Genomic DNA, 288358 nt, shown 5'->3' with positions numbered 1-288358 from the left:
AGTTCAGTACATTGCCGGTAATTCCCATCCACCTGAACATTCCTGGAGAACTCTGTAGCACGCGTCCAAGCATGTCTTCTGGCAACTGTGCTGATGCCCATGGCATGGTCAACAATCTGCAGTGTCCAGAATGGCCCTCTGAATATTCTTGGCCACACCTTGGTCATTAAGTATGGCTTGGGCAAAGGAAGACCAAAAATCTGGTTGTAGAACAGGCAATTTATTACTTTCTCTCTTGCCGTTTTCCAGAGTGCCAAGAGGCATACATCATTCAATGACCGTACTGCCCGACATTCACGCTGGCACAGAATGTTAAAAAACCTTACAAAAGAATCAGGGAGCTTTATAGAAGGTTTAAGGTAAGTAGAAAGGGACAGGAATGTGGATTAATATGAGAATTAAGTGAGAGAAACCCAATATTTTGTAAAACAATCAAAACATTGAAGGACTTTCAAACCAGAGATGAGAGGGAGTGTGTGTGCTTTTGTTAGTGTGTGCATGCAAAAATCCTAGGTGAAGTCCAACAGATGCCTCACCATACTCGACTGAAAGCACCTGTCTCTAACTATTCATCAGAAAAGACATTTATTAGGGGGGTGTTACACCCCAAACAACCCCCCTGATGCTACACCCCTGCACCAGAGACTGGAGCACACCCTCTGAGCACTCACTAAAGCATGAGCATTCAAATGCTTGTAAATCAGAACTCCTAAACACAAAGCTTGCTTACTACTGTGGATGCAGCTCAGCATGGAGCAAAGTCCTAGCAGGCTGTGCACACAAGATGCAACTCGGTGCACAGCATAAGGTCCATCTCCTCAGGATGGGAGCAACGCAGCCTGAGAACTTCCACTTTGGAGGTGACTGCTTCCAATCTGGAAGTGAAATCAGCAGTAACAACTTCCACTCTTTCATTGGTACAGGCTCTGGCTACCACCTTTCCAAGAGTCAATACTGCCCATTTGTTGGTGTTTTAAGAGTCTTCGAAGGCCGGACATGTTACTAAATAGGACTCTAAAGATAATTGCATGTATTCATGTGTAGCAAGAAGTTTGTGTCTTTCTTTACATTAATTATGAGTCAGGGACCGTTAACGCAGGTACTTTTAACACATTAAAAAGTACTTTCTATTAATATGTGCTGTTTGACGTATGTACAGATAAAGGCTAGAATTACCAACTTTAGGTGATTTTGTTTATTTTTGTACTGGACGGGACATTAAAACACCAGTGGGGCCGGTAGAAAACCGGTCAGGTGGCAACCCTAGTAAAGGCAGTGTTACCAAAGGGCGCAGCCCCATGTCTCACTGAAAAGTGCCTACGGCAGTGAGCTGCTCGACTCCATGGTATAGCTGGCATCTCGTAATTTACAAGCTGTCCGATCTTTCTGGTGCCTTGATGCCCCTGGGCTAAGTTGCGCATTATAAGACTCCATTCATTCATTCATTCATTCATGTATTCATGTATATGGCAGCTGAGTGCGGTCAAAGGTTTAAAAAAAAGTACATGCGACAATACATGGCCTAGTCGAGATGAGAAATACGAAATTCCCATGTCGTGCCTGCTGCACCCTGGGACATGCCTTCATTGCTAGGCATAAGCCCCAACATTTGTAAAGGGGATCCAGGGACTGAACAGGAGTAACGAAGTGCATAACACACTCTCCTACTGCTTCCTGCTGGGTTGCTGGAGAGCTCTATGACTTGCACCTTTTAAACATAAGGGTCCACCTGACCTGCAGGTTCCATCAGTGTAGCATTACCTGGCAGTGAATGAGTGCATCCATTCTGGTCTAAGAAAACTCTCTCTAACTGAACTGTGAGGACAAGGTGCAAAGCAGGCAAATTAGTAGTGAAGTTATACATCACCACTGAAAGTGGCGGAACCCTGCTGGGCTGCCACATGGCAGAAGGCCTCAGATTGTTTATCTTTGCTCAAAAAGTCCATGACTGCCACATCAATAGCATCCTCAAGACTTTACACATCTGTTTTTTAAGGGCTGGGGTGTCTTAAAGGTGACACAGTGAAGACAGATATTGACACCATGATCAAACCAATTGCACTGTATAACCAGCAAAGGCCATTTCATCTGCACCCTCAAGTGGTATTGGAGTGACTAGAAGCTATGGACATGATTGAGAAGATATCCTAACCAGCCCCTTCTGCCCTCGATGGTTATCATACCCAAGCAAACCTCCTAAGTAAGGTTGTGTTTAGACACAAGGCTCCCTAATAGGTCTATAAAGCACAAGACACACATCACTCAGAGTATGGGTGTCATCATTGGAGGCGTCACAGAAGAACAATGATTTTCCAAAGTCAATCTTGAGACAAGATACTATCAACCGCTTCTTGACCCAGCAAGACAATATAGGAGTACCTTCTCGGCCCACGTATGGGTCAGAAGATATAAGGCTGATTTGCACTGGGGTGATGTGGTGAGCAAAAAAACCGATGGATTTAGGCCCAGATCTCTGTACTGGGGTGAATGTATGACATTGTTCTGCATTCTGTCTATCAACTGTTGTTTTTCATTTGTCATCCTGAGTGGGACGGGTATGCTCAGACGTGAGTCCCGTGCTCTCCACGCCACTGGAGTCAAGCTACCCTGGTTGGAGACGGCTGATAGTCAGAAACCGGACCTAGGATACTTGATTTCGGTCAAGGGAAGACATGGCTTGGCAGTTCGGGCTGGACTGTTCCCATGAGGCACAGGGTCAAGGCTGATTTGCATATAGCCATGTCAGAAGTGGGGTGGTGTGGTGAGCAAAAAAAGGATGGATTTAGGACCTGATCTCTGTACTGGGGTGATTGTATGACATTGTTCTGCATTCTGTCCATCAACTGTTGTTTTTGCATTTGTCACCCCGAGTGGGGCGGGTATGCTCAGACGTGAGTCCCGTGCTCTCCACACCACTGGAGGCAAGCTATCTTGGCTGAAGACGGCTGATAGCCAGAAACCAGTCCTAGGATGCTTGATTCCAGTCCAGGGAAGACATGGCTTGGCAGTTCGGGCTGGACTGTTCCCATGAGGCACAGAGTCAAGGCTGATTTGCATATGGCCATGTCTGAACTGGGGTGGTGTGGTGAGGAAAAAAACGATGGATTTAGGCTCAGATCTCTGTACTGGGGTGAATGTATGACATTGTTCTGCATTCTGTCCATCAACTTTTATTTCTGCATTTGTCACCTCGAGTGGGATGGGTATGCTCAGACGTGAGTCGGCTGATAGCCAGAAACCGGTCCTAGGATGCTTGATTCCGGTCCAGGGAAAATATGGCTTGGCAGTACAGGCTGGACTGTTCCCATGAGGCACAGGGTCAAGGCTGATTTGCATATGGCCATGTCTGAACTGGGGTGGTGTGGTGAGCAAAAAAACAATTGATTTAGGCCCAGATCTCTGGATTGGGGTGAATGTATGACATTGTTCTGCATTCTGTCCATCAACTGTTTTTTTGCATTAGAAAACTAAGAGGCGCATTACTTGTCAAATACTCCCTGAACACGGCATACATTCTTAGAACAGAATTATATTCCATATTCGTTTTTTGAACAGCGCACATCCTGACCTCACAGTGATTCAGCAGTGGTCCTGGATCAATGCTCAGACTGGAGGGTCAGTCAGAGTCTGTTACCACCAGTATCAGTCAGCAAACCAATTGAGATAGGGCCAATGCATAGGATGACTTTGCAACAATCACAAAAGTCATTGCGATTGTGAAAAATCCAAGCATTACGTAAAGAACAATTGAGGCATACGAGTCACGCCGTTCAGCAGGAGAGTGGTGAATGAGTGCTATGTAGCCAGGAGTGAATTTTGAAGCATACTCACAAATATATTACTAAAGCATCGTGCGGTAGCACACTGTCATTTACAGACAGCACATTTGTTATTGAAATGACCACTAAATTTGCACAGACCTGAAGTTTTACTGATGACACTAGACAGAGCACAAACGATAAGGTGTGCAAATCAGGCTCCAGTGACAAACATTTAACACCCTGCAGCCTTTCCTTTCACATCCAGCAAGATGGACACATAACTCACATTACTACAACATCTCACTTTGCAGTCAGGGAAAGAAAAATAAACCTCTTTTTCCATGTTGAAAGAATAAGCAGCAATTTCTCTGAAGGCAAAGTCTGACATTTGACCTGTAAGATAAGATAAATTGTAAAGGCATATTTTAGCTCATTCATCTTCTGAACTTCAACATGGTTATTTTTGGGGTGCTGCAGCACCCCTGTACCTACTTCCAGCGCATGTGATTGAAGGTGCTCCATATGGGATAGAGAAGAAAAAAACAACAAGACATTTTGAAATAAAAAATGTGGCTAGGATCACACAATGTGCACGTTGGACAGCTGTGATTAATTACAGGTTTTCTTCCTCCACATTGTGTAGTTCAGTCACTAGATGGCAATTGTTTTTCCGTCTCCTGTAATATTTCAAAGTTTAATGTGCAGTCTGCCATGTTGGTCTATACGTTTAGAAATCCGGTGGCGTACAGAAGTGACATGCAAGCTTGCCTCATTTTGGGCTTCAACCTCCACGAAATCCTCGAACTGAGCCAGACATCTGGCACGAGCTTTCAGTGACTCTGTCTTCGCCCTCTACCGATGCGGTGTTCATCAGACGGCTTGTTTCTAGGGGAAACGTGGCTCAATATATCTTTGCAACAGAGCTGCGTGCAGATGTTCATTAAAGTTACTGGAATATGCAGTCCTGTAGCCTCAAAGTCTCAATAAAAATAGAGATGCACAGCAAAACACTCCACGCACTGGATAGAGTGGTTCTATATTCGTCCGAACTCACCTTTAGATTCCTGTAGGTTCCAGCTGCAGCACCATTTTGATTATGTGCTTTCTCACCTCCCAGCAACGCATTACCAGCCGCACCACAAAACCGCACCCACAGATGCTTTTTTCTGATGTTTCTGAACTATTGTATGGTATTGTAATTGCATTTATATAGCTCTTCCTACCCCTGATGAGGCGTCAAAGTGCTTTTTCGGCGAGTAGCACACTACTCCAGAACCCAGAAAAGATTAGTGTTGAATTAGTATAGTGAAATACGAAATTAGTTTTAGTGGTGGATAGGTTAGTCAGTTATTCGGATTCAGAAATCCACCCTTATTCTACCCCAGGCTATCTTACAGCACTATTAAAGGACCCAGCCATCCTGACAAGAGCGTAATGCTCAAGGATTGGTGTTAAAAATAGGCCTTATTCAATCCTAAAAAATGTCTTAGGCACAACACAACTGAATTCATGGGCTAAAACCCCTAACCTTGAAAAAGCTCAAGATCGGGGTTGGCTTCCGGCTGCCCGCAAAGCCAACAGCCGGCCTTCCCGAAAAAAATTAGACTGACCACTTGGAAAACACTCTGCAGGCCCATATTGCAATGATCCGGTGCAATCAAGACCTCAATTATTACCTCCTATAAACCTTTTAAACCCCCAGTTGCAGGCATCCTTTTACTGTGCTCATGGAACATCAGTGGTCTCCATCAGAAAATGACCAACTTGGAGACGTACAATTTCATATTTGGGCACGATTTAATAGCCTTTCAGGAAACATGGGCCACCCAAAATTGTCCAGTGATAGGCTTCATTGAATACTTGAAACCTGCAATCAGAGATCATATTTACAGCCACCCCAAAGGTGGTCTGTCGATCTATGTTTCAAACAACCTAAAAGGCCCGACCGAGCTATTGAACTTTGATGAGGACTGGTTACTCGGAGTTAAAATCAGTTCATGGAGCAAACAGCGATCGCCTTTACTTCTTAATGTTTACATTAACCCGAGCATGCGTTCGAAAAAGGAGCATTTAACAAGCTTAATTAAAATCGTATGTGACCTGGCTGTGGATTATCCTCATTCAGACTGTATGATCACCGGAGACTTTAATACCAACCCCTTTCAGGGAAACTCTGCTGACTTTGAAGGGCTTTTACCATCCATATCGACAGAAGTAGAGGCACAGTCCAAACCACCAAACCAAGCATATTGTGGTCGAGGAGAGCTTTGTGTGTTGCAATTTTACAGTGCCGGCTTTTTGGTAATGAACGGTAGATCTACGAAAGACATTCCACCAAAGTGGTCTTGGACAAATTGTCGCAAACATTCCTATCTTGATTACACGATCTGTAATTCAGCCCTGTTCCAACATTTGGTAAACTATAGCATTCACCCCCGATCGGAAAGCGACCATCGCCCACAAGTCGCTACCTTCAATGTAAAGCCAGTGTATCATAAACCCGCCTCAACAACTTGCAAAGGAACTTACACCGAAAACCTTAAACAACTAAGATGGAGTGAAGACATCTGCACTAACGTTATGAAGGAATGTTTGGCCTTTACAACAGGAGGCATTGACTTGGCGGCCTCCCCCACTGTTTCCTGGTCCATCTTCTGTTACCATTTGATAAGCCTTTTTCCATCTAAATAGCATTCCCATAAGGCTTCTTCCAGTCCCCAGTTTTCGATCTCAAGCCAAACTATGGCACTGAAGAAATCTAGAAACAATGCCTTGCGCACTTTTAAGAAATCTCCTGGGAACAGCGAGCTCCTTAATGTGTACAAAACCGCCCCAAAAATATTTAGGCAGGCTCAACAAAAAGACAAACGACTTTGCCTAGGCCAATTCTGGTGTAAACTACTATGGGGGAGCAAAAATCGCAACCCAAGAAAATTTTGGGCCTTAATTCATCGTCAAAATTCTAGACTACCCACCTCTGGGTGTGCAAACATTGCAGAAGCCGACTGGTCTGCCTTTTCGATTGACCACTTTAGGGCCACAGAGGGAACAGCCTCTACAGACATATGTGCTCTCAATCCGACGAAAGTAAGCCCGAGCAAGGGCTGGAGCAGTTCCACTGAATTTTCAGAATCTCCAAGTGAGGATCTGCAGATCTCTCAAGAAATGGTCACCAAAGTACTAATAAAAGCAAGATCAGATGGAGCACCTGGCCCGAATGGTCTACCAAAGATTTTGTTCAGAACAAATATAAACCTTTGGTCAGGCTATTTAACTAATCTTTTCAACTTTGCATTAAGTAGCTCAACCATACCTGATTCTTGGCGAGGCGCAATAATCCACCCAATCTACAAGTCAGGCTCTCACGCGTCTCCAAACAACTACAGACTAATCGCCCTTCTAGACATTGAGGCAAAGTATTACGCAAGTATTCTACTGGATGAACTGAGAACATGGGCAGAGCAGAATAACCTGATCCCAAGGAACCAAACTGGCTTCACTGCAAATTCTGGCACCATGACTAACCTACTGACACTGTCTATAACTGTTGATAATGCACTTATTACATCTAGGGTTGTTTTCTGCTGCTTTGTAGATTTTAAAGCTGCCTTTGACCGGGTCCCCAGGGACACTCTTTGGGTAAAGCTAAAAAAATAGGGGATCCCAGCTAAACTTCTGGAGGCGATTATCCAACTGCACTCCGGCACATGGATACAAGTCAAGCTGGGGACTGGGACACATCTCTCTCGGAAAATCATGACAACTAGAGGTGTCAAACAGGGATGTGTGCTAGCCCCATTACTCTTGAATTTGTTTATAGCAGATTTACCAGCCACCCTAGAAGAAATAAACAGCCACCCTCCCAAGATTGGTGGTGTGTCAATAAGTAACCTTTTATATGCTGATGATTTGGTCCTTTGTAGTCTCACCCGGGTAGGGCTGCAAAGGCTACTAAACAAACTACACAGCTACACCACCATGAATATTTTAGAGGTTAATCTAAAGAAAACCCAAGTGGTTATCTTTGGCAGAAAACAAAACCACAGTGGTGGATGGCTATACAACAATAGGAGTGTTACAATAGGAAAAACAAATAAATATTTAGGGGTCAACTTTGACTCTAGGGGTACCTTCGCCAAACAACGTAGCGAAATATCAATAAAAGCCAGGAACCTTCAGGTGAACCCTTCCAAGCTCTCAAAAAAACTGTCTGGTCCGAGTTTATCACCACTGTTGGAAGTCATGAGAGCAAAAATCGGGCATCCCTGTTGTATGGCATTGAAATGTTTAGGGGAAAACTAAACGCCAACTTAAACCAACATGTGACCGAAATTTATAAAAAAATCCTTCACATGCCTAAAGCCGCCTTTGCCGCACAGATTAGATTAGAACTGGGCTTACTAAACTATGAAATTTTAAACTCTGGCACGTATTTGAATCTGTGCCACAAACTTAGGCAAGCAGACCCAGGTTCCTTGGAGTCATTACTTTGGCTAGACATTTCTCAGAAAAACCCAGGTGGCTCTTATGGCCGATTTTTTAAGGACTACGTCCGACAAATGTCTGCGGGAGATCTGTGGGATCTCAACCCAAGCAAGGCAGTTTTTAAAATCAGCATTAAGAAACGCATTCGAATGAGGTCCCTAATCATTGATAAAGCTCACCTTGCTAAACGTAGACACGCATGGGCAATAATGAATTCTTATGGGTTGGCCTCTCCTTCTTCTTATCTGTCCTGCACTTATCCCCTGCACTTAAAACTTAGCTTTATGGCTCTTAGATTGGGTGATTGGCAATTTTTAAAGGATTTACCCTTCTGGCGCCGAACGTCAGAGGATCTATTATGCAGAGGGTGTGGCAAGACGGCTGAAACTCTGGAGAATGTAGTACGTCTTTGCCCCGCTCTACTGTCACAGCGCAGACTAAAATTGAAAACTGAGTGGAACAGGCTGGGAATCCGGACCCGTAGACAGGCAATTATCGCAGCTCTGACTCCTGAAAACACAGCTTTAAACATAGGCCTTACAACTTTCATTTGTTATGCATACCGTAATTTCACTCAGCAATCGGAAGGGCCTGTCAATGCTTTTTTAAAGAAACCCACATGGGACAAAGCTAGATTTTAGTACCAATATTGATAAATTTTTCTTTTTCATTTTCTTTTTAAAAAAAAGCAGTTCCATCACATTTGAGTTATTTTAACTGTTTATTTATGTATATGCTTGCATTTACTCCACTTTTATGATTATAATTTTTTTAATCAAATAAAGTATCATCAACAGGATTCAGCGGATGGATAGAAGACGAGAAAAAAGGTTGGCAAGAATAAGAGCGTCTTCACAATGGAGTCAAAAGAGAAGAAAAGATAAGAAACATTTATGGCTGGATGTTTACCAACTACATGAAGCCCATCGCTGTAACAGATTCGGGCAAATGGCGCATGAAACATCACCCATCTCCAATTTGGCCTTAGGAAGTTAGATCTCTGACTCCATACTCAGCCCAAGTTAGGAATTATGGGGTGATTGTCAAAGACGCCAATCTATCTCTTATAGCACAAGTAAATCAAGTTGCTGCACAGTAATTCCACAATATGAGATATCGTCATTGAGTTTTCCCATTTCTCAGGTTTCCACAGACGGTCCAAGTTACCATTGCCCTATGACCCTCTTGTTTCAGATACACCGCCAGAGTATGCATTAGATTACCACTATCAGTAATTCACTAACTGCATGGAATCCAGTATGCAGCAGTCAGGAAGGCTCCCAACCTTCTAATGAGGACCCATGTCACACCTCCACTGGATCCCGGTGGCCAGACTCATCACATTTAAAGTCATATGTATAACTTCACAAGCAAGCCAACAAAAACTCCACCCTTAGCATCTGCCAGACCCTCACACTCTTGGCTCACTCCGTTGCTGGCCCTATTTTGCATTCAAAGAGTCATGGACTGGTGGAACGTCCCACTCCATCCAGTCAGCCAAACATTGGAACTTAAGGCCTGCTCCATTGAGGAGAATTGAGAACCATCTCCAATACTAGAAAGCATCAGAAACCTGGATCTTTCTATCATGATAATGAAAAGATCCAAAGTTTGAGATCTAAAAAAAGAAAAAAAAATGGCAGGGAGGTAGGTGCACTGCATCTTTCCTCATAATCTCCGGAAAATACCATATTTCCCACGTAGGACATAATATGCTTAATGTGCCCAGGCCCTGTTGCAAACAGGAGCACTTTGTGGCCTTATCAGTGGTATAAGTGCAATAAAAATGGGACAATACACTGTAACTAAATGGGTCAATGTACATAGAAGCACCATGCTGCAGTTCAGGGCTTTCATTTCCCAATTTATTGAATCATGAGAGATGTAGTCTTTGATAACTTTAATTGAACAAACTGGACCACCATATCAAATTTCCATGGTTTGTCAAAGAAATGACCTGGATCTGAATATGGAGCCCCCACTCCCTTTGGGCATGCATTGAATTTTCTGTGGCAGTCAATGCACAGTTGAGCCTGCCACCAACAATGCCCAGGGGGCGTTCCAATGTTGAATGACAGCGGCTAGCGCAGCCAATTCCAATGCAGACAGTGAGCAGTACAGGAAGCGTAAGTACTGGACGTTGTCCCTCATTCCGCCTCCTCACAAAATAAATACAGTTGGATCTAGAAGTTTCTGGCTGTGGGAAAGATGATTGTCTGGCCAGACACAAATGCAGGCTGCGGTGCCAGTTTAGCTTTGCTTATGGGCAGGGGTGTCACGAACCCCCGCTTTTGTAGCTTACACAGTTATTCATGAGCCTGTTGTGTCTGCAGCTTTGAAGACAGAAGCTCCTAAAAAACAAAGAAGGGAGAACCATAACAGAGGTCAGTGATGCAAAGCAAATCATAGTAAAAGAGTCCCAGAAGCTAAAATGATGAGAAAAAGAGAGGGAAAGTGCGAGAGACCTGGAAAGGAAAGTGAAAGGAAAGTCATATAAAAAGAAGGACGCAGCAGTGACAAGAAGGAAGGGCCAAAAGGATGGAGGATGGAGGCAAGGGTGAAAGGACTGATGGATGGAGGGGTAAAATAACATTTGCATGGGTGAGTGAACGAGAATGGCTGGAATGATGAAAGGCTGGATGAATGAGTGAATGGAAATCTAGATGGAAGGGTAAAAGGATGAATGGGTAAATCGAACTTGAAAGATGTCTACATATGTACAACACGAATTGGAAGGCCGAACACCCAAAAATGAATTTTTCGATTAGACTTGATGTTTACTTGGGATGGATTTTCTCCCTCTTCTTCGCTCCACTGTCTTTGTCCTGAGCTTCTAGACTTCAAACAGCATTGCATTCTTGCTAATGAATTGTACAAAGCTCTCCTTTTATGTGGTACAAAGTGCAGGGTTAGTACCAAACCGTTCCCCAGTGCACCAACACACCAGAAGAAGCTATTTAGTAAGGTCGTACAATTCCATTCTGTCTTAAGAGATGCTTATCTACCATCTTAGAAATGCTGAAAATCTTTTAGCACATCTTCTGACACCTCATCTTCATAGCTAAGTTTATTATGAAAGACAAACTTCCAGTGGTCTAAATCAGCCTTTCTCACCCAAACTCTTTTCATATTAGCAAACAGGACCTTCTGACATACTGAAAAGTTTATAAAGTCTGTCTCCAAATTAGTGACAGATGTAGGATGTGTGATACTAGTGAACCCTCAAGTCAATCCATGGGTACCTCATGACTTTCCTTTTCTGTTTTTGGAAGAGAATCATGAATGTCATCACTAAAATGTTGTTCCCTAAAATCTCCATTCCATTGATGTTCTTACACAGCTCTCTGTCCCACCAGTGAAAGCTCCATGGCCTAGCCAAACAATCCATTGGACTTTGCAATCTAGATGACAACAAGCAAAGACAAAGAAACTGCCCGCCATCCTATGAACACAAGGGGACCGCCCTTGGCCTTACCAGCCGTCTTGAAGTGGTAACTGCAAGTAACCTGGGGTAATAGTACTATCCACACCTGGCACCTCCTTAAAACCTTTCTTGACTGATCACCTCTAAGAAGGATGGACTCTGGACACTCCGGTAGTAGACGTCCATAGGCATTTGCGATTGCACACACATTAATTTATCCGGGTGTCACTCCTTTCAACATTCATTCCACAACTGATCTTCATCTTATTTTGTCTTAAGACTCTAGTGTGAACCGACTGTGCATTCACAGATCTACACTTCTAAATCTGCCAAAAACAGCTAAACCTGCAGTAATTGCCTACAGCTTCACTCATATAGCTTTTAATGTCATACATTCTCTCCAAAGGTGTCCAGCTAAGGAAGCTAGTGTTGGTGCCCAACCTTCTTTCCTCTTGCCAGGAATTTTATCCCATTAAGGACGCTTCCACGTCACCACACCCTCTCTTCCCTTATATCCCCCCATTCTCTTACAACCAAATTCCTGCTAAAAATTAAAACAAACTTTTCCCATTATACCTTTGGTCTGGTTCTATTCGATCAACTCTTAAATATCGATTAGTACTGTGTGCTACAGTGTGTTTTTCAAAGGTTTCTTTTACCTCTTGCATCAGTTATGATTGTATCTTATATCTCTAAAATGTATTTGCGCTCCATATTTTTGAAAATACCAAAAAGCTTTGATCTCGGGCTGTTCTGTGTTAAGAAAACCCAGGGGGATAGATCCCTATTGAATTCTGAGGATTTTTAATAAAAATGGGGGACTGCCGGTGTCTATACGAAGGGGGAGAAAGCAACATCTGACTGAGACCTCCCGGTGGTAACATGTAGAGTTTCATTCCTGTAGTAAATTCACACAGCCCTCACAGTGACAAGGCATTATCTGGTCACCCTAGTACTGGGCATGACAACAGCACCTGCACTCTTCCTCCAGGCTGCAATGACACCTTAATTGAGTCAATCACATCAGCGCTATTAATCATCTGGGGCCTAATTTGCTCTATTCATGTCTGAATCTAAAAAGAAGCAATCTGTATGGCTCCTGAGACCGATGCACTGGAACACTCAGCATCAAATCGGAGCTGCTCTAATAGACTTAACAGACACAACTTGGATGCGCCTTGCCTCATGGTTCGTGGACATGGCCTGGGAAAAGATTAGTCCTTGTCAGAGTCAGTCAGAGGTTATCAGTTTATTATTGTTACTTTATTGGGTTTTATTTTCTGACGGTAGCATTCATCTCTGGCAGTCAGCTGAAAAACCTAACTTATTGTGTGTCAATGAGAGCACAGCCCAGTGCACTACAGTCCCAAGAAATAGTTTTTTTGAGCTTCCGGAGAAATATTAACTTCTTATATCAAAGTTTCTGCCACTTGTGATCCACAGGGAGTGGGATCAGGCATTGTTCTTTGTTCTTCTTCCTTCTCCTGAGGATATAAACTGTGCTGCAGTATTGTGCAAGAGTGCTTTTGCATCATATCTTCTTCCCTTCTATTGGGTGGTGTAGTGGTGCAGGCAGAATCCATTTGAGAGTATCTTGCAAGAAATTGACTACTCTACACGAAGTAGCTGGAGCATTCATCATAGTTTGCTTACATCACCTTCCATTGCCGAAGAGTGCTTTCTTTGGAATACATGGATATTGAAGCATCCAACAAGTGCATTGGAAGGCGTAATAATTCACATTATGCAAATGGCTTCAACTAGCAGTGGTCGCAAGTCCAGCAAATATTAGCACAAATGTGGAATTTTCTTGGACAGGAAGCGACAGTGCCAGTGTTGCACACAGGCGTCAGACACTCGCACACTGCAGCTGTGGATGGTACCTCACTGGTGCTTTGCTCCCTTTTCCTGGTCTGCATCCCATTCTGTTACATTCATGCTCACTCACAATGTCTCCTTCACCTGCTGGAGTCTAGTTTAGCCCTATCCTGTTATCTTCACACCACTTCTGACTACTGCTTGAGCCCCGCTTGACTTCATTTGTACTTCTAATTTCAAATACAAATTTTTACTCAAAGTGCTCGAGGAGACCGGGACGAAGTATGATCCGCACCTGATGAGCAATACGGCAAGTTCAGGCAGACGTTGCTAATTCACATGATTGACGAGGACCTAGGCACCCTTTTGAGCCAACCAGGAAGAAAGTGCAGTCAGACCAATACTGGCAGCTTATCCCAGGCAATTGTTTTACCTCAGAAGTTAGAAACTTTTTCAGAGTTCTAAAAACTTCAGGTAGGGCAAACCGGGAAGTTACAAATATAGCTGCCAATATATTTTTGGGATTCTGTGGTAACCTTTAAATTGTGTCAAATGCTCCAATGGGGAAAAAGTAGGTGCTGAGGGAGTAAGCACAAGGAAAGCTTGGCTCCTTGTCCCAGTCCCCTAGAAGTGAAATTCTTTTAAAATTCTGTCCACAAAATGTTAAATATCTCTCTTCCTGGTAGTCAACAAGCTCCCAAATGTTCTGGGAATGATCCCTGAACACTAGCCCATGGGATCAAGAAGGAAATAGCAAGTTCAGCTACACAAGGCTAGCTGGGTTTCTTCTATGCAGAGGTGCCTCCATCCATCTCTTGGATCTTCCACAATTCCCAGCCACAGAGGGGTAAGTGCAGCAACAGGTAAACGTGGACCAGCTTAGCCAAGTGGGTCAATAATAATTCTCTAGCTCTCTGGCTCCTCAAAGCTACTTCTAAAAAAAATCTAAAGAGTCAACAAGCAGGAGTCCTACTCTTCATTTCTTCTCCAGGCAGGAAACAGGTAGTGGACTGGTGTTTTTTGGTTCCAGGAAGCACTCTATAGAGCATGGCAAACCCCAAAGATTTACACTTTACCTCAACAGAATGCCCACTGGCTGATGAATCGCAAATGACATTAAATCTCAATTTCATGAGGCAATGTGCCACCGAGATAAGGCAGCTCTCAAATCATCATAATTACAGTGAAGTAAATGGCCCACTCAACAACTGAGTTCTAGATCAGCAGAATAGATTTACAGATTTTGTACAAATTTAAAAAAAAGCAGCATAGAATCAGAATATAGTCATTGCCATTAAGGCCTTTTAGGATATAGAATATACAAAATATGTGTAAAATCAAAATACTTTTACGTCCCAAATGAGCAGTAAAATTAACAGAGAATTTGACAGCATCCCTAATAGAATTGGAAAGTCTCATGGCTCACCCCCCAAATCAAGGGTTGTATAGGAAATCTTCTCATAGAACAGAACGGAAAGTGTTAATTTCATCATGGAGTAAGTAAAAGTATTACAAGCTCAGCAAATCAGAATACAGTTTTAGTGAAAATCATATTGCCCTTGCACCTATTCAATATCCCACTACATGAATATTGATTCTGCCAAATTTATGATAATGTTATCCAGAGGGCAGTTGAACAACATTGATACATGAACAACAGTGTACTATTATGACTTAATAGGGCACAGAAAGCTATCAGAAGGAGCTTGATATAAGATACAATTTTGTGACCAATCTAGAAAGATTGCTTTGGGAACAACACGAGCAACAACAATGGAAATAAATGCTGCAGTAATAATGCACATTGAATTGTGCAGGGGGAAGACAAGAAGGCATCCATTTTAAACAAGATGGCTACCAGGCCAAATTGAGGCCTAGTTAACAAGGATCAGGAAAAGACACTTCTATTTGTCATAGGAAAATCCTTACAAAAATAATAGCACAATATTAATAAAACTACATCCTTCACATTGTTAATGGTGCACAAAAATATAAAAGCCCAATCATCTTTAACCCTCCGCTTTGAGAGTAGTGGGCGGCCAACAGTGATTGGCAAATCTCCTTAAAAGAATCTCATTAGTATTCCCATATATATCTTCTCCCTTACGACCACTATGATCCAATTCCTGATTTACAGGACTGACTGAGTGCAAAACTTATATTTTCTCCCCAGTTTTGCAGACGTGAGCTCTGCCTAAGCTTTTCTCCTCTCTTACTTGGCCAGTTCCTTCGCCCTGGCGAGGACTGGACGTGAAGTCGGTCTGTCAAGTGCCCTTCCAAATAGCCAGATGAAAAGGCAAATCCTCTGCACAGAATATTATACATGAGAGGGGACCGGTGTCACAGTTGGGAGGCAAAACCCACAAAGGGAAAAAAATCTCCTTTGGCAGTGATTAAAAATGTACACTGCACTGGTGAAATCAGCAAGTCCCCCTTTTATCCAGGAGAAAAGAGCTGAGCAAGATACAGATCCACAGTCAAATGGAAGTTGGTCCAACTGCTTGAGTCAAAATGACAACAATAGCAAAAGATGGCAAGCAAGACGAAAGATGATAATTCCAGAGGAATCCAATCTGCAGAAAAACTAATTAGGGACAAAAATATATAACAAGATGGCAAGGAGTGTGAAAAATCAGAGGACAAAGGCTTTGTAACTAATTGTGCCTTTTCAGACTACCCTTTTACATGCCTAAATAGGAAGTGACCTTGTAAGAAAAGCCTTCTTATATTGTGAAGTTCCAATAGCACTCAATAGAGAGACCACTATCTTCAATAAGGCATCATAAATTGTCAAACGCCACCCTAGTGGAGCCTGTGATTTGACGTCGAAGCTAAAGTTGGACATTGCACATATTATGCCATTATCTGGAGGCCCACTGTTGAACCCTGCAATCCACACCATCTGCTCACTTGTAAGAGAAACCTACGAGTCCCCTAGGTCCCCATGGGTGCAGATGCAGAAGAGAAACTCCAATAATCAGAAGGCTCTGCTCAGAACATGGCCCTTAGGAGGCAACTTCACCTACCAAAACTGCATGAACTTGGGTAAACTCTGATCTTTTACTTAGATCCACGAGTAAAACTGATACTCCCAGAGCCAGCCTCCTCCAGTCCCTTTAGGATCAAAGCAAAACACACCCCCACATCCCTAATCGCCATCCTGGTCATCCTCTCTTAAATAAGAGACACCTGACCTCTGATGGGAGCTGGCTTTGGGAGAAATCCGATGACAGGTGAGGTTTCTGGTGCTCAGAAACAGCGGTGCCTGCCAGGGAACTGTTCTTGTGGGGGCAGCGGGAGGATATATTTTTTTAAAAGATCACTTACCTGAATATAGCCGCAGCTTCTCCTCCATCCTCTTCTCTTCCTGGCTCCCAGCAGCACACAGGCTTGCCTAAGTCAATTACGATACTGCTGTCGCCAGCATGACAGCAGTGTCGTGATTGGTCTGAGCAGTCTGTTTGGCCACTCAGACAGTACCTGGGAGCTTTGGGACTGTTCTCCTCCCGGATGTGCAACACTGCCGGGTGGAGAAAGGCTAAGTGCACAAGACTGTTTAGCCGGACCAAGACGTCCGGCCAAACTGTCATGCGCACTCATAGTGCATACATATTTCTGCTTCCCTGTGACCCCCAGCCTGCCCCGCCCTAACCTGGCCCCGTAGCCCCTACTAAAAATAAAAAGATATTAACTTTGTTTTATTATCATTTTATTTTTCCTTTTTCCACTGCTCTGAGAAGAGTGGGGCGATGCTCCTCCTGCTGCTGCTGCTCAGATATTACAGCTGTTTCTCAGAACAGATTCCTTCATTTCAAGGTTATGCAGACGACCTGTTACGCAGCAGTTTCTAGAACGAATGTAGTTGGTGGATGTAAGACAAATTATATAGAATATTACGCTATTTCTTTAATTCCAGGTGGTGGGTGTAAGATGCATGGGCTGGTTCTTCTTCTGGCAAAAACTCAGTTCTGAAGATTTCAGATTAGGTAAAGGATATATTATATTGTTGTGATCCTGCAGCTATAACTCCCATCCACCACCACTGCCGCCTGCCCCAGGGATACAGATGTACCTATCATTTAAAGATGCATCACATGTTTGAAATGATGCAGTTTAGATCATGCTGGCCAATGTCCCTCCTAGTGATCGTTTTTAACTTTTGGTGCACTGGGACACTGATTTGCAACCCTGGGTAGATATTGCACCACTGTGGCTAATTGTGCCAGTTACCAATCTAGGTCAACTGTCAATGACTATTTCATTTGCAGTCTTTGATATGGATACGTAGCAAAAAATAAAATCTTTTTTGCTGAAAAATTGCTGTAAGTATGCCAGATAACAGTAATTTCAAATGTGCCAATTATATACTCGAAATCAGACACCACCCACCACCCAGGACATCAAGATTAGCAAAAGAATCTTGAAATTGCCTTTTTTTTTCTTCTACAAAAATGCCCTAAATATTTGGCACTCTAAATAAATTAGGCTGATCCTCCTTTTGTTGGATCGGTGCTGAGCTGAGTCAGTAAAGGGAGGGTGTGCAACAGGTTAGTAGGCAGTAGAAGTGTTTAGTTACTTGTCACCCACCTTTAAAATGCACAGGACCCGCCTCTTGTGATGACAGGAAGTCACCCTCCCCCTAACCTTTGTTTCCTGGGACCTGCTGCCCCCCCTTGACTCTTTATTTCTTTTTTGTGGCTTTTAGAGTGCAAACTTGACACATATTAAATCGCTTTACATAAGCTCCTGTTATGTTACACAAGGTTGCTTTTTTTAGGTACTGGTGAGATTGAGTAATTTGCCCAGAATTGGGCTGACACAGAGATTCAAGCCTGGTTTCCCACTTCAAAAGCCAGCAGCTCTGACCGTAATGCCACATATCCTCACTTCTACACAGTCAACCCCTCTTGTGCCATCTGCCTCCCGTGGTAAGAATTGTATTGTAATTGCATTTATATAGCGCTTACTACCTCTGAAGAGGTGGCAAAGCGCTTTTTTGGCGAGTAGCATGCTATTCCGGAATCCATAAAGGATTAGTGATGAAATAATATAGTGAAATATGAAATTAATTTGACCGGTGGACATGTGAGTCTGTTATTTGGATTGAGAAGGATATTGGAGGGATAGAATAGGGAAAAGGTTTGCATTTATATAGCGCTTGCTACTTCTGATGAGCTGTTGAAGCGCTCCTAGGCAAGTACCACCCTACTCCGGAACCAGAAAATGATTAGTGGGGAATTATCCTTCCCTTAATAACCCCAGGACACATTGCACCCCTCTCCTCACCCCAACTTCTTTCCCACTCCAGAGTAGCGGGTACTCTCCAGTGTAGCCGTCTCTTCTTTTGGCCCCTGCTGCCCTCAGCACCTTTGGAAGAGTAGCTGTCTGATGCCAGCGAGAGCAGAGTTTTTAAATTCAGGTGTGCATTCTCTGGGATGAGACGTCCAGATGTTCTGAGGTGCACTGCTGCTGGACACTCCCCCAGGTCACAGAAAGGTACTTGAGTCTCCAGTAGTGACCAAGCTGCGTTTTTGTCACAAGCATATGGTCAGCCTGTCATAGAAATGAAGAAAATGTTGGGGTTTTTGGGTCACAAATTCTGCCGCAAAATTCTGAGGGGTCTTCAAAATGCAGCTCAGCAGGGCTTTTTACAGCAAAAAATGAAATTAGAATGCCGGGTTTTTGTAATCTGCACATTCTCTGTAATCTGTACACACTGAAACTGAAAGCTCCTCCGTGGCTTAGATACTGACTTTGGAACTTGTACACAGGGGTTCCAACTGTCGTGTCTAGCAGGTAAGGAAGACAGACACGAGGATACTTATTCACAAGCTTTATTACTTAGGTCTCATCAGGTCCCTGTCCCTACTCTATCTGCCCTCATCCTGTCCCCGCTCCTCCTCTTCCCTTCCATCCCACTAGCTCCACCCACCCAACTACTAGACTGCCGACCATGTAACATCTCCCCCCCTTTTTAACAAAACACAAAACAATGTGTTAACTCATATCTCTTCAATGAGTCTCTTTGGTCGCTGGATGTCTCGGCGAGGGCTCGTGTCCATTGCTCCAGTATTCACATCAGTCAGGGGTACACTCAGTTGACCCTGATTCTCCAGATCACCGTGGTCCGATGCTTCAGGACGGAGTGTCTCAGTCGGGTCTAATGAAAGTCCTGTCATATCTCTAGGACATTTCTTGAAGTGGGACACATTTCTCGTAATTCGCCGTTGGTCAGACTCTGCAGTCAGCATGGTACCCTTCTGTTGGGTAACTAGCAAAGGTTCATCACGGAATCGACAATCAGTTTTCCTTTGTTGGTCTTGCTTGACAAGTACGTAGTCCCCTTCATGCAAGGATGGTGATCTCGCCCTTCTCTTGGCATCGGCGTACGATTTCATCTTGTCTTTATTGTGCTTATCCGCCTCCACCATTTCTAGATGGCTGTGAGTGGGTGACACAGCTCGCAGGGCCCCATCCCAGGTCGGGATGCGATTTCTCATGGGGCGTCCCAACATCAGTGTGGCAGGGCACTTTCCGGTGGTGGAATGAGGAGTTGTCCTATAGGCTCTGAGAACCTCGTTGAGAGCCACCTGTAGGTCCTTCTTTTCGGCAGTGGCTTGCTGGAATGTCTTTTTGATCGTGGCCATGAATCGTTCGATGGTGCCATTTGCCTGTGGCCAGAGGGGTGTAACTTTTCTGTGATGAAAGTCCAGGTGCTTTGCAAACGCACCAAACTCGTGCCCATTGAATGGAGGTCCATTGTCTGTTTTCACCTCTCTGGGGACACCCCATGTTGCAAATATTTCATCCAGCACTTTGAGAGTACTGGAGGCACCCGTGGATGGCACAAACTGTGCGAAGGGAAATCGTGAATATTCATCGATTATGGCTAGCACATATTTGCCAGAAGGTAGTGGTCCGTAGAAGTCCATGGCAATTTCTTGCCATACTCCGTCTGGTAGGGTAGTCATTTGTGATGGGGCCGGTGGGTCACCTTTGCTTGTCAGCTGACACAGATGGCAGTCTTTCAGGGTGGACTCTACCATTTGGTCGAGGAGGGGAAACCACACGCGTTCCCTGAGGGCTCGCTTTGTCAATACTACTCCCCTGTGGCCTTCATGAGCAAGGTCGATGATGCCTTGCCGTAATCGACCAGGGACCACAATCCGTTGTCCACGTAGTATGATTCCATTTGTGGTCACGGATAGTTCGTCATAGACATGCCGGAACGCTTGCAACTCCTGCTTGGTGTCCAGATCATTGTCTTCGTCCTGAGGATCATGTCTCCACCGGTTGGTTTGAATCTTACGGAGTACTTTCTGCAAGATGGCGTCTTGTGCAGTGGCGTCTCGGATAACATCCATGGGAATGGCAGGTGGCAGCGCCTGATCGGCCACAAAGTGGATGTAGTCCTCAGCAATTGAAGGGATGGAGCCTGTTGATGCATGAGGATGCCGAGACATATAGTCTGCCGGGTTTTCTGCCTTCCTCGGCTTGTGGACGATTGTAAAAGTATACTCCTGAAGCCTCAGGCCCCACTTCTCAATCCTGGGGGGCATTTTGGATCTGGTGTTGCCGTAGATGGTGACTAGTGCCTGATGATCGGTGATCAGGGTAAAGTGCTTGCCGTAGAGAAAAACATGAAAGTGTTCACATGCCCAGACCACCGCAAGACTCTCCTTCTCAGGCTGCGAGTATGCCCTTTCAGGATCGGACAAACTGCGGCTATCATAAGCAACTATGCGTCTTTGGTCAGAGTCATTGTCGTATTGTGCCAAAATAGCCCCCAACCCCACGGGGCTGGCATCCACGGTGACTTCAGTCTTTCGTCTGGGATTGAAGTAGGAGAGGTTGTCGGAAGATTCCACTGCCCGCTTGATCTCCGTGAATGCTTGTTCACACTGGGGTGTCCAATCAAAGGGGTGGCCTTGTTTGGTTAAGGCGCGGAGCGGATGGCTGATGGTCGCATAGTCCCGAATATAACGGGCACAATAACTGGCCATCCCCAGGAACGATCGCAGTTCACTAACATCCTGAGGGCTCTTGGTGTTGTTCAAGGTTGCCACCTTGTCCGGATCGGGTTTCATTCCCGCACCCGAGAAAATGTGGCCAAAGAATTTTAAAGTGGACTGGTGAAACTCACACTTGTCTTTGTTTAATGTTAGGTGCACATCTAGCAGGGCGTGGCAGACACGATTGAGTGCAATGTCATGTTCACGGGTGTCGGAGCCATACACAAGGATGTCGTTGCTGTAGTTCAGAGTGTTGGGGATGTGTTGAATGATTTGCCGAATAGCCTCTTGGAAGATCTCCGCGGCTGATGAGACACCAAAGCTTAATCTCTTATACCGGAAAAGTCCTAGGTGGGTTGCGAAGGTTGTGATGTAGCGGGACTTGACGTCCAGCTCCAGCTGGTGATAGCCTTTGTTCAAGTCCAGCTTCGAAAACACCCTTGCTCCGTTCAAGGCAGAGATCATGTCGCATAGAAGTGGCCCTGGATGGTGCTCTCGTTCTATTGCAGTGTTGGGTACTCGCATGTCAACACACAGTCTCACTTTGCTAGTGGTGCCTTTCTTTGGTACGATGACCACTGGCGACACCCACGGAGTTGGACCATCCGTCCGTTCAATGATGTCGGCTGACAGAAGGTCGTGGATTTCATCCTCGACGGCTTTTTGGAGGTGGAATGGTACACGTCGAGGGTGCTGTGCTACAGGTCTGATCTGTTCGTTGATGTGCAGATGTATCTGGCGTCCCTTCATCTTCCCTAGACCCAGAAAAAGGCGGGGAAAACGGTTGACAATGTCCTGGTCATCACAGACTTTGAAAAGGATTTCAATGAGTCGGAGACGTTCTGCAGTTGGCAGGCTGAGCAGGCAGTCAGCTTCGGGGCCCTTGATGACATGTATGACGGCCTGTATGGTGACGTTGTCGTGTTCGAGTGTTGTCGGGAATTTACCCAGGCATTGAAGCGGCTTCTTGGACATCCAAGTGAAAACTCGGACGGGTGCATACGTAAGCGGGGGCTTGGGACGCATCCTCTCATATTCTGTGACAGGGATGTAGTTCAGAGAAGCTCCGCTGTCCATCACGAATCTGGTGTCATGATTCCCTACTTTTATATCCAAGCGAGGATACTTCTTGAGTTGGTCAGGGTCTGCGATCATGTTCACATATTGAACTGTATGTCCAGAATCTCTAGATGATGATCTGGAGTCCTGGGACGGGGACCTGCGCTCCCATCGAGATCTGCGCGATTCTCTGCTGGAGTGTGACGAGCCAGAGGATCCTGTGGTCTTTCCATGAACAGCTCTTATGTGATGTTTTCTGGTGTCGGAACGAGACGACCTTGTGGTTTCACTTCGCCTCTCCTTGTGATAGTCCCCGCACATTGCTTCAAAATGGTTTGTCCGACCACATTTCCTACATCTCTGGCCCATGGCCGGGCAAGCGTCTACATGAGGATAATCATATCCACACCTGTAGCATCTTTTCGTCCTCTCTGGTCTTCTTTCCCTCCGTCCAGGCTCTCGCCTCCTGTGCTCTGAATATCTTTGACGAGACGACGGTCGCGTTCTCCATTGTTTGTCTCTCGAGCTTCTTCGACTGCTGCCGTGATCTTGGACGCGATGCGCTTGCTCATGACTCACATTGCGCCCAGATTCAATGGTGGTAGCGTGCTCCTCGGCCTGATCATAGACACGAGTCATTTCTTCAATGTCATCTAGTTCATGAGGTTTTCTTAGTAACCACCTCCTGAGGGATTCTGAGTGACACCCATCTATGATTTGGGACTTTATGGCGGCGTCTGTTGAAAAGGTGACGAACTCACAGTGTCTCGACAGTCGCCGCAGGCGGGTGATAAATGCGCTCATTGCCTCATCTTTTCCTTGACGCGCTTGATGAAACGCATGACGCTCATAGTCTACGTTTCTTTTATGGAGGAATTTCTTGTTCAGCGCTTCACGTACTTTGTCATATGTTCCAGCATCTGCAGGTGGGAGATCTTTTATTATTTTGCTTATTTCTCGACCTGCCAAGTTGCGGAGCGCAATTAATTTCTCCTTATCGACAGTCACTTTGGATCCCTCAATGTAATCTTCAAAATCTTCGAGCCACTCTTGCCACTTGGGGCCCATGCTTCCTCCTGTCGTTAGTGTTACTGGTTCTGGGGCCCTCAAATGCGACCCTCCTGCGATGACAGGTTTAACTTCGTTTCGCTGCGGCGATGTCGCTGGGGTCACCATCTTGGTGACTCGGGTTTCCCGCCTATTCGGCCTCTTGTTGGCTTGTCGCCGCTCGTTCTCGGGCGCCTGCGCAGTTTAGTTCTGGTCGTCCCCTTTTCTACTGTTTATTTGGCTTGACTTGTGCTTGTTTGATTTCGTCTCACGCTTCTTATGCTTTTCTGCTGCTCATGCGTGTCATTTCTCACTCCGCCTGACTTTAAGATGGCCGCCCCACAACGACCATGGAGTCTGTCCTCACAACTGCCTGACTCCAAGATGGCCACCGTTACTGGCTGCACACGAGGCTTTTCTTCTGCCCATTCAACTTCAGTCGTCTCATTTGGGACTCACCGGCCGTCGACTTCAGGAGGGAATCAGCACTCCTCCCGGCTTCCACACTCAATGCCTCGGCTGCTGGGCTCAGGTGAGGTCGGGGTGGGCTCCCGTCTCGCTTCTTGTAGTTTCGCGCGCTCACTCGGCGCTACCGGGCCAATCCTCACGCATCCGGCGTGAGGGGCGGTTTTGGCGCAAATGGATTTCTTTCTCTCAAGCGTGTCGGTGCTCGATGCTTTGGTCCCTCTTGGCTCCCACACAGTCGCCAGACTAGGGGCAGGGTCACCTGCTGCTGGCCTCTCGCTTCAGGCGGCAGCTCCGTTTTCTGCACCAACGTTCCTCTTCATAGGCGCTGTTTGGGACAGGGCACTTCTGCAGGGTTCTCTTACCAAAGGGGAATGCTTGATCCCACCCTCGTCGCCAGTTGTCGTGTCTAGCAGGTAAGGAAGACAGACACGAGGATACTTATTCACAAGCTTTATTACTTAGGTCTCATCAGGTCCCTGTCCCTACTCTATCTGCCCTCATCCTGTCCCCGCTCCTCCTCTTCCCTTCCACCCCACTAGCTCCACCCACCCAACTACTAGACTGCCGACCATGTAAAACCAACCACGGATTCAGAATTTGATCAGAGAATCTTGGAATTCTGTGCTGGGTCGGACTGGGGAAAAAAATGGGCCCGGGCACCAAATAAAAGAAGGCCCATCAGCGAGCCAGATAGCCCAAAAACATAGCCTCCATTGGCAAATCAGGGCAGTTTTGAACTGGTATAGACATTCTGTATCGGTGTTTTGCAAGGGATGGGAGATTGTGGCTTTTGTCTTTGCTGCAGGCAATGTGTGTGGTAATATCATGGAAATATACAGTAAAAACCATAAAACAGGCCCACAAACTGCTAAAAACCAGCCCTCAGCTGATCAGTTATGTTATGTTATGTTAATCAATTTTTTGAGCGCATAGCTGCCCCAGCAAAGGGGCGTCCCGGCGCAGTGAGACCTGCCTATGAGGCACTGCCTGACCGCCCTAAAGGCCAGTGCGACCAAGATTCTGTTTAAATCACCTTATCTTCTTGTTACTCAAATGGTGGCTCCCATCCTTATTATGCGTTAGGGTATACATGTGCACAACACCATTTCAGAAAACACTTGTACAGTGTGGTGTCCCATGTGTATGCTTCCAGCACATCACATTGTGGCCCCTCTTTTCTGGGCCACAAATGATCTAGCTGCACACACACAATCTGATATGTAACCACATCTCGTGGTCATGCTCCTGCTGCAAGCGAGGCTGGTGTAGCACAACGCTGTCTCTGGATTTCTGTGCACCAAGTTCTTCCTATGCATGATAAAATAAATGATGCCCCCTGAGGGGGCAGATGCCACCAGTTCAGCTGTTTGTGAGAGAGCCAACCCTTCTTTAATGCTACTCAAAGAACATCAGACTCGGTCAATAAACTCAAAGGAAAGTGCTCACAAGCCTTGAGTAGTTCATTTCATTTCAGAGTAATTAGGAGCCTTTAGTCCTCGCAAATGAAAGAAAAGGTCAAAGTAACAAGCAGCTGTTATAGATTTGGCATTTTCATGGGCACGATTCTGCTTTGTTGACATGCACGTTTATTAGGGACTTACAACCTTTTCCCTTTCTTACCGGATTTAAATAGCTACTTCAGTGTTAATTAACCACAGGCATCTGGTGGGGTTCCTTTCCATACTTCTTATCCCCCCACCTGGCAGAAGAGGCTTGCACTTAAGGGCTGCCTGTGCCCAACTCTCTCCCGCTACCTTTCACCCACGCACATTAACAATTCAGACACACTCTCAGTGGTGGCTGGCATCTACGGGGGATTTCACACAAAATTAAAATAAAAATTAATAAAATCTTACCTGAACGTGACGTCCTCTGCTCCAGTCCTCTTCTCACAACCAGAACTGGATGCAGTTACTACCTTGACCAATCATAGCGCTGCTCTCATGAAGCATGAGAGCAGTGCCCTGATTGGCGGGAGCGGCCTCACTCAGTGCTCCACAACACTTTGAAGGCCTGCACTTGCTCTAACCCATGTCTTAAAAAAGCTGGGTTAGAGCTGTTTAAAGTGTGCATGTGTAGCTGGCTGTCACAAGACAGCTTTGCCAAAAAAGATACGTGCACTTTAAACAAGTGCAAAAACAGCCCACCCTCCTCCCTGCTGCTGTCACTCAGCAACGGCCATGCCCCTGTCCTGACACTCCGTTCAGCGACGGGGGGGGGGGGAATGACAATGTATTGGCATTTTATTTTCAGGGTTTTGGGGGATTTTAGCACCTTCCGTGCTCATGACGAGCTCAGCTTGTCATGAGGCACGGTGGCGCTGAGCTCGTCATGACCCGCGCGGGGCTCACACGCGGGATAATTCCCCTGCTGTGCTGAACATTCCACGGAAACTGGTGTGATCATGATTAGCTCAGCTCGTCATGAGCACAGCGCCACCGTGCAGCGTGACGAGCCGAGCTCGTCACAAACACCGTGGCGCTGCGCGCGCCCCCTCTCCCCCCAGCACCGCGGGGGAATTAGCCCCGCAGCGAAGGGGTTAAGTGGGCCACACTCCTCCGGTCCAACGGAGAGCCCCCTAGCACGCTCTCCGTCCTTCTAACAACCTACTTTCCAAGCGCCTACAGACAGTTCATTGAGGTTTCCGGATGACTCCATATCACCAAGGATGTGTAACTACTTAATGTAGTGGTTTTTAACATGCTGTCTGTGAGCCTACAGACATGTACTCAAAGGGTCTGCGAATGTTTAGAAAATGTAAAATCAATATATATAAAGAAGCAAAATGTAACACTGAACGTTTCAAAATGTTCTGTCAATGTGAAGGAATTTGAAACTGGAGGTTAAAAGTCAGGTTGGTGTCCTTAACTAGATATGTGGGAGCAGCGTGAGTATAGCTGGGAGTACGCTCGTTTTTTAAAAATATTGGAAACTTAAACTGACTGCTTTAATTTGTGTGCACTTCGCCCTGAGCACTTACCCACCTTCTTTGGCATCAGGAATCCCTGCGCAGCCGATCTAAACGCTGCCGCTGGGCTGACATCTCTTGCCGCCATTATTCTCGAAACCCACAGCTCACGCCCACGGCTGTGAGGCCACGCCCCCCCCTCACTAGAAAACAATGTGCCTCCCGGAACGCGCAGAGGACGCGTGCAACGGGCACGCCGCCTGCGCGCCGAAGGCGCGCCAAGGGCAAGCCCGTCTGCGCCAGGCCGGGCCCAGGGGCCAGTCATTCCGGCTATCTCATCTCATACTCGGCCGATTCCCTCAGAGAACTGCAACTCCCTTACCTTTCACCCTCTCCAGCCACCATCAGACGCATCACCACAGCTGGCCTTGTGCGCTCAGACCTACGCCTCCCCCAGCCGGAGCACTCCCGCCGCTAAACCGGTCAGGAGTGACACCTCCATCCGGGTGTTGTATCTGAACACCCGTTCCCTGGTAAAACACCAAGCCGACATCTATATCCTCCTGTCTAATGAGAAGCCAGACGTACTTCTGCTCACAGATACCTGGCTGACCACAGATTCCCTCCCTGACATTCTGGCGGCCCTCCCCCCAGACTACTACATCCTCCATGCAGATCGCTCTGGAAATCGCCACGGGGGTGGGGTGGCAGCCATAATATCAAAACACCTCAACTTTATCTCCACATTTTCCCTTACCCTCCCGGAAGTAGACAACCTAATCATCAGCCTAAAAACCGATGCAGGAGCCCTCACACTCCTCCTCCTATATTGGCCCCCACACTCTATGCCATCCTTCGCTGCCACCTTGATCGAACAGCTGTCCGACCTACTTACATCGCACTCCAGACTAGCTCTCTTTGGCGACCTTAATTACTGGTTCAACGACGCCAACGCCGGGCCCCATGCCACAGACCTCTTTGAAGCCCTCAATAGCCTTAACATGATCCAACAAATCTCCTTGCCCACCCACATCAAGGGCCACATCCTGGACCAGATCTGGACCCAAAACTTAACACTCTCCCAGCCATCTGTCTCCCCCTGCGTCTGGTCAGACCACCACCTAGTCGAAACCACCCTCACTGTCATTGGCAGGACCTCCGCCCCTCTGATGGCTGGCGGCCTCTCACGCAAATGGAGTTCCCACGACTCCCACGGTTTCCTCGCAACCTTAGCCGACACCCGGCCAGCCATCAATCCGTTAACCAATATCGACATGATGGAAAGCCACATTGGCACCTGGCTAAAATCGGCCAGCGACCAATTTGCCCCCCTTACCAAATTCCCCCCCACCAGACACCCCAACTCCCACAGATGGTTCTCTGACGACCTCAAGAAACACAAACTGAAGGTGCGCCAGATGGAACGGACATTGAGACGCAATTACTCCGAGCCAGACAGACTAAAATACACTATAGCTCCCAGAGAATACAAAATCGCAATTTCCTCAGACAAATCGGAACATTTTTCCAACAGAATCTCGTCCGCGGGCAATAAATCAAAAGAGGTCTTCAAAATCATGAACGAACTCACCTCAGACGACAGAACTCTCCCAGGTCAGACCCCCACCCAAGAGACCTGTGATGCTCTCAATCTTTTTTTTACTGAGAAAATCAATAAAATCAAGGACTCCATCCCCCCTCCCTCAGACACCCCCCCTAGACACTCCTTTGAACAACTCATCGATCTTCACTCACTTCCCCACCCTCAACCCCAACTCACTAGCTGAACTCGCGTCCCGGGTAAAATCAGGCTCTCCGAATGACTGCTGCCCCCCCTCGGTCCTACGGAATGTCTGTTTCAACTTACCCGACTGCATTTTACCTCTGCTGAATGGCTCCCTCAGCACCGGTATTGTCCCCAGCACCTTCAAAGAGGCCATCTTAGTGCCTCTCCTGAAGAAACCTGGTGCGGACCCGGCGGAACTCTCTAACTACCGTCCCATATCGCTCTTGCCATACTTTTCCAAACTAATGGAGGCCCACGTCACCCGGTGTCTCTCCAACTTCATCGAGACCTCCTGCCACCTGGAGCCTAACCAGGCCGGCTTTAGGCCAGCCCACTTCACCGAGGCCGTCATTCTAGCTGTCCTTGATACGTTGAGGAGGAACGCTGATACAGGGATCCCCCAGGCCCTCGTACTCCTGGATCTGTCGGCCGCGTTCGACGCGGTTGACCACAACATTCTTCTTCACCGTGTCGAACAGGCTGGCATCCAGGGTCCTGCCCTCAAATGGATTCAGTCCTTTCTGACCGGCAGAACACAAGCCGTCCGCTTGGGCCCCTACACAGCGCCCAAAACTCCCACGACCTGTGGAGTCCCTCAGGGTTCCTCCCTGTCACCCCTACTATTCAACCTCTATCTTCGGCCCCTGATCCATTCGCTTCAAAACTGGGACATCACAGTGTACAACTACGCTGACGATCTGCAGATCATCTTTCCACTCAACTCCTCGATCGCTGTGGACAATTTCCATTCCACCATGATACACATCCAGGAGTGGATGAACTGCAATCAACTAAAATTAAATCCTGGGAAAACTGAGCTCCTTCTTCCCGGCTCCAGCTACTCCCACTGGGGCTCGCAGTTCTGGCCTAACAAACTAGGCCCCCCCCCCGTTCCCTGCAAAATAAGTAAAAAGTCTTGGTGTGACCATCGATGCCGAACTCTCCCTCAGACCTCAAGTTGGCACCGTGATCTCATCATGTACATTCCAGCTTCGTAAAATCCGCAAAGTCAGTCATTTACTACAACCAGCCGCTCTGGCCCAGGTCATCATCTCCCTGGTACTATCCCGCCTGGACTTCTCCAGTTCCCTGTACCACGGACTCCCAAAATCACTACTACATCACCTCCAGGTCGTGCAGAACCAAGCAGCCCGTCTCATCTACAAAATTCCCAAATGGCAGTCGGCCAAACCCCTGCTATACAAACTGCACTGGCTACCTATAGAACAAAGGGCGGCTTTCAAGCTGGGCTGCCTCACATTCAAATCCCTCCACTGCACCAGCCCTGACTTCACTCGTCAACCCACACCGTCCAACTCGCAACCTCCGCTCAGCTCACCTCAACCTGCTTGCTGTCCCCAATACTAAAACCAACAAATTTGGCGGCCGTTGGGTGGCTCTCCTGGCCCCCAAATTTTGGAATCCTCTCCCCCTGACCATCAAATCCAGTAGCTCCCTCCTTCTTTTCAGGAAACAGCTCAAAACCTTCCTCTTTCCCCCACCCAGCTAAACTCCGCTTCCTCCGACCTCAGCCCCACCTCTGTCTTACAGCGCCAGGAAACCCACGGTGTCAGTGCGCTTTACAAATCTCACTTAACATAACATAACATAACATAGCAAACAGAATATTGTATGGACAATGGGTGGCGGCAGACAAAAAGAAAGCATGCATTATTAGGAGACAAAAAAAAGACAGTGATATGCTAGAGTCCAACATACTGCTTTGTCTTTTAGAATTAAAATCCAAATGTAGAAAACCTCCAACCTTCCCAATTAAATTTATTTTTCAAATTTTCTGTATTTGTGAATTAAAAAAAATATTTCATTTGCGAATTTGTTTGATGTACACTTGCATATGTAATTTTGTGTATTGTTAAGAGGTTCAAATCGTAGAAATTGCTTAGCCCTTGGATGCTGACAAAAAAGAAGAAAGTGTGCTTTCTTCCATAGTCGTCTATACCTCATCGCAGCCACTGACGACATCCGAACCCTGCTCGACAACGGGGAAACGGCGGCCCTCATCCTCCTGGACCTCTCCGCAGCGTTCGACACTGTCTGCCACCGCACCCTAGTACAACGCCTCAGCAACAGCGGAATCCAAGAGAAGGCTCTGGAGTGGATCATCTCGTTCCTCGCCGGAAGAACCCAGATAGTCCACCTCCCCCCGTTCAGATCCGAGGCCACCAAAGTAATCTGCGGCATACCACAAGGATCATCACTCAGCCCCACCCTCTTCAACATCTACATGAGCCCCCTCGCGGCCATCGCACGCCAACACAACCTCAACATCATCTCCTACGCCGACGACACTCAGCTGATCCTCTCCCTCACCAACGACCCAGCCACCGCCAGAACCAACCTACACGAAGGGATGAAAGAAGTAGCCGAGTGGATGAAGAACAGCCGCCTGAAACTCAACTCAGACAAGACGGAAGTCCTCATCCTGGGACCATCTTCCTCCGCCTGGGACGACTCCTGGTGGCCCCCTGCCCTGGGCAGCGCACCCAAACCAACGGACCACGCACGCAACCTGGGCTTCATCCTGGACTCCTCCCTCTCGATGACCAGACAAGTCAACGCCGTCTCGTCCTCATGCTTCAACATCCTGCGCATGCTCGGAAAGATCTTCCGATGGATCCCCACCGAAACCAGTGGAGTTCTGGACTTTTTGGTTCCGTCCAGAGGTGTCAGGGATAACACCCGAAGACCCCGGAGTTCTACCTGCCTCGGTGCACAAACAAACAGAAACACGGGCTTCTCGATGGTGGCGTCAAAGACCAAAGGTTTCTTACTGCAGGGACACAGAAGTCACAGAAACTACACATGGGCAGTATCTAGGAGCCTGTTCAATTTGTACAAAGAGGGTTGCTCCTTATATACTGAATATTGGGCTTCAGGCAAATTCTTTACATGTTAGCACATTCCAAAACCTTTGTATCTTAAACAATAAATATTTGGCGTTGCACAGGAATCGTCAACAATATCTGATGTCAAAACATTACGAACGAGGGGTTCCCACTATTCCATCATAATCCCATGTCAACTTTTCATTCAAGACCCGGACCGCCTCATCGTAAATTTCGTTACCTCCCCCTAATAAAGGCCCAGAAGGAAAGGAGCAGAGCCAGGTGCAGAAGATAGAACAGTAGGATAAGAGATGTTTGTGGGTCGTAAATGGGCAAGGCTACCAGCTTCGGCCGCCTAATCATGATCAGGCCAACGGACACGAGAACCAGTATAGCAGGACTGGCCTCAGGCTGGGGAGGCAGCTCTTGCTGAGTCATGCTGCCACAGCGTTGCTTGCCTAAGGTGCACGTGTCACTAGCAAGGTGAATTGCCTGCTAAAGCCTATGTGTCCTTAATTGAAAGAGGTCATTGCGTGTCCATTGACTATGTGAGGGCAAGGAATACAAAATGTCTGCCGTAATCTAAGATGGATGCCATGGGTAGAACAGAAATGTGTTTGTAAAAGGAGTGCTCTTGCTCGTAGTATAGCGAAAACACCAGGATATACTAAATGGATCATTTGCGGTTCACTGATACCAAAATTATGTATTTGCGACAATGTTAAAAAACACGAGTTCAAATCGTCACGGAACCTCAGCCCTCCTTTTGCCCTTACATAGGCAATTACTCTATGTCAGAGTCTAACTCTATGCTCATTAGGTCAGTGACATGTTGTTGAATCATCATCTTGTCTCGTACCTTCTCCCCAAATGTAGGTGGTTTTCTGCAACAGGTTGCAGCACAGAGACTACACAAAGCGGGACCACATTGGATAATAAGGCAGCACGAGAACAGAAATACTAGGATGACACCAATGACCATCAGAACCTTCCATCCCCACGCTGATACCAGAGTCCAAAACCACTCCATGAAGGACCAGTTTCCCTTGTCTACGTGTATAGAGTCGGAAATCTTGTGTAGCTTAGAGATCGCTTCATAGACGGTTGGAGCATTATTGGGAATAAAAACACAGCAGCTCGATTGGATCATTCTGCATACCCCACCTCGATCTGCAAGTATTACGTCTAGAACCATACGGTTCTGCAACGTCATGAGACGATCCGCCTGAAGCTCAGCTGTTAAGTTACTAAGGGCACCAGCAGTTTCTGTAATAGTAGATTCAACTACCCGTGTAAGTTGACGTAGATTTCTACTATTGGCCATAGGCCCCCAAAACGGAAGGAAACCTTTGAAGAAGTCTCCAGCTTCCTGACCAGCGGTATCTTCCTTGCTGAAGACACCTCTTGCTACTCTGGTCCTGTGATAATCTGAAGAAGCAGTGTATGTCGGAGGTAACAATCGAGCAATATAACATGAACCTGAGAAGTCAGCAGGCAGCCATGTATATGCTCTGTCTTGACAGATGAAGTAAGTACCCCTAGCAGTAAGGAAGGCAGGGGAGGAGTTAGACGGAAATACGTAAGTCTCAACGCACTCACTCCTCCCTAGCTGAGCTCTCATATTTCTTCCATTTCCTTGTAAACAGACCTGACCTCGGTGAGGCACGACCCAGACTGAAGTGGAGCTTTTACGCTTGCTTTCTCCCAAACTAAGGCGATACTCTGTAGAGTTCCAACTCAAATACACCCGTAATTCATCTCTAGGGTATGATGGAGTATTATTGACGTCTTTAATCATGTCAATAATTCCCTGGACTAAAGCTTTGTTGGCTGAGTTGTATTTAGTGGACCGTGGTGGACGCGGAGGATAGGTCTCAAGGGCATAGGAAAAAATGGTCTGAAAGGCCTGAAATGATCCATTATAGCTAAAAGGCAAGACTAGATAGGGAATGCCTTTATCCATAGTGTGAGGTATCAAGCCACACACCCAGAAGTCTGTAGTATTAACTACCAGTTGGTGTTGATGCAAGAGCTGTACAAATGTATTGTTAATAAATTCTGAGCGTTGAGCTTGTTCGTGTTCAGGAAACAAGTGAAAAGAATGCATAGAAGAAACCGTAGAAGTAGTAGGATCAAGGGGAGGTACTGTAGTTACCGGCATAAAAATTAAATGCACACCAAAGATGATTCCACCCACCAACGTTATTAAAACAATTAAAAACGTAACTGCACATTGCGTTAGAAAGCATTTGCTGTGAAGTATTCTGTACAGTCTATTTCTGCGAACATAAATTACATTCTTTCGTTGCAGCTCAGGAAGCTCCATCTTCTACAATCCGTTCGTGACCACTGATGATGTGTACGTAGATGAAAATGCCTCTATCAGCCCTGGGAGTTCCCAGAACTAACAGAAAGATCGACCTTGTGTCTGACCCCCGCAGATTCAACTAAGCACACAGCCACGACCCTACGGCTACCCAGACGGCAAGGCAAAAAAATTTAAAACAACAAAATAATAGCAAACTTCCTGGCGGGAGGCAATGTATCAAAAATTCAAATGTGAAAATAGGCAGTTTCCTGCTTTATTTGTCCATATTGCGAGGTCGCAAATTGTATCTCAGTTTTGCAGGAGCTGTCTGATCTGGAAACAATGTATTTTCAGCCGACGTTGCAATGTTCACGTTTGCAGATGGCAAATGTTCAGGGTTCAAAAGAGCAGTTTCAGGAGGAGAGCCAGAGTTTGATGTATCAGTGATCAGTTCTGCATCACTGAAAGGGATGAAACTGGGTATTTGTTCTGCTTCAGAGGCACTGATTCCTTTCTTTACCCAGTTGTCGTAAGGAAGTGGCAGAGGCACACGTTTGACGTGTGTCGTATGGATCCAATTCTTTCGTCCGGCCACACGAATAGCAGTTCTCGTCGCCAATAAGACTTGGAAGGGGCCAACGAATCTGGGCTGAAGATTTTTTGTTCTTGCAAAATTTCTAATGACTACTTGATCCCCAGGCTTCAGCTGATGACCTGGACTCTCCGGTGGCTTTGGCAATGCATCGAAAACCTGTTGGTGAATAAGGCTCAATTTAGCAGTCAAGTCGAAAAGGTAATCAATTAACATTGGGTATTCCAGCTGCTTAAATTCTTTCGGTCTAGGTACCCCCCAAACATTTGCAGGACGACCAAAAATTATTTCAAGGTTAGAGATTCCAACAAGTCATTAACTAGCTGACCATGTTGGATCTTAGTCCCATGGGACGTAATGAAACCTCTCTCTTTCCACAAACGGCCAAAACTATGGGCCACGCCGAACGCGTACTGACTATCTGTGAACACATTCACTCTCTTTCCCTTAGCTAAAACGCACGCTCTTGTTAGCGCGATCAATTCTGCAGCCTGGGCAGAATTCTGACTCACTCTCGCAGTCTCCACAATCGTACTCAAAGTCGTTACTGCATAGGCAGCAGTCACGTCACCATTCTCCAATTTGAAGCAAGACCCATCAACATACAACGTGCCATCTGGATCTGATAACGGAGTGTCTTTTAAATCAATTCGTCCTTTTGTCTCCTCCTCAGTTCTGAAACAACAGTCGTGTGGTTCGGAATCACTCGACTCTTGACTAGTCGGCAACAATGTTGCTGGATTCAATACATTGCATCTTTTGATCTGAATATGACTCGCTAGCAGTGTCAGTTCGTAACCTGATAATCTAGCACTGGTAAGGTGCTGCGTCTTGGTTCGGTTCATGAGTGTATCCACAGCATGAGGAACCATAACCACTAGCATGTTGTTCATTACTAAACCAGCAGATTGTCGAATGGAGGCTGCAGCTGCGGCCGTAGCTCTCAAGCAACTAGGCAACGCTCTAGCTACCGGATCTAATGTTGATGAAAAATACGCACAAGGGCGTTGTTTATCACCAAATTTCTGTGTCAAAACACTCAACGCACAACCTTCTCTCTCATGGACATAGAGCGTGAATGGCTTACTGTAATCGGGTGTACCCAATACAGGAGCTGAACACAGTGCATTTCGTAATTCAGAAAAACTCTCCTGACATTCGGCAGACCATGGCACTGGACTCGAAACATTTTTCCCAGTCAAAGCTACCAATGGTTTTGCCAAAAGAGAAAAATTCGGGATCCATTGCCTACAATATGAGGTAATACCTAAAAAGGCACGTACTTCTCTCTGCGTGCTAGGAACATTCATCTGTGTAATTGCTTTTATTCTCTCTGGGGTCAACTTCCTTCCCTCCTTTGACAAGAGATGACCTAGGTAGGTCACTTCTTGGCAACAGTATTGCATTTTTGAAGGTGACACCTTGTGATTCAAATTTGACAAATGATGCAATAAAGAAATTGTAGCTGTTTTGCAAGTTTCCTTGTCATCGGCAGCCACTAGAAGATCATCGACATATTGTACTAAAGCAGAACCAGGAGGAAGTACAAATGAGTCTAACTGGCTTTTTAATGCTTGACTATAAAAGGACGGGCTTTCACAATAACCTTGTGGAGCACGTTTAAACCTGAAGCTTCGTCCTCCTAAAGAGAAACCGAAGATATCTCTGCTTTCCTCGGCTATCGGAATGCTGAAAAAGGCATTTTTCAAGTCGATAACCGAAAACCATGCTGCTGTAGCAGGAATCAACGTTAACAATGCAGTAATGTCTGGAACCACAGGAAACTGTGGAATCACAATTTTATTAACCTCTCTAAGATCAATTACAAACCTATATACTGGAGGTTTTGTTGGGTCAGTTCGTTTCAGAATAGGCAGTACAGGACTATTACAGACATTACCTCTAGTTTCTTCTACAACGTCTTTCTCGATCAAATCTTGCACAATTAATAAAAGTGCGCGTTCACCTTCACTAGAGATTCTGTATTGTGGAATTCGTGGAAATTTTACATTCGCTTTCAAAGTTACTACATATGGTGGGATTTCTAAAAGACCTACATCATTAGGACCAGTCGCCCAAAGAGTATCAGGGAGAGAACGCAGCTCTAGTGGGAGCGCATCCATCGACAAGTACATTGGAGAGGTGATTCTTTTACCCAACGTAAGCTGTACTCCTTCTGGAGAACAGTACAATGTCGCATATAGGCGTTTTAACAAGTCTAAACCAAGCAGATTTTCATTACAACCTGTCGTCAAAATCAAGGGTGCTTTCAAGTGGCGGGGTCCAACAGAAATAGACAAAGGACCAGAAACAGGGTTGTGAACAGGGGCGCCTGAAAAACCTACTGAAACGTTTGTTGAGCCAGACAAAGGTGCGCCAGGGAGTTTTCGCATGTATGATAGAACTTTTTGCTGCACCAGTATCCAACAGAAACGGTTCGACTATACCTGATGTTGCTACTGCGACATAAGGCCCACTCTGATCTACTGGAACTGATACTACTCCCTCTCTTTGTCCATGGCTGTCCTAGTACTCCCTTGGCTGAACTTCCTCACTAGCTTCATAGTAGTCTTCAACATGATACTGTTGAGACCTATTCTGTTGGGCAGATTGTCCATTTCGCTGATCGAAATGATTAGAAGGGCGATCACTTGTCTGTGGAGGCATAGCACCTCGTCCTCGACCTCTAGAGTTTTGTATAGAACTACCACGACCTCTCTGAGCTGTCGCAGCATTATTTTGCGCTAAGACTGGACACTCAGTCTTATAATGGCCTTCCATTTTGCAATAAGCACACTGATTCCATTGGTACTGTGGCCTCTGAAAATTATACTCCGTCTTTTGATATGACCCTTGCTGTGTATTAGTCTGATTCGTGCGAGGCGGATATGCTTGCTGTAAAAGAACTTTAGTTTTTAAATCTTTCGTCTTTTTATCTGATTTTTCTTTCTCCTCTTTATCCCTATTTTCATAGTACTGGGCAGTCGCAAGTATTTGCGCAGTCGTAGAGACAGCCCACGCACTTTCAGAATTCTTTAATTTACCACTAAGTTCGGGCAACAGATTGTGCACAAATTTATCAACAAATAATCTCTGGCCTCCTTCTGTGCTCATATCCTGACCACTATGATCCACAAAAGTCTCCTCGAATCTTGTGAAAAAGTCAGAGACGCTTTCGTCTTTCTTCTGTTTGCACGCGGACAATTTGTCCCAGTTAACGCGTAATGCTGGCATTAGGGTTTTCATTAAATCGATTATTCTACCAGGCAAATTAGCAATTAAAGGTTCAGGTTTGGAACCACCTGTTTGCTGACCATCCGCCGCAATTATAGCTGCCCAATCACCACCTAGGGCAACTGGATGATTCTCTTTCCGAATTTTAGCCCAAATTGGTTGCGGTACTACATTACCAAATAGCAGATCTATGTCCGCTAGATTCAATACGCAAGCTTCAACTGTCTGAGTCAACTCTTTGTAGTACCCTGCAGGATTTTTACGCGGATCTGGCAAGGCCTGTTTCACTGCTAATACTTCAGCTCGCTTCCATGGAATATGTATCCATACTCTCTGGAATTGGGCTGGAGCGGCTGCAATACCAAGGTTTACATTAGCTTGCACAGCTTCACGCCAAATTGGTGGAACCTCCCTCATTGGGTATTGACGACTTTGTTTCGTACTACGTTTCTCTAACTCCCTCGGTGAACGAAGGGATGGGTCATTCCTATAACTTAAAATTAGTTCCATCGCTTCTTTTATATTTTGACCAACTATCATACCTGCAGCAAACTCTTTCTGAACATTAATTAATTCTTCTAGATTTGATTCAGAGTCATCCTCTTCCAATTCCTCACGTAGAAGGAAGCACATTTAATCGAACACATATCGTTGTGTCGGTTCGTTCCATTGCATAAATGTATCTAATACATCTTGTACATTATATCTTCCAACTTTCGAAACCCATCTAAGAGCAGTGGAATCTAATATTCCTCGTTCTTCAGTACTGGGAAGCTGACTACGTCTCTGCACAGAGTCAGAGGTAGGAGTCTTAATCAGAGTTTTATAGAAGGGAGATAAAATATTAGAGACAGAATCAGTGATTCTCCGACGAACAGAAAGCGGAGTCATAATATTAGCAGAAGCAGTAAATAGAGTAGCAGTTGGAACAGATAGAACAGGAACAGTAGGAGTAGCGGGCAAAATAGCCTGTGAACTAGCAGGTGTGAGCGATACAGGTATAGGTAAAGAAGCTGGCAACCCTGGAAGAGGGGGTGTCGAAGGAACATTAATATTGACCATAGGAGGTACAGGAACTTGATTCAGAGGAGCAGGAACACCAGGTTGTCCAGCAACCGGTAATTGAACATTCGGTATAGGTGGAGCCGTAGCACCCTGTGCATACGGTGGGGGTGATCGTAACAAGTAAGACAACAGGGGATCCTTTTCGGGGTCCTCTACTATCTTAGCTGTACTCGATGGCAAAGCAGGATAGCACTTGTCTATCGCTAAATTACGCTCTCTATTGGCCACCTCCATCGCCTTCTCAGACTCGTTGAGTTGCAGCTGCTTAGCAGACTGTTCTAAAGTCAACTCTTGCTCTTTCTGTTCTTTCTTCAACTTTTAAATTTCTCTCTGTTTAGATTCTTTTCACCAATAACGGAAAGAATCAAACATTGCCGGCCGGGCTTTCTTCTTGAATAATTTCGTTTCTAAATTATCAAGAACTTGGGGTTCAAAACTACCATGCAGTGGCCAACTAAGGACACCATCTTTCTCTGTGTAGTGGATCCATACCTCGTTATAAGAGATAGGGCCCACACCGAATTTGCAATATAGATCATAAAGGGGAGTTCCAATCGGAGGAACCGAACACGAGTCCTCCAACTGGGAATCACTGTTGCAACTAAAACAAGACAACATACAATTTTTCCGACTTACCATTTTATAATCCGGAACACAGAACAGACAAAACACAAACAAAAGGTGCGCACTCGAACCAAGAACTTAGGCCTACCAAAGCGAACAAATGTATCGATACCCAAACTAAACCAAATGATAATCTTAACCAGAACAACCAGTGATAATCTTACGAAACCAAACCAAACCAAAAACTAAAAGGGATTATCCAAACAGGAGCAACCCTTACGAAGTAACCAACTAGCAACCACTTAATACTTAACTGAGGCACTGAAGACGTCACCAAGGAGAAACCCGTCACGTCTCGCCGTACTAAGGACTGCACCTCGGGTCCAAGACAGGGCGACGGTCAAAGCAACGGACCACTGTAGCCATCCGAACGGGAACCCTCGTGGAAGAGAACGTCGGGCCACTTTTGCGATATGCCGGGATCGATGAAGTGGGGCGCCTCCCTCTGGAATCTTCACACGAAGCTTCTCGAACTCTTCAGGCTTTTGGACCGGTACCGAATGACGTCGCCCCACGTTGGGCGCCAATTGGAGTTCTGGACTTTTTGGTTCCGTCCAGAGGTGTCAGGGATAACACCCGAAGACCCCGGAGTTCTACCTGCCTCGGTGTACAAACAAACAGAAACACGGGCTTCTCGATGGTGGCGTCAAAGACCAAAGGTTTATTACTGCAGGGACACAGAAGTCACAGAAACTACACATGGGCAGTATCTATTTATTTATTTATTTATTTATTTATTTAATGGTTTTGTAAAGCGCGTAGTAACTCCGAAGAGCATCCCAGCGCTAAACTGCTTCTCCAGGGGTTTTGGCCAACTAGTAGGATTATATTTGCGGGAAAAGGAAGGTCTTTAAGGTCTTTCTGAACTGAAGATAGTTCGGTTCTGTCCTAAGTTTTCGGGGTAGCTGGTTCCATCGTTTCGCCGTGTGAACCGAGAAGCGACGGCCACCGGTCTTGGCTTTTCTCGCTCTAGGGACTGTAATGAGGTTTTCTGCATTGGACCGGAGATCCCTCTCTGCTTTGTATGGGATTAAAAGTTCTTTCAGGAGAGGGGGACCGTTGTTGTTGAGTGTTTTATGGGCCAGACAGAGGGCTTTGAACAAGACCCTTTCTCTGACTGGGAGCCAGTGGAGAGATTTAAGGGCTGGCCTGGCGGAGGATCTTCCAGGTGTGCCCGTGAGTAGACGGGCTGCTGCATTTTGGACTTTCTGCAGTGAGTTCAAGGTGGCTTCAGGGGCTCCCAAGTATATAGCGTTACAGTAGTCTAATCTTGCCAGGATTAGACCCTGGATGAGGAGCCTCCTTGCGGTCTCTGGGAGCAGGGGAAAGATCTTCCTGCAGGCTCTGAGTAGTCCAAAGCATGTCCCTGCGGTTCTCTTTGCCTGGGTTTTGAAACTCATGTCTTTCTCGATCCATACACCAAGGCTCTTGACCTCTTCCTTGGGTGCGGGAGGGTCCCCTAGGCACCTGGGCCAGAGGTGAGGTGGTAAAGAGGGCCCATTGTGGCCCATCAGGAGGATCTCGGTCTTGGACCCGTTCAATTTTAAGGAGGAGAGATTCATCCATCGGTGGACTTCGGAAAGGCAGCTGTGGAGGTCGGAAGGGGCGTGGTGAGGATGGGAAAGGGTAACGACCAGCTGAGTGTCGTCGGCGTAATTGATGACTGACACGCCGAACGAGCTAACCCTCTTCTCCAGTGGGGCCATGTACACGTTGAAAAGTGTGGGGCTCAGAGATGAGATCTAGGAGCCTGTTCAATTTGTACAAAGAGGGTTGCTCCTTATATACTGAATATTGGGCTTCAGGCAAATTCTTTACATGTTAGCACATTCCAAAACCTTTGTATCTTAAACAATAAATATTTGGCGTTGCACAGGAATCGTCAACAATGTCTGATGTCAAAACATTACGAACGAGGGGTTCCCACTATTCCATCATAATCCCATGTCAACTTTTCATTCAAGACCCGGACCGCCTCATCGTAAATTTCGTTACCTCCCCCTAATAAAGGCCCAGAAGGAAAGGAGCAGAGCCAGGTGCAGAAGATAGAACAGTAGGATAAGAGATGTTTGTGGGTCGTAAATGGGCAAGGCTACCAGCTTCGGCCGCCTAATCATGATCAGGCCAACGGACACGAGAACCAGTATAGCAGGACTGGCCTCAGGCTGGGGAGGCAGCTCTTGCTGAGTCATGCTGCCACAGCGTTGCTTGCCTAAGGTGCACGTGTCACTAGCAAGGTGAATTGCCTGCTAAAGCCTATGTGTCCTTAATTGAAAGAGGTCATTGCGTGTCCATTGACTATGTGAGGGCAAGGAATACAAAATGTCTGCCGTAATCTAAGATGGATGCCATGGGTAGAACAGAAATGTGTTTGTAACAGGAGTGCTCTTGCTCGTAGCATAGCGAAAACACCAGGATATACTAAATGGATCATTTGCGGTTCACTGATACCAAAATTATGTATTTGCGACAATGTTAAAAAACACGAGTTCAAATCGTCACGGAACCTCACCAGGAAGACGGTCACCCAGGCACTCGTCACCAGCCGACTGGACTACGGAAACACCCTCTACACCGGAACCACAGCCAAACTACAGAAGAGACTCCAACGCATCCAGAACACCTCTGCACGACTCATCCTGGACATCCCCCGTCACAGCCACATCTCCGGACACCTGAGAGACCTGCACTGGCTCCCCGTCAACAAGAGAATCACGTTCCGACTCCTCACCCACGCACACAAGGCCCTTCACGACCTGGGCCCCAAGTACCTTAACAACCGCCTGACCTTCTACACTCCCACCCGCCAGCTTCGTTCGACCAGCCACGCCCTCGCCGCCGTTCCACGCATCCGAAGAGCCACCATGGGAGGAAGAACATTCTCCTACCTGGCAGCCAAGACATGGAACTCCCTACCCATCCACCTCTGTCAGACCCAAGACCACCTCTCCTTCAGGAAGAAACTCAAGACCTGGCTGTTCGAGCAGTAGCAGACCCCCCTCCCCCAAGTGCCTTGAGACCCTCCGGGTGAGTAGCGCGCTATATAAATTGCTTGATTGATTGATTGATACCGTTTTTCAAAATACAAGAGCCTGATTTTTGTTTGACCCGTAAGAATCTGACGGTGTGTAGTTTTATAAGCTATATAACTAGTGGATCCCCTAAGTAGTCGACTATAGTGGTAACTGTAGTATGCGCCTTTTATTATCCAAAGTATGTAATTGTTTTAAAATCCTTGAATTCTACTTCTTTGAAACTTGCAAGAATTTGGCCATTTTTAATTGTACCTGCTGTTTTATATTGTGAAGGTTTTAAATAACCATAAGCAATAAAGTTTTATATAACTCAAAAAAGAAAACAAGTACATTAGAGAGGCAATCAAGCCAACCAAACCTATGCAATGGGTGGGCTTTAAACCACCCACTATAAACAACCAATATGTCTCACCACAGACAGCGCATGTGCTGTCCTGGGTGTGACCAAATGAGTGTTTTAGAACCAAACAACACACAAGATCGAGCCTCCAGAATTGGACACCACACCAGAGGTTGGCTCCAGAACTGAATTAGAACTAGAAACAGTGCTGCAGCTGAAGTGTCCTGGACTGGACCACAATCTAGATGAGGATTCCATGCCTGGGTATTACAACCCAAGGTAGCTCCTCAAGTAAGACACAATTCTTCAGGTGAGGTCTTAGAGCCGTGCATCCAGTGGTAAAGCGAGTCCCACCTCTACTGGTGATATTTCTTCTTCTCGATTCAACAATCTTTTTTCACTTAAAGAAGCTTTTTTGTATTATTTACGCACTCCAAGATCTTTCCTTATTTGTTCTGTTTGTCTTTTCATTACACAAAAGCCACAGAGAGTGGCAGTATAAATGCTTGTTCTATGACGGTTTGAAGGAATGCAACTAAACTTCAGGCTTTACTATAATCTTGCTACACACAAGGAGAGTGGTCATCGAAAAGGAACCTCTCAGTTCTTTAGCACCGCCCACCTTTGTTGCCTATATGCAAGGCTTTAAGTGGGCCGGGTCCTGCCGGTACGCAGCACCGCCCACCTTTCCTGCCTATATGATATAAATTCTTTCCATACCCCTTTCTCCACGGATCTCAAGTGAGGTTTCCCCCTCCTGCTCCTCTTACTGTGAGGTCACTCTTTCCCCCTCACTCCATAATCGGTTTGCAGTAAAAAAAAAAAAAAACAGGCAGCGGGAAACAGTTATGGAACAAAATTGCTATCAAAAAGGTAGTTATTGTAGACCTAAAATTAGTGTTTATAATATATATATATATATATATATATATACTTTACATATTAAAAAGAAAAAATAACAGCAAACTTTGTTTTAAGGAAATATGGTTGAAGGCTAGGGCAGTGGTCTTCAACCTTTTTAAAGCAGCCCCTCCCGTACATATTAAAAAAAAAGTTTATGGAACTTTTGGAGTCCCTTCTCTTTTGACATCTACTCCCAGCCACTATATAAATGACGAACGGTGTTTCTGATGGTCCATTATAGAGTGGCTCACTAATACTCATTTGTCTTACATCAAAAAAAGTACTTTTATCAGCATGATGCTTCCCTTGGTCAGAGCCTGCCGCCCCCCTTGGATCAATTAGGACCTCCCCAGGGGAGGCACCCCCCAGTTTGAAGACCTCTGGACCAGGGTACCAGTTTGAAGATCTCTGGGCCGTACCATAGCTGTGGCTATGGTACGGCTTGCAGTTAACGGGTAGGGTTGATGGAGTTAATGTTTAGGTCTGGATTGGGTTTAGGGTTAGGAAACAGCATGGGATTAGAAGAGGGAAATCACTAGGGTGAGGCTCAGGGATAGAATAAGCAATGGTGCTAGGATTGGGGTGGGTAAGAGTTAAACTATTGGGAATAAGCTAGACTTATGGTTGAGGGAGAAGATACATTGTGCTGAGAGGGCAGAGGTAGACAATTTTACCTTTTTAACATCAACAATTTTGTATTTTACACTAAAATACCTATAGACCACAGCCTTGGGGTCACAACTTGTGAGTTTTTCATTACTGATCACAACAAATTTTTTTTATGGCTCTTTATAGGTACATCATATAAATTATTATGATCACACCCAACCTTTGGGTGATGCTTTTATTCCAGTTCACTCTTTCCCACTCGGCTTAACCTTTTTCCGTATTCTTCCGTCATCTGCAGTTTTTCTTCACCTTCTTCAGGGGCGACTCCAGCCCGAGTCCTTCCCAGCAACATTCCACCTCCCACTCGTCACAGGTCCATCAAAGGCACCAGTTACGGTAGCAGAAGGTCTTAGACGCGAACACCACAAGAGCCCTCACTGCCTCACGGACATGTTTGTTTATTTTGTTACTTTTTTTGTAACACACTCAAATCTCCGGCTGTCCTAGTAGAGCACATGAAGGGGAATGGATCAGCGCATCCCAATGAGGGGGATGGACAAGTGCGCCCCAATAAGGGGATGGACCTGTGTGTCCCAATGAGGGGATGGACCAGCGTACCCCAATGACGGGGATGGACCAGTGCGTCCAATAAGGGGAATGGATCAGCGGGCCCCAATGAGGGGGATGAACCAGTGCGCCCCAATGAAGGGGCTGGAGCAGCGCGCCCTAATGAGGGGATGGATCAGCGAGCCCCAATGAAGGGGCTGGAGCAGCGCGCCCCAATGAGGGGATGGATCAGCGCGTCCCAATGAGGGGGATGGACCAGCGCGTCCCAATGAGGGGATGGACCAGCGCGTCCCAATGAGTGGGATGGACCAACGCGTCCCAATGAGGGGGATGGACCAGCGCATCCCAATGAGGGGATGGACCAGCGCGTCCCAATGAGTGGGATGGACCAACGCGTCCCAATGAGGGGGATGGACCAACGCGTCCCAATGAGGGGGATGGACCAACGCGTCCCAATGAGGGGATGGACCAGCGCGTCCCAATGAGTGGGATGGACCAACGCGTCCCAATGAGGGGGAAAGACCAACGCGTCTCAATGAGGGGGATGGACCAACACGTTCCAATGAGGGGGATGGACCAACGCGTCCCAATGAGGGGGATGGACTAGCCCGTCCCAAAGAGAGGGATGGACCAGCACGTCCCAATGAGGGGGATGGACCAGCGCGTCCCAATGAGTGGGATGGACCAACGCGTCCCAATGAGGGGGATGGACCAACGCGTCCCAATGAGGGGGATGGACCAACGCGTCCCAATGAGGGGGATGGACCAACGCGTCCCAATGAGGGGGATGGACCAACGCGTCCCAATGAGGGGGATGGACTAGCGCGTCCCAATGAGGGGGATGGACCAGTGCGTCCCAATGAGGGGGATGAACCAGTGCGTCCCATTGAGGGGGATGGACCAGGGCATACCGATGAGGGTGATGGACCAGCGCGTCCCAATAACATATAACATTTGCGAATCCAATAGGTGAAAGTCAACACCACACAGTGGAGAAGCCTGGATGGGGAATGGCTGTGTAATAAATGGTCCATTCTTGGGCATCGGAAAGCCTTCTATGTGGCTAGCTCGGGGGCCTGGGTGACCGATATGTTGCGGAGGAAGTTTTCAGGTACCTGAATGGCCGGCAGGGCCTTCAATGTCTGACATGTGCAGAGGAAGGTCTTTCAGGAGGGAGCTGGACAGCACTGAAACACATCATTCATAGTTCTCAAGTGGTGCTCATTTGTGATCATTGTTCATCTAGTGAGCTTAAAACATTGTAATGGAAGGATGAGTTGGAAAGGGTTAGCCACAAAGGGTGTGTCTTCATCTCTGCTATCAGGGGATGAGCTAAATTTTGAAAGATGAAAGCTAATATCTACAACAGCCCCAGGCCTGGACATACAACGTCCATCAGCCCCACCCCAAGGAGTCATCAAAAACCTTTCACTAAACAAAAGACACAATGATTGGTTTTGTCGGTGCTCGTTTTCAGATTTTATTTTCAAACTAGTTTTACCTTTTAGAGAAACTGTCAACTGAGAAACATTTGTAAGCCCCTTTGTTTACTTTTAGGAATCTACTGTTCTTCAACGTGCAGTTAAATTAAAATCGAAGCAAAAGCCTGGGTTTTGCATACCTCTCAACAAGATAACGGTGCACATCAGACCATGGAAATATACCAGAGTAAACAACATCAATTCTGAAAGATGACAGAGATGTGCGAAGACAAACAACCGAAAAAGCGTCTTCGGAATTGGGGGAGACAGACGCATCCCCAGAGGTTGTCACCGCGTCGGGTGCCTGGAGGAGGGGTCGTGGCGCTTTAATAAAGCCAGATCGGGTGGCAGCTGCTATGGGCTATGAGTGACAGCTCCTCCTTCCTGGAGGGATTTTTCTGTAGATTTGCAATATCTGCAAATGAGTCTGCTGCCGGCCCGATCGCTCTTAATTTATCACAGGATGCAAACTCAGGAGATGGCAAATTGACGGCTTCAAATACACCATACATCATCTGAAACGAGTGAGAGCGAGGACACCTCCCCCTCTCGACCGCCCCCCTCCCCACCTCATCTCGTGCTGCCTTTAGCTGCTGGAAGTATTGTCAGCTGAAGATGTTTGAACAAATGTAACAGAAATATATTAGAGATTTACACGGTAAGATTCTGTGTCCGAACCACAAGGCATGCTTATTTTAAATTTGGTGATGGACATGGTGGGAGGTAGTATACGAGATAAAGTAATCCGATGGGACAGTGCAGGAAACTGTTCCAAATGAAGGGTAGAAGGAATGCCCAGGAAGCTGAAACCACAGTTTGGAAAAGACATGGAGGAACGGAGCACAAAAGGAAAACATTGATGAATGGAGGACAGCCTGCAATGATGGCGAGTTTCTGGGACCGGGGGTAACTAGGTTAAAGATTGCCAGTGACTGCAAAATAGATCTTGGCACACAAGTTAGCAAGTTCCATCTCTACATGATGCATACGAGTTCCAGGACACGCAGAGTATTGGTTTCAATTGTTCAGTAATACCCTTTGCTGGAAGGCAAGTATATTTAGTTGTAATTAAGACTGTCTATGTGGCAGTAAGGTGGAAATCCTGACCAAACTAATTGTAAATTATATTTATATAACGCTTACTACCCGTGTCGAGGCGTTGAAGCGCTTTGTGGTGAGTAGCATGCTACTCCAAAACTCATGATTAGAGGTTAGTAGCTAGTTTTTCTGTTCTTTGTGCATTAGTTGTGTTAGGTTTGTGCTCTTAATTCCTTATGGGTTTAGCAGGGTTTAGAGTCGGGATAGAATGAAGGGAATGGATTTGAAAGGGGAAGTGAATTGTTTTTGTAAGAAGTGATCAGGTGTGCCTGTTAGATGGGTGACACGGCTAAACAAGCATTTGCAATGCAATCGGTCTCATTTGTGAAAGTTAGAGCTATTGGCTTTGTAAATGATATTGGTTTTTTTTTCTAGAGGAGCCTAGAGGACTAAGAATGAGGAATTACTATTAGGAAAAGAGATATAGCTGCAGCACTGCCTATAGCACTCAGAATCAGGAATTACCACTGGGACTAGAGAATCAGCTGCAGTACACTCTAGAAGACTTACAATGAGGAATTACCAAATGGACCAGAGAAGCAGCTGCAGCACTGTTTAGAGGACTTAGAATGTGACCAAAAAGGAAATTGTTTTACAAAATGCAGCAGCCTGAAGAAGAATAAAATAGTGTGCAAACACAAAGGTAAAAAGCCTTTAAAGAATGGGTATATGTAATAGGCTAATAATACTCCAGGGAAGAGCGAGATCTGAAAATGTGTGGCAAATAAAGGTCATAAACCAAACAAAACCAAGCTTTTACGAGGGACACACATTTTCATGAATCGCCAGCGAGGGTTGGAAATAAAGTCCACATATCGAACACAGCATGCTTCCAGCACATGCGCTGCGTAGGCTTGACATACAAATGTTTGCAAACAGGGGGAACAATATTGGTATACTCTATTCTGTTATAAAGTAGAACAAAATTATTGTGGAAATGGGTACTTTTTTGTGGCATGTGTACTTATGAATGGAACGTAAACCTCTCCGGGGTGATACACACAGGGGACCCTTTTGCCTTGCACAGATATTGTAAGGCTGTCAAAATAACAATGATCTGGGAAAGATGAAGGTGGTGTAGCTGGAAAGAGTGGTAAAGCGTGCCTGCGAGCATGGAAAGCAGCAACTAGATGTAGTTAAAGGGGGTGAAAAAGTGGTGATTGGAGTTATATGTAGTGGAATTATGTTGTGCTTGGTGGATAACTGTGTTGTGAAGCGAAAGTATGTGTGTGGAGTGTATGTTGGGTAGAATTGAATTGTGTGGAGTTGAATTGTGTGGTGTGAAAATGCGTGGCACCGAATGAAAGTATATTGATTGTAATTATGGGTTATGGCATGAAGTGAATTTATGTGGAGTGTTATGTGGTATTGTTTGGCAACTAGGGAAAGAGTGGTGAGTGGACTTGTGTTTAATGGAAATGTGTGTTGTGAAGAGAAAGTATGGGTTGTGGTATGTATGTGATGTAGAATGGAATTGTGTTGAGTTGAATTGTGAGGTGTGGAAATGTGTGGCAACAAGTGGGAGAATTTTTAGTGTAATTATGTGTTATTGTATCGAGTGTATTGTGCGGAGTGAGTAGTGGAATGTAGCGTGAATGTGTGTTATATAGTAGACTTATGCGGAGTGGTATTGTGTTTTGTAAAGTGTAGTGTAGTTGAATTACGTACTGTTTTTGTACGCTGAATTATTAATTGTGTACTGTGGTGTAAATGTATGTGGTGTTTAGAGGAGATATGTGGTGGTTTGTAAAAATATGTGGTGCGTAGTGTATTGTGTTTTGTGGAGTGTATGTGGTTTTTAATTTGTGTGTAATTTAATTGTGTGATATAGAAATATGTGGTAGTGTGTGGAAATATGTAGAGTGGTATAATGTTGAGTGTTTTTATGTTGAGCGTTGGTATGTGTTATATAGTGGATGTAAGGTGAGTATTTATACATATTGCCTTGATTGCAATTTTGTGGACAGGATTTTTGTTGTGTGTTATTATGTGGTATGTATTTGAATTTGTTTGTGTGGTGTGGAATTGAGTGTGTGTTATTGGAATTATGTGTTATTATCTGGAATGCCTTGTTGTGGGTGGTATGTATGTAGTGTGTTGTGGACTTATGTGATGTTTAGTGGGAATTAATGTGCATTTAAAGTATGTGTTGTTTAATGTATGTGAAATGGAATTATGTGTTGTGGAAAAGAGTGGTAGACAGTGAAATAGTGGTGATTGAAGTTAAAGGTAACATGAACACATCTGATAAGTATCATTAACACCTCTTTATTACAGTGTTTAGAAACAGCCTGTGTAAGCTATTAATTATATATATCTATATATAGAAATATATTGTATTAATAGTACTGCTTAACGGTTATCTTAAGGGGTGGACATATCCTTTCCTCTTGAGGTCTCTTTCTAGAGGAATAATGAAAACATAATTCATGAGGAGGTTGTGCTTCTAAGCCGCTAGCACACACAATGTTACCCTGTCGCACCAGAATGCCATGACGATGACTGACCGAACCTGTTTGACTTTAATGGCGGTATTGTCAGTCTTTGCACAGGGGATATTGCAGATAAAAGCATTTAGACATTTATTTGACGGATTACAAGCTTTCAGAAAGGGCTGGAGTGATATTAGAAGGTCTAGTTAGCAAAGCCACCGTTTTCAGCAATTAGGAAAACACAAAACATTACACTTGTTGATGTAATGATTTAATACATTTCACAGCTATATTGCTTATCTATATACCATACACAACAAACAGAATTGCCTGTTGACTCATTCAAAATTGTTAGAATTGAAAAATATCACTTTTCTCACTGACCAGGGGATGGTTGTAAGGTTTATGTAGGCCTTCCAGAATTGGAGATTGGAGGAGAAAAGATAAAGAACATGCACTACTAAACTTCTGGACACTTGACATACCACAAGCTTTGGCACTGATTGTGCTACCAGTTTCCAGACAGGGCATGCACTGCATAGGGTCGACCTAAAAAAACAGAGTTCAGCACTTTTAGGGGTTGGGGGTGGGAGGGGCCTTACCAGATAAAGGGTGAAATTGAGTATAACTTTTAACCTCTAAGTGGGTTAGCTTCTAGAATGGTTATGCCCGTCTGAGCTTTTGTTCCCTGTAGGAATTACACAACTGTCTGAAAAGGTAACTATTTTTAGTATGTAGCTAAAATTAGCCAAACACACTGGGGGAGAGTGATCCTCTTAACCCCTGATTCTGTAACAAGGAATGTGCCATGTTTGCAGTTCAAAGGGAACATAAAACAAGCATTGGCATAGCCAATAGGTCTCGCCTTTGGGACATTATAAGTGTTTAACCATGCAACAGTTGATGTTGTTGCACCAAGGATAATGTGCTGCATAACAGGTTTTTGCAAACGGCGTCGCGGCGCGAGGTGACGGCGCTTTATCGAAGTAAGTGGTTACTCCGAGGGTTCTTTACTGAAGTGCGGGATCTTTTGGCTCCTTTATTTTTCCATGGGAGACTTATTGTGTTTTTAAAAATATGCGGTAAATTACTATGTTCGTTATCAAATTGCCCTTGCCTCGTCCTTTTGCTACTTTAACCAAATATCTGTGATACTCCTTCTTAACGAAGTGCCGCTTTGTTATAATACGCCATATCGGAGGTGGGTGTACACTCTGGGGGCTCCTCATTTAAGTGCAGGATCTTTGGCACATCGAATTGTTCACGGGCGGCCTATTGATCCGTTTGTAATCTACGCGACCCCTTTAAAACTTTCAAAACGTATGCGGTGAAGCACGATGCTGCTGAGTATTATGTGTTTTTTTCAGTATATGGTTCTAACATTGCCTCTGCCTCTCTCTCATGGTTATTTAATTGTGCAATACTCATTTTTTCGACTTATTAATGGAGCGCTGCTCCGTTATAATGTGCACATTATGTCTAAACACTATTGTTTTTTCTAACATTACCCAGTCTCTCCTCTTTATGGAGCCTAGTAAAATATACATAAGATGTTTGCCTATAAGTACTAAACCATTCAACAAGGGAATTTTTTTTGATTTATGTTAATTTACTGCTTTGCCTTATATTAAGGGGGATCCTATATGCCACAGAGACTGGACGTGAAATTTACATTTATTCCGAAAACTTTCTTCCTTGTAAATACCTGAAGCAAATATATGGAGGAGAATCAATAAAAAATAGTGAGGTATGTTGGGTGTTAAATTAAGTTAATTAGAACTATCTTACAGGTTAAAACGATTTAATAAATAATGGGGAATATTTTTCCTGTATTAGGTGGCTATACCCGGGTACTAACTGGATCATTGGATAACGTATTCCAAGAACCAAATAATCATCTTGTACAAACTGACTATCAACATAGGAGAAAATATAAATGGAAACTTAAAGGTACATAGGAATAATTGGTTATAAAATCACCAATAGTATATAGATTATAGAATATTAACTATGTGCTTTATGTTTACCTATATTGATTATAAGGTGCTGTCATCAATGAACTTTTTATTATCATAAGTGGAGATTGAAGGAATAACCAGCATAGTCAAACTCACCACTTCTTGGTAAGAAAGTGAATGTTTAAATATAAATAGGAGTAGCTCTTCCGTATGAAAGGTCACCCCCAATATAAAAGTGTTTGTTCAGGAATAAGCCTCAATATATCTAGATAAGGTTAGTCTTTTTCCCTCATTTACATTCAAGAAAAGGTTCTTTTTTCCATCATTTAAGGAAATAATGTGATCAAATTCGTTAGTAGGTGAATTAGGTCGATATACTTGGAGAGAATATGTTGATTTTAACTAACTCTGTATAGAAGACACTGAATGCACTTGTGATTATTGTTTATTAGTGCGTGTTTTTAAAACTTGTAAATAGCAGTTTATATAATATGTATTTTTCTGTATATTTGTTTGGAGCCCTGATGAAGTCCTTTTGGACGAAACGAGTTGGCTACGTTTTGTATGAAGAAAAGGAATAAAAGAACTTTTAAAGCCCTACTGAACGGATTCTAAAAATGTAATTTTTTACTACTGCTTTCTGTGGAGAGTGCTGGGCCATTGTGTTGTATTGTAAATTGTGGGTATATACCTTTGGAAGCTTAGGGGTATGTGGCTTCAGGTCCTTGGCACCCAGATCCTATGAATACATAAGACTAAATTACAGATAAGTGCGGTCACTATTGCCCTATACCTTGGATTTTCCGTTGTTGTTGTTTCAAGGTCCCTAAGGACCTCAGGACACAAGCATTATAAAGAATTCCTACTGACTCAAACAAGTTCAAGGGTACTGAAGGGAAAGCAGCTACAGCATCTGATTCCTGGACTAGACAGGGATATTCGCCCTATTAGCTGTGTTCCCAACCTTTCAGATTTTTTGAGTTTCAAATGTAATCACACAGCATTCCGTGAGGTTTTCGCTGATGCCTGCACATACCAATGAATCATTTAAAAATAGAAAGCAGGGCCGCCGCGGATGGGATGACCTCGATAACTGACAACTGACCGGAAATGCGTCACTCTGCGGCTAACGGTTCAACACAAATAAAACAACACAAATCTCTATTTTTACGATGAAGGCGCTGGCCCTGATGCATTTGTATGAGTGGAGGGGAAACGTTAAAAGAGGATGAAATGAGCAGTGATTATTAAACCAATATCCTCCCTTTTTGAGAGAGCGATAGTGGGGTACGGAAAAGTCATCAATGTGCACCCCAGGGGAGGAGGGTCCGCTACCTAAGCGTGGGTAACAGGGTGGACGGGGTGAAGAGGTGCCCCGGGTAGGGAGGGGTGCTGAAGGTAAAGGGTACAGAGAGGGGGCCCGTGCGATGGGTGCACCGGGCCGTTACCTACCCACGCCCTGGGGGAGCTCACACATCCTTCTTCCTCGTCGGTCTCCCCCTCTTCCATGGCAGGGCTGCGAACCTGACTGCAGAGCAGGCGGGTTTCTGCAGAGGTAAGAGCGCTGAATGCAGCCAGCGGCGAGGCAGGGGGAGGGAGATGCCCCCACAGGCTGCACCGGTCCTAGCAGGAACTAAGGCAGGAGGTGAAACAGGGCGGAAGGCAGGTAAGGGCCCGAGCTGGATACCACCAGCGAGAAAAGGACAAGGACTTGAGGGAAGAGTAGGAGGCGAGGATGGAAACGGGACGAAGGGAGGCTAATGTGAGAGCTGGGAGGAAGGAGGCAGGCGGGGGACAGTGCAAGTTTCAGACGGGGGCGAGACTCGCACAGCGTTTACCTTGTGGGAGCGAGCAGCGGCGCCATCTGTTTTGAAAACGCTATAATTATAAACAAATGGCGCCACTGCTCGCTCCCGCAAGGTAAACGCGGTACATGCACAAGTACTCATGGGAAACAGTGCAGTACATGGACGAGTTTCCAAGAAAGTACGGAGCGATTCCATAGGGTCACCCAAAGTAGCTCTTGCGTGCTGCGTAGGCGAGACCTAAAAAAACTTCATGAACATCTCTCATGCCATTTTGAGGTTACATGAGAAAGAGTAATGTATGCTCCTTTTTTAGCAATAATTTGCAGGTTTATAACATCAGGACAAGAGGAGAGTCCGCAAACACACATACAACTTCTAAAACATGGCAAACTTTGAAAAACATAATTACATATATTTTAAAAGGCAGACAAATATCATAATAAGTACACCACAGGACCAGTGGCAATTTCTACGTTGCCTTTAAAGGTCAGTCCGGGCCTGGTACCATTAAGTCCAAGTAAAAAGCTCAAGTGTTGTATGTGTGTCAACATTTGATGAATCCCCTATACATGCATTTCAATTCTACCGAGGAAACACTCATATAAGACTGGGGATTATAAATGTGCAAGCTTGCTGAATTTATGAAGCTGGAAGTAACATCTACGGAATGTAAACATTCTCCTTTTCAATCAGGGTTGACATTTTGTGTGTCCAGTTTCTATGTACACAAACAGACATGTAAAAAGGGCTTTTGAAACTTGTTGCAACCTGCCATCATTTTTTTCAGTTTAATACGGCCCATAAATGCGTGCCTTCAAAGATCAGTGTGAACCAGCAGATTAACCCTCTGCGCTACTTTTTAATGAGTGAAAACTGCTACTAAACTAAATGCTGATCTTGGCCAAATGAAACATTATTCGCTAGGATTATTCCAACATATTGTTTTGTTGCTTGAAAACTCCTGGACATCAAGGAATTCAGCCCCACTGTGGTTTTAAACCCATGTATACCAAGTACAATTTCCACAAGTAACAAAATAAGAACTCTGCGAAAAAAATAACTCAAAGGTATCATCCAAGCTCATAACAGTTTGCAAATATGCTGCATGGATCATTGTCCACAGTACACGTTCCGACTTTCCAGCTGGGATTAACCGTTTGTGCTAGTAAATCATGGCGAGGCCGCTGCCAGTACACGAAAACACAGGCATTAACGTAAACATTTATAATCAATGCCGCGGATTTAATTTGTTACACTTAGTGGGTTTGTGTGTCAGTAGGGATGCAGGTGGTAAAATAAAGCCTGGCTACTACCGAAGGCTGGGTTGCTAAGTGTCTGTTATGATCCCTGGCTGCAGACAGGTTCTGGAAGTTTCCACCAGTCAGAGTAGTCATTGCACAGTGAGAGCAAGGAGCTTATGAAGTGTGTGGCAGTGTGCTTTTTAAAGAGACTCAGGACAGGGCAGGTGCCCTCAGACTTATGAGAGAGCGCAAACTGACCTAAATGTATGAGTGCATCACACTTACTCGTAGTAAGCACAAATCATGAGGAGAAATGCCATGAGTGCTAGTAGTATCTGCAATTATATTCTGAATGTATAGCTAATGTAGAGATTTAAGTAGAAGTGGAACAAATACAGAAATGTGTGACACTATATGATTTTATTAGATGTGATTATTCCTGAATCCATGTCGTGTAGCTGTTAAAATGTAAGATGGCATGTGGTTAAACGTAGAATGTGGTAGGCCTCAGGGCCAGAGCTAGAAGGGAAGGGGAAGGTGTTTCTTTCCACGACATAGATTGTACTAATGTTTTGGTCATTGCATTAATGGGCCATGATTTATAGATGTGTTTACTGAATAATAGAATAAGAGTATTAACATGCTTTAATCAATGAAGAAGTTGAATGCTATAATTATTATGAGAAATGCTGTAGGCCTGAAATGTTTTAACATTGATTTACACGTACTGGTCTGGGCCGGGAAATGTTGCGAAACTTTTTGGAAGTCTATGAGAGTTGGGATCTTGGCTGCAGATGTCTGTCTGCAAGAGAAAAGGGGGGATCCAATTATAAATAGTATGAATAGAGGTCTGTTCAGAAGACGGCCCAGACATGGAGGAGGGTTCCGGAATGTTTTAAGGGGTATCAGCGGGCCGGAGAAGAGTCTGAGAAGCAAGGTCAACTCCAACGTATGAGGCCCAATACAAAGCAGCATGGAAAAAGCCAGAAGCTACACCACGTGAGGGGCGTCTCATGAGGGGCGTCTCAAATGTTGTTGACTGTTTTGTATTAGGGACAGCACCCCTGGGTGGAGTTAGAGCAGATGCCTGAGGACCCTTTAGAGAGCGGATGGGTAGGCAGAGAGGGGTCATGACTGGAGAACTATAGGTTTTCACCAAGAGACTAAGAGTGAGTGACTTCCCTTGGGGGTCATTCACTGCTGACACCTTTTGTTAGGTTGAGACTTGGTTAAGTAGGGATACCATCTAGAGCAGGGTAGGGACAGCCTAACCTGTGTGTTTTCCTCCAACTTAAATGAAGGAGAGATCTCAATATGCGTCAATGCTGATAGCTTTATTATTCTTAGAACTTGTGTTGGTAATTTCCGTTGCTCGTCTGAGGGCTTTCAGAGAGCACATGTATGTAGTTGGACCTGTGTATCTCGTGAATCTCATTCTGAGATGCCTGTATTTGCAGCTTATCCTAACCTTACAATAAACTTTGAAAGCTAGAAGTTGTTTGTGATCTTTTAGAGCGGGGTCCTTTATTGGGTGAACTAGCTTGGTAAGAGATGCACTTTCTTCCCTCAATGACAGGCAACAAAGGTTCAGTCGACCAGATCGAGGTTTAGGTCAATAGTGATTAGGTTTCGATCAAAATCTCGCCCTTCCAGTTGGTAGCTATAGAGGATGGTTGCCTTCTTGAGGACGGTGACCTAGGCCAGGTTAGCTTACCCCAAGGCCCCTAGAGATCGATGATCGGAAGAACCGCCCGCCGAAGAAGATCCGGATGACGTGAGACAGAAAAAGCAGCAGTATCGGTCGAGAGTGAGTATAAAGGGTCATGCGTGTTAGATTGCGGTGTTTTTGTATTGTATCTATGTTGTAATGTCTGGCGGAGTTGAATGTCTGTAGAGTGACTGTGGAACAGGTTGTGAGCGCGCGCAACCGGTGGAAATCTTAAGTTCAAGGAGAGCTTAAGTGGTTCGGGTGTATCGGACACCCAGAGTAATTGTCAACTAGTGTGAAGGGGGTCATGAGGTACCATTGATCACCCGAAAGACCGAGATAGGGGGAACGTAAGAGTGAGTGCGTGAGTAACGGACGCTGGTCGGAGGTTACTGTGTGTGTAAGCAACCTATCAGAGAGACGATAGACATTTCGTCAGTTGTGTTGACAATTACATATAGACTGTGGACGTACAGTCGAGGGAAGTGACCGCTTGGTCGGAAGTAGTCATTTTTCGGTGTATGAATGGGACGCATGCATGACCGGGAGACGAGTTGAGAAAGGAGGGGTGCTGCTGCGAAGCGGAGAAAAGTGACGTCAGAAAGTGTCGCGCTGTGATTGGCCGACCGGAGAAAGACCGCGCTGTGATAGGCCAGCTAGCAAAGACGTCAGAAAGTGTCGAGCTGGGATTGGCCGACCGGAGAAAGACCGCGCTGCGATAGGCCAAGTTAGCAAAGCCGCGCTAGGATTGGTGGATTGTCATCAGGAAGTAAACAGAGTAGCGAGGCTGGATATTGTGCGTATAATTATGAAGTGTTTTAAATGGCTGAGAGCGGCGTTTAAAAAAGAGAAGCGGGGATCGGATGAAGGGGAAGAAGCCCCGCCGGAGGGTACGCCGGCTCGTTACATGGCAGTGAATGTTGGGCTGCATACGATCCTTTGGATAACAGAGTGGAGTAAGATTACGGAAGGAAATGAGGAACTGACGTTCCCGAAGTACGGGACGTTCAGATTAGAGGTGTTACATCGATTAAAATCAGTCATGACCTCAATGAGACCCTTGCCTAGACCGACCCAGTTTGAAGCCCTTGATGCATGGATTAGGGCAGCGCATGTAAAGAATATGAACAGACGACAAGAAAGGGTGAAACGATCGGTAAGGGCAGTGCAGGATGCCAGATGGGATGCGGATGCTAAAAGATGGAGAGTGCATAACATGGAAGTCAATAAACTGTACCCAGTGTTAGAGGTGCCCGGAAATAAAAGCCCCCTAGAAGAAGATGACGAGAGCGAAACAGAGGACAGCCTGATAAACAGATTATTGACAGACAGGCCACCCCCGTATAATAGAGCAGGGGGAGAGGTCGAGCATAGTGAAAGAGAAAAGGGGGGCAATGCAGGAGAGCATGGACCGCTTCCCAGTTCAGAGTGGGATCCTGAGGCAAAGAAAGAGCTGTCCCAGCCTAGTCAGGTGCAACAGGTAGTCGGGAGGTTTGTGGTACAAAGAGCGCCGGAAACGGAGTGCGCCACATCCTACGCATTACCAGATGCACTACAGGTACCTGTTACCATAGGTCCTATAATATCGATATATGACCAAGAGAGAGCAAGAGGGGAAGAACGGGTACGGAAGGACGGAGAAAGAGCAGAGACGGCAAGGAGGAACGATACGATCAATTTCCCAAGTCAGATGCCGATACCAAGAGAGTGGAGCACCCCGGTGCACACAGCAGGGGATCCAGGAGGGGATCCTGGGGGCCCTAGATGGCCAGTGGATATGAGGGGATCTGGACGAAAATCCTTTCAAGAGCTAAATGAGTACATGAAGAAGTGGGATGAGGCAGTGGAGGCTCACAAGAGCATCATAGCTGCGGAAGCTGAAAGGGAAAGTCAGGACAGCAGAGCTCGGACTCACTGCGGGGCTGGGGAGAGCAGCCCGGAGTGGGACTGGAGAGAGAGAGATAGTAGGGGAGTCACCCATTGGGCCCGGAGTGGAGATAGAACGGACCTGGAAAACGGGGGCCCCGGGAGTGGAGGGGTGGCGCGCCCAACACTCAGTGAAGGGGAGAGGAGAACGCAAGAGTACAGAAACAGCTTTAAGTGTACCCACTGTGTGCCCGGCACCAGAGAACTGAATGGGAGTTGTGAGAGGTCGCACCATAGTCCCTGTGATGACGGACACGAGCGCAGCCCAGGGAATATGGGGAACCAGGAAGGATCGTATCGGATACTGAGCGATACTAGGCAAAGGGAGAGTAGCGACCAGAGGGAAAATAACAGAGAGGCGTACGGTGAAAGGAGAGAAGAAGGAGAGAGTGGGCAGAGCAAGAATGGGGGTAACAGGCCCGTGTTCCATCACCTTCCAAGATCGGATGGCCGAGCATGGGACCTGGAGAGATGGGAGCAAGGGAGAGCACTCATTAACTCTCCCGAGCCCAAACGTAGAGCTCGGAGTTGGGATGGTAGGGAGACCAGTGAGCCCCCTTCGAAAGACATATTGCGAGCTGAGATAAAAGCCAAGAGACTCGATGTCGCCAGCTTAAGGTCAGACCTGGATGACATGGTAGATGGTACCCTGCCTTTAGAGAGAATGGAAATGTATGAGCAGGATGAAATACTGTATATGGCAAAGGACATCACTCGAAAGGCGAGAGCAATCCATGAGAAGTTAGTCGAACTAGCAGGCAAATATATGGTGGACCTGTCAAGAACCAAAGCATTACAGGGTAACCACAGGCTACATTACACAGATCGAGACCTAGATGAGAGGAGAACGATCGGGCTGAAAACGCACATAAGGGAACTGATCACTGGAATAAGGACATGGAGGGCACTAGATAAGTGGGAAGAGAGGTGGTCCAAGAAAGGGACCGTCAGGAGAAGCACGCTTGGTACGACACCAGGAAGGCTGCAGGGAATAGGAGCATACCCTTTGCGTGAAGTCGCAAATGGGAATTATGTGCATGTCCCTTGGAGTAGGGGAGATTTAGCTGCTTTTACCACCTCCTTCCCCAAATTGCGGGAAAACCCAGTGGAGTGGTACAAGCAAGTTGAGAGATTTGTAAAAATCTCAAAGGTCCTATGGATAGATCTGAACACGCTGTTTGACATTGTAGTACCAGGAGATCTGTGGACAGCATGCAAGGTTAGCGCTGAGTGGCCCACAACGGAGCCGGAGAGAGATGCTAAGACTAATGGGCCGTCCGAGATTGTGATGGCAAAATTCGAGAGAGTGATGACTTGGCTGAAAGAGAAAGTGCCAATGCAAGACATAGATTGGGTCAGAATAGACCGAACTAGACAGGAACCCAAAGAGACAGTCCACGAATATTACGAGAGATTGCTGAAGGCGTTTAAACAGTATAGTGGTCTGGATGTAATGGATCCAAAAGACATAGGGCAATTTGTGTCCAAGTTCGTCCTGGGACTGAGACCGGATATTAGTTTAATGATTCAGCAACACTTGATTTGTTGGCAAAATAAACCCCTAGACGAAATACTGAGATATGCCAGGTACTGCTGTGATGAGATAGACTCCAAGGCTAAGAAACTAAAAGAAAAATTGATGGTGGTACAGATGCAGGCAGCAGGGAAGGGGGGACAGCAGCAACAGCAGCAAGGAACAGGTACAGGAGGAAAGAAGCAGTACAGTCAGAACAAGGGCAATGAGGAGAGTTCCACCTTTAGACCCAGAATAGACATAGCTGCCTTGAAGAAAACGACTAGGTGCCACCAGTGTAACGAGGTGGGACATTGGAAACGCGAGTGTCCCTACAATGTCGAGATAGGAGAACAAGAGATAGAGGAGGAAGAGGTCCAGAGCGCGCCTACAAGAGGGGTGACGCCATACCAGGGAAAGGTGCTCAAAGGGGGGGGGGCTCCTCCCCGAGCCCAGTTCCCGCAACCTCCCCGAGTAGGGACTATGGGTAAGACTTATAGACAGATGCCCCTGTTTGTAGGAGGAGAAGAGTGCTATTATGTGGATCCATTAACCGGACAGAGAGTGGAAAGGGAAGACTGCACCCTCGGGGCAGCCTTGGAGGTGGACCAGAGGGGACCCTATGTCGAAGCAGAAGTAGCAGGGTGCCCCACGACATTTCTGGTGGACACAGGAGCCACTAGATCCACGATCAGATCAGCTGCAGTCCCAGACCTGCCCATGTCTGGAGAGACCATACAAGTGGTGGGGGTTGCAAACAGGAGAATAACCAGCCAATTGACAGAACCGGTACAGGTGAAAATAGGGAAGTACAGCGATGAGCACCAGTTTGTGGTTTGCGATTCAAGTCCTGTGTGTCTGCTAGGCAGAGACCTGTTGTGTAAATTGAATTGTACAATATACTGTACACCTCAGGGAGTGGAGGTATTGACCAATGATGATGACGCAGACTTCAAAGTTGCAAACTCAAGAATATGCGTGGAGCTGTACCCTACGTTGACAGTAGATGAGCTCCCCTGGGACTTGAGAGAGACAGTGGCACCAGAAGTATGGGATTTCACTGGGGAAGAGATTGGATTGGTCAAAGGGGTGGACCCAGTGAAAATTGTAGTGAAACCGCATGCTGAGTTCCCAAGAACACCCCAATACAAATTGACTCCAGAAACGATTGCAGGCATAAAACCCGTGATCGAGTCCATGATTAAACAGGGAATACTGAAAGAAATCGTGGGTAGTCCATGCAACTCCCCGATTATGGGTCTGCAGAAACCAAATGGGAAATTCCGGATAGTGCAGGACCTCCGAAAGATTAATAACATAGTCGTTTCGTGTTGTCCAGTGGTACCGAATCCATCAGTGATACTGTTTCAGATTCCATTCCAAGCTGAGTGGTTCACTGTGATTGATCTTTGTCAGGCTTTCTTCTCGATCCCTCTGGACGAAGAAAGCCATTTTCTTTTCGCATTTAAGCTGGAAGGTCGCGTCCTAACATGGTGTCGTATTCCTCAGGGGTATACAGAAAGCCCATCGATCTTCAACCAGCTTTTGAAGAAAAATCTTGAAAGTCTAGTGCTGCCCCAGAAGTCAGTTCTGGTCCAGTACATAGACGACCTCCTCGTGGCGTCAGAAACAGAAGAAGCTTGCAGGGAGGACTCCATTGCTTTGTTAAATCACCTAGCTGCCAATGGGCACAAGGTGTCCCCGGGAAAGTTGCAGTACTGCCTGACAGAAGTGCAGTACTTGGGACACCGAATAGAGAAAGGCAAACGAAAGGTGTCACCAGACAGGATAGAGGCGATCATGAAAATGAATGCGCCTAGGACACAGAGAGAGGTCAGGATGTTCCTAGGGATGGTGGGTTATTGCCGACAGTGGATCGCGAACTTTTCACTGAAAGCAAAGCCCTTGCAAAAACTGACGCATAAGGAGGTGAGCGATCCGGTACCATGGGACAAAGACTGTTTGATGGCATTCTTACAGCTGCGAGAGGACCTGTGTCGTGCTCCGGCATTGGGAATGCCTGATTACAATAAACCATTTTTGCTTTACTGTTGTGAGAGAGAAGGTTGCGCGTTGTCTGTGTTAGTCCAAATCCATGGGAATGCCCGTAGACCAGTTGCTTATTTCTCGGCTACTTTAGACCCAGTAGCCGCTGCGTTGCCCGGATGTCTCAAATCCGTTGCTGCAACGGGTGTCAGCATTGAGAGATGTGAAAATATCGTCATGGGGCACCCGTTAGAGGTGTGCGTGCCCCATTCTGTTGAACTGTTGATGACCAGGACCAAAACACAGCATCTGACCAACAGCAGGCTCACGCGCTATGAGCAAGTTATTCTTGCTGCAGAGAATGTGACCCTCAGGAGATGCTCTGTTTTGAACCCTGCCACCTTGATGCCACTCCCAAATGATATCGAGGATGATGATGAATGTACAGACCATGACTGCCTCGATGTGACTGAACTATGCACCAAACCCAGACCCGACATCGTAGATGAGCCACTGACCGACCCAGACGAAATTTTCTTTGTCGATGGCTCATGTGTAAGAGACGAAGTTGGGCAGTTGAGAGCAGCTTACGCTGTTTGTACAATTACTGGAGTTGTAGAAGCTGGGTGCCTGGAAGGAGTACACTCCGCTCAGGTAGCCGAGATTATTGCCTTGACACGTGCTTGCTTGGCAAGCAATCAAATTCGAGTCACCATATACACCGACAGCCAATATGGTTATGGGGTGGTTCATGATTACGGGCAGTTATGGTCTCAAAGAGGGTTCATGACCTCTTCAGGCTCTCCCATTCGCAATGGAGAGTTTGTGCGCCTGTTGTTAGAGGCGTTGCAATGTCCAGCAGGTATCGCAGTTGTAAAGTGCACCGCACATACCAGAAATGTGGACTTCGTCTCGCAAGGCAATAGATATGCCGACGAAGTCGCGCGGTATTGCGCGGAACAAGGGTACTCTTTCACAGAGGTGGAAGTGGGTGGAATAAATGTAAGGACTGAATTAGCCATGATATTGGAAACTGTTGATACTTGGGACGAACTGACAACCATGCAAGAAAATGCTCCTGATTTTGAAAAAGAAACATGGGAAAAGGCAGGATGTGTAGTGGGTGAGTCCCATTTTTGGGTCTCAGCAGATGGCAGAGCAGTGTTGCCCAATGAGATGGTGAGCCCAATGGCCAGACACATACATGGTCCCGTACACCTAGGGAGAGACGCTATGCTGAGAGTGTTTAGACAGACCTGGTACAATCCTAAGTTTAGAATAGCAGCAGAAGCAGTGTGCCAGCGTTGTGTGACCTGTCAGCAGCTGAACGTAGGGAAAAGAACACCAGTTGCACTGAGCCACATAGGAAGGTCTGGAGGTCCATTCAATCGAATGCAGATAGATTTCATTGAAATGCCGAGGTGCAACCGCCTCCGCTATGTCCTGGTGGTTGTTTGTGTATTCTCCAGATGGGTTGAGGCATACCCTACACGTAGGTGCGACACCCTCACAGTGGCCAAGTTACTGCTTAGGGAACTCATTCCGCGCTTCGGGGTGCCGGCCTCTTTGGAATCAGATAGGGGAACGCATTTCAACAGCGAGCTTGTGAAGATGATTTGTGCGGCTCTGAACATAGATCAGAAATTGCATTGCAGTTACCGACCAGAAGCCTCAGGAATTGTGGAGCAGATCAATGGCACGATCAAAGCCAGAATTGCAAAAGTGTGTTCCTCAACGACCCTGAGTTGGCCTGACGCCCTGCCATTGGTCCTCATGAGCCTTCGTAGTACCCCAGACAGAAGAACGGGGTTGTCACCACATGAGGTGTTAATGGGGAGAGCAATGAGGTTGCCATCTGTCCCAACTACTGCACTGTTAAATATCACAGATGATATGATCCTGGACTATTGTAAGGGGCTGTCTGACGCCATTCATTCTGTGTCCCTTCAGGTGCAGGCTGCCGAGGTTCCATCGTGCCAGGGCCCGTGCCATGACCTGTACCCTGGGGACTGGGTCCTGGTGAAAAAACATGTGAGAAGAAGCTGCCTGGATGTTCGTTGGCGTGGGCCCTTCCAGATCATCCTGATCGCGAACACGGCTGTGAAGGTGGGAGGCCTGCCCAATTGGATCCACGCGTCACATACGCGAAGGGTTCCAGCACCTCTGGAAGAAACAGCTCCTCTCTCGGATAGACGTCCAGCAGAGGACCGAGAAGCCATAGAGGGGGCTAGCCAAGCTGTAGAGGTGCCAGCGGAAGCAGGGAACGAGTCTGACCAAGCTGAGGACGGTCAGTACAACAGCGAAACAGACGACGCTACAGAAGGAGAAAGTAGCTGGGAGTACGAGTCAGACACTGACAAGTCTGACAGAGAGCGAGAACAGACAAGAAGGAGAAGGAGTAGAAGGGCACGTGGAGAAGCTAATTGGCCGCAAAGAAGGAGCTCTAGCCTGAGGTCAACTCCAGAGATAACCCTTCCTCCGATATCAGAAGACTCAGACCCGGAAGAAGGTGCTCAGGGCGCTGAAGCACCGGACCGAAGAAGGTCAAGAAGAGTGCGTGTGCCTAGCAGAAGATACTCCACCCCTGAGTGGACATATCTGGCGACAAATGTCTTTGAAACAGGAGACAGGGAGGATCCGAGCGGTGGTGGTGTCCAGTTCTGAGCCCATCGTCACCGTGGAAATACGACTGTTGGTACCCGGAGTCGAACAAGAAGGGTCACTAACATTCATGCTCCCCAGACCTCCCCGCCTCAGCAAGTTAAAACACATGTTTCTCTCAGAATTGCAATTCCCCGACTTTGGTACAACGATAACAGCCCATGAAGAGCACAATCTTCGTTTGGAAATACTGAACTTTGCTATCGAAGCTGCAGGCACAAACCTGATAGTAGATGCTTAAAGGACTTTGTAAATAAAGCGAGCAGAAAAAGAAGATTACCTAGCGCCCAGGAAGCAGAGAATATTAGGGACCTTCCCTTGAGTTGATGGAGAAGGGCTAGGGTTGTCTGTATTGAACTATTAAAGGACCTTTGCGAAGAAGGTTGTCAGCTTCCAGTTGTGTGGATTCTAAAGACAAAAAGAGTAAAAAGAGACTGTAAAGGAACGAGAAGAAAAGAACTTTGTGCCAAGATAAGAGAGAGCCATATTGTCTGACGAAATGGAAGCCGGCACCCAGAACCGCAGAGCTAAATGTATAATAGGTACACTAATAGTAGGAGTGATAATATTAATAGCTTTAGTGGTAACAATTTCTTATGTAAAGGGACATGAGGAAGAGGCGAAGGTAACTGATGTGAAATCTGTAGAAACGCTTACACCCACTGTTGCTGGTGAGAAAAGGGAAAACACTCAAGAAAAAGCGTTATTAGCTGCAGAAGCCCGCAGGTTACACGTAGATGAGTCCCAAGGAGACTTTAGGTCAAATGCTTATGCTAAACTCTTATATGAATACGTGGATGCCATGGAGGTTAAGGACTGTTACGTCTGCATGCAGTTGCCGGCGTCTGTAGATGAAGGCATTAGATATCATCACCTCCCGCTGACATATGGCATTACATGTAGCTTATTGCTTAGTATATTTTATGAGAGAGATAGTTTTGAATACTATTTCTCCAATTATGATTCAGTGTTGCCAGAAGTCCCAAATTATAAGCAGATGAACAAATGGGACTACTGGAAAAGTGAAGACAGATTGGCCAAGTTCTTCATTCCTTGGATTACCTTAGATACTTCACATGCCCGTAGAAATAACCTGACATGCAAAGTGTCAGAAGTCGAGAAGAAGTTCATAGGGCAGGTGGATGATCGTTACAGGAGACAAAAGATTTTGAAAAAATCAGGACAATGGAAAACAGATTGGACCGAGGAAGAGAAGGCACACAAGAGAAAGGGTAGTAGTGGTCCAATAGCTTTAGATAAGACGCAGAGAGGAAAGCTATGTCTTCACCGAGCCAAAACGTATTACGAAAATGTATACGTGGGAGAAGTCAGCTGTGAACATGCTTTCAATATAGAGTACTATACTAAAGATTTCCTGAAGGGAATGCAAGTGATTCCAAATGTGTATTTTGTATGTGGAAGAAATGCCTACGTGAGACTACCTGACAACTGGTATGGATCATGTTACCTAGCAATTGTCTTCCCCAAAATATATCATGCACAAGACTTAGAGATCATCGAGGGCAAGACATCATCGAGGGGAAGGAGAGATATAGGAGATGCAGAAATGGTTGGAGATGTCTTTGGAGCTGTGTTCCCTCTTTTGGGACTAATCCTTAATGATGTTAAAATTAGACGACTGGCAACAGTCGTCGACAGGTTGTCTGCCAGCACTGCTCAGTCCTTAATGCTGGTAGAAGGAGAGATGCAATCGATAAGGGCTATGGTTCTTCAGAACCGTCTTGCGTTAGACGTCCTACTAGCAAAAGAGGGCGGAGTCTGTAAGGCTTTGAAGGTCCAGGAATGTTGTACTTACATTCCAGACAATTCAAAGCCCCTTGAGAAAGTTATTAGGAACATAACTGATATTCACAAGGAGGTCGAAGACTTGAGTAGAGAAAATGTTTGGGAAAAGGTGGGCCACGGAATGAGTGAAGTTGGAGGGTGGATCTCCACCCTAGGCAAAAGCTTTGTGTGGTATATACTAAAACCTATCATCATAATATTGATCTGTGGGATCATATTGTGGGGATTGGTGAGGGTATTCAAATGGTATAGAGCAAAAAGGTCAGAAAGGGCCCAAAGAGAGCAGCTGCAGAGATTGGCTGCCATACAAGATAATCAGTACAGGAGTCTGAGGGCTCTGGAAACGCAGAGACAAGTTATGCTAGCAATAACTGCAGTTTAAATGTTAGTGATGACCCCGAGAGGTCATCAAAGGGGGGAACTGAGAGAGCGCAAACTGACCTAAATGTATGAGTGCATCACACTTACTCGTAGTAAGCACAAATCATGAGGAGAAATGCCATGAGTGCTAGTAGTATCTGCAATTATATTCTGAATGTATAGCTAATGTAGAGATTTAAGTAGAAGTGGAACAAATACAGAAATGTGTGACACTATATGATTTTATTAGATGTGATTATTCCTGAATCCATGTCGTGTAGCTGTTAAAATGTAAGATGGCATGTGGTTAAACGTAGAATGTGGTAGGCCTCAGGGCCAGAGCTAGAAGGGAAGGGGAAGGTGTTTCTTTCCACGACATAGATTGTACTAATGTTTTGGTCATTGCATTAATGGGCCATGATTTATAGATGTGTTTACTGAATAATAGAATAAGAGTATTAACATGCTTTAATCAATGAAGAAGTTGAATGCTATAATTATTATGAGAAATGCTGTAGGCCTGAAATGTTTTAACATTGATTTACACGTACTGGTCTGGGCCGGGAAATGTTGCGAAACTTTTTGGAAGTCTATGAGAGTTGGGATCTTGGCTGCAGATGTCTGTCTGCAAGAGAAAAGGGGGGATCCAATTATAAATAGTATGAATAGAGGTCTGTTCAGAAGACGGCCCAGACATGGAGGAGGGTTCCGGAATGTTTTAAGGGGTATCAGCGGGCCGGAGAAGAGTCTGAGAAGCAAGGTCAACTCCAACGTATGAGGCCCAATACAAAGCAGCATGGAAAAAGCCAGAAGCTACACCACGTGAGGGGCGTCTCATGAGGGGCGTCTCAAATGTTGTTGACTGTTTTGTATTAGGGACAGCACCCCTGGGTGGAGTTAGAGCAGATGCCTGAGGACCCTTTAGAGAGCGGATGGGTAGGCAGAGAGGGGTCATGACTGGAGAACTATAGGTTTTCACCAAGAGACTAAGAGTGAGTGACTTCCCTTGGGGGTCATTCACTGCTGACACCTTTTGTTAGGTTGAGACTTGGTTAAGTAGGGATACCATCTAGAGCAGGGTAGGGACAGCCTAACCTGTGTGTTTTCCTCCAACTTAAATGAAGGAGAGATCTCAATATGCGTCAATGCTGATAGCTTTATTATTCTTAGAACTTGTGTTGGTAATTTCCATTGCTCGTCTGAGGGCTTTCAGAGAGCACATGTATGTAGTTGGACCTGTGTATCTCGTGAATCTCATTCTGAGATGCCTGTATTTGCAGCTTATCCTAACCTTACAATAAACTTTGAAAGCTAGAAGTTGTTTGTGATCTTTTAGAGCGGGGTCCTTTATTGGGTGAACTAGCTTGGTAAGAGATGCACTTTCTTCCCTCAATGACAGGCAACAAAGGTTCAGTCGACCAGATCGAGGTTTAGGTCAATAGTGATTAGGTATCGATCAAAATCTCGCCCTTCCACTTACGTCGGCCAGTGACCGGACGCAAGCCTCGGGAAGGGCAACTACACAGGATGGGCAGCAGCACGTGTAGGCCAGGAGGTTGGTTCTCTCCCACTGTCAAGTAGTTTTTAAAAAAGGTTAATTTGGGGTCTTCTTTGTTGAGTGTGCATTAAGTAGCGGGTTAACATGGTAGTGACACGTTAACACAATTATGATGTTTACCCAATCGTCATGCATCCTGGTCAGCCAAAAAAATTCTATTACATGGAAATCATAAATACATATTAAGATACAAAAATCCAAAGCATGAGTGGCGTGCTAACATTCGTGCTAAGTGTGGTGAAACATGCAATTCAGTGCCTGTGCCTAATAAACAGTGTGTGCCACACACAACTCTCCATCCAGAAAAGCCTTGCGCCACGCCGGCGCACAATAAAGGAAAAACAGGGAGGCACCATCTCCTCTGGTAGGTGGCCCTTTATGCCTCTATCACTGCTCCATTCTGCCCATAAACATAATAATAAGCCGCCCCTTAAGGTCTCCCATTGTGTGTCCAAACATCAGTTTTTCATGCTTTTTAACACCGAAAAAAACAGATCTAAAGCAAAGCTTCAACCTATTTTTTTTTTTGTCACCAAAAATGCAAACCTAGCCACACAGTTCACCACACAATTCAAATCCACACATTTCCAATCCACACCACATAATTCACCAAGAAAGGACATAAATAAAATCAACATAACAATTAAACTACTCACCACATACATCCAATCCATACCACAAAATTCCACATCATGATACACAATTCAACAGGACACCACATAATTAACCTACATTGCATACCAGTCCACAAAACACAATACCATTCAACATAATTACACTCCTTAACACACAATCCCACTCCCCATAATTTCAATACACTCAATACCACATAACTATCCACATAATTCCACAGCACACTATACCACATAATTCCACTACACAAAACCACTCCATACCACACATTTTCACACTACACAATAACTAATACGATACAACCCATATAGTTCTACTACACAACACATACATACACTTCATTGCACAGGGAAAAAGCATTGATATTTACAATGCCAATAACTAACTCAAACAAATGCGAGGCCTATTGCATTTGCAATGCTTGTTTATGTTGCAGCCTACCAGACAGCCCAGCTATCTGCGTTTGCTTAAGACATCTTGGGGAGTTTTAGGAAGTTGACCAGGGAGTGCATTCCGCCCGTTGCTTGCAATTGGCGTTGTGTTTTGTAACTTATGTTTCTTGCTTTCCATTTGCTGATTAGGCTCTCCAGGTTCACGTCATCCCTCCCATTGCACAAGCCTTATTTACCAGCACCATTCCAAGAGCTCGGTCTGTAAACAGGCCTGTAAATCTTGTTCTTATCTTTTCACGTGTTCTGTGCATTTAAAGACAGAGATCAAATGTCAAGCTGTGTCTTCCAGGGAGCTCAGTGTTTACTATGTTTCCAGCTGATTTCAAAGTGAGAGCGTTTATAGAGAAGAATGCAGATTACTCTCTGCTTGTAGCCCTCTGGTACCCCTCCTATGCGCCTTTTACGAGGCTAAATAGATAGCACATCATATAACACGTGGATTATAGATTTGTTTTTATGCACAGAGAGATAAGGGATGTACCCAGATTTGCAGGATGTTGCAGCTGCGATACCGTCCCTGCTTGTTCATAAAAACCTCCTCCAATATCTTATGAATTTGTTACTATATTATGTTTTTACTCAACTTTAACAAAACAAAGTAAAGTAAACAAAATATAAAAGTCATGCTACTGGAGTAAAAAAAACCTTCATATTAAAAGGTCATAATTATTTTTCATGATCAAAGCTGGATTTAACCCACTTGCCCCATCTGGAAAATTCCCTCCACGAGGCAAAGTGCTTATGCATTACTCCTTTCATAAAAGGATTCTGGGGTCTCCTGTTCACCAGATGAACAAATTACTTACCTTCGGTAACGATATATCTGTAAGAAACAGTAGTTAGTATTAGATTCCTTACCTTAGAATATCCCCAGGCATCAGACTAGATCCGGAAATGTTTGCTTAGCAGTACCCTTGCGCGTCGGCCGCCGCCTCCGCGTGCTGACGTCAGTTCTTAGACACACCTTTTCCGCGCCAGAAACACAGAGCCATGTTAAAACCCAACACTGGTGCCATTGAAACTAAGGCCCTGAAAGGGGATGACCTCAACCCTAGATATCAGTTCGCAGAACGGGGAGGATGGGTGGGGCGGTAAGGAATCTAATACTAACTACTGTTTCTTACAGATATATCGTTACCGAAGGTAAGTGACTTGTTCATCTGAAAGAAACAGGTTAGTATTAGATTCCTTACCTTAGAATAGATACCCCAGCAATACCAACCCCGGTGGTGGGTCTGCGAACCCATAATCACACCAGAAAGTCCTGGAGGACGGAACGGCCAAAGAAGCCATCCCTCTGGACTTGGCTGTCCAGACAATAGTGTCTTGCAAACGTGTGCAGGGATGCCCATGTAGCTGCCTGACAGATGTCCTGCAAGGGGACTCCCCGGCCCAGGGCAGTGCTAGCCGCCGTGGCCCGAGTGGAATGGGCTCGCAGCCCAACAGGAGGCTCCTTCCTCGCCAAGGAGTCACATGCCTTGATACACAAGACGACCCACCAAGAGATGGTCCTCTTGTGCACCACCCGTCCCTTCTTAGCGCCCACGTAACCAACAAAGAGTTGGTCATCCACCCGGAACTGCCGTGTGCGATCCAGATAGAACGAGATCGCACGTTTTGGGTCCAGACGGTGGAGCCGCTCTTCCTCTTTAGAGAGATGCGGTGGCGGAAAGAAGGCGGGCAAGGTGATAGACTGCCCGATATGGAAGGCCGTGACAACCTTGGGCAGGAAAGATGGTCTAGTCCGCAACACAACCTGTTCCGGATGGACAGAAAGGAAAGGAGGTTTAGATGAAAGAGCCTGGAGCTCACTCACTCTCCTGGCAGAGGTGATGGTAACCAGGAAAGCATTCTTCAGAGTAAGAAGGCGGAGAGGACAGTTGTTTAGTAGCTCAAAGGGAGCGCACATCAGAAAGGTAAGAACAAGGTTCAAGTCACACTGAGGCATCACAAACGGAACAGGAGGAAACATGTGTGTGATGCCTTTCAGAAAACGAGTTACAATAGGGGACTTGAACAAAGAAGGTTGATCAAGCAGCCTTAGAAAGGCTGAAAGGGCAGAAAGGTAGCCCTTGATAGTGCCCAGAGCAGAGCCATGCTGGGCAAGAGAAAGAAGGAAGAGAAGAACCTCAGAAAGAGGGGCAGAAAGTGGATCCACAGCCTTTGCTGTGCACCATGCCACAAACTTCTTCCACCTGCAGGCATATACCGATTTTGTGGCGGGACGCCTGGCTGCCAGAATGACATTACAGACTTCAGGAGGCAAGTCAAATGGCCTCAACTGTCGCCGCTCAATCTCCAAGCATGGAGGTGGAGACTGGACAGGTTCGGGTGGAGGACCGTCCCCTGCTGCTGCGACAGAAGGTTCTCCTGAAGCGGCAGACGAACCGGGGGATTGACTGACATACTGAGTAGCTCTGGATACCAGTACCTTCGTGCCCAGTCCGGAGCCACAAGGATGACTTGGGCCCGGTCGCGCTTGATCTTCTTCAGCACTCTGGGCAGAAGTGGTATAGGCAGAAAGGCGTACAACAGACCGCAACCCCACTCGCGACGAAAAGCGTCTCCGAGCGAGTGGCGCCTTGGAAATTCCAACGCGCAGAACTGAGGACATTGCGCGTTCTCTTCGGTGGCGAATAGATCTAACTAAGGCTCTCCCCACTGCTGAAAGAGGCCTTGCGCCACGTCCGAGTGCAGGCGCCATTCGTGATCCATCATGCACCGACGGCTGAGCTCGTCCGCCCTGGCGTTCAGAGAACCTGCCAGGTGTTGAACCACCAGGGTCACGCCCTGATGTTCCAGCCACTGCCAGAGGCGCAGAGCCTCCTGGCAAAGGGTCCACGACCCCACCCCACCCTGTTTGTTGCAGTACCACATGGCGGTGGTGTTGTCCGTGAACACCTGCACTACACTCCCCCGGACAGAGGGGAGGAATGCCTTCAGTGCTAGACGAATCGCCCGGATCTCCAAAAGGTTGATATGGAGCCGGGACTCCGCCGGAGACCAGAGGCCTCTGATCTCCGCCTCTCCCATGTGGCCTTCCCAGCCCTGGAGGGACGCGTCCGTCACAACTACGTGCTCCGGTTGGGGAAGGGAGTGGGATCTGCCGCTGACTCAATCGCGGTCCGTGCGCCACCACTGCAGCTGTCTCGCAGTGCCCTCCGAGATCAGGACATGGGTCGGATAGGTTGCTCTGATGCTGGGGCCCACTGCAACTTCAGGTCCCATTGCAGAGCCCGCATCCGCCACCTGCCGTGATGCACCAGAAGGATGCAGGAGGCCAACAGCCCCAGAAGCCGCAGCGTCAACCTGACCGAGACCCGGGATAAAGGCTGAAAGAGTGGAATCAGACTGAATATCCAGAACCCGCTGTTCGGGCGGATAAACCCGAAACTGCGCCGAGTCGAGAACCGCTCCGATGAAGGAGGTTCTGAGAGGGGCACAGGTGTGACTTCGGCACATTGATGGAGAACCCCAGCTGGTGCAGGAGATCTGCCGTCGTCTGGAGGTGGCTGACGACTGTTTGGGGCGATCCCGCCTTCAACAACCAGTCGTCGAGGTAGGAGAAGACTGAAACCCCTAACCTGCGCAGATGAGCTGCGACCACCGCCATCACCTTTGTGAACACCCGTGGGGCGCTGGTAAGGCAGAAGGGGAGCACGGTGAACTGAAAGTGCTCGTGGCCAACCGTGAACCGCAGGTAGCGCCGGTGGGCCGGCAGGACGGGGATGTGGAAATAAGCGTCCTGCAAGTCCAACGCTACCATCCAGTCTCCTGGGTCCAGTGCAGCTAAAACCTGAGCCAGTGTCAGCATCTTGAACTTCTCCTTCCGGAGGAAGCCGTTGACGTTCCGTAGGTCCAAGATAGGGCGTAGGCCCCCTTTGCCCTTCTTGGGTACCAGAAAGTAGTGGGAGTAGCAACCACACCCTACTTCTGGCCCAGGAACGCGCTCGATGGCCCCCTTGGCCAAAAGGGCCGTAACTTCCTCCTGCAGAAGGTCAACCAGCGACGGCCCGGATCCAGAAGCGGATCCAGTGGAGCCCTGCGGCGCCGAGCCCGAAGGCGCCAGTGGCGTCGGGGCCAAAGCACCCGTCGGGGCCGTAGCCGCCGACCCGCTAGGGCTCCCAGACGGGTCCGCTGGGCCCAAAGGCGCCGCGGAGCCCGCTGGAGGAGTGAGACCTCATGGCCATGAGGAAGCGCTCGATCTCCTCTGACGTCGCGTGCGGCCCAGGGACCGGAGGGTATGGGGCCGGACGCGACATCCGCGACTCCGACGGAGCCGCGTGGGCGGTGTCACCCGAACCCCCGGCCGCGTCGCGCGAGCATCGGGGGTGAGTCGGAAGAGCGATGATGTCTCTTCGACTTTCTGTGCTTACCTGACGACTTCGAGGAGTGATGTTGACTCCCGGAGCTAAGATGGCTCCGATCCCACGACCGGTCCTTCGACCTCCGTCCGGACCGGAACCTCTCGCGGCGCGGGGCCGACTGCCGGAGCTCGAGTCGCTTGCGGGACCGCTCCCGCCTAGCTTTCGAAGTCAGGGCCCGGCAGTCGGAGCAGGTCTTGACGTCATGGTCGACGCCGAGACAGTGGAGACACAGACGGTGAGGGTCGGTGACCGTCATCAACCGGTGGCTGTCCTCACAGGGCTTAAAACCTGGCATCCCTATCAGCACTGTTCGGAGTCGAAGACTCGAAAAAATGATCAAAAGGGATCGTAAAAAGTTTAGTCAAAAAATGACTAAGGTACCACTTTTTCCGGATCTGCGCTGCTGGCGCGTAAAAAAGAACGGACGTCAGCACGCGGAGGCGGCGTCTAAGTACTCCGACGACATCATCATGGCACCCACGACGAACGCGGAGCCGCAGACCACGCCTACCGACGCGCAAGGGTACTGCTACGCAAAACTTTCCGGATCCAGACTGACGCCTGGGGATATTCTAAGGTAAAGATCCAATACTAACCTGTTTCTTTCAGATATATTCAGATAGGTGCATTCCTTACACCATCTTCATATAGTTTTTTTTGGTTCTCAATAGTTTGTAAATAGCTGCGTTTATGTGATCTCTGAATGTTTTTTGATCCAATCTAGGACTAATTACAACTAGACAGGTGAAGAGTACAAGCCTTTTCTACCAGTCTAGTTTGGGACTTTTTTTAATGGATTCTACTGTAACATGTTCTTATGCTTTCTGAATCATGTTAGAAGTGCTCCGATACCCTGAAACTAACTAACTAAATAAATAAATAATTGTGCAAGTGAGTAGCACGTAGAGTGCATCCCTGGCCGGTGAATCCAACTGTTTCACAGGAGGCAAACCTCCGAATTGATGGCTACTACGTGAGCCGCTGTGACTCAGACAGAACCAGAGAATAAGCCATGCGTAGAGGGGTTAATTTCCAGGGTGCTCTTCCCAGTGCAGGGCTTTAAGTGGCCCGGGTCCTGCTGGGGCTGAGCACTGGCAGTAATAAACAAGCATTTGCAATGCAATTGGTCTCGCCTTTGGGACCTTATATGTATTTAGCTATGCAGCACATTAGCCTGGGTGCTGAAACATCTACTGTTCTTTGGAAGGAAAGTAAGCACCAAACTGCGTGACACACCAGGTATGGGAACAAATGGAGAGAAATATTGCCTTTCAGCGGGAATGGTATAGTCCAAAGCTCTGTTTTTAGTTTAAAATCAGGGCCTTAACACTGAAAATACAAGATTTGAAAAAAAGATTATTTTCTACGGGTGCTTGTGGAAGACAATTTCTATGGACTGGACTCTAGAAAATGCTAAAGTGATTCTGGTATTTTACTGACCTCTGCTGGTCGTTTTCTATTAAGAAAGTTAAATAGAGGCAGTTGCCAGGAAAAAAAAAAAAAGTCCCTCAGCAGAAAGCAATTCTGGTATTTTACTGACCTCTGCTGGTCGTTTTCTATCAAGACAATTAAATAGAGGCAGTTGAACAGAAAAAATAGTCCCTAAGCGGAAGCAGACAAGTCCTAGGGCTGATCTCCAGAGCCCACAAAGTACATACACATACAAGTATATACTAAAATATATACAAGAGGTCTCGAATGCTCGACCTAAAAACAGGAGCGGAGACAGATCCCTATTGGTCTCTCCATTTTTGCCCGCACCCTCTGGCAGAAACCTCTGTCTTCTGCGACTCCTGTTTTCACTTGGATGTCTGTTCTGATCCTGCTGTTTGAAGAAACAATTGGGCAGAACAGCAAGGCACTTTCTAATATAAGGCACAGCACATTATTACAGTGTTCACTACAAATGATTAACTCTCGTTGCCCTCTCCAAGGGAAGTCTTCCGCCCTTCGTGGCTTGTATACTTATGCATTCTAGGAAACGAAGCAGCTTATATGCTGCTACTGAACAAAATGACAAATGCCCCAGCCGGGGCATGCCAAGGTCATGTTATGCTGTTTTTTTTTGTTGCAGTTTATATAGCGCAATCTTGGTCAAGGGTACTAAAGCGATTTACATGAAAACCATAAGTTTTTACATAAGAACTTGTCTGCAGGAAGAAATGCTTCGATTGTGTAATCGAGGTATTGGAACATATATTTTGATAAACAACAATGTTGTTAAAAAAGTAGTATTGCGAAAAAACAGCACCCCTGGAGAGAGAAAAGAAACACACTATTAGAAAAAGGATGTAAAAGTTCGCCCTTACCATTGACAAAGCTAATAGGCCTGATTTATTGCAGGTGTAATCTTACTTGTGTTATATATCTGAATGCAATGTCAGAAGCAGCAAAATACCATTGGGCGGCACATTATGCTAAGCATCGAGTATTAGCTTGCGTGTGTTTAAGCCATGCCCTCAACTACATTGGCCAAGCCTCTTTGAGAGACCCACCAGTTTTTTCATCCCACTTAAAGCACTGGTCAGAATACAATGTAGACTGATCGTGAGTTCACATTTGTATTTGCATTAGATCAACAAAATAATAAAATGAAATACAATACAGTTTCAAAGTGTAAACTTTCATTCTTAAATCCATTGAAAGTACATATTTTTAGAATCATTTTTAAAAAGTTTAAAGAAATGTATACAAGTTATAACAAACAAATTAATTGGGCGGGGATCTTAAAAGATCAATTAGATCTCAAACTGTAAATATATTAGATCTTAAACATATTGTTTTTTTAAACAAAAACGTCAGGCCTTTTTCGAATGATTTATTTTGACAGACATATAGTATATGAGTTATATGTTGAACTCCACCACTGCAGAGTTCGCATGAACCTGTCTTATCGCCAGTGTTGCTCCAATACTTTGGATAAACGTGTAAAGGTAATATCCTTAGGCGCAGCAAAATATAATCCGGTATTAGTGAAGCGCAAACAATTACCCTTAAGGGTATCAAGGTGCTGGGGGCCCTCGGGAAGAGTAAGCAAGCTATTGCCCAGAGTCACATGGTGCTGAGCTAACCTGCCGCCTGCGATCGAACCGTGAGCCCATGTATTCCGGAGTCAGCTGCTCTGGTCGCTGTGCCACGCCTCTTCCCTAATAATGCATAATGCAGCCTCAGACACTATGTACTAATGTGAATCGCAGAGATCGTTGAAGGTTCCTATATTCTAAAGTACCTGGATACGATTTATAGTGTGATAACTGAGAGCAATGCTTGAGATCGAGCTCAAAGCTTAATCTTGGTGTTGTATCCTTCAGGAATAACTTTAAAAGTGCAGGGGACCTGGACCGCAAAAGTGCTATTGTGGTCTGAGGGATTTTGAACGCTATTGTGAGATTCTTATAAAAAATATAGTGCCCTGATACGCCATTAGATGTTTCTAATTTTGATAGGTCCCTTAAGGATCCTACTGTGACATGCACTAAGCTTTATGCCCATCTAAATTAAATGTGCCATGGCTCTCCTCTAGAGAGGGAATTTACTATGGGGAGCTCGAACCGTAGCTCAGGTACCGCTTGATTTACCTTTGTAATTTTTTAAAGTAAATTCCCTTCTTTCATATTTATAATATGCCATTTGTGTACCGCGATATATTCAAGGGCATATGATAAAATAGGAGGAATGTTCGCACAATATACTTCTAACAGGGGACGCAAATGCCTCTTTCCAGAGGAAGAGTATAGTCTCTTCAGGGCTCCGATATGGGCATCTGCCTTAGGGCCTATATGCTGAAGATGGGAGGAATTTTTCTAGTGTCCGAGAATAGATTCTCCCTAATTAGGTATATACTTTCTACCTAAATGGACCTCCCACCTAATGTCCAGTCAATATGTGTATAATGCTTTTCCCTACAGAACTGTAGTACTTTTATTTTGGAGAAGTTTACTTTAAAAATAAAATCCTTTGTGTAACTAAATATTGCATTTTTTTTTGTTGCAATCCGATGATAGATGGCCATATCATCGGCATACATTAGTATATATAGGTAAATTGATGCTATTTTTGGAGGAAAATTGTTTATTTTAAAAAAGCAATCTGATAGATCGCTTATAAATAGGTAGAACAAAAGAGGTGCTAGTAGGCATCCCTGCTTTAGGCCATTTGGTGTAGATACCATTTGAGTCAGACCTCCCCCCCCCACCTCCACCCCCCTCCCCGATTTGCAATCTGCACCAAGTTAAAGAGTGTGATGCGACGACTAGCCTTCAGAGAATTTCTGGCATTCTGATCTTATTTAGCTTCCTCCACAGTGTGGGTCTATCTACTCTGTTGAAAGCTGTTGTAAAATCGACAAACACACCGTAAACCACCTGAGATTTGAGCATTACATATTTGTTGATAATCGTCTGTAAAATTGGGATATTGTCTGTTACAGAGTGTTTTGGTCAGAAAACAGTTTGAGCCTCTGGAGAAGGCCCAGTCTTTCAGATGATTCGGGATACTGGCCGCAAAGATCTTACCAATTGCATCCAAAAGAGTGATTTGGCGATAATTACTGGGCATAAGCCAAGAGCCTTTTTTAAGAGTGGTATAACAATGCTCCCCAGCCAAGATCTTGGAATTGTGCCAGTTTCATTACAATAAAAAAAAGTGGGGCTAGAAACTTGCTCCTGCCATCTGGACTGCTCTGGAGGACTTCAACCAGGATCTTATCTGGCCCCATATTGGCTGAAGATCTAGCTTTCTTTGTATATTGAGCGATATGCTTTTCAGATGGAGCTGTTGTATGCTGGTCCATTTCAACCCGGAACTTCTTGTTACACGATTCACCAAGGCTATCGGAGATTATATTTTCTTTATAAAGATCAAGGAGAAATTTTTACCTGTCACACAAAGATACTGGAGACGCTTTTAAAGATGTTTTAGTGCCATTACTTTAGCAATCACGCACTAAAAGGACTTACTGTTTTTTTGTGTGGCGGCTATTTGTAGGTCTACCCAATTTCTCGGTTTTATTTTTTTACTACTTTTCTCCTTCAATCGTTTACGTTTTGTTTGTAATATGGAAAAAATTGGGCTTCTGAAAAGTCAATGAAATGTTGTCTAATTTATTCAGCCTAATTGTAAGTTGATCTGATGATTTTCTTTTAGTTCTTTGAATAGTTAGATCCCGGGGGTTGACGCTTCTGCAGTATTTACTACAGAGGAAAGCGTTATCAAAATTTGCAATATGGTCTGTATGCAAAGAAATAGTTCAATATCTGAAATAAAAAAAAGAATAATTTCAAAATCTGCAATATGGTATGTCTGCAAAGAAATAATTGCAGCATTCCTATTATTCATGGTTTTGGTGCTCCATGTTATTCGGCTGTCTCTGTCCCATTAAGGTATTACCATTCGTGTGCGTTAAGGCCCATGAAGTAAGACACTTTTAAGTTAATTCAAGTTTCAAATACAGTATTGCGTGATCACTTTGAGTAAATTGGGAGTTTTGGTGCAGAGCTTTCTGAAATAGGTCCTGGCTACAGATTATGTAATCTAGGATAGAAGAGCTAGAAGTTCGCCATCTCATGTATGCAGCCAGGACATCTCCATCCAATCTTGCATTTAGTATCATTTCATTAATTCCATCAGATCATTGAGGTAGTATTTTCCCACATTGATCTGCTTTTATGAAAACTGGAAACTCTGGTACTGGTATAGACCATGTTTCTTCCACATCTTTGTTTCAATAGGTGTTCAGTAGAGAGTTAAAAAAGTTCCTATTAAAAGTCCCCAGTTAAGAGAACTTGTGATTTCCCACTTGTTTCAAGAGTAGTTTCTATTATATCAAATATTCTCACTAACAGCGGATGAAATTCAGGGGTGGAAGGATGTAGATATTAAATGAGTAAAGATTGAACTAAGAAAGGTCTTTCTCTCAAATACTTTATCTTAATGCATTGAGTGTTACCACAAGACAGGTCAATGTATTCAAAGTCCCACTGTATGTATTCCCCTAGTAGAATTACAAGCCCGCCTTTTGCATAGTCTCTTCTTACCTCCACAGCTGGAATTTCAATGACAAAATAAAATATACGCGATACTTTGAGGCTTCATACCTGCAGTACTCCACGTAGCAATAATTCCAATTCTGCTAAAAAGGGAGTTTATTTACCCTTCAGGTCTAGTGCCATTTAGGTTACCAGAGATCTAGGGCTATGTATTTTCTTTTTGGTGATATTTCAGGTTTAGATAAATTGTGATTCCAAATCAGTCTTTCTCAGTCATTGATGCAGATGGTTAATTTTTTGCCAGGGGCACATGACGGACCATTGATGCTATGACTGAATTGAGGTTGTTGTTGCATCATCTCAATTCAATTGGCTAACCTTTTTTTTTTTTTTATTGAGCATGTGAAAGCGCAAGTCATACACAGTTATATAAGGCGGTCCAGGAAGAAACGATACAAGGGTCGTGTGTCAGTAGAGATCGATGGAGTGCGCTCCTAGACATACAGATTACAGATGACATGTGGGGGCAAATATGCATGCTGACGGGCAGGTTGACATCTAATAGTAATTTGCGAATTATTCATCTAAAGTATTTATACCAGGTCTATCACACACCAGACAAACTGCATAAAATGGGATTGAGGGAGTCAAGTAGATGTCGAAGATGTGGTCACAGTGGGGCGGATTTCCTCCACCTCGTGTGGAACTGTGAGATGGTGGAACTATACTGGGTGGAGGTAGTGAACAGTCTACAACTGATGATGGTCAGTCAGAGAGAAATCCCTGGGTACACACTATCATAGAGATTCACTATGTTCTCATACACCTTCTGCCTATACACTCATACGTTCTTTCTCCTGCAGGTGCAGGTCAATCACTCACAGTTATAATAAATGCTTAATTTCCACACTAAAACTGAACGTTCACAGTCTTTTTAATAAAAATTGAAATTTACACAAAAATGACTTAAAAGTTCAAAGGGTAAACTTTGAGCATGTACAATATAAAGACAAATAATCATAAAAATTCATTAAAAATTCATTATAAACATTTAAACAAGTACAATTTCGTTTATCTAATTTGATGCATCAGAAGCGAGGACATCTTACAAAGCAATTATCACAATCAACAAACATTTTTTTGAACAAGAAAAACCCCCTATATACTATGGCCTAAAGATTCCTTTGCCACACTATTAGCTAGATCCAATGGTCCTTTCTATGTATACACACGGTGTAGTCAATAGTATCATCAATGTGTGATTATCTATTGCTCCCCCGACTCTTCTTGGATTCTATAAGGAAACAAAAATGCGTCGACGCGTTTTGGTGCTGTGGACATTTGATACAGTAGCACCTTCTTCAGGACTGCCGTTTCTTTGGGGTCACCGGCATCAAGGAATATTGATAAACTCCCTCACTGTAGATGTATGGAGAGAGAAGCAAGATATCACTATAGTGTAATAAGTCATGACACAGTTTTTATTCTAGCCACTCTAGTTACAGTAACTTGTTATGTTCTTATAACACTTTGGTATCATGGGACTTTTGTTTAAGTTATTAACATCATTGCAGTGTGTCTCTAACACCTACTTCCAGTTGTTCTCAGAGATCATGAGCCTCTATGTTTCTGCGATTTCTAATGAGACCGGGGCCCTTATTCCCCCAGGACATATGGTGGTCATATATCTAATATCACAACCCCACAGAAAGAATTTCTGACATCGTCTGAGTTTCTATCCCTCCGTTACTTTTTTAGTGTGGAAAGTAGACAAACTGTAGGATTATAATGTTACATATTCTTGGGTCACATGTTCTCACATCTTTTAGCAAATTTTCTTTATTCAGGCATACTCTTACCTATTGGGTGTTGGTAAATGCACCCACGGATGTTTCTTAAATCTATCCCCCCGTTTCGTCACTTTCTGCTCGAGGTAGACTTCTTCCTAATAACATAACATAAGGACCTGTGAGTATCTATGTATTGTGCCCTTTATCCATCTATTAGTCTCCACAATATGGCGATAAGTTACCTTTTTATTCGAAAGAGTCCGTAGTATAAGGGACCTTTCCAATTTTCTATGGTTGTATTGAGGCGCTTCCGCTCTTCTTTTTCATCTGTCTATTTGTCTGTTTAGATGGAAAGTTATACTCATTAACGTGTGTCTATCATAAGATCTGACCACTGCCTTACTCTTTAACAGTATTTTTCATTCTCTTACCTTAAAAGTTTTAAAAAATGTTCATGGACGGGCATATATCCACGTTGTTCCGAGAAACCACTTGATATGTTCTGTCTGGGAAACAAAGTATATGTATATACATATATGTGTGTTCACCTACTATTGTCTTGGTCAGCTTCCCTGTCTTAATTTTTATTTCTTCTCTTATTTCGAGTTTGTACCTATATTTCTTTAAACCTTTAAACTATTTCTTCACTCGCTATCTGTCTGGCCTGGATATTATTAGCAACCTCTTCTCCGTTGTTGTTGGGGTTACTATTGGATGGAGCCTATCTCTCCGTGTGTACCGGAGCCATCTCCCCCTCCCATCGAGTTTCCTAAGCCTGTTTCTAGTTATTGAAATAATGCCTTCGTCTAACGATAAAGAAACCACTGTTTCTGTCTACTTGTGAGCTAACGTCCCGGCCCCCTGGTTACGTTGGTCATGCCCTTTCTCTTACCTCGTTTCTTCAAAAGTCGCGATTCTGCCTCGTCCTCATTTCGTTCCTGTTGCGTAGTGCCGGACGCGCTATATTTAAACCCGTTTCAATTATAAAATTGTATTCAGCTGATGCCTGCGCATGCGCAATTTCACTCTCGTCCCTCGCCTGTTTAGTCTCCATCTTGGAGTGGTGTTGTTTTCGAGAAAACGCTATCCTTCCGAATGTTAGATGTTCTACTTATTCTACTATCCAAATTTATTAGTTGATTAGTGCATATTGTTTATTTGTTAGAGTTATGGTCCATCATATATAGGCCATTTATTTTAATTTTGAATTTGCGCAAGGTCTATCCCGGTTTCTCTACGGGTAATATTCTATGGTATTATTGAGTTATTGTTTTGAATATTTAACGAATAAAACTAAAACTTTTTAAGTATATATCGGAATACGGACAAGTTTGGGCATTTATTAAAGCATTATACCGTCCGCGTATATTTATCATTCAGTTTTCTCCTAGGGTAGTACTCTATGTTACTATTTTAAATATTTATTTATTTAACGGATGGAACTTGAACATATTGAATATTTATCGAGATATGGGCAAGTTTGGGCATTCATTAAAACATTATGTAATCAGCATATATTTGTCATTCTGTTTTGTCCCATCGCCCCTCACCTTTTCCTACCCTTTTCATTCGTATGTACCGTGCAGTTGGACATTGTCCTGGGCATGTTTTATTTTATTTAAAGTATTTGATATTAATCACTGGTAGTGTCTCTAGGATTTTCCTTACTTGCTTTTGCTTATATTAAGGTTTCCCATTCTTCTCTGGAATTCAAACCACTTCTGATGGTGTTGAACTTAATCATAAACCATTGTTCTTGTAGTTTCCTCCTTTTCCTGCTGTCCCCTAGTCTGGTTTGTTCCCTGATCCTTTCTAGGATGACCCATCTCAGATCTTTCTCATTGTGTCCCTGTTTTCTCCAGTGATCCACTAATGGCGCATTTTCCTTGTTGTTCTTTATTGCCGATTTGTGTTCACCTATTCTTAGCCTGAGTTCTCTGCCCGTCTCGCCTATGTAACCCTGATTACACGGGCAAATGATCATATATACCACGTTTTTGGTTCTGCAGTTGTTTAGAGTAGTGATTTCTTGTGTGGCTCCATTATGTTCCACCTTCTTAGTGACTATGCATAGTTCACATATGCAGCAGTTCCCGCATTTATGGTTCCCCACTGCTTTTGTTCCAGTTAAGGTGGTTTGACGTTCTATTACATCATCCCTGTAAGTGTGTACTAGACTCGACCTTAGGTTTTTGTTCTTCCTGTATGCATACAGGGGACGTTGTAGTGGGGTCTCAGCTCCCTCGTTAAGAATTTTCCAGTTATGGTTTATTATATTCTTAACCTGGTTCGCCACTACTGAGTACTGGCTCACCATCACTATTTTCTCTTTGGTTTCCTTTTTGTCCTTCTTCTTTAGCAAGCAGTCCCTATCGTAGTAACGGGCTCTTTTGAGGGAATGGGTAATTAATTTTTTTGGGTAACCTCTTTCCTGAAACTTCTGTTTCATTTCTCCCGCATGCCTATAGAAATCATCAATCGTGGTACAATTTCTCCTCAAGCGGAGAAATTCCCCGAAAGGTATAGAGTCCTTTTGGCTTCTGGGGTGGTAACTTCTGTAGTGCAACACTGTGTTGCGGTCTGACTCTTTTTTGTATAGTTCCACCTTTAATTGCATGTCTTCATTTACTATGCTGATGTCTAAGAAGTTTACTTTGTTCCTGCTATATGCCGCTGTAAATCTTAGGTTCGAGTCGCCCAAGTTCAGCCATGAGAGGAAATCTTCAAGGAGCTCCGCTGTCCCCGTCCAAATAAAAAAGATATCATCTATAAAACGTGCCCAACTACGGATGTTCTCGTAGTATGGGCTGATCTCATTATAGATGTGTTTGTTTTCAAATACACCTACATAGATGCAAGCCGGGCTCGGCGCACATGTTGCGCCCATGCTGGTCCCTTTACGTTGAATGTAAAGGTCCTTTTTAAACAGGAAAATGTTGTTAAGGAGCACCATTGAGACACATTGTACTATGAACTCCTTATTCCCACCTGCAATTTCATTCTCTTCCAGTAGAGTCTTGATTACCTCAATGGTGTCATGTTGAGGTATATTGGTGTAAAGCGACTCTACATCAAGGGTCACCATGATTTCGTTTTCTCCATCAAATTCCATTCCTTCTACTTTTGCTATCATATCAGAGGTGTCTCTGATATAGGATTTCTGCTTTTCCACTAGAGGTTTAAGGAACCTATCCGCGTATTTGCTTAATGGCTCAAGCAGAGAGTCAATGGACGCCACTATAGGTCTCAGCGGGGGATTATCTAAGCTTTTGTGGACTTTTGGCAGTCCATAAAAAGCCGGGGTCTTTGGATACAAGTTATAGAGGAACTTCCATTCCTCTTTAGTAATGTCCCCGTTCGTCCGTGCTTGCTGGAGTAGTGTTCCCACATCTCTCTTTAATGTATCGAGTCTACTCTGAGGTACTCTCGTATAGTGTAAGTCATTGGATAGCAGGGTTATCACTCTTTGGTCATAGTCTGAGGTATCGAAGACTACCACCCCTCCACCCTTATCCGCGGGTTTGATTGTTATTTGCGTGTCTTTGGAGAGGGAATCTATTGCCTCTCTCTGTGCTGTAGTGATGTTATGTTCCTGGAAATGTTTTTTATTTAGCAGGATTCCAATCTCTAATTTTACCATTGTTTCAAAGATCTCGAGATTTTTGTCTACCATCCCCAGGCTCGGGGTGAATGTAGATTTGGACCTTAAACCCGAGTCTTGGGGGACTTCCCTAGCTGGCCTATTCTCAAAGAAACGGAGACGAATTTTTCGAAAAAATGCTCGCAAGTCTTTCTCTAATTGGAATTTGTTGATACCTGCTGTGGGCACAAAGTTAAAGCCCATCCCTAGAACGTGTTGTTCGATGCTTGTCAAGGTTCTGTGGGACAGGTTTATGATAGGAGTTTTTTCTATCGCCAGTATACCTTGTTCCTGGTCCGTTTGTACTCTTGAGGGGCCTGGTTCTGCTGGTATTCCTGATCTTCCTCTCTGGGAGCTGGTCTCCTCGTGTACTGGCCTCTTCCTCTCCCTCGAAATGCTCCCCGGGATTTCTGGGGGCGCTGGTCTAAAAAAGCTTTTTCATATTCTCTATTTTGGCCTGTGTATTCCAGCGAGGTTGCTCCGTCCAATGGCTAACCAACTGCAGAACCAAAAACGTGGTATATATGATCATTTGCCCGTGTAATCAGGGTTACATAGGCGAGACGGGCAGAGAACTCAGGCTAAGAATAGGTGAACACAAATCGGCAATAAAGAACAACAAGGAAAATGCGCCATTAGTGGATCACTAGAGAAAACAGGGACATAATGAGAAAGATCTGAGATGGGTCATCCTAGAAAGGATCAGGGAACAAACCAGACTAGGGGACAGCAGGAAAAGGAGGAAACTACAAGAACAATGGTTTATGATTAAGTTCAACACCATCAGAAGTGGTTTGAATTCCAGAGAAGAATGGGAAACCTTAATATAAGCAAAAGCAAGTAAGGAAAATCCTAGAGACACTACCAGTGATTAATATCAAATACTTTAAATAAAATAAAACATGCCCAGGACAATGTCCAACTGCACGGTACATACGAATGAAAAGGGTAGGAAAAGGTGAGGGGCGATGGGATAAAACAGAATGACAAATATATGCCGATTACATAATGTTTTAATGAATGCCCAAACTTGCCCATATCTCGATAAATATTCAATATGTTCAAGTTCCATCCGTTAAATAAATATTTAAAACAGTAACCTAATAGTAACATAGAGTACTACCCTAGGAGAAAACTGAATGATAAATATACGCGGACGGTATAATGCTTTAATAAATGCCCAAACTTGTCCGTATTCCGATATATACTTAAAACGTTTTAGTTTTATTCGTTAAATATTCAAAACAATAACTCAATAATACCATAGAATATTACCCGTAGAGAAACCGGGATAGACCTTGCGCAAATTCAAAATTAAAATAAATGGCCTATATATGATGGACCATAACTCTAACAGATAAACAATATGCACTAATCAACTAATAAATTTGGATAGTAGAATAAGTAGAACATCTAACATTCGGAAGGATAGCGTTTTCTCGAAAACAACACCACTCCAAGATGGAGACTAAACAGGCGAGGGACGAGAGTGAAATTGCGCATGCGCAGGCATCAGCTGAATACAATTTTATAATTGAAACGGGTTTAAATATAGCGCGTCCGGCACTACGCAACAGGAACGGAATGAGGACGAGGCAGAATCGCGACTTTTGAAGAAACGAGGTAAGAGAAAGGGCATGACCAACGTAACCAGGGGGCCGGGACGTTAGCTCACAAGTAGACAGAAACAGTGGTTTCTTTATCGTTAGACGAAGGCATTGTTTCAATAACTAGAAACAGGCTTAGGAAACTCGATGGGAGGGGGAGATGGCTCAGGTACACACGGAGAGATAGGCTCCATCCAATAGTAACCCCAACAACAACGGAGAAGAGGTTGCTAATAATATCCAGGCCAGACAGATAGCGAGTGAAGAAATAGTTTAAAGGTTTAAAGAAATATAGGTACAAACTCGAAATAAGAGAAGAAATAAAAATTAAGACGGGGAAGCTGACCAAGACAATAGTAGGTGAACACATATATATATACATATACTTTGTTTCCCAGACAGAACATATCAAGTGGTTTCTCGGAACAACGTGGATATATGCCCGTCCATGAAAAATTTTTAAAACTTTTAAGGTAAGAGAATGAAAAATACTGTTAAAGAGTAAGGCAGTGGTCCGATCTTATGATAGACACACTTTAATGAGTATAACTTTCCATCTAAACAGACAAATAGACAGATGAAAAAGAAGAGCGAAAGCGCCTCAATACAACCATAGAAAATTGGAAAGGTCCCTTATACTACGGACTCTTTCGAATAAAAAGGTAACTTATCGCCATATTGTGGAGACTAATAGATGGATAAAGGGCACAATACATAGATACTCACAGGTCCTTATGTCATGTTATTAGGAAGAAGTCTACCTCGAGCAGAAAGTGACGAAACGGGGGGATAGATTTAAGAAACATCCATGGGTGCATTTACCAACACCCAATAGGTAAGAGTATGCCTGAATAAAGAAAATTTGCTAAAAGATGTGAGAACATGTGACCCAAGAATATGTAACATTATAATCCTACAGTTTGTCTACTTTCCACACTAAAAAAGTAACGGAGGGATAGAAACTCAGAAGATGTCAGAAATTCTTTCTGTGGGGTTGTGATATTAGATATATGACCACCATATGTCCTGGGGGAATAAGGGCCCCGGTCTCATTAGAAATCGCAGAAACATAGAGGCTCATGATCTCTGAGAACAACTGGAAGTAGGTGTTAGAGACACACTGCAATGATGTTAATAACTTAAACAAAAGTCCCATGATACCAAAGTGTTATAAGAACATAACAAGTTACTGTAACTAGAGTGGCTAGAATAAAAACTGTGTCACGACTTATTACACTATAGTGATATCTTGCTTCTCTCTCCATATATCTACAGTGAGGGAGTTTATCAATATTCCTTGATGCCGGTGACCCCAAAGAAACGGCAGTCCTGAAGAAGGTGCTACTGTATCAAATGTCCACAGCACCGAAACGCGTCAACGCATTTTTGTTTCCTTATAGAATCCAAGTAGAGTCGGGGGAGCAATAGATAATCACACATTGATGATACTATTGACTACACCGTGTGTATACATAGAAAGGACCATTGGATCTAGCTAATAGTGTGGCAAAGGAATCTATAGGCCATAGTATATAGGGGGTTTTTCTTGTTCAAAAAAATGTTTGTTGATTGTGATAATTGCTTTGTAAGATGTCCTCGCTTCTGATGCATCAAATTAGATAAACGAAATTGTACTTGTTTAAATGTTTATAATGAATTTTTAATGAATTTTTATGATTATTTGTCTTTCTATTGTACATGCTCAAAGTTTACCCTTTGAACTTTTAAGTCATTTTTGTGTAAATTTCAATTTTTATTAAAAAGACTGTGAACGTTCAGTTTTAGTGTGGAAATAAAGCATTTATTATAACTGTGAGTGATTGACCTGCACCTGCAGGAGAAAGAACGTATGAGTGTATAGGCAGAAGGTGTATGAGAACATAGTGAATCTCTATGATAGTGTGTACCCAGGGATTTCTCTCTGACTGACTGTCATTGTACCTTGTTCCCTGGTGGTAGTGGGGTACTCTCTCTTTAGATACAACTGATGATGGGCCTGACAATCACTTGCACGCCATTAGAATGTTAACTAGGGTATGTACCGAGCTTAAAAGCCACGACGGGTCGTTTTGTAAGAGTGGCCAGAATTCTACTCTTACTGTAGTAAGTTTGGATTTTTTCAAGGAGACCACCAATTTTATTTCTGCAGAAGTAAGTGATTGAAGAGAGTGAAATTTGTGAAGGAGGTAAATAATCTTTTGTCTGTTTAAATGTTCGTTATCCTGGAGAGAATAGATCAGATCTCCAAGATTCATTATTGGTTCTGTGATCACTTTCTTCTAGATTTTTCAAAATGTTAATTATTTCTTTCTTCAGACTGGGTCATAGACTGGCGGTCATTTGATGAATCTGAGCTTTTGAAGTTAGATGCAGGGGGGTTCAATGGCAAAGAAGTTTCCTTCCTGTGAAACAATAAATACGTTTCCTTGTTTTGAGGGGGCTCTATCATAGGTACGTTTATGAAGAGGCTTAAAGGGAGTACACAAGATATGTTAGAACAAGATTCAATTCCCACTGGGGCATTATGAAGGAGATGGAGGAAATAGACGAGTAATGCCCTTAAAGAATCTATTTACAATAGGAAACTTTAATAAGGATGGCTGATCTGGCAGCCAAAGAAAAGCTGAGATAGCAGCAAGATAGCCTTTGAGGGTACCCACAGCAGAGACCTGCTGGGCCAAGTAAAGTATGTACAAGAAAACATCTGAAAGAGGGGCATAAAGGGGTTCCACAGCCTTTGCTCTACACCATGCCACAAACTTGTTCAATTTATAGGCGTATACCGATTTAATAGAGGGACTCCTGGCTGCCAAGATGACATTACAGACTTCGGGCAGAAGATCAAAAGCTGCCAACGGTCGCTGCTCAATCTCCACGCTAGGAGGCGGAGACTGGACAGGTTGGGGTGAAGAACCGTCCCCTGCTGCTGTGCCAGACGATCCTCCGGAAGGGGCAGTCTGATCAGAGGATCAATGGCCATGCCCAGGAGCTTTGGGTACCAGACTCTTCATGCCCAGTCCGGAGCCACAAGAATAACTTGGGCCTGATTGCGCTTGATCTTTTTGAGTACTCGCGGCAGAAGTGGTACAGGCGGAAAGGCATACAGGAGGCTGCAGTTCCACTCACGACGAAAGGTCTCGCAGAGCGAGTGCCGCCTTGGAAACTCCAATGCACAATATTGCTGATATTGCGCGTTCTTTTCGGTGGTGAACAGATCTAACTAAGGCACTCCCCACTGCTGAAAGAGACCTTGCACCACCTCCAAATGAAACCGCCATTCGTGATCGACCAAGCATAGACGGCTAAGTACGTCCGCCCTTGCACTCAGAGAACCCACCAGGTGCTGAATCATCAGGGTCATGCCTTGATGTTCCAACCATGTCAAGAGGTGAAGAGACTCCTGACATAGGGTCCACAACCCCAACCCACCCTGTTTGTTGTAGTACCACATGGCGGTGGTATTGTCTGTGAACACCTGCCCAATTTTCCCTTTGAAAGAGGGAAGGAATGCCTTCGGTGCCAGTCGGATGGCCCGGAGCTCCAGCAGGTTGATATGGTGCCCGGCCTCTTCTGGAAACCAGATGCCTCTGATCTCTGCCTCTCCCAGATGGCCACCCCATCCCAGGAGTGACGCATCGTCACTACTGTTAGATCTGGTTTGGGAAGGTAGAGGGATCAGACTCAGACGCAAGCTTGGTTCATAAGCCACCACTGCAATTGTTGTGCAGCTCCCTCTGAGATCTGAACGTAGGTTGGAAAGATTCCCCGGATGCTGCGCCCACTAGAACTTTAGGTCCCACTGCAGAGCCTGCATATGCCATCTGGCATGATACACCAGCAGGTTGCAAAAGGCCATGAGGACCAGCAGCCTCAGAGTCATTCTCACTGAAATCCGAGATAGAGGCTGAAACATCGGCATCATAGCCAAAATAGCCCAGACTCGTTGTTCGGGACGATAGGCCCGAAACTGCACTGTGTCCAGAACAGCTTTGATGAAAGGTAGCGTTAGAGAGAGTCAGGTGCGACTTCGGCACGTTTATAGTGAACCCCACCAAAATGCAGGAGGTCCGATGTAGCCTGGAGGTGGGAGACGACAGCCTGGGGTGAGCCCGCCTTTATCAGCCAGTCGTCGAGATAGGGGAAGACTGGAATCCCTGATCTGCGCAGGTGAGCTGCACCACCACCATCACTTTTGTGAACACAAAAGGGGCCCTGGTAAGGCCAAAGGGGAGCACGGTTAAATGAAAGTACTCATGGCCCACCGTGAACTGTAGATAATGTCTGGACTGGCAAGACGGGAATAGGCATCCTGCAAGTCCAACGCCACCATCCAGTCTCCGGAGTCGAGGGCAGATAGGACCTGAGCCAACATGAACATTTTTGACTTCTCCTTCTGGAGGAAGCGGTTGAGGGCTCCGAGGTCTAGAATAGGACGCAGGCCTTTGTACTTCGTGGGCACCAGAAAGTAGCGGGAATAGCAAGCATGACCTACTTCTGGTACAGGGACCCTCTCTATAGCTCCCTTGGCCAAGAGAGGTGAGACTTCCTGGCAGAGAAGCGCCAAATGATCCTTCGATATGCGAGCGAAAGATCGGTGGCATGGAGGGAAGGGTAGTCTCGAAGGGGAGGGAGTAGCCCCTAAGGACGATTTGCAAAACCCGCCTGTTAGATGTGATGGATAGCCAGTGGGGGAGGTGATGGCAAATCCTGCCTCCCACTGGCCATACATGGGCCTGAAATGTCCGACTAGGAAAGTTTGGAGGCTGCCCCTGGTAGGGGGGGGGAGGGGAGGGAATGGCTCCCAGACCAGCGAGGTTGCTCCGTCCAATGGCCACGCAGAGGCTGACCAGCTTGCATGAACCGGTGGCTAGACTGGGGCGGACAAGGTTGGGTGCTATTCCTTTAACCACGAAAGGGACAAAAAGCAGACTGGAATGGGCAAGAAGGTGTAGCGAGGCCCAGAATCATTAAAGTGCTCAGTGCTGAGTCTGCTTTGTCGCCAAAAAGACGATGGCCATCAAAGGGCATGTCCATCAAAGTTGACTGGACATGCCCTGAAAAACCAGATGTCCTCAACCAGGCGTAGCGCCGAAGGGCTACAGACGTGGCAATCGTTCTGTCCAGTGAGTCTTTGGTATCCAGTCCACATATGATCGTGAAAATTACTGCGTCTCTCCCATCTGCCACTGCCTGGGAGAGAACAGCCAGGGCCTGCTCTGGGCACTTAGGTAGCACCTGTGCAACCGTATCCCAGATGGTATGTGAATATCGTCCCAAGAGGCACGCGGTATTCCCGGACCGCGTTGCCAAACTGGAGGAAGAGAACATACGCTCCCCAAGATGGTTCAGCTTCTTGAATTCCCCATCTGGACAGGCAGAAGGGAATGTGCCCTTTGAAGAGGAGGTTTGGACCCCCATGCTCACGGAAAAGGGTTTAGGGTTAGGAACACTGGGTCGCTTGGGCCGGGCGGTGGCAGCTGGCAATCGTCCTCTCCACAGATGCCCCTGTGCTGGGCTTGGACCAGGTGCCCAGGAGGACGTCAGTGAGGGATTCATTAAAAGCCAATATAGGTGTTTATCGAGATCCAGTAACCATCACTGCAGATCTTCAGCAGAATCTTAAAAAATCTGAATGTGGTTTGAGAGGTCCACCTGATGTTGCGCCCACTGAGACTTCAGATCCTACTACAGAGCTCAAATATGCCATCTGCCGTGCTCAAGTATCAGGACGCAGGAGGTTATCAGCCTCAAATGCCCCCTCACTGAAATCTAGGACCGTGGAGGAAAAATGGGGATAATAGCCTAATTGTCCTGAATTCTCTTAAATGAGGGAAAGGCATGTAGGCGAGTCCAGGTTGGCTCAGATGAAGGAGCGTCTGAGAAGGAGTCCGGTGTGACTTCGGCACGTTGATGGTAAACCCCAAAGATAATTGGTGGTTCGCCATAGGTGGTTAAGGACTGGCTGTGCGAGCCTATCGCACAAGTTACTACTTGTGTAACGATATATCTGTAAGAGACATTAGTTAGCGATAGATTCCTTACCTTAGAATATCCCCAGGCGTCAGACTGGATCCGGAAATTTTTGTGTAGCAGTACCCTTGCGCGTCGGTAGGCGTCGTCCGCGGCTCCGCGTCCGTCGATGACGTCGTCGGAGTACTTAGACGCCGCCTCTGCGTGCTGATGTCAGTTCTTAGACACAGCTTTTCCGCGCCAGAAACGCAGAGCTATGCTAAAAACCAACACTGGTGCCTTGAAACTAGGGCCCTGAAAGGGGATGTCCTTAACCCTAGATATCGGTTCGCAGAATGGGGAGGATGGATGGGTCGGTAAGGAATCTATCACTAACTAATGTCTCTTACAGATATATCGTTACACAAGTAGTAACTTGTGCATCTGAAAGAGACACGTTAGTGATAGATTCCTTACCTTAGAATAGATACCCCAGCAATACCAACCCCAGTGGTGGGTCTGCGAACCAATAATCAAACCAGAAAGTCCTGGAGGACGGAACGGCCAAAGAAGCCATCCCTCCGGACTTGACTGTCCAGGCAATAGTGTCTTGCAAACGTGTGCAGCGAGGCCCACGTAGCCGCCTGGCAAATGTCCTGCAAGGGCACTCCCCGGCCCAGTGCAGTTGTAGTCGCCGTGGCTCGGGTGGAGTGAGCCCGCAATCCAACAGGGGGCTCCTTTTTAGCCAAGGAGTAACATGCCTGGATACACAAGATGATCCACCAAGAGATGGTCCTCTTGTGCACCGCTTTCCCCTTTGTAGCGCCCATGTAACCAACAAAGAGCTGGTCATCCACCCGGAACTGGCGTGTGCGATCCAAATAGAATGAAAGCGCACGTTTTGGGTCCAGACGGTGGAGCCGCTCTTCCTCTTTAGAGGGATGCGGTGGCGGGAAGAAGGTGGGCAAGGTGATAGACTGCCCCATGTGGAAGGCCGTGACCACCTTGGGCAGAAAAGATGGCTTAGTACGCAATACAACCTTGTCTGGATGGACAGAAAGGAAGGGAGGAGGACAAGAAAGAGCCTGAAGCTCACTCACTCACTCTCCTGGCAGAGGTGATGGCAACCAGGAAAGCGGTCTTCAGAGTAAGAAGGCGGAGAGGACAGTTGTGAAGTGGCTCAAAGGGAGCGCACATCAGAAATGTAAGAACAAGGTTCAAGTCACACTGAGGCATCACAAACGGAACAGGAGGAAACGTGTGTGTGATGCCCTTCAGAAAGTGATTTACAATAGGGGACTTGAACAAGGAAGGTTGATCAGGCAGCCTTAGAAAGGCTGAAAGGGCAGAAAGGTAGCCTTGATAGTGCCCAGAGCAGAGCCCTGCTGGGCAAGAGAAAGAAGGAAGAGAAGAACCTCAGAAAGAGGGGCAGAAAGTGGATCCACAGCCTTTGCTGTGCACCATGCCACAAATCTGTTCCACCTGCAGGCGTATACCGACTTAGTGGAGGGACGCCTGGCTGCCAGAATGACGTTACAGACTTCAGGAGGCAAGTCAAATGGCCTCAACTGTCGGCGCTCAATCTCCAAGCATGGAGGTGGAGACTGGACAGGTTCGGGTGGAGGACCGTCCCCTGCTGCTGCGACAGAAGGTCCTCCCGAAGAGGCAGACGAACCGGGGGATCGAATGACATACCGAGTAGCTCTGGATACCAGTACCTTCGTGCCCAGTCCAGAGCAACAAGGATGACTTGGGCCTGGTCGCGCTTGATCTTCTTCAGCACTCTGGGCAGAAGTGGTATAGGCGGAAAGGCGTACAACAGACCGCAACTCCACTCGCGACGAAAAGCGTCTCCAAGCGAGTGCCGCCTTGGAAATTCCAACGCGCAGAACTGATGACGTTGCTTCGGTGGCGAATAGATCTAACCAAGGCTCTCCCCATCGCTGAAAGAGGCCCTGCGCCACGTCCGAGTTCAGATGCTGCGGGGGAAGGTGTGGACTGACCTCGCCGTTGTCCCCGACAGCCGCCACAGCGGTTTCCACGTCCGCCACCGCGTTGGGTATTACCCTGCGGAGCGTGGCTGGCGGCACGTGTGGGTACACCCCTTCCGTGGCCACGAAAGGAGTGAAAGGCAGCAGATTGCTGGCACGGGGCCGAGAGGCCCAAGGACTTGGCCGTAGCCCCGGAGTCCTTAAAGCACTCAAGCGCATGATCTGCCTTGTCGCCAAAAAGGCGATGGCCATCAAACGGCATGTCCATCAGTGTGTTTTGGACATCGGCCGAAAAGTTGGGGGACCTCAACCAGGCGTGGCGTCTGACCGCCACCGTCGTTGCCCTCGCTCTACCTAGTGAGTCGGTGGTATCCAGCCCACACCGGATAGAAAATCTGCCTGCATCCCGGCCCTTCACAAGGGCTTGGCCGAGTTTGGCTCGTACCTCCAACGGACACTCTGGCAGCACTTCCGCAACCGTATCCCACAGAGAGTGGGTGTAGGGGCCCAAGAGGCATGCGGTGTTGGAAGACCGCAGTCCCAGACTAAGGGAGGAGAAGATCTTTTTACATACTGCTCGTACCTCTTGGATTCCCTGTCCGGCGGAGCCGACGGGAATGCGGTCTGGGAATTGGATGCCTGGATGACCAGGCTCTCGGGGGTGGGGTGGATGGACAGGAAACATGGGTCGCCCGGGGCCGGGCGGTGGCGTCTGGCCACGTTCCTATCTACGGGCGAACCAGTAGCGGGCCTGGACCAAGTGCCCAAAAGAACGTCGGATAAGGCCTCATTAAAGGGCAGCAGAGGCTCGGCCGAGCTTGACTGCGGTTTAAGGACCTCAGACAGGAGGTTAGTCCTCACGGCCGCGACGAGGGCAGCCAAGGCCTTGGGCCTTGAGCTCCCCATCAGCACCACACTGTAGGTTGCCCCCGCCTCCGACGCCACGGTAGGAGGTGAGACAAAACCAGTGTCCGGTGAGGTGTCCAGACCACTGGCATCCCCAAGTCCACCTGTCCAGTCCTCATGAGACTGACACTCTCTGGTCAGAGGGTCCTCAGACCCCTCCCAACACTCCTCATCACCCATCTCCTGATAATCAGGGTTGTCAATGGATGGGTCCGGCTCATAGAAGTTAAACTTCCCAAGCGGCGTCGAATGCGGCGTCCAGCGGCGCCGCGCCGGAGCCGGGTCGAGGGAGGCATCGGGGACGGCACCGCCCGAGGACGTCGCCGGAGGTGACACCTGATGGACCGACGCCAGGGGGGTCGTAAGGTCCACCGGCGACGACCCAGATCCTGAAGTGGATCCAGTGGGTTCCTGCAATGGCGGGCCCGAAGGCGGCGTTGTGACCACAGGGCCCGAAGGCGGCGGGCCCGGAGGTGCCAGCGGCGCCGGGGCCGAAGCACCCGACGGCGCCGGGGCCGAAGCCCCCGACCCGCTAGGGGCCCCAGACGGGTCCGCTGGGCCCGGAGGCGCCACGGAGCCCGTCGGAGGAGAAAGGGACCTCATGGCCATGAGGAAGCGCTCTATCTCCTCCTGCGTCGCGTCTCGCCCAGGGACCGGAAGGTGTGGAGCTGGACTCAGACGGAGCCGCGTGGGCGGTGTCACCCGAACCCCCGGCCGCGTCGGGGGGAGTCAGAAGAGCGATGACGCCTCTTCGACTTCTTGTGTTTCTTACCTGACGTCGACTTCGACCCAGAGGAGTGGTGCCGACTCTCGGAGCTGTGATGGCTCCGACCCCACGACCTGTCCCTCGACCTCCCTTGGGACCGGGACCTCTCGCGGCGCGGGGCCGACTGCCGGAGTTCGAGTCGCCTGCGGGACCGCTCCCACCTGGCTTTCGAAGATAGGGCCCGGCAGTCGGGGCAGACCTTGTCGTCGTGGTCGACGCCTAGACAGAGTAGACACCGGCGGTGAGGATCCGTGACCAACATCGTGCGGTCGCAATCCTCGCAGTGCTTAAATCCAGGCATCCCTATGGCACCGATCATCAAAATGATCCAAAAAGTTAGTCAAAAAGTGACTAAAAGTACTGCTTTTTCCAGATCTGCGCTTGCTGGCGCGGAAAAAAGAAGAACTGACGTCAGCACGCGGAGGCGGCGTCTAAGTACTCCGACGACGTCATCACGGTGCCCACGACACAGACGACGGACGCGGAGCCGCCGACGACGGACGCGGAGCCGCAGACGACGCCTACCGACGCGCAAGGGTACTGCTACGCAAAAATTTCCGGATCCAGTCTGACGCCTGGGGATATTCTAAGATCACTAACGTGTCTCTCTCAGATTTCAACATTCAGTTGTCGAGATGGGAGTGTGGGGGTGAAGACTGGCAAAAGAGTGCAGCTACCACTAACATCGATTTCATGAACATCTTAGGCAGCAGTGTGGAGACCAAAGGGAAAGAGCGCCTACTGGAAATGCTCCTATCTTACTAGAACCTGCAGGTGGCGAAGGGTGCCAAGAGAGGAACGCAGTTTAGTCTGGAGCAGGGCAATTGCATAACACTATTTGTCTGTTGACTGGGTGGCCAGTGCAAGGTTTGGCCCAAGCATCCAAAGGGGTAACCGTTAGTGCCTCATTAAATGGCAAAAGGGATTTCTTCCCCAGGCTGGAGGATCTCCATCTCCAGGATGGGGAGCTGGAGATCAAGGAATTTGGCTGCTGCATGCATTACAATGGCATGGCATAGGAAGCGGAATTTTCAGTGGCAGAACCATGTGGTGAGAGAAGGTCTGTTTCAGGGGAGGTATCAAAACCACTAGCCTCCGTCAAGTCATCATACCGATTGTCATCTTAACAGGACTGAGTAAACACATCACATGTCACAATCATGGTCTGAGTCTGTGCCAAAAAGAGTGTGAGGGTTGTCCGTTCTCCTTTGTGGAAGTGAAAGATCAAGTTGGGGAAGCAACGTCTCAAGTGGTGTCGTGCTCGGCTTTGACTGTACCAGTTATGATTCTGAGTCGGAGCCTACTGTGGGCATCTCATATGACATCGATGGATAGGACTTTTAAGTTCCAGGGACCAGAGTGGACGTGGTGACTGGGGGTCCGACCAGGAGGTGTCATAATGGGATCAGATGGGTCCAACTCGTGCCGTGGGAAAACCTGCCAGCTGTACTCCAGATGGCAGGTCTCTCGACCCCTTGGGGCCCAAAGGTATGCTAGAGGGAGTCTCCAACGATCTGAACCATGGCTTGGAATTGTAAAGCTTCAGCTTGAGGTCTTGGATGACCTTTGAGTTCAGCAAAGAGCAGCCACTGCAAGCCTTGAAGTTGTAACTCGACTCTAGCACACCTGGAGCCGTATTATACATTGCACCCGAGGGGTGCAACAGGCATGTGAGTCTGCATCCTGCACCCCATGAGGCACAGTGGCATTAAAGAAGGGGGTCACAGACACTGGTGTATCCCCTTCTGTAATATTGACAGTGCCAGCGCTATCATGAGAGGACATTCCCTTATTTGCATGGGGGCATGGTCCAACACAAATGAGGAAACCTCTTTGCTTATACGCCATATTATAGATACAGGCATAAAAGCAAACAGGCCCTTACGAGGGGTGCTCACAGAGGGCAAGAAAAGATGACCAGTTGTCCCATGGAAACATCAGACAACTTCCTGCAGGCAGGTGCAGTCACAAGTTCACAGCTGCACTGGGGGGATGGCATGCTTTATAAATGTCCAAAAAAGTCAAACCGAAGCACACCCTTACCTTTTATTTATCATTCTGTTGCTTGCAAATGAATCAAGTTTAGCGTGCATACACTTGATAAGTGCTCCGTTCCATTTAAGCACTTTGCATGTATAACTAACTAGAATGTGGCCCACGGTTAGCGGGTTAACGAGTTGCACAGCTATATGTACACAGTGATCCCAAAGTAATCCACCTCAACCATATTTTTTCAAAGTTCATCCATATTTATTCCACATTTTTTTCATTTTTTGCCACGTCAAAGGGAACAGAATTCATTATTCTCATGCATATAATTTGCTCGATGATTGCCCATCCAGGCCTATCAGTGAGTTAAGGGGCATGCACATGAGTGGGATCATAGAGTGTAGAGGGACTTTATTGTGGGGAGAATAGGGCAGTATTATCGAGGTAAATGTATGTTACGTTGGATGTAAAAGAATGTGCCTGACACGCATTTTTTAAACCGTAGATACCCCTGACGAAGGCTAAGGAGCCGAAATGCATTGGGTGTGATGTGTGGACTCTTTGGGAGCAGTGCAATTCTTAACGGCTCACTGATAGGCCTGGATGGGTAATCATCGAGCAAATTATATGCATGAGAATAATGAATTCTGTACCCTTTGACGTGGCAAAAAAAAATGAAAAAACTGTGGCATAAATATGGATGAACTTTGAAAAAACATGGTTGAGGTGGATTACTTTGGAATCACCGTGTACATAAAGCTGTGCAACTCGTTGACCCGCTAACCGTGGGCCACATTCTAGTTAATTCTTTATAAATAAGCACACTGTCTCCATTTGCACCAGGAGAACCCGTTTGAAGGTGCGCCGGATGCAAAAAAGGACAGTGCGCCTTTCCCCAATAAGGCCCCTGATAGGTAACAGTCACTTGTATACTTGTTGTGACAGTCCTTAAAACCTGTTTCTGGTGGTAGCAGCACTTGCACACTGAATAAGTTGAATAAATATACTGGAAGTGTCTAGGAGAGAAAAGAGAGCTTCATATTGGTGTCTGGTGGTGTGGAAAAAATTAGAACTGACTGATGACTTGTCAAAACTGCCCCGTGTTGATGGCTGTAGAGAGCTATTTTACCCTTCTTGGGCTGGGCTGGCCTATGGTACGCCTACATACGTATGACTGCTTGCATTACAAACGGTTTGTCAAATTGCATGAAAATAGATGCCCATCTGCATGACAACATCTCTTATGCTTCAGAACCCCATTGCTCAGTGCTCTCAGTCCAGGCTCATGACTAGCAGCGACAGAAACAAGAAAACTGCAATCCTGGTCCTCAAACGATACCTCCAAAACCGACAGTGTTTTGAGCACCACATTTAGTGTCATAAAATGTCTGGAGTTAGGCTTCTTAGCAGGAGTGAAAAACAGCTAAACACCTCCCTATATTGCTTGTGTTCTATAGGGAAAATGGTCTACCTAGGAAAAATATTCCAAAGGTGGAGAAATAAAAGAAAGAAAAAATACAAGGTAACGTGTGTTAGCAGCTTACTTCTTACCAAAACTGGATCATTTAGAAACTGTAAAAATCAGCTATATTAAGGTTAGTCGCAAACATAAGGATCTCACACTTCCGTAGATTTAGGAGTGTACCATGTTTAGAAGTGGAAAATTGTTCGCGTAAGCCTATGATCAATTAAAAAAACGTTATAATTGTTCCCAATCTAATTAACATACCAGACAAGTTATAGGTGTAAACTTCTGTGGTGTAGTTTTATTTTGTAGCACAGAAGAAAATGAAAAACACTGTAAATGCATAATTAGGGAGCAAACAAACTAGGTACAAAAATGTCAGAATATACATGTAGATGTTTACTGAAATCTGAGAAGCGCTCTTGGTGGGATGACCCATCAGTGAGCCATCAAAGAAGAGGGTTAGTCGTTCATGATGAGGCATCCACTTGGCTCACGAGGTTGATACAAAGATGGGCAGCAGGCTATCACCACTTCCATGGCTGTCATCAGCACGGCCATAGGGTTTCTAGATATAGAAAATAAAGGGAATGGGAGTGTAACAATCCCTCCCCACAAAAGAAGTCACGTGTCCAGGACTAACGTACAGCTTCCATTCGTGAGACCGTACTCCAAGGGATCAGCTGATGCTCAATGCTTCCGTTAGACAATGGTTGACCTGGATAACGACCAGTTAAATGGAAGTAAATAAGTTAGAATAAGCAATGTCCGAAGACTTATTTCACAGTTTATAATTGCGCAGCCGCGCACACACGCCCCCCCCCCCCCCATAACTGGCTTTTTCACAAATCATGTCGAAGACTCCATGTTTAAATGTACACAGAATGAAGCAAAATATTCCACGACACATCTCTACCTACAAAAATAACCATTCACACACACTTTTATAAATAAAATAAGGGCAAATAAAGTCATGGTTTTGATTAATGGCTTTTTATTAAAAAAATACTAAATCGTGGCTTCCAGGTGTTCACCATTTATTTATTTATTTATTTATGGGCTTGTAACGCGCCGGCATCACACCCGAAGGTGTATCTCCGCGCGGAGCTGTGAGGTAGACAGGTCGAGCAAGCTCCTCCTAGAATAGTACTGTCTTTAGGCATTTCCTGAAAGCTGAGTGACTCAAGCATTCTCTAAGGGAGAGGGGGAGGTTGTTCCATAGACGTGGGCCCATGATGGAGAGGGCGCGGCCTCCCTGTCTGGTCCATGTGTAAACCCTCCATTTTGCTATTCATGTTGCCCATCAAATACAAATTAAGTAAGAGTTTGTTAGTAAGCTCTGCCAGGTCTGCAGGTCTCACTTTAAGAACAGAAGGCTGTGGTAGGGTGCACACCCACTGACAAGAAGTTTTGATGGCGGTTCCTCCAGCATCTCTCGGGGTGCGCAATGTAGGCCGATGTCTGAAGGCGGCTGCGGAGGCAGACAGTCTTCGAGCCAATGATGGCCCATGGTGCTCAAAAGCAGCAGCGTCACTTCAAGCCCTGAACCCTGGGTTGGTTTAAGCCAATGCACTCAAGCTCTATATTCTACCCAAGAGGAGGGAGATTGGAGAAAGCTTCCCTCCTAAACCCAAAATGCACTCTGCGTCAGTAAATTATTTATGTAACGGTGTGGATCATGTGCAGAACATCGAATCCAATGTTTATACCGTACTAGGTTCAAATGTTCTTCCAGTTGAATACCGGCTGGGGAGGGAACAGCAGCTGCAGTCACAGACGTTGTCATCAATCTCTCCCATCTAGACTCTCAGCCTGTTACTTGAACTGGTTGTCAATCAATGTGCCCTTCATCTTGGCTTTCTTGGCTTCTAATTCAGCCTGCGTGGTATAAACAAAGTTAAGGAAAGATGGAGAAAGGATTTAAAATCAGGCAAGGCATGAACATCTACCAGAATCCATACTTCAAAGAAAACTTTCTGCATAGAGGTGTAAAATATGACTAATACACTTGACCGAGGAACTTATTAATAAAACAAGAGCACGGGAAGATATGCTGCAAAAAACGAATCGGACAAATCATGAAGGACAACAGATTTACAAACTTTCTGATAAGAGGAACCACACACTACAGATCCCAAAGCCAATGATCACTGCACTGCAGCAACAGAAGTAACTTTCCTTCCTTAACTTGGTCTTTAACAGCGTAGGAGCACTGAGCACAGCAGTAAAGATGCTAAACGTGTGTGCTCTGATTTTAAAGGTTTGGCAGTTCATATGGCACTTACTGAATGTCTGAGGGATCTCTGAAACTGTACAGGCCAGGAGTGCTGGAGGAAATTCATTAGGACACCGCCCCAGCACAGTGTGGGAATGGAGAATTACATGATTGAAGTCTCATTAACAAGAGATTCATCACATTAAAACATAACACAAAAGGAAATACTTATGTTGGCACCTGGAGACTTGTGTGCTTGTTGGCGGTTCATGTCTTGTGTGTCGCCATATTAACTCTTGCCTATTCTATTTCTTCACTATCCCTAAGAAACTTTGCCCCAAGTACCCAAGACCTGTAAACTAAGAGCAGAGCAATGCCAAGGAAAATACAGAATATCACGTGCCCCCTTCCTTGGGTCACGGCTTCCCATCTATTACTGGCACTAAATTACCCTATATTGCACCAGCAGGCTCTTTGTAACAGTGTGGGTCATGAGGAAAGGGACACATATTGATATCTACCTTCCCTGGCAGAAACAAATGCAGAGGCCCAGACAGGGAGGTAAGCAGGTGAATCTATTCTTGAAAGGTTGATCCATCTGGGAATTTACTCAAAGTGTAAATTAATTTAAGGTTATTACTTTTTAGTGGTAATCATGACAAACGTGGCTCGGGAAACAATCAATACAGCAGATGAACTGGATACTGAGAGAGATATGCAAGTACTCCTCTACTAAAGAAAGGGTTCTGATCGGAGCAATGTCCACGAAAAGGTCAGAGATAAGATTGTGCTTAAGTAGTCAACGTCTGGCTCTGCAGGCACCCAAGGTATGTTTACCAACACAGATTACATGCTTAACAACTAGGCTTCGACAACTGGTGGTGGTCGGCGATAAAGGATGTGGTCAGACCATAGTGAACCTAAACAGCATGATTTAATACAACATGATTAACAAAAGAGCTAGGCCACTGCGAGCCACCAGTCGGACAGAAGGTGACCTCACTCACCAGTTCCTGTAGCCTTCTCTTGCTCATGCCTTTGCGCTCCAGCTGCTTCTCGATCACCTTTGCATTCTGTGCATACGAGTCTGCCACCTCCCTCTGCAACAACAAGCAGATCATTGGCAGGTTACACAGTGACATCAGCATACAGGGCACAGTGGACAATGCAGCTACACCAAGGAATCCAGATAAAGCTCACATGAGACAAGACTCAGGAAGATCTACATGCACTTAGACACCTCACAGCATCTAGGCGTCATCGCCTGAAAAAACTGGGGCAATGACCAGCACTGCATGTTTGGCTGGTGGAAAGAGAGCCTCTTAAAAATGCTTGCTTTGATCTGATGTTGCTTTTCCTCAGGCCATATCTCTCTTTATGGAAACAACCAGAGCACAAGACAATACTCGGCCCAATGGAAACTTGATACTCATATGGTATGAAAGACAAATTCAGGAAACTGGGGCTTGGAAGGCATGTAAAACACAATGTTTTGGGTGCAGTCGACTGGAAAAGGGAATGCGTAGGCCACCTCTGCTGAGGTCCCTCCAGCAATGTTGAACTACGCAGCCAAACAGGGTGCATCATCCTCACCTCCAAAGGAGGGAAGAGAATATTGCATATTAACATCAGACCTGGCATTCAAGATAACAAAATCAAATTGTTCTTGTACTTTCAAAGACATCCAACTAAATGAAAACTTAATGGACAACATTTTTCAGATCGACATACACCCAAACAAATGAAGGTTTGGAAAACAATCTATTTTGTGCGCACAGCTGTGTGTGCTGCTCAATTCTGAAAGCAGTAGGTCAGTCCGCTACCATGCTCCTACACGAAAAGAAAGCCGAAACCAGACCCGTGACTAGTTTAGCTGCACTAAATGAAGCAAAAGCATCAACATATACAAGCAAATGGAAGAGCTCATGGGTTAAACAAAGATGGCACAACAAAAACAGCGGCATTAAAGTAGGGAAATAAATAAAATGAACATGAGATCCATTACATATTTATGGTTCTTCTTTGTAGACTAAATATGCATTTTTGTTGCTGTTTTTGGTTGAAGTTCTAATTTATTTTATGATAGTGGCTTTGTTTCTTATCCTTGTGTTTCTCTTCTTCGAAACCCTCCCGGCTTTGGATGATATATTGGATTTGGAATGAATGAGAATTTAATAGTTTGACCTGCTGCAATATTAAGAGCAATAAACTGAGTTGTGAATAATCATATATGTGTTGTGAATAATTATATATATATATTAAGGGAAGATTTACCATCGCATCCATTAGTGGCTCTTAGCAAGGCTAGGTCTTTGGGTGACAAGCTAATACACAGTCATTTAGAACCCCTACCATCTCAGACTAACACTTTAAAAACAATGAGTGGCTTTTTCCCTTGCGGGAAATGTAAAGCGTGTAGTAATAGTCGAAGGGTTTTACAATATGATATTCCTGATGCTGGTAAAACCAAAAAGATTCAGAAATGTATTACCTGCAGTACTACTTATGTGATGTACTGTCTGATATGCCCATGCGGTCTGAGATATATTGGGAGCACCATCAACCAACTTAAGCTCAGAGTGCTGGAACATCTTAGGGCTATCGACAAAGTTGACCAAGCCTACCCGGTAGCGCGGCATTTTGCCGAATTTCATAATAAGGACAGGAGTAAATTACGCTTTTTTGGACTAGATCATGTCCCATATAATCTACGGGGTGGGGACAGATTGAGAAGGCTTAGACGCCTCGAATCGAGGTACATCATCGACCTGTCCACCAAGTTCCCTAAGGGTATGAATAGTGGTGAAGAGATGATAGTTCATCTGGGCAAATGAAAGAGAGTATAATATCTGATAAAGTAACTAGACTGGCCCTCATGTCGTCTACACCACTTAGCGGATCTCAGGAATATATAATATATTGCATACTGTATACAATGTATAGATTGAATGACTAGACTTCTCACCTAGGAGAATAACACTGACCATATATAATAAGGATTTTGACGACTGTATGAATATTGAACGTATTGTGTATCCCACATTTTTCCTCACCTTTGTGCTATGTTTCTGTATGACTTGTGTTTTTGGAGATGTGTATCATCATGTACCATGATATAATGAATTCTTAGGTTATAATTGATACACTGCTCATCTATGGACGATCGGCTTGTATATGTATAACTATCACTATTTTTTCAATTTTGATCCTCATTTTTTGTTCTCCGCCGGATGGACCTTTGGCTGATCATAGTGTTGTGAGATCTGTTTCCCCGGATATACTAAGCCCCAGATTAATCAATTTCTTTAATCTATTGATCTTATAGGGCGTTAGTAACAACAAGCAATAATTGTAATATCAATTGTGCAATACGTATCTCTGTGTATATGTATATATAGATTTTTGCCGGCATGTTTACCTTTATTTTGATGCGCATCCTTTTTCTCTTTGTAACAAGGGACCTACGCCGATCCACGGCTTTATTATTTCTATAAATAGAAGTAATTGTCTATTTTTGACCCTTCTGAATGTATGGCTACCCAATTTATGGGTTAATCATGCATTGGTGTTAAGGTTAAGAAAACCACTCCAAAATGGCGCCCATTGTGACGCTGTTAGGGTTTGTCCCTTGTCGATGCTCATCACTTTTGTATGACGTTATTTAAATGTGTCTGTTGGGCAGTGGGTCGTGACACTGACGAAGGCTTTTGCCGAAACGCTTGTTGCTGTGGAATAAACTACACGCTGTTTAGTAACCGCCGGAGTGCTGCTCCTTCTTTTCCTAAACACGGAGGAGTGTTTGAGCGTTATATATATATATATATATTCAAAGAAAAAAGTGGTTTAAGTGACGTTACAGATAGGTGTTCAAACCAGATATGAACTAAGTTTGTCAAACTGAAAAACCACTTAAATGTAGGCCCGTTCTAATTCAGAGAACTATAACTTGAGCCCACATTATGCGCTGTGTATGCACTCACATATTATATCACTTAACACATTAAATGCAATCACCGACATCACTAAAATAATATCTAAATGACATCACTGATGAATTCTACGAGACTACTCACATTACTCCATAGTTTTTATAAAATTTTAAAGAAGCGAATTGGTAGTATAGGGCCAATAGTCATATGCAGCCTAGAATTACAGTGTGTGCACGCAATGGCGAAAAGAATGGAAATAGCATAAGCCCTGGAGGCAAGTGTGGCAGTGCGCATGGCAAAAGATGCACGATGCACAGTTTACGAACCAGTAAAGTTTGGGTGAAAGCAGTGCATCATGTTTAACAAAGTAAAAGGCTGAGTGCACCGGATGTACGTTGCAGAGGCATATTTTAATGTAGGTTGTGGAGTAAAGCAAAAGCTGGTCACAAAAATCTGTGAGGAAAGCCAAAGGTCCTCTTCACCAAAGATTATCCACCAGTAGATGTCTGGGCACGTGCCCATGTTTAATAGTTATAATATTGTGCTACAGACAAATTCTTTGTAAAGAACACATTTACAAGATATGGATGTTTATTTCCAGAAGGTTTTGAGGCATTGCAGATCGCTGAATAATGTAGAATGTAGGGACGATGCACTTAGAGATGGCTTAAGTCACTGTATTTGTAAGCATGTCTTACTAAGTGCATGCCCTGCCCTTTGGCACTATCCTCCTACCTAGGGGGTCACTACTACGCTACTCTCTTTCTAACGACCAATATATGTTACTCTTTGGTGTATTTATATTACTTGTTTACCTGACTGTATTTTGATATGTTTCTGTACATTATTGTTAGCTTCTATGTTTAGTGATTACTATGTTGCTCCCATTATCTTGTTCATTCCTGTTGCCCCTGCCCCTGTCTCTGTGAAGCGCTCTGATATCTATAAGGATCATGTTCGCGCTATATAAAACTTTGAATAAATGTGCTCATCTCAGGGATCTGTGTAGTGTATTTTACCAAACTACGGAGGGTTGACATAGGGCATGGTAATGGCGAGCTGTCAGGGGCTAATGCATACCTGTCAGCCTACTCACTGAAAATTGGAGATTATGTAAATTAATGAGGGTGATCCCATCCCAAACTCTTATTGTGTTGTTGAAGGAGTAAAAAGAGGATGCCTACTTTAAAGTCCAGTAAAAAGAGAGCAAGGAGGCACTAATACAGGGAAGCGGCAATACAGCCCACTCACCGCTTCAATTTCCTCTTCTTCCTCGTCAATGGTAGAGACAGTAACGGAGCTGAACTTGCCCATGTCTTTGGTCCGTTTAGTCATCATAACCTTGGAGATAGAAAATCAGGCATTAGGACATGTAAACCAGAGAAAGGACACTTATGAGAAAAAGAGAAAAGGGGAGACAGCGCCATTGTCCGACATCAAAAACAAGTAGAGGAGAAACCCAGAAGCCCAGGACTTGAAAATCCTGCCGCCCTCGGTTTTGAAAACCAACATCATTGACAAGCAAAGGAGTTAATCAGACTCTTTGAGAGGAAGCTTCAGTGGCAGCCTGGAGACATGCAGACTATGATGACAAAGGTTTTGCAGTCAAAAACATTTAAAAGGAGATTTTATACATGCTGATCATCTACTACGAAACTACTAAACATTTCAATTGACAATCTTTAGATTAAAAACATCTCTTAAGTCAGCAGTGTGCATGTCTCAGTTTTCTTACTGTAAACAACACACACGGCTAACAATCCTATTCATTAAACACAGGTCTGCTTAGACAGGCTCTGCGGTGATCTGAACAGCTTCCTAGTAGGATTCAGGCCTTGAATTTAATCTATCAGTACCAGGGCACCTCCGCCCGCAAACCACTGTGTACAAAATGTAACGAGTATACATAACAGGGGTTGTGAGGAGGCTTGGAAGTTATCTTGATTGTGTTGATGAGAGGAGTTATAACTGGGAGCTAGATAAAGAACCTTAACTAATTTAAAAGATTCGGTGTTCATTAAAAGGGCCATCAGTAGCACAGGTCATAAAAATCAGTGAAGACACTAATGGCAGAGGAAACACAAGCTTTGAAAAACACTGAGAATATTAGATTATATATCGCCCAAATAAACTAGAAAGATTACTTAGTATTTTATACCAGGTGAACCACAAAAAAACCTAAAAAGAAATAATGTACTATCACTTTATCAAAGTGGCAAAGACTTCTGTGAGCAAGCTGTTAAAACTACACGTCCTTCCCTTTATTCTGTATCCTAAACCCTTTTTATGTTTAAAGCAGAAGCTGCAACTTCAGAATTATATGGTTTCTGGCAAAGGACAAAGAATAAACAATATAATTAAAACATAAATTAATGATACTGCATTGATGGAAAAAGAAACAAAAAAAATACATGGAAAACAAACCCTAAAGATTGTGTTTATTCTGCCAAATCGCACTCAGGTGGCAGAAGGCACAGAGGAGGTTCTCATACCAGACAGACATACACTGTAACTGTGTGGTAGATAAGGAAGGGGCAAGGTGGAAATGCACAAAAATTACAGACAGCAAAACAGTTTAAGGACATGGGATTAAATGGAAAACAATTGTTCAATAAAAAAAAAAAAAAAAATAAATAAAAAAAAAAAAAATTATATATATATATATATATATATATATATATATATATATATATATATATATATATATATACATATATATATATATATATACACACACACACGTGAGAATAATAAAAAGAAATAGACTACTTCAAAAGTCAAAATTATAGACCATGTTTTTCATTGCTGTTTGAATACAGATATAGGTTTCTGATATCTACAGGCCGGTGGCCAAGAGAAGTAGTAGAACCCCAATAATGGAGCAAAAGCAATGCTGCATAAGAGCTTTAACAAGTGCATACAGCATGTGACAGATGTTATTAAATGATGAAGTAATCAATGTGAGATGGGTATAAAATAAGACTATCTAAAAAGGCCTGCCTATGGTTAACGCCCGGTCGGACATAATGATTGTTTGACCAGACATCACAGCAATCCATAGAGTACCCCTATACCTTTTAACCACCTATGTTGTGGTTCAAATAACTTTCTCACCTCTGTCCTACAGTTTGTAAATGTGTTAAATACACCGAACAGGTGTGGGAACTGCAGCTGTTGAGATCTGGTTCAAAATCTGTGAAAATTTCCACTTCACACAAGTGGGTGATTTCAGAAGGCCAAACAGGCGAAATGTGTGCTAGCCACACAGACCAAGGCAAAACTGTACCATGGACCTCTGGGCATATAAAAGCATGTAGGCGGTACAAGGGTTGGATGCAGGAACACCACACCACTCTTATTAAACAAAATGAATGATCAACTTGAAATATACAAATTGCATGGAATATTCAAACTCTAAAAAACTGGTTTATTCTATCTAAGAAAGGGGCTAGGAAGTATAAGACAGGATGGCCAGCGCATTACCTCTCAATTAATTTTGCATTTTCATATCTGAACCAAACCCTCCATTATTGCTAAGCAATTCTGGTGCAAGTCTTTCTCTTATCATGAGAGTTAACAAGATCTGAAAAATAAAACTAATGTTTAGCCGGAAGGATTTTCCAACAGAAAACTAGTTCCTTTGAGAAAAAAAAGACCACGTGGGCTCAGCTCAATCTTACCTTTTTAGGTGGATCTGGTTTCTGCGTGTAAATGTTGGTTTTGCCAAATCCCTGGCCAAATTTGACTAGTGCACCATCGACTATGAATGTAACGGGGGCATTCTTCTGCAGGTGCTGGTAGAAGAGCAGCAACTGACACCTGGAGACAGAGGAGAAGAGTAAGCAGGTAGCCATGGAAAGGGATTCAAGGAGTACTGCGTTGTGCAAATTTAACCCTAAATTCAGGACAGATGGAATATGTGAATTGACGAAAAGCTCTACCACAGTCATGTAATGCATTGCCGGTTTTTCAGATTGTGGATACTATACTTGGCATATAAGGATTAGTTACTTACCTGTAATCCTAGTTCTCTTCCAGGGGTATACTCATCAAAGTCATAAGCACTGAATAGTCCCGCTCACGTGCGGGACCCCGGAGCAATAGCCAATAATATGCATATATCTACATATATATATATATATATATATATATATATATAAATAAATACATATAAATACGCATAAAATAACCATATATATATAGATAATATGCATATACATATACATATGCAGCCCAAAATAACCATACTAGGCTCAGAAAACTGCCATAATAGCCTGTAAAAACTTTACATTTGCTAAATAAAGACATATAAAACACATTATATGCTAATGTAAAGAAGAAAACACTGCCTAGGTTTTCTTTGAAACACAAAACCTTTATTTTCAAAGGTAAAAACAGGCAGGATCATAGAGGCAGCTTTAGCCTAGATAGGCTGCATTGTAACAACAGAAAAATCTGGCGCCGTGCCTTTAAGACCTCTGTGAGCCTCCAGGCTCCCATCATGCACCACAGGTGACAGTTAGGTCAGTTCTTTTGGACGGCGTATAACAGTGTGATAACTGCATGGGTAACATGTAAAAGAGACAGTTCTGGTATTCGTCCCGGGAGGAGGGTGGGTGTGCTTATGACTTTGATGAGTATACCCCTGGAAGAGAACTAGGATTACAGGTAAGTAACTAATCCTTCTCTTCCAGGGGATACTCATCAATAGTCATAAGCACTGAATAGAGTAGCAAGCCCATCCCATACCCTGCGGACGAATACCAGACTCTCTAAACGGTACACTCATATAGATATTACCCAAACAAATTCCTCAGGGATGCCTGACCAACTTGGGCATCCGCTTGAGCATCAGAATCAAGGCAGTAATGGCGAGAAAAGGTGTGAACCGAACGCCATGTAGCCGCCTTACAAATTTCATGAACAGGAACATTTTTAAGCATTGCTATAGTAGCAGCCTTTCCTCTAGTGGAGTGCGCTCTCGGTCTACCCGGGAGCTGTTTTCGTGCCAACTGATAACATAACAAAATGCATGACACAATCCATCTAGAAATAGACCTCTTGGATGCAGGAAAGCCCGTATTTAGAGGACCATAGCTCACAAACAGATGATCAGTCTTTCGAACACTTTTAGTTTTATCAAGGTAAAACTTCAAAACTCTTTTCAAATCCAAAGAGTGCAGAGCTTTTTCAGCTGAAGAGCTCGGATTAGCAAAAAATGTAGGTAGTGTCACTGACTGGTTAATGTGAAAATCCGAGACTACCTTAGGAAGGAATCTGGGATGAGTCCGAAGCACCACTCTATTCGCATGGAAAACGAGATAGGGTTCTGTAGCACAAAAGGCCTGAATCTCGCTCACCCTGCGCGCAGAAGTGATAGCTACAAGAAAGGACACCTTCCATGACAGATGTTGAAGGGAAGCCTTATGTATAGGTTCAAATGGAGGACCCATCAATTTAGACAAAACCACATTAAGTTCCCAAGGAGGTGACGGAGCCCTCACGGGAGGATACACTTTCCTGAGACCCTCCAGGAAATCCTTCACAACTGGCATTTGAAAGAAAGACCCCTGGGTAGGGGACTTTCAATATGCTGTTATTGCTGCCAGATGGACTTTAATAGAGGAATACTGTAAACCTGCTTTGGCCACAGAAAGTAAGTATGGTAACAGTACCTGTTCCTGACCTCGAATCGGGTCATGTCCTTCAGCAGCACACCACATAAAAAAACGCTTACACTTGAAAGCATACGTCTTTCTTGTAGAAGCTCTCCTTGCCTCTCGTAAAATGTGCATGCAGTCCTGCGAGAGGCCTAGATGTCTAGGCCTGGACGAACTCAGGAACCATACTGCTAGCTTCAGGGACGGCAGGTTGGGATGGAACACCCTGCCGTTCTCTCTCGTCAGCAGATCCGGACAACACGGAAGCCTCCTGTGCGGCACTTTGGATAGATGCAGGAGATCCGGGTTCCACCATTGGCGAGGCCAATCCGGAGCCACTAGAATCATGTCTGTCTGCGACTTGTACAGTTTCTTGATCACCAAGGGAATGAGTGGAATCGGAGGAAATGCGTAGAGTAATTTCTCTGACCAGTCTATCCATAGAGCATTCCCCTTGGACCCTCGTTGTGGGTACCTGGACGCGAAGACGCGGCATTTTGCGTTGTCGGCGTCCGCGAAGAGATCGATTTCTGGTGACCCCCAGGACCGGAAGACATCTCTTATCACTTCGTCTTTTAAGACCCAGTCGTGCGCTTCTGCGAAGTGTCTGCTTAGGTCGTCCGCTTGGACGTTGAGGACACCGGGCAGATGGACAGCTGAAATTGTCATACCCCGAGCCAGAAGCCACTTCCAGATTGCTTGCGCTTCCAGCGACAGAGGTCTGGATCTCGTTCCGCCCTGCTTGTTCAGATAGTACATCGTTGTTGTATTGTCCGTCTGAACAAGCAGAGAGGCTGACGTGAGTGCTGGAAAGAAAGCCTTGAGAGCCAGATGAACCGCTCTGAGTTCCAACATGTTTATGTGATACAGTCTTTCTTTCTCTGACCACACTCCTTGAACTTGAAGGGGACCCAGATGGGCGCCCCATCCCTGCAGGGACGCATCTGTCACCAGCGATCGTCTGGGCATGTCCTCTTGAAAGGGCACTCCCACTATCAGATGACTCCGCTGCATCCACCATCGAATGGAGATCCGCACTGACAGAGGTAGCGACAGTTTGTCTTCCCAACGGTTTGAAAACTGGGACCACTGATCCTCCAGAGACTGTTGCAGAGGTCTCGTGTGCAGTCTGGCGTTCGGAACGAGGAAAATGCAAGACGCCATGGATCCTAGCAGAGACGAGATCTGTCTGGCCGTTGGTCGAAGATTCTTTAGTAAGGTTTGACATTTGAGGAGAATAGAGGATAGTCTCTCCTCCGAAGGATACGCTTTTGCGTCCTTTGAATCTAGAAGTGCGCCCAGATAGTGTATCCTCTGTGTGGGGTTGAAGATAGACTTTTTGAAGTTCACGTGCAGGCCCAGCCTCCGCAGCTGATGTGCGCAGAACGTGAGATGTTGTTGAAGCAGACTCGGGGACGCACTCTTTAGCAGCCAATCGTCTAGATAGGGATAGACGAAAATGTGTCTCTTCCTTAGGAAAGCCGCTACGAATGCCATGCACTTTGAGAAGGTGCGAGGAGCTGACTTTAGCCCGAAGGGCAAGACTGCGTACTGGTAATGACTGGTTTGTATGCAAAACCTTAGAAATTTCCGATGCTTTGGGGCGATGGGGATGTGAAAATACGCATCCTGAAGATCTATGGAGCACATCCAGTCCCTTTGATGCAGAAGTGGAATTATTTGATGGAACGCCAGCATTCTGAACTTTTCTCGCCGAATGAATTGATTGAGGCGCCTGAGATCTAGTATGGGCCTGAACTCCTTGTTTGGACCTTTCTTTGGAACTAGAAAGTATCGGGAGTAAATGCCCTGTCGACGATGTGCCCTCGGGACCTCCTCGATGGCTTTCTTTAAGATTAATGCAGACACCTCCTGCTTCAAAAGATGAAGTCGATGGAACACAGACTTTTGAGGAGGAATGGAAGGTGGAGGAGACTTGAATCAGATTGCATATCCATTTTGCACAATATTCAGCACCCATTTGTCGTTTGTGATGTTTTTCCACTCGTCCAGACAAAAGCGAACACTTTCCCCCCACCGGAGTGGGTAACGGGCTCAGGGGAAGCAAGCACTCACTGTTTTTGTTGCTGCTGCTTGTTTCCCGGTGCAGACTGTCTGGAAATGCCCCCTCTTCCTCTACCAGGACGACGCTGGGAGAACTGAGATCTTCCCTGATTCTGCTGTGACGACCATTGAGGGGTTTGAACCCTCTGCTGGCTCTGTCTCCGATCATAAGGACGGTATTTTTTCTTAAAACTGTCCTCTCTCTTTTCAAGGCCAACAGCTCTCACAGTATCGAGCTCCGTCTTCATTCTTGACATCTCATCGTCAGCATGAGACCCAAAGATCGATTTACCATTGAACGGCAAATTCAGAATTCGATGTTGAGCTTCAGGCTTAAGACCCGTAAGCCTTAGCCAAGCTGAGCGTCTTGCACAGAGTCCATGGGCATAGCCATGTGTAGACAAGTCGGAAGCATCTGCAGCTGCGCTAATCACCTGGTTAGCCACTAGCCCACCTTCATGAAGGATTTCCAGAAAATCCTGCTGGTCTTCTTTTGGAAGTTTTTCTGCAAAGCGAGACAAGGAATCCCAAAGAGAACGGTCATAGCGACCCAGTAAAGTGGAGGCGCTGGCAACCTTCATGTAGGAAGCCGAAGTGGCACACATTTTCTTTCCTACTGAGTCCATAGCTTTGCTGTCCTTATCAGGGGGCACAGAGGATGATGCCGCTCCTGTCTGATTCTTACGAGCCGCTGAAACGATGACTGAATCAGGTGATGGCTCAGACCTCAGAAATAAAGGATCATTGTCCGGTGCTTTATATTTCTTTGCGATCCGCGAAGGAACTGCTCCTAAGGATGCCGGGGTTAAGAATTTGTGCTCCGCAGGTTCCAACAGACCCGGAACCAGAGGAAGTAAGGGCCTTGATGACAACTTCTGATGCAAGGTCTCGAAAATGACCGTTGTCTTAGCAGTAGAGACAGGCATGTCGATATGCAGTTTCGCTGCACCACGACAGAGAACCTCATTAAAAGTAATTACGTCATCAATTGGTGAAATCCTACTCGGAGGAGTTGATGACAGCGTTGGAGAGTAGTTCCTCTTTGAATTTGTAGACCTTGTCGAAGATCTAGTATCGCGTCTTCTAGAAGAGTGATGACGAGAAGACTTAGGAGATGGTGAGGCTCGCCTCCTCTCCGATGGAGACTTTCTCGGTGGAGTACGCTCACGTCGTATTGCAGAGTGTACCACCCGTGCCAGAGGTGACCTCGATCTAGCAGACACCGGAGACTTGGAAGGAGACCTTGGAAGGTTAATTTTTCTTATCTTCCAGTCTCTGAGCTCACCCAGCCATCGCGGCGAGATGTTAGCCCCTGTAGGTGAAGGCGCTCTCGAAGGCTCTGGAGAGATTTGTACAATCCGCAACTCAGGTGAGGAAGAGGACCTCCCAGAAGAGCCAGAAACCTTAGACCGGTCTTTGGACACCGTTCTAGGCCTTTTTGCAGCAGGAGACGTCGACGACATCCTCTTCGACGTCGATTTTTCCAACGGCGACTTCCTCGGCGGCGACCTCCTCGGCGGCGACCTCCTCGGCGGCGACCTCCTCGGCGGCGACCTCTTAGACGACGAATGCCTCTTCGGTGATGACGTCAGGCGTTTCGACGGCGATGATTTTCTCGGCGTCGTGTGCCTCGACGTCGCATGACTGGGGCTCTTCGACGTCAAAACCTCTAGTGCCCTGTTCGACGTCGACGTCATGGCACCTCTCAGCGGCGACCTTGACTGATGTTTCGAGCCTCTCGACGGCGACCGTCGACGTCGATGAGACGACGTCGAGTCCCGTCCTCTTGTAGTCGTAGGCGAGCCAGACCTGGACCGCCTACGCTCATGTCGCTTCTCACCTTGCTTCGACGGCGAATTCTTCTTCGACGGCGAGGTATGCTTCGACGTCGACGTATGCCGCAACGGTGATTTCGATGCCGATTTTGAGCACACAGGTACCTTGGAAGAAGATCTGTCCCTCGAAGTTGAAGGAGACCGATGTTTTCTCTTCTCCCCTTTGTCCTTACGCTGAGAAGAAGGCTTCTTGGAGTGAACATCTTCTCTTCCACTCACAGTTTCTCCTCTGTCATACAGGGACTGAAGCCTGCTCTTCTCTCTCTCTCTCTCTCAAAGTTCTACCTGAAAGCTTGCTGCAGTGATAGCAAAGTTCTGGCTTGTGAGAAGAAGGTAGACAAGCTACACAGACCGAATGAGGGTCTGTCTTAGCCATTTTTTTTACCACAGGCCGGACACTTAGCAAATAAGGCCGGCATTGTGACTGGAAAAATAGCCAAAAAACAGTAAAAAATTGTTGGATTAGTCAGATAATGACTAAAGACGTCGAGTAAAGACGAAAAAATTTGAGAAATACCAGAAGAAAGTGAAAATATATCACCAACTGGCGAGCTCAATGCTCCAGGATCCTCACAGAAGGAGCCGGAAAAAAGAACTGACCTAACTGTCACCTATGGTGCATGATGGGAGCCTGGAGGCTCACAGAGGTCTTAAAGGCACGGCGCCAGATTTTTCTGTTGTTACAATGCAGCCTATCTAGGCTAAAGCTGCCTCTATGATCCTGCCTGTTTTTACCTTTGAAAAAAAAGGTTTTGTGTTTCAAAGAAAACCTAGGCAGTGTTTTCTTCTTTACATTAGCATATAATGTGTTTTATATGTCTTTATTTAGCAAATGTAAAGTTTTTACAGGCTATTATGGCAGTTTTATGAGCCTAGTATGGTTATTTTGGGCTGCATATGTATATGTATATGCATATTATCTATATATATATGGTTATTTTATGCGTATTTATATGTATTTATATATATATATGTAGATATATGCATATTATTGGCTATTGCTCCGGGGTCCCGCACGTGGGCGGGACTATTCAGTGCTTATGACTATTGATGAGTATCCCCTGGAAGAGAAATGAGTATTCCCAATGTACGCCAGTGTATCACAACGCAACACAATTTTTAAGCCAGAAAAGCTGTGAGCACTTTATCGTCGGGGAAAAGAATGGGACCCTTCACGATGTAAACCACAAGCCAGGTAAGACTCTCTCCAAGTCTTATTTGCCCTTAAAGACTTTGGTTAGTGTATCTACACTTAGTAACCCCATCCGTAATCTCCATCTTATGTATATATATATATATATATATATATATATATATATATATATATATATATATATATATATATATATATATATATATATATATATATATATATATATTAATGACATACCAGGATTTCCATGGCCACTGGCTATCGCAATATATTGTGTATACAAGTTCAGTGACTAAATGCATATTCCCCCCCTCACCCCCCCCCCATTGTGTCAATATACGAGGACGGAAAAAGCCCAGAAAACTGCTTTCTGTCCCATGAATAACATGCAGTCACTACATTACTATATCAAGATGACCAATTGAAAACGGACAGTTTGTATGCTGACCACCACAGGGAGTAAGAATATTGTACTGGATTTATACTCTCTATTACAAGATAGACTAACTTGTAAGAGTTGAGAGCCCTGATGGTCTCAGAATGAACTCAGTTTATGTGTCTAGCTTGTGATAGTGTGTGACTACAGGGCAATGCTCTTGTGCTTACCCAGGTTAAGAACGCCTAATTTGAGGATTGAGTAAGGATGACAAATATGCTTCAAAAGAAAAGTCTACCGTCACTAGGTTTGTCACTTGTGCACTGTAGATCTCGTGTATGCAGTGTTTTATGACTTTTAGTAGCTAATGTGTGGACAATGTCACAATATTAATATGTTGCTATTATAAGTTTCTGAGACCTTTTAAGTTTTATCTTGGTGTGTATGATCCCCTGCAGAAAGATTTCCAACGTCAAAAGCAAACTGCAAGTAAAACTATTTTTGAATGTTTGGTGTTACTAACACTTTTACAAATTCAGAAGTGTAGACTGAGTAAGTATTTTTTTGTCCTGAAGGTAGTTGATCCATTTGGGCATTAGAGTAACAGCTGAAACATGTTGAATAATACCAGTAAGATAAAAGGCACTGTGACCATCTCATTTTGATATGTTTTTAATCTTGTCAAAAAGAACTCATGAATAAAATAAATTTGATTGGGTATCTTTAAAGACCATTTTAATCCAGTTTCTGGATCCCTAGTGTTCATACAGTCCCCGAGGTCGACTAGTGCTCTCAGCAAACCAGAGACCCGTATCCCTCGTGGGGACCGTGCAACCCGAACACCTGTGCACTGTTTCCATTTGTAGAAGCATATGCTTTTCGGCGACCCCTGAAGCTGTGCTTTGGGCTACTTTTAGTTCTGACCACGAGCAGTGTTTCCACCAAAGATCTCCGGCCTACACTCCACGAGTGGTTCCATGGGCTGGTATTGTGTGATTCCTCTCGAGGTCCCTCCGCGATCCCTGGTCCGTTGGCCTGTGGGTCCCTGTGAAGGTAACTGACTTTCAGAGGGCTTTCCTGGTTGCTCCAGACGTGCCCTGACTCTCCATTGCTTAGAGAGTCCCCAGACCCTTGCTGGTCCTCACTAAAGCCGATTTCCTATGACAGCGTGGGTTACAGTTGCCAAGGCTTATTGGTGTTTCATCCGGACACTGATCCCTCCCTATCCCCCCTCCCTCTCCCCCCCTTCCTCTCCCCCTCCCTCTCCCCCCCCCTCTCCCCCTCCCCCCGCTTTCCCCCTCCCAGCACTCTACATCCTTCGTATTACAGCTCACCTCCGGACTTTGGTAGTCCTAGACGTCTCCTGGTCCCCGTGGCTGCAGAGTCAAGCTTCACCTCTTCTCACCTGAAACACCCGACATCGGTGGGCATTAGTCTATCGTGCCCCTGGTCACTGACAAGTGACCCAGACTCTGTCCCCTCTGTTCTTCTCAGCTCCGTTCCAGGTTTGGATCACACCGGACACTTTTCCTCTTCACGGCAGCAGCACTTTTCCACATCACGCCATTGAAAACGACAAAGATTCCCGACACCATTTGACACCTATGCACCCAGCTTCCCTGGGTTAGGTAACACGAGTACTCCGGTGCTCACATGGGTGCTGGCCTTCGAGCCCTCTATGTTTGAAAGGGTTTGCTCAAAGTCCTCTCCTAAGTGTCCTTAATCTTTAAAATTCCAATTGTGACTTTCCCATAGAGTTGTACGGAGCTCGCGCCTGTGTTCTCACACTGCACACATCCTCCGTGGGCCCCCTGGGTCACTACCTTGGGTAGTTCCTTGGGGTCCCAGCGATTCTACATGCTCTAGGCCCTGTGTCTAGTCAAGTCGTGGTTGTTATACCACTTTCTTAGTATATGGTTCGGTCTACCCCTTGAGCCCGCTGTGTATTTTGCTATTTAATGTCGTTCTAGTGATTTAATATTAAGTATATTGTGCTCTAATCTCAAAGAAATTAGTAGAGAGTGTTTAGTAATAAATACATATTTTTATAATCACACATGTGGGGTTCTCCTTTCATTTGGTCATTCAGGAGGTTACTATCTGGTTAAACAAGCTGCTTACATTCCTTTGAGACTTAGCCTGAAGGTTGCTCTCCATAGCTACCACTAGGATAGCTTTCAATAAAGGTTGTCTTTAACCTAATCATCAATAAGGGGCGTTTGGACTGGTGCAAGGTGCCCACTTTAATTAGTGGACAGCATATACCATGCCAACTTCTCACAGGGGCAAGTTGCTTTATAAAACTACTTGTCCTGTAACATAATCCACTTGTCACTTTTGCACCATGTAATAGGGTGACAAATGATGGCAGCTATCTCATTATATATATATATATAATATATATAAGAGCTCTGAAATAGCTTCTCTGATTATGCCAGGGCTTCTTTCATAGCAGGGTTTGAATACTAGCAACTCCCTTATGTTGCCACGTTTCTGCAGATCTACACACTGGGGATAAAGGTAATGGTAGGCAACAGTTCCAGGGTTGAAATGCCCTTTTGAGTTTGAGCAAACCTACTAACTTGCATGTTTTAAGGGTTTCATCAACTCTTTTCCAATCTTTTCCCATACTGAGAAAGGCTGGAAATTTGCTCCTGACAATGGCAGACATAAAACTGTTTCAAGGGTTTGGAAAAAAGTGGTTGGAGGGAAGGTGAACTTTTTTTTTTATTTCAACACGTTTTATTTATTTTTTAGTCAAAAAACAACAAAAGAGTGCCCTTAGCTTTCGTTGTTATTTGACTGTATTGCATAGGGGGACTAAGAGTGCTTCCTTTAGACTTCCTAGTAACCCTCTCTCTCTTGTTGTTTATAGTTCTTTATTTTTTATACAAGAACACATTAGCAATTCTGTTACAGGATCAGCATAGTTTGTCCAGGTGTAGTTTATACATCAGTGCCTTGAGACATTGTTTCATGTTTGTTTAGCTAACCCCCCAAATCGATAATTAGAGAAAAGAAAGGCAGTCAGAAAAAGAAAGAGGAAAGGGGAAAGAGGAGGTGGGAGACAGGCAAGGAGAGTTACATTCATGATCAATTACATCTGACATTCTGTGGGGATGTTGGCACACATGCAGACCGGTGTTGGTAGGACTCCCCCCCCCCCCCCCCCCTTGCGGCTCAGAGGAGGCGACACTGGTTGAAACCAGTTAAGTGCAATTGTCTCGGTGGTGCTACCCTAGGGGGGTACCAGGTTTATGTATCGCAGGTAAATCTTATGTTCATGTAGGTTCGTAAGAGTCTAGGTACGTGTCGAGAGAGTTCCACATCCTTCTGGATGCCGGTTTCCAGGGAGAGTTCTGTTGACCGGTCCTCTGTGATGGGTGATCCAGTTGATCCAGCCTTTGTAAGATGTCTTGCTTGTGAACTTGCAAACACTCAGATTTTCGCTTGAGAAAATCTACACCTGAATATTTGCTCATGCTGAAATGCAGTTCACAAATCTTTTCTAGGAGTACTATTTCTTTGCCTACTTGTGTAAAGTCTTGTGAATTCAAATAAGTCGTACATCTATACTTAAGGCAAGGACATGTGGCACGTTTGAGACTTTATTTAATATTTGGGCCCCTATTTAGGTCTGGCGTTAACCATGAACTTTTGTGTTTATTAAAATTCTGTCTCTCTCTCTGTCTCTCTCGGATAGCTGCATTGTGAGTGACAGCGTTCTGTTCCTTCATAAGGAGCATATCGACACACATTTGTTTTGTTCAGTGCCAGGAACTGCTGTAGCAATGTGTGCTTTTGAGAGAAACATTTGTTTGCTTTTGCCAATGATTGTTATAATGGTGAGGCAGCTCCCACACAAATAAGGTTTTACAAAAGCCATGCCAAAACAAGTCACTCAATGACAAAACCAAAAGGACGGTCGGCAGAGCCGATGGCTGCCTGATCCCGTCTCGCTGCCATGCACGGAGAGGCAATCCACGATTTCCGGAGATTATGGGATCGACCGCACACCAGAACACCAGACTTCGGTTCCGGAGGGTGCGCTGCTCCCAGTGGTGTCCGTGTCAGTAACTAATATGTGAGAATTAAGCAGCTTTAACATCGGTAACTTTGCCGCTTGCTTGATCTGATTAATCAAAATGGCGGATTTTGGCCAATTTGTTTACGGAGCTTATTAATGGCCCATTAACAACTCAGATTGCTTTATCAATCATTCGATCTGCGAGACATCGACCGGACTCACCCTTGATGTGTTATATGCACTGTTACAGCTAATATTCGATGCTTTGTGGTGATCGTTTTACTGTATGATGCCTGTACCTAAAATGGCGGCTCCACGAGCACTGCGGAGATTATCTTTCCGACTCTGCGTTAAGGTGTTCTACCAGCGCGGCGATACGCAAGCATGAGGAGCCAGTGCTATCAGTTTTTGAGGAGCAATTGATAACGGGGCCGACCGCAGATTCCTAATGTCCTGCAGCTGTACGGTGCCCGACTCTAAAGTGGCAGCCGTGTAAGACGAAGTGGATCGCTTGATTTTCCTGATGAGATCAGCCTTGGTGTAATAGGTGTATAAACAGTGGCAAGGCGGCCTGAGTGTACTGAGACCGGACTGTGAAGCACTGCGGCGGCGGCCCACCATGAGACACGTCACACTCCAAATGACCGGTGAGTGGGGGGGCTTTAAATCGGCCCACGTTGATTCGAATGGTGGCGGGGTGGGCGCATCTGCACTTGAAGAGATCGGATTGCTCCTGGGTATCGGTGGCATTCTAGGGACTTGCCTGAGCTTAACATGGCGGCTAGAAGCTCTTTCACAACCCTAATCCCGGCGCTACTCTTCCAGATGCAGGCGTGTCCCCGCTCGAGGCCCTCCTCGAGTGAAAGACTAAAATGGGTACCGGCTGTTTCTAACTCCAAGGTCAGAATCCCTGGCCTGACCCCAAGATGGCTGCCACAGTTTTTCCTACCACCGGACTCCGACCAGACCTTAATCACATCCCCCATCGGCCTATATGGTAGCCCAAGCTCCTTCTCCGGTCTGTTTTTACTCCCTCCCCGCCTCCTTCTGTTACCTCTATCCTCGTAGCCTATGTATCAATTCAAAACTGTTTTTCCCAAACGTTTAGACCTGAGCAAGCAGGGAGACTTCCTCGTCTCCCTGCTATGGCTCCTTCCTCCCCTCCTTTCCTACAAATTCGCTCAACCTCCTTGTTGGTTTACTGTACCTTACTACGTTATTGTAACTGATGTAATTTGTAACGCAATGTTATTCTGGTATAGTGCTCTGATCCCTCCGGGTCTAGCCAGCGCTATATAAACCTTTTTAGATGTACCTTGTAATGCAACGATCAACTGGTTAAGCGCTCAGATACCTCCGGGTCTAGCCAGTGCTATACAACCTTCTCAAATCAAACTAAAAACTGGTTTTCCTGAACGCTGAGACCTGAGCAACATGGCTGACGCCCGGTGGAGCTGCTAGACAGCTAATGAGGAGATTGGCCCTGGTTTCCCCCTTGACCGTCACCTACCCAGCCGGACATTGGGCACAGTTCCTCCTTGTCTCCCCGCTATTACTCCTTCCTCCCCTCGCTCCTGCTATTGTATCTGCTGTTACTTTTAACGCAACGATCCTAAATGTAAAGCGCTCTGATGCAGTCTTAATTTCAAGCTTCTGGAAATGTCTGCATCTAATCAGAGAGCATTCTGGGAGCAGTATACATAGCCTCATATCTAAACAAGCGTACATGTTTTTATATTGGTTTCACTGTTAGTAGTGCAGTCTGAGCTTACAACATTTACTTAGAGCGCTCAACCTAATAATAAAGGTTTTGCATTAATGAACCATGAATACAAGTTTGAATAGCATGAATACATGGACATAAATATTACCTTAACTTCAGACACTGCCTTTCCCTGATTTATAATGTGGTACTGTAAACTGGCAGCCAAAGGGTTTGTGCTGCAGGGGGCTTGGCCAACTTGGACAAAATACACACAAAAACCGGTTGCCTTTGACCCCAGAAAATAAGTACCAGCCGTCGGGCTATAGGAATTCCACATCCCTGATTTTAGGCAGGTTATATTTTATAGCAGGCAGAGAACATAGGCCATGTTAGCAGGTGCGCCATGGCTGGTCACTAAGCTTCTTTACCATTCACACATGCAGCAACTGTCCAGACATTGGAGAAACATCGATCTGCACTAGAAACATTGGAAAAGATGTGAAAACTCTTGCTGGGAAACATTATGAGTGTGCCATAGGCAAAGAATATACTGGAGTTCAAATGCAAAGAAAGACACACTGCACATTACAGCTGCGTTGAAGCCACACTAATTTGTGAACAGCCACTTACTTGCCACACTTCTTCCTGTACTGTCGCTCGATGCCATCTGGCCTGGAAAAAAAAAAAAGAAGGTGATTGGCGGCATTAGCCAACGATAAAAGCAAACATTTCGTAAGTGGACCAGTCAAGCAGTACAAGGAGAGATGGACTCACCATCAACTGTCAAGAGTAGATTGTACAAAGCAGAGACAAGGGCCCTGATCGGTACGGCAACAGGATGGTCGTAGCTAAAAAATGAAGGTGATGAACAAGCTTCCGCTACAAAGTAAGGCATTAGCAGAAAGGTTTGGGCGTGAAGCGGAAACTAGTTCCGACAATCAGCTGGACAGCGCCACTTTACAAGTATTTCTTTAGAGAATAGGAAACCTTAATGTCTTGATGGAAATCAAAATTGTGGATTTGATTCATCAATCACTGCTTACAGACAATCCTGAGAGTTAGTGAATCCTGCACTCCACGGGCGACAGAAGTCTGCACTTTTGTTTTACTTGCCCCTCCATAACCTACAAAGCATGAAAGATTATGTAGATGTAAAGGAAGATTGTGTAGAGTTAATTGCTAAAGAAAGAACAATTAAGTTTACAGTTCAATTAACTTTATACTTATTTTCTCTGTGTGAATGTGAAGGAGAGGTTACCTTCTGTTCGAACATGATTTTTTTTGTCATCTAGTTACAAAAGTGGTAAGATAAGTAGTGTTAAAAAGGATGATTAAATGGATTATAGATGTAATTGAGCCACTTAAAATTAAATATAAATTCTCATGATTCGTTATTGCTTCTGCGTTTAATAAAAAAAAAACATTTGAAATAAAAGGAGATAATCAATACCATGGGTACCCTTTAATAAAGGAAGGGTATACTTGAGAATTTAACTGGACCAATGAAACTGCCCTGAAAAATTATAGAAGAACTCCCAAGTTTTTGTTGATCGGTTGAGTCAGCTGGAGTGGAACTGCACTATAGCAGTGCGAGAGGCTGCATATAAACCATGCCATGATAGGTTGTAGGCGAGACTATCTCTTAAGTAGCTTTTGTTTGACCCAGTACAACAGTTCCCTTGTTGACACAGGACAAGCAGGTCTGTAGTTCTATATACTCAATTATCTTGTATGTAAAGATTTTGGAAATAGGAGAATGTACTCAAGTGTTCACCTCCCTACTCTCCTGTGGGTATTAGGAACTTCTCAGCGGATTGCCTTTTTGTCTGGTGTTAGCGAAGATCTTTTGATTTTACTAGATGATATGCATAACAAACTTACTTATAGTGGCTCCCTACTAATCCTCTTCATCCGTTGGTCTTTTTCTACGTCATTCAAATGTTTCTTCCGCCCCCTACAGCATAAGGAAGTGGGGCAACATACTTCAATCATTAGTTAACTTGACCGTTACCGATGACATTATTCCCTTGTATACTTCCCTTGTATGCTTGTATACTACTTCATCAAAAATGTTTATTTTTGTAGCTTTTTTTTCAAAACTGTTTTTATTTAAATCGCTGAGACACAAACATACACAGTGCTCCGATCCCCGGAGGGGCTGTGACAACAATTATGCTTCATAATGTGCGATTCATTTAACTGTCATACCCTCCACCCTCCACCCTCCACCCCACACCCCATCTACCCCCCCTCCCCTCCCCCCCCTCCTGCAACACAATGACTCTTCAATACTGTTTAGAGTAAGTACACAAATGTCCGTATATGTAACCTTGTCTCAACAAGCCCATTACAACTGCCCATCCTCGCCCATTTGGCGGTGGTGGAGGCTCCAGCCACAATCCCCTCTAGTCTGCCCACCTTTTCCATATTTTATAGTGTTTTGGTGGGGCAGCCTCTGGCCTCAAACACCGGCCGCTCCAGTCCCATGCAAAAGTCCAGTCCTTTTTTCCACCCGATCACCTTGGGGGCCCCGGGATCCTTCCAGGCCTGCGCTATATCTCGTTTGGCTAGCGTTGGACCCAGCAGCAGCAAGTGCCGCTTGTAGACGTTACCGCCTACCCCTTCTAGCACATGAAGCAGGCCCAATTTTGCCGTACGGGGAAGGTCCCATCCCAGCACCTCTGACAGCCAGTCCCACACACCAGTCCAAAATCTCGCCAGGCCACTACATTCCCACACTGTATGTAAGAGGGTGCCCATTTCATGGCCACACCGCAAGCACGCCGGGGACTCAATCAGACCAGCCTTCCACAATCTCTCTCTGGTATAATAAGCACGGTGCAGGTATTTGAATTGTATTAGGCGTAGGCGGACAGCTATCGCCGCCCCCCTGGGGGACTCGAGAGCCTCCCGCCAGTCCTCCTCCTCCAACTCACCCACATCCTGCACCCAGCGGTCTCTCAGGGGCTGTAAATCCGATGAACAGTGTGTCACTAACGTTTGGTATATTTTGGATATCTTTTTGTCTTCTAGATCCCCCATAAATACCTTTGCCTCTAGCGGGCTGAATTCAGGTAGCGTATCTAAACCCACAAGTGCAGGTGCCAGAGCGTGCCTAAACTGTAAGTATCGAAAGAACTGCGTGCGGGGCATGTCAAATTCTGTGCTAAGGTCTTGAAAGGATTTAAGTGTAGTGCCCTTTAGGACCTGGCCCAATGTCAAGATTCCTATCAAATCCCAGCCCCCAAATCCCGGAAGGGACATCAGGGCCGGTAGTTGCCCGTTGTGCCAGAGTGGGGTCTCCCCCGTCAGCTTTCCCCACCATCCCATACGACGCAGTGATTGTCGCCATATCTGAAATACTACTTGTGTCACCCTAGGCAATCTCTTTCGCAGCTGCGCCGAGTATAAGACCGTGTGTAGGGAGTCTGGTTCCATTAGGTACCTTTCTAGGGCATATGCCGGGTCCTCTCCGCCACCGTACCACCAGTCATTCAGGACTACCAGGTGTGATGCTTGGTAATACGACAAAATATCCGAGGTCGCCAGTCCCCCACAGTACGTGGAAAGAAAGCAGGTCCGCAGAGCTACCCGTGACGCCCCACCGGCCCACAAAAATCGACCGAGTGCCGAGTTAACAAGTCGGAACCATTGCGGCGGTATTGGGAATAGGTGGTTTTGCAGTTGGTACAGCAAGCGGGGAAGGGCATTTTTTTTTAGCTTTTAGTCAATTTTTCATTATTATTTTTTTTTTAAGATTAACAAAGGCCTAGCAGCCTACCTGGAAGGAATCCGACAGGTTCCTTTGGTTCTGAGCCCACTGAGACTTCATATTCCTCTGCATGGCCCACAAGCGTCACCTGGCATGTCCCACAAGCAAAATGCAGGAGGCAATTTAGCTTCAGAACAGCTCTCACTGAGACCCATGACAAGGATTGAAATATCAGGATCATAGCCCAAATGTCTTGGGCTCATTGGAGCAGTGGACATACTTAGAAGAAATGCAATATCAAGGATGGCTGTGCTCAATGGGAGCCATTGTAAAAGAGACAGGTGTTACTTTTGGCACACAGATGGAAAAGCCAAATTATGTCAACAGATTGGCTGTCACCTGGAGGTGGTTTAGGACTCCCTGAGGAGAGCCCACTTTCATAAGCCAGTCATTGGGGTATAAGAATTGTATTCCCTACTTTCACAGATGGGCAGCGACCCATACCATAACCTGAGATTTACTGCTATTGTCAAAAGGGAGCATGGAGAACTGAAGACACTTTTGGCCTACCTGAGACCACAGGTAATGCCTTTGGGGGTGTAGGGTGTGGGATGTGAATATAGGTGTCCTGTAAGTCCAACGTCACAATCCAGTTTCCTGGATCAGGGCACAAAGAACTTAGGTCAGGGTGATCATTTTAAAGTTAGCCTTCTAAAGGGAGAAGATCAGAAGGTGAAGAATGAGGATAGGACAAAGAAGTCTGCCCTTCTTCAGCACCAACAAACAATGGGAATTACGGACAATACCAATCTCGGATGCCAGTACTCTCGGAAGCTGGCATACCATCTATAGATCCCTTGTCCAAGAGAGCTTGATCTTCTTCTCGGACTATTGACAAGTGGTCCGCCTGAACGTGTTGTGGAGTGGCTGGCATATTTGAGGGATGAAGAAGGGTAGGGAATAACTGTGTTCCACAACCTGGAGCAACCATTGGTCGGATATAATGCTCCTCTGCCCATGAGGGTAGAAGTGCCTCTCACGGAGCGATCGTATGCTGCAGAAGTTGACACAGTGATTTTTCAGCAGCTGCAAGAATGGGGTTTGGGGTTTTGATAGATGGTTGCTCCTGGTGGTCGGGATGCTGGCAGGATGATGTTCTACCTTGAAAGGACCGAGAGGCTTGCGGTTTCGGAGGTAGGTTCTGATGATGCAACTATTAGTATCCACTTCAGATTTCTTGAAAGAGGGGAATTAATGGGGAAACGGCAGAAGAGGCCCTTTGAGAGCGTGTAGTAGCCGTGCTCTTCTTTAAGTTTTACACGGTCAGAATGCCTTCTGTCCAAAGAGCCTATAGCCATCAAAGGGTATATCCATTTAGGCTTTCAGGACATCGTTGGAAAAGCCAGTGGAGCAAATCCAAGCATGGAGCCCCAGTAGAATACTCTGCCAGACTGCCCTACACAGAAAGTCACTAGTGTTTAAGCCTAACATATGAAGTTCGTATTAGAGTCCTCACAATCTCATAAGCGTTTGCTTGGTTGTGTAAATGTCCTCTGGGATAGCGGGAAAGAAGCCCTCCATTCTATTCCATTATGCGTGCAAGTACATGCCCAGGAGGCAACTGCTGTTGACTGAGCTAACAGCAAGGCTAGCAAACAAAAACATGGGTTTGGACTCCCTATCAGGCGGGGTAATCGGAAACGCATTTGTGGTAATTCTGCACAATTAGGCTTTCTGGAGTGGAAATTTGCATGGGGAAATCTAAGCTATGAGTCAGGGAGTTCTATAAAACTATCTTCTCCGATGCCTGGTGATGCCTGTGACAGTGTTGAGGCTCATACGGGAGGGCCACAGTGTAACTCGAGGACGGTGCCAGCCCGAAGGTGATCAAGAGGGATCCGGAGAAGTACAAAAAAAATCTGGTTGATAGACAGTCATAGCTCATGGAGCGGTTGTGGCATTTCTGATGGCCTTGGAAAGTTGGGGCTCACAATCTGTTCAGGATTGGAGAAACAACTCCGACCTGGAGGTACAAGGGGAGTTGTACAACTCTAAATGGTGAGACTAAAGAGACATGTTTGGTCTTTGTTTTTATGATATTTTCTTGACTTGACTTTGACTTGACTTTGAAGACTATCTTTTAAAAGATTAGCTTCAGGAGCGAGAGCACATCCACTCCCTTGACCGAAAGGATTTGGTCTTTTTCAAGTTCCTTCTGAGCTCCGTGTCTGTAAGTTTGGCTTTGCAGTCATAGATCGCCCCATGGTTCATCTTTGCACAGCAATCGCATAACGCAGAGTTGTGCTTGGAGCGGAGATACCAGAGACAGAAACTGCGAGTGTCAGTCACCATCATCTGACAGTTCTGCACAGTTTGAACCCTGTAGTTTTAGGTCGGGATACGTCTCTTCCATACTGTGAAAATGTATTTGAGGGAAAGGAATTCGGGTAAAAGCGGACAGGATTTAATGGAGCTCATATCCACATCGGAAAGCACGCTAAAACAATTGCACAAAGGTTGCGCAGATATAACGGCCCCAACATCACATTCGAGATGGGACGGATCTGATGTGGAGCCAAACAATGCCACCTACCGCTACACGCAAGCATACAGACTAATAGCTCATACAAACATTTTGTTAAAGCTAGCCCAAACTCCGAAATCAGGACAGACTGACTCAATGGCATATTCTGTTTCAAAGCTATAATACACATGAAATAATATTGTAAAGGAACTCGGATCCTTGTATGCAAACAACCCGGCATTTTATTAAAGTGCTGCATTCAATAACCAATATTAAAAGAACAGGTTACCTAATGAATTGTGGCAATAATCCTAAATATACGGTGACAAATGCTTTCCCTAATAATAGACAGCTTTCCGAAGAAAAGCACATGCTAGCCAACTATTAATTTTTTAGTTACAATTTCTCCACTGAATTATCAACAATGTGCAACAGAAGTGATTAGATGGGCAGCCCACCGCCTTAGGTAAATCTTCTGCAAGCTCTTATTACAACACACAGCAAAATTACAGAACATATTACGTAATATTTCAAGTGGCTTAAACTGCCATTTCAGAGCTTAAGGATTACAAAGAGCACAAAAGAAAGTGTTTGAAGATCAAGAACAGATGTGAAAAACACTGGATAGTGACTGACATCTAAATGATTAAACTCGGCTTGTGGAGACTGCATTCTACCAGAACTTCCTTTGAAAAAATCAAGCTTTCTTAATGTCTGTGAATGTCTTAGTGTAAAGGTTTTATTATTATATAAAAACTGCTGGGCAAGCAATTAAATGAGAACTTTATTCTAGCTATATTTTCACCTCAAATTAAATACACATTTTATCTGAACACCCTTCAAATTACAGCTCCCACATTCTACTATCTATCTAGTAGCTACTGGATCTTTGTAAAAGCGACCAGTAACACAACAACCATTTGCAATGCAACTGGTCTCGCCTTTGGGACCTTATATGTATTTAGCTATGCAGCACATTAGCCTGGGTGCTGAAATATCTACTGTTCTTTAACATGGAGGGAAAGTAAGCACCAAACTGGGTAACATGCCAGGTATGGGAACACATGGACAGAAATGTTGCCTTTTAGTGGGAAATGGTATAGTTCAAAACTCAGTTTTTAATATAAAATTGGGACCTTCGGTAGTCATATCACTGAAAATACAAGATCTGAAAAATATATTAGTGTCTACGGGTGCTCGTGGATGACATGATGCGGGGTTACATTATTTATGGCCCAATACCTTCTAAATAGTCTGTCAGATGCGGTCATTTAGTCAGGGCTTCAAGATACCTGTGCACATGGATGCCTGAACGGTTTGGGGGCTGTAAGAAGCCATATATTATGGCTCACTCATGTGCAATACACGCAGATAAAAATATTAGCATAGTTTAAAGCTTTATTGCGGAACTTTGTACTTAAATAACATTCTGCATACCGTATTTTCTGGCGTATAAGACGACTTTTTAACCCTTGAAAATCTTTTCAAAAGTCGGGGTTCGTCTTATACGCCGGGGTCATTTTATGAGCAAGCGAATATAGCCCAAACCCTATATTTTCAAGGAAATGTAGGGGGTCGTCTTATACGCCCAGTCGCCTTATACGCCAGAAAATACGGTAGGTACCAGCCTGACTCTTTAATACTAAGTACTTCTATTTTTTTCCCGTGTTCAATCTTCCATAGACAGAACAAGATGGTTTTCTACCTGCATATTAAGAAAATAAAAACTGGGAGCCATTTTAAAAGATATTGTCTACTAAGTGATCTTGCATTTCTACTAAGCTTTTTACTTTTTTTAATTGCAAATCATTGCACAACACAGGGTTGAGTACTTAGCGAGTTCACCAATTACGGATGCATGCGTATATAAATATGAGCATAGACGAAGTATGAAAGGCCATGCACGTTTGGGTTACCAACGTTCTGAACGTGAGCATGCACATAAAAACTCCAGATAATCGAATTAGCTTCAACTGCATTTGAATAAGCCTGACCAGGACTTGTACTTTCTATAGCATCGGGCTGTAAACAGTGACGTAAATACCATCTTCCTGCTAAACTCGTGGTCTTTACTTTGAAAGTCGCGAGATGAAAAATGAATTTGCATATTGGAGGTTAGTTAAAAAGACAAGTACACGAAGGAACGAAAGCGGTCTGTTGCATTCTGTTACTAACAATGTTGATGCAACATTCTCGCTCTACAGAATGTGTAGATTTGAAAGGCTGTCACGGGCACTATTAAATCAGTTTTGAAACGGGGGGCGTGGCTTAGGAGCCTCAGGAGATGGCCGCGTTCTGCCGAAGCTCCGCCGGGACGTGAGGAATCAGGCGGCTTCTAGGACTCCAACTTTCTCTTCGGACCGGACTTTTTGACATTTCCGGCTGTCGGAAGTCATGCTGCTCACCATGCCTGAAAGACGACTCTTTCCAGTAAGGCAATTCTCCTTTTTCTGAAGTCTTCGTTTCTGCGCTACGCCACAGCATCGCGGCCGCCATTTTGTTTTCGGCGCATCCGCATTTCTCTGCCTGCACGGATGTTTCCAATGCTATCTCCTCATAATTTACCTTTATTTTTTGGTCATTACTGGTTTCCCTCTTAATCTACTTGCCTACATTACTCCTGCGCTCTTTTTCGCTGTGCTGCAGTGATTTTCACGACTGCGACTGCCACCTCTCCTACCTGTGTACAGTTGGTTTCTGTGAGGTATTTTCCGCCATTTTTTAGAACAGGAATTGTGTTCCTCCAGGCTTCTAATTATGGCAAAAGCGTGCACCAATCGCAATGGCTCCACTCATCAGAGTGATTCTACGTTGGAGGATTTTAATCCGTTTAATGCATTACAGGATTCTCAGGAGGACTCCCACATGGATTCCACTAGTTCCAAGGGGTCTGCTACCTCAACGACACTCACCAGTACTAAACAAAATACTAAAGCGACCCCAGTGGCACCAGGTTCTTCCTCTATACCTGGAAAGCGTCTCAAGGTTCATCCTCCATCTCCTCTTCCTGCGTCTTCCTCTCTACACTCTTCAGACCTTATTCTTGAGGAATTACGCGCGCTTAAACCTCACATGGAGGAAACCAATCGTCGTTTGCTTAATTTAGAAACCAACTGGTCTGTCACAGAACAAAAAGTTGAAATGTTGGAGAGCCGCGTTGGTCTCATTCAGGATCTTGCGGATCAAGTCCCTTCTATCTCCAAAGAGAGACTATCCCTCAAACAACAAGTTGAGAATTTAGAAAACCGAAAACAGGCGTAACAACCTACGCATTTATGGCCTTGTCGAAAATTTGGTAGGTCCAACACCTATCTCCTTTTTTCAGACTTTCTTACCAACGTTGCTTGGCCTTCCTGAATCGCCAGTTCTGAATATTCAACGTGCACATCGTCTTGGTCCAAGTCGTTCCTCTACAGCATCCTCATCCAAACCTAGAGGGGTTATTCTATACTTTCTCGAATATACTGACTTACTTCGTGTTCTTCAGGCTGCTAAACAACGTGGGAAGATTGTTTGGAATGGTTCTACTCTCTTTTTTGCCCAGGATTATGCTAAGTCCACTGCTGAAAGACGTAAGAAATTTCTGGATATGAGGCCGGCACTGCGCAACTTGAATGCGAGATATGGTTTATTTCACCCTTGCCTTTTTAAGGTGACTTACAATAATAAGACGACTTCGTACGAAGATCCTGCTCTTCTTCAACGGTTCCTGAATAGTTGCAGAGTGGATTCCAAGGATATCCCGCAGCCATGAAGACTTGACTTCTTCTCATTATGTTCTGTTTTCCATTTCTATTTGTAATCTATTTTTGTTCTCTGTTTTTGTATCTGTTTTCTGGGTGACTCTTATTTTTCCACCATGCTACTTATATGTTTTAACTAGACTTTTATTTGTATTTTTACCGTTTCTTTGTTGTTCTAATTATCTTATGGTCCTTCCACATATTTTCCTCTAATATCATTTTTTCTCCCCTTTTCTCTCCCCTATAGGTACTTTTGAATATGGTCCCTTATCGTGTTTCTGCCTTAATTTTTACTTCCTGAGGTTGTATCCCTTCCTGCTGTTTCGTTCAGGAGTCTTTGCATTTCGTCGTCCATTTCCGTCATGTGGCTCCACCATCCCCGTTTTTCTTGTCTCCCTGTGGTATGTTTCTTATATCGGTTACTTCTCAGATTTTTGCTCTCCACTTTTCTTTTCTTCTTACTTACTTTCTTCTCTTCTTTTGTTCCCCTTCTCACCTGTCAGCTCCTTTTTCTTCCTTTACTTTTCAATCATAATTTTCCTTTCCTTACATTTCTCTCAGTTTTCCTTCATGCTTCCTGTCATTACTTCTCGATTCCTTATCAATTCTGTTTTTTCTTTGGTTGGGTCATGTATTTTGCTGGTTGTTTATGCTATTACTGTTTAATGCTTTCATTATTAGCCTTTTTATTGCAAATTTAGATGACAGTTAATATAATTTCTTGGAATGTTAAAGGTTTGGGGTCCCCGATTAAGCGCCAACGTGTGTTGTCTCATTTAGCTCACCTGAAGACTGATATAGCTTTATTACAAGAAATTCATGTTCAAGATGCTGAGGTAGCCAAATTACGCCGCAATTGGGTGGGTCATGTTTTTGCATCCCCAGGGTCAGGGAAACGTAATGGAGTGGCAATTTTGTGTCAAACGCTTATCCGTACAACTTCTTTCTCAGGAGAATGATACTGATGGTAGATGGGTGGTGGTTTCATTATTGATTAACAAGATTCCGTTAACTATTTTTAATGTTTATGCCCCTACTGTTCCTGATAAATTGTTTTGGCCCCACATTCTTCAGTCTTCCATGAAATATACAGATGACTATTTTGTGCTTGGTGGGGATTGCAATATGGTTATGGATCCTTTTCTAGACAGAAAATCCAACTCTCGCTTTTCCCCCTCTCCTGCACATACACAATTTACATCTACTATTTCTCAAAGGTCCCTTGTCGATTCTTGGAGGCTTTCCAATCCCTCTCTACAAGAATATACCTTTTTCTCACCCGTCCACTTTTCCCAATCCAGAATTGATTATCTCTTTGTCTCTAAGGCATTGGTACAACACATCACTCATTCTGACATTGGCTCTATTCTAATTTCCGACCATGCCCCTGTTTCCTTAGGCCTTGAATTACTCCCACCTATCAAAGGTTCCCGAAGATGGCGTTTTAATAATGCTCTCCTTTTAGATGCCTCTTTCACTTCTGCTTTTCTTGACTTTGCACCACGCTTTTTTGCTGAAAATGAAACGCCTCTCTCCTCTCCTCAGTTGATTTGGGACACTTTCAAGGCTGCGTCTAGAGACTTCATTATTTCCTATGTTGCCAAGAAACGTCGCTGTTCACAAGTTATTATCTTCTCTAACTTCTCAAATTAAACAACTGGAACAGTCCTATTATTCGACCAAATCTCGATCGACCCTTAGTCAACTCATTAAGGCTAAACTTTCCTTTAATAAGCTCTCCACGAATTCAGCCAATTTGGTCTTACTCAAATCCAGCGCCAAATTCTACTCTGCTCGCGACAAAGCTGGTAATATTCTTGCCAATTATCTTAAAGTTAAAAAAGAACGTACAAGAATTGATTCAATTCTCTCTTCTTCTAATACCACTCTCCATAAAGATGAAGATATCTTAACTGAATTTACTACCTTTTATCAAAATCTCTATACCCCAGAATCCCCTCCTTTAACCGCGGATATTGATCAATACTTATCCTCCCTCCCATCTCCCCAGACGTCTGATGTGGATTTTTCTTCTTTAGATAAAGATATTTTGCCCAAAGACATTTTGGAGGCTATTAAGGTCTTAAAAAAAGATAAGGCTCCAGGCCCGGATGGTTTCTCCATAGAGTTCTACTCCCATTTTTCTTCTTTTCTTGTTCCTAAGCTTCATCAGTTGTTTTCCTTCTTTATATCCTCCCAGAAGTCTGAAGGCTCTTTTCAAGAAGCTTTGATTGGTCTCCTTCCCAAGGAAAACAAGGATCACACTTTATGTAAAAATTATAGGCCTATTTCCTTAATTAATTTAGATTACAAGATTTTTGCAAAAAGTTTAGCTTTACGTTTAGATAAAATTCTTCCACTTCTCATAGGTAGAGAACAATGTGGTTTCATCAAGGGACGTCTACTTTCGGATAATACCCGCCTTTTTTTTTATGTTCTTAGCAGATCCCATACTTTCAATCATTCTTTAGCTGCGATTGCTTTGGATGCGGAAAAAGCTTTCGATAGAGTTAATTGGTCTTTTATGCTTTCTACATTATCCTGGTTTGGTTTTGGTTCTAAATTTATTTCCTATATCTCTCTTCTATATTCCTTTCCTCGATCTTTTATTTTTGCTAATGGTCCTGTGTCTTCTTCTTTTCCTCTTTTCCGTGGTGTACGTCAGGGATGCCCCCTTTCTCCTTTACTCTTTATCTTGGCATTGGAACCGTTTTTGTCAAAAATACGTTTGAATAATGATATTACTGGCTTCCCTTATGGGCCTCAGCAGTTGAAACTCTCTGCTTATGCAGATGATATTCTTTTATTTATTTCCCATCCACAAACCTCTATTCCTGCTTTTCTATCTGAAGTTTCTGCTTATGCTACAGTTTCAGGCTATAAACTTAATGTTGACAAATGCGAGATTCTTCCTCTCAATAAGTATTGTTTTCATGCTGACTTCTTGGTTTCTTCTTTTCATTGGAACCCTTCTAAAATTAAATATTTGGGACTCGAATTTACACCTTCTATCAAAGATACAGTGGCCTTAAATATTAAAACCTTACTTGGTACTCTAACTGCATCCACAGCTAGATGGCATCCTCTTTTCCTGTCCTGGTAGGGTAGATTAGACTCTATTAAAATGATGTTAGTCCCAATAATTTTATTTTTTCTCTTTAATCTTCCCGTTACTCTTCCTAAGTCTTGCTATAAAAGTATTTCTTCTATCCTTTCACGGTTTCTATGGCAGCATAAGAAAGCTAGGATGTCTTTTGCCAAACTTCAACGCCCTAAATCTCTAGGCGGAGTCAATTTTCCAGATTTTGCTGCTTATCACACCTCTTTTTTCCTTTCCCATTCAGCTCCGTATCTCTTAGGTTCGTCCCCGGACTCCTCCTCCCTGCCAATATGGGTTTCAATTGAATCCTTCTTCTTCCAGCCTTTTTCTTTTAAGGAATTTGTCACCTTGTCACGCGTTCCCACTAAGATGCCTCTCCCTATTCTTAACAATGCTAGAAGGCTTTTCCATCCACTTTTCTTTAATGGTCTTGATGACCGAGAAAAATTCTTACAATCTCCCATTTGGTATAATCCCCTGTTAAAATTAAGAACAGAACTCTTTTCTGGAAGGATTGGTACTCTCATGGTCTTGTTTGGGTTTCTCAATTCTTCCAGGATGATCTTTTCCTTTCCTTCCCGACCCTCCAATCTTTGTTCTCTCTTCCTCATTCCTTCCTTACTAAGTATAATCTTCTCCGGGATGCTATCCTTACCGCTTCTGCTTCTTTGTCTGTTCCTTCTTCTCCTTCTGTAGCTTCTCCTCTCTCTCTTCCTTTTCTCTTGTCCTCACCTTCGGCTTCGCAAAATTACAAGTGGTACCTTTACTTAGAGATAAGTCCAAGATAGAATTGGATTGGGAATCGGATTTGGAGGATACTTTCTCAATCGAATTATGGCAAGATATATGGAATAAAATACGGAGATCCTCTAGAGCAGCCAACACCACTCAAACTCTTTTCTTCATTTATAACAGACTCCTGATTACTCCTAACAAGCTTCATGCTATTGACTCCTCTATTCCTTCTACTTGTTGGTCTTTTTCCCATTCTCCTGCAGATCTCAAACATATGCTTTTTACCTGTCCCTTAACTCACATATTTTGGTCTAAAGTTTGGCGTCAAATTAATTCTATTTTTTCCACTCATTTTCCTTTTTCCCTCCCACACATTTTTCTGGGTAGCTTATCTGACATATGGTCTTCCCTGAATGCCAATGTATCCATTATTGATCTCCTCTTAGCAGTGGCTTTCCAACAGATCACTAAATCGTGGAAGTCTGCATCTACTATCTCTTTTCAGGCTTGGTGGTATGGGGTTTGTTACAACCACAGGCTGGATAGAGCGTATGTCTCTCCTGTTACTTTGGCTATTAAACGTGATATTTTGTGGTTACCAATTACTAATTTTCTGGATGCATCCACTCAGTCTCGTCCTTTGCATGCCCCCTCCATTGAAGAAGTTCCCAAACCTCCATGAGACTATCAACTACATAGTTTCTATATATGTATTTCATAATTGTTATTTCCTCCTTTTTGATGCTTGATATCTTTTATACGAGCAGTACAGGTTTTTTACAGGTTGCATATGATATATAAAAGATGATTATTGATTTTTCCCTTCTTCAGCCCCCCCCACCCCCCCCTTTTTCTTTCTTTCTCTCTCCCTTCCTTTTTTCTCTCTTTTCCTTCCTCCCCTCCCCCCTTCTTGGTATTACATATATATTATTGTTATCTTTGATTGCTTTTTTCTTATGTATTACACTCATGTTGTATACGGTTTTCTTGCAATCTTCTTCTTTTAATAAAGTCCTTTTAAAACTTAAATTCAGTTTTGAAACAAAACAGGCAATTTGATTGCAGTTAACTTAAAGATAGGCCATTGAAAACACATGCGATTTACTTATCTGGGAACAATCGTTAAAAACCTACAATTCGAAGGAAAAGTATGAGGGTTTAGTCTTAGTTTTCGTTTAAATGCGTTTAGTACATGGTGGACACAGGTTGCATCGCTGTATATGTATCAGGTAGTGCGCTTCTCAAGATGTATGTATGTATGTATGTATGTATTCCACACTTATAAAGCACACTGCAACCCCACGGGCATCCTGGCGCTAAGACACAGTAAAGTTGGAATGATCCGCAAATGCTGACTACCAGTTACCCTCTGGGGAACAACCATGTCTTAACTTTCCTCCGAAATGACAGCAGTTCCTGTGTCTGCCTCAGTTCCAAAGGGAGGCTGTTCCACCGGCGAGCAGCTGCCACTACAAACGCTCTTCCATTCACAGTGGTTCGCTTGAACCTCGGGATGGTTGCCAGGCTAGCTGCAGAGGATCGCAAGTTGCGTACAGGGACTACCCTGAAGTTGCTTGGGCCCGGTACCGTGAAGTGCCTTTGAAGGCAATTAACAGCTACTTGAACAGTATCCTTTGGCTCACCGGGAGCCAATGTAGCTCAGCTAATGCCTGGGAAGTTGATGAACCTCGTGGTCTCAAGACCAATTTTGCTGCTGCCGCCTGAATACTCTGAAGCCGCGATATTAAATACCTGGGGGACGCCAGCAGGAAGGCATTACAGTAGTCCAGGCGGCTAAGGATGACCACTGTCCCTCTAGTCTGAAGAGGTAGCAGTGGAAGAACCTTCCGGAGTCCTTTAACGAGCATAAAGCAGTTCCTACCTACCTGATTAACATGCGATTTCAGGTTAAGTTTGTCGTTCAAACTGACCCCCAGATGACCAACACTTGTTTTCCATAAGAGAAAGGAACCGTGTGTGTCGCTCTGACAAAACGAGAAGGCATAAAAGTTGAACAAATGAGCACTCATGGCATCCAGCCAGGTGGAGAGCTGTGTGCCAGCATTTCCAAAGGCTGCTAAATCGCGGGTTAACCTTGCATACGAAGGGTAATGTTACGGCTTCAAGAGATACACGGTGCAGTTGTGGTAAATAAATAAATAATACCTCTATTTTTGACTAGACATACAATAACAGATAGCTCAATAAATAAGAGTCAAGATTCGAGGTAGCTGGAGTTTGCAGGTTTAATACAGCATAAAGGACAGGAACAGGACAACCTGCACGGGAATAGGATGGCAGCGCTGCACAACTTTTAATAACAGGACACAAGTATATATAGTTAAACAAAATACATAGCATTCAGTACAATAGGCGTAGCAGTGGGCAGGGCCTCTAGCAGTCGCGAAAGATAAGGCAGAAAGTAGGTGTAACAAGAGGCGTGAACAGGGCGTATACATAGACATGTGATGTAAACGTAACAGAATATGTCACAAATGAGGCGGAAACATGGAGGGGGCTACCTAAGGAGCCGGGACCTCTAACCTAGTGGTGCGCGCAAGCTGGCAATGACGTGTTACTAGGAGGAACTGGGGGCTATGACTTCTGCGCTAGAAGGAGAGACTGAAGTCTGGAGAGTCAGAGCGACATGTACCTAAACACTATCTAGTATCTGATGTTTAGAGAACATATTGATAGAATCCAAAAGTTATCAGGGTAAAGGCTAACAGACTCTAAGACTGGTGCATGCATAATTCTACATGTAGTGCGTGTTGAGGAATATTAACTGACCATTAATACAGTATTTCTCTTACATGGAGACGTAAAGGCTAGACCATGACGGAAACTATTGATGCGATTCAGTAGCTTAGGAATGCAGGGAAGGAGAGCTGGACAGATAACTAGAATCATAACATATTCTTGGCAGACTGGCAGGCAGAGCCAGGCCGAGCCGGGCACTGTGAGGCAGGAAGTAAGTGAAGGGTCAGGGATACAGGTGGGGGCTGTATCGCTCCTCGGAGAGGGTTCAGGAGACAGGAGCTAAATCTGAGTCCGGGCCCTTTTGAGGCCTAGAAACGGGGATTTTACAATGAAATAACGTGCACACTGTGAAACGTGGCAACGTAACTTTACATAGGCCTGATATTCGTTGTATTCACGAAAACTAGGAACTGGCATACTAGAGATGGACACAGCTGTAATTGCGTCTTTAATCGATCATAGGGAATACATATGCATATTAATCATGCACATATAGCATAAGATGGGGAACACGTAGGGACACAGAACATGGCAAAATTTACTTTTCCACACAGTGATCACTGCATATCAGGAGCAGAGACCTGTGTGAGGTAACAAAAATGGCTTGTTACCTTTTAGGGGGTGGGGACGCAGGGTGGCAGACGGCTCCGGCCTGGTAGCCTTAAGTATGGTCTCGCCCAACCCAGCATCCTCGTGAATTTCCATGTAAGAAACGGGCCTGCTCTCGTACCTCCTGCCTCTGTAACTACCGTGAGTTCACTTTGCCACAATCAAAGCACCGCGATCGCCCGCCTCTGAAGCCTGTACTGAAAGCTCCCGAGGCCGACGGCAGTGGGCACTGCGCTCAGGACCCTTTCTACCTAACTGAATACGTAAGGGCGAAACTTGCACTACACAGCTCTAGCTGGGCTTGCATCACACCAGTAAATTTAGTCGCCAGCTTGCAGTGACAGTCACTTTCCTGTTGATGCACAGAACGCTTCAGAACTCAATAAACGATAACACTATGATCGCTACTGCAATACCTAGAAAGGACAATACTTTCCATCCCCAGGCAGAAATTATACTCCAGAACCAACCGGACCATGTCCAGGCGCCTGGATTCTGGTGCAACTGATGGGCAATTTTATGAAGTCTGGTTATAGCTGAATAAACAGACGGCGCGTTATTAGGAATGAAAATGCAGCAACTAGATCCCATGACTCTACATGCTCCTCCTCTATCGGCCAGTATGACGTCAAGAACGAGACGATTTTGGAGCACGACAAATCTCATAGCAGATTGTTCTTCGGTTAAGTTACCTAGGGCAGAGGCAGTCTCATTCACTACTGCTTCAAGGGTTCTTGTTAACCTACGGATTAACTTACTATTCTGGATAGGTCCTATAAAGAAGAAGAAACCTTTATTGAAATCTGTATACTGTTCTAGAGCAGTTTCAGTTTGATCGACAATCGGGGACTCGATCTCCCTTCTATGTCTAATGTGTACTAGATGTGTGTTTCTGTGATAATCGGACGGGGCTAGGAAAACTGGTGGCAGTAGGAAGGCAATGTAACAGGTTCCATCCCAATCGAGGGGCAGACGAACATACGCGGTCTGACCACAAACAAAATAAGAATGACGTGAAGCTTTGAAAATAGATTTCCCACTGTCACTATACTTAACAATAGTAGTACAATCACTATGTCCTACATGTGCGGAACCATTATTTCTGACACATAATTCGCCTTTGACTGGTAGTACTGAAATAGCAGGTAAGTCTGGAGTAGGATCAGACTGAACATTCAGGACCATGAAATTCGAAGAATAATTACCCAAATTATAAACTTCATTTTCTAGATCTAACCCTGTTCTGTGGGGAAGACCTTGCTTGTCTGGAAAACATGTACAATTCAGAAGGGACATATCATTTGAAGATGACGTTAACATGGACCAGGCTCCACACTAACCATTATGTGAAAACGGATAAGGAAACAGTGGCAGAACTCCCTTCGGTGTCTGGAAAGGGGGGAGTCGACCACACACCCAACAATTAGTGGCATTGCTGGTCTGGTGTGAATAATGTAACATACGGATAAATGTATTGTTGCGCATAGCAAGACGATAGGATAGTTCGTGAGGAGGCAGATCACTAAACGTATGCTCTACTGTAGCATTAGGAAACTTATTTACATGAGAAATTGGAAAACATAAATGAAATGCATAACTTGTGCAGGTAATCATCAAGCTCAAAAACAATATAAAACTTAGAAAAACGATACATCGGATAGAGCTTTGACTAACTCTCTCACTATGGGGGTCTATCTCATACATGTCAGATACCTGTCTAACCGTTTCACCCAGGGGGACTTAGACAATTAAACTGGCTGACTTATTTTACTAGACCGTAGCTTCTGTTTATACTCCTGCTGTGGAGTTTTCTCTAACAGGGAGGGCTTTGAGTCAAAGTCAATAGCGGGACAGTCCTTAAGAATAGTATCTTGGCAGTCTTTAAAATCTTGACAATCCTTGGAAATGTTCTTGGAAACAGTTTTTAGTCGGAGTCCGTGAAATTTCTTGACATGCCTTCCAACTTCACGGCCGTGCGGGTGGTCAGAAGGACTAACTTCGGCTCCTTCCAGCGAGGCTCCAGCGGACTTGAACGATCGAAATTCCGGATTAAAACCAGGGAGCCAGGAAGGACCTCGTGTGGCTTGACTTCAGTATTGTCAGGAAATGCAGCAGCAACCTGTGAACGACAAGAGTGTAGGGCAGACATCAAGGAAGCTAGGTAATCTGTCAGCATATTACTGGAAACATCTGTAATACTTCGGGGTCTGGGTGTACCCCACATATTCGGGGGGCGGCCGAATACGACCTCATAAGGGGACAGACCTGATCTGGAGTGTGCGACCATGCGCATATAGAATAGAGCGACTGGCAGAGCTACTAACCAGTCTACACCTTTATCTTGACAGACTTTGGCAATACGGATTTTCAAGGTTTGATTATGTCTCTCTACGAGACCGGCTGCTTCTGGATGGCGTACACAATGGAACTTCCACTGGTACCCTAGTAAAAGGGAAACGTGCTTCATAAGTTCGGATGAGAATGGCTGGCCGTTATCAGAATACACGACCCTAGGGAGTCCATAGCGGGGGAAAAATTCACGAACCAACTGCTTGGCAGTAGTCGCGGCTGTGTAATCTGGGACTGGATATGCTTCTGTCCACCTGGACAAAGCGCATACAACTACAAGGACATACTTGAAACCTCGACATCGCTCCATCTGAATATAATCCATCTGGAGGACTTCAAAAGGGTGGTCAGGGGGTTGGAACCCACCTTGTTCGGACCATTTCTTAATTTCTTCGGGAGTAGCATGTAACTGGATATCTATGACATCTTGGGTAGGGTCCTTAACTGTCATACAAGTAGTCTGTTCTAGAGTGGATGTCGGTGTCTTGTTAACTGGAGTGTCTGGTGTCTGTGCTGTAAGCTTGGCTGTTCGATCCGCTAGATCATTACCTTGGGAAATAATGTCAGTGACTTTCGTATGTGCTTTGCACTTCATGATAGCGATAGATGTCGGTAAATGTATTGCATCTAACAGAGCTTGAATAAGGAACCCATGCTGAATCTTGGTTCCATGAGAAGTCATGAAACCTCTCTCTTGCCAGAGCACTCCAAAGTCGTGTACGACTCCGAATGTGTAGCGTGAATCTGTGTAAATATTAACTTTCAGGTTCTTGGCATGTATGCAGGCTTGTGTCAGAGCGACTAGCTCTGCTGCTTGAGCGGACAGGGTGTCAATACGGTGTGTTTCAATAACTTCAGTGGCAGTAGTCACTGCATACGCGGCTACTAGTTCTCCTGTACTCGTTCTCATACATGAACCATCCACATAAAGTGTCAGGTCGGGATCTGGTAATGGAATATCTGTCAGATCTTGTCTTGGCTTTGTCATAGTGTTAACAACTTCCACACAGTCATGTGTGGCAGGATTTGAAGTAACTGACGGTAACAGTGTAGCAGGATTTAGAACGTTGCAGCGTCTGATTTCTATGTGTGGCTGGAATAGTGTCAGTTCATAACCTGTCAAACGTGCAATTGTCAAGTGCTGAGTCTGTGTTCGGTTTAAAAGAACTTCCACGGAGTGTGGAACTTGTACTGTCAAGTAGTGTCCTAATACTATAGAATCACTTTGTCTGATAGCTAGTGCTGTGGCTGCAACTGACTTGAGGCACGCAGGCAGCGCCTGGGCTACTGGATCTAGTGTGCTCGAAAAATAAGCACAGGGCTTGTATTGTCCTGCTTGATCTTGTGTGAGAACAGATAATGCAGTACCATCACGTTCTGTGACAAAAAGTGTAAAAGGCTTACTGTAGTTCGGTGTTGCTAAAACAGGTGCTTGGCATAAAGCTTTCTTCAACTCATTAAAACTAAGTGTATGTTCAGATGTCCAAGGGAGGACAGTCGATACGGCTGCCTCCTGTGTCGTTAACTGTATCAGTGGCTTGGCTAGAAATGCATACTGAGGAATCCATTGTCTGCAATAAGAAGTGAGGCCGATAAAAGCTCGTACCTCCTTCTGTGTCTTGGGCTGTGGAAGACTCGCTATTAACTGGATACGGTCAGGTGTCAACTGCCTACCCCTCTTGGACAGTAAGTGGCCTAAGTAGATCACTTGCTGGACACAGAATTGAAGCTTTGAAGGGGACACCTTGTGCCCCATCTCGGCAAGGAAGTACAGAACTGTAAGTGATGCTCGCTCGCAAGCACGTTCAGAACGGGCTGTGATCAGTAGATCATCGACATATTGGAGCAGGGCAGTGTCAGTTGGCATGTGAATGTTGTCTAGTTGTCTTTTAAGTGCTTGACTGTAAATACTAGGACTTTCTGTGAAACCTTGAGGAGCTCGTGTGAATTTATAGCTCCTTCCATTTAAACAAAAACCGAAAAGATACTGGCTGTCTGGATGAATTGGAACACTGAAAAATGCATTCTTGAGGTCGATTACGGTAAAGAATATTGCCTCAGGATCAATAGCTGTCAACAGAGATGAGATATCTGGAACAACTGGGTACTGGGGAATGATACATTTATTGAGTTCTCGAAGGTCAATCACTAATCGATATACTGGGGGTGCATTTGGATCAGTACGTTTCATGACTGGAATGATAGGAGAATTACATACATTGGAGTCGGTTTCTACAACCACTCCTTGAGCAATGAGCTCGTCAATAATTTTGGATAAGGCTGCTACAGCCTCAGGTGGCAATCTGTACTGTCTGATTCGTGGTAGGACTATACCTTGTTTGAGAGTCACACGATGGGGTGTGATTTGCATAAAACCAACATCAGTTGGACCTTGTGCCCATAGATGCTGCGGAACATTAGACAATCTCGGATCAAAATCTCGTAAAACATAGTGACCCTTGAAGTCACGCAAAAACAAACGTATTCCCTCTGGGGAACAACATATAACTGCACCTAATTCTTTCAATGTCTTAATGCCTAACAAATTTTCTGGACATGATTTCGTAAGTAATAGATCAGTAGTTCGGGACAATGGACCAACTTCTAGAGTAACTGGCTTTGATATCTCGTTTACAATTGGCTTTCCTGAAAATCCAAGGGAAACATTTCTAGAGCCTGAGAGCGGAGCCCCTGGAACCTCGTCATGACTGATAGTAGTCCTACTTGCCCCTGTATCAATCAAAAACTTTCTGTCTTTCCCTAATACTTGACTGTGAACATAGGGACCTTCTTGATCTACAGGAATCTCGATGAGAGGCAAGCCTACCTCCCTCTCTAGGCTGTTTCATGAATACGCTTGATACTCTGGATACTCTGTCTGTGCATACTGGTACATCTGCTGTGTAACATGCTGTTTTGCAGCGATAGGCTGCGGTGCTGTAACTGTCTGTTGTGCATTCTGTGGCTGGGAAGTTTGTGAGACTTGTTCTTGTCTAGACGGACGTGGTCTTTCTTTAGTTTTACCAGTGGCTATATTGTGTTTCAGAACTGCACACTCGTTTATAAAATGACCTGGCTGTTTACAATAATTGCATGTCCCTTTAACGGGAGCTGCAGGATGACTGGCTTGATTCAGACCCCTCTTCTGACTGTCTTGTGGAACAGTTTGTGCAACTAGTACTTTCATTTTCGTGTCTTTCATACGTCTTCTCTCGTGTTCTTGCTCTTCTCTGATTCTATTCTGGTGATACTGGAGCATCTGTAACATCTGGGACGGGGTACTAGCTTGCCATGTACTTTCGACTTTCAAAACTCGATTTTTAACTTGTGGACTTGAATTCTCGACTAGTTTAGTAACAAAAAGATGAGGGTATGACTCACTACTCGTCTTTAAACCACTGTTTATTATAAAACATTTCTCAAATCTAGAATAAAAATCACTAGTGTCTTCGTCTTGTTTCTGTTTACAGGCTGAGATCGCATCCCAGTCTTCCTTTTTAGTTGTTAATAATCTAGGTAAAACTTGTATTAACAGTTCTGGTAATTCTTTACATTTGTCTCCAAGACCGGTACCTGGTACTCGTATCTTATCTTCAGCTTCTAGAGCTGTCCAATCGATCTTTTTCTCTCCCACCTCCCAATCTTTTTCCTTGAGTTTTTCGTATATGCCCGCAGGCAACAGGACTTTTAGCATTTTAATGATATCTGGATACGTGTATTCTCCCATACGGAGCATGTCTTTTAATTCTCGGTGGAACCCTGCTGGATCTTTGTCGTGACAGGGAATTAACTTCTTCATTTCTAAGAGTTCCATCTTGGTAACTGGGGTGTAAACAAATACTCGTTGCATTTCACCACCCGTTGTCCTAACTGGGTGTACTTCTCGTAACGGATGCTGTCTGTCTATGTAAAACGGTTTACTTTCTGGAGGTGAGACATGAACAAAATGTGGGTTCAAAAACGTTCTATATTTGTGACGCTGTTCTAGAATGACACTAATTAAATCGGTACCTAAACCTTTCCATCTATACTGGAGTAACTCGTTCAGGACATCATGTAACGGGCCTGGATCAGAATGTTGATCCTCATACAGTGTAATGAGGTGCTGGATCATATACATACCCACCAGTCGCTGCTCGGCTGGGGGCAGTTTCAGAAACATTTGTGCCACTATTTCGTCTGGAAAAGTGGTAGAATCAGTAATCCATCGGACTGCTGATCGGGCTAGTTCTTGTTCATGCATGGTACTTAACTCACTATAACCGATTCGTGATTTCAGAATGTGATCGGTAGCTTGAAATACTTGTTCTAGAGAGCCTTGTTCTGGTGCTGGATGATGAAAGACTTTCTTGTGTTCTAGGCGTAAATGTCGGTCTGGAAATCTAGATTTACCTACATACGCTATTCTGGCGGTATTCTCGTCGTCTACCTCTTCAGTAGGAGAGTCATTTTCTTTCTCGCTTACTTGTGCTTCTCTGCGTTGTTCGTGTAACCTTATTATTTCTTTACGTATTTTCTTGTACATACTCTCTATACTATTGAGTGTCTTGTGCTTACCCTCGGCTATATTATCACTCCACTTTGTCAGAACTTTCATTTCGGTCGGATCTTTAGTCGGGGAATCTTGTTCCCGTATTAAACAATTGATCAGAAACTTTAATAACATGAACTGGATCTCAGATTTTCTGTGAGACATGACTTCACCAATACTTTCTGGATCTTGTCCTGTACGAATGAAACGATACATTCTGTCTAGATCTTCTTTCATATTCGGTAGGGTGACCAAATACTCGGACACCTGCCTTATACGTACGGAATATACAACCATACTATCCTCGCCTGGGACTGGATCATAACAGCATTCAGTAAGAGCTCGCCTGATTTCTGCAATGGACTGATATTTAGGCGTACGCTGTAACGCACGTTCATGTAACTCGACTGGCCCTAGACGTCTATTTGGCGGCGGGGTACCAGGAGGACCTCCTCCCGCGGCCCCTAAGCTGGAATCGTCGATTGATACTCTTCGTGCTGGCAGAGTGGCTGATGTGGCGGGAATTTGTACTACGGGCTGGACCGGGGGTACCGTAACAGGTACTGCAACAGGTGCCCCGGTGACTGGAGGACCATGAATTACATTATTTACAGGAGCTGGTGGAACAGGATTTGCATATTCTGGGACTGTGTCGTCCAAATAGGACGAGAGAAAAATATCAGCTGCGGTCGGTTTGTGACGTAGCTTGGTCGGAACTAAAGGTGGCGGGAAATTACTGGATGCCTCCGGGGTTGCTTTTGGCAAGCCCTCGGCAAGAAGAGGATACATACCCTTAATAAGGGCATTCCTCTGTCTGTCTGACTGTTCGGTTTTAACTCGTTCACCTACTTCGATTAGTTCCCTTTCTTGGGCTCTTTCTGAGGATTCTCTACTTAATTCTGACTTTCTGATTTCTTTTTCGGTTCTTTTATGAGATTCTTTGCGCCATAACTCGATGGCATCTTTCTGTGACTGTCTGGCTTTCTTTTTCCATAATGCTTCTTCTACTCGCATGATGCACTCGGCATCCCATGTACCCGATACGGGCCATCTATACTTTTCTTCTAACTGTTTGGTGTACTCCACCCACAAATCTAGATACAATATGGCACTTATGCCATGCTTTTGATACATAAAATGACCTGGACTGTCCCTAGGCGGGACAGGAACTGCTTCTTCTAACAGACCTTTTCTAGTTTTTAACTGACGTAACTTGGAAAACAATGGCATGACTGGGCTGGAGTCTAGACACAATACAATACACAATGAACACGATAATTACTGAAGAACACCACTTTCATACCACGACATTGAAATACATGAATGACATTTAAAATAACAGTTCGGACAGAATACTACCTGGAATACTGAAAACAGAATACATGAATTTCTCGAGAACAGAACGGACTAGAACAGAAACTAGATGCACTGCTGAAACAGTACGAAACTTACCGGTCTCATAAAGAGACACGTCAGGACCCGCATCCACCTAAGTGGACACTTCGTGTTGGATCTGTGTACCCAAACCCACGGACCAGAGACAATGCAATTGACCCTGTCTAGATACTACCCCAGCAACGGTACTCACCGGGCAGCAAGAACGGAAGGCCTCGGACTGGACTGGACTGCTACGACGACGGACGGACGAACTTCGGACTTCTGTTACGGGTGGGCCTCTAGATACCTCGGACCTTGGACTCTCGGCTTGGGCTCTGGTCGGGACTCGCCGCGTTCCTCCACCGCCTCGTCTGGATGCTGGACCGCAACCTCCGTCTCCTCCGTGGGCCTGAGGGATACTTGAAGCAGAAATATCTGCACGTGCACGGTATGGTTCCGTCACGGCTGCAGAGGATCAGGGGGCTTGCGTGGCTTCTCCGGCGCGTGGGGAAAGGGCAAGTCCCTATTCGGGCGCCATTATGTGGTAAATAAATAAATAATACCTCTATTTTTGACTAGACATACAATAACAGATAGCTCAATAAATAAGAGTCAAGATTCGAGGTAGCTGGAGTTTGCAGGTTTAATACAGCATAAAGGACAGGAACAGGACAACCTGCACAGGAATAGGATGGCAGCGCTGCACAACTTTTAATAACAGGACACAAGTATATATAGTTAAACAAAATACATAGCATTCAGTACAATAGGCGTAGCAGTGGGCAGGGCCTGTAGCAGTCGCGAAAGATAAGGCAGAAAGTAGGTGTAACAAGAGGCGTGAACAGGGCGTATACATAGACATGTGATGTAAACGTAACAGAATATGTCACAAATGAGGCGGAAACATGGAGGGGGCTACCTAAGGAGCCGGGACCTCTAACCTAGTGGTGCGCGCAAGCTGGCAATGACGTGTTACTAGGAGGAACTGGGGGCTATGACTTCTGCGCTAGAAGGAGAGACTGAAGTCTGGAGAGTCAGAGCGACATGTACCTAAACACTATCTAGTATCTGATGTTTAGAGAACATATTGATAGAATCCAAAAGTTATCAGGGTAAAGGCTAACAGACTCTAAGACTGGTGCATGCATAATTCTACATGTAGTGCGTGTTGAGGAATATTAACTGACCATTAATACAGTATTTCTCTTACATGGAGATGTAAGGGCTAGACCATGACGGAAACTATTGATGCGATTCAGTAGCTTAGGAATGCAGGGAAGGAGAGCTGGACAGATAACTAGAATCATAACATATTCTTGGCAGACTGGCAGGCAGAGCCAGGCCGAGCCGGGCACTGTGAGGCAGGAAGTAAGTGAAGGGTCAGGGATACAGGTGGGGGCTGTATCGCTCCTCGGAGAGGGTTCAGGAGACAGGAGCTAAATCTGAGTCCGGGCCCTTTTGAGGCCTAGAAACGGGGATTTTACAATGAAATAACGTGCACACTGTGAAACGTGGCAACGTAACTTTACATAGGCCTGATATTCGTTGTATTCACGAAAACTAGGAACTGGCATACTAGAGATGGACACAGCTGTAATTGTGTCTTTAATCGATCATAGGGAATACATATGCATATTAATCATGCACATATAGCATAAGATGGGGAACACGTAGGGACACAGAACATGGCAAAATTTACTTTTCCACACAGTGATCACTGCATATCAGGAGCAGAGACCTGTGTGAGGTAACAAAAATGGCTTGTTACCTTTTAGGGGGTGGGGACGCAGGGTGGCAGACGGCTCCGGCCTGGTAGCCTTAAGTATGGTCTCGCCCAACCCAGCATCCTCGTGAATTTCCATGTAAGAAACGGGCCTGCTCTCGTACCTCCTGCCTCTGTAACTACCGTGAGTTCACTTTGCCACAATCAAAGCACCGCGATCGCCCGCCTCTGAAGCCTGTACTGAAAGCTCCCGAGGCCGACGGCAGTGGGCACTGCGCTCAGGACCCTTTCTACCTAACTGAATACGTAAGGGCGAAACTTGCACTACACAGCTCTAGCTGGGCTTGCATCACACCAGTAAATTTAGTCGCCAGCTTGCAGTTACAGTCACTTTCCTGTTGATGCACAGAACGCTTCAGAACTCAATAAACGATAACACTTGAAAAAAAATGATATCAAATGCATTACTGTTTCCGAAAAAACAATAAATGTTCAACAGTGTAATGTAAAATAAGCTGTTGAGCTCTTACATGATAGTACAACTCCGACCACACATTCAGTACACATAAATTTAAAGATTCTGTCATTGCATCCAGCCCAGATATATAATCCAACAAGTAAATAGTCAGCACTATTGGCTTTTCAATGGTTGTAAGTTGCATAAGATAAATAAAAAACAACTATGGCTTCGTTGTATAGAATATTGAAAATGCTTCACTTCTGAAATGATGAGACTGTGAAAGAACTTTAACGAGTCCTTTCTGAAGTTACCTCAAAGACAGTGAAGGGTGGCTTTGCTGCAGAGCTAAGGTATATTTATTTTACCGAAGGTGCAAGCAAATATGGAGAACCCGTCTGAGCAGCTGCTTTTTAGAAACACCGGCAGGACCCGGCCTATTTAAATCCCGGGCTAAATGCAAATGTCAAACACTAAATAAATGATTGCACACAAAGAAAGTTCATATTTATCAACTCCCAGGTGAAAAAGGTGCTTGTTTGCAGGTACACGTTGCTCTTGTTGAATTAGTTGGTGGCCGAAAGTAGTGCGGGTCTAACGGATGGAATACCTGGTCGCTCCCCTGCACTGTTGCGCAGGGTGGCTAGGGGCATTACGGAGTGGGGTGGGGGGTGATATTCTCTAAGCATTGATTATATAATATGAGACTCACAATCAAGTTACTTATATGGGATACTTTTGAGGTGAACAGCATGAGTCAATTTGTAATGTGCCGCGTTACAAGGCAACAGCTGGTGGCAAAAAGCGCTAAAAAGAAAACCATATTTTTGTTAGAATAGGTACACGTTGACTTAGATGTCTACTCTGGTCCCAGGAGGCTCGATCAGCATTTCCACTTGGCAACATTGAGTGATCGTAGGCAAATCTCTTCATACGTTGTGGTTCACGTCCTTCCTCTGCCCACACAGAGAGTGCTTAGAAACAGGCGGCAACTTAGCATCAAACGCTTTATTACAAAAAACTGGATATTTTCGCAGTCAGGAGGGATTACTCAATTGCAGTGTGCAATAAGAGAGTGCAGTGCACGGCACATACTGTTTCTGGTGTTTAAAAGGCAGTAAGGCTTGGGGGCAACCACAGTTCTAACGCAGAGCCCGTACCTCGGCGCTCTAGGTCTCGATGACTAGCTAAGTCGTGTCTAGGTGATAGAGCAGACCTTGCGTGCTGTGCCCCGCTCCTTACTGCCTTCATTGCAGCTACTGCAGCCTCGTTGTGTCGGCTTGAGCATCCTTGAGTTTAGAGTTTGTCGCACATTTTCTTTATATCTCTGCAAAGACACAGGTTTACATAACAGATACTATATAAAAACAGGAAGGCAGGGGACCATCTGTTTTCACTCAGAAGTGTGTTTATATTTGCATTGCGCAGATGGCCCCCATAAAGATGAGAAATAGCTTCGCGACAGCCACAAAGCAGAAAACCCTGTCAGAATCGGCCGGATGAAAAGGCAGCGGCTACAAAACCCCATTTCCAATGGCAGGCTACCGTTTAGTATAAACGGTGACGCCAGCCAATGGAAATGAGGGGCAGGACTTAAGAGTCCCCTTCTGAAATCTGCTCGCTTACAAAATCTCTGGCCCAGCGAGCAGCGCTTTGCGCTGCAACGCCAGGCAAGACCTAAAAATCTAAATAAAGGCACTCCTCCCCTTTGGCACTAACAGTTGAGTATTAGAATACATTTAATTGATTTCTATGGGCTGGTGTTTGCCATCTCCTAAAGATGTAGATGTACATGGTCTCCTACTAGCATTATCATGCTGTTCTATTCCACGTAAGTGTTATTTGACCATATTTTGGACAGAAAGTTGGAAACTGTTGTCTGTAGTCAGACTTTGGTGATACTTTTTCCTGACGTTCCCTCCCAGAGGTCACAGTGCCAGAGGTGGTCCTTGACCATAAAACAGTCATTTTTGGTTTCTGAATATTAAGGGTCTAGCATTCCTGAAACGCAGATCACTTTAAATTTGTTTTTATTGCAGAGTAAAATCTTCACTGAATAAAACAGTACCCAAGAACACAATGATCCATTTCTCAGATTCTGAAGAATCCTTAAATACAGGTATTGAAACAATGCTGTTGAAAAAGTTAATCTTCTTGCGTCAAATTTTTAAAGATCGTAAATCACATTTTTTTGTGTGTGTGTGTATATATATGTACACACACACACACACACACACACATTTCTGAATGTCTACCTGCAATTATACTTATGGGATGTATATTAATTAACAACAGTTAGATGTATAGATCTTGCATCATGAAACGACACGAGTAGTGTTTCTTCTATGGTTGGCAATACACATCAGAGCATAAATAGCCAATGGTGTAAGGTGCTCTGAATGAGAGCAAGGCCGGTTCCCGGCCGAACGAGCTGCATGGCATGCATCATTTGAAATAAAACAGAATGTTAGTGATGTTGGTAAACTACCAGCATTGTTAATGAGGGGATATGTGATGCAGAAGCTGGTCAGGCTGCAATTGACTGCTGGGTATTTTAATTTACTTGCTGTAATTTGAATCAATGTAGACATTAATGGTATAAGAAGGGACTGAACCATGGTTTTCATTTGACATTTTAACTACTACGATTGCAAGATGAAGGTGCTGTGACTGACAAGATGCATGAATATCGTGTTAAAAAGATCAATACAAAAAAATTGAGGAACAGAATGTATAAGGTAAGAATTTTGTTTTTGTATAATATTCTTTAAAAATATTGTTGTATATCATATTACTTACTATAGCTGCATTACCTATTATTTATTAATACATTCGATATACATGAGTAATTATACAACATAAGAGAAAAGCTAGTTGTCCGTCGTTTAAATTGCAGGTGCATTGATGCGTCATGATCTGCCTTTCACCTTTACTACTAGCTGTGGCCGCAGCCATTTGCAGGCGTCCATGTATATTATGAATGTAAATTCATACATAAAACTCCTAGTCCTCACTAATACTTTACCATGCCCTTCAGTGGTCGCACAGCCATCTGTACTTCAAACAGACTGCATATTAATTCCCTCATACTGTATGACCATCTTACACTCACACAAGACAGTCACTACAGTTTATATCGATCAGCCATTACTATACCAGTGCACAACAATGAACAACCCATCAGCAACTGAACATGCACAGAATAACTAAAGAGATTTGCCACACATTGCTGGCCACTGGAGGGCTTTAACTTAGCCAACCAGTGCACGACTTAACTAAGCATAATACTATGACCGCTCATCTCACAAAACCAATCACATAACGGATGACTATAAAAAAAAGTCCATCCAAGCATATCTCCAGACAATCTAATATCTCCCTCCAACCTACAGAGGGTCATAAATAAACCAAAATCTCAGAACACATGTGCGTTAGCCAGCTTACTGGATTGTGATCTTCGGAAATACTATAAAGGGACCAGCAAAACTGATCACAGCTGAGAACCTACTAGAAACCATCACCTTTTTGCATGTATCTTACACTTTTCATCAATCACACTGCTAAGTGCTGCATCCCTTAACACAGTAACTGCATCTCGGTTGTCATCATGCCCGACAAAAAGCATTTACACTAAGGACACCCCCATACTCAAAACAAGCACTTGCAATGCAATCGGTCTCGCATTTACGCAAGTTTGAGCAATTTGGCATTATTGATGCCAATGCATTTTATTTATGTTTTGGTTTTTAAAACATAAATGAAAGTCGTTGTAATTTACAATGCCAATAGCTTAAACTTGTGTAAATGCGAGACCTATTGCATTGCAAATGCTTGTTACAGGTGGGAATGTATGTGTATGCTCCAGAGCAAGAAACTCATGGAAATAAACGTTGTTGGGTTGTAGGGACCAAGAGTGAGAGGGAGCGCGGGAGGACTTTGGGGTAGGAAAGAGAACCCTGTAGTCGGCAAAGTGCTTAGACGTCCCGGATTTTCCATACTAATTAATTCTCATTCCTACGAATGTTGAGGAACTGGAGACTACATCTTCAGAAAATCCGCTACTTCTCAGCACTTGGTTTTTCCAAAACAATTAAGCTGTGCACGTGCCAGGCACGTCACAGGGCTATAGCCTATTGTTAAGTTCTCAGCGGAGCACAGTGCGGAATCCCCGCGAGGAGGCCGACAATTGTCACCTTGGATCTATGCTGGATACCTGCATGAATTAATGAACTCGCCACGCCCCCAGCCTGAGAGCTCGAGGAAGTAGGTCAGGAAAATCCCAAATTGCAGCAGGTGCTGCTCTAAGTAACATGAACAGGAGGCGGGGTTCGGCCTGCGGAGGGCGGGGCAGGAACTGACAACCCACCACAGGGGGCGGGGCTATGTGGAGAGAACAAAGTCACCGCCCAACCCGATGAGCTGTAGACACATCTCGGGATAATGTATAATGTACACATTTTCTTTCTCTCTGAAAGAGACAAAAAAGTTCTCCTGAGACTGGTTGGACATCGATCTGTTGGTCATTTGAACAACAACATTAAGGACATCTTTCCAGTATCTGGGACCGACGGCGTGAGAGGTCTGCAGCTCTTCTCTGCTGACACCCGCTCGGGGACTTATCTCTTGGGCGCAGGAGGAGGGTCCTGCAGCCACCCCCAGGGCCCTGTCATCGCTCCGTCATACCCAGCTTCCCTGGCCCATCGTGGGCGTCTGTGGCATCGCATCCACTGCAGCGCCCCATGTTGACCTCTATGACTGCTGAAGTAGACGCCAGCCCCTTGCTTCTCTCCAGACTCCTGCACACTCCAAGGGCGGGAGGGTCCCAAAGTGCACACTGGAGCAGAGAAGGGGCAGTGGGGGTGCGCAAAGACCCTCCGGATCACTCCCTCCTGTCTCCTCCGCATCCGACAGCAGAGAGGTGCGGCGTGCCCCTACCCCACACATAGCCCACATAAAAGCTAAACCCAGCATGTAGTACCCAGAGCAAAGCACCCCTGTGGCCCCAGCGTCAATCCATCTTTGGATTTAGGAGTACCCAGTGCTGTGAATGGGCTGACGAGCTCTTAAAAGAGATGTATGAGCGGGTTGGACGCAGGAACCACACGAGGTGAGAAACAAGCGAGCAGTGGGAGTGTGTGAGCACACGGTGGGAGCGTGTGAGGCAGAGGAGACGCCATACGCGTGCACATCGCCTGTCCATGCGCGCACATTGTTTGTCTCCCTTCGCTCACCAAACCCACAACAATAGTCTCGCCAAGGCAAGACCTAAAAACAGTGAGTGCCCTTTAACCCCTCCCATGCTCGTGACGGAACCGTCACGAGCCTCGGGTGGGATGTGCTGGTGACGGAATGGTTTCGTCACGGCCCGCTCGCCGCGCCTGCGCTGACGTTCTGAAGAGCGGGCGGGGCTGTGACGGAACCGTTCCGTCACAAGCACAGCTCACCCGTGGGCCGTGACGGAGCGGTTCCGTCACCAGCGCGGGACTGCCGCGCGGCCCCGCCTCCCCCTTAGCGATGCGTCGGAATAGCCGCCGCAGCGAAGGGGTTAAGCCACACCCCACAAGGTGTCGCATGCCACCTATAAAGGCAAGCCTTTCAGCACCTCACATAAGGTATTACATTCTACATGAATGCTAAAATGCAACAAAGGTTTCAGGAAGTAAAAAAAGGAATTTCATACAATGATAATTAGCAACATCAGGGACATGCCAATTAGCTTAACAGTCTGAACGAAAGTGTCAAGGACACAGAGAAGTATCACTCTTGTACTACTACTATCACCCTCCTGACCACCAAAGTCCTTCATGAGTCTAAAGAATCTGAATTCAAATTAAATTAAATTTGTATACCACTGTTACATCAGGTATGCAGTTCAGTACTATCTCAGCAGTATATGTACATGAAACAGATTCTCTATTATGCCTTTTTACAAGCATGCGCAAAAAACTGAGGCACAAGGAAGGATCTTGTGTGCACATTCATTTTAGGACATTCACTTTCTACATTCCTCACTGATCAACAATCATCTGTATCTCATCACCCATCATTCTGTTTCCATCATCCCTCAAATCTCAGCCATTCTCTTCAGGAGTGATAAAATGAATACATAGCAGACCAACTTCATTCCTCACCTCTTTCTTTTCATCCCTCATGCAGCATCCTCATTCTCTTACCTCCATCCCTCCCATCACCTTTTGTCCTCATCTGTTAATGCTCATCCATTATTCCTCATTCCAACACTCCTCATCTAACATCAATTATACCTAGACTATCATTCGTCATGCCTTGGTCAACGATTCCCATCCTTAGTTCCTCAGCCCTCATTCAGAACCACTCATCTACAGTCCATCACTTCCCATTCACCAGCCCTCACTCCCCATCCTTCATCCAAAAGCCCTCACTCCTCACACAACAGCCCTCACTTCAAGAGTAAGGAACAAAATGAGCTGCAGTCCTATGGCAGAAGAAGCAACCTTAGGAAGCGATGGTGTGAGCCCCCAGTTTGTTTACTTCTTACCAACTCAAGTGATAATTGTAGGAGGCCGATCCTAGGTGTCTAGACTGTGGTACAAGGATTATTAACTTTTGAAAGACTGCCCTGTGAATCGAAGCACGATTTCATAAGAAAAGAAGTGTGTTCTGAATCAAGCTTTCCACTTGACTGACAACCAAAGTCGCCAACTCACTGCACTGATGAGGTAATCAGACTCTTTCATTCAGAGGGCAAGTGGTACCCCAAAGCTCTGTGAGAGCACAGTTTGCACGTGGGTTTGGTTGAGAAATCACCATAAAAGCAGCTAGTCACCAATCATGCTTAAGATGATTTCAGATGGGATGCCTCTATGATCTGCTATTTAAACACTTCTTTGCAAAGTAGATCACGGCTCATATGACACATGGTTCAGAGCTTCCAAAGACAAGAAACTGAGAGCAAGAAACTTTATATGAATAACATTCTTTCAAAGAAGACCCGATATGTCAATTGTTCCCACAAAAGATTAACACATGCACAGTAACAAGTGTGGTAAACGTCTGTTGTAAACCAGAGGAAAAAGGATATATCCACGTAATAGACTACAGAGAGTACAGAAATGCAATATTGGAAGGGGGATGGGATTAATGCAACACTCCCCTGAATTTAAAAGGCAATTTAGGTTTCAAAACTTGCAGTGTTTGAGGTGTTCCCATCCAAAGACCATCCATATAAGAACAAAACAAGGCTACTACGGCAAAAAGTCAATAAAATGGCGTGGGTTTTCCATACCCAGTGATAGGTTTCTGACATACACTGTTGCCAATGTACTGTGGTGTGTGCACTGGAATACAGGGTAGAGGCACATGCACAAACACGGGAATTTCATTAGTTTACCAGATAGAAACTGGAGTATAAACCTCCTTATGAAGAAAAAAAAAAAGATGAAAAAATAAGGCAGGCACGAGAGGGTAATTGCATTGGCTTGAAGAGATCGACTTCTATGTGACATTTTATTAATTATGCAATACAAGTGGCCCGTTTCTGGAAACCAAATAATTCTTAATTAACAGAAAAAAAGTGGTTATGTTACGTTAATTGCACTTATAGAGCGCATGGCTGCCCCGGCAACTGGGCTTCCCAGCACCAAGTCTAGCAGAGCGGAAAAGCAAGAAAGCTAGTGATTGGAGAAAAGCCAGGTCTTAATCAATCTCCTGAAGGCCCAATGGTCTTGAATGCAGCGAGCAGCAAGAGGAATAGAATTCCCAAGGATCGGCGCAAGAGCCCTCCTGCTCTTGTCCTGCACACCCGCAGGACATGGGTCAGGTACAGGTCCACAGAGGGCAAGGCTCGCGCCGGGAGATACGAAGAGCACAACTGGCTCAAAATGTGCATACCCAGACCGTACAGGATTGTGTGTGTCGTACACGCGGTATTAAAGTAGACTCTCTGCTCTATAGGAAGCCGGCGAAGAAGATCTGCAGCATGGCAGTACTAGATAGTGCAAAAAGCGTGCGGGCAGCAGCGTTCTGTGCCCTCTGTAGTCTTTTGGTCACAGATTCGTTGACGCCAAGTAACAACCCATTACAGTAGTCTAGCCGTGTGAGCACAGTGGATTAGACAATCATCTGCAAATGGTTAACCTAAAACATAAAAACATCACCATCTATTGCGAAATAGTTGCCTTTTTTCATTCAACTTGTCCAGTTTTGAAAAGATTTTTTAAAAAGCCTCCATCAAGCAAAAATTAAGCTCTTCTTAGGAACAAGTTAAAAGTAAATCACAAATCTAAAACGTCAGTACTAATATCGGTGTATTGTAAAAAAAATATATATACGCACACACACACACATACATAAACAAAGAAAATAACATAAAAGATAACTGTTTAGATACACAGATAAAAGAGGAGGGCATCACAGGATAGTCAAAGATCAGAGAGTAAGTGGATAAAGGAAAACTCAAATATACTAGAAACTGAATCCATCCTGGCATGAAGCAGATAAACTACCTTCTCAGATACATGGTCTCCTCCTCTTCTGTGTTGCAAAACTTGTGAGCGTGTTTGGCGGCGTCGATCACACGTGCTCGGTCCCGAGGCCTCATGGGGAGTTTCTCCAACTGGCAATCTGTAAACACAACAAGACTATGTTTGAAACATTCCCATGCTTCACCTGCTCAGGAGACCACATCACTCTGTTTCAAGAACTCACACTTTGGCTAATCACGGAGGTGGGCCAACACTTGTATTGAAAAGGACTCTGAAAAGGCATCTATGGAACAAAGCGGCCGTGGTTCCAGGACGGAAGCTCCTACATTGCTAGGTTGGCAAGGGTCCTATGACAGATCAATAGTACAGGTGTTGTGCCACCTTTTGCTTTCTCTTTCAGTGGCAGATATCCAAGCTGCTTCTCTTCTAACCCTACACTTGACAGATCAGCACAGGAAATCTGTGGCCCAATCCGCAGTCTGTCCAGTACAGTGTTTGCCAGTTCTCCCCATCAGGGACTCCAGTTAGAGACTCAGAACCTCAAGAGATTTCTGACTGAAGGGCTGTGATTGGAGTCTGAGCTTGCTTCTTGCATTGGCTGGCTGTTAGGCTCGAACGTGCAACAAACACATTTCTATACCCAAGATAATGTAAGGAGAAGCAAAAGGAAGCACTCGGGCCATATTTTGTGTGCCACCTTGGTGTTTCTGGGCACGAGGCAGATCCATCTGCTGCCTCTCACATATCCCGTCCACCACAAAGCCAAGCAAGAGAGCAATGGCACTGGAACATTCACACAAATCCAATGCATGACATGGTAAGAGATGAACTAATGACCACTTAACCGAGACTTTTAAACAGATTTGGTCACTACTAAAATGTGATATTCAAAGTTATTGTATTATATCAAAGATATAGAGAAGCAGTCTCTGGGAAGGACTGCGGTCTTTTCCCCACAGCATACATTTCCAAATAGCAGTGTAATGAACCCATTAAGACGCCCTTAGAACGTGCAATCCAAAAAAGAAAACCAGAATAATTTGCAGATGCCCACTTTTTATAACTGTTGGGAGTTGGGTGTACTAGGAAGTACCACCCAACAGCGATGCATCAAGACATGCCAGCACACATGCCCAGGAAATCTCATGCATACCTTAAAACACACTACTATGGACCCAATTTCCTTAAACACCACAAAATACTTAAAGTATCCACGGCTCGAAACGGCACATTCTTTAAAGAGCTCGACGTGATTCGTTGTTTCCCACTTGTCGCTCACCCCCATAATATCCAAAGAATGCAACCGCAACACTAACAAACATCAAAAGATGTCCCTGAATAATTCTTAGGCCATGCCTAAACTGACCCACACTCCCAACCAACCCAAGCTCCATTACTGAAAATAACTTGGCTTTCGTTGTTGCAACCTTTATTTCGAACTTTGTGCTCATTCGCTCATCTTTGATGGACAGTGATCTAGTCTACATATCCATCACAGTACCCCCATACTGGATTGCCTAATACCAAACTTAGTAAGCACAATTCAGACTTTTATATAGCTCACTTGCATCAGACATACCTAGCCGATCTGTCATAGAATTATTTAAATCCTCCTATATGATATAATCAACATTCAACACCTTCCCCCCATTCCTACCTCTCTATAAACCACGCCAATTGCACACCGAGAAACACAACGTGAACTCACCTCTTCAGTTAGCATAACGCAGCACCCCTATCCCCTTATCAATATACAAATTATTACTGTTCTGGCCTCAAAAGACTCTCCCCAGACCAACAGTATTCACTCAAACCATTCACTCCCCACTGGCACACATGCAAACATCTTCAAAACATTGGTTGTGCCCCTCAACCCTTGCATAAAATGCCAATGGCAGACCCAATCATTCCATCCAACTACCATCAAGCCTCACTCTTGCACGAATCCCATAAACTCTGCAACAACTAGTTCTCAGCCTATTTAAACTCTACCCCTCCACCAAAGCAAAACTAGATCCATTCCTATTGAGATACCATAGTATTTTTTTTAACAAGACTGCACTTGTTAATGTATATCGTTATGGGTTATCACAACCTTTTCTCCTCCATCTTCGGTCTCCTAAAATACACTTCAAAGCCATTAGCATAACTAACAAGCCCAAACTGCTACTAATGCTTTTCTACATGAGAAGCGCCAACACAGCCTTTCCCTAGTTCCCCTGACTCACCCCTCCTTCGCTTCCTACTTGCACCCATTTAAACTATTACACGCCTACCCTTTCTGGTGGGAGAAATGCAAGGCCCTGTGTTCAGTGCAGTCACCTTGTTCCTTAACCCCACCTAGCTCTGAGTCATTGACATAACCTAACTGCAGATCAAATCCAGATTCTCGTCTACTTGGACTTGCTCATCATGAAACTTCAATGACTGCCTCATAGCCATCCATCATCTCGCGCGCAGCACTGCAAAAACACTCTACTTAACCTCTACAAAACGAGTCCACTTCAGTGGGGGTATACGCCGGTCTCTCACCGCCCGGACGTGGCGCTGAGAGACAGGACCAGATCGAGTTGCGGTGTCCATTACGACAGTGACTATTGCGAAGGGACAGCTGACAACCTGAGGGAAACGATCGTCAGTAAAAGTATTGAGTCCAATCAATTTGAGCATGTTTACAGGTTATATGCGCACATAATTAAAGAATAGAGAAGTGCGATACCTCATGTGTCAAGAGGACTATCCCATAGTGTACCACTCAGATTTATGAGTGTACACGAGTACGCGTAATCGTTAGGGTATTGTAGATATTGTGTATATGTACATTTGTATGTTGGTTTGTGAAATTTATATATGTATTATTTGTGTTTTTTTGATTCATTTATGTAAAATCAATTGGTGTGCCAGAGACCTGCCCAATGATACGTGTATCTAATTGATTCATTGGCATTTGTAGCTATAAAAATAAATGAGAACGTCAGGGTAATTAATGGTGCCTTAGACGGCAATAAATGAGTGATTCATCCCTTGATACTCCTCTGTTTTTCATCCTTTAGATGTTCCATGCCCATGTATAGGAGGGTTATTTGGGCATACCCCCTGGTTGTACTCGGAGAGGCAGGATGGGCCAGGCAGTGACTGCTGACTGAGAGGCAGGATAGGCCAGGCTAACAGGGGGAGAGGCAGAATGGGCCAGGCAGTGACGGAAAGGCAGGATGGGCCAGGCAGTGACGGAAAGGCAGGATGGGCCAGGCAATGACAGAGAGGCCAGACTGTGACCAGTGACAGAGAGGTAGGGTGGGCCAGGCAGTGGCCAGTGACAGAGAGGCAGGTTGGACCAAGTAGTGGCCAGTGACGGTGAGGCAGGATGAGCAAAGGCAATGATTGAGAGGCATGATGTGCCAGACTGTGACCAGTGATGGAGAAGTAGGATGGACCAGGCAGCGAGAGGTGATGTAACATGTTTAAGCTACAATTGATTTTTATGGGAGTTAAGTGCACAAAAACCTAAACTGAATTAAATCTAAATGAAATAAAAATAGCATTTTTTCAGCAGATGCTTGGGTCTACTGCATTGATAAAAGTAATTTCTTATTTTTGTTAGCTGCTCGCTATTTTTGCAAAAACGCAAGCCAGACTTGTGGCCTCCCTGTGTTTTATTCTACAGTCTGCACAGTCAAGCATAGACATTTTTTATCTTTACCAAACAGAGTATGTTTATTAAACTCGGCGATTTCCGTTTCTGGTCTTTTATGTTTAACATCAACTGAAGTTCACTGGAATTTCCATGTCTTGTAGACATGCTCCTGTTGTGAATGGAGAGGGGGGTGGTCTGTTATAAGTACATAGACTGACTGGGCCACAGGGCACGCAAGCAGGAGCCCCTTGGGTGCAAATCAGTTCTCCATATGACAGAAGAGTTACAGGTTGTAACGGTCAGAAAAGACAGCCGTTAATGTGAACACATGGGGGCCGACAAACCAGCGTGAAAACCTGGACGCCGACAAACGAACGCAGCAGACCCTACGCAGCTCGACTGAGTATTGGCTTGGTTTTCTTGCTCTGTATCTATACTCCTGTGCGTTTGTCTTCACTCTCGCGTTATCGCTTTCATTTGACGTTTTTACTTTTAGTGCTGAATTTAAGCCCAAAGTAAACCGACATAAAATATTGTCAATGTGCAGTAAAGCGAGAAAGGTGGCAATGGCTATCAAAATAGCATGCAATGCCAGCTGGAGTAGAGGAAATTGAATCAAAACAAGCAAGTTTTTTACCGATAAGATACTGTATGTTTCTGTGCGTGCAAGTATGTGACTTGGAGAAGAATAAAAAGAAACACAAACACGAAGGGAGAGCGGGAGAGCGTGAGCCAGGAAAAGGGGGGCACAGCGTGAGCCAGAAAACAAAGAACGTCAGAAAGAAAGTGAGACTCTAGTGAGAATGTGTGTATCTTGAGAGAGTCACGTGAGATTGCGTGTACTCGTGCAGAGTCTGTGGACGGTTGAGAGTCCAGGTTGTAGGCAGGCCTGCGTGTAGTTCATGGAGTTTTGATACGCGGAACTCTCCGCAGTGACAAAAAAACTCTGTGCAGTTCGGGCTTGTGTTCCTGCCACTCTGGTTGAAATTCTAACTAAGTGGCAGCTCTGTATCCTGAACTTACAGTTTGCATGCGCTAGCGGGGAAAAAACTCCACTGCACTATGCGAAGAGGAGTTTTCTGCACTCCGCGAAGTGCAGAAAACTCCGCAAACAGAGCGGAGTTCACCGCCCAGGCCTAGTTGGAGGGTCTGAATTCCCTTTCACCTTTGAGCGAGTGCAATGAACAGAGGCTCCGTTTTGGAATGAAAACGAACTTCCAAGCATGGCCGGTAGAGCCCCAGAATTTCACCAAGACTGACCATGCTGCTAAGGGACTGTGCCAACACTTAAGGAGGCCACCCAGGGTACATTTAAAAACACACAATGGTCTTCTCCCAGTCTTGCATCTCTAACTATCATCAACAAGAGGGGGGTTAGAATTTCTCTTGTTGAGGTCATCTGGGATTCGGAGATGTACTGTCACATCAGATGGCCTCTTTTAGAGGTGCTAAGGCCTTAACGGCTCAGCACTGGCACTCTCAGCAAAGGGCCCGAGGATGGAATGGTTTTAGGCTGAACTCAATCTTCATAAGCCGGTGGCCGGGGTACCTCCATGGTCCTAGAGTCTCTGGTCGGATGCCGCCATCCACCCATTATTGTTAGCAGCTCTCAAACATTTGCAGGTTCTTCCCTAGGAAGACCAGAAGAGGGTCTTGAGGAAGGGAATCACTGTTCACGTCATAACGTCCCTTTACTCACACCCACAAGCACTCCAGCACTCCTTGGCACTTCAACACCCACAGAAAGCTACGGTCAAAGTGGGCTTTTAAATGCTACGTTATGTTAATGTATTGGTAAATGCATTAGGTTTCGCCTATGGGATTAATAATAACAGGTGTGGGAGCAATGTATGAGTGCAGGGAAAATGATCTGAGTGCTCTGTGCAGGGTGAGTGGTGCATGACTAAAGGTTGATATGTGTCTGAGTGCATGGTGAAAGTGCCGCAGTGCATGGTGATTGAGGTGTGTTCAGTGCAGAATTAGAATTGTGCGAGTGTTTAGGGTGAGAGATGTTACCCTGTGTAAGTTAAGAGGTGTGTGAGTATAAGGCGAGCGATGTGTCAATAGTATAAGTGCAGGATGAGAGGTTTGAGTTCAGGGCGAGAGGTGTGGGTGGAGGGTGAGGAATGAGATTGCTGAGAGTGTGGTATGTCAATGGTGTTCGAGGGCAGAGTCAGCACTGTGCGAGTGGTGGATGATCAGTATCTGGCTTCGAGACTGACACGAAGCAACTCCGAAGCATTTTGGATGATGGCAGATCTGTCGTTTCGATTTTGCTTGACTTGAGCGCTGCATTTGATATGGTGTCTCGCAAGATCTTGCGCCAATGCCTTCATTACATTATCATAAGTGTTTCTGCATTGGCCTGGTTTGATTAGTTTATCTCAGTGATCTTTTCAGGTAATTTCTTCCCCTTTCAGCTCTCAATCTCATGCTCTACGACACAGTGCTCCCCAGGGGTATTTCTGGAGTCCCACTCTTTTTAATATTTATATTCAACCTTTGGCTCAGGTGATAAAAAAAACCTGGCCTTTACGCTGGTGTCATATGTAGACGACACTCGGCTTGTGTTTTTCTTTTCTGATAATCACTTATCAGTCCTGGCCAACTTTTAGGAGGGAATATCCACCATCACAGAGTGGATGATTACAAATTGCCTACGTATGAATCCAAGGAAAAACTGAAATCCTCCTCTCAAGGAAAGACACTCATTCATGGGGTGACCACTGTTGGCCTTCTTCCTAAGGGCCTCCTCCCATTCCTAAGAATGCCATCAAAAGTCTAGTAGTCTGGGTAGATAGTACTCTATCATTTGAAGCCCAGACTAAATTGGTGGTGGGCATGTGTTTCAGGCTTTTACCTATCCCGTTTTTTTTCACTCCGGACATTCCTCAAACTATTATTCAGGCAGTTATCCTACCTCAGCTAGATTACTGCAACATTATTTACCTGGGAGTCAATAAATCAGTCATGAACAAACTTTAGCTTATGCAAAATACTGCGCCCAGGTTGCGTTTTTTCCACACTAAATTTAGCTTGACTTCTGTTTTACGCAGATTGCACTGGCTCCCAGTGGATAGGTGTGTACATTTCAAGGCCTTGTGCACTACCCATAAGAACTTGCATTACTAGGGAGTTCCTATTTTAGCCAACCTAGTATTTCCATAAAGCCCAATACGTCCTTTGTGTTCTGCCAATTTGAATTTGGCCACGATACCCCAGGTCAAGAGATTTAGAGCGGGAGGGCGCTTCTTCCGCGCAAAGGCCCCTGCTCTTCGGAACGCGCTTCCACTCCACATTAGAATCCTCCCTAACCACTTGCAGCTTAAGAAGTCATTGAATACCTGTCTTTTCTCTAGGAAGGTTCTCTCCCCTCAAAATGGTTCGGTCCGTTTTCTGCAGTTGTTTTCACATTCGACTAGCGCTGGGAAGCCCTGTTGCTGGGCCAGCTAGGCGCTTTACAAAATTTCATTACATGACGTGATCTCAGGGTGACTGTGCAGAGTAAATAGTGGGCGAGTGTGCAGGGTGAGTGGTATCTGAGAGTAGGTAGTGGAGAGACAGTAATGCAAGCCATATTGTCCAGAAGCTGATATATTGCAATAAGAAATGGTGCAATGGAAGGGTAGGGGGGAGTGGAGGGATTTCTGGTCAACCAGTGTAATGTCTAAAAAAGAGAATGGAGCGGGCAAGTGTGAGGCAAGCCAGCATGAAATGATAATCATTTAGTGAGAGAAAAGAAAAGCACCTACAGTGAAAGTGCAATCACTAGAGTGAGAAGGCTATAGACTTCGCTACAGTAGATGGGGTGTTTACACAGAATAGCACTGGGTGGTCCAAGAAAGGAGCCCTATTGGGTGGTGGGGGAGTGTGGTGAAGAAGGTGTTGGAGAGTGAGGAAGGTGCAGGGACAGGGCGGAATGAGGAAGATGCAGGGGACGGAGAAGAACCCTGAAGTGGGAGGGGAATATTACACAGTGAGTAGTGGACAAGACAGCAGGAATAGGAGATTAAACCCAACTGGGAAGGAGAGTACAGAAGTGGATGGAGTGAGAAAGGTGTAGGAGCGGGAGGAGAGCCCTGGCGTGGGAGTGAAAAGGACGCAGAAGACAGCGGGAGTGGGAGGTGAGATCCCCATAGGGACGGAAGGTGCAGGAGTGGGAGGCCAGGCTAATCTTGGGACGAAGTCAACGCCTCAGCGGCAGGCAGGGCAGGTACCGGCGCTGCATATAGTACAGGTGAGGCAAGCAGCAGCAGGATGGTTTCAAGGGCAGTATCCGGATATTAAGCGCAGGGGTGGAGCCACTAGGATGTGCCTCCCTGTCTGGGTGAAAGTGTCTGGACTCGTCCTGTACATTAAAAAGGTGCATGGGAAAAAGGAAAAGGGTGAGCAACATGAGGGACTGACATAGATAAGCACTTGGCATAAAGTAAAAAACAAGCATAAGATTTAAACAAAAAATAAAGGCCCACAAAGTGGTTGAAAACAGTAGTTGGGCCTCGGGACACTGATAAGAGAAATAGGAAATAGTATGCCACAGCCAATAGAAATGGAGGAAAAGTTAGTGGCAAGCACAGGAACCAATAAAAAGCAAGGGGGCAGAATGGAAGCCCTTTTTAGGTCTCGCCTGTCAATGCGCATGCGCATTGAGCTTGCGAGAATATAGGGGCTTAAACAGAGGTTAACCAAACTGGCGATTTCATCCAGTGCCCGTGAAAAGCAAGCTCAATGCGCAAGCGCATTGACATAAAGCGCGTGCACATCAAAGCCAGCCATCTGTTCCCTAGCTCCTCCCTCCTCCCCTAATTATTCACGGCCGGCCGTACTTTCACTTTCACGGCCGCCAGGCCGTGTCTCGCGTTTTATTAACTTTTTTTTTTTAAACCTGTTTTAACTTGTCTTTTATTTGCAGCAAGGCGCTCCCCAACTTTGCAGCCCTGTGCCATATTATTTTATCAACATGTCTCGTTGTAGAAAAACATCCAAAACAGAGAATTCTTTATACACATTGCCCCTTAACGATTAACAGCATTGCTGATGAAAGTAAATTCGTCGTTGGGGATGTTTCCTAGCGTCTCTGTCTTGTTTTTTTTTGCTTTCCTCCTCCCTCCTCGTGTTCGGAGCCCTCTCCACCCTGGAAGCACAAACGCAGCTGTGGATTTCTCACAGAGGAGAGCCACCGCTGAGACTTCGCACTGCAAAACCACTCCCCCTACAGCACTCACACATTGCCTGCCTCTGTTTACTTTGGCGGCGCCGGCTGCATTTTCAGATCATTAACCCTTTCCCCCTCTGCTGATCCTTTCAACAATGTGCATTGCAATGCGCTCCCGCCCCGCCCCCCCCACAGCAATACCAAGACCTTGTTTTAATTTAATGCCCTTTAGTGACTGTGGTAGTTCAGCTTGTGTCCTTCTAGTTGCCGCAGAATGTATTTTAACCATGAATTTTATAATGGTCTATTTTTGGTAATGGATTTTAGGGAACGTTTTGCAAAGATTTGTATTAATCATACCATAAACTTGATAAAACATACATGCTTTCTAAACGTACCGACCCCCGCAAAAACAAAAGTGCACGGTTGCTCATTGAAATTCATAGTTGCACATGCATATGATATGCCTGGTAGTTCCTGAAAGGTTCGGGCATGCAGGTGTGTAACTCTATGTTTGAGTGCGCAGTACTTTTTAGTGCACCAGAATGCCCGAACGTCATTTAAGGTGTAGCAGCGGTTTCCCTTTGCATGCTAATGGTACTTTAAAACCCTTTTGTTTTGGGATTCCTTCTCCAGGCACTTCTATCAATCCTTGTGGCAGCAAGTAGAAGGCTGTCAATCAAGGTGGTAAAAAAGTGTATGTATGCTGTAATGTATTTGGAGTCAAATTGTGTGATGCTACTTCTGCTACCTTGGGTATTGGGACACAAACAAACACCCCCACCCCTCCTCCGATGAAAATACACGTGCCCCACCCTCTTGCTGTTTGCTCTCACTAACCCCCTCCCCCCTCCTTTCTTCCCCTCCCTCCTCGATAGCTTGTCTCTGTTTGAAATACTTCAGAGCAATCTCAAGAGCGTGGCAGTCTTTTTTTAAAATAATTTATCTTCGCAACTTTGCGCGCGTGCACTCCCCCCACCCAACCGCTTTCCCAGTCTTCTTTCCGAGCGTCTTGTGTCTGAAGACATCAAATTGCTCGGCTGCTTGATTATACAGTGTCCTGTTTGCACGAAATCGTCGATGAAAGGCTACCTCAGTCCTGACAGACTTTGAACTTATGAACCCCACGTTTACACAGATGTCGCAGGCATTAGAAAGCATGAATGTAATAGACTCCCATACATGGCATTAGAAAACGTGAATGCATATACACAAATGCAGAAATCTGCACAGTTTTACAGACAAGGAACACCAACTGATTTCATTGCCATCTTTTTAATGATTATCTCTCCACTAGGGAATTTAACAGTAGTGCCCAAGACTAATAGTCAACAGAACCTGCAGTCAGATTTCAGTTATTTACAATAGTTTAAGCTATTCCTATTATAAATTACAAAAACTTTTATTTCAGTATTAATTATTTAAAAAATTAAAAGCCATTTGTATTGGTTAGATGAATACATCTAAGTCACGTACATACAAAACATGTTGCATTACAAATGCTATAGGTGTCACATTTGAAAACGTTTAAAGTATTTGCATTGTAAATGACAAAGCTATTAATTTGGCTATTTTCAAGAACAACACATTAAAAAAAATTGTCATTTACGAAACCAATAGCTCCAACTTTTCTAATGCGAGACCTATTGCATTTCCAATGCTTGTTAAGATGTATATTGAATACAAAAAGTTTCCAAGCACAGTGCTAGCTCGGTGCAGACGAAACCTAAAAAGGGTGTCCTGCTCTGAATTCCCCATAGATTAAAAGACATCCTAAATGCAAGCCAACACTACTTGAAGAGTTGTTTTGTTCTACACTTTTGTTTTTGGTGCCTCCCTTTATATCTATAACAAAATAAACAACAAATCAACCAGACACTGGTAATCTGGTGAGATACTACACAAGGGAAGACGAGACGAGCGAACAAAAGAGAAAGAAGAGGGTCATTTGAGTGCTAGCCGGCCCAGAAACATCACAACTGGTTTAATTGTTACGTCTGTACCAGTTATATCTTTTAAAAGACATAGTAAAGATGCCCAGTATAGCTAGATCTGTGGACAAGACCATCTTGGTGTTCCTCAGCTGACAATTTCTCAACCATGCAACAGTCCCGAGTCTGGCCGGCATCAGGTACCACATAATAAACACTTAATATTCCTCCTCCTCCTTATATTTTGTGCAAACAGAAGCCGCCGCTGCCCTCGACAGATGGCTTCACACTCCTTCATCCAGGCTCTTTGTGAGCTCCTGTTTCTCATCACTCTTTAGAGTGATGCAGAACGAGTTTAGTTCAGGGCTCGTGCCTGGAGCCTGCTATAAGTGTGAGGTGGCTTTCTACGTTGTAGTCTGCTCGAAGATGGCTTCTATTGAATTTCGCCCGTGGGTACCTTGGCCCAGTGTAGTACCGGTCATAGTTTAAACCAGTGGTCTCAGAGATTGCAGTTATTCCTTGAAAATTTAGTTCAGGAATGGCTATGCACTGAGATAAGTGCTGTTTTTTGTAGAGTGTAGTTTTGCACAAGATGATTGGGCCTCTGGAAAAGGTTATCAAGACTGAGCGTTGGTTTGAAGATATTTTATCAGATGACCAAAGCTACGGCTTAATGCACAGCGACATTATGTCTAATGGAATTATTGTCTCATAATTCAGGCATTTTCAAAGAATTTATTTGAGAGAGGGAGTGTATTCTCTATATAAGTTTCATTGTGATCTATTTTTGTTTGTGCCCTTTCATTGCAGAACTATGGACTGTGGTGTAACACAATTACACCTTTGGAGAGGTACAGCAGTGGAACACTACATTCGGTTTGTTAAAGGGACAGAAATATAGGTGGTGGGAAACTCTTTTTTGTGCTTTTCTTCTCCCTCTTTTCTTTTTGTTTTCAGAGTTATTCTTGAACGATGGCTCACTGCCACCCGCTTTGGTATTATGGAATAGGAAATTGTGATATGAATATGTACACTAAAATGTATTTACAAACCTGGTGTGTTGTACGTATGCAAATTAGCAACGTTATGATATAGCTATTGATGATTGATTATGGGAGGTTTCCTTAGCACAGTGATATAGTGAAAGAACGAACCGTGGCGTAAACATGTGCAAGAATATGTATTAAGAACCCGTGTTATGTTAAAGGCTAATTAGCGATGCCAAAATTGTGGACATTGCCAAATAGTCATCAGTGAGCATTTTGAGCCAAACTGTTCTTTCTTGATACTGTGCTAAATGAGAGGTGTTGTATCCAATAATTGTTTCTCTCAGTTGTAAGACTGGTAATAAAACATTATATATTTAATGCAATATGAAGAGAAATTTTGCATAATGGAAATATACCTAAGAGGGATTGAAAACTCTATTGAATATATGTGAAACTCATTTTGTGATTATGACCAATACCAGTAGATTGTGTTGAATAGAATTAAAACTAGATATAAAAAGATTGTTCATATGTTCAATGATGCAGGATGATACTATTTTAGAGCTTGTATATTAATCTGCGATTAGATATTTTGTTGTTGTACCCTATAACCACTGGACCTTCATTAAATCCCGAGGATGGCCCCAAGAAATTGAGAAAGGGGGACTAAAATGTTAACAGATAGGATGGCAGATCCGAATTTTGAAATACCACGAGGACTTCATTTTAGTTGTTTGGATTACATTTTGTCTAGATGTTGTGTGTTTACATATTTTTTTTTTTTTAAAGGCAGGTGTGATGGAGTTGGATTGCTCACCCCTTATGAGGACATTAATAGGGTGATTGTATGCAATGTTCATGAATTGTTGATATGGCAATTTTTCTATATTTAAACTAGAAGCAGTTGCACATTTTGTGTTGCTCTCTTTCTGAAATCAGAATTTAGCAATAGAAAATAAAATTGATTGTTGAAATCACAAAGAGATTTTGTTAATGTCCCAGGGGAATTTGCTTAGTGTGACAGCATGGTCAGTCCGGCACATATACACAGTCTGTGTTTTGAGAACGCATGAAGGGTGTTTGAGAGTAAAGGCCTGCAAAAGCGGCTCGCAGGTGTTTTTAAAGCAATGTATGTCACTGCTGCTTCATCAATACCAGGCTTGGTGTAAACTTACAGTCTGAATGACAGTATCCAATCCAATCAAGCCTTGGGAGTCATTTACTCTGCTTGTGTAATCTCGAGCCTACTATGCATGTGCTTCGGAGAGTATCCGAGAATACAAAGTTGAATAAATAGAGAAGTGTAGTAACCAGTATGAGCTGCATTCAGCCAGCAAAAAGTAATTTTTTGATATAGTTATCTTTATTCAGTTATGTTTAAAACAATAAAAGGATACATCTGAATCATAAAAACAATGTCATATAAACAGTACAACCGTGAAAATATACATTAATATTTAGCAGTCTAATTAATCTTACAGTAAACTCCTGAGGGTAGTGACAGTTTATTAAAACATGCAACCTTAAAACGAGTAAACTCATCAGGCAACATATGTAAGCAAGCATTTGCAATGCAATAGGTATCGCAATTGCGAAATTTGGATCTATTGGCATTGTAAATGACAATGCCTTTTATTTAGGTGTTTAAAAAAGGCGACAATAATAAACGGCATTGTCATTTATAATACCAATAGGTCAACGTTCGAACATGCGACACCAATTACATTGCAAAGGCTTGTTGTTTACAAGCGCCCCATGATGCGCTTTCACATTAAGAGGCCACGGCCCTTTCTTTACACAAGCAGTGTCTAAAGAAAGGCCTGCGGGCACTATTAAAGAGAGCGCGGAATAGGGCGCTTTTAACTAAAAAAGCATTTGTTTGTCAAGTTGACAAACAAATGATTTTTTTGTAGAAGTGCCCCTTGAGAGCGCGCATGGCACGCTGAATGTTGCAGGAAAGCATGCAGTGCCTGCAGTAGGAGAAAGTATTAAAGAAAATAGTGCTAACAGACTAAAGAAGTACCGTGTAACAACTGAAGTGAAAGGGCCAGTCCTCATGAGGGATTACAATTGAAAACAAGGCGGTACTAACAAGCCTATTCATGAATCAGAAGTCAGCATTTACGAAGGACAATGACACAAGCCAATGACCAGCATGGGGGTAGAGTGGACGGGTCTTCAAGTCCATACGCCAATACAGCATGGCTCGCAGATTTGTGCATGCTCTGCCCAATCTCGACCTACAAGTACAAAGTATTGCCAAAGCCAATTGGCTTGGGTGTGATGTGTTACTACAATAGAGCGAAACACTTGAGAGGAAGCCAGCAGGTGTTTATAGAGAGGGCTGTAGTGTTACAGTAGTCCATCATGCAGTTCAGGGCAGCCACTAGAACGGAGGTGGACTGGTACGTCCAAGCAGGCAATAGCATTAAGTGAGGAAGCCAAGGAGTGGTTGATGAAGCCTCAGGAAATGGCTGAAATTGGCTGGTTAAAGAATTCCAGTGGTTGAAGGGGGGGGGGGGGGGGGGGGGCAAAAGCACATTATGTGTATTGTTAGTAACAGGTCTGTTTAATAGGTAAGCTGTCAAAAATATTTAGAGGCATTTTACAGTTACCTTTCCTTGTAAAGAAGGTCCATCTGCTTTGTCATTTATGAGTCTACTTTTATATTTGAATCAATTAAAGAAGCTTGTTAGACCTGGCACCTTGTCGTGAGTCTCCCTTCCACTTTTTGCTGCTGTGCCTCATGTGTTTTGCTGGTGTTAGCTGCTCAGAGCAATGTGCCACTGCCAATCAGTGCCACAGTGCAAGTGCTTCCTGTATAAAGTATATACATTGAATGGTTTCCATGATTGGCTTATTTGGTTTACTGTCAGACCCCAGTAAAGTGCACCAGGAGTGCCAGGGCTTGTAAATACAAATGCTGCTGGTGGGCTTGCAGCACTGGTTGTGCCACCCACAGAAGCGGCCTGGTAAAATATGTCTAAGGTCTGCCATTGCAGAACCTGCGTGCAGTCTGGTACTGTTATGCTGACTGGACAAGGGCACCCCCTTGTCCGTCCCTAAACCTTCCCTTAACTTCATATTAGTCACCCCTATGGTAGGCCCAAGGGCAGGGTGCATTGTAAGTCTAAGGTAGGACAAGCCCTGCTGTGTGTGGCATGTCCTAATAGTGAATTACAGCCATTTTCGTTTTTCACTATTGTAAGGCTACCTGTTCTCATACAACATTGATACAAGAGGGAATACAATGTAAAGAAAGACAATGTAAGAGATATCTTGAAGGATTTTAGTAATTAAATGTAATGTACAGTATGAAGGTCATATCCTGAAAATTGCTTATTTATCAGTGTGTAATATTGTTTTTGTTTTTTGTTTGTTTAGATCGATTTTAACCAAATGTTAATTGAGAAAGAGACATAAAATATTAGTCTTGATAAAGGTGGTGCGTATAAAGCCAAACACTGAAATGCGCCGACGCAACTTTTTCAAGTTAAATTCACGGAACAATCAGTCAGAATGGATCTTTAGAACTCTGACCTTCATGTAAAGATTCCCATGAATTAACACCCCGATGTGTTCGGTCCAACATCACGGTTGTTAGTCTCTCTCCTGTTTTTAGAATGTGTATATTCTTTTGTGTTAATGTATAACTTGAATTGTTTTTAATGTTTTTAATTGACACTGGATTCAAATAAATGTATAGCAATATCAGGTTGGGCTGGGGTGAGCTCTGCCACCTCAATGCTGGCTCCGCCCCCTGGGGAGCGTCTGATGTCTCTGCCCTGCACCTTGTAAAGAGAGAAGGGAAGACTGTCAACAGAGTACTCCTGGAGCGACGCGAACCCTCCGCAGCGCCTCCTGAGGTCCCGCTCTGACACCCCGCATCGCGGCGCTTGCCAAAAGCCGGATCTGCATCTGAGGAGCTGCCGACGACCGCCTTTACTCGCCCCCACATTGTCCGCCGCGAATCCTGCCAGGTATTGTGCACGCATCGCACCAAAGGGTGCACGCCTCGGACCAGAGGGTTCGTTTTGTTTTTAAGACTCTTTTTGCACTTTTACCACCAGAGAGTAATCCCCAGAAGTACGAACTGCACAAACCTTAAATTAAGCGTATTTACAAGAGAACTCTTTTATTCCAAAAACAGTATTGTGGCCATTTGAAACGTTATTGTGGTCTTGTAATAAGCCTGCCTGAATACTTATATAAAGAATACTTATTTTGATATAAATCCTAGACTGGTGTCCATTTGTGGTGTTGTCATTTAGTTACTGTATGTGCTCACAAATGCTTAACCAAGGCTTATTTGAGATAAGCCTTGTCTGCTTGCGCCACACTACCTAAAGGGTGAGCAGGGGTTATTTTAGAGGGTGATCCCCTTATCCTGACTAGAGGAGAGGGTCCCTGCTTGTCACAAGTAATTACCTGTGCCAACCAGAGACCCCCAAATCTAACAAAGCTGTTTTCGACATTTGAAGAAAGTTAGATTCCAAGTTAAGCACCATCCTTGCCATCTCGTTATCTAACCCACTTGAGACACACACACACACACACACACACACACACACACGTGTCCATAAATTCAATTAACGTACTGAAAAATGCCACGTTGCTGAATAACCTGCGTTACAAAAAAATAAGGTCCCCTTGACCAAGACTGAGCCGGAAGTCTAAACATATGAAATGTGTTTTATTGAACATGATGAGCAGGCAAACGCAGTTGTGTCCATTTGTTGAGCTGTCTGTTCTTAGAAAAAAGGGGAGGGTGTCTGGTACGTGGCGTAGGTGAATTATGACACTGAAAGCAGTGCACGTGCGTCAGCAGAGCATGAGACAACAGGGTCAACGGGAGCACGTGTCACAGAATATTGTACCAGGGACACAAGTGCTGTTACTATAAATTATTTGTTTGCAGTGAAGCGTGGGCTCCATTCCATTTGTGCACTGCCGAGATCTATGGCAGTGCATTGCTAGTTTCCTTCCATTGAAGGAACGGCCTGTCCTCTTGTTGAAGCTTCAGCAGCCCACTTTGTTCAAACAAGCACTGACGAGCGGAGGTGCAAAGTAAACATTTAAAAAAAACAACAACAAAAAACAAGCGGGCGACGGCGCAAAGTAAACATTTAAAAAACTGAATAAAACAAGCACTGACGAGCAACAGTCCAAAGTAAACATTTAAAAAAGAAAAAAAGGAGTTCTTCCACACAACAGTTGAAGAACCAAAGCAAAGGGAAACTGCACTTTACCAGTGAGCCACAGCCTTGAAGGAAGTGATGTATCAGCAAAGCCAACCAGTTAGGAGGCAGCAAAGAAGGACAGTGGAGTGAACCAATGGTAAGTATCTGGTATGTAGCAGGCGGGAAAAAAGTTGGATAATTGATGACAGCAGGTCTTGCAGACAGCGCATGCACTGTAGCGTGACCTAAAAATGGAGGGCTGAGCGAACTTGTAAAAATACTCCATCTCCAAGTAATGGACCAATAAAGGATCTCCTGGGATCAGTATAACATTTACAAAAACATAATAAAATGCATCATGTCCTGTGGAAACCTACTGCTGCAGCCACCCAGAGATTTCGGGTCTTAGAAACCTCTTGGGCAGGCTAAAGTTCGATCTAATACATCAAATCTAAACCTGGTGACCAAAACCTTTTCCTGTTATTTTTCATCAATGCTAAATAAGGCTCCATGTCCTGAGTAGTGGTTAACATAACTTACGTTCGAACAGAGAGTTTCAACAGTTTGGACTCCTCTCAATGTGTTTCGTTCTAAGAAGTGGTCCTTCACCCATTTATAATTCGTCTTAAGTATACCCTTGGGATTATGAAATAACTCCACCCTTCTCATCCCCTAAAATGAATCCCAAATATACTTGTGCCACTGTTTATAGGCACAATCAAGTGACAGGTAGTCACTCAGTATTAGCTGGTTCAGGCAGAGTTTCTCCTTGGTCCAAAAGCGAATCCATCCTAACAGGTGGCTGAAGGCTGACTGATCACCGAGCTATTTGACTTCCAACTCTTCATGAATGCAAAAATTTGAAGTGCTATGAGGGAAACACAAGCTTTAAAGGAATCTGGTCATAGGATACCAAAGAAATGCACTTAGCCTGGAAACCTCACCGAGTGCCTTGAGCGGTCTACTACCCATTCTTGTTGCAAAGCTAAATACAGCAACGTTGTTCCTAGTGAGCTCCTCATACTTTGTGATTGTGATTAAGGGTTTCCAACTCATTTTGGAGTCAAACAACACACCCAAATAATGGAAGACCTTAACCTTTGCGAGGTCATGTGCACTCATGCTGAATGTTTTAGATCTTGTTGAGTTCGGATACACAATCATAATTAAGGATTTGGTAAGATTAACGGTCTGGTCCAGCTTGTTCCTAAAAGCATCAAAGGAATTCAGGAGGCTTTGTAAGCCGTCAGTTGTCATGGCCATCCGTACCGCATCATCCGCACAAAATTAACGGGAGTGATCACCTTAGCTTCTATTAACACCTGCTCAAGCCCATTCATATAAAGGGAAAATAAAAAAGGGGCAAGTATACACCGTTGGCGAACCCATCTCCTTGTTTTAAAAATGTTAGTATATATGGGTTCTTTCATGTATCTGAAGGTGCTGGCCCCATTAAAAATAAACAATATGAGTGCACCCCCATTACAAAAAGAATACTTCACAACTTGTCGCGATTGACTCGGTCAATGGCCGACAAAGGTCCATAAGGCAAGGTGGACTCACTCAGAGCAAGCGACAGTGTATTTATTAATGACCGTATAAAGATTCAAGCACTGATCAACTGTAGATTAACCCGATCTGAAAACAAATTGCGATTCCAATATGACGTTTTCCTCCTCCCAGCAAGATTGTCTATCCAATAACACCCACCCCAGAACCATTACAAGTCGATGAGCGATATGGGCCTCTGATGCAGTTATAATTTTCACCCTTTTTAAAAACAGGGATTATAACCCCAGTCAACCAAGAGGAAAGGGGACCATCTCGGACCGCCACATTTAAGATCAGTGTCAATGTGGAACCCCAAAGTAATTTAAAGATCATAAATAAAAGCAATATCCTGACTGATGAGGCCTCGTAGCGCTTATGACTGGAACTTACTTAGCGCGGGCTCAAGGCAGATTAGCAGGCTTTAGCATACAAGTGAGTTTTCAGGGCTTTCCTGAAGGAGAGGTGATTAATAGTTCTCCGGAGGGGTACAGGGAGGGTGTTCCAGAGCTTGGCCGCCGTATATGAGAAGGAACGGCCTCCCCAACGGGTTTTCCTAACTCTAATGGAAGAAGCCAGCTGAAGGGTACAGGAACGAAGGGAGCGGGACGGAACATAGGGGGTGACCAAGGACTGTAAAATTGCAGGGCCGGTGCGGTGAAAGGCCTTGTGTAAAATACACATAGCCTTGAATTGTACTCTAGCCGCAATAGGGAGCCAGTGAAGGTCCCTTAAGGCGTTCCTTGCTGACTGCCAGCGAGGAAGATTGTAGAGTAGACGCGCCGCACTGTTTTGGGTGACTTGGAGCTTCTGGATGACAAAGGAAGGGGCTCCCATGAAGAGGACGTTCCCGTAGTCCAGGCGAGATAGTATAAGGGCCTGGACCAGGATCCTCCTAGCCTGGAATGGAAGCAGGGGGAGCACCTTCCGCAACATCCTCATCAGCCCAAAACAGGTAGCCGCAGTCTTGGTAGCTTGGACCGAGAAGTTCAAGACTGTGTCAAACCAAATCCCCAGGGTTTTTATTTGGGGCTTGGGAACAGGGGGCAGGCCCAAACATGGTGGCCAGATGGATGCAAAGACAGAGGGTGAAGAGTTACCCAATAAGATGACATCTGTCTTCTCCCCGTTGAGTTTTAAACAGGAAGATTGCATCCACCTGGCAACAGCCTCTAGACAGGGGCCTAAGGTGTGGGACGATCCCTCTGCGTGGTCTAGAGAGACCACCAGTTGGGTATCGTCCGCGTAGGTGACAATACGTACACCGAAGGGCTGGACTATCCTGTCTAGGGGTTCCATGTAAGCATTGAACAGAGTGGGGCTCAGGGAGGAGCCCTGAGGAACCCCACACCTGAGTGGATGTTTCGGGGACACTGCCTCGCCCTCAAAGACCTGGAAGAACCGGTCAGGCAGGAAGGATGTCAGCCAATCCAGGGCCGCGCCCGACACGCCCATGTCCGCCAGTCGTTGCAACAGCGTGACATGATTGACCGTGTCGAACGCGGCGCTAAGATCTAATAGGATAATGGCGACTTTTCCACCCTGGTCCAACACTGCTCTTGCTTCTTCCGTTACCTCAAGGAGAGCGGTTTCAGTCCCATGTAAAGGACGAAACCCTGTCTGAGAGGCGCGCAGTAGACTATTTGACTCCAAGTAGTTCGTCAGGATGTTATTTACGTGCCTCTCAAGCAGTTTGCTCAGCCAAGGGAGCAAGGAAATAGGACGGTAATTCGCCAAGTTGTTCTGGTCAAGGTTGGGCTTCTTCAACAGAGCCCTCACCATCGCGCACTTCCATGAAGGGGGAACGGATTTAGAGGAGATGGAAGTGTTGAGAACGTCCAATATGACCGGGCGAATCACGTCCATAGCCAAAGTGAGGATCTGAGGGGGTGCTGGATCGTTAGGGGAACCGGAAGTGATTTTGGAGATCAATTTATCTAAGACCGGAGTATCCAAGAGTGGGATTATGTCGAGCCTACAGGAGACCGAGGCATCAGAAGCTGTAGAAGTAGGGCGCTCCAAATCATTGTTGACCTCCCTAAATGAGGAATATATAGTCTGAATTTTTTGAGAGAAAAAGCTGGCCAGATTATTGCAGCGGTTTTGGGCGCCATCAGCAGAAGGGCATTCCACAGGGGGTGAAATAAGGGATTTGACAATTTAAAAAATTTCCCTTGGGGCGTTGGCGGCTGCATTGATTTTGTTACCATAAAAGGAAGCTTGTGCAGCCTTTATCTCTTGTTTATAGAGCCTGATAGTGGCTCTATATTCATCCTTCCTAAGTTGGGAGTAGTCCTGTCTCCAGGCTCTCTCATGTTTACGACGACAGGCTAATTTCATAGTCTTAAGAGTGGGAGTAAACCATGGGGCAGCTTTGGGTCTTTTCATAGAGTTATTAGTTTGTTCGGGGAGAACTAGGTCAAGTGAAGAAGAGATCCAACCATCAAAGTTGTTGGCTGCTGTATTGGCATTTAATGCCTTTCTAGGTGGGTCTCTAGCCAAGGCAGCTTCCCATGCAGGGAGGGGGAGAGAGGACCATTTCCTGCCTTGATGTTTGGCAGGGCCGTGAGAGGAGGGGAGGGGATTTATACGCCAAATAAAAGGTACCAAAAAATGATCGGTCCAAGGTAGTGGAATAGAGGGCTCAACCGTAATATCGTTAATATTGCTGTAAATGTGGTCGAGGAGATGGCCTCTATTGTGTGTTACATGGAAGCCCTTTTGATGAAGGTCCAGCGCTTGGAGGTTGGAGCAAAGAGAATTAGCTGCAGTATCGTGAGGATCATCTAGATGCAGGTTGAGATCCCCCAACAGGGTGAAATTAGACGAGGATAACACGATGCTTGCAGCAAGATCAGTTATTTTAGTAATGAAATTGTTAAGAGCGCCAGGAGGACGATAGGCTAAGATGCCGGAAAAGGTGGTGGTGGGGGAGAATTCTAGCGAAAAGTGGAAACTTTCGCAAGTGGGTGATGTGGTGGGGGTAATTCGGCATTTATAGCAGTCTCGGTAAATAATGGCCAGTCCTCCACCTCTCCCAGTCTGGCGATCCAATCTCTTTAACGTAAATCCTTGTGGAATGGCCCAGACAATAGCTGGATCATTATCTGTCTGAAGCCACGTTTCCGTTAGGAAGAGAGCGTGCGGGTTAAGCTCTTCAATCAGTATGTGTAGTTCTGTATGGTGTTTACTAACAGACCTACAGTTTAAAAGAAACATACTCCATTCCTGAACAGAAGATGAAGGGCAGGCAGGGCGAAGAGAAGGGCTCCACTTGCAGTTTTTACAGGTGTAATCAGTGTACGTAGGGAGAAACAAGTGTTCGCATGACAGGCTAGTAGGACGACGAAGGGCAAGAAGCGAGGAGAAATCATAGGACAGCGGAAGACCTACCATAGCGAATGAGCCCAACCACAAGGAAGCAGGAAGCGTCTGGACGCGGACTGGCGCAGACTGGCTTCTCTTTGGCGCCTCTTCGGCGCGTCTGAGGCGCTACCGCTGCGCGTCACCGCTGCGCGGCGAAGAAAGAGCCTATATAGATTGGGCAAAGGGGTAGACTAGCGCGTCAACCCTCCTAAGATGGCCGCTTATGCTGGAGCAACCAAGAAGTGGTGCCGCTTGCCTCCCTCCACAACAAACAGCACAGGTAGCTGCGGTGGAACGGGGAGTGAGCGAGCAGAGTATAGGTAAGAAAACACAATTTTTTAAAAGTTTCACAAGTTAAAACACAATCAACGCTTGTAGCAGTCCTAACTCGCTGCCAAGCGCTAGCGCAGCGAAATTAGCAGTCAATTCCGAGCGCGAAGAACTCTGACCCTTAAGTAGTCAGGGCAAAGGGTAGACTAGCGCGTCAACCCTCCTAAGATGGCCGCTTATGCTGGAGCAACCAGGAAGTGGTGCCGCTTGCCTCCATCCACAACAAACAGCACAGGTAGCTGCGGTGGAACGGGTAGTGAGCGAGCAGAGTATAGGTAAGAAAACACAATTTTTTTAAAGTTTCACAAGTTAAAACACAATCAACGCTTGTAGCAGTCCTAACTCGCTGCCAAGCGCTAGCGCAGCGAAATTAGCAGTCAACTGCGCAGCAGTGTTCGCGCAGCGAGAGTCCTTTTGACGGGGTTTCAGAAACGGACCCTGGAAATGAACACGCTCTTCCGTGTTCATTTTCTATGGTCCACTCTGATTGGGCTTGGAGTGCGTGTTGTTTTGTAACAGAACACGCAATAGGCCATAGGCGGTCGCCCATGGCCTATTGGAATCTGTTACGCGCACCAAAGCCCATATGTCTTCAATTATCGTGCCCAGACACAGGCGCAATAATTGAAGACATATGGCTCGCAGTGGCGTGCACCAGTCACAGGCTTTTTTTTTTTTACAGTCCTCTCTCTCTCGCACCACTCCCGTCCCTCCCCCGCCCTCTCTTCCTGCTAAAAGGAGGTCCCTTCCTACGAATCAGGTTTAAACCCGCGCTTTTTTTTACAGTCCTCTCTCTCTCGCATAACTCACGTCCCTCACCCGCCCTCTCCTCCTGCTAAAAGGAGGTTCATTCCTACGAATCGGGGTTAAACCCGCGTGCCAGCCGTCCCGAATACCCCTGGAATAAAAGTGATGACTGTCCATTCACAACTTATACACAATGATGTGAGAGCATAAACAAGACGTTCCTTTTAAATATGAATAATTGCCAGGTGAGAGTTAAAAAAACAAACACACAGCTTTCTTCCACCAAGTGAGAGTTAAAAAATAGCTTTCTTCCACTCCACGAGGAAACCACATTGCCACCTTTTAAGCCCAACACACTCCGTCTACACGGGAGCAGGGGTGTAAACATTGCATAATATCCCGGAGCCGCACAGGGCTGATGGCAGACAATCACTGGAGGCCGTGACATGTTATGAGGGAGAGTGATCAGCAACAGTTGGAATCGCTTGCCCCGGTGCGCCTGTGCCCCCTCCCCGCAGCTGACAAACCTGCAACGTTGTTCCTAGTGAGCTCCTCATGAGGAGGTCGTTTTGTGATTTCAAACCCTCCTCGTTCCACAGCCCCACTGTCGTGGGTATTGTGATAAGGAGAGACTGGTACGGAATCAGTCTGCCACGACAGAGGAGACGAGTAAGCAGAACGGCAGAGGAGGTCAGAGAGCGCGGACCAAAGCCTATGCCCTGCTTCTGCAGATTGATCCCAGAAGGCAGCTGAGAGGGTTCTGGCAGCAGCAGCACATATCTGAGTAAATTGAAGATTCTGTTCGGCTACCTCAAGAGGAGCGGTCTCAAATATCAGAAGGAAATGCGCCAGTCCCTGACCTGAAAGAGACTGTTGCCTCAAGAGGAAATACTGCATATTTCTGGAGTTTGTCCTTAAGACTGCACTGCCCCATATCTCCCATGAGCATATAAAGAAAGAAACTCCTACGACAAGACGAAAAGGTCTCAGGAGAAAATGTTCCACATGGGCGAGCCATCTTCAGTCCGTGACCGAGCTGACTTCAGGAAACAGAGGCAGGCATGCTGCCGTGTTGTCCTCACTTGTGAACCTTAGAAGCCTCACGAGAGGCGGTAGTGCCAGGAAATACGTAATTGGAAGGAGAGCAGAGAACACTGCAATCTCTCAGCCAGCGAACTCTTTGATTGGGTGGTGCTGGCGCACCCCCGCTGGGAGCACAGCACAAACAGCGAACCGTGTCGGATGCATAATATAAGGACATTCACCGTTTGATACAAACCACGATACACTGAATTATCTCTTGGCGTTTGAATAATATGTGCTATTCATTTCCGGACAGTTCGCCTTTGGACTAGCCTGTTCCTGCAGGCCCCAGGCTCACCTACATATGTCTGGTTCTGATCTCGGTGGCGTTTTGTGGAAAAAAGCCATGGCCTACCATGCCTGCCAAGACTAGTTTAAAGTTGCCCTGTTCTTTTCCAGGAACGCCTTCATAGTCACAAAGAGCCTTGTAGGCCAGTACATATAATGGTAACAGTGAAGTGACTTAGTTGAAAATCCAGAACCGATTGAAATTCACCCTCATGAAATGGGGCCGGGTAACTGTGCCCACTTCACATAGAACATAACCCGTTAGCATGACTCTTCCTCGGGTATCCAATGAGATAGCTCAGTGAGTCAAACACTTTTTGAAATTGCTCGTCATTCTCACCTCTCAGAAGAGTTTACAGCTCTCAGCAACAACTGGTCTACAGCCCGATGCAGGCTGATGACACCTGCAAAAGAGGGAAACCGCCCCTTTATATTAGCCACCGAACACCAGGCTGTTCATGGTATTTAATGGCTTTAACTGGCATCCTAAATAACCTACAACGGCTTCTAGGCCACGTGGCTTTTCACTTGCGCTTCAACTTTCGAGCGCACGCATCCTTCTGTCGTTATGGAACTGTGTACTAATTGGAATCAGATGTTTCCTCTGACCTTTCCTCTGACCCCCTTCCGCACCTTATATGTTCTGCAATCATCAGGAGGTGAAAGCGAATGGAGGCAGCCATGTGGGCACCGAGGTGACCTTTCTTGTCAGCCGGTGAACCGTGGTCCTCCGAGGACACCCTTATATGAACAGATAGTGATGTGCAATAAATCTCAGCCCTTACCCTCCCACCACACTGCTGGCGCCCACCAGAGAGAGTGCCCAAAAAAGGGAACCGGGGACCATTCAACCACGCATATCTGAATTAGAAAAGGAGGCCTCACTCAACAAAGTTTAACTAGATGCCCACGGTCTAAAAAGGTAATTTTATTTATCGGAGCGCCTTTTTTGAGCCGGTACAATGCACATTTAAGTAATACTAACTTCTGTTTATATAGCGCTTCATACTGCACTTGTGACGACAGATGCCAAGATTCCCAAGTCCATGCGTGACCATCTGCTCCAGTTTAGGTTATTACTTTGCTTTGTGGAGCTTGTGATCCTTGTTTTGTAGTGGGATAAATTAGACTACACGCACAGGAATGGAAAACAAGTTTAAGCTATTGGCATTGTAAATTACAACGCCTTTTATTAATGTTTTTAAAAAGACAACAAAAATAAAAGGCATTGTTATTTGCAATGCCTATAGCTCAAACCTCCGTCAATGCGAGGCCTATTGCATTGTAAATGCTTGTTATTCCTGTGTCTGCAAATGGTTATGTGACAAGCTGTATGCTGACCCTAGCATACTTCTGGAAATCCTTGGCATTTTATGAGCATCCATGGTAATAGGATTCCCTTCCCAGGTAAAATGAGGGATTGGCATAAGTTTGTTATTTTGAGAATGCTGGAGGCATTCATGACATGGCTACGGCTGACCCAATGATGATAATTATTGGCATATTGTGGAATTGCATTAACCCCTTGAATGCTTATGATAAGCTCAACTGGTTATGAGGCACAGTGGAGCTGTGCTCATGATGAGCTGAGCTCGTCAGAACGGCCGCGGACGGCCCGCCTGTGCGGGCGTTCTGCGGGAGTGGACGGAGTCATGACGAGATCAGCTCGTCATGAGCACAGCTCCACTGTCCAGCATGACGAGCTGAGCTCGTCACGAGCACTGCGCCGAACCCCCCCCCAGGCCCTTCCCCGCGTGGAAGGGGTTAAGGTGGCAACCCTTTGAGACAATTTCCCTGGCATAATGGTGTTAGTACTTTGCATACTGTAGTAATTAACGGCATGAGTGTACTCACTAGCTACTATTAGCCTAATGCTGGTGCTTCCATAATGGTTAAAGTTCTTGGCATATCATGGGCATCCATGACATTGCATCCTTCGACACCGCCACCTTCCCTGAGAGCTGGAAGCACGCCGAACTCAGCGCTCTACTCAAGAAACCCACAGCGGACCCCACCGAACTCAAGAATTACCGCCCCATCTCGCTCCTCCCGTTTCCAGCCAAAGTCATCGAGAAGACCGTCAACAAGCAGATGGCCGCCTTCCTCGAGACGAATGGATCCCTCGACCCCTCACAGTCCGGCTTCCGAGCCAACCACAGCACCGAGACCGCCCTCCTCGCCGCCACCGATGACATCCGAGCCCTGATGGACAACGGAGAAACAGCGGCCCTCATCCTCCTAGACCTCTCCGCAGCATTCGACACTGTCTGCCACCGCACCCTAGTACAGCGCCTCAGCAACGTCGGAATCCAGGACAAGGCGCTGGAATGGATCATCTCCTTCCTCGACGGAAGAACACAGAGAGTCCGCCTACCACCGTACAAGTCAGAGGCCTCCGAAGTCATCTGCGGCGTCCCTCAAGGATCCTCGCTGAGCCCCACCCTCTTCAACGTCTACATGAGCCCCCTCGCGGCCATCGCACGCCAACACAACCTCAGCATAATCTCCTACGCCGACGACACCCAGCTGATCCTCTCCCTGACCAACGACCCCGCCGCCGCCAGAGCCAACCTGCACGAAGGGATGAAAGAGGTAGCCGAGTGGATGACGACCAGCCGCCTGAAACTGAACTCTGACAAGACGGAGGTCCTCATCCTGGGCTCTTCACCCTCCGCCTGGGACGACTCCTGGTGGCCTCCCGCCCTGGGCACCGCACCCAAACCGACAGACCATGCACGCAACCTGGGCTTCATCCTGGACTCCTCCCTCTCCATGACCAGGCAAGTCAACAACGTTTCCTCGGCTTGCTTCAACATCCTACGCATGCTACGGAAGATCTTCTGGTGGATCCCCACCGAGACCAGGAAGACCGTCACCCAGGCCCTCGTCACTAGCCGACTGGACTACGGCAACGCCCTCTACGCCGGTACCACCGCCAAGCTCCAGAAGAGACTCCAGCGGATCCACAACGCCTCCGCCAGACTCATCCTCGACATCCCACGAACCAGCCACATCTCCGGACATCTGAGAGACCTTCACTGGCTCCCCGTCAACAAAAGAATCACCTTCCGCCTCCTCACCCACGCACACAAAGCCCTACACGACCAAGGCCCGAGCTACCTCAACAGCCGGATCAACTTCTACGCTCCCAAACGCCACCTCCGATCAGCCAACCACGCCCTCGCCGCCGTCCCCCGCATCCGAAGAGCGACTACAGGAGGAAGGTCCTTCTCCTACCTGGCCGCCAAGACCTGGAACTCCCTCCCGACCGACCTGCGCCTGACCCGAGACCACCTCTCCTTCAGGAAGAAGCTGAAGACCTGGCTGTTCGAGCAGTAGCAGCACCCCTCCCTCCCCCAGCGCCTTGAGACCCTACGGGTATGTAGCGCGCTCTATAAGTGTCATTGATTGATTGAGCCCTCCAGAGGTATAAAGCTTTCCCTAAGATAACAGTGATAACTCCACCCATGTGTGGCAACCATGGTTTTCCAGCCTAATGCAGCCCGCCTACTAGAATGATACCAGTCTGTAATGGAAATTCTTGGCATAGAATCCATATTTAAGGTTTAAGATGATGGTGAGTATGTAAGGCACAATAGATCTATAGGTGACAGCACTGAGTACTTAGTTATTTGAGAACAAAAAAATAAGCTGGAGTTCACTTTTCCGAAACAAAAATCTAGTATTGGATACCAAAATATACATATTTTCATAAATTGACAAGCCTGCATTTGGGGAACAAAATTACAACATTTCCAAAGGCATATTTAAATCTATAAGATTAACGCAACTCATCTGTTATCCAAACCTGTAAGGTAGCTAGAATAGGAGTTGGAGCTCTGCTGTACGAGCCCGTACATCTGTCCAATTCTGTTGTACAACCAGGGATCGTGAAATGTGTAGTTTTCTTTTCAATTTCTCCACCTTCCGAAGAGAGAAGGGATTCTCAGTGCTGCAAAACAACACTTTGCCACCATATTCTCAAAAAGATCTTGTAGTAGGTGAACCTGTGACATTCCTGCAAAGTATTGTGCTTGCCTGGAACACTACTTGAGCAATGGATTATTTCATGAGTATCTTTTCAACACCCTAGAATGCAAGATTTGATCCCACGTTTGCAAAATGTTCTAAGTGGACAGAGGTGGCTTAGGTCTTAATAATAGGAATGTGTTACACAGAGCTTCATATCTTGTCTCAACCAACTTCAAGAACTGTACATAACAGCTGTTACTACCAGAAAGCTACTCATTGTCCTCAGAAGGATGGCAGGTAGAGTCGGTCTGTCTGCAATATTACTAGGCCTGGGATCTGAACTCTGCTCCGTTTGCAGAGTTTTCCGCGCTCTGCGAAGCACGCAGAGTTCTGAAAATCTTTGCTCCACGTAGTAGAGTTTTTTTCCTCGCTCGCCAACTTGACTTTGGAAAATCCACCTACCGGCGAGATTTCTCAACACGGGAGGTCAGATTTTTCAACAACCACTCACGTTGAGAAACTTTCCGTTCACGTTGAGAAAGCTGCCGCTCAGGCAGAAAATTTAATCAAGCAGCAAGAACAGAAGCAGTGCCCTCTTGGGCTGCGCATGGTGCCGTTCGTGCCGATTTTTCAGCACGGGACAAACACTGAAAATCAAGGCGAACGACACGACCAAACACACTACGCTGCTCGCAGAACTTGGCTTAGCGCAGAAGAGTTTCTTGCTCACTTCGCGGAATTTTGACAGACAATGGAGACTGAATGTTTTAACTTAAACCCAGAAGCCCGATTTAACAGGCACACAAGAGTGTATGTAACTTACAGCTGACAGGATGGCTTCGAGAGTTAAACTCCTGCCCCGAATATAAGCCTAGATCTCAAGAGTAGCCCCCAGATACTGCACTATGAGGACAATCAGGTTTCTGAGCAGAGTCCTGACATCCCTCTGTCCTGGCTATATCATGCTTCTTCTGCTCAGAGGACACAGACGGTGGATTGGGGAGGCACCCATTGTGGTCCAGCCATGAGGGTAGAGGAAATGTTTGCAGCAAGCACAACGAGGCAGCAAGGGTGGCGGAAGTGAAGGGAGAGGCGTAAAGCCGACAGAAGAAAATGGGTACAGTGGAGAACGAATGGAGCACAAGCAAGCTATGTCACATCCATTTGTTCACTGCGTGCGCAATGTTACTAGATGCACCGCTACAGCCTTTAATGTATTAGGCGACCGGCCAATTAGCACTTCAAGCTAGCAAAGACCATTAGCAAAAACGTGCCTTACATTGCAGTGCGTATTACTACACCTTCATTCATTTGATCACGGAAGCACTCTAAAAACTGCCTCGTGCACTTAATGCACTGCTAATTAAATGGCTGGATGTCATAAAGGGGCACACGTGATGTCCAAACACCTATGGTGTGCTCGGATCCAAAAGTGATTGAGCCTTGCAAGTAGCATCGGCAGAGGGGAGATGACCCCCTTCCAGTAACCCTCTATCAATAGTGTATTGAAGGTACATGGTCTGGCAACCAACTAAAGCCATGGCTAACCAGAGCTAAAATACTAAAAGAAGAAAAAAAAAAGAAAGAAAAAATAACTACTACTGTAGGCTTAAAGTACCGTCTGCAGATCCAGACGACCTGCCATTTCCCTGTGTGAAGAGTGAACTTCTGCACATTTCCCTGTGTGAAGAGTGAACTTCTGCACATTTCCCTGTGTGAAAAGTGAACTTCTGCAGTCAGAGTAAACAAGCAGCAACGAGGGAAGCGGTCTGCCTGCGAACACCTTTGAGAACTAGCAAGCTGCCCTTGGCACTCGGCAGATCCAGTCCAAAAATGCAGCTTATCAGCAAGCACACAGCCTGCCTGAACTTCACTAAACCCTGATAAGGCGAGAAGATGAGAGGCAAGAGCAGAGATAGCCGTTCGGTAACATTGAAATGCTGCCGAGCACACTGGACCATTCAAAAGCATCAGAAATTCAAAGCTCCACGGCATGCCTTAAACGGAAACATTTCATTAATGAAACCAAAAAAATAAGAACAGCAAACAGCTCCAGACATAAACGGATCATGCAAATGAGGAGGCGGGGTGTGCAAAAGTCATGTGAATTATTTCTGTTTAGTTCCGATCCATTTTTGACGCGAGGTAACATTTAGTGATAAAACACAACTAACGTGAAAAACACAATTGCCGTGGACAACAGCCACTTGTGTTATGGTTATTGGGAGTTTTCAAGTGCTAAATTGCTACCTCAAATGGCAGTGGAACTATGTAACTGGATGCAAATGCGTAATTTCAAGAATCTTTGCGCAAATGCGTAAAGCAAAGATCGCAGAATTACACTGGAGTAACATACATTTCCACTGGGTCGAATGTTGATATCTCCTACCAGAAACCGCAGAAGACTCCAAATATGAGATTCGGTAGGTTCCATTTGGAGGGGGGAAAATACCAGAAAGAAGTTTCCAGTAACTAACTACTATACAAATAGTAGTATTTTTGTAGATACAATTTCCTCTAAACTGGTTTACCTGAAGATCCTACTCTTCAGCTGTCAAACCAAGCCATTTAGTTCTTAAACGCCAGAACCATCATTGTCACATCCTACTAGCCGGCTATGAATCAGAAAGCATGACAGTAGGCAAGGAGAAACGATTCATTATGGGGATGGAAGGACTATGTGCATTAACAGCATTTTCAGACTTTGTGCCCTGCATCTAAACCACTTCTTACCGACAGGAGCTGACAAACCAGCAAAACAAGAGTAAATCCAAAGCACAAACATAATAGGTTAAACATATGCTTTCCTAAGGCGCTCCATTCCACGCTACAAAAAATAATATTCAGGGAAAATCTGTAGTGCTAGCCCGGACTGCAATCCTGCAGCCTTTTAAAGTTGAATGCTGGAGGAGCTCCACCATTGTCAAGTACTTGCAGGACTGTGAGAGACAACACATGAATCGATCAATGCTTTCACCCAGGCAGACACGTTCTCATACAGTGACCTCTACATCAACAATAAACAAGCATTTGCAATGCAATAGGTCTCGCATTTGCGAGAGTTTAAGCTATTTGCATTGTAAATGACAAAGCCTTTTATTTATCTGTTTTGATAATTAACACATAAATAAAAAGGCACTGTCATTTACAATGCCAATAGCTCAAACTCTTGTAAATGCGAGACTTATTCAAAGAAGTGGGCGTCATTGACCCGGACTGCTTGGAAAGTGAAAGTGCGCATGGCGTGCTGAATGTTGCAGTAAAGCATGAGGTGCCTGCAGTAGGAGAAACTCATTAAAGAAAATAGTGCTTACAGACTAAATAAGACCTACTGTGTAACAACAGAAGTAAAAGGTTGAATCCTCATGGGAGGTTACAAATGAAGACAAGGCGGTACTAAGGAGGGACTGACAAGCCTATTCTCGAATCAGAAACCACCGTTTACAAAAGACAATGACACAAGCCAATGACAGATATGGGCTGAGAGTGAGCGGGGCTTCAACTCCATACACATGCGCTGCCCAGGCCCGACTTAAAAACTGTGGAATGCCCCCACATCTGTTACCATAGCATGATAACTGCACCCCATAGAATGGGCCACAGTCCCTACAGTTAAAGCCACATTTTAGTTTACGTTTGGATGCAACAAGGTCATCACTCATCAGGTATGGAAATAGCATCTTCTTGTGCTCTGGCATACTGTCCACAACGTTTTGCTAGTCCTCATAAAGCATGGATATAAAAGGTCCTAAAGACAGGAAGGAGTAGCAGTGTGTAACAGCCAAGTTGCCAGAGGGAAAACTTTGTGAGCCAAAGTGTCAAGTTTCTTGGACTGTCTATGGAGGCTGTAGGAAAGGAATTTGTATTCTGCTTCCAAGACATCAAAACGCCCAGAATTTCAGGTGATGGATGGGAGGACTAAACCTATTTGCCACCAGGAGGTAAAGCTATAGCACCTGGCTATCAGCCTTTGGGCTGCTGGGCCTAAAAAGATTTCTCCTGTGCTACAATTATAGTGTCTTGGCATACCTTATTAAAAGAAGATAGGACTTCACAGAAACTGTAGAAGAGGCGGGCGGATCAACTTATGAATCATATTCATAATCCTCCATGCGTCCATAGCCCTTCTTCTCCATTGCCCAGGTATCTGTATCTAAACCAATAATTTTCTCTAAAATATCCTTGGAATAGGGGAGAGGTACACATAGTGATTCATCACTGAAGTAAGCCTCGATTTCTTCCCTTGCCATACGGGTGATAACTTTTTCACATCCATACATCAGCCAGCTCTGGGCTAGCTTTGTGGGCAGCGTCACAACCTACTTTTGGGTTGCCACAGAGGGATCGCCTGAATTAATGGGGGCATAAGGACAAGACAGTACTTAGGTCAGTTTTGACTACACTTCAAGCACTTTGGCTGAACTTGCAGAGAGAGCAGCCAGAGTGACACAGTGAAACCTTTTATCGAGAAAAAGACAAAAAAAGACAGGATCACATCTAGCCTTCTTTCTGTATTACGCAGTTATTGGCAGCTTTTTAAAAAGGAAAACTTTGATTTGCATATATATGTATGGCCTATATCATCCTATATCATGCAACCCCCCCCCCCAAATGGGTTTCAGAGCTCTGTACAATCATAGTGGAAGCAGCAGGGATGGAATATAAATAGGATCCACACATGAGCCAAATTTCCAATAAAAGGCAGCGGCTTCAAAGCGCTATACAACTGCTTTATAGAATCACATTTAGATGCACATTAACCTAGAGTGCAGGCAAGTGAGAAGGCGCTGAACACTCAGGCTAGCAGTGAGCAGGTACGACCAGCTGCTGGAAAGGTACAGGATGAGCTAAGTAGAAACAAGCATACAATCTGCTGTCAAACATGTCATATAGGACGATTTCAAAATGCGTGCTATTTCATGAAGGTCCGCATCAGTAACAACAATGAGTACGTTTTCACGCTCTGGTCTCAACCGAGAGACACATTACACACAAATAGCTGGGTATCGGTCTTGCTCCAGTTTCTCATAAAACACCATCATCAGAAACACCTGATTTCACCAAGGGTGTTTGGACAATATTCAAGTGACACACAGCTTTGGAGCTGGCATCCAAGGATGCCTCATCAGTGCAGAAAAATTCAATGGACGAACAGGTCCATCTCCTGATGTCATAATTAAATCTCTGAGGCGTTGTAACAAAAAGAAACCTTTAATTGGCACCGGAAACAGACAAAACCAGTGGTCACTTCACATAAGTCAATTTAAAGACCAAAATGCGCGGAGGAAAGGAGAAACTCTGGGGGCAAGGACTGCGTGCCCCATCATACCGCGAACCTGAAGGCGGGCTGATTGATTGTAACACGGGGCAGATTATGGGCAGCTGTACAAAGTGTTCACGGTGTCCTGTAGTGCGGGACGTGCGTGGGCCAGGCCTGGGCATTCTGAACGCACATTTTTAGAGTTCTTTTATAACCGATAATGAAGGAAAATCATTTTTGGTGAAAAAAAATGTTACCTAAAATCAGACAATTTACGAGGGGAAGCAGTGATTTATCCACGTGTTCTCGTTTCACTTTGTACCAAATAGCCAGCAAAGTGTTATCTATTTGTCTTCCCTTAGGCGAAGGCTTTGTTTTTTTCATGTGTACATTTCCCGATGCTTATGATGTCACATGAGAGGGAATACCGTATCCTGCAAGTTCATGCACTTTAAAGTCACCACATGCACTTTAAAGTCACCACATGCCTTCTAACACCACATGCCTAAGGTACACGCTATATTCAGTAGATATAAACAAAAAAATCATTGCGAGTTACACTTTGCCCCTCCTCATCCATTCGCGTAGGACCAGCGGTTGCAAAATGCCGCACCCCCTAACTTTCTCCTATTCCAATTTCCAAATCTATCCCTTTTTTCCAGGGCACTAGAAGCACTCCAGCTGGGAAAGTGCAATTTTGGCTGGAGCGCCGTACATGCTTCCATCGTTTCTGGAGATGTCAGTATCTTAGAAAGAGTTTGAGTCATGCAGACAGCTGACAAGTATGTTTTGCAGTTAGTCCTTGTAAATTAAGCGAGGTATTGGCACGGAAAGTGCGGCGGGAGCAACTGTAAAGCGTGCGCATATGTTTAAGTGGCAGGAGAGAGTGCGTGACAGAGTGAAAGGTAGGGCAGGGAATAACACCAGGATATGTGGCAGAATAAAGTGCGTGGCACAGGAAGAGTCATGGGTAGACAAAAATATAAGGTTAAGTACCAGGACACGCTGACAGCGCTTATTTTACGTCCTAGTCCGACCCTGATGAAGAATCATAGCAGTAGAAAGCACTGTAGTAATGCTTACAGTTGCAGAACATATTCACTGTGGGATAGGCTAGAGCGGTATCTTTTTCATTTAACAGACGACATGAGAATGCCCTTTTAAATAAACATCGAGCCACTGCTGTGTGCAGCGCTCTTGTGGATGAAGTGAATTAGCACGGAACAAACAGACAATACTGTCTTTTCATATAATGGGAATCAACAGGAGAAAACAATCACACAGTGGCATGTGCGCTCCGAATGACAGCGTCTCGGCTGCCGCTACCGTGAAAAACAGTAATAATGGCAGAAGTAATTAAAGGGAATAGGAGGATGTTTCAGGAAAGCTGGAGCTGGGAGGGTTGGCGCGGTTGAGGACAGAGGCCCCTCTTACCTCATTTCTCTTCACTTGTGTTTTTTGACGACTGTCCTGTTTTATCTTCCTTTCAGCTGAGCAGAAATCATGCACGCAGCGCTTCTCCTCCTGGTGCACGCCATCATTACCCTCACCGCGAAGAGGGTTGTGAATGCTGGTATATTTTCTGAAGTTTAATACCTGTCTATGTCCAGTCATATTATGTGATGTTATCGGCATTACATAAAACATTTCAACAGGAAAGTGGGAGGTTAAAAAATGCCCTACGGCTCCGGCGTTGAATGCTTGCAAGAGGCAACAAGCCGTGAGCGTGCACGCTCCCGAACTTCCGGGTTCGGGATGTGCAAGCTCACGGCTGTTGTGGGACGGGATGCCCGTCTTTGCGAGAAGCCCGCGCCCACGAGTGGATGGCCCAGAGGAGCGGTGGCAGCAGAAATCAGGAGTGGCGGCCGAGGCCGCTGATGCGGTAAGTGGGGCTAGGGAGGCTTGGCACGTGTGTGTGTCTGCGCGCGTGCATGTGTGTGTCTGTGCGTGTGTGTGTGTGTGTCTGCGCGTGTGTGTGCGTCTGCGCGTGTGTGTGCGTCTGCGCGTGTGTGTGTGTGTGTGCGCGTGCCTTCGGCCGGCCTGCGTAAGCGCGTCCACAGACCCTGGTCGGCTCGTGCACCGGACTATCTCCCTTAGGAGGCAACTCGGCGACAATAGGTCTCGAGAGCGAGACCTAAAAACTTCTGATGGACAACCTTAATGTTAGTGGAGACTTATAGAGTGCACCATCACCCATCAGGTCACTTGGTTCTGAACACATAGGGCGAATCAAAAGTTACACAGAACTAAAAAGATACATTTTCATTTTTTGCCCAAAAAGAAGGTGCCAAGTCATGGTCCAAAATTCCACAAGAAGGGCATACAATAGTTTGCAACCTCCTACTTTGGAGTGGGTAAACGCAACAAAATAGAATTTAAGTATCATGAGCCCAGAGAAAGAGTTGTAAGTCCTGCTAATGAATTAAATCAGATAGAAGCTGGACATAAAGATTAATGAGATAGGGAATGATGCAGGACCCAGAGGAACTAAGCAACCACGTAAGTAAGATTCAGAGCCTATGCTAATTTGCCTGGTTTCTTTCAATGGTGTCTGTGACACCAGAGCTCAAGACATTTTTTTTAGGTCCTACGCTGAAGAAAGGGAAAAAAGCACCAAAGTGATCCACATGCATTAACACAAAAACCATTGATCTATCTTTGTTTGTGAGGGTGAGCGCTTCAACAAGAACTATCACAAGCATACATGAAATTCTCCATAAAATGATGCAATAAGGATGACATTTTCCACAGGATGGAATCAATCGGAGCTCTTCATTTAGAAAAATCAGATTACATTTCCAGACATTCTGTAATTCCACAAAGAAAAGAGGGCATTTTCTGCTCGAGTGTAGGATCAAATAAAAGTTGGGTCAAAGTCTTGCATCAACCACCTACATGAGGCTAGATGGATCTTAGGTATAAATGGTAATGAAGTGGACAGCTAGGGAACCAATTCTTACAATTATTCATTAAGGAAAATGGCCAATCATTCAAGGGCTGTAACTTGGATATTAACCCTAATGAAGTGGACTATCAGAGTAAGTGATCAGACAGGCTCAACTAAAACTCAATACTGTTGATCTTAATTCAATACACACTATTAAGGAGACTGTCTTTTGAAAATGTGTGGATGTGCATCAGAAAATACACCAGAGTATACTTAATCACAAGCTGGTACCAGACCAACTGGAATGTAACAGCCACACTTGAGGGCATTCACATCAAGATGGAGCATAAAGTAATTTAGGAAATTAAACTCAATGATGGTAAAAATATCCTCAAACAATTAAAAGAAATCTTGAACCCAACTTGATTACATTAATAAATCATACCTATTAACTGTGCGTCATAAGAATTACCAATATAATTATTCTAGGTCCTCTGGCGAGTGCCTGAAGGAAACGGTCAAAAGAAATTGCTCAAGCAGTGTCCACAACGCTTTCTCAAACTGGGAACAAGACTTTTAAAATGGCCAAGTAGCCTGGTATAGAACAGGGAGCTCAAGTAAAAACGGACTAGAGAGGAAGACAATCGCAAAAATTCTAAGGAACCTTGGAGCAGCCGTGGAAGTTGAGAGCACTTTCAGACATCGTTCTCTAATGAAAAATTTACAAATATATGTGCACTGGTGAGATCGGTTTGACATACGAAAGGTTAAACAACCATCAATGACTTGCATGCACAACTTTTTGTGGTAGTATGGACTAAACAACCATGAACTTCTGCAAACCCATCATATCTGCGGGAAAGTAGTCTGGTTTAAAAGTAATACTGTGGATTCTTTTGTCTGCTCTAATAACAAAAGACAAGACCATCGTCTTTGGGAAAATCTCACTTCTGGCCTTTTGCAATAACTTAATGGCCTAATCGTGCAGACCGAAAAATAATTTCTGCATAAACACACTGGCCTTCTTCTGAATGTCATGTTCTATTTTGCTTATACGGAGCAATCTACATTTGCATGGACTGAACATATACGTCTCTCTGTGCTGTGATAGTCATAAAGATACCTCGTTCGTTTTAATAGAGACTTTGAGGTAACATTTTAATAATGATACATGGGATTCTATAATCCCTGGATATTCGCCTGTCTCTAATTTCTGTTTAATACACGGGAATCTGTAATTCCTATCCAAAAGCCTGTGCCTAATTTCGTTATATCAGGCCTCTTGTGGTGCGCCTAGCCACTGCTTAAAAAGAAAAGAACTCAGAATTCAACAGTAATAACAGCAGTTGAGTTCTGACGTCAATGCCTACTGCCAGAGCCAGCAGCTGAGGGAAAGGCAGGTAAAGTCATGAAGCAGCTGGTTAAAGCAACGAAAATACAACGTTGCCTTACTTTCTTCTGCTCCATTTCTCTAGCTTGCATACACAAGCAGAAAGAACATGTTTCTCTTTTACGCTTCTTATATAATTATAGAAAAGTGAGAATCTTTCTGCCTGTTTCTACACCTTCTGAGCTACTGCAGTTTTTTTTATAACTTGCATTGAACTACATCTAATATCGTTTTGCAACAAACATCTAACAGGTTTTTGATAGGTTTAATTTTGCACGAGAGGATCTGTTTTTATTCTTCATGTTTGCAAACATGCTCCTGCTTTCATATGAAAGAGCTACGCACCAGGGTTTAAGTGATTTGTGAAAAAGGTGATGATGTGGCCACATATATAGGCCAAAAGTGTCCCCTGCCTTACATGATAATGATACTACCAGTCACCTCAGAGTTTCAAAACCGTATAAAGGAACTCAGCTGTGTCATACTATATGGTTATGAAGCTCCTCAGTGACTCGCAATATCTTTATTATGTATGGTCATGTAGTTTCTACAAATCTATATAGGATCTGAGTGATTAGACAACATAAACTTAGGGATTGGTGTCTACACTAATTCCAGACACCCCAGGGGATACGTTAGTCTGTAAACCAGCTAGCTCACAGTGCCACTATAAGCCCCACAACCATAACAAGTAGCGAACAGTTTCTGGCAACTATGGAACATGACAACCTTGACCCCTCTCGTGGTAAGAGAACAGTACTTTTCGCTTAGTCACTCATGCTCACTTGTTCTCAGAGAGATATACAGAATAAACGATGGGAACATTTTCAATAAGCATTTATTGAACTAGCGTCATTCTAGTATAAAATAAGTGTGCTGCAACAACCATCAGACAGAAACAGATGTATAAGGTCATAAGCACCAATAAAGTAAATAGAAGGTCAAATTCTACCATAGTGCTAAAACAATGAATATATGCAGGCATATAGATACAGGACAATAAAAATGTGTACTTGTACGATGCAACCCTTACTAGATGTACCCAACATGTATGTAGGTGTATAGTCAAGAATGCCCCTAGGAAAGAGCTTGCTCCATTAACCTGATGTGAGAGAGCAAAGGACCCCTGTCTTGGTCTCGAATTGGACACCCCGCGAGGGATGTCAGACCACTGCGTGCTGGAGTGCCTGCGGACAGGGACAACATGTCTTGTGTCAGCATTGAAGGTTCTGCTCCTCTGGCTGCCCAGCGAAAATGTGGTGCTTATATACCCGAAAGGTACCCTCTGGGGTTCTACCTGGATGTGTCATGGTACTATGGCAGGTCGGCCAAGGATGACGATAGTAGTGACCCTTATACAGAGTTATTATGCAGGAGATGGTAATCCTGCTGTGATACTGAGAATCCTTGTGCATAATAAAAGAGGCTAGTTATCTGAGAAAACCACACAACTTTTATGCAGCACCTAACTAGGTAAAGGGTCAGCGCCAGAATTGTTATGTAGAACAATGGTAAGACAAATGTAGGTAAAAGGTTGTGCAACTACCTAGGCCTATATTGGGGAACATTAGGGTTTATAGCAGTATGGTAGAGGGTACTTTAGCCATTATATAATTGACAACCTCGGACGCATCCAGTCGCCGATTATGAAGAAAAGACGCCAGAACTCAACTATCATAATTTATTACAGTCAAGTTCAATCACCACAATGCAATGGCATTCTGGCAGAACTATAAAGAGAAACTCTCTTGAATACACTTGAAAATCCACATATGATCAAGTATGCAATCAACCAAACTCGCTACCAGGTATACACTATTAATTAGGTCACATGTACACATGCATCCTCATGGATAGAGACACAAATCTGAACCCAAAAACAACTATATTTCACACAAAGATAAAAATTAAACTATAAAATACAATCTGGGTTTATTAAAAATAATTTGAGGTCACAATGAAAAAGTAACACTAATACAAAACATAAATTCACAAATAAACACATTTAAAAACATCATGAGACAAAACGATATTTGTGAAACACTTAAATTCATCCAAAACAGGTTATTCCCAAAAGAAATCAAATGTATAGACACCATCAGTCTATTCGCTCATAGTTGCATTAGACATGAGGCTGTTCCTGGATATAACCCAATACAAAAATTCCGGCGTCGGCGCGTTTCGGTGGTAGAATATTATAGAAACACCACCTTCATCAGGACATATATAATGCTTGTCTCTCATAGGCAAGAACTACTGGATTTACCAATGCCTGTCTAGCTTAAAATGACTGTTTTTTGCACTCCTAAACTAGAGAAAAGCTAGAATCTTTCTGCATGTTCGAAGCTACTGCAGTTTTTTTTATTTTTTTTTTAAACAGACTTCTTCAACCTGTTTCTTTTATATGTTTGCAACAAATATCTACGGTTTTTATATTTGCATTAGAGGTTTTGCTTTTATTGTTCCTGTTCGCAAATATGTTTGATCTTTCATATGAAAGAGCTACGCACCAACGTTTTAAGTAGTTTGTGGGAAAGGAGAGCGTGTGACCATGTATTATATGGGATAAAGTACCCACTGACGTACATCAGGATATTGCAAGTCACCTCAGAGTTCCATGACCTTGTAAAGAAACTCTGCCTTCGGCCTTGTTCCTCTAAATAGTTGAGGAACTCCTCTGTAACTTGGAGTATCCTTATACAGCAGAGGGAACTTTATCCCTTGTATAAGGGGAATCAGAATCTGGGGCTGAATGGCTGCCTGCTTTACAAAGGAGTTACTCATAATAAGGAGATCTAGCTTTCTTTCTGCTCCAGCATTCAATTTGTTGCTTTTTTATTAATTGCTTTTGTTTCCCCCCCACAGATCTATTAATTATCAGCATGAGGTTGTCTGCCTTTTAGACTACTCTGGTGGTCCTATTTTATTGAAAGCTCTAAGATTAAAGTATATTTTAAAAACACGCAAATGTCATATAAGGATTTGGAAGAAACTGTACGACCTGTAATAGAGGTATTTCAATACAATCAGGTAGCAATTTTGTATAACATTAAGAATTAAACAGTTTAATAGCCTTCCTGCTGAAACCATTAATTCAGCTTCTAAAGGTTCATCCAGCTGCATTGAACATATTTTTACAGTTTCACGAATGCATCCAGGAACAGGTCTGAACACCATACTTGCATTTAAGAAAAGTTTATTAGGTCTCGGCCACAAACCGCTTTAGCGGTCGATTGATCAAACCTATTATTTCCAAAATATATAAAGTGGGCTTTGGGTCAGCTCAGAATTCAGTGGCTTTGTTGCCGGTCTGTTCCCGAATTGATGGCTAAACTCACAACTCTCTTTATTTGATTTAGAGTAGTCCAAAGGAATGTATGTTTCCTTGCTTTCTGCTCTTCCGCATTATAATGTGACATGTGCCCACCCACCACAATGCTTCCTGCCCTACTTCCAATTATACTGTCCCTGGTTAATTTTTTAATGTTTAACTAGGACCTGGCAGCTGCTAAGTGCTACAAAGCAACTCACATACTTTTTCTTGCTCTGCTCATACTTTTGTACTTTTCACCATTTTAATTTACTGTTCCAACATATCCATCCACCATGCTAAAACAATAAATTTAAAATGGTTGCGTGGTCATGACTCATGTCAGGACACACACATTGGGAAGCATGCATGCATCATGACATGTGTGCCATACAGGAATGGGTTTCATTACTAGGAACCCATTCCAAGATGGCTAGTCATGCATGTGCATGCATCTTCACGCACTACATTTGGTTTGAGTAACCAATGCATACTCAAGTAGGTATAATGGTCGATAGGGCTATACATCAGGAAGCAAGGGGAGCCTGGAGTAAGTGGCACAATGTTCACATTACAGGACACTGGGTTATACGCAACTTTCACTGAAAAAAGGAAACAAAATATCCAGAACAACCTAGAAATTTAAAGAGAAAATCAGCCCCCTCCCCACTCACCCATGCCCTCCTAACCAATTGCAACAAAAGAAAATCCCAGGGTATGTGGGGGAGGGGAAACATTTGTGCCAGTGAGGACTAGATCATATCAATGTCAATCGAGATCTGACAGAAATGGTCATCAGGGAGAGAGGGGTATTCTCAGAATCCAATGTGTGCCATCAGTCAAAGAGTTGTAAATCTTGCAGTTGAGGTGGTAAGAAGCATAGGAATTCTAATCTAGACATGTAGTTGATGAGACGGCGCCATGTTGGCAAAAATTTACTTTCAGGTAGCATTGACGTGTGGGTGATGTGCTCCATCACGTTCGTGTCAGTCTGTTAGACCACACCGCCATTGCTGGGGTCTCCTTTTTTCAGAATAAAGTGATGAGTTGTTTTGCAAGAACTGCCATATAGCTTGGGACTATCGTGTCATGCCTTCTAAACAGAATATGTTGGAGTCCCAGTATGGCAGGGTCTGCTTGGTGGAGTGACCAAGTGTATTTTTTATATTGTCTAGGATTTCCTTCAAAAATGTTTGAATCACTACGCAAGACCACCACATGTGTATAAGTCCTCCATGGCCTGGTTGCAGAGCCAGCATAGAGTAGAGCACAGGGGCACATTTTGCTAAGCTAAAGAGATGTAGGATACCATTGATACATAACTTTGTAGGCTTTTTCCATGTGTGGCATGCTTTTAATGGTTTTAGTACAGTCACTCCACAAGCCTTCCCACTATTTGCCCAATACAGGAGTTCTCACATTTGCCTCCCAGCGTGCTTGGTGCGGGTAGGTTGTGAGTGTTTTGCATTCTTGTAGTGCTCAGCATGTGTTGGGAAATATGGCCTTTTGTGCCACTGTTTGAGCGTATCATTTTCACGAACTGGGTGAGTTTCTGTGTGGAGGCAACAGAGTTGGAAGGGTCTAACATCCAGTAACGTAGCTGGGGATACTAAAGTCAAGAGGATTCTGAGATGTGGCATTCCAATTGACATGGTATAAATGATTTGATAGTGCCCTACTTAAAGAGGCCACCGAGGGTCCTAAAGTGTCCCTGTTTCCATTAGGGAAAGGAAGACGGAGCCATCGCCAGTGTAAAGTCGGGGTTCAGAAAGATAGCGGTGTTGGGTGAGGAAAAGGAGGGGAGAGCCTTCCTAATAGTTATTTGGTCCCTAATATTGAGGACCGTTTTTGTGGGTGATGGAGGTGTATGGGCTTTTGGGGAATTTGTGTTGGTGGAACCAGGCAAGACCCCATAGGGGACGGCACGCCAGAGCTCAGTCTATATGGAACCAAGATTTTTCACTACCCCCCCCCCCCCCGACTACCCATTCCGAGAGAAATTGGTGGTCCTGTAGTTGCCCAACAAGTTGTGACATGCCAGATCAGATCACCTTTATCTCTCAGGAGCATAAGACGTTTTGCAGAGATGCACAACTTCTTGCCTCTCCATATGGAGGAATGAATTGTGGCCGAGAGCGACTGAATGTCAGACATGGAGGATGGGGTGGGGAGTGAATGAAATAGCTCTAGGAGCTTTGGTAGTATGTTCATCTTAACTACATTAATTCGTCCCAGCAATGAGATATTGAGAGGTCCCCATCTCCTGACATCTTCGAATATATGTTTGTGGTATTCAGGCCAACTGGCTTTGATCCAACCATCAAATGTTTGGGATATGTTAAGTCCCAGATAACAAATGGTATGTGTGGCCCAATGGAAAGGTGCCAAAGCCTTCAAAGAAGTGACGTCCTGAGGGTAAGGGGGTGTGGACTTGTAAGAATAAGTACACAGGATTTCATTAAGTTAATTTTAAAGCCAGGGACGAGTTTGAAGTCTTCTAAGGCCTTCACTACTACCGGTAATGATCCTGTGGGGTTAGTCAAAGTGAGGAGGCGGCCATCAGCAAACAGTTTTTGCTTATGAGACCGACCTCCAAAGGTGACCCCACTGATCAACTGGGATTGTCGGATCTTAATAGCAAGTGGTTCTACTACTAGGGCAAAGGTGATAGGGGGGCACCCTGCCTGGTACCTTGTGAAAGTGCGATAGGCCGGTGGTTTGGCGATTAACCATAATGACCGCAGATGGAGTGGAATAGGCCATCATGTTTATTTTCTTTTTAGAGTTTTCTATAGCGTGAACAAGACCTTGAGTAGGGTATCAGAGCACTTTACAATATAGAGCAGAGTAAGTATAAAAACATATTGGCAAGGTCCGGCAGATAGCAAAAGCGATAATAGAGATTATTTGTTCGGTGCAGTGGGAACAAGTTCAAGTACGAGTAAATCAAAAGAGCGAGGGTGTCATCATGGGAAGATTAGACAGTGAGGATTGTTAAGGAGTTAAGAAATGAATTTTCTCATCAGGAATGATTTGGCTTCCCTTTTGAAAAATGGTGTTGGGGAGATTTTTCTAATGAACGGAGGTAGTGAGTTCCATATTCTTGGCGCAGCTCCGGAGAATGCTCGGTCAAAAGTTTTCTTCTTGCTGACGTGTGAAGGTTTCAGGAGTAGATTGTCGGAGCTCCTAGAGTGTCTATTTCCTCCTGATATAGTAAGTTTCTGGTTTAGGTATTCCACAAATTTCTCTCTTATCTTCGGGCCTAGACAGATCTTCTCTAAGACTGCCCCAAGAAGCTCACCCAGTAGAATGCCTTCTCGGCATCCAGTGAAAGGACTACAGCCGGGACATTGCTTTATTTGTACTTAAATCGACTAGGTGAGCTACGCGCCCAATATTCTCAACAACTTGTCGTTGTTTTACAATTCCAGCTGATCCGTAGCAATCAGGCTAGGAAGCAAGGAATCTACTTTACAGTCCAATATTTTTGTATAGCGTTTTGCACCTGTGTTCAAAAGGGAAATGGGACGGAACAAGGCACAATCAATTTGGGTTTATCAGGCTTGGAGATAAAGGTGACCTTGACCAACACATAGTAGGGGTAAGGCTAGTGAGATGCGTAAAGGAATTAAAAAACAAAACCAAACAGGTGGTCTTGCAGGAGAGGGAGGAACATCCTATAAAAAGTCCACAGGAGACCACGCAGCTCTGGCGACTTACCTAATGGCATGTCCATCTACACAAGGCGCAGTTTAGTACAATCAATGGCTCGTTCTAGGAGGTGGTGCTCCCAGATGGGTATCCAGACGCTGTGTCAAAGATAGGAGTGGACAGCTCGGATGTTTTTCTCATCCCATGTATAAATCCTTTGATAAAAAGGCATGTAAGGTCGATTGTTTGTCTTTCTCCAAGATAGCCCACATGGTTCGGCCACTTCGGACTCCGACTATGTGAGATTTGGTTCTTTGAAAGCTAAGTTTCCACACTGAAAGTGAGCCCACCATGGCGCCCTTGTCATAATAAAGCTGTCTGAGGGTCAGCAACAAATGTTCTGCTTGATTCGTTCTGGGCCTTTAGAGTTGGACTATAAGGATAGCTAGCTGTCGACAGGCACGTTTAAAGGGGTTTTTGCTTATTCATTCCTTCCAGTGCTCGGATTTCGGAAGTTAGTCATTGCTCCAAGAATCACACTTACCTCACCCTGGCACAAGCCACAGTAGAGACCATTCCTTGTTTGGAGGCATCAAAGGCATCCTTTTAGGAGGTTGGGGGGGGGGGGGGGGGGGTGAGGGGGGTAAGGGTGTTAGGTAGACTACTGAGTTGAGAGTATTCTGTGATCGCCTCCAATATAGTGTGCCTTTCTATGGGGTCCTTGAGTATGAGGGGAATCAGCACCGGAACAGGGGTGTAACATGGAAGTACAATCCCTCCCACCAGGTAAGAGCAGCGCAAGCGTGGTCAGAAATACAGCTATCAGACATGGTGACGGTCACTATCGAGTGCATAAGCATGCGAGTGATAAAGAGGTGCTTGATGCTGGAGTACAATGAATGGACGTGGGAGTAGTAAGAAAAGTCTTTTAAATCGAGACACATTCATAGTGCTACACCTCCAGCAACCCCATCTCAGAGATCTTTCTTCAGCAGAGCCAATATCGCACCCACCACCCGATAGGAGTTATGGCTCCTAACCATGTTGGGATCCTAAACCAAGTTAAAATCCACTCTTACTATTATGCCCTCTTGCTCCTTTCCCAGCTTTTACCTCAACACTTGTCGGAGGAAGGAATCTTGTGCAATGCCTAGAATATATAAATTCATGGGTGTAAGCATGAAGCCACCTCACTGGAGGATGAGTGTCAAGCACCAGGCATCTGCATGGTGTGAACTAATATGGGCTTTGCCTATTATGGCAACCGTAGTGGTTCTGCTGGAGGCCGAAGCCCAGAATTGGAAAGGAGTGTTTCATGCAGGAGTGGTCTTGTTTCAACTAATGTGTCTCCTGCAGGAAACTGCGGCACACATCCCAAGATCTGTCACTGCTTATTGGGCAAATTAAGCCCTCTAACATTTAGAGACAACAAAGTGCAAGTATTAGGATGTCCCATAGAAGTGTAGTGGAGTAGGGGGGAGGACCCAGCCTAAGGATGATGGCAAACGACCTGTGGTGTTCCTGATTAGGAATGGAAAGGGCTTCTCCCTCCCCATGTTGAGCCCCGGAGTAAGAAAAGTCATCAACAGAGAAAACACCAAAAGGCCAACCCTTCAAAATGGAAAAAAGGTACGTAGTACCAAAAGGAGGTGGATCCCTCTCCTAACATGGATGAAAGGGAATAGGGAAAGACAAGGTACAGCGATAACAAATAGGGGAGCGGTAGCCCAACATTGGCCAATATAGTCCCTAAGTGAATGTGGCGAAAGGAGGTGGTCGGTCTCTCCTTTGGGCTCCTCCTAAAAGGTCTTCCCAAGGCGTCATTCTAATGGCTTTGTAGTTATAGGAACCCAGGATGTTGTATTGGGACGGGGTATTTTTCATGTTTTGGAGGAGGCAGATCACATCTGCTTTAGCCCCAAATGAGGATCTGTCCAAACGTTTGCCTATTCGGAGCCTGCGTCAAATTGTGTGCTACTCAAACACAGTTCCTGTTGGTCAAATGTTTGGTATCACCATCCTCCATGTCTATGTTCAGACCTAGTATGGGTTTTGCATCAGAAAGGGACCTCAGAAAGCGTTGTCTGCCCTTCCAGCTGAAGAGGGGGCTAAAGGAGTGGCATCAGTGATATGGTACTTTTTGTTCACGTAGACGTTTGCAATAGAGTACAGTCTGTGCACTTTTTAAGATGGATAGGGGAAGAGATCTTGAAACAGGTGTACGGTTGAGCCTTTGTAGAACAGATCACCATTTCTCCTGCTATTTTCATGATGACCTTATCTGTGAAGAAATGCACCCTTGTGGGGCAACCCAGAGTACCAAGTGCCTAGGTCGCAGTGGGCGAAGTCTCCTGGGCACAATCGAGTAGCAAGGGTGAGGTATCAGGATCAACCCTAATCGCCTGAAGGTTTTTGGTGAAGGTCATTATGTCATACAGTCTTCTGCACCGCATGGGATTCTGCGGATCCGAATGTTGTTCAGTCTGCTTCTTTTGTTCAGGGCTTCCTCCTTTAACAGTAAATGTGCTTCTTGCTCCTCCAGCGCCTCCACTCTGAGGCATAGCATCTACTGGTCCTCCAATAGAGTCTGATGAATCCTACAGTTCATTCACCATTTTGAGAGAGATCATCCTTTTTAATATTGATTTTTGTCCTCTGTTTTCTTTATGCTTTACACTAACTTATTCCTGGGATAAACATGTTTATCTAGTTAAATTGAGTGCAAGTGGGTTAACGAAAAAGGTTAGTTGAGTTACGTTCTTAAGGAAAGGCTCCAACTGCAGAATGTTTTCCTCCTCTTAAAAGATTAGATATAAATATTACAAACTTCCCATTGTGTCTGAACTGGGGTGGCTAAGTGAGCTAACAAAACGATGATGTATTTAACCCAGATCTGTTACTGGGGGTGAGTGTCTGAAAAGTTTCAGTGCTCCGTCCATCATCTCCTTGTGTTTGCTTTGTTCACCCTAAGTTGGCAATGTATGCCCAGATGTGGGTCCCTCGCTCACTTTGCCACTGGATTCAAGCTAGCAGGACTGATGAGGGGTGTTACCCTGAAACCGATCACAGGATGCTTGTTTCTGGTCCAGGGAAGACCTGCTTGGCAGTTCGGGCTGGACTGTTCCTATGAGGCACAGGGTCCAGACTGATTTGCAAATGGCTGGGTCTGAACTGGGATAGCGAAGTGAGCTAAAGAACGATGATGGATTCAACCCAAATCTGTGACTGGGGGGGGGAAGAGTGTCTGAAAAGTTTCAGCGCTCCGTCAATCAGCTTGTGTTTGCTTTGTTTAAAGTGTAACCAGACATTGCGAGAAAGGAAGGAAATCAATCAACTGTTGTAAATGATAAATGGCAAGCTGCATGAAATGATCTTGCTACAGCTGCATTTCTCAAGGAACATTGTGTTTTATAAATTTTTCGGGGGAGATTGTTTTTCTACTTTTTCCTATGTGACTACAAATCTATATTGGCTAAGTAATTTGTAAGCTAAAGCAGACTCTCTGACCAATGCTCAGAGTCTCAACTGCTGCACTGGGAGCAGAATAAATTATATTGGAGATGTTCCATGATGGACTCCTCTGTTATTTGAAGACTACTTAATTTCAGTTTTAAATCTTTACCTCAGATCCGTGATGTCTTTGCGCAGTTCTTTTACACAGGATTTAAAATCAGGTTTGAGGGAGGCTATTTTCAATCGTATTTCCCAAGGAAGCATGCCATGTAGTCTTGGGTTATGTGGAGAGAGTAGCAGCCCCCCTTTGCTCTGCAGGGCTTTGTTGCATCGACAGATGACAACCCCGTTGTCAGTCTGCTCCACAGGTCCACTATGGAGCACTCCCTCTGACCTTTGCTTTTCACCATGGTGGCGGAGAGGAGGGCGAGCAGGGAAGACTAGCGAGCGCGAGATGAAGAGAGCGCACCAGTCTCTGATATAGGGTGTTACATCTCAGACTGTTGGGAGAAACCAGAATCCCTGTGAGAAAGTGTTGGTAGTTTTAGCCCAGCAGCTAAGTGGGGAAGAAAGTAACCGGTAGCCTGTAGGGTGTGAGTAATCCAAAGCCTGGTTCAAAATGGGGGAGTGGGACACAAGCCCTTTGTTGGGGAGAGTCGACCCCTGGTGGTCAGAAGTGGTGGTTGCAGCGTTCATGAACAACCAGCGTGCCAGGTTGTCCCTTCAGAAAGGTGTAGGCTGAGAGGTGATTGCCTTTCAAATAACTATTGGAGGAGCAGCCTGCTACTCCCAGCACGGCGTAGACCCTCACTTCGTGCACTACTGTCAAACTCAGGCCCTGGAATACATAGAGTGCATCGAGCGGGAAAGTCTGAGCCGCGAGTCAGGTTGGTAGGCCCGAGCATCAGGGTGGGCTCACGCAAGGTTGTAGCTGGTCGGTACATTGGTGCTCCCCTCCCCTGCAGTCTGACCTTGGCCAGCCCCAGTGAGGCGGCTTGTTGCGGTGTGCCTCAAGACTGTGCTGGATTGAGGTCCGAGAGGTGCTGATGCCGGCAGTGCAAGCGCAGTCAAATATGGCAGTCACTGAGCAGCAGAGCATGCGGCCGTGCCTTTGTTGTCGTCCGGAGTGGCTGCCTAGGTGAAACAAAGGAAGCCTCAACAGGAGCTCGGGATAGCAAGCTGCATGTGCTAGGGCTCTTGGGGGAGCACGGGAAAAGGGGTGCTTCTGAAAGGAGAGTAGCCAGCAGAGTTGGTGCTTTACTCCATTCCTGGTACACCACCCCTGCTTTCTAGTTTTTATCTTTTTTAGTACACACAAAGAAACTTTTCACATTACTGTAACCAGAAAGCTGAATGCTATGGAAAATGTTTATTTTTAATTAAGAACTGCAGCGTAGCAGTCAGTTTTCCTTTAGCATAGATGATCTACACTATTTTGCCTTATTTTCTCTTTAACATACTTGGACAGCAGTTAGGTATCTACTCACTATGGTGAGTCAAACTTTATCAGGGCCTGCTAGTTTTAGGGCCTAGTTGGTTGTTCTGGAGAGAAAATAAAGAACAGGTGTTCTGTTCTCTCAGAAAGTGAATGAGCAGTATTGAGGCCTTTAAATCTTGTTTTGATCTGGTCACATTTGCTCTGTGTTCAGAGAGAGGTAAAATGCCAGCTTGTCTCTTACCATTTGCAATCAGAGAAAGAAAAATATACACAACATCCAGGATAAATTAAATGGCAAAGTTAGAGGATTTTGTAAAGTGAACTGTCTGACAATTGTGCTGTACAAAGAGTGTGAAATGAACGACTGCAGGATGTTAGTTTTTTCTAACACACAACATTTAAATTGCTTGCAAATGAACTGTACAAATATTTCAAAAAGTATTTTAGTAGTTATGAAAGCACTTTTTTGTAATTGTGTGTGATGTAAATACGTTTTTAATAGGATAGAAAACAGATCGGAACACTTTACTAAGTGATGTGCAAATTCTATGCATTTTGGCTGAAACCCAGTTTCCACAGATTATGATTTATAAGATATATAGTTTTATCAGTAAAACTGTATGTTAGTGAGAAGGTTTGCGGCAATTTCAATGGAAAGTGTGCTGTTTGTAAATGATTGTGTGCTACGAAATCACGCTTTAGTAATACATTTATTAAAAGTGAGTTTTTTAAACATGAACTGAGAAACATTCCTCCCCCTGTAGTGATGACAATACGATTAGTAATCTAAGAGGTAGGTCAAGGGTTAGGTGTACCATATGTGTGGACTAGATTCTTCTTATACAAGGGAGCAAAAGTTTAGGCATTTAAAATCAGACAAAATAGTTTTTTTGTACAGCAGAAATGCTGAACTTGTATATTTGAAGTTGCTCTCTATAAGATAATGAAGAAAAAGGCACTCGGTGAAATAAAATATTTGCTAGGACCACAGAATTTGAGACCAGATTATCAGTCAGGGACATTACAGTTAGAGTACATTATTGAAGTTTTTAGACCTGCAGATCAAGTAACATTTTTATGATTTTCCAAGACCTGTATCGCCATGTGTTGAACCAGGTTTCCTTTCAATGGATAAATCTAAAAAATGACCAAAGGCCTTTATTCAAACCCCCTATATTTTCTCCTAAAGAGAGAGAAGGTGTTGGACTTGGCCCTTTTGGCAGGTTCACCCCTAAACGTTTTGCTTTTATATGTGACCGGGTGTTAGTTGTTTTTGGCTTCTGCGCATTTTAACGCTGTGTCCCAGTGTAAAGTGCGTGCGAGTGTGTGTGGTGAGATTGGCCTGCGCTCCCATAGGAATGCATGGGGAATGTGTGTTTCCATGGTAGTTCCTGAAATGTGGGGAGTGCAGGTGCGAGTTTGGTATGTGCGAACTCGTGAGATTAAATGCTGTACGACGGTGTGCGCAGATTTAATGTGTCTAGTGTAGAAGTGCCACTTCTAGAAGTTACTAGTAACAAAAATAGGGCTGGCTCCAATCAATAAGGCTGAGCCTAAGAACTATAACAACAAAGAGAGATTGCCAATACTGATGTGTTATTTAAGAGTAAGTAATTACACCAAAGTATAGACGACGGTTCAATACTTGGGGTTGCTATATGATAGCTGTTTATTCAAAGATAATCAAAAAATGCCGTTTTAATTTTTTTGCGCCTTAACAGGTTATATTATTCACAAACAATACAAATTCGGACACAGCAACAATAAACATTAAATATATATACACTCAAGTCATCACTTTTCAGGCATATCACATTCGCACCACTTGCATCCAACCATGAAAGAAAAATTAAATAAGATGAAAAGGAAAGAAAAAAAGTGGGTGTCAACTATGAAATTCAAAACAGTTATTGAAAACAACAGTATATACACCACTATTTTTTCATTTCTGGATTTCAATTCTCAAAAGAATGTATCACACTCTAAGACAGAGAGTGTCGGATTGCGCAATCCAACACTCTCTGTCATTGACGAACAGAGCGTCCATGGCGGCAGGCTCGGCTCCCTTTCGAAAACCGGCGTATTGATCTAGTCCTCGATGCTGCCTCTGCCACCTCCAGTCCGTTTTAACAGAATTGCCTCAGGGCGTGCACGATTTACATTACCTGGGGCTCTACAACGGGTCACGCCTTTATTGAAAACTGGACTCCCTCCTAAGGATAGCCGCCACCCCCTCTGAGGAGCTACTAAAACTTTCAAATATCTCTTGTGTGCTCATCTGATAGAGCGTCCCATGGTCCTGATGAGAATCCTGTGACTAACAAGGATTCGAAACGCGTAGACCGACCGTGCAGGGTCAACTTGTACCTTCCTGGTGCTCAATTATATGGCACATGGTTGTATGTTTATACACCCTTAGAGTGCGATACATTCTTTTGAGAATTGAAATCCAGAAATGAAAAAATAGTGGTGTATATACTGTGTTATTTTCAATAACTGTTTTAGAATTTCATAGTTGACCCCCACTTTTTCTTTCCTTTTCATCTTATTTAATTTTTCTTTCATGGTTGGATGCAAGTGGTGCGAATGTGATATGCCTGAAAAGTGATGACATGAGTGTATATATATTTAATGTTTATTGTTGCTGTGTCCGAATTTGTATTGTTTGTGAATAATATAACCTGGCATATAAAACGGCATTTTTTGATTATCTTTGAATAAACAGCTATCATATAGCAACCCCAAGTATTGAACCGTCGTCTATACTTTGGTGTAATTACTTACTCTTAAATAACACACCAGTATTGGCAATCTCTCTTTGTTGTTGTACTTCTAGAAGTTGGCATGTCTGTGCAGTGAATGTGAATTGACTGTCTGGCTTGTGATTGGCTGGAGCTGGCTGGTGTTCCTGGCTCCAGGAGTCAGGATGGGTCTGCCCCGGTGGTGAATGGAGAGATCTGCATGTTGATCGGAGGGGTGAGTGCACCTGGGACCTGAATAGGGCTCGGCCTTCCTTACACAATGCTGGCTCCGCCCCCTGTGGTGCGACTGATGTCCTCTGAATGGGAAGAGGGGCTGAGCACAACAAAGTGCTCCAGAACCAGTGGCGTCTGGTTTTCCCCCTGCCCTGCACCCTTGAGACAAAGGGAATCACTGTATAAGAAGGGGATGTGACCCCATGTTTCTGTTCTCTCTTTGGATCCTATCTTGAGGGGGGCCTGCTGCTGCTGGGCACCAGGAGGTAACGCCACTGGGGACTGCCTCCCTGCCTGGACGGCCCTGTGAGCTGGCCCCTGGGTCCAGCCTTTGCCCCCCTGCCTTACTTCCAAGACTTTCCCTGGACCTGGTACTACAGCGCCTGGGGAGCGCCATACCTTTATTGCTGGAGAAGCGCTTGACTGTGGTGCTGGGGAGCGCTTTGCTTTCCTGAGCAGCGCTTCTGATTGTGGGCAGCAGCACGAAGCTGCGATCATCTGGGCCAAGGGAATCCCCGGCATGGAGATTCCCCCACCACACGCCTAATTTGCGGCGCGGGTGCCACTTCGCTTATGGTTGGATTTTATTGCGCAGGTGCCCACCCTGCGACTTAACCTTGTGCCAGGTTTGTTTTATATCCCTAGCGGGTGCCAACCCCGCCAGGGACCTTGTGCCCGTTTTGAAACCCCTAGCGGGTGCCCACCCCGCCAGGGACGTGGTCTTCAGAGGGAGCCTAGCCCTCGTTTCTCCCCACGAAGAAGCCCGTGACATGCAGAGGGCCGCCGCGCTGCCTGTGGCGACCCGGAAGTGCTGGGACGAAAACAGGAAGCGGACGGGGGCCCACCCCGCGCTCCTGTGAGCAGGAGAGAGTGAGAAACTGAACCCGGCCGGAGGAGTGCAGCCGGCAGGAAGGAGCGGACGGGAGCCCACCCCGCGCTCCTGTACCCAGAAAAAAGGCTACAAGGACGAAGGTGGCGCCTGCACCCGGGGGCCCCCCCCTCAGAGCAAGGGAGAGCCCCGTGGTGCCCATGGAGGAGCAGCGAGCGACTCAAAGTGCGGGCGGGGCTCCCGTGTACAAGGGAGAGCCCCGCGGTGTGGTACCTGCCCTGCCGTCGTTCCAATGAGAGATCAATCAATCAATCCAAGCATTTGTATAGCGCGCTACTCACCCGGAGGGTCTCAAGGCGCTTGGGGAGGGGGGTTCCGCTACTGCTCGAACAGCCAGGTCTTGAGCTGCTTCCTGAAGGCGAGGTGGTCCTGGGTCCGGCGGAGATGGGTCGGGAGGGAGTTCCAGGTCTTGGCGGCGAGGTAGGAGAAGCACCTTCCTCCTGTGGTGGCTCTTCGGATGCGGGGAACGGCGGCGAGGGCTTGGCCGGTCGATCGAAGCTGGCGTTTGGAAGCGTAGAAATTGAGGCGGCTGTTGAGGTATCCTGGGCCTTGGTTGTGCAGGGCTTTGTGTGCGTGGGTGAGGAGACGGAAGGTGATTCTCTTGTTGACCGGAAGCCAGTGCAGGTCTCTCAGGTGTCCGGAGATGTGGTTGCGACGGGGGATGTCCAGGATGAGTCTTGCTGAGGCGTTCTGGATCCGCTGGAGTCTCTTCTGGAGTTTGGCGGTGGTTCCGGCGTAGAGGGAGTTGCCGTAGTCCAGTCGGCTGGTGACGAGGGCCTGGGTGACCGTCTTCCTGGTCTCGGTGGGGATCCAACGGAAGATCTTGCGTAGCATGCGTAGGATGTTGAAGCACGACGAGGAGACGGCGTTGACTTGTCTGGTCATGGAGAGGGAGGAGTCCAGGATGAAGCCCAGGTTGCGTGCGTGGTCTGTTGGTTTGGGTGCGCTGCCTAGGGCGGGGGGCCACCAGGAGTTGTCCCAGGCGGAGGGTGAGGATCCCAGGATGAGGACTTCCGTCTTGTCAGAGTTCAGTTTCAGGCGGCTGTTCTTCATCCATTCAGCTACCTCTTTCATCCCTTCGTGTAGGTTGGCTCTGGCGGTGGCGGGGTCGTTGGTGAGGGAGAGGATCAGCTGGGTGTCGTCGGCGTAGGAGATGATGTTGAGGTTGTGCTGGCGTGCGATGGCTGCGAGGGGACTCATGTAGACGTTGAAGAGGGTTGGGCTGAGCGAGGAGCCTTGAGGAACGCCGCAGATGACTTTGGTGGCTTCTGATCTGAACGGGGGGAGGTGGACTCTCTGTGTCCTTCCGGAGAGGAAGGAGATGGTCCACTCCAGTGCCTTCTCCTGGATTCCGACGTTGCTGAGGCGCTGTACTAGGGTACGGTGGCAGACAGTGTCGAAGGCCGCGGAGAGGTCTAGGAGGATGAGGGCCGCTGTTTCTCCGTTGTCGAGCAGAACTCTGATGTCATCGGTGGCTGCGATCAGGGCGGTCTCGGTGCTGTGGTTGGCCCGGAAGCCAGACTGCGAGAGATCGAGGGATCCGTTCGTCTCGAGGAAGGCGGCCAGCTGCTTGTTGACGGTCTTCTCGATGACTTTAGCGGGGAGCGGGAGCAGCGAGATGGGTCGGTAGTTCTTGAGGTCGGAGGGGTCGGCTGATGGCTTCTTTAGTAGGGCGCCGAGTTCGGCGTGCTTCCAGTTCTCCGGGAAGGTGGCGGTGTTGAAGGAGGTGTTGATGATGTCCCGCAGGTGGGGTGCGATGACAGCGTCGGCCTTGTTGAAGACGTGGTGAGGGCAAGGGTCGGTCGGAGATCCGGAGTGTATGGAGTTCATCGTGCGGACGGTGTCTTCGGTGCTGATCGGGGTCCAGGCGCGGAGGGTGGTGGTGGGGGGCGGTGGTTCGGTCGTGGCGTGCGTCGGTTGAGTGCTGAAGCTGTTGTGTATGGCCGCGATCTTGTTGTGGAAGTAGGAGGCGAGGGAGTTGCAGAGGTCTTGCGAAGGGGTGATGTCGTTGTTTCCGGCGTTGGGGTTGGAGAGCTCTTTAACGATGTTGAAGAGTTCCTTGCTGTTGTGTGCGTTGTTGTCCAGTCGTTCCTTGAAAGCAGTTTTCTTGGTGGTGTGGATCAGTTGGTGGTGTTTTCGGGTGGCGAGCTTGAGGGCAGTCATGTTGTCCGGTGTTGGGTCTCTGAGCCAGGCTTTCTCAAGGGCTCCGCAGTTCTTCTTCGAGTTCTTGAGTTTGTCGGTGAACCATGGGGCTTTCTTGCTGCCGGGTCTGCTAGGCGGGGTCCTCAGAGGGGCGAGGTCGTCTGCGCAGTCGCTGATCCACTTCGTGAGGTTGGTGGCCGCTTGGCTGGGGTTCGTTGCGCTGGTGGGTGGGTTCTTGCTCAGGGAAGTTGTGAGCTGGTCGGCTGTGATCTTGTTCCAGCTTCTGCGTGCAACCTTTTGCTGTTGGTGGTGGATTGTGGTCCTTTTGAAGCTGAAGTGGACGCAGCTGTGGTCCGTCCAGTGGAGTCCGGTGGCGTGGCTGAAGGCGATGTCCTTCCTGGAGGAGAAGACGGGGTCGAGTGTGTGTCCGGCGTAGTGGGTGGGGGTGGTCACCAGTTGCTTGAGTCCGAGGTTGGCGAGGTTGTCCAGCAGGGTGGTGGTGTTGCGGTCGTTGTTGTTCTCCAGGTGGAAGTTGAGGTCCCCGAGGAGGATGAAGTCAGCGGAGAGGAGGGCGTGCGGGCTGACGACGTCGGCGATGTCCTCGCTGAATTGTGTGCGTTGTCCCGGGGGTCTGTAGATGAGGGTGGTCTTGGGGTTAATGAGAGAGAGAGCCCCCGAGGAGAGGGAGCTCTTCGGTAACTGTTGTTCTGCGCCAAGGAGTCCGGAGGTGGAGGGACTGCGCTGGTAGGAGGAGCAGAGACCTCCCCCCCTGGAGCCCCGGTGAGTGGGACTACCCTTTAAAGAACCTTGTCTTTATTTTTCTTGGGAGCACAGGGGGTCCCAGAGCTTCTGCCTTCAGCGGCCCCACCAGCCAGAGGGCCGCTCCAACGTTGGCAGGTGTGGCTAGGTACCCAGTGGGGGGGACTCACAGGGCACAGTGGTGCCCGTGCCATCTTCAGCTGCCCTGCAAGAGCGCAGGCAGCTGCAATGGTTGGGGGCATTTTGTGTGAAGAAGGGGGGTGAAATACAATCCCCCAAGTCCCATAGCGGGACTCCCCCCATTCTGGACATCGTTGTTTCTAAATTCAAGGCACTCTGCTACATGTTCAAGGTTAAGCAGGGCAGCGCTCCAGCCTATATCCAAGGGCTGATAACACCCTACAGACCCCTACGTCCACTAAGGTCATCGGACATGGGAAACTTCACTGTGCCAAGATGGAAGCTGACAAAAATGGGAGGCCGTTCCTTTTCTGTTCTGGGCCCCAAATATTGCAACTCCCTCCCACTGGCACTAAAATCAGAGACCAACCTACTCCGCTTCCGTAAGGCTCTGAAGACTTTGCTTTTTACTCAGCGAGGCCAATAGTCATTTGTGGCTTCAAGTCAGGTGATATACCCTCCTTCTTCTATAGTCTATCCCTAGAGCCGGGAAACCCATTGTGGGTAGCTGCGCGCGATATAAGCTTAAATAAATAAATTAATTAAATAAATAGAGCCTGTGGGCTCCAACAAAGCCACAATTATTTTCAGAGTCCTCGTGTGGCTCCACCAGGGGCACACTGGAGTAACAGTCCCAGAGGGGCTTCGGGGCACAGTGGTGCCTAAGTGTGAATTGTTTTGGGGACATTTAGTTTCAGAGCCAGAGGGCTCCAATGTGGCACATTTATTCAAAGGGCTATTGAGAGCCCAGGCTGCATTTCTACCTCACAGCGGCCCAACAACTAGTGGGCAGCTGCACCGTTTAGGTTCTTCATTTTTAGGGGACCTGTTTTTTGGGATTACACAACTGCCCAGCAAGTAGTGGGCAGCTGCCACGTTTAGGTCTGGTCTTCTCCCTTGTTGCTTTTGGCTGCGTGCGCAGCCAGCCCTGACTTGGGCGTTGGTGCCTTTTAAGAGGCCAGTTGGCCTGGGGACAATTTGCCTGTGTTGTGCCCCCGCCTGGGGCGCACTGTATATATGCCTAATGTGATTCTGTGCAAGGTAATTGGTGATTGGTTTTTATGCTGATAATTGCTTACTGTGTCTTCTGCGTAATGTGCAATGCCTTTATGCCGGTGATACCTCTAACTGTATTTTTATGCTTAGGAGGTTGTTTTGCCTAGTATAGTTTATGTTAGCAAGTTTATGTTTCGCTGCGTGATCTATGCCTAAGGTGATCAGTATTGCGTAGTGTGTACTTACCTTTTACCAGTGGTTACTGGAGGTGTCCTACAGTTGTGATTTTGTGCTACAATTATTCTATGTTCTAGAAGTGCTATTTCTACTAAGTGCTGATTCTGATGGTGGCCCACGTGGCCATGTCATATGTATATAATCCCCTGTAAATACTGCCCAGTGCCAGTTGGCACAGTGTATCTGTGTGATTATGATCTAATGTGTTTATGGTAATACAAAGGCTATTTTTATATATAACCTTGTGTGGAGTTCCTTTTTGTGGTGTACCTAGTGTATTGCTGTTGCGTGTGTGTGTGTTGTGCAAACGCTTTACACATTGCCTCCGGGATAAGCCTGACTGCTCGTGCCAAGCTACCAAGGGGGTGAGCAGGGGTTATCTTGGCGTGTAACTCCCTTGCCCTGACTAGAGTGGTGGTTTCTGCCATGCTTTGGCGCCAGCCTTAGCCAACCAGAAATCCCATTTCTAACAGAAGGTACAATAGTTGTCTGTCCATGTTAAGAGAGCTCCCAAATGCCCATTAAATTTCGAGGCTCATCCGTAGCTCCTTATCAGGTGCAGACATGTGTTGAAAGCGTGGACTTTCATCTACTGCAGTCTTTCTACCATACTTGTTTATAATTAAATTGTTAGTGAAGTTCCTAGGCAAATGCCACCGATTAAGATACAGACTTCAAACAATGGGGAATTTATTACAGCAGGTGCAGGGATTCCACGTATCAACAAGAGAACAGACAAACCAATTAAAGAAAGTCTATGTTAATGCGTGCATTCTACAAATGGAATGCATGGTAGCATTTGGAATGCAGCAGGTCTCGCATTTGCGCGAGTTAGAGCTATTGCCAGTGTAAATGGCAATGACCTTTACCTATGTGTTTTCCTTTACAGTGCAAGAGCCTTGGGGACCGTATAAATGTATAGCAATGCAGTATACTATCCTGGGTGCTCTGCCGCCAGGGACTGAATAGCTATACAATCACTATAGAATAGGTTATGAAGTCTGATTCAGGAATATACGCAGTTAGCTGAATGAAATTAAGTGATGGATTTTATTTAGCAAGGTCACTGATATATAAGTAGGTACAAGCGTAGTGTGAGATGTAAGGATGTAGAGTGAAGAGAAGAGTAGTGAGAAGTATAAGGAAAAAGAGTGAGGAGGAGAAGAGCAGCGTGAGATATAAGGAAGGAGTGAGGAGGAGAAGAGTAGTATAAAGTATAAGGAAGAAAAGGGAGGAGTTCAAGAGCAGTATGAGGTATAAGGAAGGAGAAAAGAGTGAGGAGGAAAATAGCAGGGTGAGATACAAGGAAGGAAAGTGAAGAGTAGTATGAGGTATAAGGAAGGAAAGTGAGGAGTTCAAGGGCAGTATGAGGTATAAGAAGGAGAGTGAGGAGAAGAGCAGCATGAAGTATAAGGATAGAGAGTGAGGAGAAGAGCCGTGTGAGGCACAAGGAGAGTGAGGAATAGAAGAGCAGGGTAAAGTATAAGGAAGGAGAGTGAGCAGAACAGTAGTGTGAGAAAAAAGGAAGGAAAGGGAGGAGAAGAGTAGTATGAGGTATCAGGAAGGAGAGTGAGGAGAAAAGTAGCCAGTCAGCCCCTGAGGCACAGCCGGGAGCAGCAGTGATTTTCGTGTTTTAACTGTGTAATTCTGAAAATTTGGACATTGTTTTTAAAATTTACTCACTTGTCTGCTGCACGATTACTGTGCACAGGCACCCATTCTAGCACAAAACCGAGCGCTGGGTAGGGCGAAATCGCCGGTTCCACCAGCTGGATCCCTCACGACAGGACGGGGACACGCCCACTCGAGGCCACGCCCCCCTTAGCCAATTTCAGTCAAATAGCGCGCTGAACCACAAGCGCTCTGATAGCCAGTCAGCTCCTGAGGCACAGCCGGGAGCAGCAGTGATTTTCGTGTTTTAACTGTGTAATTCTGAAAATTTGGACATTGTTTTTAAAATTTACTCACTTGTCTGCTGCACGATTTCTGTGCACAGGCACCGATTCTAGCACAAAAACGAGCGCTGGGTAGGGCGAAATCGCCGGTTCCACCAGCTGGATCCCTCATGACAGGACGGGGACACGCCCACTCGAGGCCACACCCCCCCTCACTGCCCCCTTGCTACAAACATGTGCATGGGCCGAAGCGCAGAGGACGAGCGCAGCGGGCGCGACGAATGCGCGCCGAAGGCGCGCATAAGGCAAGCTCGTCTGCGCTCGTCCGCGCCGAGTCCGGGCCCTGCATCCCAGCCGTCATCACGCAGATGCTACACGCCGGCAACCCTTTACAAGCTAAGGCCCCCCACCAACACTTGCTCTCGGCACTCCCTTCAAGCCATGGACTTATCGTCAACCTGCCCTACTTGTTTTGCACCTCTCAAATCTAACCTGTGCACAACGACCACACATGACTTCTATATGCTCTTGCTAAATTGCCGCTCACTGCCCAAGCATAGCGCCGAAATGGCCTTATTGATAGAGGAATATACCCCGGATATATTGTTCCTTACGGAAACCTGGCTTACCAGTGATTCTAACCCGGCGATAGTAGAGACCCTCCCTACTGGCTACCAAATCACACGGCAAGACCGGCCAAAAGGGAGAGGAGGAGGCCTTGCTATCATCCATAGGGAACAATATCACTGTCGACTCTCTTCTGAGATTATCTCGGACTGCGAGAGCATGGGTTTCAACATCAACCTCTCTCCCAACATCTGCTTTTCAGGTACCCTCATCTACCGCCCGCCCGGCCCCCCAAAGCAGTTTCTTGAAACACTGCCATCCAATGCGGCAAACAGAGTCAGTACCTCTTCCAACTTCACCGTGTTAGGTGACTTGAACCTCCATTTTGACTCCCCCTTGGACCACACAGCTGCCATCCTATTAGAGGATCTAGCAGCTCTACAACTCACCCAACTTGTCCCCTCCCCTACTCACGTAAAAGGCCACTTATTGGATCCAATTTTCTCGAACTGTCCTGATATCACAGTGGACCCAGGCATTTCCTTACCCTGGACCGACCACTTTTTAATCCCCTTCAAATGGACTACGCCTAAAATTTCTCCATCCGCCCCCACCACCAAACTCAGGCGAGCTTGGCCGCGCCTTGAGGTTGACAAGTGGTGCATTAAACTTGCTAGCTCACAACCAGAGATACAGGAAGATCCTGCTCTAGCAAACCAGGCCTATACCAACTGGATCACTCACACCCTTGACTCTACTCTCCCAATGAGCAAGACTGTATTGAAGCGACCCCACAAAACTGCCCCTTGGTATACCCAATCTCTTAGGGAGAAAAAACGTCTGTGTAGAAGGGCGGAAAGACGCTGGCGTTTAGACAATTCGGCAGATAACAAAAACCGGTACCGTGAAACCATCAACGAGTATAAAACCCAAATAAAAGCAGCTCAGTCGACGTATTTCGCCGACAAAATCCTGAAGGCGAAATCTAAACCCAAAAAGATCTTCCAGATCATTAAAAAGTTAACGAACCCGTCCCCTGCGATGCATGTCCAGAAATCTGTCACCCAATGTAATGACATTGCCGAGTTCTTTTATCAGAAAATTAACAAAATCAATTCAACTTTTTCTTCCCCAAACAGTGGCTCATCTAATCAACCTAATAATTTCCCTAGCCCGCTACACCACCCCATTCCATACAGCTTAACCCATTTTCCCCCATTAAACCCCTCCACTTTAGAATCACTAGCCCTCAGTGTCAAATCAGGTTCTCCGGCCGATCCTGCCCCTCCTGACATCCTCATGGCAGCATCCCATACCACCCTGCCCGTCATCAGAGAGGTACTAAACTCTTCCATCTCCTCTGGCACTGTTCCAACCGTCTGGAAGCAAGCCATGGTTAGGTCATTAATCAAGAAACCCAATCTAGACCCGTCTGACCTGGCTAACTATCGCCCTATTTCTCTGCTCCCCTGGTTGAGCAAGGTTTTGGAGAAATATGTGAACCAACAGTTAGTGAACTTTCTAGAAGATCATCACATACTGGATCCTACTCAGAAGGGTTTCAGACCTAAGCACGGGACAGAGACCGCCCTCCTCATGGTCATAGAGGAAACGAGGAAAATCTTGGATCAGGGAGGATCAGTGGCAGTGATCCTCCTTGACCTAAGCGCGGCATTTGACACGGTCAGTCATGTCACCTTACTGAGCCGTCTGTCCTGTGTGGGGATTAAGGATAAAGCCTGGGCATGGTTTGAATCCTTTCTGGGGAACAGATCTTTCAGGGTTTTTGATGGCGACTCCGTTTCCTTCAGCAGACCTCTAAATTGTGGAGTTCCTCAGGGCTCCTCTCTGAGCCCTGCTTTATTCAACCTATATATGAGACCGCTGGCTAGTGTCGTCTGCCCATTTGGAGTTAAGATCATCTCATATGCGGACGACACGCAGCTGGTGGTCTCACTGGCGCAAGAGGCACCCCGAACTGCGCCAGGTGGGCTCAGAGAATGCCTGGAGGAAGTGAGGAACTGGATGTCGTCATCATCCCTGAAACTGAACGGAGACAAAACTGAGCTGATGCTCTTAGGACCCTCAGAGCCGACATTTTCCCCCTCCCTATGGCCACCATGCCTAGGACCCCCCCACCCCCAAAAGTACCATCAAAAGCCTCGGAGTGTGGCTGGACAGTTCTCTATCTTTCAATGTCCAAGCCACAAAACTTTCAGCCACCTGTTTTGGCATTATGAGAGTGCTAAATAAAATGTTTCCTCTTCTTCCTATGGAAGCCAAACGGGCAGCCATTCAGGGTCTCATTCACTCACGCCTTGATTCTAACAACATACTGTATCTGGGCGCACCAGGATATACCCTTCGCAGGCTACAGACTGTACAGAACTGTGCAGCTCGCCTTCTACTCAAAATCCCTCGCAGACACTCAGTGAGGACCGGACTAACTAGCCTTCACTGGCTACCGGTTCGGCAGAGAGTTCTGTTCAAAGCGCTATGCATAGCCCACCAAGCCTTCTGGGACACGGGACCCATCATCGCCCGTGATCTGGTCACCCACTACATCCCAAACCGAAGTCTTCGTTCCAGCCAGACTCTCTTAGCAGTGGTTCCAAGAATAAAAAGAGCTAGAACTGGTGGAAGGACGTTCACTTACAACGCTTCCAAGGCTTGGAACACTCTGCCACTCCATCTCAGAGCCACTCAGAACCTCACTATGTTCCGCAAGCAACTAAAGACCTATTTATTCACATCTGCTTGCTAACTGCTGTTCCTCCCTCCTTGTTCTCTGTAGGTCACGGCTATCCCAGCGCTTGGACGCCCTCGGGCAACAATTGCGCTTTACAAATCCCCAAGTTTACAAGTAGTGTGAGGTATAAAGATGTAGAGTGAAGAGAAGAGTAGAGTGAGGTATAAGGAAAGAGAGTGAGGAGAAGAGTACCGTCAGATATGGAAGGAGGGCGAGGAGTAGTATAAGGAATGAGAGTGAGGAGTTGAAGAGTGGTATAAGGAATGAGAGAGAGGAGTTGAAGAGCAGTATGAGGTTTAACGGAGGAAAAGTAAGAAGAGTAAAGTCAAGTTTCGTTTTGACTAAATAATGTTGAGCTCGTAATATTAGGATTTGGGAGAATATAATAAATGTAGTGTTTAATAGTGTAGTGGTTGTCAACATGTCTCGATCAATGGCCAAGGTTCCCAGGTTATGGAAGCAGGCCAGGGTAATGCCACTATTAAAGAAGCCCACCCTCGATCCAGCTAAACCGGAGAACTTTCGCCCAATTTCCTTACTTCCCTGGGCCTCTAAGATCTCCAAAACCTATGTCAACTCCATCTTGTCAGGCTACTTGGAGGATAACAACATACTGGACTCCTCCCAGTGCGGGTTTCGCCCGGGTCTGAGCACAGAGTCTACCCTCCTAGCTGCGACTGAACACCTAAGAGCAGCACTGGATGAGGGACGCACTTTGGCACTAATCCTATTAGATCTTAGTGATACGATCTCTCACCAGATTTTGATACAGAGGTTGAAGGAGGCTGGCCCGGGATTGGTTTATCTCCTTTCTTTCAGAGAGGTCCTTTCAGGTGGTGGCCCCCCCTTTCATCTCTAGATTCCATACTATCAAACAGGGAGTGCCGCAGGGCTCTGTGTTAAGTCCTACGCTCTTCAACCTATATGTTCAGCCCCTAGCTGACGTAATCAAGAGGAGAGGGTTGACTATAGTGTAATATGACACACAATTAGTTGTCACCCTCTCCGATGACTGTTTGAACGACGCTGCAAAATTCCGGAGCAGTCTTGTGGACGTTGCAGGGTGGATGACGGCCAACTGTCAGCTCAACGCCGGCAAGTCTGAGGTTTTGCTGGTCGGGAAAGATTGGGAGCTGTGGAGCAACCAGTGGTGGCACACCACCTTGGGCCCCGCACCCACACCCATACAGGTGGTGAAGAACCTTGGGGTCTGGGTGGACTCGGCCTTGAGTTTCCAAACCCAGACTAAGAAGGTGGTGGCGACATGGTTTGGCATCCTGCGCGGGCTTAAACCCATCCTTGTTTTTTTTTACCCTTCCATCCGACAGTTGATTGTCCAGGTATCCGTGCTGTCGCAACTGGACAATGTCAGCTTGCTATACTTGAGGGCCAACAAGACGGAGATTGTGAGATAACTGAGAGTCCAAAATGTGACCGCCAAAACTCTTTTAGGCCGGCCTCGTCGTTGCTCCACCTCCACCGCTATCCGTCATCTTCACTGGCTGCCAGTGGTTAAACGGGTGGAGTTTAAGTCTCTCTGTTTTGCGTTCAGGATCCTGAACTCCCCTGCTCCTGGCATTCTGGCTGGCCTGCTCTCCACCTACGCCCCCTCTCATCACCTTCCCTCAGCAGGTCAACACCTTGCAGCTGATCCCCGGGTTAGGAGGGCTCGCGCCGGTGTACGCTCTTTTCGCATTCTGGCAGCTAAGCTATGGAACACTCTTCCTGTTCACATCCGCAGCTTAGATAACTACCTGTCATTCCGGAAAGCACTGAAAACTCATCTTTTTCCATCTCCCTAGGTTCGGTAGTCCATGCCCTCAGTCTGTGTCTGTGGCCTCTCTTTTGCCCGCTTCAATGGACCCTTTGCTGTCAGCGGCCTTTATTGCTTTTAGCGCCGGGACGCCCCTTTGCTGTGGCAGCTGTTGCGCTCTATAAATCAGCTAAACCTAACCTAACCTAAATTGTTTAATTTCCCTGGGTTTACTTTTTCTCACTTCCGATCCTATTTTTTCTGAAATACTACTAATAGTTGCTTGTTGGGCAGTGCTTAATTTGAGCTGGTGGTTTTAGGTGACCGGAACTTAATTAATTGTAGGGACAGGCACTTGGGACAGCTGCTAATTTAAATATAATGATCAGAAAAACAGTTATTAATACACATTTAATACAAGTAATACCTGCCACCCAAACCATTCTTAACGCTTGAGAGCCTTGAACAGTGTGAATTCTCACACTTGTAGCAGTGTGATGGTTAGTAGTTGTGTACATTGTGTTATTGGCAATGCTGAGAGTGGCAATGTGTGGTGCAAACTGTGGTGGCCTTGTTATAAGGGCCCGACACTTAATTGTTTACAATTAAACACTGTATGTTGGGCACCTTGAGAGGGAAAGTGAATGTGCTTGTAGCACGTGGAGCTTTATTAAGTACTGAGAGATTAGTTAAGAAGAGATGGAAAATTATTTTGAAGAAAGTTATAAAGTGTCCTGCAGACGCTGAGGGTCGATTAGGTAAAGGAGAGGGCATAGCAGTAGATGCGGGAAGCGGTGGCTTATATATAATTGTTAAGTATGTTAAAAGCGCTAACAACTGCACAAACATGAATAATAATTAGAAATGTTTTCTTAGAACCACGCTGGCCTGTTGTCATGATTACTAAGATCTCAGCAGGGATTCTGGTACACTGTAAACATAGAATGCCAATGCCTGTAATTACAACTCAATACATTTGTGTGTTACTAAGGGGCACAAAATCCGCAAAGAAATCCAATACAGCGCCTTAGTAATTGTTGAGAAATTAAGTGGATTTTTCAGCTCACAAAATTAAAGAAGGAAGCTTAGATCCCATATTAATAAAAAGTACAAGTTCTGCTGGATATGAGGTGGGGGCAGCGTCACCATGCAGCCTGTATCTCCGAGCAGCACAGTGGGCAGACACACCTAAAGGAGGACACAGGAACGGTGTTTGATGTATATAAAAGTATGTGTTGTAAACAATCTTCTTCCCACCAAACCAGGGACTTGGAAACATAGCCGCTGCAAGCCAGGTCAGGTCGCCTTTGGATTCTTTTGGGTGTCATTCTCATGTGTGGCAGTAAGGCTATCTTATGCTTGGCAATGGGGTGATGTTGGCCCAAGGAGACGTTGAGCCAGGTCTCCATAAGGAAGGCTATTTCTGAGCCAAGGGAGGCGATGGTGTCCCATAATTCCATGTCGTGTTTGCAGAGGGAAAAGACCTTGAGTAGGAGACAGCGATACAGGCATGGGGCGGTCTTGGATGACAATGTAACGGTATTCGATGGTGGCGAGGTACTGATTTGCAGGAGAACGATCAGTTGTGGCAGGTGAAAGGTATTTTAGAGGAGCCTGGTGAGGCGGAGCAACATGATCTATTTGAGGGGAGGATGTTGAGCACCAAGAGCACCTCTCTGTACTAGTGGTGGGCGGTAGTAGATCCAGGCTTTCTGACGCTGGGAGCAGGCTGGGCGCAGATGGGCTTGCCTTTGGCATGTCGGCAGCATGGTCATGCAGCAGCCTCCATAAATAGCGATGGGACGAGCCAATAGGGAGAGGGGCGGGCTGAGGCACAGGAGGGGTGGGAGACTGGCCAAGAACTACAATGACAGGAGTAAGAAGTACAGGTACACAGCAAAACTGCAATAGCAACAACACTAACCAGTACAGCACAATAACACGATATCCAAGTAGCAGCAGCAATGAAGTGAAAATGAGCAGGAAAGCCTAGGAAGAACCTCAGGATAGAACATGTAGGTCCAGAAAGGAAGGTGAGTTGGCACACTGCTGAGCAAAGTCCGGCAGTGGGAAACGGCGATACTGACAAGAGTCTGCTGCTGCTCATTGGGACTGTGCAGCGGCCTTCAAAAAAAAGCCCTGGGAGGACAGCCGGCTGAGGAGCATGGGCGGGAGAAACGGGTGGGTGGGAGACTGGATAAGAACTACGGTGACAGGAATAACATGTAACGAGTACACAGCAAAACTGCAATAGCAATGACTTTAACCAATACAACACAATAACTCGATACCCAAGTAGCAGCAGCAGTGAAGAGAAAAAAAGCAGGAGTGCCTAGGGAGAACATCCAGATCGAACCTGTAGGTTCAGAATGGAAGATGAGTGATCTGGCCACGGAGCATGCTCAGGCAGGAGGAAACAGTGATACTGACAAGAGTTAGATGCCTCAATGTGTGTCCTCCACTGCCAGTAATAACAAAGTAAAATGTTTTTGTATGAGTTCAGCAATAACTCACATCACCTAGGAGGAATTTTGACCCTCTGCTCTTAATAAAACTGCTTAGGCTCAGTGATCTTTGAATGTGTTTTTATGGACCGCTCCTGCCACAGCATCTCAACTGGGCTGACATCTAGACTTTAGACTTTGTTATTCCAAAATGACGATTCCTTTGTTTTCAGCCATGCACTTATAGATTTACAGGTTTATATGGGATCCTTGTTCTGTGGCATGATCCACTTTTGACTGAGCTTTGGCAGTTGAAGGATGGACTCACATTTTCCTTTAGAATGTAGTGGTATAGTGTGGAATTCATGGTGGACTTAATGACTGTGCGGCATTCGATTCCTGCAACTGCAAAGGTGACCCAAATCATCACCCCTTCACTATCATGCTTGATGGCGGATATGGGATTCTTGTGGTACTGTGCAATGTTTGTTTTTCACCAATCATGTCATTGTGCAATGCTATCTGTCCACATAGTTTGAAATGCCTTGGACTTCCTGTGGGCGCTATTATAAAAAGAAAAAAACTTTAGCTCTGAGTCAATTCTTTTTTTCATAGTACGGACTTTCTCATAGCTACGCTTCCACAAAAGCTGTACTTGGTTAGTTTTTTTTTTATTCTAATGCTAGAATAATAAAACTTAAATGACTATCGAATTGACATGGGCCTGTAGATCGGTGTATACAGCTCTGGGGCGCTTTGCGATCCCTATGAGCATCCAAGGATCTGCTATTGGGGTGAATTTGCTGGAACGCCCATCCTGGGTAGATTGGCAAGTGTGAGCTTCCTCCGTTTGTAAACGGTCGTTCTTTCTGTGGAATGATGAACCTTATATTATGTGAACATTGCTTTAGAACCCTTTCCAGATTGATAAACAGTAGCAATTGAACGGAGTATGCAACACAGAATAGTAATAACCTTAACTGACATGGAAACTGTAAGAGCGAAGGCTTATGAATGTTGGCTATTTTTTCTAAAATGAAATTTTTTAATATGTGTGTATTATTTATTAGATAGGTTTACATTTATCTACTGCTAGTTCGTGGTGAGTAGTAGATGAATGTTAGAAGTGTATTAAAATATAAGGCCGTAGCAACTTAAGATGGTGTACCCCTCATCATGCTAGGAGTAACTATACTACTCATGATATGTCATCATTTTACACGGATGGCTACCATAATACTAAGGTGGCACAATATGTCAAGGCCACCTTTAAGACAGGGTTGACCACCATAATGCCAAGGAGAGCACGATACGTCAAGTATGCCTACAAAAATGCCATGGGCGCTATTATAGTATTGACCACAATATGCCAAAGACAATATTTCAAGGCATATTGAAATGGCCATGATTATTCCAATGAGTACTTTGATGATCACTATATGCCAACAATATCATTATTTCAGTGGTGTTTACGAGAACGCAGAGTGCTCAAGATAACCACATTACATAAATATACCAGGGATGCACCCCCATCTAATCCCCACCGGCATCCGTACATTCGCCACACACAGAGGCTGGCAAGGACATGCACACATGCTTACTCTTAGAGCACACAAACTATACCTTTGACAAGCAAACTAGCAGCTACTGGCTGCGGATTGAGGCGAACGCACAGCAAGAATCGCCGTATGCTATGATAATCACGTGCTGCGAAGAGCCTTTAGGGGTGTGCTGATGCCATGCCGATTACAATGATACATGGAGTGGTTTTAGGCTTCCCTCAGCTCAAGTTAGAGAGTTGCAGTCCGCTACTGTAACAAGAGCACCTCCCTGACTAGTGGTGTGAATGGACACAAACTCCAACTATCGCAATAGAGCTCTATAGGAACTCAGGCAAGATAACATGACTACTATGTTCTAACTAGCAAATACACAGTCACTACTGTAGTGTCCTAGCCTGAACACGGTCTAGTGTTCAAGTGTCTGTATTACACTTTACACCCACCCACCACAGACGTCATGGTGTCACATGACGCTGGCAATAAAAGGGGCCGAGCGCACGTGCTCGGGGCCATTCCTACTACCCTCATCTGGTGTATGTGTCAGGTCATTTGCTGCTCCTAACATGAGGGCCTAGGGCCCTCCACCACCAACTTTACAATGGCGACGAGGCAGGTAGTGCAGCCCATGCGTGCCACTACCCACTGCTAAATCAACAAGGAAAAGGGGAAGAGAGCTGCCCGCCTAGAGGGCATCCCCTGCAGCTGGGCGCAGCGCGCCGAGAAGCCGGTGGGCACGTCGGCGCCCCACAGCAAGCCGACCGGAGCCCACCCGCGTCGACCGCCACCACCGAGTGCCACCAAGCAACAGCGGACCGCCCAGAGCCCACCTGCGACGGCCGCGAGGCTTAAGACCCCCACCGGAGAGGTGCACGGGCCGAGCGGAGCCTACCCGCCACGACCGCAACCAAGCATCTGGCCCGCCGGCCGAAGGTGAGCCCCACGGGCGAAGTGCCCGCCCTGAACTGTGCCATAAATAAGCAGGACCAGCGGAGCCCACCCGCGGCCTGCCCGAGTCGTTCCCCGCCCCCGCCGCGTGTGTGCTTGGAAGCGGCGGGGCACAGAGACTAATGGCGGCGTGAAATACAGTGCGGCCGGACCCGCAATCACCATAGACTACGAGGGGGAGGGAGCGGAGTAGCTAACCGCCTCCCGACCCCCCTCGCAACGTGTTCCAGGCCAGCGGAGCCCACCCGCGGCCCGCCGGTAGCCCCCAGCAAAGGAAAGACTCTGCAGCGCCAGCGGAGCCCACCCGCGGCCCGCCGGTAGCCCCCAGCAAAGGAAAGACTCTGCAGCGCCAGCGGAGCCCACCCGCGGCCTGCCGACGGCACCCCCGAGTGAAGAAGAACTGCAGAGCCAGCGGAGCCCACCCGCGGCCTGCCGACGGCACCCCGAAAGGAAAAGAACTGCAGAGCCGACGGAGCCTACCCGCGGTCTGCGATGTCAGTGGCAGGTCTCCGCCGCGCAGCGTGTGCGAGTAGAAGCTGCTGCGGCGGGAGACCGGTGAGCAGAGTCTGCAGGGCCGGAGGAGTACCAGCGTCTGTATAGGCAGAGCCGGCGGAGCCTACCCGCGGCCTGCCTCAAGTGCACACACCCAGCGAGGAGTGAAGGGGGTGACGCGGTTCCCCTGCCTGCGAGGGAAACGTCTCCACTGCCCCCCCCCCGCCCGCCAGAGCAGAGACGCATCAACACCCCCCCCCCCCCTCGCGAGGACTGCCGAGGCTGCAGCGAGCGGGGAGGGGAAAGAAGGAAGCGCCTACACGCGGCCAGCGCCGCTGCAGATCAGAGGAGCCTCCACCTCCTGGGCTCCATAGGGAAAATGAAGTGCCTGTAAGCGGCCAGCGCCGCCAACCATAAGCTGTGCCACACAGGAAAACTTTGAAGACTTTTACCCTGTGCACAGCCACGGAGCAGTACAGTAACGGTGCCTCACTTACATGCACAAGCACTCCTATGTGCCCCCACCCTGTGAGCAAACACAGAGATGCAAACCCAAGAGACTCACCAGCTCCCAGCAGCAGCAGCTCCAGCCCCCTGTGCACTGTGACAATAGAGTGCACATCAGGGGAAGACAAGACAGGCTGCTAACAAATCCAGCAACACTGCCACCCAGTGGCCAAATGCAAAAGTGCACCTACCTCCACAAGAACCAAAAACAAGCATTGCACAACGCAAGAAAACTCACGCAGCAAGCAAGTTCTCCACAGCGCGAGTGACAGCGAAAGCGTCTAAACTCCCGCAGCAAGGAAGCATCCAACCTCACGCAGCAAGTAACTGCGCAACAGCGCCAGTGACACCCACACACACCAGCAAGGAGTCGGCGGCTGCCACTTCCAACGCGACGTGGGAAAAGGCACCAATGCCTCTCAAAGCATCCAAGCACTGACGTCTGGAGGAAACGACTGCCAACCACTAAAAGAACGTCCAGGGAAACTACTGCCGCGATCAAAAGACGGAGAGAGCAGCGACGCCTTGTGGCCACAGGCGCTCACCGCAGCATCAACTACTCCCGCCAACGGTCCAAGGCATCACGTACCGGACGACAGCCAAAGTAGCAAGTACCCAACGTCCTGCAACAGGCGTCCCGGAACCCTGAACAGTAAGTGCGCAAACAACGCGCCACGTGGCGACGCACAGCCACCGCAAGCAGAAAGAAGAATGCATGCAACGCCATCGTGCAGAACAATCTTCGCGAGCGATCGCCCATCAAGTGCCGACCCGCGACAGATCCATGGCGCCTCCCAGGAGCCGATCCCCAGAGTGATCGCCCATCAAGTGCTGACCCACAACGGGTCCCCAGGAACTGTTGTAGCGCAAAGTCCGACAGGACGACCGAAAGCAACCTGCCAGGCATCGGCAGAAGTGGACCACCGACCGGTCCAGGACGTTCAACCATGAACAAGTCTACAAACATGGACCCCCGAACGTCACCAACAACCATCAAGAAAAGAAAGCATCAAGAAAAGAAGGTTCGCGACACCAACTCTGGCTGCTGAGGAAGAAGGAGAAAGTGTCCCCGACGGGGACAAGACCAGGGGTACACATGCAGGGTGCGCGCACTGCATGGAGGACCCAGGTCAGAAGAGAAGACACAAGATCGGTCCAAGTGATGTCGCGATGCAGAAGGAAGAAAAAGAGAGATCTGAGTGGCACGTCTGCCACTGCGAAAAGGAAGGAAGAAAAGGAGAGATCTGAGTGGCACGTTTGCCACCGTGAAAAGGAAGGAAGAAAAGGAGAGATCTGAGTGGCACGTTTGCCACCGTGAAAAGGAAGGAAGAAAAGGAGAGATCTGAGTGGCACGTTTGCCACCGTGAAAAGGAAGGAAGAAAAGGAGAGATCTGAGTGGCACGTTTGCCACCGTGAAAAAGAAGGAAGCATATCCATGTGGCCCGTTGCCACAATTAAGAGTAGAAGGAGAAGTCAGTGCGAAGCAACGTCCTCACAGGGAAACAACTAAGGAAAGACAGAGAGGAGTGCAGGAAGACGAAGACCGCTCACTCCCGAAGAGAAGTAAGGTGACAAGTGCCAGGACAACGGTGAGAGGAACACGAGGCCGGAAGAACACCAGTGGCAAAGAAGACCAGCTGACAGACGATGTTTCCGCACACCCAGGATCTGCGGAGAGGAGCAAGCGAGACCGTTAGTGACATCCACCTTTGGGGTCACACGGACACTGGACACATGCCAGCCGTGGTGACCCAGGGGCAGAGGCCTCCGGGACGCAGTCCCCGCGACAAGAGACGGTCCTCCGACGCCCATCCGAAAGGTCCGGGGAGGGCGAAGACATCGCAAGCAAAGACAGAAACCAACAGCTACCTTGGGACGAGGCTGCGGAATCTGAGGTGAGACACATCGTCTCTTCCATACCCCCACTGACGGCGGCGCAGGAACAACTGATGTGGACACATCCAGCCCAGCGCGAATCCGAGAAGAGGACCTCAAGGATATCCCGTGGCAGGGGAACACCGACGAGAGGGGTCATCCTAGTGAGAGGGATGCCTTGCAACGGATCTGCCTTTTGCCAAGTAGGACACAGACTACAAATAAAGCTAAGGCCCAGGCCGGAAATCGTGCATCATTCCCCGGCGAACCACAAGAACTCTAACTGCACCCGTCGCCATGGAAGTGAGCAAAAGAAGGACTGTGAGGACAATTTGGTCGCAGAGTCATCAACAGACTGTTTCCATCGAGCACCACAAACCGGTGCCACTGTGAACTGATGTTACCCGCAACAGGTTGAACACCATCTGTGATTCCAAGCAGCGGCGGATTGAAAGACACTGCGGAAGCTGAAAACTTTACTGCATCCTGATACATGTTATTTTCCCCACAGGTTGATTTCTGAATGTGGGTCTTTGCAATTAAAAAAATGGGAGGGATGTAGTGTCCTAGCCTGAACACGGTCTAGTGTTCAAGTGTCTGTATTACACTTTACACCCACCCACCACAGACGTCATGGTGTCACATGACGCTGGCAATAAAAGGGGCCGAGCGCACGTGCTCGGGGCCATTCCTACTACCCTCATCTGGTGTATGTGTCAGGTCATTTGCTGCTCCTAACATGAGGGCCTAGGGCCCTCCACCTCTAACTTTACAACTACGTTCCAAAACCAGAGAACAGTGCATGAATTAAGCCAAGTAGAGATATACACTCTGAAGTACTCACACACGCACGTTGAGCACTAGAAAAGCTGTGGTCACTGCATGGTGGCAAGTTCTCTAGTTTAAGCGCCCCACACTTATCCACTTTTTGCTTTTTAAGCACAATCTTTCTTCCACTATTAGCTCCACATTTCTGGTTAAAAGCATAAAGCAGGTATTGTGTGAACAACTGATATTGGCTTAAGATCTTGGATTAGCTGAAAGCATTACAGAGGACGTGGGTCACATTACCGCCTAGCCGTGATCACTCTGCGTCTCTGTGTTCCGGTGGCCTCTGGGATGCCGAGCCTGCGTTTATACACTGGCCTCCCACATTTCAAAGTGTCTCCCCTACCAAGTTGCCCTGTCATCCCCACAAGTGACCCCCGAGGCAGCAGCCCGGCGTCCACACTCACCCAGCACCAGCACCATCTGCCCGCACAGACAGTAATAGACGTGCAGCGGCTTCTCGCCATCGTCGTACTCCTCCCGGTCCCGGGTGTCCGAGCACACCACTGAACGCGACACCACCTTCGGCATCTTCCTGGAGTCCCGGTAATTAGGCGCGTCTCAGTGACGTCAGAGCGCCGCTGGAGCTGCTCTAGCTACACATAAACATCCGGTACCGGCGCTGTCAAAGGGAGCGCGAGGTACACTAAACTCGAATTGTGACGTCATCACGTCAGACGCCGTGCCGGGGTGACGCGCCTGCGCAGTAGAAGAGGATTTATACACCGGTGCTTCCGAGACAAATGTCTCACACGCTGTCAGAGGTGTCAAAGAAGCGATGGACTCAGATTTTTCGAAAAATGAGCGTGTCGCAATGATCTGATCCCAGGTGTGAAGATCATTGGGTTGGCTCATTGTAAGTAAGAATGTTTTTCTCCTGCTCAATACATGGTGGATTGCACCGGACAGTATACCTCGATTTCACTACATTGGGATTGCAGTTTAGCAAAAAATAAAGTTTCCAGTTTGTTTATGTGTGGTGTTTCAGAATTCACAATGTGCCTCTCTGTCAAATTTTAGGAGTTTGTTTGTAATCATTTGAGTAACATGATAATGATCAATTAGAAGAGAAATTAAGTCCTTGCAATTAAGTTAGGTTAAGAAGTTAGCCACTTTTGACCATACTAACTTCTTTCTGAGACTTGAGGGGAACTTGCCGTTGAAATATGGGTTACATTTGCACATGGAAAGCTATCTTGGTGGTTCAGCATCATCATGTTCAAATACTTGAGGAAGAGCGAGGCCATACCATGGCCAGACTAACCACCAGTGTCGCACAGTATAGACTCACTTTAAATTGTAATTGCATTTATATAGTGCTTACTACCACAGATGACGAGTTGAAGCACTTTTTGGCAGGTAGCACGCTACTCCGGAACCCAAACAGGGTTAGTAGGGAAATAAGTATAGAGAATATGAAATTATTTTTGATTGGTGAACATGCAAGTTTGTTATTTGTATTAAAAAAAGGATAGTGGCAGACTAGAAGAGAGAAGAGACCTCATTTACAGAGTGCCTGCTACCTGTTAGAGGGAAATATATCTATTAAAAAAACACCAAGAATAACAAGTTCACAATACAATATGGGTTTATTACAATACTGTAGTGAGTATCAGTCACTACAGGAGAGATCAGTTCACCTCAAGGGAGATAGAACTCAATGTCTCTGCCCCAGCTTAGAATAAGCTGTATTTATTCCTCCAAAACACAAGAGAAAAAAGTTAATAGCATAGGATGTACGTGTCAAATTAGTAGATTAAAATCATCAGTTACAACAATTTCCTGAAAACAAAGCACTTATAGATATGGGCCAAATGGCCCTCGCATCTCATATTGGCGGAAACCTCCTCAGTGGTTTTCCTATTCTCAGACTTTGTACACACATCTGTTTTCCTGTGAAACAAGTGGTTATGTGTTTGTTAACGCTTTTTGACTACGCTTATCTGACCTTTGACCTTTGGTTTCATCCATCATGCCTAGCATCGTGTAAGTGTGACATGTGGTTTTCAACTGAAGCAACATCCATGTCATTATTAGCAGTGGCAAGGCTTGCACCTGGGCCAGTCCATCCTGTGTGCGTGCTTAATCTATGTGTGCATGCATTAGTAACACGATTGCAAAAGACATGATTGACACCTTCCAGCTCAGTCTGTGGGGGTGAGCCTTTTCAGGGGCCCACCAGTGCAGGGGTCCGTCCTTCTTTGTACTTAAGTCCTTAGACTAACAAAATTGAGATTGGCAAGGAAGCTGTAATATTAAAGAGATAGATTTATTAACCTCTCATGAGGGAGACTACGTCAATATGGAACCCTCAGGCCACTGTATGAGGTAGTCCATGGAGTACAGAAACCATGGGCCTTTTATGGCCAGTTTATAGCTGAGTAAGCATGAAGACTCAAAAAGAGGCGGTACAAGTATTCATAAGAATAGCTATTTCACATATATCGACAACTGGAAACTACTTAGTCAACAGAGTGGGAGGAGAAACAGAGAAGATGCCATATGCCCTGCAAATGAAGCCAAGACGATGGCAAACTTAGGGGAAAGAGGGGCCGTAGACAGGGCCAAGTCTCCATCTCTGGCAACTCTGGTCATAGGTAGCACAATGATCGACCAACAAAAATCCTCAGCCATAGACAAGGCAGAGCCTACCTCACCATTCCAATTAGATCAAGATTTAGAAGATCCCAACGGCAAGGGGAAAAGACAAAGGAAGTCTAAAGGCCGCAATAAGATTCACAGTACTAGGCAAGATCTGAGTTTCTACCCACTGTTTAACACTCACAAACGAATATACTCAATCGGGCAAAACAACCCAATAAGCATAAACGAGGCAACCAAGGAAACAGAGCCCCAAGCAATTCCACCCGACAGTGCCAAAAATCACCAGACTGGCTCCCTATTTCTTGAGAAGGAAAAGGAAATTGCAGGGGTAGACCAGGAGCACTCAAGAAAAGGGGGGATAACTGAGCCAACTTCTAACATCCAATTGGCATTCCTGGACCCCACGTCTCTGCTAAAGGAAGAAGGCCAAAGGCGCACCAGGCTTACAGAGCTGCCGGGCAGCACCAATGCACTCAACCAAGCCCAAGTTTGCAGCCCGCTCAATGATCACCAGGGCAATCTATCTACATTGGTGCAGGACAAAGGTGGTAAATTGGAAATCGGACGTGGTGCATCCCAGAAAAGCTCAAGAGTACTGAACAGGTCGACTTTCACAACAGCGCACAAAGTAATGAAGGAGGAAACCCTTGGGCTTCTGACAGGTCCTTTCTCAACCCGCTGTGTGTTAAGACCTGAGCCATCGCCTGGGGCTGATAATGCCCCTTCTCATGGAGTCACATCCTTCACGCTTTTCTATCCAGAGTATAAGTCCAGAGGCAGCTGCGACATATTAATTCGTGGGAACATCATGAAACTGATAAAAGCCATTGGCCTGTCCAACGCTGTAACTTCGCAAGACATCACTTCAATAGAATTCATAGCACCAAGCCAGGGTCAAACTAACGAAGCCACAAAGGTCACCTTGTGCTTGAGAGAGGCAATGCATAACATTCTAAGTCACTCGGAAACCTTCAACCAGTGGGGCATCACCATACTCTCCAAAAGGGAACCAGGATACCCTCACGTTCTGCAGGAAACCCAAATCACTGAGCGCCCGTGAGCAGAACAGAAGAAGGTCTACTCGGTTCTGAGGGGAGCCAGGGACAAAACTCCCACCCCGACTCAGAAGAACTAAAAGTAAGAGATGGCCAGCACACATCTAACAGGGGACTGGGCCAGGCCTGCACATGGTCATGGTTAGCGGGATCTTTAAATTCAACTAGGCTGCTACGCTGACAAAACATCAATTGGAAGGCACAAGAAGTTTGCCCACTCATGATTTGTTCGTGGAACATCAATGGGTTATCAAACAAACTGGGAGATGAAGTCACGATCTCTTACTTACGGTCATTTGAGATCCTAATGATACAAGAGACATGGCTCGCGGAGCCGCAGCACTTGGAAGGGTTTAAAACTCACCACACTCCAGCGATCAAAACAAAATCGTCAGGACGAGGCAGTAGTGGCCTAGCTGTTTACATATCAACAAACAATGCAATTACATCATGGGACCTTGCAAGCCCTTCCCATTCCCTCCTGCCTGTGGGAATTTCCGTTAGCACCCACCAAGGTCAGCTAAAGACAATAATCTTATTGAACGTGTACATCGCCCAAATTCTGTGTCCAGGCAAACCCTCTTAGACGAGCTGCCAGCGACAGTGCTAAGAATGAGAACAGGATGTTCGAACCCAGACATCATACTATCTGGAGACTTTAACATGTGCCTTATGTCAGACCTACATAAAAATGAGATAATAAAATCACAGGAAAGTGTTTGGGCCATACCACCGCAGGAACGTCCCGGATGGCACAAGGAGGATCAGAAAGGCCGTATCCTACAAGGAAATTTAGAACATCTAGACCTCAGAGCCCTGAATGGGCGCTTCTCTTGTGATAAGCCACCTGGCCTCTCATTTGTATCGAATACTGGCGCATCGTGAATTGACTACACCTTCATCAACCTTTCTTTTTTGAATCAAGTAACTGCGTTTCGGCTTGCCAACCGACCAGAAAGCGATCACAGTCCTCAGGAATTTTCACTTAGCACCAGTCTGGTGCAACATGCTGAGGTGGGGGCACTGGCTTCTGAAAGCTATACGATTAATCTAAAACGTATCAAGTGCTCGGTCAACAACCTACAGCACGTATCAATGGAAGCAAAATATATGATAGAGAGCACCTGTCGGTCAACTGTAGATCAAATTGCAAACTGGACAAGCTTTGTAAGCAAGTTGACAGCCAGACACTCAAAGCCAATTAGGCACGCAAAAATGATGGTCCCCAACAGTCGATCTCCTGGAATCCAGTGATACAATCGGCAAAAAGTAGCATGAATTGGCTATGGAGGAAATTAAAAACCAAGCCAATGGACACATTGATCATAACCAGATTAAGAGAAGCTTGCCGCCTTCTAAAGAAAGCAAAGAGAGAACATCGAAGGGCTCACTTGAACCTCTTTTGGGCCAAACTATTTCAAGATATAAGATCAAATAACTCTGCGGGGTTCTGGCGCACCATAAATAGCCTTGGGGGCCGAGCCCCGAAAGTCGCCTCATCAAACATAGTGGAGTCAGAGTGGCATTCCTTCCTGCACAGCCACTTTAACGACCAACAAGATCACTCCCGAATCAGATCATTGGCAAAAAGGGCACCAACGCTCTGACAGAGTTGATCTCACCTCCAGACCGCTTTATTAAAGGGCTAACAATGGAAGAGCTTTTCCACAAAAATCCTACAACTAAAAAGGAAACAGAGGGACAAGATCAGGAAAACAGCACCGAGCACAGCGAAGTCCCAGAGGACCAAATTGAAAGGCTGTAAAAAAGGGTCGGAAAGATGGGGCCCCAGGACCAGGTGGTATTCCTCCGGCCTTGTTTAGGGAGTATCCGGCCTTCTGGGCCTCCAAGCTAGGCCGACTTTTTACCTCCATCTTAGTACAGAGCATCATTCCACCCTCCTGCCAAGGATCAATTCTCGTTCCAATATTCAAAGGTGAGGACAAAAAATCCCCAGGGAACTATCGGTTGGTCGCTCTCATAGATAATGAAGCAAAGTACTTTGCAGGGATCCTGCTGAACTCATTGCGGGAATGGGCAGAGGAACATTCAATAATCCCTCCAAATCAAACTGGATTCACGAGTGAAACTGGCACTGTGGTTAACCTCATGACTCTCTCGTTTCTGATAGACCAGGCGGAGTCTAGTACCAGGCCGTTTTATATGGGATTTATAGATTATAGTTCAGCGTTCGACAAGGTCAATAGGGCTAAATTATGGCAGAAGCTCTTCGCACTGAACATCCCAAATGGTTTACTAAGAGCCCTAGAGTTACTGCACCAGGACACATGTGTCAGGATAAAGACTGGCAACGGTTCCAGACTGTCACAACCAATTTTTACATCAAAAGGTCACAAACAAGGATGCGTCTTGGCCCCCTCACTTTTTAACTTATTTCTATCGGATCTCCCAGAAGCCCTAAACACAGTTAACGCTCATGCTCCCAAACTGGGCAGCCTACAGTTGTCAAACCTTTTATACGCCGATGACGTGGTCCTCCTAAGCAACACAAAGATAGGTTTACAAAGGTTCATGGACGCAACTACCGCTTACTCAAACAAAAATGAGCTCCAGATAAATAATAAGAAAACAAAAATTTTGACGGTTCGCCCGGGAAGACCAAAGAAGTAGGCATGGGTCCTAAACTCGGAAAGCATCATAGAATCTAAAAGCCATAAGTATTTAAGAGTCTTCTTTGATAACCATGGTAGATACAGAAGCTATCTGGAAGAGCAAAAAAAGAAAGGAACAGCGCTAGCTTTTGCCCTCAGATCTATCCACAAGAAACTATTTGGCCCAACATTCGCTCCAACACTTCAGCTTGCACAGGCAAAAGTCATTCGAACCCTAACATATGGAAGCGAGGCGCTAGAAGGACTGGACAGCAACCAACTAGATAAAATTATAGTTAAGATCTTTAGAACAGTCTTCCAGCTACCATCCTTTACGTCACCGGCACAAATTAGGCTGGAACTGGGAATTTTGCAAACAATCGCTGGGCAGAATGATGAATTTTCTAACGTGTTGCCACAAGCTGAGGTCATCGAAAGAGGGCAGCCTAGCGGAACACCTATGGTCCAATTTGAATACAAAACGATGGCTAGCAGGGCATGGCAACTTGTCAAGCGGGCTAGAAACCTTAGGCCTGAGTGAAGTCTGGGACCTACACGTTAGCCAAAATGAGTTTAAAAGGCTAGCAAAAATAAGTGCAAAAAAGCTCTCCTCTATGGAAGACAAGGCAAGCCTTGCAAGAAGAAGCCATGGTTGGATGACGCTCACATCGTATGACCAGCTGACACCTCAGAGTTACTTAACTTGTCCTTTCAACACACATACCAAACTTTGGTTCTTAATACTAAGATTGGGGGTAATCAACTTGTCGTGCCATCTTCCCAAATGGAAAAGAATTCAAGCCCAGGAACAATGTTGATTTTGTGGCAACCATAGGGAAGACATAACTCACGTTCTGTGCCTGTGCCCAAGTCTCTTGAAAGAAAGAAGGACCCTTCTACGGAGTGCCTGGAACGAGAAGGAAGTTAGATCGTGCAGATCTGCAGTTTTGGCTTGCTTTGACCCACGGAACACACATTTAAACTGTGCCCTGGTGAAGTTTTTGGACCGTATAGCAAAAAAATCAGGGGAGGGGAGATGTCTACCCCAACCTCAGCTAGAGGTGCAGATCCACGGTACTCTATAATAGCAGGATACGTAACTGTCGGAAACACCAAAATAAGACTGATATTAAAAAGGGAAGGGCGCACAGGCTGGACAACTTTGGGACTTAAAACACAATCTTTGCCACGACCACAATTGCCCTGATGGGATTGTTCCCATAGGCACCCAGGGATCAGTGCACCCACAAGAGAGCTCGGACATGAGGGGGCTGGGTACTTTGTATTATTGGAACTGGGGTTCCATTTTACCAAACCTACCAAGTGTTATAATCTATTAATATTTTAACAAGTGTCACAATTGTATCTTTTTTTATCTTTTGTACTTTGCAAAGGTTTTCTTTTAAATCATGCAATAAATAAATGTTACTGAGTGGGAGGAGTAACAAAAACCCTTACATCAGTTGGAATAGCCTGACAGATATTCACTAAGACAGATGCATTCTGGCAGCTACAGGCCTTTCTGATCATACATTGCTCTTGCTCAATGCTGAAGGAGTTAATTATAGTTGATGACTCAAGCGAAATACAAGGGCAGGCAGCAGTGAAGAGGGAGAAGCACATGGCTAACTAAAATGGTAAACAATACAAAAAAAATACAAAAAACCCCATTCTCTTAAGGCAACAATATTTTCACATAAGAGTCAGATAGTTGCTTTGGCTATATATTCTTCGAAGTGTACATATCACATTCCTATCAAGTCACAACAAACCATCTTTTATTTTCGTGGTTTATTTGTAACGCTCTCTTGCCTTTTATTTAAAACAATTGCCCTTAATCCACTGACAGTCCACCAAAAGAAATGGCGATGCCTGAATTACAATACTTTACAATATATCCAGTGCATCAAAAAACTGCTTGATAAGCAAAACTCCCACCTATTCGTGAAAAAAGTGTGGAGCGACAAAGTAACCCCTCACAGGCGAACAACCCAAGGGGTAACTGGCAGGTATTCACCAGATAAACCCACTTTTCTCATCATCGGCGGTTACTTTGTCGTAAAGAAAAAGAAGAAGAAAGTGTCCAAACAAAATATGTGAAAGTGATATAGTGACCAGCAGAGTCCACTCAATGATAGTGACGGAGTGTGATTAAAATTGACAGGCACACCTTTCTCACAGTTACTTTATTATTTACTAGGAGGGAACTGTCAAATAAAAAATGTGTAATGGTAGCTATTCATGCATACCAATTTTCACATGCCAACATGTTTCATTGCCTACTGTCTTTGGCAATTTCTTCAGGGCAAGTCACCTCGTCACAGCACCCCAGGACGAGACGCTGCGCTCCATGAGGCTTTTACCGATTGACATCATGAAGGAAAGGTCAATTGACAAGGAAGACTCACAAAAGGAGTTTTTTGGATGACTCAAGTATCCCCTCGCAAGCTGGTATAAAAGACACAAGCTGTGCGAGGTCCTTATAGAACGGTGTGTCCAACTGGGGTACTGTGACGAGGTGACTTGCCCTGAAGAAATTGCCAAAGAAAGTAGGCAATGAAACATGTTGGCATGTGAAAATTGGTATGCATGAATAGCTACCATTACACATTTTTAATTTGACAGTTCACTCCTAGTAAATAATCAAGTAACTGTGAGAAAGGTGTGAGTGTCAATTTTAATCACACTCCGTCACTATCATTGAGTGGACTCTGGTGGTCACTCTATCACTTTCACATATTTTGTTTGGACACTTTCTTCTTATTTTTCTTTACGACAAAGTAACCGCCGATGATGAGAAAAGTGGGTTTATCTGGTGAGTACCTGCCAGTTACCCCTTGGGTTGAGGTACTGGGTTTTTCAGAACCGGTACTGATCCGGTAACCCAGCGGTGCCAGGGTACACCCAAAGACCTCGGCTACTTTCCTGATTCAGACCACAGAAACTCAGAGTCTTCTAGGTGAAGTCAAGGATCGATTTTATTGGCTGCAACCAAGGTAACAAGCGTCCTAGAAGTACAACACACGGGAAGTATATTCTCAGGAGACTGCTCGAATTCACAAAGCCAGGCTTCTCTTTTCATACAGAATATTGTGCTTTAGGCAAACATTCTTCGAATTTACAGTACACTAATCACATTCTTAGTTTACAAAGAAAAAGCAGAGTCATGATGACATGTCCATATTTCACTTCGTCCAGCCCTTAATAAATTACCCGGCAAGGTCCAGTATTTCCATCAGATATCGGTGGACCCCCAATAAAATGGGCACCTCCCCATCATAAAGCAAGTGAAGCAAAAAGAGCAGAGACAGATGTGAGCAAGATACGGAAGGTGTGTGTGTGCTGAAAAGGTTTTATGGCCTGTTGAGCCTTGATGCTATCTTGTTCGGCCACTGGGAGAGGAACTGACCTAACAGGTTCGGCCTGGGGCAATGGTTTCAGCTTGCCCAGCCTGCCTAGGTCAAAGAAAAGTCAATCAAGGTGTACGTGTCCTTATGGAATCGAATCTAGCTGCATTTATAAGCCTATGTAAAGGGCAACTTACAAAATGGCTTCCATACATAAAATGGAAGCCAAGGGTTCTGAACGAAAATGGCGATTTTGAGGTGAAATCGTCACTCGAGTATGCTGAAAATGCTTGTACATGGTGTACTCGTCATTCTCGGTCTTTTGATACTAAATTCGTCATGTTACGACAACGTTTTTATTCTCGAGTCCAGAATAATTACCCGAGTCCAGAAGTTTCAGAACCACAAACCCTCCTTTTGCCCTTACATAGGCAATTAATCTATCCTCATGCTAATCTGAGTCCAGATCTGTATTCCTAAAGTCATTGAGATGTTGCTGTAACATCATTCTAGTACTTAGTTCATCCCTTGTGTGAGAAGTTGGCCTGATGTGCAGTGTTCACTATTCTAGTGATCACTATATATCAGTCCAAACAACCCTTATTGATGATTGGTTGTAAGTCAACCTTATAGACCAGCTATCCTAGTAGCATGGATAAGAGCAGTCTAAGGCTAAGACTCTAGAGGGCGTGTTAAGCCAGCTGTTTTACCATCACATTACCCCTTGAACACCCAGTGAAAGGACACCACACAAGTGTTATGAAAATAAACAATGTATTTATTAGAATCACAACAACCCTGTACTCTTTATGAGGACAGGGTGCTAAGCACACAACAAAGCTCTTATGAAAATACTTAAGTTAGCACGTTATACACAAATGCCCGAGGGGCACGAAAAACCATATACTCTAAAAGTGGAATGCGAAATTACTAGCAGGTAAGTACAGTACTAATAGGCTTTGGAATCGCTAGGACTTGACTATAGAATCGTTAGATTACTTCTAGGGGACCTAGGGGACTCGGGTGCAGAGTGTGCACTCTCACGCGGGATGCGGGACAAAGTCTATGGGAGCTAGTAAAGGCAAAGTTAGTGTTCACGGGCGAACCCGACCTGGTAGGAAGAAAACGACAGTGGATCCTGACCCTAGGATAGTGAGGCTATGCTGGGACACCGAAGTGCCGAAGTTACCTAGCCCAGGGGCTGCAGCTGCATAGGTCTGAAAAGACGTCGGGAATCTCGTTGCCGGACCAGGAGCCTGGAAGAAGGAAGTTGCTGGCAGGCGACCAGTGAAGGAAAGTTCGATGAATCCAAGCCTGGATGAAGGAAGAAGAAAACCTGAAAGCAGAGGGGACCAAGTTCTTGAATCACTAGCCAGTGATTAAGTGGGCACCAGGATGGCACCGGGCGAAGTCACCGCAGTTAGGTGAGTGGGCGCTGCTGGGCTCTGCAGTCTCTCGGACCAGGAGGCGTTGTCGGCGACCAGGATGGAGGTGCGAGCTGTCCCACGAAGGTTCTTGCTGTCGACGTCGCTGGACCCAGGATTGGGCAACAAGTCTTGGCAAATGCAAGGCCCACGCGGTGGACCTAAAATGGCGTCTTAGCCGGACCAGGAGGGTCCAGGGTACTTCTCCGATGGAGGGAAGCAAGGGCCAGTCTGGAGCAACCAGACCAGCAGCAGTGTTGTCGTCGGGCGTCGTTCGGAAGGCCACAAGCCAGCGGGCTAGTAGCCAAACAACGCGGTGAGCAGCTGAAAGCAGAAGGGCCCCACGCCGATCGTGGAGATGCTGGGGGGCTGCTCTTCGGTGCTGGAGCTGCTCAGGGTGGGGGCTTCTCGGACCCCAAAGCACTCACCAGGAAATTACTCGGTGGGCTTGCTGTGCAGAAGTCGTGCAGTCTTGGCGATGGCCGGTCCCTCGAGGTCTCGTCGCACCCACGGTTCTCAGCTGTGCTGTAGAGGTGGGTAGAGGTCAGAGGTGCCAGGGAAGCCGGGTCTCGTCGAGCTGGGCAGTCGGATTCCGGAGGAAGGACGTGCAGCAGACCGCAGTGTTCTTAGATGGTGCCTGCGGATGCAGGGTGACTACTCCTTAGCCACAAGGGAGAATCTTGAGGAAGAAATCGTGAAGTCCTTTCGTGGAAAGTGGTATCTTGATTCCAAAGATGATCTGATTTGGAAGGGGGCCAGTCTCTACCTTTATCTTGGAAAAGGGGGCTGGCACGCGACTAAGTCCTGCCCTAGGGGTGGGACCAGGAGGGGGGTGGTTACACCCACTTCCTTGACGGGCTTTTCCCCAGCACAGGGTCTGGAGTGTCCCTGGAACTGGTTCCAGCCAGCCTATGCACAGTGAGCACCGGGGTGCCACGTGCAGTCACCTTCCTCTAAAGCCCTGCCTACCTACAATACACAAAACCCTGTCTGGGACGGTGCTGGCACCGCCCCTGGCAGGAAACCCTTTGTCCTTATCTCCTGCTCTGGGAGGACTCCCAGCAGCAGGAGGGCAGACTTGTGTCTCGGTGGCAGCATCCATTTTGTGGATGCTAAGGCTCTGTCTGATTTTAACCGGGGTTAGGGGTTACATACATGTCGTGTCCCTCTAGAAGGGTGGAATGCTAACCCCGTCGCCAGAATTGGCGAGGGGTTAGTATTCCAATTCGTATGACACCTTACTCGACATGTTTTGATAAAGCGATACCAGAGTTGGCATCTAACCGCGAGGATTGTAATGCACTTAAGAGTATATGGTATGCGATATCATGGAAACGGCTAAGGGATGGATCCCGAAAGCCGCAGACAGGCTCAGCTCATGCCAGAGTACCATCTCACACGATTCCAAGCACTCTGCCTTCAGGATTGTTAAGGCCTGCCATAGGAGTGACTGATAGGAGATCTGTGTGTCCATTTTAGGGTTAGATATAGGTATACTATATCTAAAGCAAAGGGTGATTACACCACCTTGCCCCAGCTGTCAAGCAGCCAGTTGTGTCAGATTTGGATGGCCAGCCAGGGGTGGCATAATACATGCTGCAGCCCCTGGTAGGCCCTGGGTACACCTATGCCCTGGGTACCTAAGGTACACTGTACAGGGTCTGATAAGGTGACTCAGTATCCAATTTAGATATGTACCTAAGGTACATGGAATCCATTTTACAGAAAGAGCAGTAGGCCTGGGGTCCTGAATAGCAGGGTCCCAGGTCAACTAAGTCAGAAAACCAGCAAAACACCAGGCAAAAAGTTGGGGGCAACCATAGTCAGGGATCTACCTTCCTACATAACCCCCCCCCAAACGAAAGGAGATAAGGCTAGCCTTGCCAGGTAAGCCTATATTGCCTGAGTGGCCATATAAGGAAGTACCAGCACTGGCATGGTTACCCCCTATCTCATGGTCCACTAAGCAATCCCTCACCCTAAGGGTGTCTGAGGGTCTCCACCATAGGGAATCTCTACCTGTGGTGTGTTTTGGCAAAGTAAAAGGCTGGTGCTGAAATGGAGTACTGAAGTGAGGCTCCACTAATTTTGGGCTCAGCTTCCTCCAATCATTTTCCACCATAGAGGCCTTTCTTTCCAAGACTGAGTTGTTTTGGGCTCTCAGGGTCAACCTCTGCCTACCTACAGCTGGAGGTTGGGTCCCTCTGTTTGGCTTACTGGAGGGACAGGTCAGGTTTGGGGCCCTCAGGTCCCAGGTTTGGCTGTGCCCAACAGTGTCCATCTGTGGGAGGTCCCTAACTAAATTTAAGGGGGATCCCTCAGGAGTTGGTTTTATTTTCACTTGGCTAGGACTACTAGCTTCAGTGCCCTTAATCTGCTGATTGGGGAATTCTTTTGGACAGGGGGCCCTTTGGGGTCCACCACTGGCCTCCCTGACCTCTACAGCCCTGGGCTGACTGAGGCAGGGTCGAGAGGGGCAGGTTACCTGCTCCCGACTGGGTCCCATCTTGGAAGGGTCCACTGACATCAGGGGTTCTGCCAGGCTAGGCCTGACTACCTCTGTGGCAGTTTCTTCACAAGGGGTCAGATCAGTTCCCTGAGGAGGCTGATCTTTTCCTAAAGTCTGGTGGGAGGGAGATTTCTCTTCCTCCTCAATGCTCTCTGTCTGAGTGGAGTGATCCATAGTTTCAGGCTTCACAACACTATCATCTGTCTGAGTTTGAGCTGTGGCCATCACAACTCTCCCAACCTTTTCAGGAGGGGGCTCGGTTTGGGTGTGGGCTGTTACCATGACAGCCTTGACAACCTGTTCTGGGAAGGAAGTTGTCTGAGATTGGGTTGTGACTGGCACAACCCTCCTGACCTGTTCAGGGAGGACATCTTGGACTGGGGCTGTGGCTATTACTGCCCCACTAACCTTACCATGGGTATTTACCATTTTAGAATGGGTTTCTTGCTCTACTTCAGCCCAGGCTGAGAGCTCTAAATCATTCCCCAGTAGGCAATCTACAGGCAAGTTTGGTGACACTGCCACTCTCTTGTGGCCAGTGACACCTCCCCAGCTGAGATTGACCACTGCCATGGGATGATCTCTCTGTACTCCATCAATATTGGTCACCTGGTATGTGGCACCAGGTAAAAGTTGCCTTGAGGGGACTAGACTCTCAGTCACCATAGTGATGCTAGCCCCTGTGTCTCTATAGGCCTCAACTTTTATACCATTGATGAGGGGCTCCTGTCTGTACTTGCCCAAAGTGTTGGGACAAGTTGTGAAGTTGGCAAACCCCATGCCAGTCTCACAGACAAGAGTATCTAAGTTTGGGGACCTGGTTAGGCCAGAGTCCCCAGGAACTCCCAAAGTAAATGCACCCAAATTCTTGGGGGTACTCCCACCACCTGGGGGATTACTACTAGTAGTAACAGGAGGTTTGGGAATGTTACTTGGGGGTATGTTTTCCTTATTGTTATTCTTTGGGCAACTGCTGTCAGTTTTTAAATGACCCACCTGTTTACAGGGATAACAATAAGGTTTCTTCTGGTTGTTGGAAGGATTCTGGGACCCACCCCCCTCAGAGGATTTTTGGGGCCCTGATGTGGTTTGATCTGTAGATTTATTCCCACCCTTCTCTTGAGGCTTGGTTGATTCCTTTTTCTGGTCACCACCTTGGTTCTTGGGCCTAATCCTGGTTCTGACCCATTTGTCTGCCCTCTTACCCAATTCTTGTGGAGAGGTCAGATCAGAGTCTACCAGGTGCTGGTGTAATAACTGGTTCTGACAATTATTTAAGACTTGCTCTCTCATAATAAGATTATACAATCCTGTGAAGTCAGTAACCTTGCTACCCAGTAGCCAGCCTTCCAAAGCCTTAGTGGCACAATCAACAAAGTCAGACCAGTCCTGAGACTGAGTTTTCTGGGTATCCCTGAACAGCAACCTGTACTGCTCAGTGGTTAAGCCAAACCCATCAACCAGTGCATTTTTCAGGACCTGGTAATTGTTAGCATCCTCAACTCTAGTAGTGAGGAGCTTATCTCTACCTTTGCCATCAAAGGAGAGCCACAGTATAGCTGCCCACTGACTCTGGGGAATGCACTGCACAGTGCAGGCCCTCTCCAGAGCAGCCATCCATTTCTGGATGTCATCCCCTTGCTTAAAGGGGGGCACTATTTTAGTCAGGTGTTTAGTATCTAAACCCTTCTCTCTATCTCTTGGGAGATTGCTGCCACCAGTGGGAGCTAACCCACTCATCTGCTGGTCTCTTGCCAGGGCAAGCTTCTCTTTGGCCAGGGCAATTTCTTCCCTTTCAATCCTTAGTTCAGCTTGTCTCATCCTAGCTTCATGCTCCCTTCTCTGAGGGGAAGTAAATCTCCTCTGTGGAGGATTCCTTCTCCCCTGAGAAGAGGCATTAGAGTGCAGAGATCTATTGGAGTCCCTAGAAAGAGATCTATCTCTCCTAACTCCAAGGTTAGGCCCACTTCGGGTTAGTACTGGGGGTCCCCCAGATCCCAGCCCAAGTAAGTCTAAGTTGGCCCTGGTTAGCCTTCTGACTACCTCAAGACCTTTGTCTACCTCATCCCCAGAGAGTTCCTCCTGACCCTCCTCCTCCTCAACTGCAGTATCAGTGTTGGGGAGGTCTGGATCCCCAGAGGTTCCCTCTAAGGCTGGCATATTCTCATGTAACTGAGAAATCTTTCTGGCATCATATGTCTCTAAGAGACCTATCAGAAAGGGAATTGTGGGGTTAGACCCCTGCTTCAGTTTCCTGGAGACACAGATCTGTCTCATCTCCTGGAAGCTGAGAGCTGCATATCTTGAAGTGACCTGTGGAGGGTCATCACTGACCAGGGGAGTCTCAGTAGAGTCTCCCTGAGTCGACATGCTTTTCTAGTGAGGTGTAAGTGGTGCACTTACCTACACTATATGTTTGCCTACTGATCCCTTGCTAGAGTTGTAGTTTAGGGTGTGCTAGGCCCTAGGAGCTACAACAGCTGGTTCAGTAGAACTCAGAGTATTCTAAGCTAAGTTATATGTACCTTTAGTACTTATGTGATCTTTCACAAGATATTCTTAGGGCATGTGTGGCAAAACAACAGCAAGCTCAAATCCCAACCGCTGCTCACCAATGTGAGAAGTTGGCCTGATGTGCAGTGTTCACTATTCTAGTGATCACTATATATCAGTCCAAACAACCCTTATTGATGATTGGTTGTAAGTCAACCTTATAGACCAGCTATCCTAGTAGCATGGATACGAGCAGTCTAAGGCTAAGACTCTAGAGGGCGTGTTAAGCCAGCTGTTTTACCATCACATTACCCCTTGAACACCCAGTGAAAGGACACCACACAAGTGTTATGAAAATAAACAATGTATTTATTAGAATCACAACAACCCTGTACTCTTTATGAGGACAGGGTGCTAAGCACACAACAAAGCTTTTATGAAAATACTTAAGTTAGCACGTTATACACAAATGCCCGAGGGGCACGAAAAACCATATACTCTAAAAGTGGAATGCGAAATTACTAGCAGGTAAGTACAGTACTAATTGGCGTTTGGAATCGCTAGGAATTGACTATAGAATCGTTAGATTACTTCTAGGGGACCTAGGGGACTCGGGTGCAGAGTGTGCACTCTCACGCGGGATGCGGGACAAAGTCTATGGGAGCTAGTAAAGGCAAAGTTAGTGTTCACGGGCGAACCCGACCTGGTAGGAAGAAAACGACAGTGGATCCTGACCCTAGGATAGTGAGGCTATGCTGGGACACCGAAGTGCCGAAGTTACCTAGCCCAGGGGCTGCAGCTGCATAGGTCTGAAAAGACGTCGGGAATCTCGTTGCCGGACCAGGAGCCTGGAAGAAGGAAGTTGCTGGCAGGCGACCAGTGAAGGAAAGTTCGATGGATCCAAGCCTGGATCAAGGAAGAAGAAAACCTGAAAGCAGAGGGGACCAAGTTCTTGAATCACTAGCCAGTGATTAAGTGGGCACCAGGATGGCACCGGGCGAAGTCACCGCAGTCAGGTGAGTGGGCGCTGCTGGGCTCTGCAGTCTCTCGGACCAGGAGGCGTTGTCGGCGACCAGGATGGAGGTGCGAGCTGTCCCACGAAGGTTCTTGCTGTCGACGTCGCTGGACCCAGGATTGGGCAACAAGTCTTGGCAAATGCAAGGCCCACGCGGTGGACCTAAAATGGCGTCTTAGCCGGACCAGGAGGGTCCAGGGTACTTCTCCGATGGAGGGAAGCAAGGGCCAGTCTGGAGCAACCAGACCAGCAGCAGTGTTGTCGTCGGGCGTCGTTCGGAAGGCCACAAGCCAGCGGGCTAGTAGCCAAACAACGCGGTGAGCAGCTGAAAGCAGAAGGGCCCCACGCCGATCGTGGAGATGCTGGGGGGCTGCTCTTCGGTCCTGGAGCTGCTCAGGGTGGGGGCTTCTCGGACCCCAAAGCACTCACCAGGAAATTACTCGGTGGGCTTGCTGTGCAGAAGTCGTGCAGTCTTGGCGATGGCCGGTCCCTCGAGGTCTCGTCGCACCCACGGTTCTCAGCTGTGCTGTAGAGGTGGGTAGAGGTCAGAGGTGCCAGGGAAGCCGGGTCTCGTCGAGCTGGGCAGTCGGATTCCGGAGGAAGGACGTGCAGCAGACCGCAGTGTTCTTAGATGGTGCCTGCGGATGCAGGGTGACTACTCCTTAGCCACAAGGGAGAATCTTGAGGAAGAAATCGAGAAGTCCTTTCGTGGAAAGTGGTATCTTGATTCCAAAGATGATCTGATTTGGAAGGGGGCCAGTCTCTACCTTTATCTTGGAAAAGGGGGCTGGCACGCGACTAAGTCCTGCCCTAGGGGTGGGACCAGGAGGGGGGTGGTTACACCCACTTCCTTGGCGGGCTTTTCCCCAGCACAGGGTCTGGAGTGTCCCTGGAACTGGTTCCAGCCAGCCTATGCACAGTGAGCACCGGGGTGCCACGTGCAGTCACCTTCCTCTAAAGCCCTGCCTACCTACAATACACAAAACCCTGTCTGGGACGGTGCTGGCACCGCCCCTGGCAGGAAACCCTTTGTCCTTATCTCCTGCTCTGGGAGGACTCCCAGCAGCAGGAGGGCAGACTTGTGTCTCGGTGGCAGCATCCATTTTGTGGATGCTAAGGCTCTGTCTGATTTTAACCGGGGTTAGGGGTTACATACATGTTGTGTCCCTCTAGAAGGGTGGAATGCTAACCCCGTCGCCAGAATTGGCGAGGGGTTAGTATTCCAATTCGTATGACACCTTACTCGACATGTTTTGATAAAGCGATACCAGAGTTGGCATCTAACCGTGAGGATTGTAATGCACTTAAGAGTATATGGTATGCGATATCATGGAAACGGCTAAGGGATGGATCCCGAAAGCCGCAGACAGGCTCAGCTCATGCCAGAGCACCATCTCACACGATTCCAAGCACTCTGCCTTCAGGATTGTTAAGGCCTGCCATAGGAGTGACTGATAGGAGATCTGTGTGTCCATTTTAGGGTTAGATATAGGTATACTATATCTAAAGCAAAGGGTGATTACACCACCTTGCCCCAGCTGTCAAGCAGCCAGTTGTGTCAGATTTGGATGGCCAGCCAGGGGTGGCATAATACATGCTGCAGCCCCTGGTAGGCCCTGGGTACACCTATGCCCTGGGTACCTAAGGTACACTGTACAGGGTCTGATAAGGTGACTCAGTATCCAATTTAGATATGTACCTAAGGTACATGGAATCCATTTTACAGAGAGAGCAGTAGGCCTGGGGTCCTGAATAGCAGGGTCCCAGGTCAACTAAGTCAGAAAACCAGCAAAACACCAGGCAAAAAGTTGGGGGCAACCATAGTCAGGGATCTACCTTCCTACACCTTGATACAGGCTTCCTTACACATGTTGTGACACAGAGGCCACGTATTGCAGGAGCACACTGTACGCATAGACAGAACAGGAAAAGAATGGCTAAGACCATCCCAATGACCATCAGAATTTTCCATCCCCAAGCGGATATCAGTTCCCAGAACCATCCCATTAATGACCAATCTCCTTTATCCACATGAATAGATTCGGAAATCTTATGCAGTTTAGAGATGGCCTGGTACACTGTTGGAGCGTTATCTGGGATGAAAATACAGAAACTCGATTGGATCAATCTGCATACCCCACCTCGGTCTGCAAGTATGACATCTAATGCGACCCTGTTCTGAAGGGTCATAAGTCGATCCGACTGGAGCTCAGCAGTCAAGTTACTAAGGGCACCAGCAGTTTCAATCACGGTGGATTCAACTACCCTTGTCAATTGCCTTATGTTCCTGCTGTTAGCCATGGATCCCCAGAACGGCAGAAAACCCTTTGCAAAGTCCCCAAATTCTTGACCTGCAGTGTCTTCTTTACTCAAGACACCTCTAACTATCCTTGTCCTGTGGTAATCTGCCGCTGCTGTGTAGGTGGGAGGCAACAGGAAGGAAACAAAACATGAGCCCGAAAAGTCAGGGGGCAACCATGTATAGGCTCTATCATGGCAGATGAAATAGGTACCCTTAGCTGCTAAAAACGCGGGGGATGTCTGAGACCCAAAACATACGTTTCAGTACAGACACTCTTCCCTAACTGAGCTCTGGGATTCTTGCCAGTGCCTTGCAGACACAAGTGACCCTGATGGGGCACAATCCAGATCGGGGACGATCCCTTAGCTTGCTGTTTCTCGCTCAGAGTAGCTTCATATCCGGTCACGTTCCAATTTATATATGCAAATATCTCATCGTCCGGGGTATTTTCATAAGAGATTTCTCCCTTAATAATGTCAACTATACCTTTGACTAGGGCGCTAGTCTTGGGGTTGTCTTTTACAGAACGTAGGGGTTGGACTTCACATGCGTATATGAACATTGTTCTGTATGCCCACACAGAACCATTGTGGCTGAAAGGCAGAACCAGATAAGGGATACCTTTATCTGTTGTGTGAGGCATGAGACCACACACCCAACAGTTAGTCGTGTTCATTACTAGTTGGTGTTGGTGCAACAGCTGAACAAAAGAGTTATTAATGAACTCTAATCTCCTATTGGATTCATGGTCAGGAAGAGGGTGGAAAGAATGAGAGGAAACAGTAGGAGGAGGTATGGGCGATGCAGTGGGTGCAAATGTTACACGAAAAGAGAATAAAACGTAACTTATTAAAAATATCATCATACTGAATAACATACAAATGCACAATATCAAGAAGCTTTTCCTTGTCATCGTTTTACATAATCTGTGTTTAAAGTTCATTGGTTTGGCAGGTCTCTCCATCTCGGGAAACTCCATCCTCTCTAAAGTGCTGCCCGCGACGGGAGGTTGATTCTGCTAAGAAATGCTTCTGTCAGTCTAGGGCAACTCCCTTGGACCAACCAGAACTGCCGACCTAACGTCGTCAGCTGCACCCTAAAGACTTTAAGCAATCGCGGCCCTAGCAGCGGAACCCGGATGGCGGTTCGAAAAACAAAAAATAAGCAAGTTTCTTAGATGGGAGAGCTGCACTTTCAAAAATAGTTCTTGGAGGTGGGAGAAAGAGAAAGAGGAAAAAAACGTTTCGTTTATTTGTCCATACATCTTGGCCTCAAATTATAGCGCTTTCTTCCAGGTACTGTTTGATCCTGAAACAAGAGTTCAGGCTTCAAAGTGTTCAATCGCTTTGATGGTGGCACAGCCTCTTGCAAAATGTCCTCAGTTTCACGTTCAGAGTTAGTTCCTTTTACGCGTGCATCACTGAAAAGTTGGAAACGTGGCACGGTGTCAGTCTCTGAGTCAGCGACACCCTTCTGGACCCACTGGTCATACGGCAGGGGTAAAGGGATTCTTTTACAATGGACCCCGTGGATCCAGTTGGCCTTCCCCTCCACTCGAACTGCTGATCTTGTGGAAAGAAGGACGAGGTGCGGTCCGGTCCACCTGGGCTGGTCGTTCTTCGTTCTCTGGAAGTTCTTGACCAACACCCAAGATCCAGGGTCGATCTGATGTCCTGGAGTCTCAGAGACCGGAGGCAGGGTGTCGTGAACCTGTTGACACAAAACACGCAATTTAGCCGTCAATTCGTACAGACAATCAAGCAAAACTGGGTGTTCGATCTCGCTGAACTTAGTGGGTCTAGGCACTCCCCATATGTTGTCCGGGCGGCCAAAGACTATCTCGTAGGGGCTAAGTTTCACTCGTGAATGCACAGTCATTCTGGTGGACAGGAGTGCTAAGGGTAGAGCGTCGGGCCATTTAAGACCCGTGCTCGCTTGGATTTTGGCCAATTTAAGTTTTAAAGTGCCGTTGTAACATTCTACTAATCCAGCTGGTTGGGGGTGATTTGCAGCGTGGAACTTCTGTTTGATACCTAGCCCTTCACACACTCTCTTCATCACACGCCCCACACATTCACTCCCATTATCCGACCAGACCATTCCAGGCATTCCAAACCTGGGAAGAACTCTTTCACAAGGGCTTTAGCTGTAGATAAGGCAGTGTTGTCTTTTAGGGGATAGGCTTCTATCCATCTTGAGAAAGCACAAACAACAACGAGTACGTATTTTAAATTGTTGCACCTCTCCATGTGGATGAAATCTAGCTGCAAAACCTCAAACGGATACGTAGGAGGTGCAAAATGACCAGCTGGAGTTGGGGTTCCCCTACCAGGATTGTGTTTCAGACACACCATGCAATTCTTGACAACATTTTCTGCACACTTAGGAATTCCTGCATTTTGCCATACTGGAGCCAACAACTTGCAAATCCCTTTCACGCTGATGTGAGCCATTCCATGAGCCATTGTAACCACTGCAAGCACATACGCATCGGGTAGCAACCATATCTGATGCTCTGACAATTCAACCCATCAACCATTAGCATCCATTCTACCCGTACTTTCTCTCCACATGTTCAACTCTTTCTCTGAAGCCTCAGCTTGAATAGACTTCACACTCTCTATCGTGTCTTCACACATACCAACATCACCAACCCATCTTGCAGGGCCTGCAACATACATTCGGCTCATCACATTCCTTGCAGTTTCTTTCGCGATTTCGTCAGCAAATGCATTTCCACGACCAACATCATCAGTCACCTTCTTGTGAGCACTACATTTCACAATCGCCACTTGCAGAGGCAAGGTCAGTGATTCAAGAAGCTCATTCACCAACTGCCCATGCTGAATCTTAGCTCCATGCGAAGTCAGGAACCCACGTTCTTTCCACAATCGTCCAAAACTGTGAGCCACACCAAAAGCGTACTGACTGTCGGTATAGACAGTCACTTTCATTCCTTTTGACAACACACATGCTCTCGTGAGTGCAATCAATTCTGATGCCTGAGCTGAATTATGTGGAATACGTGCAGCTTCAACAATTGTATGCAAAGTCGTGACAGCATATGCTGCAGTCGTGTCACCATTCGGGAGCTTGAAGCATGAACCATCCACCCACAATGTACCATCACATTCAGCAAGAGGAGTGTCTATGAGGTCTATTCTCCCTGTCGTTTCTTCTTCTGTCTTAAGGAAACAATCATGCTGTTCTGAAGCATCTAATTCCTCTACAATTGCCAACAACGTAGCTGGGTTAAGTGTGTTGCATCTTTTTATGTGCACATGACTCGCTAACAATGTCAATTCGTAACCTGACAATCGAGCACTAGTTAAGTGCTGTGTCTTGGTTCTATTTAACAACGTGTCTACTGCATGTGGGACCATCACGACTAGTGTATTGTTCATTACTAAACCAGCAGACTGTCAGATAGAGACAGCTGCTGCCGCTGTGGCTCTTAAACAACTTGGCAATGCTCTAGCTACTGGATCCAAAGTCGACGAAAAATATGCACATGGACACTGTTTGTCCCCAAACAACTGAGTCAAAACGGACAATGCACAACCTTGCTTCTCATGGACATACAATGTAAAGGGCTTGCTGTAGTTGGGGGTACCTAACACAGGAGCCGAACATAATGCTGTGCGCAATTCAGAAAAACTTTTCTGACACTCTTCAGACCAAGGAACGGGATTGGGTGTATCTTTACACGTTAATGCCACCAAGGGTTTGGCCAATAACGAAAAATTTGGAATCCACTGTCTACAGTACGATGTAATGCCCAAGAAAGCACGCACTTCTCTCTGTGTTCTTGGCACACTCAATTTCGCTATTGCCTGAGTTCTCTCTGGGGTCAGTTTCCTTCCCTCCTTCGATAAGAGGTGACCTAAGTAGGTCACTTCTTATCGGCAATATTGTAATTTTGAAAGGGACACCTTGTGATGTAAATCACACAGATGACGCAACAATGACAACGTGGCTTTCCTACAGATTTCCTCAGTATCTGCAGCAATAAGCAAATCATCCACATACTGTATAAGAGTAGCACCTTCAGGTAAAACAATCGTATCAAGCTGTGTTTTTAGAGCTTGACTATATATTGATGGACTTTCACAGTAGCCCTGTGGAGCTCGTTTATAGCGGAAGCTTCGTCCTCCTAAACTGAAGCCAAAAATATCCCTGCTCTCTTCAGCAATTGGGATGCTGAAGAAAGCATTCTTCAAGTCAATCACCGAAAACCAGGTTGCAGAAGCTGGAATCATAGTCAATAGGGCAGTAATATCAGGAACAACTGGGAATTGTGGCACAACTATTTTATTCACCTCTCTCAGATCAATCACAAATCTGTACACAGGTGGCTGAGAGGGATCAGTTCGTTTCAAAACAGGCAGAACAGGACTATTGCAAACGTTGCCTATTGTCTCTTCAATCACATCTTTTGCAATTAGCTCGTAAACAATCGCTAGCAAAGCCTTCTCTCCTTCACTAGAAATTCTATATTGGGGAATTCGTGGCATTGTAACATTGGCTTTCAATGTTACAACATATGGTGGTATTTCCAAAAGACCTACATCATTAGGACCAGAAGCCCAAAGAATATCAGGCAGAAACGACAATTCTGTTGGAAGTTTATCCCTTGACAAATACATTGGAGAGACCACTTTCTTACCTAAAGTAAGTTGTACTCCTGAAGGAGAACAGTACAAAGTCGCATACAATCTTTTTAACAGATCTAATCCCAACAAATTTTCACCACAACCTGTTGTCAGAATAAGGGGTGCTTCTAATTCACAAGGACCAACAGAAAGGGACATAGGACTAGAGATCGGGTTCCTAACCGGGGCACCAGAAAAACCTACAGAAACATTCATTTCGCCACACAAAGGTGCACCAGGGAGTTTTGAGTGCATAATAGAACTCTTTGTAGCACCAGTATCCAACAGAAAAGGCTCTGACACACCTGATGTAATCACCTCAACGTAAGGTCCACTCTGATCTACTGGAACTGAAACAACTCCCTCTCTTTGTCTATGGCTGTCCTAGCAATCATTACCTTCCCAATGCTCATCTTCTGTATAGTAATCATCAGTATAGTACTGAGCTGTCCTACCAGATGTGTTATTCTGCTGATCAAACCTATTCAACGAATTTTGAGGTGGAAGAGGACGTGTGTTCTGGGGGACGTTTCCACGTCCTCTACCTCTAGGCGCTTGCTGAACACCTCGACCTCTTACACCAGAAGCACCATTTGCGCGCTGTAACAAGATAGGGCAACTATACTTAAAATGACCCTCTTCCTTGCAATACGAACACTGATTGGGGCCTACAGGAACACGTGGCTGAGTATACTCGACTCTTTGCGAGTTCCTCTGATACTGTTGTTGCTGCTGAAAATTATTCTGATAGTTAGTCTGACCACCATTATTCAGACCACCACCACCACGTGGCGGATATGCTTGCTGTAACCAAACCTTCGTTTTCAACTCCTTAGTTTTCTTTTCTGCTCTATCCTTCTCATCTTTGTCTCGATTTTCGTAATATTGTGCAGTAGCCAATATCTGTGCTGAGGAGGAAACTGCCCATGAACTCTCTGAATCTTTTAACTTTTTACACAATTCGGGAAGCAGATTGTGCACGAATTTATCGACGAACAAACGCTGACCACCTTCTGTGCTCATATCTTGACCACTGTGGTCGACAAAAGTCTCTTCAAACCTGGTGAAGAAATCTGAGACCGTTTCATCTTTCTTCTGCTTACATGCAGACAACTTATCCCAATTTACACGTATTGCAGGCATTATCGTTTTCATGTAATCAATTATTTTACCAGGAAGTTCTGCTATTAAAGGCTCAGGCTTAGCGCCCCCAACTTGTCGGGCATCTGCAGCAGCAATATTAGCCCATGAGTCACCCAATTCTTGATCATGATCTACATGACGAATCTTACCCCATAAAGGCTGTGGAACAACATTCCCAAATAATATATCGATATCGGCTAAATTCATTATACATGACCCAGCAGTTTGTGACAACTCTTTGTAATACCCTGCAGGATTTTTACGGGGATCAGGCAATGTCTGTTTAAGTGCTAAAACTTCAGCTCGCCTCCATGGGACATGTACCCATACACGCTGAAAATGAGGCTGAATAGGTGGGTCAGCAGTTGTGTCACCCTCTCTCCATTGTGGGGGAACCTCTCTCATGGGGTACTGTCGCGCCTTTTTCCTACCGGGTGTGCCATGCTCAAATGACGACTGAGAACTGCCCCCCTTACTCCGAAATGACAACAATGTCTCAACCGCTTTCTCGACATCTGGACCTACGATCATGCCCTCTCCAAACTCGAACCGCACACGACACAACTTGGGCGGGTTGTATTCCAGATCGTTGTCCTCCAAATCCTCACAGAGGAAAACACACATTTGTTCAAAAACATATCTCTGCGTCGGTGCTTCCCATTGACGGAAGACTTCCATGACAGACTCTACATCATACCTTACAGTGTCCATAACCCATTTATGCGCTAAACGATTCAGTGAATCTCTCTCTTGGTAGTCAGGCAGATGACTTCGCAACTGTCTTCGTTCCATGTTAGGGGTCGTAGTAGGCGACCCGAAAAGAGGTGAGAAAAGATTAGTAACAGTGCTGGACATTCTCTGCCGGACGGAAGGAGAAACTGAAGGAAGAACGGGTGGAAAAACAGGGTGAGATAAGGCAGGGGCAGAAGCAATAGCAGAGGGATCTTTAGGAGAAATAGACGGTGCACTAGGCAAAGTGGTGGTAAGCGCAGGTGAAACAGAGGTGATCGGTGGGCCTTGAGGAGGCTGCACCAGAGGAGCAGGAGCCAGCTGAAGAGTAGCTGGTGGGTGCTGTGGAGGAACAGGAGGCACAGGTTGCACAACTAAAGGTTGCGGAGGTGCTGTGGCATTTTGTGCATAGGGGGGTGGCGAACTTAACAAATGCGATATTAGCGGATCTTTTTCAAGCTCTTTTGCTGCATCCTGCTTAGGACGCGGTAAAACTGGATAGCATTTATCTATCACCATTTTACATTGCCTGTGCAACTGCTCACTCATCTGTTCCTCTTCATTGTCTTTAAACTGCATAGCAGCTTGCATTACTGAAATTCCCCCTTCTCTCTTATTTTTCTTTGCTAATTTAATTTCCTTCTGTTTGGCTTCCTTACGCCATAGGCGGAAAGAGTCAAACATTGCCGGCCGGGCTTTCTTCTTGAACAGTTGAACTTCGAGATTATCTAGGATTTCTGTGTCAAAGCTACCATATTGGGGCCATTTTAAAACACCATCTTTTCTGGTGTATTTGATCCACACTTCGTTGTATGTGATGGGGCCTCCCCATGTTTCACGTATAATTCATAAGTTGGAGTTCCAACCGGAGGAACCGGACATGAGTCCTCCAATCGGGAGTCCCTATTATTACAACCAAGACAAAACAAATTTCCAAGTCTAAGACCAGGCATCTTCGCTCTCTAGTCTAGCTCCAAACTATAAAGGATTATCGATTACGATATTTCTCGTGAATACACGAGTCCTTCGGCTTTGGCACTTGCAAGTTCCAAATGGATCCCAAAGGGATACCCAAGACTAAGACCAACTAAGGACTGGGAGACGCTCCACTTATACTTAACTGAGATATCGATGACGTCACCAGAAGACTCGTCTTAGTGTTTCGCTCTACCAAACTTCAAGGGTCCAAATCAGGGCGATAGCCAGAGCAGCAGTCCTTTGTAGCCGTCGGGAAGCGGGGAACCTCGCAGCAAAGACTTTCGGACCACGTCGACATGCAGGGGTCGTTGAAGTGGTTGGCCTTCCTCCAGAATTTTCACACGAAGCTCCTCACGTACCTCTGGCTGGACCGGTACCACTGGTATCGCTCCACGTTGGGCGCCAACTGAGGTACTGGGTTTTTCGGAACCGGTACTGATCCGGTAACCCAGCGGTGCCAGGGTACACCCAAAGACCTCGGGTACATTCCTGATTCAGACCACAGAAACTCAGAGTCTTCTAGGTGAAGTCAAGGATCGATTTTATTGGCTGCAACCAAGGTAACAAGCGTCCTAGAAGTACAACACACCGGAAGTATATTCTCAGGAGACTGCTCGAATTCACAAAGCCAGGCTTCTCTTTTTATACAGAATATTGTGCTTTAGGCAAACATTCTTCGAATTTACAGTACACTATTCACATTCTTAGTTTACAAAGAAAAAGCAGAGTCATGATGACATGTCCATATTTCACTTCGTCCAGCCCTTAATAAATTACCCGGCAAGGTCCAGTATTTCCATCAGATATCGGTGGACCCCCAATAAAACGGGCACCTCCCCATCATAAAGCAAGTGAAGCAAAAAGAGCAGAGACAGATGTGAGCAAGATACGGCAGGTGTGTGTGTGCTGAAAAGGTTTTATGGCCTGTTGAGCCTTGATGCTATCTTGTTCGGCCACTGGGAGAGGAACTGACCTAACAGGTTCGGCCTGGGGCAATGGTTTCAGCTTGCCCAGCCTGCCTAGGTCAAAGAAAAGTCAATCAAGGTGTACGTGTCCTTTTGGAATCGAATCTAGCTGCATTTATAAGCCTATGTAAAGGGCAACATACAAAATGGCTTCCATACATAAAATGGAAGCCGAGGGTTCTGAACGAAAATGGCGATTTCGAGGTGAAATCGTCACTCGAGTATGCTGAAAATGCTTGTACATGGTGTACTCGTCATTCTCGGTCTTTTGATACTAAATTCGTCATGTTACGACAAAGTTTTTATTCTCGAGTCCAGAATAATTACCCGAGTCCAGAAGTTTCAGAACCACAGGGTTGTTCGCCCGTGAGGGGTTACTTTGTCGCTTCACACTTTTTTCACGAATAGGTGGGAGTTTTGCTTATCAAGCAGTTTTTTGATGCACTGGATATATTGTAAAGTATTGTAATTCAGGCATCGCCATTTCTTTTGGTGGACTGTCAGTGGATTAAGGGCAATTGTTTTAAATAAAAGGCAAGAGAGCGTTACAAATAAACCATGAAAATAAAAGATGGTTTGTTGTGACTTGATAGGAATGTGATATGTGCACTTCGCAGAGTATATAGCCAAAGCGACTATCTGGCTCTTATGTGAAAATATTGTTGCCTTAAGAGAACGTTTTTTTTTGTATTGTTGACTTGAGAGTGGAGGGCAACCCGTATTCTCTTCTCCCTCTGGACTCCTTTTTTTTGAAGATAACTAAAATGGTTGCCATAAACAAAATGGCTTCAGCTTATGCTAACAGTAACTTCTGCGATTTCCACAAGTCTCTCTAGCAGATGGGCTTCTGGTTTGTGGTTTTTGTAGTTCCAACGTTTAAAACACTACTGGTTTCCTGAGTCTGGAAGAAGATATCATCTACGCTTCATGCAGTAGCTTATCTTTGTGACTGCAGGCCTTTTCCTGAACTTTCAACGAACTCTGTGACCTGATAAGTTCAGCTAAACTCATTGTCTTTTGTAATACGCTATTTTCTGACCTATTTCTCGTGCGGAGGCCTGGGCCGGTATTTCTACTGAGGCCTATAGCTGCTTTTAACTTGGAACTTCTGCATAGAAGTTGCAGTTCTTAACTCTGTGTGTTTGTACAAAATGTATCCTATTTTTCCCTATATCATTCCCCCCTCTAGTTGATTCTTCAACTACTTCTTCTCCTAATCTCCCATCCTCAAAGGGAATCTCCTCATATATAACATTCTGTTCTACGACATCTGTGGTGCTTTTCCTGACCAAGAATGCTCCTCCCACGCTAGCTGTCATCTTTTTGCAACAGGCTATTATCACCTGAAATACAAGGCACATCAAAAGCAATACAACAATTAAGAGGCAACAAGGCCTTAAACATCCCTGACATCCAGGATGGCACCCAATCGAACCGGCCTCCGAACCACTCATCCGGAGCATCCCCCTCTTCAACCATCTTCTTGTGTCGATCATGCAATGTCTGAATGGCCTCAGCCAATGTCACATTGTCCTCTTGCACACACTCCCCTCATGGCTGTCGTTATCAACTTCACTTTGGTTCTGCTTCAAAATCAAGTGCGGGGGAGCTCACAGGGGGCTTGCAAACCGCATCTAGGCCTAACCGTCTCCGTTCCCCCCAGGTCAACCCTTCGGTAGCAACCCCTAAGACTGCCACCAAGCTACTTATGACCACTTGTGTCATTGAATAGTCTGTGTTCCTGTGGGACCGTTTTCCCAAACTGCAGTGCCATAGTATTCTGCAGCTTGCTTTTTCTTCCGCTGATGGTGAAACAAAGTCTCTTAGACAGCGCATGTGATGGTCATACAAATCGGAGAAGCCCACTGCTGGTATCACCAGGGAGGGTGTGTATATAGTCACAGAGGCCATTCCAATTCAGTGTTAGGTGCATGTGGAGCTGGGTCCAGTACTGACAAAAGTGAGTTAATTTCACTGCTATTCTAGAGTGTGTTTTAGTTCCTGTCCATCTATATCGCTATATGTTTACTTTCCATATTAGCTGAAACTGCCCTATTATGTTACTAAATCTTAAAGGGCTACTTGTCCCTGCCATTCTACAATGATAGAACTCTACATATGAATGTGACACTGGTATGACACCGGTATGCCATTTATCATTGGCACATACTGACCCTGTACTACATTCAGATGATGGTTGAGTTACCTCTAAAATACCCTGGTCTAATATCTCTTTTTTCCCCACTGTTGGCCAATCTCTCTTATGAACTGTTTCCTTCATTCTTGATATCTGATCTCTTTTCTCTAGTCTACCTGTCAAGGTCAGTAGTACTTCAGCCATGGTATCAAATCTTGTTGTTTTAACTTGCGCAGTAATGGGGCTAAAACGTGTTGGTTGCAGCTGTGTTTTTATTCTACATAAAAAAGGTGCAAAAGACAGTGAGTAAAAGCTTGGGAATACCTCTTTAAGGTATGGCAATTTATCTACTGCAGCAACATGGGAAATAAGGAAGCATACATAAAAACTGGTATTAGCTGTGGATTTGCCAATACTAAGCATGTGCTGGTACCTGGTACCACATATTTTTTAAACAAAGCATGGTCAGTATAACTATTAGCTGTTTTGTGCATGCTTATAATAGAAACAGACAAGGGCTAAAAAAGCATCAGTATTAGAGCACCGAGAAGGAAAACATTAAATTAAAGCACATAACTTAAAATAAATGTCTCTTGTTGAAGCGGTGGGGGGAGGCTTTACTCCGGTTGCTTTTCCTGTTCTCCCCCTCTTGTTCCTGCTCGGTGTCCAAATATCACAGTTAGGGCCAGGCAGATGTTGGAGTGAGAAAGAAATCCATCGCTTGGAGCTGCAAATTTTTCACTGCAAGCAACCGTGCTGTCAGAATCTCTCCACTGTTTCTAATGCAAATTAGAGTTTCCAATGGCAAGGATGTCTGTTAGTCATGCACTGGAGGAGCGTCATCTGGAGGGGCTTTGACATGCATGGCAGCTACAGTGTACCCTGTTTAGAGATGAACTTTAACACTTGTGTTAGTGAGACAAATCAATATACATTTAAGTTTGTACTATTTCAGGTGCACTCTCAGTCTGTCACCTATGTCTAGTTGGTAGCACAATGATTATCATCTCTCTGTCACTATCTGATGTGGGGTCAAATGGTAGTCTGACCTGAGGAGTTTCTCGAGGTGAGCAGGGCTAATGGGAGACAGTAGAACCATTTATTTTCCAATGCTACACACAGTTTACTTATTGTGTGTTTTAAGAGATCATTTAAACACACAAAGATGTTGTTACTTTGGGGGTGGTAAGCTAACAAGAGTTTGTGTATCATTCTTAACAAAGTGGTGAGATGGGAGAAGATATTATTGAAAGAAATGTGTGTACCAAAATCGAATCTGATCTCCTCAGGAATGCCCCCCTGGAGGATTACCTCACCGACCAGAAAATTAGCAGCAAACTTGGCATCACAATGGACATGAGTTCCTACTTTATCACTGGTAGCACCCAGTGTGAAAACGTTTGTTGGCACTCTGTGACGAGGAGGGTTGTATCGGAGACAGTACACACGTATCTGCTGAAAGGGATTGTATGAACGACCCCCTCTCTTCTCTCTTTCCTCAGCAGCCAGAAGCCTGGAAGGATATCGACTCGCAACCATATTCAAGAGAAGACAAAAAAGGTCCCTGTTTCTTTAACTGGGCCGAGTTTTCATCAAGCCCTGCCCCCTCGGATGACACTGAGGACGCAGGACATTCAAATCCAGGAAGCGGATGGAGCCCTGGGTGTTCAAACACCGGAGGAGTTGAGGAGTTCGAGAGCGTTGAGAGGCCGGAGAATCGCAGCGAGCGGAGAAGATCTGACGGGGAGCCGACCGGAGTAACAACCCGGAGTCTACTGGAGCCAGGAGGCCAACAACACTGCGACTCGCCCAGCCACGCTTCCGGAGAAGCGTGGCTCACACAGGTACGATCGCATGTCTCGGGTTGGGCGGACAGGAATTTATTAACAAAGCCTTAATTGTCTGAACCGGAGTTCCCGATAACCCTGCCCTGAGCACCACCGCCACCTAATTATTAGGAGTGTACACCGTTTGTCTCCTCACTACCCTTCCCTCACACGTATCACTTTTTGAGCACCAGACTGAACCCAGTCTCTCGTTTTCTTTCTTACAAGCTGGATCCCTGCGAGCCCCTAACCCCGACGACGTCATCCTGGAGTGGAAAAGACACAGAAAGAGCTCCTCGAGAGGTGGTGGTTCACCGGAGAAAGACGCCGAGCCCCCCTACCTTATTACAGACTTACTACTCGCAGGAAACGAATACTAAGGCCAATAAAACCCACTTTAACCCCATCTAGTGTCCCTGTGTAGTCATACAGCCCGCCACAAGTGGTGGAGAATGCGGGCACTGAAGTAGCCATCTGTACACCTAAGCTACGTTCCCTCTAGAGGGCGCGCACGCGCGGACCTGCCCTGACGTCACTGCGCACCGCCTCGCGTGGAGCGCAAACACAGGACGTTGCGGGAGAGAGTCGCGCCTCCGGCCGCTTTATGTTTATGTTTATGTTTATGTTTATTAAAACTTTTGTAGCGCGCTCTGTTACCACGGGGTATCCTGGCGCGGTGAGTGAAATTGAGAGCAGAAGTGCTGAAACAGAGTCTGGATGAACTACATGAGAGGGGCATTGAACAAGTGGGTCTTGAGATCTTTCTTAAACACAGCAATGGTTGGCGAGGCTCTGAGAGAAAGGGGGAGAGCATTCCAGGCAGAGGCTGCTTTAACTGAGATGGATTGGCCTCCCATACGTGCATATTTGAATTTAGGCGTGGTTAATAAACAGAGGTTGGCCGATCGAAGGGCACGGTTGGGAGTGTAGAATGAAAACCTTTTCTGCAGATATGTTGGTCCCTGGCCATGAACTGCTCTAAATGCCAACACAAGAATTTTGAACAAAATTCGATGAGGAACTGGTAGCCAGTGCAAACTGCGTAGGTGGCTACGCACGCTAGACCTCCTTGGGAGGGAAAAAAGCAGACGTACTGCAGCGTTTTGTATCACCTGCAGGCGGTGAACCATGTACGCAGGTAGACCACTAAATAAGGCGTTGGCGTAGTCGAGCCGAGATAGTATCAGAGCGCGAAGGACAGACTCCTTGGCTGCCCTAGGCAGAAGAGGAAAGAATTTCCTCAGGGCACGCAGGGTGCCAAAGCAGATGCCGGTCAATTTTTTTATGTGATCCGCAAATTTTAGATCTTGACCGAACCATACCCCCAAGTTCTTAGCTGGGCCTCCCGTCGCACTAGGACAAGGCAGGTCCGAGGGCCAAATCTGGTCCTTAAAATTGTCAGGGAAGGGGCCGAAGAATAAGACCTCGGACTTATCTTCGTTGCACTTAAGTTGGACTTGTGCAAGCCACCTAAAGACTTCCGACAGACAATGTTGGACTGCTGATGGATCGGACACACCCTTAGGCCATGTGAATAGCAGCTGAGTATCATCAGCATATGCTATTATCTTGGCTCCCAGATGTTCCGCCAGATAGAGTAGAGGGGTCATATAAACGTTAAACAGTAGAGGGCTTAACGTAGAACCCTGCGGGACTCCAGTTAACAATCTCTTAGGGGCCGAAGAATAGGGGGGCACCCAGACCTGTTGAGTTCTGTCACTCAGGAATGATGACAGCCAGTCAAGGGCCAGCCCAGATATGCCAACAGCACGCAATCTGTCAATCAGTAAGGCATGTGGGACCGTATCGAAGGCGGCAGAGAGGTCCAATAAAATCAGGACCGCTCTGCCACCTCCGTCCAGGCACTCACGGACAGCCTCCGAAACCTCAACTAGAGCTGTCTCGGTACTGTAGGCAGCTCTGAATCCTGACTGAGCAGGATGTAGAGCGTGAGAAGACTCAATGAAGCTGTCCAGTTGTTTAAAGGCCACCTTTTCACACACCTTAGCCAGAGCTGGCAACAATGAAATGGGCCGATAGCTCGATGGTAGTGCTGGGTCTGAACCGGCCTTTTTTAATAAAGGGAGCAGCTTTGCCTCCTTCCAGCCTCTCGGGATCCTGGCCGTGGAAAGGGAGAGGTTAATGATGTGCGTCACCTCTTGAGTAATGGTGTCCGTTATCCCGCCCAAAACCCTGGCAGGGCAAGGGTCAGAGGGAGATCCAGACTTTAAGACAGTCAGGATTTGCCGTATGTCCAGTTCCGAGGCCGGAAGAAAGGCAACAAGTTGGTCCTGTTGACATAGTCTATCCGATCCAAATAGGGCAGGAGGGGTCGTAAAAGACTTTTGAGCCATTTCTAAGTCCGATTGTATTTTTGCAATTTTGTCCGTAAAATAGCAGGACAGTTTTTCACACCATTGGGCGGAAGAAGGGAGCTGGGGTTGGGCAGCACAGGGAGATAGAAAGTTTTGGACAATTGAGAAGATCTCTTTGCTATTGTTTTCCGCCTTCTCAATTCTGTCCGAATAATACCTACTTTTAGCTGTCTTGATCGCAGCATAGTAATCCATTTGGGCTGCTCGTAAAGATTTCTTTGCGGCAGGCAAGTAGGCTTGTCTCCATGCTCGCTCTAGTTTTTTGCAGACCTGCTTCTGTTCTCGCAGGGCATGCGTGAACCATGGTTGGGAGGGTCGTGACCGCATTCGCCGGACGCCCCCCACGTTAGTGGAGGTAGCGACGCCATTCGCTATCCAGGAATTGAATGCGTCAACAGTCGCTTCTAGCTCCATCGAAGGGGCCGGACGGATGTCGGCAAGGGACTCAGATAAGGACATCACATTAATCCGGGGATGGTGTACCATAGAAGCGAGCGGCGCAAACATCAGGCACTTTTGAATGCGGTGGCGGTGGAGCGAGCGTAAGGAGTGTAGGTAAGGAGGCGGGGGTGCTTGTGGTTCTTGTGGTTATGTGGGAGCGTGGGGCATACTGTGGCCTTTTGTTTAAGTATTGCTGATAATCAGAGCCCCTTCACGGGCTCCGATTAACAGCAATACTTAAACAAAAGGCCACAGTCTGCCCGCGCTTTACTAACAAAAGCGTAGTCAGTTTCCAAACACAGCGTGAGCTTAAGTACGCTGGGGAAACGAGCAGAACAGAAGGCAAAAGGGGCACAAAACAGGGAAAAATGAAGTGGGACAGAGGGCAGAAAGGCACCAAAAACGAGTGGGACAGAGTGCAGAAGGGCACCAAAAACGAGTGTGACAGAGGGCAGAAGGGTACCAAAAACGAGTGGGACAGGGGGCAGAAAGGCACAAAAAACGATTGGGACAGAGGGCAAAAAGGCAACAAAACGAGTGGGACAGAGGGCAGAAGGGCACTAAAAACAAGTGGGACAGAGGGCAGAAGGGTACCAAAAATGAGTGGGACAGAGGGCAGAAGGGCACCGAAAACGAGTGGGACAGATGCAGAAGGGTACCAAAAACGAAAGGGAGAGAGAGCAGAAAGGCACAAAAAAACGAGTAGGACAGAGGGCAGAAGGGCACCAAAAACAAGTGGGACAGAGGGCAGAAAGGCTGAAAAAAACGAGTGGGACAGAGGGCAGAAAGGCACAAAAAACGAGTGGGACAGAGGGCAGTTGGGCACCAAAAACGAGTGGGCCAGTGGGCAGAAGGGAAAAAAACAAGTGGGACAGAGGGCAGAAGGGCACCAAAAAACGAGTGGCACAGGGCAGAAGGGCACCAAAAACGAGTGGGACAGAGGGCAGAAAGGCACAAAAAACGAGTGGGACAGAGGGCAGAAAGGCACAAAAAAGCGAGTGGGACAGAGGGCAGAAAGGCACCAAAACCGAGTGGGACAGAGGGCAGAAAGGCACAAAAAAACGAGTGGGACAGAGGGCAGAAGGGCACCAAAAACGAGTTGGACAGAGGGCAGAAGGCACCAAAAACGAGTGGGACAGAGGGCAGAAGGGCACCAAAATTGAGTGGGACAGAGGGCAGAAAGGCACAAAAAAATGAGTGGGACAGAGGGCAGTTGGGCACCAAAAACGAGTGGGACAGAGGGCAGAAGGGCACCAAAAACGAGTGGGACAGAGGGCAGAAAGGCACAAAAAAACGTGGGACAGAGGGCAGAAGGGCACCAAAAACGAGTGGGACAGAGGGCCGAAGGGCACCAAAAATGAGTGGGACAAAGGTCAGAAAGGCACAAAAAACGAGTGGGACAGAGGGCAGTTGGGCACAAAAAATGAGTGGAACAGAGGGCAGAAAGGCACAAAAAAATGAGTGGGACAGAGGGCAGAAGGGCACCAAAAACAAGTGGGACAGAAGGCAGAAGGGAACAAAAACGAGTGGGACAGAGGGCAGAAAGGCAAAAGAATAAGTGGGACAGAGGGCAGAAAGGCACAAAAAACGAGTGGGACAGAGGGCAGAAGGGCACCAAAAACTAGTGGGACAGAGGGCAGAAGGTCACCAAAAACGAGTAGGACAGAGGGCAGAAGGCACCAAAAACGAGTGGGACAGAGGGCAGAAGGGCACCAAAATTGAGTGGGACAGAGGGCAGAAAGGCACAAAAAAACGAGTGGGACAGAGGGCAGTTGGGCACCAAAAACGAGTGGGACAGAGGGCAGAAGGGCACCAAAAACGAGTGGGACAGAGGGCAGAAAGGCACAAAAAAACGTGGGACAGGGGGCAGAAGGTCACCAAAACGAGTGGGACAGAGGGCAGAAGGGCACCAAAAATGAGTGGGACAGAGGGCAGAAGGGCACCAAAAACGAGTGGGACAGAGGGCAGAAAGGAACAAAAAAACAAGTGGGACAGAGGGCAGAAGGGCACCAAAAGCGAGTGGGGCAGAGGGCAGAAAGGCAAAAAAACGAGTGGGACAGAGAGCAGAAAGGCACGAAAAACGAGTGGGACAGAGGGCAGAAGGGCACCAAAAACGAGTGGGACAGAGGGCAGAAGGGCACAAAAAACGAGTGGGACAGGGGGCAGAAGGGCACCAAAAACGAGTGGGACAGAGGGCAGAAAGGCACAAAAAACGAGTGAGACAGAGGGCAGAAGGGCACCAAAAACGAGTGGGACAGAGGGCAGAAGGGCACCAAAAATGAGTGGGACAGAGGGCAGAAGGACACCAAAAACGAGTGGCATTTGGCGCCGCAGACACGCGCGGTTTGGTTCCTGGCGCACATAGCCATGGTTGCAGCACACAGAGACCCTCCACTGCCGCACACAGAGGAAAAAAATTAGTCGGAACATTGCACCTAAGATCGAGGCCTTAATTCAACACTTGGGGAAGGGACAGGAGCAGCTCGGATGGGCCGTGGAGCACCAACTATCTTCACCCCAGGCTGACAGTGACACCTTTAAGACCACTATTTCAGTCCAAATAGAGGGGTTACACAAAATGATGGTGGACCAACCTACTCCCACGCACCGTGAACCGAGGAATCCTCCTCCCGGACCCTCTGGGATATCCCTTCAGAAATATGTATCAGGGGAGGACCCTGACGTCTTTCTGCTCAATTTTGAGAGAGCAGCCCTAGCTTGCGGGTAGCCAATAGATAAATGGCCATTTTTTTGCTGGCCCCTCTGTTAACCGGAGAAGCTCAAGCCGCCTACCAGGTGGCCAATGCCACCGGGAACGCCCCCTAGTCCACCATAAAAACAATTATATTGGACCATCTTGGGCTCGACACAGAAGCGTACCGAGTGCGGTTCAGAAAAGAGAGGGGAGCACCTGGAGAGAACCCGAAGACCTTGTTCTTCGATTCAAAAATGGCAGCAGACAAGTGGCTCACCCCCGCCTCCAGCTCCAAAGAGGAGATAGAGGACAAGATTTATCTTGAACAGTATTTAGAGGCTTTACCTTATACTACCCAAAAAAGATTACGCCAACATTCTCATTTAACCACCACCCAAGCAATGGAAATGGTGTCCACATACGCCCGGGCCCAACCTCGGCAGAATCCGTGAGACGTTGAAAAACCCAATAGACACCAGCCAGTTAAAAACTAGAAGAAACCATGCCTGAACCTTGAAAGGACCACCACGCGCCCCTATAAGCCAGAGACACCCAGCTTCAAAAGACCTCAATGCTTTGAGTGTGGGGCGTGGGGACATATTGCCCAACTCTGTCCGCAAAGAAAAGCGACCGAAGCGCTGGTGGAGGTGGGATACGTCCCCAAGTCTATTCTGTACTCCGCTGAATTGGGAAGCGCATACCACGTGAGTGTAAGGGTGAATGGGAGAAAGATCAAGGCCCTCCTAGACTCAGGTTGCAAGCAGTCCGTTATACAGGGGGTATTCATAAAGCCCAGTCAAGTAATCCCCAATACCATGGTCTACATTAGATGTGTTCATGGAGATGTAAGGCCGTATCCCGTGGCCAATATACCCTTAGACATATCCGGGGGCAATACACATGTCATAAGGGTGGGAGTCTTAGAGACACTTCCAGAAGAAATAGTCATAGGGACAGATAACCCCAAATTCCTCGAACTGTTTACAAATACCCTGAAGCTCCATTCTCCCAAAGAACCCCTAGAAGTGAGAGAAAACTTCCCAATTCCCGCTCTCATAACTCCGGAACCATGGACATCCGATAGGAGTTTTAAGTTCGCCCAAGACAATGACGCCACCCTCTATAATGCATGGGAACAGGCACATATCACACAGGACATCCCTGACCCCGGGTTTCCCCGCTTTCTCATTAGGGATGGGTTGCTATATCGACAGGGGAATAAGGACGACCCACTCCAACTCCTGGTCCCTATCACTTTTAGAGAACAGATCATGTTCTATTCCCATTCTCACTTGTTAGCTGGCCACATCGGATGTGAAAAAAACACTCAGAACGTGTTACGGCATTTTTATTGGCCAGGGATCTATAAGGATATTAAAAACCACTGTCAATCCTGTGAGATATGTCAGAGGAAAAATACCCACCGTCCCTCAGCAGTGCCCTTACAACCTCTTCCGATTATAGGGACTCCCTTCGGAAGAGTAGGGATGGATCTAATAGGACCACTACCCAAAACCAGTAGAGGGAACCAGTGCGCTCTCGTTATAGTGGACTACGCCACTAGATTTTCCGAAGCCTTTACCCTGAAAGCCCCTACCTCGCGTATTATTGCTGAGAGGTTTATTGAGCTGTTCTCCCGAGTGGGGTTTCCAAAGGAGATCTTGACAGATCAGGGCACACCTTTTGTATTCTACCACCCCCAAACGGACGGTCTCGTCGAGTGCTACAATGGGACCCTCAAATCAACGTTAAAGAAGATGCTTACCGTGAATGGGAGAGAATGGGACCTGATGTTACCTTTGGCACTATACGTAATAAGAGGGCAGACTCAGAGCAGCATCGGTTGTTCGACTTTTGAGATGCTTTATGGACGCCAACCCAGAACGCTACTTGAGATGACCAAAGAAGCGTGGGAGAAGGAAGAGGAAGGGGAAGAACCCGGCATCCTGGAATACACCCAGACTCTAAAGGCCAAACTAGGGAAAATAAGTTTATTGGCATATTCTAATTCGGGAAAGAGCCAGGAAAAATAAAGGACTTGCTACGACAAAGGGAAGAAGTGGAGAAGACTCGTGGTCGATGATTGGGTCCTAGTGTTACTACGCTCCTCCACCAAAAAGGTCCAGGCGGAATGGATGGGACCCTACAAAGTTACCGGGACCATCGGAAAGACCAGCTACAAGATCCAGATACCCCCACGACAGACCCAAATATATCACATAAACATGTTAAAAAAAAGGATTGGACCTCCCCCGAAGAATGCCCATCTCACCTTACCAACACATTCTTCCTCTCCATCTACCATAGAACAATTGGTGATAAACGAGGACCTCAGACAGCAAGAGAAAGAAAGCCTAGAGAAAACCCTGAGCCCTTTCTCATCCCTTTTTTCGGACACCCCTGGGAAGACATCTGTAATAGAACACAGGATTGAGACACCCCCTGGGGCCATCGTCAAGCAACGACCATATAGGATACCTGCAGCCAAAAGGCTGGTGGTCCAAAAAGAAGTACAAGAAATGTTGCGCCTCGGGGTGATAAGACCGTCCAGGAGCAATTGGTCTTCTCCAATTGTAATGGTGCCAAAACCAGATGGAAGCACAATGTTCTGCATGGACGTCCGCGCTCTGAACACTTTTTCTTCTTTTGACGCCTATCCTATCCCCCGGATCGACGAGCTTAATGAGAAGCTCGGGGAAGCCAAATACATTACAATGTTGGACTTGACCAAAGGATATTGGCAAGTACCATTACGCGAGGAAGACCGCAAGAACACGGTGTTCGTAACACCAGATGGTCTGTTTGAATTTAATGTCCTTTCCTTTGGCCTACATTGGGCCCCAGCAACATTTCAGTGCCTAGTGAATGAAGTTCTAAGGGAGTAACAATCCTTCACATCGGCGTACCTGGATGATATCAAAATATTCAGCCCCAGTTGGGAAAGTCACCTCAGGCATCTTCGAATCATTCTAGGAGCACTACAGAAGGCAGACCTGCACGTAAACTCAAAAAAATCCAGAGTGAGCTATCAAAAAGTGAAGTACTTAGGATATGTACTAGGACATGCAGTCATTGAGCCCCAAATAGAGAAGGTTAGGCAATACCAGACACCCCTTTCCTGGGAGTAAAAAAGAGATGAGAGCTTTCCTAGGACTAATAGGGTACTATCGCCGATTTATTCCCTTGCTTTCGGAGATAACAGCACCCTTAACAGATACCCTAAAAAAAGAGTCCAAACCTCAGGTCTATCTCCATCCCACCCCTTCCATGTGGAAGGCCTTTAACTCTTTAAAGAGGGTGATAACCACCAGTCTTGTCTTGTCCTCACCTGACTTTGGCCGGCCTTTTATTCTCCACACTGATGCCTCGGATTATGGGGTGGGGGTGGTTTTATACCAACTCTCTCCAGAAGGTATAGTGCATCCCATACTTTTTCCATGAGAGTTAAAATACCCCACAATTGAGAATGAGTGCCTTGCAATAAAATGGGCTGTAGATGAGGTACTACCTCGAGGGCCACCCATTCACCCTCTACACGGACCACGCCCCTCTCCAGTGGATGAGTCGGAACATTCCTCATAATCCCAGGGTCCTTCTCCTTTACGGAGTGCCATCGAAAAGGAGTGGAGAACGGCAGTGCCTCTCAAGGTTTCCTCTCCCCGATCGGGAGAATCCAGGGGGGGGGTGGTGTGTGACGAGGAGGGTCATATCGGAGACAGTACAAACGTACCTGCTGAAAGGGAATGTATGAACAACCCCCTCTCCCCTCTCTTTCCTCAGCAGCCAGAAGCCTGGAAGGATACCGACTCGCAACCATATTCAAGAGAAGGCGAAAAAGGTCCGTGTTTCTTTAACTGGGCCGAGTTTTCATCAAGCCCCACCCCCTTGGATGACGCAGAGGACGCAGGACGTTCAAATCTAGGAAGTGGATGGAGCCCTGGGTGTTCAAACACCGGAGGAGTTGAGGAGTTCGAGAGCGTTGTGAGGCCAGAGAATCGTAGCGAGAGGAGAAGATCCAACGGAGAGCCGACCAGAGTAACAACCCGGAGTCTACTGGAGCCAGGAGGCCAACGACACTGTGACTCGCCCAGCCACGCTGTTTGGAAGCTGCACGCGCCGGCCGAGCGTACCTCTGTTTCTGGGGCTCCGCTGAGGCGCGCTGCCTGTGGGTCGTGGCTGTCGGGCCGCCGGGCTTAGCTCCGCTGCCTTCCATCATCGCCTACTTCCGGCTGGCCGGGCTTGGCTCCGCCGGTCGGGTGGGGAAACAACTACAGCCCCCATCAGCCCTTGCTCCAGGACGCCTCCCCCACCATCACTGCACAGCGCCAGGAGGCGCATAAAGACCCACCCACTGCTGAGGACCGGGTGGTGGTCTGTTTGGAAGCTGCACGCGCCGGCCGAGCGTACCTCTGTTTCTGGGGCTCCGCTGAGGCGCGCTGCCTGTGGGTCATGGCTGTCGGGCGGCCGGGCTTAGCTCCGCTGCCTTCCATCATCGCCTACTTCCGGCTGGCCGGGCTTGGCTCCGCCGGTCGGGTGGGGAAACAACTACCGCCCCCATCAGCCCTTGCTCCAGGACGCCTCCCCCACCATCACTGCACAGCGCCAGGAGGCGCATAAAGACCCACCCACTGCTGAGGACCGGGTGGTGGTCTGTTTGGAAGCTGCACGCGCCGGCCGAGCGTACCTCTGTTTCTGGGGCTCCGCTGAGGCGTGCTGCCTGTGGGTCGTGGCTGTCGGGCGGCCGGGCTTAGCTCCGCTGCCTTCCATCATCTCCTACTTCCGGCTGGCCGGGCTTGGCTCCGCCGGTCGGGTGGGGAAACAACTACAGCCCCCATCAGCCCTTGCTCCAGGACGCCTCCCCCACCATCACTGCACAGCGCCAGGAGGCGCATAAAGACCCACCCACTCCCTCGTCCCGCGAGGACGCGCCGGGCTAAGCCCGGGCAAAGGGCGGGCCCTCTGAGGCCGCAGGAGACCGGATCGGGCCAACCCCCTGATATTTACCTTTCCTTGCTTACCTAAGGTATTCAACTCCTCTTTGTGAACTTATATAGTAAATAGTGGGTAACAGGCCTGATGGAGGTCAAAAGTAAAAGTAGGGTGGCGGTCAAAAAAACACCTATGCACACTCGCTCAACTACAAGAAAACAAACTCTGGCGCCAACCCCTCTACCCACCTTAACTGCAATCGATAGGATGCTGCAACAAACAATTGGTGTTGTTGTCAACGCTATTGAAAGTACGGAAAGAAGATTATCATTACCAGCGAGTATGTGTTTAATAAATCAAACGTCACAAACTATTAATACACATGTTAGCGTTCCAAATGAAACAACAATGTCACATGATTCACTTCTATTGGAATCGTTTGCAGGTTTGCCAAGGTATGACTTAATTCAATCTGATGTACCACAGCTTTTAGGACCCACTGTTCCCTGTACTAGGGAGAGTAGACTGTCTATAACACCTGACCTATCAGCCAGCATATCACCACAGCCCCTAATACCTAGTGTTGTGTCTGTAACTAATGGGGATTTGGATGGCTGTGCTACTAATTCTGTCATTCCAACTGTACAAATCAGTGATATCAGTCTGTTAAGTAGTGAAACTGACTGTGAGCCTGTACCCTCAAAAAGGAAATTAACCCAAAGTCGAAAAAGGTTAATAATAAATAAACAGACTAAAACATATAGAAGAAAAAAGAAGAGGGCCATACAAACTGTAGAAACCAATGAAAGAGAAGATGAGATACAGCAGAACAGTGGAGGGAGACATGTAAAAGATATAACATTACTGGAAATGCAAACTTTAAACAATGTCGAGGCAGTTAAAGAATGTCTCGAGAAAATGGTAAAAGTTTGCATTGCACCAGTGATGGAATCTCTAGAAATTCTAAGTAAAAAAATAGAAAACCTAGAGAAATTGGGAATAGCTAACTTGGATGTTCTAGAACAACTGGGTTCACAAGTTAGATCTCATTCAATTAATTTAAATTCCGGGAACCAGAGTAATAGTAAATCAAGTGCAGTAAATCGTACTCCGAGTGTGCCCATTTTGAAGGGAAACCCGTTACCCTCTACAAGTGGAAGGCAGAGGCCAACAACCACCACCCCCAAGGTAGTACGAGGGAAAAAAGTAGATGGGGGCCAAAGAAACATCAATGAACCCGCCTCCACCTACAAGAGCCTACCTGTACCGAGGCGCCATATTGATAATGTCATTCCAGCCACTATTAATTTGCCACCTGATTGCAGACCATTTGTAGCGATACTCACGAATGTCCCCAAGTTGTTGCCTAACCAATTTGAAAATCAAGAAACCTTGAAAAATAAGACCTTGAATTGGTTGGTGAAAAATTGTGGGTTTCCATTACGAGGCGCGGAAGAGATTATAACTACACAGAGGGTAGGTTGGGTAGGGCCAAATAAAAAGGAGATAGACGGGGACTGCATAATTATAAATTTTAGGACTACAGAATGGGCGAGAGATTCGATTTTACATGCACCTATGCCATCGAATCATGAATATAACATCACACTGTTCCCACTTGATTATTTTTATAGGAATCAGTCAGGAAGACAAATCACTACACATAACTTCCAGCATCCAAGAGCGGCCTTTATCAAATATCCTAATGTTGTACCTATTTGTCCCCCCTTACTGCCTAACCTGTATGACAACTTCCTGGTCCCAACTTCTAATAGATTCCAGCTGCTCAGCTCACTTGAGGAGAATGACTGACTGAGCGATCCATCCTTGACCCCGAGTTCTGGAAGTACTGTAACAGGTGATACATTAACTTTGGAGAAAGAGCTGGGTGATGAAAGCTGTGTAAATAATATAACTGAGTCACAATTAATTTCATCACATACTGTGCTATGTATAGGCAATGTTGTAGATAATGAACCAACTGTAACCAATGATAATGCTAATGTTACTCCGATTGCAAGTTTTGAAGCTTCACTCTTGTCTAATCACCCCGAAAGTACAGGAACTAGTAATGCTGACTCTCTTGTATTTAATAGTTGGAATATAGCCGGAATTACCTCTAAATTATGTACCCCATTTTGGGACAATTTCATCATATGTGGTTATGACATTATTTGTCTACAAGAGACATGGCATACAGGACTAATAGAAGTTGAAGGTTACACCTCCTACAATGTGGCAGCAGTAGCTTCCAAACCTGGTAGAGCTAAGGGAGGTCTACTGACTTTGGTTTCAACTAAATTGACAGAATTTATTCTTGGGGAACACTCTATAGTCTGTCAGCATGCGTCTATATTGCGCCTAAAACATAGCCATGGTAGGGATCTAATTATTGTAAATTTTTATAATAATATTGTGGGCCCTAAACGTGATATGATTGTTCCCGATGTCAAACGCGCTATTGAAGCTGCAATCATTCTCTCTAAGAACAATTTTGTAATTCTGTGGGCAGGTGATTTTAACATCCAAGCCTGCAGATATGCTCGGAAGGGGATATGTGGTCACCACGAGGATTATGTAGGGGGTGACAGTGTTTATGTTAATCATTTCCCGTACAGTAATTATGGCAGCGCACTGAATAATCTAATAGCCAAGTTTAATTTGGAATTGCTTGATTGTACAAAAAACAAAAATAATGACATTTGTCCAACTTTTAGGGGGAGAGATGCCCATACCAATATTGACCATATTCTGGTGTCCAGTGGCTCAATTTTCACCAATGTCTGGGTAATAGAGCAGCCTGTGAGTGATCACAACAGCATCTCTGTGGAGTTAATGGGCTGGGGTCAAAAAAGCGTTGTGAACAGTAAAGCTGTTCACGGGATTTCCGCTGAAAGACCAAATGGTACGAGAATTAAATGGATTAAAATTGACCCTAATAAACTAACAAAGGATATTATTTGTAAATGTACCAGAGAGGTTGAATACTGCCTTGCACCTAGTGTGATAGCGCCTGATGTTCTCTCCAATTTTATGAAAATTACATGCACAGTTGAAAATTCCCTGTTAAAAAGAAACAGAAGGGTTAAAAGAAACAAAACTGTGTGGTTTGACAAACATTGTGCCGAGACTCTGAAAAGATTAAAAAGTGTACTTAATGCTAAACCTAGAAATAAAGAAAGAGTCAGAGAAGAACGTATTAATTATAAACTGGCCCTGTCAATCAGGAAAAGGGAGCTACAGGACGAGGCCTGGAATAAACTTGATATGGCCGCTGTAACTAAAAACCATAAACTCTTTTGGGAAACGATAAATGGCCCATTCTTAAAGAATGAAAATACTCCTGAGGTCAGTTCCCATGTCAGCTGTCTTGCATGGATTGCACATTTCTCTGAGATTTTTAATTGGGATCTTAAATTTGATGGGTCTACCTTATGTTTTAATTGGAAGAAAATGCAGTTGTTTTTAACTTTAAATGAAGTGACAGATGCAATTAAAAATAGTAAGGGTGGTAAAGCACCCGGGCCCGATGGGGTACCCATGGATTTTTATAAACACGAAATAACATTATGGGCCCCAATCCTAACTCGTTACTTCAATGCTGCGGTGGAAGATAATTTACCACTGACATGGGGCCAATCAATTATTATACCCCTTTATAAAAAAGGATTCAGGTCAGAGGCAAGGAATTATCGTCCAATCTCTCTTTTGGACTCGACAGTTAAAATCCTCAGTCGAGTCCTATTAGTGAGATTGGAAGCCTGGGCCGAGGAGAATAATATTCTGTCCCCAGTGCAGTATGGGTTTCATAGGGGATTAGGAACAATGGAGCAGTGCGTGAACCTGGAACTCATAGTTGGCAAGTATACCAAAGCCAAATCTGGTAATCTTTATCTATGCTTTGCCGACTTGAGTTCCGCGTTCGATCTGGTGGAACACGCACTGCTCTGGCCCATACTACTAACAATGGGCGCCCCCATTGAAATTATCCATCTGCTAGCTCGCTTGTATAGTAATTTATCAAGCAAAGTAAGGTTTGGAATAGATGGAGAGTGTACCCCTTTCTTTGAAGTTAAGAGAGGCATCCGTCAAGGATGCGTACTTGCCCCTTTACTATTTTCACTTTTTATTAACCATGTGGATACATTTCTGAAATTGATTAATGCAGATGCTCCAACTATAAATGGTAACCCCGTCCCTGTCCTCTTATATGCGGACGATGCGGTCCTCCTTTCTAGGACACATAATGGACTACAACAATTAATTGACCAATTCCATATTTTTATTAAGAACAGGAATTTGAAAATCAACAAAGGGAAGACGGTTACCATGGTTTGTGGGAAGAAATTAGAAAACACAAACCTATTTTTTAGAAGGAGAGAAACTAGAACCTGTTAATAGTTTCTGCTATTTAGGCATCACCTTTTCGGGAAATGGGAAATGTATTAATGAACAAAATAGTGTCCTTTTCAAAATGGCCCGGAATACAAACTGTATTTTTAGATTTGCTGCTAAACTAGGGGATCGCAGAATTCGTGAAATGCTAACCCTTTTTAATGCTAGATGCATTTCCTCAGCTATATACGGAGCTGGAGTATGGGGGTATGATGTACAGTGTACCAAATCTATCCAGGTGAGGGAGAATGTGTTTTTAAAAAGATTAATTAGTGCTCCAGTTATGGCTTCAACAGAGCTAATACATAAGGAATTAGATATGTACTATATCAATGATCTAATTGCCCTTCGTCCTCTATCCTTGTGGCGCTCAATATGGGCAAAGGAGGAAACCAAGTTTACGCAGGACGTAATAACAGATTGTATCAAACTTGATCGCCGATCGAAAATTCCCTGGCTGAAGCATATACATCATTGGTATAAAACTTTATATGGACTGGACATTTATAATGAATTAATAATGGACCCCATTTTATCAAAGCGGGAGCTGAAGGTCTTGTTTATGAAATTTACAGAAGAGACCAGGATGGAAAAATATACTAAACAGAGTACATTCAATCTTTACCAACAATATATTATTAATGTAGGCTTCCAATCATATTTTGTAACAGTTAGTATTCCCTCCCATCGATTTGTTTTAACCCGCCTCCGCCTAGGAATTGTGCATCACCTTGTGGCTTTTCCTGTGCCTAAAAAACCTGGAACTTGTGTATGCCCATGTGATGGCAAATCAAAACAGAGCACGTGTCACTTTATGTTGTCTTGTACTTTTTATACTTTTTTAAGGAAATATTATTTGAAACCCATCTTTTTAAAATATAATACGCATCATCTACAAACAGCAATGACACTAGTGTTTAACCTAGAGTCCCCAGATGTATGCTTTTATGTGGCTACTTATATTTTAAAATGTATCTCTGCAAGAAAATCAATTATTATATGAATTTCTTCAGCTGCTAAATGTACTATGCACTTTAAATTTGATGCTGCTGAATTACGTTCTTGTATTTTGCACACATATGTTTGTTGGACTAATTGCTGCTACTATATTATATTTTTCGTAGGATTGGCTTATCACTTGCACTTTGTCTCATTTATCATTGTTTTTAGTTAATAGTTAGTCTAGGTGCTGCTAATTGCATATGCACTTTAGAATTGCCAATTTGCACATATACTAATATAGAGACAATATTTAGCACTTTAAATTGCATATTTGCACATAATTAAAGGTCGTAGGATTGTTAAAATCTTAGCCAAATTTGAATGACCCAATGACTATGCACTATTAATACTGCTAAAATGTTTCTATCATGAGCGCTATTATGTAAGATTGTTTTTGTGATTGCCTTATTTAGTATTGTGTTAAATTTCTTTTATGTGTATGTTGCTATATGGTTGTATTTCTTTACAAACCGAATAAAGCATCTTTTGAATTTGAGAATGAGTGCCTTGCAATAAAATGGGCTGTAGATGAGGTACTACCTCGAGGGCCACCCATTCACCCTCTACACGGACCACGCCCCTCTCCAGTGGATGAGTCGGAACATTCCTCATAATCCCAGGGTCCTTCTCCTTTACGGAGTGCCATCGAAAAGGAGTGGAGAACGGCAGTGCCTCTCAAGGTTTCCTCTCCCCGATCGGGAGAATCCAGGGGGGGGGTGGTGTGTGACGAGGAGGGTCATATCGGAGACAGTACAAACGTACCTGCTGAAAGGGAATGTATGAACAACCCCCTCTCCCCTCTCTTTCCTCAGCAGCCAGAAGCCTGGAAGGATACCGACTCGCAACCATATTCAAGAGAAGGCGAAAAAGGTCAGTGTTTCTTTAACTGGGCCGAGTTTTCATCAAGCCCCACCCCCTCGGATGACGCAGAGGACGCAGGACGTTCAAATCTAGGAAGTGGATGGAGCCCTGGGTGTTCAAACACCGGAGGAGTTGAGGAGTTCGAGAGCGTTGTGAGGCCAGAGAATCGTAGCGAGAGGAGAAGATCCAACGGAGAGCCGACCAGAGTAACAACCCGGAGTCTACTGGAGCCAGGAGGCCAACGACACTGTGACTCGCCTGCCACGCTTCCGGAGAAGTGTGGCTCACACAGGTACGATCGCATATCTCGGGTTGGGCGGGCAGGAAGGGATTAACAAAGCCTTAATTGCCTGAACCAGAGTTCCCGATACCCCTGCCCTGAGCACCACCGCCACCTAATTATTAGGAGTGTGCACTGTGTGTCTCTTCACTACCCTTCCCTCACACGTATCACTTTTTGAGCACCAGACTGAACCCAGTCTCTCCTTTTCTTTCTTACACACTAGACCCCTGCGAGCCCCTAACCCCAACGACGTCATCCTGGAGTGGAAAAGACACGGAAAGAGCTCCTTGAGAGGTGGCGGTTCACCAGAAAAAGACGCCGAGCCCCCCAACCTTATTACAGTCTTACTACTAGCAGGAAACGAATACTAAGGCCAATAAAACCCACTTTAACCCCATCTAGTGTCCCTGTGTATTCATACAGCCCTCCACAAACTTCCTAATGACAACCCCTGCCACTGATTCCCTCACTACCAACCCTTAACAGTGCCCCTCAAGTCTCCATGAACACTCTCTCCCAGGTGCATTTAACTCATTCTAAAGCATCACTCATACCAGGGTAGCGTGTCAAAACACTCCACACCACACCCACATTACATAAAGACAATCAGTCACATGTGTAAATCAATGTATAAGAAATGTTTCATAAGAACTACAAGGTGTAAGAGTTACATGTCATCCATACTGATAGGCAGTATAGTTTAAGAGCGCTTGATCTGGAGAAGTACAAATTCATTGTTTGAACTGTGACACCATGGTTGGGAGTTCTCTTTATTAATAAAAATGAATTTCTATTTTTTGCACGATTTAGAAAAATAAGACTGAACAAAAAGTATAACTCTCCATATCTTATAGTCTCTCCACAGCCCCTTGATGACAGTCAATAGCTCACTGCTATATATTATGAGTTTAATTTATAAAACTGCAAGCAACAAAGAGGATCTTGCTAACAAGAAACAGTAACCCACTAACCTATCCACATTGTATGCATTTTGTATATACTTTGTGATTCCTCTGAGGCAAGAAGTGTTAGCAAATGCTTTTAAAACCACAATATTCTTGGAACCTGTGCCCCCAACCTGAAACCGGTACAAAAGGAGAAGTGGTCCGAGTTCAGTGAAAGTATTTGTACAATTCTTCAATGTTAATGTATATTTATAAGGCACCACATAATATATTTTTAATCCAAAAATGTTTAACGTAATCAAAAAGTTAGTATGCAGTCATGAGAAATAAATTGTATTTAATCCACATGCAGATTAATTCATTGTACCTCTAAACTACATACATAAACTTCAAAATCAGGTATATTCAGTCGATATGAATTATAAAAACATTACATTATTGGTGCTCTCAGTGCAAAAGGAAAAAAGGGAGTGAAAGGTTTGTGAGGGACAAGGTAAAGGTGGTGTGATACTGTTACATCACATTCAAATCATAACGCCTTTACAATTAAGGTAATCTCAATGTTCCCGTTGTACATCACACATAGGTAAGATCCATTCTTTCCTTTTGTTCTATGGTGTGTAATAATTGTGGCGTAGTCTAAGTTTTGACCCCTAGAGCGTGGAAGGGTTAATTATCCCTCATGTTGGGGTCTTCATCAGGACAGAAGAGAGAGCCTGGAAAACATATCATTGGCTTGAATTAGTGGTCTATGTGGTGCAAGATCGCATAGGATGTAGGCTAGTTGAAACTTTACCTACATGTAGAATGGCGGACGGTAATTCTTGCGTCACGTCTGGGGCCTTGTAGTGCTCCTAATAATTCCTGAAATATATAGGGGAGGTTGTAAGTGGGAATGCTAAACCCCTCAATGGCCGGATAACGAGACTGTTTGGTTTCCACTTACTTGAACACTTCATCTTATAGTGTGGCGAAGCTCACTGGAAAATCTTCATGTGTGTGTCTTCATCTTGCGCCACCCACCATTCTAAAACGGGGCATTAGACAGATCTTAGTCAAGGGAGTGGTGAAACCGAATCCTTCAAAACGTTAGGAAAATGGAGGATATTGTTCTACGCCTGATAGGTTAATCTTCCTGGAGCAATCGCCCCAACAGGGGCCAGAACCAACAAACTTGGGACAGAGGAAGACAACAGGGCCAGAGTACGAAGCAAGTACGCTTTCAACCAGAGGACCATGGCGAGAGGAGCACCAGGAGGAAGACCTACAGATGGTAACGAGAGGGTCCCTCTCCAACACGGGATCAAATACAATTAGAACAAGTCCCATAATCAATCTGTCAAGCCACACACTCACAAAGGATGAAGCTAGTGTGCTCTCAAAAGGACTATCCTTTGTACCCACTTCCTTTGTCAATTGATTCAACATCCAAGCTGAACTAACTCGATTCTTTCGCAAACTACGATTAAAGAATGTTTTCAGCAATCGAGTAATGCCACCAATTACAGCATTTACCAAGTTACGACCTCCCTCGACATTCATGCCTAGTATGGCATCTGTAGCCCACAGGATTCTAACCTACGAAAGTGTGGTGATGAGAGATGTCCTTAAGACATGTGCGAAAAGATCATATGTAAAGCACAACATTACATTTGGATAAAGGAAAGCGCTGGACTCACTAAAAGACAATAAGGCGGTCGTGATCAAACCGGCTGATAAAGGGGGTTCGATTGTGATGCTGGATGTGGAAGACTACAAGGTGGAGATCCTATCACAATTAACAGATGGAATCAGTTACAAACATATACCACTGGACCCCACAAAGGAGATTAGAAAGGAGAAATGTCACCAAAAAAGCCCTTGAAATTGGCTTCCTCACGAAAAAAGAATTTGAGTATCTAAATGTTGACCAACTCAGAATTCCAACGATGTATGTACTGCCAAAGGTGCATAAAAACCCTGCCAAGCCACCAGGCCGTCCGATTATCTCCGGCTGTGGATCCCTCCTAGAACCACTTTGTGTAAATATGTTGATGAGTTCCTTAAACCGTTAGCAGTGATTACACCTACATATGTGAGGGATACCATGCAGATGATCAACCTGGTAGATCAAACAACCTTCGATAAAGAGAGCCAGATCTTGGTCACGATGGACATCGTCTCTCTTTACACCAGCATTCCGCAAAGTCCTGCCTTGGCGTCAATGAGAAGAGCTTTACAAACCAGGGAACAACCTGCAGGGGTCCCCACTGAATGTATTATTGATTTGTTGGAAATCGCTATGACGAGGAACTTCTTCTTTTTTCAAAATAAGTTCTATATTCAGAGCAAAGGAGTAGCCATGGGCGCGGCCTTCGCCCCGGATTTGGCCATTCTTTTCATGTCGGAGTACGAACAACGATGTATCTTGTCAGAACAGAACCCATACCAGTCAAAGATCTCGGTCTGGTATAGATACATAGACGACGTCTTCATGATCTGGACTGGTGATGAGGCTGATCTGGACGTTTTCTTTGAATGGCTCAACAACCAGTCGGATGACATAAAATTTACTATACATAAGAATAGAGACACAATTGATTTCCTTGACATCACCATCAAAGAAAATGAAGGGAAATTGTATACAACTCTGTATCGGAAACCAGCAGAAAGGAACACCTTGCTGAGATATACAAGTCATCACACTAAAGGACTTAGGGACAATCTACCCTTTGGACAATTTCTCCGCATCAGGAGAAATTGTTCTCGCAAGGAAGACTATTTCAGAGAGTCTGATGACCTAATTCTCCGCCTGATCGAAAGAGGATACCCTAGAAGATTGGTTCACAGATCCAGGAAAAGAGCATGGTTTCAAGACAGAACCACTCTACTGACACCAAAGGAACGTCAGTTATCCAAGGAACGGCTGATATGTGTCACAACGTACTGCAACAAAAGCAACGAAATAAAGAAAATAATAAATAAACACTGGGAGTTGGTAGCTGATATTGTTGAATGCCCAGAACCACCCATGCATGCCTTTAAAAAGGCGAAAAACATAAGAGATCACGTTGTCCGTTCCTTGTTGGACACACCACAGCCACCAACCTTACAAAGACTGTGGAATCTACCGGAAGTGGTAGGCCACTTCCGCTGCACAACATGTAAAGCATGCTCTACTTGTTGGGAGACTAAACAAGTCATCAACAACAATCTGACTGTAGACCTTAAATCTTTTTCGAATTGCAACTCTAGTGCTGTCATATATGCAATCATTTGCCCATGTGACCTCATGTACATAGGGCAAACCAAACAGAAAATCAAGAACAGAATATTCCAACACTGCAGCAGAATTCGATGTCAGACCACAGGGGCCCCTATGGTGGAACATTACACGGAAAAGACCCACACACCCGAATCCATGAAGTGGGTTGTATTGGAAAAGATCACTCTAGGTCCCCGAGGGGGCAATCTCAACTCCATTCTAAACATTAGAGAATGCAAATGGATGCAAAAGTTCGACACCATAAACAGAGGTCTAAATGAACTTGATGCGAATTTCGCACAGATGGCAGGACTCGATCCCGAGTAATTACTGTACATATTCTACCTAGATAGAGACTACATATCAACAACATGCCTCAGCAGTAAGATAGGTACCCAGAAAGACTAGATACAACATCAATATACCATTGCAGTTACCATCTCCAGAGGTAATGGCGTAGAAGTCACACATGCGAGGCCAGGCGCAGTCCCAGGGCTGACAATCTGAATACTATACAGGCTGACAATATGACTATCACAATTGTAAATCTGCGCATGAACTGTTTATATGTGATATTTTATGAAGCTTTAAGATTGATAACGAGTTGAAATAACTTTTTCACTTCTAACGGTGTACATTTATACTTTTATTGAATGTTGATTTGACATGCTTTATTTCATTGCCATAAGATATGGAATGACTGGGTCAATCTTTCAGCTGCAATTCAGGGCAACAATATGGTTATAATATACAGATTTGTCATATGCTGACAGGCCAAAGGCTGATATAATCGCTTTACTTCAGGTGAAGAAGCGTCATGTTTTTATTATGGACGTTTGAGATATCAGTTTCAGAAATGTATGAATAAGACCACTGTGAGCCTTTTCAATATGTACGCACATAGGTACGACAGTGTCAACTTTTTGTAATGTACACAATTTCAATTATAGAACAACTCATGTACCTAAATAACCGGCATGGTTGCTCTAATGTTAAGAATTGCGACTACTATCACGCAACACAAGTGAATTGTACTGCAATCCCCACATGACATCAGACATATGAGGGAACATAATGACCTTCCAGTACACGGCAGCCCTTTCCCCAGCAACGTCTCATGTGGGATATAATCTTTTTAGACAATCCCCTGAGCCCCGCGACGGCATACACACATGGAATCCCTTGATTGGCTGCCTGAGACGAGCCCCCGAGGAAACCTAGCATCGAGCGGCAGCACCGCGCGGCACGTAACTCCACAACTTGGGAGAACACGACGTGTGCGGTTCACTGCAGTTCCCATGCAGGTAAGAAAGCCCAACCAAGCACTCCACTAGAATACCAGCATTTTTATGCTTGGCTGTTAAGTAGGAGACTATGACGATTATCGTAGGCTGTCAGTGCCTAGATTATAATCGGTTTAATTGCTCCGTCTCAAGTACCCGTTGAGAAGATTATCACGCCCAGCAAGTATTTACGAGTCAGACCGACCAGACAGGGACTCCCCGTATGCTCTATTTATCGATTTATTCAATTTCAACAAAAAGTATCTCGTTATAACACGGACGGCTGTATTACTGTGATTAAATTTACACCACTGTCACGCTAGTTAGATTGTTCCTACAGATCCTTCTAGCGGTCCTCCATTTCTAGATTAACCTATCAGGCGTAGAACAATATCCTCCATTTTCCTAACGTTTTGAAGGATTCGGTTTCACTACTCCCTTGACTAAGATCTGTCTAATGCCCCGTTTTAGAATGATGGGTGGCGCAAGATGAAGACACACACATGAAGATTTTCCAGTGAGCTTCGCCACACTATAAGATGAAGTGTTCAAGTAAGTGGAAACCAAACAGTCTCATTATCCGGCCATTGAGGGGTTTAGCATTCCCACTTACAACCTCCCCTGTATATTTCAGGAATTATTAGGAGCACTACAAGGCCCCAGACGTGACGCAAGAATTACCGTCCGCCATTCTACATGTAGGTAAAGTTTCAACTAGCCTACATCCTATGCGATCTTGCACCACATAGACCACTAATTCAAGCCAATGATATGTTTTCCAGGCTCTCTCTTCTGTCCTGATGAAGACCCCAACATGAGGGATAATTAACCTTTCCACGCTCTAGGGGTCGAAACGTAGACTACGCCACAATTATTACACACCATAGAACAAAAGGAAAGAATGAATCTTACCTATGTGTGATGTACAACGGGAACATTGAGATTACCTTAATTGTAAAGGCGTTATGATTTGAATGTGATGTAACAGTATCACACCACCTTTACCTTGTCCCTCACAAACGTTTCACTCCCTTTTTTCCTTTTGCACTGAGAGCACCAATAATGTAATGTTTTTATAATTCATATCGACTGAATATACCTGATTTTCAAGTTTATGTATGTAGTTTAGAGGTACAATGAATTAATCTGCATGTGGATTAAATACAATTTATTTCTCATGACTGCATACTAACTTTTTGATTACGTTAAACATTTTTGGAGTAGAAATATATTATGTGGTGCCTTATAAATATACATTAACATTGAAGAATTGTACAACTACTTTCACTGAACTCGGACCACTTCTCCTTTTGTACCTACATAGTGACCCAGGTCCATGAGTTCTGAGGGCATACCCCTTTTTTGAACCCCAACCTGAAACCAGCATCCGGTGTAGTGGCACCGGTCGCACAGCCCTAGAGTTGGCCCTAATCCCGGTGGAGGGCTCTCAATGTAAAGCACTACAGAAACTGTTACTTTAAAGGTGGGATTTAATGAACACTGCTGGCACACAGTACAGGTGTATTTCTAAATTGTGGTCATTTCATGTAAGTTGCTAACAAACAAACCCTGGCGTATTTAGAGAGACATATTGTTTCTAGCAGTGTGCCAAAGGAAATGTAGCTGATTTAGGACTTATAAATAGCAATGCTTGGGTATCTTTCTATATATTAAATCTGTTCCTGTCTTTGTGCATCCAATGGGCCTAAAGGTGGCACTGTTTTAATAGCTA

General features: G+C 45.7%; 1 protein-coding gene across 1 annotated transcript; it reads right to left on the bottom strand.

The window, feature by feature from the left end:
* Nucleotides 1-100964: 100964 nt before the first annotated feature.
* Nucleotides 100965-233087, bottom strand: STEEP1 (STING1 ER exit protein 1). The gene is made up of 7 exons (XM_078640147.1): nucleotides 232830-233087; nucleotides 159037-159154; nucleotides 123564-123605; nucleotides 109794-109932; nucleotides 107365-107454; nucleotides 103192-103284; nucleotides 100965-101847 (listed from the first exon to the last, which is right to left on the bottom strand). Exons 1-7 carry the CDS (start codon nucleotides 232951-232953, stop codon nucleotides 101785-101787), a joined length of 669 nt encoding a protein of 222 aa, XP_078496273.1. The 5' UTR covers nucleotides 232954-233087; the 3' UTR covers nucleotides 100965-101784.
* Nucleotides 233088-288358: the final 55271 nt, after the last annotated feature.

Source organism: Lissotriton helveticus, chromosome 4_2 (assembly GCF_964261635.1).
Source record: "Lissotriton helveticus chromosome 4_2, aLisHel1.1, whole genome shotgun sequence".
NCBI classification, from domain to species: Eukaryota; Metazoa; Chordata; class Amphibia; order Caudata; family Salamandridae; genus Lissotriton; species Lissotriton helveticus.
This window is presented reverse-complemented; position numbering and strand designations above follow the sequence as displayed.

Coding starts and splice junctions, on each gene's coding strand:
- STEEP1 (XM_078640147.1), bottom strand. CDS start 232,953: ATGCCGAAGGTGGTGTCGCGTTCAGTGGTGTGCTCGGACACCCGGGAC. Junction 109,933..123,563: donor TACAGGAAGAAGTGTGGCAA/GTAAGTGGCTGT, acceptor CTCTGTCTCCAG/GTGTCAGTTGCTGCTCTTCT. Junction 107,455..109,793: donor AACCAGATCCACCTAAAAAG/GTAAGATTGAGC, acceptor TCTATCTCCAAG/GTTATGATGACTAAACGGAC.